This window comes from Ovis aries, chromosome 5, assembly GCF_016772045.2.
Source record: "Ovis aries strain OAR_USU_Benz2616 breed Rambouillet chromosome 5, ARS-UI_Ramb_v3.0, whole genome shotgun sequence".
Lineage (NCBI taxonomy): Eukaryota > Metazoa > Chordata > Mammalia > Artiodactyla > Bovidae > Ovis > Ovis aries.
In genome coordinates this window covers 38,265,436-38,545,219 of record NC_056058.1, presented here as the reverse complement: position 1 = coordinate 38,545,219, position 279,784 = coordinate 38,265,436, and the positions used below count along the sequence as shown (strand labels likewise).

Sequence of the window (279,784 nt, the reverse complement as noted above, 5' to 3'; positions counted from 1 at the left end):
CACAAGACTGCACCCTACTTCAGACACCAATTATAAGTCCACTTGTCTAATTATATCAGTTATAAATAGGAGGTTACCATGACTTCCTTCTCAGGTTTGATTAATTTGTTAGAATGGCTCACAGAATTCAGGAGAACACTTTAATCACTGAATTATTCATCCATCCCAGAGGATAATAAAGATTATAAATAAATACTCAGATAAAGAGATATACAAGGTGGAGCCAGATAAGTCTCAAACATAGGAACTTCACCCTAAAGGAGTTTGGGGTGTTCCACTCTCATAACACATGGATTTATTCTTGTTCACCAACCCGGAAACTCCCAAAAGCCTATACTTCTGAGTTTTTATGGAGGCCTCACAACAAAGGCATTGTTGATTAAATCTATGGACTTTAATGATTGATTCAACCTCCATCCTCACTCTTCTCCCCTGAGTTCAGGGGGTTGGGTGGAGGATGGGAAGGGCAGAGCTAAATTTTTCAATTCTATAATCGCTTAGTCGTTTCCTCTGGGAATGAGCCCCAATCTAGTGGTTATTTCCAAAAACCACCCCATTAACATAAACTCAGGTGTGGCTGAAAGGGATTATTTTTTATTATTATTAATAGCAAATAACATCCATTTTATCTTTATTGCTCTAAAACCATTTTAGAAACTGGATTCTTTACCAGCTGAGCTACCAGAGAAATCTAGAAATAACTAAATATTATAACAAAAGACATTTCTATAGATCCAACAATTTAGGAAATTATAGAAGTTTGGGAAGTTATGTGCCGGTACCTATGGACTGGGAATGAAGACTTACACATATATCTCACTTTATATCAAAATATTCACAATTTCATACAGCTACCAGTTCCCTGCTAAATGGAACACTAATACCCTCAGTTCAGTTCAGTTCAGTTCAGTTCATTCGCTCAGTCGTGTCCAACTCTTCGCGACCCCATGAATAGCAGCACACCAGGCCTCCCTGTACCCATCACCAACTCCTGGAGTTCACTCAAACTCATGTCCATCGAGTCGGTGATGCCATCCAGCCATCTCATCTTCTGTTGTCCCCTTCTCCCAGGAGCCCCCAATCTCTCCCAGCATCAGAGTCTTTTCCAATGAGTCAGCTCCTCACATGAGGTGGCCAAAATACTGGAGTTTCAGCTTTAGCATCATTCCTTCCAAAGAACACCCAGGACTGATCTTCAGAATGAACTGTTTGGATCTCCTTGCAGTCCAAGGGTCTCTCAGGAGTCTTCTCCAACACCACAGTTCAAAAGCATCAATTCTTCTGCACTCAGCTTTCTTTACAGTCCAGCTCTCACATCCATACGTGACCACTGTGAGAGTTGCCTTGACTAGACAGACCTTTGTTGGTAAAGTAATGTCCTCCTTTTGAATATCCTATCTAGGTTGGCCATAACTTTCCTTCCAAGGAGTAAGCATCTTTTAATTTTATGGCTGCAGTCACCATCTGCAGTGATTTTGGAGCCCAAAAATATAAAGTCTGACACAGTTTCCACTGTTTCCCATCTATTTCCCATGAAGTGATGGGACCAGATGCCATGATCTTCATTTTCTATGTTTCGCATGTTTATAGACAATTTGATATTTCCTTTAAGAAACTACCAATTTATTCTCTTACAACAACATGTAGTAATGCATACAGTCTCACTATTGGATGAATGTTGAGCTTTAAGCCAACTTTTTCACTCTCCTCTTTCACTTTCATCAAGAGGCTTTTGAGTTCCTCTTCACTTCTGCCATAAGGGTGGTGTCATCTGCATATCTGAGGTTATTGATATTTTTCCCAGCAATCTTGATTCCAGCTTGTGCTTCCTCCAGCCCAGTGTTTCTCGTGATGTACTCTGCATAGAAGCTAAATAAGCAGGGTGACAATATACAGCCTTGATGTACTCCTTTTCCTATTTGAAACCAGTCTGTTGTTCCATGTCCAGTTCTAACTGTTGCTTCCTGACCTGCATATAGGTTTCTCCTGGTCATGGCCAAACTCACCTCTGCCTTTGCCCTGCTTTCCCTTTAACTGATATTATAAGCCAGATATACTAGGCATCCTCTGTATTGCAGACACAGAGGTTAAAGTGATTTCCCCAATCTCAGAAAACTCTACTGTCTTCCACTTGGGTTGGGACAATTGTTAGGACAATTGTTAGGAGCTAGATAGTTGGGTAAATTGTTAGGAGCTAGATAGTATCCAAACTATGAAGGTTAAAACCTGTAAATACCCTCAGCATGGCAAGCTGCTTAGCCCAAGACAGTAATAAAAGATTTGAGAAATCAACCCAGAATAGTGCAGACTCAGAACTTCCTGGCAAGTTCTTTCACTAAGTATTTTATAGATATGTTTTTTTGTCAACATGTACTATGTATATTCATTTTTGAAGAAAGTGATGTTTCACATGTTTATAGACACTTTGAAATTTCCTTTAAGAAACTACCAATTTATTCTTTTACAACAACATGTAGAAAGGCATACGGTCTCACTATTGGATGGATTATACTAACATTGGATTCTGTAGATCATTTCAGTCTTTGCTTGTCTATCTTACCTGTTTATTTTGCAATATTTGATCATTAGTGAGTTTTAACACCCTTTGAAATGTTTTGGGGGCTATTTGTTCTTTTGCAGTAAATTTTTTCCCTTATTTTCATTGTTGTTTTTGTTGTTCTTTTACTTTGCTTGTTGATTTAAATGAACATTTTATATATGAATTTATTTCCCTTTGTAATTATAAGTGGTGAATAATTTTTCCAGTTAGATGTTACCTCTTTGGTATTTTTTGTTTATTTGTTTCCTTTATGGAATAAAAGTTTTAAATTTCATGTATTAAATTCCATCAATCATGTATTTATGCTTTCTTAAATTCACTATTTCATTTAATGAAATTAACTATAATTTTAATATGTTTTACATGTATAATCTGTTTTGGGGGGCTGGGGCTGAAAAACAAGGAAATGATGTCATCAATTTCATGAGGTGTTCAAGTTTATCAAATAAGCAAGCCAATAGGGAGTATAGATTAGAACAAGACAGGACTAATAATCAAGCAGGATCTGTCTGGAAGACATGACAGAAGGTCTGGAGTTGCCATAACAGTAGAGTTTATACCTCTCTTTTTTGCACATAATTCTTTTATTTCTTTGGAAAATATTTCTTTATCTCACTGTTTACTAGTATTCACAGTAAGATGCACTGTTGTAACAGAAACCAGCAATATAGTGACTCAAAGGAGATAAAGTTTATACAGGTGTAAGGTGCATTTCTGCTGTAGAAGATTGGCAACCATCGGTTGAAGAGCAAAGACTACTGACAAACAATAGATTTATTTGTTAACTGGCAATTAACCCTGTATATGAAATATAAACTTAGATGTGATCACCATCAGTTTGCTCTTAGACTCAGAAAGATCACTTGATGTTTGCTTAAATCATATACCCCTACAACTCATCTAATCTGGAGTTCATGCTCCCATGGGCCAGAGGCTTTCTAAATGCAGAACCCAAAATGTGAGATTTGTGCTGTCAAGAAAGAAAAAGAAAAAAATGTGTAGTCTTCATATTTAGAAAGACTGTTAATCAGTGTTAAAATATGATCATCATCATCTTACTCTTCTTCAGCATCTTTGTCATAATCATCATTATCACTAAATTAGATTTTATTTAAGTAAGGTTTCTGAATGGGTAGCTGTTCCCTTCTCCAGGGGATCTTCCCAACCCAGAGATTGAAACTAGGTCTCCCTCATTGCAGGCAGGAAGCCCTTCTGATATTAATAAAAGGGAAACAAAGACAAAAATGATGGAATTGTATGCAGTGAAGTTATTATATGCTTTAGTTAGAATTCTATTTTGAACCACATCTACAAACTGGAATCATATTTAATGGTGAACCTGGTTGACATGAAAGCCTTCATTATGGAAAAATGGCTTAGAGATATGTTTCTCTTTATAAAGGAAAGGGGTGCATTAAAGGAATTCAGCTATTCAAATTCTGTGTCATCATAATGAAGAACAATTTCTGTCTACATATAATTACTTAAAAACCTTTAAGTACATTTTGGTAAAATACAGAGGTTTTAATATTACTCTCCTATAGGTGGATTCTGTTTGCTAGCTTTGTGAAGCTGCATTTGCTAGAATATATATTAGAGAAAGATGTGTTCACTAAAAATCAAATTATAGTTTTCATAAATAATTGAAAATGCTTGCAATCTTATCCTAATTGACTTTTATCGATCTTGATATACTTAACACTTGATTTATTTTTTTTTTAATGGGTACATTAGAAGTGCTTATCAGGCTGTTTTCTTTCAGAAAAAATGAGCAAATATCATTTTGAATGATTAATTACTATTCTATATGATTTATTTTAATATAGCATAAAATCTTGTTCTAAGACTGTTGTTTATATAAAGTGAAGTGAGTGAGTGAAAGTCGATCAGTGGTGTCAACTCTTGGCTACCCCATGGACATCCATGGAATTCTCCAGGCCAGAATACTGAAGTGGGTAGCCTTTCCCTTCTCCAGAGGACCTTCCCAACCCAGGGATCCACCCAGGTCTCCTGCATTGCAGGCGGGTTCTTTGCCAGTTGAGCCACTAAGGAAGCCCAAGAATACTGGAGCGGGTAGCCTATCACTTCTCCAGCGGATCTTCCCAAGCCAGGATTTGAACCAGAGTCTCCTGCATTGCAGGTGGATTCTTTACCAACTGAGCTATCAGGGAAGCCCTGTTGTTTATACAGGCCCACACTAAATGCATTTGATGTACCAAAAGCTACCAAGAGATGGTATACAAAGCCTGGGAGATACAAGTATAAATGTATCAAAACATTAGACAAAACAGTGAAAAAGATTCAGAGACTTTATAAGGGACATAAAAAAAGAAAAATTGAAACAAACTTCCTTTTACTTGGAGAAATCAAAAAATAAAAATAGTACTTTAGATGTAGGCTCACTTGTCCTCTTTATTTTCTGCAATACCCAGTTAACTTCTGACAATTCAAAGAGAAAATCTGAGCAAAAAAAAAAAAAGACAAATTTTATTTTGTCTGAGGAAACAACTATTTGAATATGTGGGAAAAACAAGAAATTGAGTATAAACCTAAAGAATTTAGGGTTTAAAAGTTAGATAAAGCTTATGCAAAGGTTAATTGAGACATACTTAATTTTATATAAGATTTTTGGAAAGTACTGATAGAGACTGTATTAGTCAGGATTCTCAGAGAAAGAGAGCCAGTAGGATATGTAGAGGTAGGGAGATTTGTAGATCTTTAGATAGACAGATATTTAGAGAGGGGGTGAGAGAGACAGAGAGATTATATATCTACATAAGAAAGAGAAATTTAGGAATTGGCTTATGGGGTATAGGCGGCTGGCAAGTTTGAAATCTATAGAGCTAGCTGAAAACCCAGGAAAGAGGTGATGTTGTAACTAGAGTGCAAAGGCAGTTTGGAAGCAGAATTCCCTCTTCCTCTTCCTCTGGTGACCTCTTTCTAAGACCTTCAAGTGATCAGATAAGACCTATTCTATTTTAGGTACTATGACCTAGTCAAGTGGACACTTGTTAACACAAGTTAACCATCATAAAGACTAACTAGTTCCTGGAAATAGTTGACATTTAATTACTTTAAAACTTATTCAAAGTTTCTTATTTTCACTTTACACTGTCAAGTCTAAGAAAAAACAATGTGAGGCTAACTATGACTTGCCATTAAATCTTGAATCATTTTTACTTCAGAAATGTCAAAAGTGACAATGCATGAGCTGACAAAACACAGCTCTATTTTCATAATAATTAGTTTCATTGTCAGCATTGTCATCATCATCATCATCATTTGTCCTGGAAAACTCTTTTATATCAAGCAGTGTGTTTCCCTTGTTTCCCAGACTCTTCCTGTCCATGTGTTACCACACCACTATTCTTCTTCAATGACCCTCTGTTTTTGAATTATTGAAACTTGTATCCCTAATGCTTTCTCCAGGGGAGACATACAGCTTGCTTAGGAGCTTTTTCCAATAGAGACTCTTTAAGGAGGTGGCTTTCAGACTTTTTTGTCCATGGTTCACAGTAAGACACATATTTAACAGACATACACACTCACACAATTGATTCACCTTACTCTGTGTGATCCTCTGAAATTTTCTAATCTATTTTATGTTAACTCACTTTTAAATGCTTGTTAAAATTCATTGAATTGATTTCATGATCAGTAAGGGACATATGACTTAAAATTAAAAGAAATATTGCTCTAACTGAAGCAGCTACAAATTGCTTACACAGGACAGAAGAAGGCAAGCAATGGCCTGAAGAATCAATAGTATCATATCCATGGGGGTCTGGAAAATTCAGAACTAAAGGGTATATGAAATAGAACAAGTGTACCCCTAAATAGAACAAGTGTACCCCTAAAAAAAGGAAAAGAAAGGGATGACAGGATATGAGATGGTTGGATGACATCACCGATTCAATGGACATGAGTCTGAGCAAACTCCAAGAGATGGGGAAGGACAGGGAAGCCTGGTGTGCTACAATCCATGGGGTCTCAAAGAAACACATGACTTGGTGACTGAACAACAACAAACACAAAATAATGGTCATTTTCTCTCACATACACACACACACAAACATATATGTCCACACACTTATTGTTCTGACACGATGCCTCCTTTTCTGTGTATCTGACCTGAAATTGACATTACAAATCTCTGGAATCAGAGTCACAAGTTAGCTGCAAAGAAATAATTACCTCCCTGTAAAACTCCACTGAGTAGTACATTATCCTTTGTGATTAGCTGGCATGTTATCTTTTGTAACTATAATAACTCTGTCATTTTGCAGAAAATAGAGGGTCTGTACATCTGCAAGCAAGGAAACAAGTTATTGAGTAAAAGGCCCCTGAAAGAGAGAAGACCCTGCTTTATAACATTTCAGCATTATACAAGGAATTGTGCATTGTTATTGTGCTGAAACAGAGCAGTTTTCATGGATGAAAGAACCTCAGGATGAGTACTGCCTGCCTACATCAGTGCCCTCCTGCATCCAATGGGCTGCGGTCTTTCCCAAGAACCTTCCGCATGGCCCACTTCACATCCTTGTTTCTCAGCGTGTAGATGAAGGGATTCAGAGTGGGGGTCACTAGGCAGTAGAAGAGGGTGAGAAACTTGCCCTGGTCCTGGCTCGCTATATTCCCAGGTTGCATATACATGTAGATAATGCTGCTGTAGAAAAGAGATACCACAACCATGTGGGAGGAGCAGGTATTAAAGGCCTTTTGCCTCCCTGCTGCAGACTGGATCCGCAGCACCGCAGCTGCAATATAACCGTAGGAGACAAGTATCATTGTGAGAGGCACAAGAACGATGGGAATGGCCAGGAAGAAAGCCAAGCCCTCAACCCGACTGGTGTCCACACAGGAGATTCGAATGATAGCAGGCATCTCACACACAAAGTGGTTGATGCGGCGGTGACCACACCTCCCCAGGGACATCGTCAGTGGGGACATCAAGATGGAGTTGGCAATCCCACTAAGCCATGCGAAGGCTGCCAGCTGTAGGCACAGCTGCGGGTGCATGATGGTCGTGTACTGAAGCGGCTTGCACACAGCCGCAAAGCGGTCATAGGCCATGACAGAGAGTAGAATGCACTCAATGCCCCCCACAGAGAGGAAGGCAAAGAGCTGGATGACACAGCCCACATAGGTGATGGTTTTGTATGGGCCCCAGAGGTTGACCAACATCTGGGGAATGCTGCTGGTTGTGTAGCAGAGATCCAGGAGAGACAGGTTGCTGAGAAAGAAGTACATAGGGGTATGCAGTTGAGGGTCCACCAGGGAGAGAAAGATGATCGTGGAGTTGCCAGCAACAGACAGAAAGTAAAAGATCATGTTGACAAAAAACAGGACCATCTCCAGCTTCGGCCGGTCAGAGAACCCAAGCAAAATGAAATCTCCTCCAGAGCTCTCATTGTTTCTCTCCATCACCTTTGGCTTGATAAACCTATTTTAATATATTTTCTATTATCCATACAGAAAAGGTTCATCTTATTTTATCCCCACAGTAAGAAAGCTTTTTATTTTGCTACCCACACTATTTAAATGGACTGTATTTCCAGCTGATTACTGGGAATTTCAGGGCAAGACATTAAGTAAAGATGCATGCGTGCATGCTAAGTCACTTCAGTCGTGTCCGACTCTTTGTGACCCTATAAAGCTGACCATGCTTCCTTGTCCATGGGGTTCTCCAGGCAAGAATACTGGAGTGGGTTGCCATGCCCTCCTCCAGGGGATCTTCCAGACCCAGGGATCGAACCCACATCTCCTGTGGCTCCTGCAATGCTGGCAGATTCTCTACCACTGAGCTACCAGGGAAGCCCTTAAACAAAGACATTTGGCTGTAAAGGAATGGAAGTTATAACTTTTGCTTCAGTAGCCTCTAATATGGTCAAGTGAGTTAAGTGAATAAATCTTTTAAATATATATATATAGAGAGAGAGATATAATCAGAAATAAAGTAATTCAAGGGGCAGCAAGCATACTTTTGTCAGACTCTGCTAACACTGAGCCCATTTCCTCTTTACTAACTGATAAATTCCCCCCTCAAATTTATGGACAATAGCTTCAATTAATATTATCAGTGCTCATATTTTCATAACTATATTTAAAATCAAATTTTAAAATGTATTTGTGACTGACCATGGGCCAGATGCTGCACTGTAAGCCACAAGTATAGCTGAGACTCAGTACCTATTTACAAGATACTCACAATACCAATACATTGTAAGGGAAGTAACAACATGGGGTGGGGGTCGACAGAGACTCGAAATAGGAGAGTCCCAAATTTACTTGCTTCTGAATTGTTCATAATTTGGTCCAATCTCTTGAACCAGTGATTACAGTGACATTATCCATGAGACCAAAAGCAGCTTTGTTTGTGCAAAGGTAAGGGGTTTTGTTTGTTTTTTTCCCTGCCAAGCGTGTTCACAAAATGGGCAGAAAGATGAGACATGTTCTTGTTTAGAGATGCATATTAAAGTATGAAACAGAAATGATCTAATGTCTAAGAGTTTGTTTCCAAATACTCCAGGAAATGAATAAAAGAAATGGATAAAGGGAAACAAGTGAGAGGTGTTCTTCTGTGCATTCCAGCTCAATATAATACTATGCACAGAGATCAATTAAAAGGAAAAATCAGGATAATTGTGCAAGGTTACTTTTGCAGTAGATTTGTTTTCTGACCTGCATTGGTAGAGTGAGAGTTAACTGAATGCTTACATTGTCAAATAGACACCAGTCAAGTGTTTGGCCTGGAAATATAGAACTCCCCTAAGATTTAGAAATTAATAGGAAAAAATGTCTCCATGTCAACCATTAAATGTTAGCTGTATGGATATAATTTTCTACATCAGCACATTTGGAGTTGACAAGGACCCAGTGGCTAGAAAAACTAGGATACAGTTTAAATGGAGAGTAAATGCGTCACTGTGGTCTTCCGCAGCTCTGCTGTCCACATGTGGTTCAATCAGAAACGGCTGTAGACTCAGAAAAGAATTATTATCTGAAATGAATCGATCTGCAAAGAACAATTAGAGTCAGGGGTTTTAAAAAAATTAACCTGAAAATTGTAGCAAACCAACCTAAGGGATGGTCTATTATGAGTGCATCATATCCACAGACCTCCTAGATAGTATACATACTGAGAGTGAAGCTAGGTCAGCAGAAGTTGCAAGCTTGAAAATTGTAACATGGACAGGACAAAATTTTTTTCTAGTAGAAGAATCATTAGCTGCATTTCAAAACAAAAAACCACTTTGTAAGGAAACTTGTGATTTGTAAACACTGTATATAAAAGAGCAACATTTCTTTTTCTTTCTTATTTTTGACTGAACAGTGATGCCCTACAGGCAAGGGCCTTTTAGTTCGTTTCTTAATTACTTGAAAACAATCCTTATCATAAGAACAATATGTGTTTGTTACAGAAAAACAAGAAAGCAAAGACGATTGAAGAAAATAAATTCCATAATCCCATTCACTCATAGACAATTATAGCTAATTATTTCATGTGTATACTTGTATACTTTTTTCCCTACTTTATTATTCCAGATTTGTTTAATATATACGTGTATTATATGTATAATCATATATAGTGCAGCTGCTATGGAAAACATATAAAGGATCCTCCAAAAATTAAGAATACAAATTTAATATGATTGAGCATTTCCACTTTTGAGACTATATCCACAGAAGATGAAAAGAATAACCCTGATGGAGACATATATATATATATATATACTGCCACACTTATTGCAGCATTATTTACAAGAAAAAAGATATAGAAATAACCAAAGTGCCCATCAATGGATGAAAGAATAATGAAGTTGTCAATATTATTCAGTCATAAAACGAGGAAGTCCTACCATTTGTGACAACATGGATGGACCTCAAAGGCACTGAGCTAAGTGAAATAAGTCACAGAGAAAGACGTATACTCTATGATCTACTTGCATGGGGAATTAAACAAACAAACACATGCATAGAAAAAGAGATCAGGCTTGTGGTTACCAGAGGCGGAATGTAGTAGGAGACAAAATTGGAGGAAAGTGGTCAAAACATATAAACTTCCACTTACAAAATAAATAATAAGTACTAGGGATATAAGTTTCAACATGAAGACTATAGCTAACACTGCTATATGATATATAGGTAAGTTGTTAAGAGAATAAATCCTGAGTGTTCTCATCACAAGGAGGTTATTTTTTTTCTCTTATTTTTTTCTTCCTTTTTTTATTTTAATTGTACTTATATGAGAAAATAGATGTTTTCTGAGCCTATTGATAATCAATTCACAACGTATATAAATCAAACTTATATGCCTTAAAAATGCTGTATGCCTTAAAATTACACTGTGATATATGTCAATTATTTCTCAGCAAAACTGGAAGAAGATTAAAATAAAACAGGGTGGGAGAACTAAATGAGGGAAAAGGACCATTGTGACTCAGGAGAAATATGGTATCTGGAAGGGAGATAATCTACACATTTCTCAGATGACAGCATGCTTCCTAAGAAGGAGCCCCTAGAATTGTCAGATATTTGTTATGATGCTTTAGGCACTGGAAATGGAACTGAGCGTCTAAGTCACCTGGGACAATTTACCATATCTTAGAGATCATGGCTGTTTAAAGAAGTTTCTTTGCTGCTGCTGCTGCTGCTGCTGCTGCTGCTGCTAAGTCGCTTCAGTCGTGTGCGACCCCATAGACGGCAGCCCATCAGGCTCCCCCGTCCCTGGGATTCTCCAGGCAAGAGTACTGGAGTGGGTTGCCATTTCCTTCTCCAATGCATGCAAGTGAAAAGTGAAAGTGAAGTCGCTCAGTCGTGTCCGACTCTTAGCGACCCCATGGACTACAGCCTACCAGGCTCCTCCATCCATGGGATTTTCCAGGCAAGAGTGCTGGAGTGCGGCGCCATTGCCTTCTCCGGAAGTTTCTTTGAGTGAATTTTAATTCTTTGCAGCTACATTTCCTTCACCAAGGAACAGAATTAATAAGACCAGATTTGCATTTTGTCAGGGCTTCCTGATTACTATGTTACTTCGCATTGATTTCTAATCATGTGAGTTTTCTGGGACCTATGTTCAAACAGAGACTATTAAATGTTGAGAAAAGTATGTAGAAAGCTAGAAAGCTTATTCTGAAAAAAATATTCTTTTCTAACCATAGACCTCCCTCATTATCCATTATAGTGATAATTTACTAGTCATATCTATGAGACTGCAATAGGGCTTGAAGCCGTTTATCCTAGGATCTGAAATGTACATCCATACACCCCAAGACCTGAGTATAATCATGAGACTTAATTTAATCATACAAGAAAATATTAATGATTGTATCACAGTGTTTTTCAAAGCAGTCTCTGAAATACTGCTATTTAAAAACACTCAAATGTTTTCATAAACCTAGATGTCCATCAACAGATGAATAGATAAAGATGTGTTACATATATACAATGAAATATTACTCAGCCATAAAGAGGAAAAAATTTGAGTCAGTTCTACTGAGGTGGATGAACCTAGAACCTGTTATACAGTGTGAAGTAAGTCAGAAAGAGAAAAGCAAATATTGTATAAAAATGGTAGTGATGAACCTATTCATAGCAGCAATAAGGATGTAAACTTGAGTACAGACTTATGGACAAAGTGGAGGAAGGAAAGAGTGGGACGACTTGAGAGAGTAACAATGGAAACATATATATTACCGTATGTAAAATAGATAGCCAGTGGGAATTTGCTGTATGATGCAGGTGCTCAACCTAGTGCTCTGTGACAGTCCAGAGAAGTGGGATAGGATGGGAGGAAGGAGGGAGTTTTAAGGCAGAGGGGATATATGCATACCTATGGCTGATTCATGTTGATGTACAGCTGAAACCAATACAACATTGCAAAGTTGATAGTAATAAAAGGGAAACAGACAAAGAATGATGGAGTTGTATGAAATAAAGTTATTACATGCTTTAGTTAGAACTCTATTTGAAACCACATCTACAAATTGGAATCATATTTAATGATAAAACTTGTTGACATAAAGGCCTTTGTTATGGAAAAATGGCTTTGAGATCTCTTTCTCTTTATTAAAAAAAGGACTACATTTAGGGAATTCAACTATTCAGCTATTCTAATTCTATATCTTATCATAATGAATTTCTGTCAAAATTCTGACAAATTTATAATTTCTGACTATATGTAATTACTGAAAAATCTTTAAGTACTTTTTGGTAAAATACAAAATATATTTTGGTAAAATAATATTTATCTCCTAAAGCTAGACTGCATGTTAGCTATGGGAAGCGTTTGTTAGAATATTTATTAGAGAAAGTTGTAGCCACTAAAAGTCAAATTATGGTTTTCGTAAGTCACGGAAAATAGTAGGAGGGTTATCCTCCAATTAAAAATAAATACAACTTTGTAAATGTTTTGATGAAAATCAGAACATATATTAAGAAAAATAGCAATATAATTTCCAAATTATGTTTAAAAGATTCGAAACTTGCAACAGGATCATTATTCTGGGACTCTGTTCTGGGACCCCATGATCTCACATGGCATACATCTGCCAGCGAGTCTTTGGGGGAAATATTCTGTCATCACTGCAGCAAAATCATACATTTATGCTGATCTGCATTAAGTGTTCAGAAAAAAGATAATAAGTAGGTATGGGTTGACAGATGGTCCTTGGGTTGATGAAATAGCTTCCCAGAGTCATCCTCCTGTATTAGGGGGCAGGTGGTAGACCTAGGGAACCAGGGCATTTCTCTAAGAATTTTCAAGGTACAGCACATGCTCAGAGCTCACAGCTCTTGATTGCTCTTATCCTCATCAAGATCTTGTAAAAGAGTTTCAACTATTAATAAGTTCATGTGTTACAAAAGCCAGCAGCTGATTTCTTGCTCATCCTGTTATGCTGGCAGACCAAGAACAGCTTGCTGCTTGCTGGCAGACATCAAAACAAAGCAAAAAGCAAAAAAGAGGCATTTTGATTAAGGTAGATTTTTAAATCCTCTAACTAGAGATGGTCAAAAGAAACATAAGCCATAGCTCTGATGGAGGTAATGCTTTGATCAATCCTTGTCTTAGGAAAAACAAACTGCAAAAATCACTTAAAATAAGATTTTTGTAATACTTTGCACATTGTACAAAGCACAGCTCTTCAAAAAATTGCCACATAAATAAAAGTAAAGGATTCAATATGTTGCTAGTAGTATAAACACATATATGGATCATTTTTATAGTAGTATTTAGTGTAACCTGAGAGAATGTACTCAGCAGTTCATGCTGAAGTTAATGAGTTTGGGGAAGAATGGGTGGGTAAATCTGGGAAACAAGAAAATAGAGATAAGAAGGTTTTCTGAAAAAATGATTGCATATTAACAGGGAAGCCTAATTTTATAGTTAAAATAACAAATGTCTAGGGAATTAAAATGCAAATGGTCAAACTATTTGCATGATCAAATTGTTTGAGCAATTCAGTACTGGCATAGGCTTTAATATTACCTTCCAAATACAGCCTAAAAATGAGGAGAGAAAATAAAATTAACTTTCTCTGAAACATAGAACCAGAGGAAGAAGTAAGTATGTAGGTGTTCAACAAGCTCAGTTACAAAGGGATTATGAGCTCATAATACTTACTGAAATGAGGTGACGAAATTCTATCACTCTGGAAAATATCAACTCTCCACTTGCTCCCTAGACTGGGGAGAAACTGACAGTAAGCTTCCACCCCCATCCCAGAGTTCCTTTCACATATTACACTGGAAGGTATTTTAAAACTTCTCGAGTTGTCAGGAAACTATCATTAAACCCCTGTAGATTTATTAGTAAGCAAATTATGCTTATGCTATTAAATTGCCTGAGTTCTTAGGTTTCCTTCTTTTCCCTAGAGATTCAAGAAATGTCTCCCTAGAGACTCAAGGGAAAGAGATCTCGTGACTTTTTTTGGTGGGTACAGAAGAAGGCAAACAGCATAAGCAATAATTTTATTTCAAATCAATCACTAAAATGACTCAAATTTAAAGATGAGAGAGAAATAATTTCTCTTAGTTCAGTTCAGTTCAGTCGCTCAGTCGTGTCCGACTCTTTGCAACCCCATGAACTGCAGCACGCCAGGCCTCCCTGTCCATCACCATCTCCCGGAGTTCACTCAGATTCACGTCCATCGAGTCCGTGATGCCATCCAGCCATCTCATCCCCTGTCATCCCCTTCTCCTCCTGCCCCCAATCCCTCCCAGCATCAGAGACTTTTCCAATGAGTCAACTCTTCGCATGAGGTGGCCAAAGTATTGGAGTTTCAGCTTTAGCATCATTCCTTCCAAAGAAATCCCAGGGTTGATCTCCTTCAGAATGGACTGGTTGGATCTCCTTGCAGTCCAAGGGACTCTCAAGAGTCTTCTCCAACATCACAGTTCAAAAGCATCAATTCTTCAGCGCTCAGCCTTCTTCACAGTCCAACTCTCACATCCATACACGACTACTGGAAAAACCCTAGCCTTGACTAGACGGACCTTAGTCGGCAAAGAAATGTCTCTGATTTTGAATATGCTATCTAGGTTGGTCATAACTTTTCTTCCAAGGAGTAAGCGTCTTTTAATTTCATGGCTGCAGTCACCATCTGCAGTGATTTTGGAGCCCCCAAAAATAAAGTCTGACACTGTTTCCACGGTTTCCCCATCTATTTCCCATGAAATGATGGGACCGGATGCCATGATCTTCGTTTTCTGAATGTTGAGCTTTAAGCCAACTTTTTCACTCTCCTCTTTTACTTTCATCAAGAGGCTTTTGAGTTCCTCTTCACTTTCTGCCATAAGGGTGGTGTCATCTGCATATCTGAGGTTATTGATATTTCTCCCAGCAATCTTGATTCCAGCTTGCGTTTCTTCCAGTCCAGCGTTTCTCATGATGTATTCTGCATATAAGTTAAATAAGCAAGGTGACAATATACAGCCTCAATGTACTCCTTTTCCTATTTGGAACCAGTGTTCCATGTCCAGTTCTAACTGTTGCTTCCTGACCTGCATACAGATTTCTCAAGAGGCAGGTTAGGCGGTCTGGTATTCCCATCTCTTTAGGAGAAAAGAAAAGATATAAGCATCCGAATGCAGAGTTCCAGCGAATAGCAAGAAGAGCTAAGAAAGCCTTCTTCAGCGATCAATGCAAAGAAATAGAGGAAAACAACAGAATGGGAAAGACTAGAGATCTCTTCAAGAAAATTAGAGATACCAAGGGAACATTCCATGCAAAGATGGGCTCGATATAGGACAGAAATGGTATGGACCTAACAGAAGCAGAAGATATTAAGAAGAGGTGGCAAGAATACACGGAAGAACTGTACAAAAAAGATCTTCAAAACCCAGATAATCATGATGATGTGATCACTGATCTAGAGCCAGACATCTTGGAATGAGAAGTCAAGTGGGCCTTAGAAAGCATCACTACGAACAAAGCTAGTGGAGGTGATGGAATTCCAGTGGAGCTGTTTCAAATCCTGGAAGATGATGCTGTGAAAGTGCTGCACTCAATAGGCCAGCAAATTTGGAAAACTCAGCAGTGGCCACAGGACTGGAAAAGGTCAGTTTTCATTCCAATCCCAAAGAAAGGCAGTGCAAAAGAATGCTCAAACTACCACACAATTGCACTCATCTCACATGCTAGTAAAGTAATGCTCAAAATTCTCCAAGCCAGGCTTCAGCAATACATGAACCATGAACTCCCTGATGTTCAGGCTGCTTTTAGAAAAGGTGGAGGAACCAGAGATCAAATTGCCAACATCCGCTTGATCATGGAAAAAGCAAGAGAGTTCCAGAAAAACATCTATTTCTGCTTTATTGACTCTGCCAAAGCCTTTGACTGTGTGGATCACAATAAACTGTAGAAAATTCTGAAAGAGATGGGAATACCAGACCACCTAACCTGCCTCTTGAGAAATCTGTATGCAGGTCAGGAAGCAATAGTTAGAACTGGACATGGAACAACAGACTGGTTCCAAATAGGAAAAGGAGTACGTCGAGGCTGTATATTGTCACCCTGCTTATTTAACTTATATGCAGAATACATCACGAGAAACGCTGGACTGGAAGAAACACAAGCTGGAATCAAGATTGCTGGGAGAAATATCAATAACCTCAGATATGCAGATGACACCACCCTTATGGCAGAAAGTGAAGAGGAACTCAAAAGCCTCTTGATGAAAGTAAAAGAGGAGAGTGAAAAAGTTGGCTTAAAGCTCAACATTCAGAAAACGAAGATCATGGCATCCGGTCCCATCACTTCATGGGAAATAGATGGGGAAACCGTGGAAACAGTGTCAGACTTTATTTTGGGGGGCTCCAAAATCACTGCAGATGGTGACTGCAGCCATGAAATTAAAAGACGCTTACTCCTTGGAAGAAAAGTTATGACCAACCTAGATAGCATATTCAAAAGCAGAAACATTACTTTGCCGACTAAGGTCTGTCTAGTCAAGGCTAGGGTTTTTCCAGTAGTCACGTATGGATGTGAGAGTTGGACTGTGAAGAAGGCTGAGCGCTGAAGAATTGATGCTTTTGAACTGTGATGTTGGAGAAGACTCTTGAGAGTCCCTTGGACTGCAAGGAGATCCAACCAGTCCATTCTGAAGGAGATCAACCCTGGGATTTCTTTGGAAGGAATGATGCTAAAGCTGAAACTCCAATACTTTGGCCACCTCATGTGAAGAGTTGACTCATTGGAAAAGACCCTGATGCTGGGAGGGATTTGGGGGCAGGAGGAGAAGGGGATGACAGAGGATAAGATGGCTGGATAACATCACTGACTTGATGGACACGAGTCTGAGTGTACTCCGGGAGTTGATGATGGACAGGGAGGCCTGGCGTGCTGCAATTCACGGGGTTGCAAAGTCGGACACGACTGAGCGACTGAGCTGAACCGGGCAGAGGAGCCTAGCAGGCTACAGTCCGTAGCGTCACAACTTAGCATAGCACATCCTTATGCTCTCAGATTTCAGTCACTTGCATCTGATTCTGTGTGATCTCACAGGAATTCAGGACAGGACCAGAGCACAAACAGTCCTCTTCATGAGAAAAAGAACTTGTAAAAACACAAGATACTTCTCACATAATATGCTTTTCTATTAATGTTTCTCCTTCCCTACTGGCTGGTTTCCTTTACTTATTCCTCTGGCTCACCCAAGTACCATCCTACAAATACATATCCCGTGTTGCTAATCTCACTCTTATCTCTGATTGACTTTTTCTGCATCATAATGTGTCTGCTTCAGCACTTATTCACTGCTATATTAGTTCCTCAAATTCTTAATTCTAAATGTACATGAAAATAGTAAGAATGTTTAAGCTCAGATCATTTTTCAGGCCACATCATATCTCCAAGAGGCTGCTAGCTAGGGGTTCATCAATCTAAACCTGGGTTCATGTTCATTCTTTGTTCGGAGCTGTGAGTAAAGCCCTGTGGTGCTAGGATAAAGAACCCAGCTGCCAATGCAGGAGACATAAGATATGTGTATTTGATCCCTAGGCTAGGAAGATCCCCTGAAGAGGGCATGACAACCCCGTATTTATGCATGGAGAACGCCATGGGCAGAGGAGCCTAGCAGGCCACAGAGTCAAGAGCATGAACTCTGGAGCTAGATACTCTGGAACATGGCCCTGGCTCCAGATTTTACAAGCTGTGTGACCTATACTATGCTTCTCTTCTCCATGTCTTATCAAGGTAGTTTTAAGGATCTAAGTGAGTAATAGAAGGCAAAATGTTTGAGTGCCTGGCAAATAGTAAACACTAGTCAGGTGTTAGATATTGTTCATTGTCAGAGACTGATCATTTTAAATCAAATTCCTGTTATTTGCTTTACATGTTGACCAAGCCACTCTCTGATAATTTTGCTTCGTCATTTAACTTCCCAAAAGGAATAAAATCTACACTGGAGAAGACCCTGATGCTGGGAAAAATTGAGGGCAGGAGGACAAGGAGGAGACAGAGGATGAGATAGTTGCAAGGCATCACTGACTCAGTGGACATGAACTTGAGCAAACCCTGTGACATAGTGGAGGACAGGCAAGTCCAGCATGCTGCAGTCCATGGGGATACAAAGAGTTGGACATGACTTAGCAACTGAAAACAAAAACAAAGTGGCAGGAAAGACTGGTAACATTGAAAGAGAGTTTTCTCTCATCATTAAGCAGCACACTGCTATTCTGGTATGATATACTAGGGCTTTTATTAAGTTGATAGAAGTGATTGAAGTGAATCTGCATCTCTGAGCCTGCATAGTCTCATAGACTACAAGTCACTATGGAGGTCCAAAGGGTATTCTGTAAGGTGGGATCTCAGTCCTTAAATCACAGCACACTCCAATGCAAATCCAAACATGTGGTGTATTAGATGCTGCCAAGAGAGTTTTCCTCCAGAAAAAGTTTATCTTACTAATATCATTTTTTTTAACCTGAAAACTTTGTATCCATGATTTAGGGCTATTTACAGGCAATCTTACTCTACCTGTACTGCCATAAAGAAACTCTCTCTCAGGTGGAAATGTCTATTTCCATATGCTACTACTTTTTTTCTGCTCTTTTCAAATTTTTTTACAGATTTTCAGAATCCTACAATTTCTAGCTATTCTAATTCAACTCTCGGGTCAAACATTTTATCACTATTTGATTTCCTCTCTTCTTCATTTTATTTTTTTATATTTTCTTATATTAGTAGTTTATTCCAATTTATTTCCAAATGATGTCATTTTGGCTGAACATCTCTGTGACAACCTAGAGGGGTGAAATAGGAGGGTGAGAGGGAGGGGATATATGTATACATATGGCTGATTCATGATGTAGTACAGCAGAAACTAATGCAACATTACAAAGCAATTACATCCCAACAACAACAACAACAAAAAGAATCAGTTTCCTAAGTCCCTAAAGAGACAGTACAGAAATCACAGGCCAATTTATGGATGGACAAATTGATTTCCCACTCCATCTCCTGAAACTTCCTTTCACCATTAACTATATACAAGAATGAGGTTTTGTTGAAACAGAATCTTTCCACTGCTGCAGTGTCAATGCCAGGACAAATGTCACATTTCTGAGTGGAGTTATACCCAAAGAGGTGTGAATGAATGGGCTTCCTACAACTATATCATTTTATTTTATTTCCTTAAAGTTTCTGGAGTATATATGTGTGTGTGTATTTATAAAGTACTTGTTGACCCACTGAAATTTATCACAGTAATATTATGACTACGGAGGTTTTAGGCAAAAGAATAAACCCTTTTGGGAAATGATGTTCACAGCTGTTGCCAGAGCCCCAGTTGAGGTAAACAGGAAATACATTCATTTTATCTGTGTGTGTTAGGGGAAGCACACTGACTGAAACCACCCAGCATGGCCAGGCACCATAGTCACCATTTGTATGAGTTTTTTTACCACAGAAGGTCCTGGTAAGGAACACGGAACTAATAAGCCACCACCAACCGGAAGACTTCAGAACAGGTCAAAAGGAGACACCACGTGTCTGACTACCTCCCAGAATCCTTCTCGCTGGCATCCATCTTGGCTGAACAATGCGTGCACCACCAGAACTCTGAGTCAGAATGATTGGCTAAAGACAACCTGGAAACTAATCCCATCCCTGTAAAACCCGAGACTGTGAGGCACATGGCAGAGCAGTTCTCCTGGGTTCCCTTACCCTCCTGCTCTCCACCCAGGCGCCCTTTCCAGTAAAATCTCTCACTTTGTCAGCACGTGTCTCCTTGGACAATTCATTCCGAGTGAATGAATCACAGAGATGCAACAAGGAGAAGAAGAAAAAAGAAAAGGACTGGCATTGGGGGAAATACACCAGATTTCTTTAACACTTTATTTCCAAGACAATGTGCCCTGTGGGTGATTTCTTAGTCTTAAAATGAAAACTTAAATATTCTGTTTTAGCAAATAGGCCACATTTGACTACTAGATAGTCAAAATTTTAACTTCATAGAACCCAGATTCACAGGAGGGAAATTATGAAATGGAAAAACTCAATGGGAAATGGCAAATGCTTAACAGATATTAAGTACTATTTTGGGTACTCTTTTGCCTTGTAATTCTAAGCAAATTCCTTAGCTTCCCTGTGTTTTGTCATGTAATTTGCTTCCATATGTCTGTGATCATTTACATAATACAGGAAGATTACAGAAGCAAATAAGTTTTACTTTGTTCCTAATATCTCCTAGATGTATATTTGAATGACTTGGAAATAGTTTTTCCATTTCCATCTGGATATTTTGTTATGGCAGATTTGACTTCTTTCATAGTCTATGAATCCACTGTCACCATAATCCCAACAGCCTGAACTTGTATTATCCATTAACAATATAGAATCATAACACTTATCCTGAGTCTTCACCCTGAGACCTCACATTTAGCACTAGGGTGCTAACTTATACAGCAAAGTTCTCTGAGAGTTTATAAAGGACCCTATTTACTTAATATAAAATAAGCAAGCAAGGGGTGTTTCCTATAACTAAAAGAAAGCATTTTTTACCTTGCAGATATTCACTGAAAATACTAAAGTCAGTTTTTGCTAAAAAAAACAAAAAAAAAAAAAAAAATTTAAATAACAAAACTGAATCTATTCCAAAAGGAATAGATTCCCAATGACTGTAAATATTATTGAGAGGCCATTTACCTCACATTTGTCATCTCTAACCTTATTTAATCTCTATTGTTCTTAGTCACTCAGTCATGTCCAACTCTTTGTGGCTCCATGGACGGTAGCCCACCAAGCTCCTCTGCCCACCAGGCTCCTCTGTCCATGACATTTCCCAGGCAGGAATACTGTAGTGGGTTGCCATTTCCCTCTCCATTAACCTCTGCTACAATCTTGTAAAATTAAGATTATTTACCCTATATGATACAGATGAAAAACCCTAGACTCCAAGATATAACTGGTAAGAGGATAAACCAGTTCCAAGCACAGATATGGGTGATGTCATCTCCTGTATCTGCTTTGTAGCATCATTCATGCCCAGTGAAGGTGGCCAAACATTCAAAATGCTCTAGGAGGATTTCTGGTTGATGTAAGAAGTTGGATTTAGGGTATTTCTAAATAACAATGATTTCCAAATTTGGCTGTCATCAGTAACATCTAGAGAACTTTTTAATAACAGAAATGCCTAGACCCCACACTTGGAGTTTCAACTACGAGAAATCTAATGAGTTCTTACAAAACCAAGTTGTGGTAATACTGCTCTTAGTAACTTCCAGCCCCAATAACTTTGGCCACCAAAAAAATTTTTTGAGGTGGTAATAATCAATCTGACTATAAAACAGCTTTTCTAAAAAAGAAATATTTGCAACTGTTTAAAGTATCCTGCTAAAGATTCCAAAGTGTTTCATTCTAATAGTTTCCTCTTGCTCTATTCTCTACAAAGTCTTGAATGCCTAAATCTACTCAACTATCTTGTAAATGCTTTGGCTATGAGATAAGGTCAAGGAAAAGTACAAATGACCACCAAAAAAAAAAATCTTCCTTCCTTTTCAAAAAGCAAATCAAAGAACACTCCTTAGTTGTAGAGAACTAACATATATCTAAGACAGCATACTATGATTTTACTGATGCTGACTCAACCCTCTCTGAAAAAACACTGTCATCATAAATAAAGGAGCTTCAAGAGGAAGCCATTCATGTTGTCTCCTTTTTATTTGACATCTCATGACGTCGTCTGCAGACTGTGTGATCTGAATTCATTCTACATATCCCCTGCAGTTCTAAATAAAGCCCAAAGATGGATAAAAAGCAAATGCATTAAAGATCTTCTAAAGTAGACACCTTTAAACAGAAGAAAGGCACTTTACATCCAGAGAGTAGAGCATGGGGTCAAACTCAAAAGCCCATTGTTCCTATCCATGTTCCCTTCACTCTTTACATATTAGTTTTCCACACAGTTAAGATATACGTAAGACAGCAGAACACCAAAGTATTATTCCAAAATTTCTCTTAGGTTTCCTTATTCTCTTTCTCCCACCCCAAGAGTTTCCTCATTGCCCCTTTCACATCTTTGTTCCTTAAAGTATAGATGAGAGGGTTGACACTGGGAGTGACAATGGTATAGAAGAGAGTGAGGAACTTGCCCTGATCTTGGGAGTAGCTGTTGGCTGGCTGCAGGTACATGTAAATGATGCTTCCATAGAAGAGAATGACCACTGTTAGGTGAGATGAGCAGGTGTTGAAAGCCTTCTTGCGCCCTGCTGCTGACTTGATCCTCAGCACAGCAGCAGTGATCATGCCATAGGAGATGAGGATCAGAGAAAGGGGTACCAGGAGAAGAGCAACCCCCAAGACAAAGGCAAATGCTTCCACCAGCATTGTGTCTTCACAAGACATGGCAATAAGAGCAGGCATCTCACACAGAAAGTGGTCCACTTCACGACGCCCACATCGGGACAGGTGCATTGTCTGGGGACACATAACAAAGGAGTTTAGAAAGCCACAGCACCAGGCCACAGTCACCAGTTGCAGGCAGAGATGTGAGTGCATGACCGCGGTGTAGTGCAGTGGCCGGCAGACAGCCACGTAGCGGTCGTAGGACATGACAGCTAGGAGAACACACTCAGTTGAGCCCAACACCATATAGATATAGAGTTGGGCCACACAGCCATGGTAGGTGATGGTCTTCTCTGGACCCCAAAGGTTCCACAGCAGCTGGGGAACAATGCTCGTTGTAAAGCAGAGGTCCAAGAAAGATAGGTTCCCAAGAAAGAAGTACATGGGTGTGTGGAGCCTGGAGTCCACGACAGACAAAAGAATGATGGCTGTGTTGCCCACTAGAGTCAGGATGTAGAAGATTAGGATAAACGCAAAGAGAATTATTTCCAGTTGAGGCCGGTCAGAAAAGCCCACCAAGATGAATGCCTGAAGGTAGCTGTCATTGTCCCTTCCCATAATCTTCACCAGTTGTTATGGAGACACAGAGAGAAGAATTAGGTAAGATAGCAGGTGAAGACTACCCTCCACTCTCCAATTTCCACTTATGGGTCTGTGAATTTTGGAAGGTCATTTGCCCTTCCATTACTTTTTTAGCATACACTTATGTATTTATTTCTTACGCAAAGCAGTGTGCTTGATACTGCTGAAGATTAAAGGGTGAATTGACTTGGGAGTTGTTCTCCCTAGTGAATAATATATGACAAAATAATGACAAAGAAAACAGAAAAGTGGAAGTTCTCTAAAACAAAACTTGTTTCAAAGCTGAGTGTTTTGCAAGTTATTTCCAACTGATCAGGAAAGAACTTATAGAAGTGTGTATATTACAAGAAGGGCTTCACAGTTGGCGCAGTGGTAAAGAATCGGCCTGCCAACGCAGGAGATGCAAGAGACACAGGGTTGATCCCTGGGTCAGGAACAAGCTTTGGAGTAGGAAGTGAAAACCACTCCAGTATTCTTACCTGGAAAATTCCATGTACAGAGGAGCCTGGCAGGCTGCAATCCATAGAGTCACAAAGAGTCAAACAAAACTAAGCACACATACACATTGCAAGAAACTGTTTTACTTAAGAGGTTCTCGTTTTGGGCTGTTTTTCAAATAACAAGTAAGAATTTTACCTGTGGTAAATTGAACAATATGTTTCAAGGAGAGAAAGTAGTACATAGAAAGGTCCAAAGGTCTAAATTCATGGATGATGTTCAGGATATCCATGAATGTACATGTCAGGCAACTTCTTAATGACATGGAATTTTATTGAGATTAAACACAATATCTTTGACTCTAAAAGGAGGAGTTGAGATAGATTGGATTCTGCCTCAAGTCTGCAAATGTGTGGCCTAATATCTGACTTCTTTCTCTGTATCTTGGCTTTTCTTTGTGCAAGAGAGAGGCTAGATCCTTTCTACATCTCCATCCCGACGTCACATGTTTTCATGATTCATGACATCAGGTATATTCCATGAACATTTTTAACTTCTCATGGTTTCTACAGTCAATCCCAAGGGATTTGTTGGGGCTCTGCCTTATAGGAGAGCACTAGCATTCACCCAAGCTTGTATCAACTGTGGTAATAGAAAATGGCATCATTGCAACACACAAGAAAGAAGCAGTAAGAACTAGAGTACAAAACCTTTTTGAAAGGTGAGTGTCTCCATAAGGTTGCTGTCACCGCTGTTTCGAGCCTGATAGTGAAAAAGTTATGAGCTCTCTCCAGTTGAAGCTGCAGGTAGAAATTCTGTAAGTTCCCATTCAGTTCAGGCATAGGACTGATTCTAAGTTCCCATTCCCATAAAGGCACAAGAAGCTCAGCAAAATCCCATGAAGAGATTAAAGGGTGCAGGGAATGATCAGAAATAACCAGGCAAGTACCAAAGACTTTACTAGGTCAACTGAGTATTCAAAAAGGAGACTTTCCTACACAAACACGCTGCTGGCATTGGTTGTGAAAAACAACTTGCACTGTTTTTCCCACAGACCTGTCACAGCTCTCACTCAAGTTTAAGAGAATCAGTAAACAGATCCTGTGAGTGACAATTACAATGTACACAAATTGCTTAGCTATATATATCACTTAGGACATGACTCCTCAGCCAAATTGCAAACATCACATTTATTTATAACTTACCTATTCTAAAAGACAGTTTATGAATGTGTTATTCTTTCATTCCAAGATGCCCTAATGCTCAGGCCTCTGTCCCCTACCAGAGACTCACCCTGTTTCAAGTATAATGTACTTGGTTTTTCATGCTTTTCTTTTTTTAACTCATCCTTAGTTCAGAATCATGAAATTGCAAGGAATAAAGCTGTTGTGAATGGAAACTGAAAAGAATTAAGTTATTCAAACACCAGTAGTAGTATAATTAGCATTGTTGTTCAGTTGCTCAGTTGTGTCCGACTCTTTGCAACACCATGGACTGCAGCATGCCAGGCTCCCCTGTCCCTCACTATCTCCCAGAGTTTGCTCAAACTCATGTCCATCGAGTTGATGACGCCAACCAACCATCTCATCCTCTGTTTCCCTCTTCTCCTCCTTCCCTCAATCTTTCCTAGCATCAGGGTCTTAAAACTATAAACTTGTACTAATTTTGAAAACTTTGGCCTAAAAATCTGGACAGATGCATTGGACTTGATTCTCTGACTAAGGATTATACCCAAACTTGTACCACCAACTCATAAAGGAAGACTACCTAAATGGGATTTAACAATACCAAGTAGTGGAGCAATCTTTATCTGCTTCAGGTGTAAACATATCCTAAACAATCATCACTCTTTTCACAATTACAATACATTACATGTTTTGAAGAGCTTTTATACCTACGCTTGCCCACCATCCTCACAAAAACTCTGTAATGTGGGCAAGCCAAGCATTAGGATCTCCATTTCAGAGATGAACAATCTCAATGACAGAAGGGTCAAAAGAATAACCAACACTTGCAATTTCATATCATAGCAGGAACCATAAAGCCGCATGTGTGTGAAGTTGCTTCAGTAGTGCTGACTCTTTGCCGCCCTATGGATTGCAGCCCACCAGGCTCCTCTGTCCATGTAATTCTTCAGGCAAGAATACTGGAGTGGGTTGCCATGCCTTCCTCCAGGAGATCTTCCTGACCCAGGGATCAAACCCATCTCTTATGTTTCCTGCATTGGCAAGGCCATTCTTTACCATTAGCTCCACCTGGTAAGTCCATAATCCTACTCATTAGCACAAAGTTTAATTTGCTCTGCCTCCTCCCCTATTCCTATCTAGTTACACTTGTTTAAAGATGATCTTTTATTACTACTCCCCCATGAATCTGCACCTACAGACCTAACTATTATATTCTGAATACTTGCTGGGGTGAAATTTGTGATCATTCTCAACATCACCAGAGAAGGTTTGCAATGCTTGATTTGCCACTGTGACAAAACAGAATAGCAGCAGAGGTTTTCTGCTCAAATTGGCTATTATTTCAAGAGGAGATTAAAAAGGATAATTTGATATGTGTAAATCTAAGGTGACAGGAGGCCCTTGGATTGTCTCAGCTATGAATGAGGAAACAAGTAGAATGTAATTTATCCTAATCTACCTGTCTTGGATCCACTTTGTTAAAACGTGATGCATTCTGTTTTTTAATTGGACACAGTTGCTGTATTCCAAGATGAAATTAAAGTGTGAGTTGGCTTTGAGAACTTTCTTACTCTGTCACCCTAACAGATAAAAACCCTACTATAATCATCACAAACATAATCATAAATCCTTCAAATGACCAAAGGTACAGAAATAAGGTTCATTTCTATAGCAAAGCACATATCAAAATCTTCACTGTCTTCCCCCCAGAAAGTAGAAGACCTAACAGTCGGTCAGCCCTCCTTACTTTGATTCCAGAGAGTTTTCTCAGGGTTAAGGCAGCTAATTCTGGTCCCTTTTAGTTTCTGGATTTTCTGAAGGAAGGAAACTCCAACAAAAACTGATGGGGGATTGAGCACAAAAATAATTTATGCCCCATTAATGCCTTAAAGTGAAATTTTAAGTATCACAGCTTGAAAAAGAAATAGTTAACTGTAGGCAAAAGTTATCAGGAATGGCCACAGATGGTATCTCTTCTTAGCTAAACGGATGAGGTGGCATGGTGCCACATTTCAAATCTGTATGTTTTATCTTACTCCTATATAAATAGGCACCCTAGGATTAAGGAGATAGTAGATGTTCCCCAGGGATGAAGGGAAGCACACATCACTAAGAACTTTAATGCATATGATGTTATTTCATTTTTGCATAATAAGGGGATGGGAGGACAACTTCAATGTCATGTCACCTTGGGGAATTGAAATAATCTAGGGGCCTGAAGATAGATATCAGTTTGTTTACAGAGTTAAGACCTTAGGGACTGATGCTCTCATCTAGAGATCAACTCAGATCCCCACACGTGAAGGCAGAACTCACAAGGGAGGTATCAAGGGAAATTCCAAAGTATGGGAGTCAGATTTTCTTGAAGAGAGAATGAATACTGAGTTTTACATTAAAATTAAGTTAGATCAATTTATTTTGATCCTGGACTCACAAAATTAAAACCATGTAATTGTGGGGAGTCAAGAAACTCCAAAGAGCTGAATCCACACCTTCTAACATGGGGGGAAATGGGGTAAGGGAGACCAGATATTATAGAGAGTGCTTTGGTCTCCTGATATATTGAGAAGTCAAGAGAAAAGTCGCTTCTTCCTTCTACTCCACCCAATGTGTCTTCATCTTGTATGGATAGTGCCAGAAGTTGAGGCTGATGTTCCGCCAGTCCAATCTATTTCAAGTGACTAGATAGTGTCTCTGTCCCTCTGCTTTCCACATTTACTGTTCATATGACTTTCCAGAGGCCAAGGCTGCCTTGTCTTGCCTCTTGCAGACCCACCAAACACAAACATGGGAAGGGGATATCAGTATTCCACATACTAGTAAAAATAATTTTATTATAATGCTTCATTTTATTTTTTCTTAGGCTTCAAAATCCCTGCAGATGGTGACTGAAGCTATGAAATCAAAAGGCATTTGATCCTTGGAAGTAAAGTTATGACAAAACTAGACAGCATATTAAAAAGCAGAGACATTACTTGGCCAACAAATGTCTGTATAGTCAAAGCTATGGCTTTCCATTCTTCATGTATGGATGTGATAGCTGGACTATAAAGAAGGCTGAGCATTAAAAAATTGATTCTTTTGAACTGTGGTGTTGGAGAAGACTCTTGAGAGTTCCTTGGACTGCAAGGAGATCCAATCAGTCCATCCTAAAAGAAATCAGTCCTGAATATACTTTGCAAGGACTGATGCTGAAGCTGAAACTCCAATAGTTTAGCCACCTTATGTGAAGAGCTGACCAATTATAAAAGACCCTGATTCTGGGAACGATTGAAGGCAGGAGGAAAAGGGGACAATAGAGGACAAGATGATTGGATGGCATCACCGACTCAATGGACATGAGTTTGAGCAAGCTCCAGGAGATGGTCAAGGACAGGGAAGCCTGGTGTGCTGCAGTTCATGGGATTGCAAAGAGTAGAACATGAATCAGTGACTAAACAACAACAACAACAAAATAGTGTTTTATTTAGCTCTTTAAATTGGTGTTGGCACTACCTCTTGCAATAAGATAAGAATTTCTTTGAGAAGTTGTAGAAAACAGAATATATCTGATTTTCTTGGAGCACAGCTGGTCACACTTCATTAATTTAAAGAATACAATCCTACATACAGTTTGAAATTATTCTAACTTTATATATAAAGAAATTAATTTCCAGACACGTGGTGAACTCAAAGTTAGATCGCTAATGACCAGTGGCTGCCAAATAGGACAAGCTCTCAGACCTTCTTAACACACAACCTTTCCATGAAATCAGATAAAATGCAATGCTACTCATTGAAGTAAGAGATAATTAGTAATAAGATTCAAACTATGCTGTTAAGGCTACAAGTTTAAGCTCTTGTTTTTATAGAATAAAAATATGTGCTCACTGCACAGGATTCTATCTTTTCTTGGACTTTGAAAATAGGAAGGTTTATGGAAAATTGGAGAGAAATTTTATATTGGGACCTAAATATAATACCTTTTCTCTTCTGTAGTATGGCAGCAAGACTTTGAGGATCACTTATCACCTAATACCTGTCAGAATGGCTATCATCAAAAAGACCACAAATAAGGACTTCTCTGGTCATATGGTAGTTAAGAATCCTCCTTGAAATGTAGGGGACACACATTTAATTCATAAGTCGGGGAACTAAGATCCCACATGCCGTGGAGCAACTAAGCCCATGCACCACAACTGAGCTCTCACGCTCCAGAGTCTGTGCATTACAACTAGAGAGCCCGCATGCCACACCTAAACAGTTGGTATGCCACAGTGAAAGATCTTGCATGATGCAATGAAGACCCAACTCAGTCAAAAAAAGAAATAAATAATTCTTTAAAAAGAACACCTTGAAAAAAAAAGGCCACAAATGATAAATGTCTGTGAGAATGTGTGGAGAAAAGTGACCCCTTGTACACCATTGGTGGAAATGTAAATTGCACAGTCACTGTGGAAAACAGTATGGAGGTTTTTCAAAAAACTAAAACTGGTACTGCCATGCTGCTGCTGCTGCTGCTGCTAAGTCGTTTCTGTCATGTCCAACTCTGTGCGACCCCATAGATGGCAGCCTACTAGGCTTCTCTGTCCCTGGGATTCTCCAGGCAAGAATATTGAGGTGCGTTGCCATTTCTTTCTCCAATTCATGAAAGTGAAAATTGAAAGTGAAGTCGCTCAGTTGTGACCGACTCTTAGCGACCCCATGGACTGCAGCCTACCAGGCTCCTCTGTCCACGGGATTTTCCAGGCAAGATTACTGCAGTGAGTTGCCATTGCCTTTTCTGGGTACTGCCATATGACCCAACAATTCCTGGGATTCCTTAAAAAACTGGTAATAGAACTGCCATATGACCCAACAGTCCCAATGCTGGGCATATACCCCTAAGAAAACAGAATTAAAAGAGATACATGTACCCCAATGTTCATTGCAGTACTATTTACAATAGCTAGGACATGGAAGCCACCTAGATGTCCACCGGCAGATGAATAGATAAGAACGTTGTGGTACATGTATACAATGGAATATTATTCAGCTATAAAAAGTAATGCATTTGAGTCACTTCTAATGAGATGGATGAACCTGGAGCCTATTATACAGAGTAAAGTAAGTCAGAAAAAGAAACACAAATACTGTATATTAACACATATATAAGGAATTTAGAAAGACGGTACTGACGATCCCACATGCACAGCATCAAAGGAGACACAGATGTAAAGAACAGACTTTTGAGCTCAGTGGGAGAAAGTGAGGATGGGATGATTTGAGACAAAAACATTGAAACATGTACATTATCATATGTAAAATAGATGACCAGTGCAAGTTTGATGCATGAAGCCGGGCACCTAAAGCTGATGTTCTCGAACAACCCAGAGGGATAGAGTGGAGAAGAAGGTGGGAGGGGGCTCAGGATGGGAGGACATGTGTATACATTTGGCAAATGTTGATATATGGCAAAAACCATCACAAAATTGTAAAGCAATTACCCTCCAATTAAAATGAATTAATTTTTTTAAAAATTCTACTCCTGGATATTTATCCAAACAATATTAAAACACTAATTCAAAAAGATACAATGCACCCCAGTGCTATGTTCATAGCAACATTATTTACAATTGACAAGATATGAAAGCCACCTAAGTGTCCACCAACAGATAAATGGATAAACAAGAGATGTGTTATGGTGGGGTGGGGGGGGGGGGCCTCCAAGATGACAGAGGAGTAAGACATGGTGATTACCTTCCACCCCCACAAATACATCAAAAATACATCGGTATTTGAAACAACTACATAACATCAACTGAAAACTGGCAGAAGACCACAGACTTCCAAAAAGGTCAGTTGATTTCCCCGTAATGGAGTAGGGCAAAAGAAGAAATGAAAAAGAGCGAGAGAGAGAAAGGAATCATGATGAGACCTGTGCTTCTGGGAAGAAGCTGTGAAGGAGGAAAGTTTTCCATACATTCAGACACCCCCTCACTTGTGGAGACAGTAGGGAGCTTCAGAGCCTCAGAGAAGAGTGCAGCAGCAGGTGTGCAGAGGGAAAAGTATAGAGAATTCCACACAGAGATTGGTACCAACCAGCATCCCCCAACCTGAGATGTTTGTCTGCATGCCTGCTGAGGCAGCTGAAGACTGGATGTTGAGGCTTAGGCTTTGGCGGTCTGACCCCAGGGAGAGGACTGGGGTTGACTGCCATGAAAACAGTCTGTGGGGGCTAATATAACATTGACAAGGAAATCCAGGGAAAAGCTTCTGCTTGCCAGAGAGGCAAGAGATCCCTGTCATGGGGTATACAAGAAGAAGGGCAAGCCTCCCAAAGACCCTCTAACTCCATAAATCACGGATGGCAGAGCACCAACATCATGAGTTCCAGAGGCAGTGCAAGCTGTGGCTTCTATCTCTGACCCCAGATGTGGCCACAACAGCCACCACTGATGCCACTAAGCTGTGAGCAAGTACAGGTCACTGCCCACACCATCCCAGAAGACCGTGCAGCCTGGCAATGCCAAGGGACCCAGGGCCAACTCCCCAAGGAGAACGCATGGCCCCCCTCAGGCTGTAGCAACAACCTGAAGGTCTCTACCACCACAGGCACATTCCAGTTGTAACTGCTGGATTCCTCACTCTGGCCAAACTGAGCAAGTGAGCCCTAATTAGCCACTGCTTTTGCCCCCCTTCTGTCTGGGAAGGGAACTGGAGAGCAACACATAAGCAGAGGTGGGGCCAAAGCTAAAGCTAAGCACAGTGGCTGTGTGACTAAAGAAGAGGACAACTGTGGACACTGAAAGCAAGTACAAGCTGGAGTAAATCCAGATTAGAATCTGAACTGGCCCCACAGTGCTATAGCATGTCCAAACTCCTTCCTAGAATTACTGAATGACTTCCTGAGTAGGCAGATTGGCTGGAGCTCACTGTGGGGGGCAAGAGCACTGACAGCTGAGGCCACAAGAAAATAGTCTTCTTACTACTACTCTCTATATATTTAATTTTCTTCTGTTCTTTTCTGTTTTGTTCTATTGTTATTTTTATTATTCTTTAAATTTTTATTCTTTTACTTACTTTTTAATGCTTTCATTTTTAAATGAATTTATTTTATTTTATATCCTATTTCTACTGCACTCCTTTATTATATTGCATTTTCCTGGACTTAGAAAAGGCAGAAGAACCAGAGATCAAATTGCCAACATTCATTGGATCATAGTAAAAGTAAGAGAACTCAAAAAAAAAAAAAAAACCATCTACTTCTGCTTCATTGACTATGCTAAAACCTTTGACTCTGTGGATCACAACAAACTGAAAAATTCTTCAAGAGATGGGAATACCAGATCACCTTACCTGTCTCCTGAGAAACCTGTAGGCATGTCAAGAAGCAACAGTTAGAACCGGACATGGAACAAAAAACTGATTTAAAATTGGGAAAGGAGTACTTCAAGACAAAGGTGTCCACTCTCATAATTATCATTCAATAAGATTTGGAAGTCTTAGTCACAGCAGTCAGAGAACATAAAGAAATAAAAGGAGTCTAGATTGGAAAAGAAGTAAAACATTCAATGTTTGCAGAAGGCATGATGCTATACACTGAAAACCCTAAAGATGCCACTAGAAAATTACTAGGGCTAGTAAATAAATTTAGTAAAGTCACAGGATATGAAACTAATACACAGAAATCCTTTCCTTTCCCATACACTAACAAGAAAAAATCAGAAATAGAAATTAAGGAAATAATCCCATTCACCTTTGCAACAAAAAATTAAAATATCTAGGAATAAACCCACCTAGAGAGACAAAAGACCTGTATGTACAAAACTATAAGATACTGATAAAAGAACTCAAAGACAATACAAACAGATGGAGAGATATATCATGTTCTTAGATTGGAAGAATCAATAGTGTGAAAACTACTATACTACCCAAAGCAATCTACAGATTCAATGCAATCTCTATCAAATTACCAATGGCATTTTTCACAGAACTAGAACAAAAAATTTCACATTTTGTATAAAAACATAAGAGAGCCCAAATAGCAAAACAAACTTGTCAAAAAAAACTGAGCTGGAGGAATCAACCTGCCTGACTTCAGACTATACTGCAAAGCTACAGTCAACAGGCAGCATGGTACTGGCACAAAAACAGAAATATAGACCAATGGAACAAGATAGAAAGCCCAAAAATAAACCTATTCACCTACGAGCACTTTATCATTAACAAAGGAGGCAAGAATATATGATAGAGAAGAGATAGCCTCTTCAATAAGTGGTGCTGGAAAAACTGAACAGCTATGTGTAAAAGAATGAAATTAGAACAATTCCTAACATGATACACAAAGATAAACTCAAAATGGATTAAAGACCTAAATGTAAGGCCAGAAATTATAAAACTCTTAGAGGAAAATATAGGCAGAACACTCAATGACATAAATCAGAGCAAGGTCTTCTATGACCCGTCTCCTAGAGTAACGGAAATAAAAGCAAAAGTAAACAAGTGGTACCTAATTAAACTTAAAATCTTTTGCACAGCAGAGAAAACTATAAACAAGGTGAAAAGACAACCCTCAGAATGAGAGAAAATAATAACAAATGAAACAACTGACAAAGGGTTAAGTCCCAAAATATACAAGTAGCTCATACAAGTCAATACCAAAAAATCAAACAACCCGATCAAAAAGTGGAAAAAGACCTAAGCAGACATTTTTCCAAAGAAGACATAAAATCCCATGGACAGTGGAGCTTGGTGCAGGCCACTGTCCATGGTGTCGCAAAGAGTCAGGCACGACTGAGCGACTTCACTTTCACTTTCACAATGGCTACCAAATACATGAAAAGATGCTCAACATCACTCATTATTAGAGAAATGCAAATCAAAACTACAATGAGATATCACCTCACACCAGTCAGAATGGCTATCATCAAAAAGTCTAAAACAATAAATGCTGGAGAGAATGTGGAGAAAAGGGAAAACTTTTGCACTGTTGGTGGGAATGCGAATTGATACAGCCACTAAGAAGTATGGAGATTCCTTTTAAAAGTAGGAATAAAACCAACATATGACCTAGCAGTGACACTCCTAGGCATATACACTGAGGAAACCAAAATTGAAAAAAGACACATGTACCCCAATGTTTATTGCAGCACTATTTACAATAGCTAGAACATGGAAGCAACTTAGACGTCCATCGACAAATGCATGGATAAAGAAGTTGTGGTACATAATCACAGTGAAATATTACTCAGTCATAAAAAGGAATACATTTGAGTCAGTTTTAATGAGGTGGATGAACCTAAAACCTAGTATACAAAGTAAGTCAGAAAGAGAAAGATAAATATCATATACTAATGCATACATATGGAATCTAGAAGGATGGTACTGAAGAATTTATTTGCAGGGCAGCAATGGAGAAGTATGGAGACATAGAGAACAGACTTAAGGACACAGGGAGAAAGGAGGAGAGGGTGAGATGTATGGAGAGTAACATGGAAGCTTACATTACCATATGTAAAATAAATAGCCAACGGGAATTTGCTGTATGTCTTAGGAAACTCAAACAGGGGCTCTGTAACAATCTAGACAGATGGAATAGGGAGGGACGTGGAAGGGAAGTTCAAGAGGGAGGGAACACATATATACCTATGGCTGATTCATGTTGAGGTTTGGCAGAAAACAACAAAATTCTGCAAAGCAATTGTCCTTCAAGAACAAAACCAAGAGCATTAAAAGAAGTAACCAAGAAGGAATCTAGCTTCTCTGTTCAGCTTTAAGTAAAGTCACACTTATGACTTCTTTTAAAAAGTCATACAGGACTCTTTTCTTCTTTCAGGAGAAAAAAGGGTAGTCATCATAATTTTATGTTTGAAAATTGAAAGGACATATAAATAAAGATCATTTATTTTAAAAAGAATGAAATTAGAACCCTTTTTAATGCCATACACAAAAATAAATTTAAAATGGATTAAAGACCTAAATATAAGGCCAGAAACTAGAAAACTTAGGGGAAAACATAGACAGAACACACTTTGACCTAAATGGCAGCAAGATTCTCTTTAACACATCTCCTAGAGTAATGGAAATAAAAACAAAAATAAACAAATGTGACCTAATTAAACTTAAAAGCTTTTGCACAGCAAAGGAAACTATAACATAATGAAAAGACAATTCTCAGAATAGGAAAAAATATTTGTCAATGAAGCAACTGGCAAAGAATTAATTTCCAAAATATGGGCAGAATATGGGAGGGGATATGTGTATACCTATGGCTGATTCATGTTGAGGTTTGACAGAAAATAGCAAAATTCTGTAAAGAAATTATCCTTCAATAAAAAATAAAATAATTTTTAAAAAAATTTACAAATAATAAATGCCAAAGAGGATGTGGAGAAAAGGGAACCCTTTTGCACTGTTGGTGGGAATGTAAATTGATATGGCCACTATAGAGAACAATGTGGAGCTTCCTTAAAAAAACTAAAAATAAAACTACCATATGACTCAGCATTACCACTTCTGAGCATATAACCTGAGAAAACTATATTTTAAAAAGACACATGTACCCCATTGTTCATTTCAGCACTATTTTCAATAGGACAACAGTCTGTGAAACACTTTTGCTTATACATTGGGGAAAGTAAGCACTTGTCTGCACGTTTTTAAGTTGCCTTCAGCCAACTATTTTTCATTAAACGGTTGCAAGGGAGTATGCTATCGTGCATTATTTACCACTTGTTTGACTTAAAAATGTTAATCACACTTTGGATTTGTAGGTTTAGTTTATTCACTTCTTTGAAAATGTCTCCCATCTATCTCCATGAACCAGTTCTCAGTTTCTAAGGAACCAGTCTATTAGATTTATTATTCATCTGAAAAAAATCTGAAAATAATAAAACTATTTTTATTAAATGTGTCTTTAAAAATATATCCCTGTGACATTGTTGTCAAGTCTGCATTTTAACCTAGAAACTGACATTAACAGAGAGATGAGAAACAGAGGAAAAGTAAATTGGCAGAGATAGATCAGTTTGGTTAGATGAGAGGGAGAAGGGAGAAGGGACTCATCATATTCATCATCGTGGGAAATGAGGCAATTCTGCCTTCAACAGTTCCTACCTAAGCTCTCTTGGGCTCTCTGCTATAAGTGATACTCCTTTAAAAGTGATACTCCTTTAAAAGTGATACTTTAAAAAAAAAATCATCCATTTGTTTTAATTAGCCCCTTGTTTATAATGTAGAGTCATCTACTCAGAAATATTCAGGATGGGTGAAAGAAATACCTGTTCTGCTATATGTGTGTGTGCATGCGTGCTAAGTCACTTCAGTCACAAAGTGTCTGACTCTTTGCAACCCTATGGACTGTAGCCCACAAGGCCCCTCTGTCCAAGGGATTCTCTAGGCAAGAATACTGCAGTGGGTTGCCAAACCCTCCTCCAGGGGATCTTCCTGACTCAGGGATCAAACTCACGTCTCTTCACATCTCCTGCATTGGCAGGCAGGCTCTTTATCACTAGTGCCACCTGGGAAGGCCACATGTGGGCTATATGTGGGAGGAGATTAACTGTGTAAAGGAAGATGGGGAAGAAAAACTAGCAGTCAGCTTCTGGATTCTCAGAGAAGCATTTTGGGGGAAAGAACATGTGAAAGTTGAAGCATACCTCCCATAGTATCTATCAAACATCGTCTTTCAGTTTCTTTGTAATACCTCTCATGAAGCCTTTGTGAATTTCAGAAATGATTTAATTTTATAATAAAAGGTCAGAAGCTGTTTGGCTCCTGATCCTAGAAATTGGGAAAACAATGTTATCTGGAAAATGAATCTGCACTCAGTGAGAAAATCTTCCCGGTGCTGTGTCCTGAATATCTGAAATATTCCCCAAAGCAGAACAAGGAAGAACAAGGAGCTACAGAGGTGTGGCATCACACAGGGGACCTCAACATTCAGACTCAGAACTGGAATGGCAGTCTAAACAGAGCCTCAACTAAAACCAGATTACAAGAGGTAATATCATACAGGTTTGCTGGTAGCACATTTCTGTGTTATACAGCAGGTCCTTGTTAGTTATCTATTTTAAATATACAAGCGTGTACACTTTGTCACACACCTGAAATCAACACAACATTGTTAATCAACTATACTCCAATATAAAATAAAAAGTTAAAAAATATAAAGGTAGACAATTATATGGGTATTTTATACAATGTACATACTTCATAGTATCTATATAAATATAATATAAATGAGCATGTATTTTACATATGTATATGCTGAGAATTCTGTGGATGCAGAGACCTATATTGAAGAACACATCAGCACATTCAGGTTGTCAGGGCAATGAAAGACAAAATATTCTGGAAAGAAAAAGAGTAGGCAGAGAGAGTGGAAGATAAGCCTGGAAATGTGGATAGCCCCTGATTTTGCTCAGAGCTCTTCCTGCTCCTACTTTTGCCCCTGACAGCATCTCTCATTCATTTCCTGCCTCTCATAACTCTTCAAAGCCACAGCAAGCACATCATAAAAATAAGGTTTCTTATTTTTCTCACCCATCTGGACAATTTTTCTTATTTTAATTTAATTATCCTTTTTAATTTGAGCCTAAGCAAGAAACATGGCAGACGGTATGATCCAGTGGTAATGCATCCCAAAGCTGATCTGAAAATAATTACCTGTATTTTTCTTCTCCTGGTCTTCCACAAAGCCTGTAACTATCTCTGCATAGCCTGTTAGCTCTGGACTCTACCATATCAGTTGAATAATTACAGCAACTATCTGAAAGCAATTATAAATTAATTATTCCAGAAAAACCTCTAGTAGTCATAAGGCATTAGCAAACATAAAGTTTTAATTCAGGGTCATACTCTTAAATGACCTGGAAATGATTTTAATAGTATCAGTTCAGTCCAGTGCAGTCGCTCAGTTGTGTCCAACTCTTTGTGACCCCATGAATCGCAGCATGCCAGGCCTCCCTGTCCATCACCAACTCCCAGAGTTCACTCAGACTCACGTCCATCGAGTCCGTGATGCCATCCAGACATCTCATCCTCTGTCCTCCCCTTCTCCTCCTGCCCCCAATCCTTCCTAGCATCAGAGTCTTTTCCAATGAGTCAACTCTTAGCATGAGGTGGCCAAAGTACTGGAGTTTCAGCTTTAGCATCATTCTTTCCAGTGAACACCCAGGACTGATCTCCTTTAGGATGGACTGGTTGGATCTCCTTGCAGTCCAAGGGACTCTCAAGAGTCTTCTCCAACACCACAGTTCAAAAGCATCAATTCTTTGGTGCTCAGCTTTCTTCACAGTCCAGCTCTCACATCCATACATGACCACTGGAAAACCATAGCCTTGACTAGACAGATCTTTGTTGGCAAAGTAATGTCTCTGCTTTTCACTATGCTATTTAGGTTGGTCATAGCTTTTCTTTCAAGGAGTAAGCATCTTTTAATTTCATGGCTGCAGTCACCATCTGCAGTGATTTTGGAGCCCGAAAAAATAAAGTCTGACACTGTTTCCACTGTTTCCCAATCTATTTCCCATGAAGTGATGGGACCAGATGCAATGATCTTCGTTTTCTGAATATTGAGCTTTAAGCCAATTTTTTCACTCTCCACTGTCACTTTCATCAAGAGGCTTTTTAGTTCTGTTTCACAAACACAAATTAAAACCTGTCATGTTGTCTGTAACACTGTCTCTCATAAAGGGTGCTATTTAATCATTGTTGTTCCTTCTTTTCAGTCTTTTATTCTCTTTTTTCTCTTAAAAAAAAATGTTGGTTTCTTTTTTTTTAATTTTTATTTTTACTTTATTTTACTTTACAATACTGTATTGGTTTGCCATACATTGACATGAATCCACCACAGGTGTACATGCGATCCCAAACATGAACCCCCCTCCCACCTCCCTCCCCACAACATCCCTCTGGATCATCCCCATGCACCAGCCCCAAGCATGCTGTAACCTGCACCGGACATAGACTGGTGATTTAAATTTTCTTAATTTTATTTGTTTATTTTTCCCAAATATTATGTCTTTATTTTTTCCCATTTGGTTTTTCCTATTTGGTTAATCTGAAAATACAGTCCTTATAAACCAAATTAAGTTTTTGAAACATTTTTCCCACAGAAGCAGTCCTTCGTTTTTCTTTCATTAATGGTGGTGGTGGTGGTGGTTTAGTCGCTAAGTCGCATCTGACTCTTGCGACCCCACGGACCCACGGACTGTAGCCTGCCAGGCTCCTCTGTCCATGGGATTCTCTAAGCAAGAATACTGGAATGGGTTGCCATTTCCCTCTCCAGTGGATCTTCCCAACCCAGGAATCAAACCCAGGTGTCCTGCATTGCAGATAGATCCTTTACCATCTGAGCCATGATTCATACCCACATGATTGACATAAAGTTGTCTGAAATTGGTTATTAATTTATGTACAATATATGATGACTTTAGTATACTTAACATAGCTTTTATTGTGACACAAATAAATTTTGATGATCTGAAAGGAAACCTTGCTTTTTTTTTTTCATTTTAATTGGTTGGAATAGATGCCAAAGAGACCAAATCATGGATGTTAATAAATAATGATCTTATCATCTTCTATTTATTTCTGAGCATAGGTCTTAGTCCATATAACTAGTAAAGGTCTTATTATACCAATCAGTGAACCGTTTGACATGGATACTGTGGACATTGTCATTCAATAGGGCAGGTCGAAGGTACTGACGTGCAATAATTATCCATGCCTGCATCACATGGATTGCATGTTCTGCTCAGAGACAGGTCAATTCCAACATCTTTATGGGTTTAAGACAAATATAACTCAGAAGTGTGATTATGTGTCATCTCAGTCAGTGTTTGCCAACGACCATCCCTGAAGATCGAAAACCCAGGGCTCCTGCATTGCAGGCAGATTCTTTACAGTCTGAGCCACCAGGGAAACCCAAGAATACTAGAATGGGTAGCCTATCCCTTCTCCAGGGGATCTTCTGACCCAGGAATTGAACCGGGGTCTCCTGCACGGCAAGCAGATTCTTTATCAGCTTTACCAGGGAAGCCCAAGTGTAAACTACTATTTATTAAATTATATACCATGAATACTAAGAAATTTACATTTATTATTTCAGTTTTTCTCATAACAACCCAGGGCTCAGATATTACTATTTCTATTTTACAGATAAATAGACTGGGCCTCAGAAAACTTTTGCAACTCATTCAAGGTCTAATAGTGAATAAATGGGTGCTGGGATCAGAATTCAGTCCATTTGATTACAAAAGTCTATTTTTCACCAGCAATTTTTACTGATTTCATGTTCAATAAATATTGGTCTGGAGATGTTTCTTGTGGTTATCAGGTACAAATATTTTTCTCCTTTAATTTTAACCATACCTGAAATAACATGAAATTCCAGAAATATAGGCAATCTGTATTCTATGCTCCCCCTCCACAAGAGAACCTTCCAGTTCATTCCAAGGAGAAGAGGCATCTCTCTTCTCCACTAACTATAGCCACATTAAGTATTTTTATCACACTTGATCATTAAACTGATCATTCATTTGTTCACTATTAATTCAATTATTAATCTGTTTAATCCATATCAAGACAGACTGCTTCAGGTTATATTCTCCCAGAGTTTGGGAGATTGTTGGAAACACTGATATCAATACTTTTTTAATAGCCTATAATATAAAAATTTTAAGAAAGAAATTTCAGAAAATCTTGAAAGGTCTGTCATAATTAGGTTCAGCTTTCTAAACATAAAACCAAATTGGTGCTAAAAACAAAGTGGAAAACTCTCTCTCATATCACAGATGCTAGAAGTCAACAGCTCATGGCACTTCCATGATCATCAGGGACTCTGGCTTATCTGAATGCTCCATCATTCCTAATGTGCAGCTTTCATCTTTAAGTTTGCCTCAAGGAGAAATATGGCTGCTAGAATTCCAGCCATCAAGTCTAAACTGGACACCCAAAAAATGGAGAAAAGAGGATTGACATATATTTCTATGAGATTTCCCAGCATCTCATTCATCTCATTACAGTCTTCTATCAAAGAAAGTGAAAAATATAACTCCTTCACAAGGTTCCTTACAGTCTAGAGTAAAAAGGACTGCCAAAAATAAGAGTGACACAACAAATATTTGAAGTGTGAAAGTTTATCATTAGTATAAAGAGACTCTGTCTCAGTCTTGACAGAGTCAATTTCTACCAGCATTTTCTTATCACAAAATTCTAAACTTCATCTATTTTTTCCAACTTCACATATATTTAAGCCTCTATATCTTTGGAAATCATCCCATCTGAACATCAAGACAGTTTCCAAGAATTCCTACATCCCACATCTGGCTTACCATGAAAGAGAGCGCATGTGAAATAAATTGGAATCAGGGAATTGTCCCTCCTTATCAATGTCAAAGAGGAGAAGGCAATGGCACCCCACTCCAGTACTCTTGCCTGGAAAATCCCATGGATGGAGGAGCTTGGTAGGCTGCAGTCCATGGGGTTGCTAAGAGTTGGACACGACTGAGCGACTTCACTTTCACTTTTCACTTTCATGCACTGGAGAAGGAAATGGCAACCCACTTCAGTGTTCTTGCCTGGAGAATCCCAGGGACGGGGGAGCCTGGTGGGCTGCCGTCTATGGGGTCGCACAGAGTCAGACACGACTGAAGTTACTTAGCAGTAGCAGCAGCATCAATGTCAAAGAACGTTCAATCTCCTGTACAGTCATGCTCATTTCACATACTAGCAAGGTTATATTCAAAATCCCTTAAGCTAGGCTTCCACAGTACTTGAACCAAGAACTCCCAGATGTAAAATCTGGGTTTTGAAGAGGCAGATCATATCACCAACATTCACTGGATCACAGAGAAAAGGAAGTTCCAGAAAAATATCTGCTTTGGCTTTGTTAACTACACTGAAGCCTTTGACTGCGTGAATCACAGCAAATTGTGGAGAATTGTTAAAGAGATGAGAGTACCAGCTCACCTTACTTGTCTCCTGAGAAACCTGTATGCAGGTCAAGAAGCAACAGTTAGAACCAGGCATGGAACAGTGGACTGGTTCAAACTTGGGAAAGGAGTACAAGGCTGTATATTATCACCCTGCCTATTTAACTTATATGCAGAATACATCATGTGAAATGCCAGGCTGGATGGAATCACAAGTTGGAATCAGGTTTGCAGGGGGAATGTAGGGACTCTTGGGAACTGTCTTGTTGTTCGGATGGGATGATTTCCATTGCTGGGGGAAATGTCAACAACACCAGATATGCAGATAATATCTCTCTAATGGCAGAAAGTGAAGAGGAACTAAAGAGCTTCTTGATGACCGTGAAAGAGGAGAGTGAAAAAGCTGGCTTGAAACTCAACATTCCAAAAACTAAGATCATGTTATCTGCTCTCATAACTTCATAGCAAGTAGATGGGGAAAAAGTAAAAACAGTGACAGATTTACTTTTCTTGGACTCCAAAATCACTGTGGACAGTGACTACAGTCATGAAACTAAAAGATGCTTGCTTCTTGGAAGAAAAGCTATGACAAACCTAGACAGTGAATTAAAAATGCAGAGACATCACTTTGCCAACAAAGGTCCACATAGTTACTCAAAGTTATAGTTTTTCCAGTAGTCATGTACAGATGTGAGAGTTCAACCATAAAAAAGGCTGAGCACCAAAGAATTGATGCTTTTGAATTGTGGTGTGGGAGAGGACTCTTGAGAGTCCCTTGGATTACAAGGGAGATCAAACCAGTCAATTGTAAGGGAAATCAGTCTGAATATTCATTGGCAGGACTGATGCTGAAGCTGAAGCTCCAATACTTTGACCACTGGATGCAAAGAGTCAATTCACTGGAAAAGACCCTGATGCTGGGAAAGATTGAGGTCAGACAGAGAGGAGGGAAACAGAGGATGAAATAGTTGGATGACATCACTGACTCAGTGAACAGGAAGTTGAGCTAACTCTGGGAGAACAGAGGAGCCAGGCATGCTGCAGTCGATGTGATCACAGAGTTGAGCATGACAGTGGCTGAACAACAAAAACCCACCTCATCACCCAGGCACAATTCACCATCTTTTTGCAAGCAAGCTTTCTCTCCTCTTTCTAATCCTAGACAAAATGCTTCCTAAAACTCCAGAGGATAAAAAGAAACCACTGCCATAACCTAATATCATGCCAAATCAAGATATCTAGAACTACAGGCAAAAATAATTAAGTTGAAACCTACAGAGTAAAAATAACTCTCCCCAAATGTCACTATCCATGATGTTTTATGGTACACACTAGCTTTTATTTACATGAATTAAAACTTGTACCACTTCACACTGGCTGCCTACCAAAAGATGTTTTTATCCATCCTTTCCATGTGACAAATAGAACAGGCAGTTGAAACCATGTGTAGTAGTCAGAAAAAAAAAAATCCAAAGCTATTACTCTGTGCCAGTCACTGTTCTGAGTGCTTTATGCTTTATAAAAATCAACTCATTTTTGCACTTGTAATAGACTGAATGGTGACAGGAGGGTTTCCTGTAGTTTTCTGATCATGAGTGAAGCATACAGAACTTAGGTAACTTGCTCAAAAACACACAGACCGTGACTAGCTGAGTTTGGTGCTGAAGGCTGTTCAGTGTCCACTTTCGGATTGAACTATGTGCTAAAAAGATTAATCTTTCATTCTGATTTTAAAGCAGTCTTGAGCTACCTGAAAAAAGTTAAAAATACAGAGTTCTCATTCCTCGTTATTGGTCCATTTCCTCTGGTCTTCTGGTCTTCTAGGATTTACCATTAATTGCAAGTACTCCAAACTCTCACACTACATCAATTATCAGATAACCCCTCAGATACTAATTAAACAAAACATCAGGGATAACTTACAGCCAGAGGAGAACAAGGTTTTTCTCTCAATGTCTTGGGAGAAAGAACAGAGCCCTTTTAGAAATAAATGTAGACAATGAGGTCAAATTTCATCTGAGAGATAATTTTGAAGTGAGCACGGAGCATGACATAGGAAGGTTTGTCATCTTAGACTCTTATCCTCAGAGGTAACCTCCACTACATAAGCACATAAGCTTGCTCCACCAAATCAAAATGTCTGCAGGGACTCTGGAGATCAAGACTATAGCAGATCCATGGAGCTCACCCAGAAAGCACTTAGTCTCCACAGCAATCGTATTGTGACGGAAGGCAGTCGTTTCTTCTAGACTAACAATAACCTCTCCACATCTACTCAGAGGGCAAGCTTCAGGTAAGGGTGAAGTCCTAGCAACTTCATGAGAGAAAGCATATTGTATCTTTCTATAATATAGTGTTTCCAGTGACTTCATCCTTAAATATCTCTCCCCAACAAAAAGCACCACATGCTGCTAATAAAGCCTCCATTCCTTAACCAAGCTAGCCCTTAACTCTAGACAAACTAAAGCCTGCACCGTGCATAGAGGTGGTCAGTCTGTGGCATCAGGAACACTGGTCTGCAATGGAGACCAAGGTGATATGGGATAGAGGACAGGCAGATCAATGAAGAGTGGCCAAGCATTAAGCAGCGTATATAATACTGTGCACCATAGAAGCTAGAAAAGACATCCAGGAACAGAACAGGCTGCCCCTGCCTCTAGGTAGATGAGCTATTCAATATTCACTGGAAAAGTGGATGTTGCTCAGAGTAAATGAGACTCCAATCTCATTTATGTTGCCTCTGAATATTTTTGGCAATATTGAGTCATAGTCACAGAAACAATATTAAACCCTGTATGGCCATGAAAAAAGAGAAACAGAGCAAGTAAAGCCAAACAGTCCCAGAGACAGCAACTTTCCAGCTGCATTTTAGCAGGAAAATGAAATATAAAGAGAACATCAAAAGGCAATGGAAATGGGTGGGGGACCAGCTTTATGCAGGGGAGGCCATCCTGTCTCAGTGACATGTATCTGCTTGCAGAAGCTGGTGCCTCCGCTGTGAGGATTTGTGTCCCTTCTTTCTGGTCTCAGAGACCCATCACTACTGAGTTCCAGCTCCTTCTTCTTCCTTCCTCCCTACCTCGACCCTATCACCACAAGAAAGAATAACCCATGCAGCTCAGCACTCTACATACCATCTGGAATAAGGAGTTATTTGAAGAACGAGACCTTTGGATTTGTGAACATAATCAGTAATCACTTCATAAATTAATTGCATTACTCATGCTAAGTGCTTTGAATGGCACAATGTGTAAGACTTCCATTTTTAGAGAAATTACAATCTCTGCCAAAATTAAAAATTAACATACTGGAAATTATTAACAACATAACACTTATAAGATGTTCCTTTATGCAAGGTCTTTAATATTTTTCAGAATATTTAACAAAGATTTGTGAATATAAAAGGGCGTTGTTCATACTTTGGAGGCAATGATGTCCTGGCTCGGCAGTTATGACATCTGGGGGCTTATGAGGAGGTAACTTACCCTCTGGATGAACCAATATCAATGGACTTAAATATTTTACCCCATGGAGTCATACTGCAGCTTCAACCTGAATGAGGAAGATGTTCTTAAGCTTTGTGAACTTCTCTGCTTCCCCGGAGTTATTGAAGTAGGACCTGAAACAGTCCATATATAGTGTCTGGTACACAGACTAAGTGGTGGCACTCGTTCAGTACTTCCTATCCTTTCTCATGGTTTGCTAGAAAATTTTGTTTGTTTGTTTGTTTTATAATCTCTATAAGTAAAACACTTTGAAAAATCATACCTCAGGCTTCTTGTGAGGATGTGGTTACCTATGCTCCTCAAACCTCTCTGCCTATGGGATTTTACTGGGGATGACCCGTAGTGAGGATGCTTTATGAAAGAAGTAGAGGTTGAGCTATAATGAAATCAAGCATATGATGTACAGTAAAACAGCCCAGATTTGCAGTTGAGGGGTGTGTGTGTGTGTGTGTGTGTGTGTGTGTGCGCGCGCACATGCATGGTCATCCAGAAATGCCTGGTACACTGAACTGGAAATTACAAAAAATCTCTTCCCAGTTCCCTTACCACTCTCCCTCCTGTGACATTACTCTTCTCTTTCTGGCATTTTTTTCATCTTAGTCATTTACACAAATGATGCTGCTCTCCCAGTCACTAACTGCTTTTACAAAAGCAAAGTTCTAAAAGAAAAAACAACAAAAGCAAAACTAAACAAGTGGGATTACATCAAACTAAATTTCTGCATAGCAAAGGAAATTACCAACAAAATGAAAAAGCAAATTACTGAATAGGAGAAAATATTTGCAAATTACAATAACTGATAAGGGGTTAATATCCAAAATATGTATATAAATTCTCCATCCATGGGGTTTTTCCAAGCAAGAGTACTGCTGCTGCTGCTAAGTCGCTTCAGTCGTGTCTGACTCTGTGTGACCCCATAGACGGGGCTCCCCCATCCCTGGGATTCTCCAGGCAAGAACACTGGAGTGGGTTGCCATTTCCTTCTCCAATGCATGAAAGCGAAAAGTCAAAGTGAAGTCGCTCAGTCATGTCCAACTCTTCGCGACCCCTGGACTGCAGCCCACCAGGCTCCTCCGTCCATGGGATTTTCCAGGCAAGAGTACTGGAGTGGGGTGCCATTGCCTTCTCCAGTGGGTTGCCATTTCCTTCTCCAGGGGATCTTCCCAACCGAGGGATCGAACTTGGATCTCCCTCATTGTAAGCGGACGCTTTACTGCCTGAGCCATCAGGGAAGTCAGTTGTGTAAAGCTGTTACTAAAGAATCTCACTCACACTGAGTGTTTAATCAAATAAGATAAAAAATAAAGCCAAGCCAAATCTGAAAAAAAAGAATATCCTATAAGAAACGAATCACCAATCCAGGTTCAATGCGGGATACAGGATGCTTGGGGCTGGTGCACTGAAATGACCCAGAGGGATGGTAAGGGGGGGGGGGTGCGGTTCAGGATGGGGAACACGTGTATACCCGTGGCAGATTCAACCTGATGTATGGCAAAGCCAATACAATAATGTGAAGTAATTAGCCTCCAATTAAAATAAATAAATTTAAATTTTTTAAAAAAAGAATAATTTGTATTGATTATTACAATAGCCTGTATCTTTTTTCTTTCTTCCTCCATGCTTCAAGGATTCCCTGGTGGCTCAGACCGTAAAGAGTCTGCCTGCAATGTGGGAGACCCAGATTTGATCTCATGGATGGAGGAGCCTGGTGGGTTACTGTACATAAGGCTGCAAAGAGTCAGGCACGACTGAGTGACTTTACTCATACTTTTATCTTTTTCAATATCCCTGCAACGTTTCCTTTCTTGTATAGTTTAGGTTCTGAGAGGAAACCTTAGAATCACAAATTAGGAAAGGAAAGCAACATGATCACTTTTCATTTTAAAAAGGGAGCAAACCTGATTTTGCCCTGCTGCAAATGTATCAAAATCTAAGTGCTGATTTCCCATTAGAGATAAAATAATGAAATTCGGTAAGAACTATCCTAGAAGTGCTTTTGATAGAATGGGGCGGGGGGGGGAGAAGTGTAGCAACTGGATGTTCCACAAGAATATCGTAAACTTTAAAGGAAATATATAGTTTTGCAAAAGCAGAGGAAGAAATGTAATTTGCATTTATTTATCCATTTCAACCCCACAGTTTGAGTTATTTTCAAATGTATTAGAGTTCTTTAGAATGTAAGACTGTGGGGGTGGGAAGAAATATGTTTATTACCTCATCTAGACTGAAGAGATCTCTATGAATTTTAAGAGTTTATGTATAAAGCACCAAACATGCAGATGTAGAGAATGGACATGGGGTCGGGGGCAAGGGAGGGTGGGATAAATTGGAAGAATAGGATTGACATATATATATATGTTAGTACTGTATATATATATATTAGTACTGTAATATATATATATTACAGTACCGTGTGTAAAATAAATAGCTAGAGAGAAGCTGCTGTATACACAGGGAGCTCAACTTGGTGCTCTGTGATGACCTAGAAGGGTGGTGGGGAGTGGGGAGGGAAGCTCAAGAGGGAGGGGATATATGTATACGTATAGTTTATCCACTTTATTGTTCAACAGAAATTAAAACAATATCGTAAAGCAATTATACTCCAATTAAAAACACCATATAATTGGCATTAAAATACCAATTTTTAATAAAATTGGAGAAGGGGATGACAGAGGATGAGATGGTTGGATGGCATTCTGACTCAATGGACATGGGTTTGGGTGGACTCTGGGAGTTGGTGATGAACAGGGAAGCCTGGCGTGCTGTGGTTCATGGGGTCACAAAGAGTCGGACATGACTGAGCAACCAAACTGAATTTGGTATAAATAATTTTAAAATGAATACTTCATAGGTTACCTGCACACAGGACTCAATTCCCTTTCAATAGTTTCATGGATTATATCATCTCCACCAAGAGCTTGAGGGCATACAGTCCTATGGGGAGTGCAGGAGTTTGGAGACTGACGCAGCTCAGTAGTAAGACCCCTTGAATCAGCAAATAGCAACCCAGTTGCTTTCTGACAGCAATGGAATCTGGAAATCAAATCAGTTGTGTCTTTCAGCTCCGAGAGGAAACAGCTGCTTGGCAAAGAAGTTATAGAGGGAATTCAAATGTCATTCAAACTGTCTGTTTTCTCTAGAGGCAATTGGATCCTTCAGTAGAAAACTTGAGGTGCTGTGTTTCTTCCACTGATAACACTTTTCTCCGTTTGCTCAGAATTCTATGTTCTGGGGTCTCTTTAGTTGACATGACTGAGTCAAAGGTGGGTGTGACTTAGCTCTTCCACTCAGAAGATGTTGGACTGTGCTTTTTATTTACTGACAAAGTGAATAATAGTGCTGCGCATGTATGAACCGTCATGGAGGGAGAGACCATCATGGTACAGAGGGCCAGGGAGGCAATACAAGCCTTAGGAGGTGAGTAGGATGTGTTCTTATCAATAAACCCCTTATCTGTTTACAAAGCCCTTATTCTTATTTTACACCACCTTTAAGCTCCCTCCCACTACCACCTCCAAAAGGCAAAGCAAGAATGCCTAAGAAAGTGATCAATGCCCTGTTAATGACTATGTAGAGAGAATTCAAACCTTCTGATAGTGATGGGAGCTATAGCAGACTCTGACCAAACTGGAAGAAAATCACTTTCACAAACCTAATGTCCCTTTATCATTCTCAAGACTCTGTAGTTGAAGCAGGTACTTTCTCCCCACATTACAGATGCAGAAATTAAAGTTCAGAAAAAGTAAATGGCATAGTCAAGGTCACAGACTAGGAAGGAGAGCAAGACATATATGTAACTCTTCTAACTCGTGGTTCTGATTTCCCCAGTATTTCAGTGTCCCTACAGAGGTAAGGCTTCCCTGGTTGCTTAGGTTGTAAAGAATCCACCTGCAATGCAGGTGACCCCAGTTTGATTCCTGGGTCAGGAAGATTTGCTGGAGAAGGAATAGACTGCTTATTTCAGTGTTCTTGGGTTTCCCTGATAGTTCAGCTGGCAAAGAATCTGCCTGCAATGTGGGACAGCTCAGTTTGATCCCTGGGTTGAGAAGATCCCCTGGAGAAGGGGATCTTGACTACCCACTCAAGTATTCTTGCCTGGAAAATTTCATGGACTACAGCCCATGGGTCCCAAAAAGTTGGATACGACTGAGTGACTTTCATTTTCACCTTCAAAGAGGTAAGGAAAATCAGATAGGTGGAACCTGTGAAAACAAGAGCAAGCACAGGAATGAGAAAGACAATTTTTCATTTCTTTCTTTCTTTATTTCATCCCAACTTTCTCAGTTCATCCCAGGTGCTGGAAAATGCCTAAGCATGAGAAGTGACAACCAAAGCATTTGGGGGGATCCCCCTAAGAACTTCATCCTTCTGGGTGTTTCTGACAGGCCATGGCTGGAACTCCCTCTCTTTGTGGTCCTCCTAGTGTCCTACGTGCTGGCCATGTTGGGGAACATTTCCATCATCTTGGTGTCCCGCCTGGATCCCCAGCTCCACAGCCCCATGTACATCTTCCTTAGCCACCTCTCCTTCCTGGACCTCTGCTATACCACCACCACTGTTCCTCAGATGCTGGTCAACACGGGCAGCTCCAGCAAGACCATCAGCTACAGTGGATGCACAATACAGTATGCAATTTTCCACTGGCTGGGATGCACTGAGTGCGTCGTTTTGGCGGCCATGGCTCTGGACCGCTACGTGGCCATTTGCGAGCCCCTCCGATATACCATTATCATGCACCGCCCTCTCTGCCAGCAGCTAGTGGCTGTGGCCTGGCTCAGTGGCTTTGGCAACTCCCTCGTTCAAGTGGTCCTGACAGTGCAGTTGCCTTTCTGCGGGCGACAGGTGCTAAACAACTTCTTCTGTGAAGTGCCAGCCATGATCAAGCTATCATGTGCTGACACAGCTGTGAATGACACCACACTGGCGGTGCTGGTGGCCTTCTTTGTGCTTGTCCCCCTGGCTCTCATCCTTCTCTCCTATGGCTTTATTGCCCGTGCAGTGCTCAGAATTCAGTCCTCCAAGGGTCGGCACAAAGCCTTTGGGACCTGTTCTTCCCACCTGGTGGTGGTCTCCCTCTTCTACCTACCTGCCATCTACATGTACCTGCAACCTCCTTCCAGCTACTCCCAAGAGCAGGGCAAATTTATCTCCCTCTTCTATTCCATAATCACCCCCACCCTCAATCCCTTCATCTATACCCTGAGGAACAAGGATGTGAAGGGTGCTCTGAGAAGACTTCTGGCAAGGATCTGGAGGTTCTGCATAAGGTAAAGACCTGAGATGTGGTAGTTTCCATTAGTTAGAGAAAACTAGGCAGGTGTATTGTGTGCTCAGAGTACTTTTCATTAAGGAGTCAATAAGGAAACAGTGTACTTGTTTTTGAGAGAGCCCAAAATTCCCTACCCAAAGTATCTCACTTCCTGTGTTCTCACAGTGTCTAAAGTCCCACCTTTCCCAAGGATCTTTAATTCTAAGAGGCTATAATTAGGAATCGTTTAAACAGAATTGATGAAAGGACACTTGCTCCTTGGAAGAAAAGCTATGACCAAGCGAGACAGTATATTAAAAAGCAGAGACATTACTTTGCCAAGGTCTGCCTAGTCAAGGCTATCGTTTTTCCAGCAGTCATGTATGGACATGAGTGTTGGACTATAAAGAAAGCTGAATGCTCAATAATTGATGCTTTTGAACTGTGGCACTGGAGAAGACTTGAGAGTCCCAGGGTCTTCAAGGAGATCCAACCAGTCAATCAAGCCTAAAGGAAATCAGTCCTGAATATTCATTGGAAGGGCTGATGTTACATCTGAAATTCCTATATTTTGGCCATTTGATGCAAAGAATTGACTCATTTTAAAAGACCCTGATGCTGAGAAAGATTGAAGATGGGCGGAGAAGGGGGCAACAGACGATGAGATGGTTGGATGGCATCACTGACTCAGTGGACATGAGTTTGAGTAAACTCCAGGAGTTGGTGATGGACAGGGAGGCCTGGCATGCTGTGTCCATGGGGTCACAAAGAGTGGGACACGACTGAGCGACTAAACTGAACTGAACTGAATTGATGTCCAGTAAGTGTCAAATTATTTAGCTTCTAATTTCCTGATCTTTTCCCTTTTTCATGTTCCTGGTTTTCTTCTGCTTCTCCCATTTGTCTCTTTCTAAACTTTCTTCCTTTTCCCATTACTTCTAAGCATAAGTAAGGTGAAACTAAGCCAGTCTTATACTACTTATAAGAAATTTATGCTCTTCTTCATTTATTTAAATCTTCATAAATTATATGTGCCTTTGAAAAATTTCCAAAACTGAAGTAGATTGCTTTCTTATTCCTGTCTTAAATGGTGCTTTTTTCAAGCTAAAGTTTTTTTCTATAGAAAGTTTTTCCACCATTGACTGAGAACTAATACAAGCATATGTATTGTGAATATATAAGACTCTATATTGGTTCTATGAGTACCAAAAAAAAAAAAAATGGCATAATCTCTTTTCCAAAAAAGGGAATGCACTCTAATTGAGAACACAGGATATAAATACATCATAATTAATGACAATAAAAATTTTAAATAACAAGTTCAAGTTTATTGCAATAGCTAGTATTTGTAGAAGACTTCCAAAATGTAAGAACTAGATTAGGTGTGTTTACACAGACCATTTTGTTTAATCCACAAATAACTTTATAATATAATCACCATGATGATTCTTCATTGTCATAAAATAAATTGATTATTAGAGAGGTTGCAATAGCTTGGCCAATGTCTTTCCAGTAAATGAAAGAACTGAGACCAGAACTAAACCAGAACTGTGTGGGCCATTTCTCTTAGTAGTAGAACAGATGATAATGTTAGAACTTTATATTTTGTTTTTTCCTGTTCTAGATTTATTTAAATTTAATTCATTCATTTTTATCCCTCTGCCATGCATATGCCAAATATGCAAGCATAAGAAATAATGTGTAACAACAGTAATATAAATAATGTATAAAAATTAGGAAAAAGCAAAATTGAAGAAGTCCTTCTACAGTAACAACAAAAAAGGAATATGAATCACAAAGCTAAAGCATTTGACCTAAGAGGAGTGAAAAAGTGAAAAAATCATGACTATTCCTGGTACCAAGACGACAAAGGATTTTTCCCCCTGAGCGACCATATATCAGCCACTGGGTAATAGTGAACATATATAATGATGCATGAGAGCTTACTCTTCTCATTTTTTCCTAATAACACAGATCCAATTCAACAAAGCAGTGTGACATGGAGGAAAGTCAATCCACACATATAGCTATGAAATGAACTGACCTAATTCTAGAACACATTGACAGTATTAAGTTTCTCAAAAAAGATGCTAGATTAAAGATGATCTCAAGGTCTTTTCTATCTTGCAATGTGAGGTGGAGACTAATTTTCTTTTTAAATAAGGACTGACCTTAGTGACTTGATTGACCATTTGAATGAACTTATGGTTGCTGGGGAAAAGGTAGAGGGGGAAGGATAATTAGGGAATTTGGGATGGACACGTACACACTGCTATATTTAAAATGTATAACCAACAAAGACATAATGTATAGCACAAGGAACTCTGCTCAATGTTATGTGGCAGCCTGGATGGGAGGCGAGTTTGGGGCAGAATAGATACATGTATGTTTGGCTGAGTCCCTTTCTTGTTCAGGCCTGAAACTATCACAACATTGTTAACTGACTATACACAATACAAAATAAAGTTTTTTAAATAAATAAAGATAAGGTTGTAAGAAAAATCTGGCAGTTCCAGATAATAATATTCTTTCTGGGTCCCTGAAATCTCTAGGTAAGAAGTCCAGCTACCCTAAGACATCCTTGCTAGGGAAACTGCAGGTAATTCTACTATACAAAACAAACGAGGCTTCCAGCCAGCTGTGCCACACCTGAGTGGAACCATCCTAGACCTGCCCGCTAGTTAAAGACCATCCAGTGACCTTGGTAGACATAATATGGAACAGATGAGTCTCCCTCCTAGCTGAGCTCTGCTCAAATTCCTAACCCACAAAATGGTGAGACAGAGAAGCCTGGTGGGCTACAGTCCATAGGACTGCAAAGAATTGGACACAACAGAAGTGACTTAGCAATAAAATAGTTGTTACTCTAAGCCACTAAATTTCACTCTGGGTGGGACAGCAGAGGGCAGTGGCAGGCAGCCATAGATAACTAGAATATCAGGGACCCCTAGACTATTCAATATTAGTTATATAAAGCCACAGGTAATCATGGTGAATTTTCCAGAAGCATCAATGTTATGCAACATTTTCAGGGAAAATACTTCAATAACTCAACTAATAAGTAAACTAAAACATGTTTATATTATAATCAACTGACATGATAGATATAAAACATATAGGTAAATTTTTATAATGAAACACAAGGCTCTAAATATTATATATGCTCTTGGTGCTCTGCTTTGTTTTACAGTAAACTTCTTGAAATTCACCTTCCTCTGCCTTTGTAACTACTTTGTAGAAAAATGAGAAAAACTCATGAAAAGGAAATAATAGAATGTGTGTGTGTTTCATGTATTCTTTCAAAAATATCATTTTTCCCAAGAAAGATTTGGAAATATATTGGTTTGTACTGTGAATATAGAGAGACTCCTTAAGAGGTTCTTGGATGTAGTTATATGTTGCCAATTAAGAGCAAAGCCATGGTCTTCAATGGCTACATCTTGGATACTTTACTCAAAATGACTCAGTGTCTAACCTGGTGTCTCAAGGTGTCTATCCTGAGTAGCCACCCTCTTCAAGTGAACATGAAAGTCAGCAGAATATCAAAATCTTCCTCAGGAAAGCTTGGTAATATATATTCTAAAATTTCACTGCCACCTATAGAGGGTCAGCCTTTGATCGATAAAGGTTTTTCACACACTAAATATGGGGTTTGCAAAATATTCAGGAGTTGTTAACCATATTATCTTGTGGCAGAATCATTAGTTATTGAGATTTGTTACTCTCATTTATTCTGGGGGTGGAGGTGCGGTTAAGCCATCACAGTGTTTCTCTAAGTGCTTATTTTACTGAAAATCACAGACTTGACATTTTATAATACAATTATGGTGCATGGTTTATATTAATATTTTCAAAGTTATCACATTTGGCCATCTCGAGAACATAGTAACAACCAATGACCTTGAGAGATGTTGAGAATAGATATTACTGCTGGCACATCCTGACAATTTCTTTTTTCATTCCCTTTTACCCCAAGGATATCTGTTCACTATGTTGCTGACTATGTGTCTGACACTTCACGACCCCGTTGACCACAGCATGCCAGGCCTCCCTGTCCATCACCAGCTCCCAAAATTTACTCAAACTCATGTCCATTGAGTCAGTGATGCCATGCAACCATCTCAACCTCTGTCATCCCCTTCTCCTCCTGCCTTCAATCTTTCCCAGCATCAGGGTCTTTTCAAATGAGTCAGCTTTTCACATCAGGTGGCCAAAATATTGGAGTTTCAGCTTCAACATCAGTCCTTCCAATGAACACCCAGGACTGATCTCCTTTATGATGGACTGATTGGATTCCTATGCAGTCCAAGGGACTCTCAAGAGTCTTCTCCAACACCATAGTTTATTTTACTGAAAATGACAGACCTGGCATTTTATAATATAATTATGGTGCATGGTTTATATTAATATTTTCAAATTCATCATATTTGGCCATCTCAAGAACATAGTAACAACCAATGACCTTGAGAGATGTTGAGAATAGATATTACTGCTGGCACATCCTGACAATTTCTTTTTTCATTCCCTTTTACCCCAAGGATATCTGTTCACTATGTTGCTGAACTCAGGTTTGGCTGCTCACTGCTCAAAAGTCATGAAAGAGGCCAGGTTGGTGGAAATGAAAACTTGCTTTGTTTCAGAGACTGGCAACCGGTTGGAGGTGGAGGGAGTGGATGCCTGTCCAAAGGCCAACTCCCCTTGGCAGAAACAGCACAGTCAGCTCAGGCAGTCATCTTGAAATTGGTCATTGGTAGTCCAACCAGCATCATCTTAATTGTTTTTGTTTGTTTGTTTGCTTTATTATTTTATATTGAGATACAGTGGATTAACAAACAATGCTGTGACAGTTTCAGTGAACAGTGAAGAACTCAGCCATATATATGTATGCATCCATTCTTCCACAAACTCCCCTCCCTTCCAAGCTGCCACATAACATTGAGCAGAGTTCCATGTACTATACAGTAGGTCCTCGTTGGTTATCCATATTAAATATAGAAGTGTGTACATGTCTATCTCAAACTCCCTAACTGTCCCTTCCCCCCTTACCTTGATTATTTTAAGTACAGTTGATCTTCGGTTCCAGGGTCAGTTTGTTCCATTTCCTTGAGGCCAGTTATCAGAATTCTGGCAGGTTATGTCACCACTACAGTCTGGTCATCATGTAATTAACTTGTCCACAGGGTAGATGTTTCAATATCTATAAGACAGCTCACAGGAAGGACATGACTCAGAATATTATCTACAGCCTCTGAGAAGGAACCAAAGGGCCTTGACTATGCTTAATGACTAAACTATTATTATTTAGTCTCCTTTGTCTACTTTCCTTTGTTTCTATATGTCCTCATTTCTCTGATTAAACTTATTATTTGCCTAATGTTTTTCCGCAGAGAAAGGCAAGCTGAGAACATGGTGGAGGTGGGGGCCAGCACCCTAGGGTCTTGCTGTTTCAATTATATAATGTGTGAAACGCACACCACGAAAATTAGAATCATGATCTTACCCTAAGTATACTGAGATTTATCATTTTCTTCCTTTGAACCTCAGTATCATCTATTTTAGGAAATCTTCCTTGCTGAACTAAAAGAGACACACCAAAAATTCCTCTAGTCCCATTTCCTCAGCCCCAACTCCTGAAACCTCCCTTGGTCATCTCTTGGCACACATGCTCAATTCTCCTGTTCACTTTTTATTCTGGCTCTAAAGCTATTGCCTCTCAACATCAAGTTGACTCCTTTGCATTCCTCTTTGCAGAACTGGGACTCTGAGTAAAAGGCTTCTTACTGGTTGGCAGCTTCCTGTAAATTCTTCCAGTTAGAAGCATGGTAGTCAGGCTAAAGGAGACAGAATTACTATTTCATCCTGCTTTCTTATATGTCTCAAATTCATCTCAGATTTACCTCAGCTGCAGCAGCATATTCCAGAGGCAGCAGCTGCCCCAGTATGCAACACTTGAAGAACCAGACCTTCATATCCCTCCGGAACACCAACATCAACCCAGCAGCTCTCCTTTCTCAGAGGCTGAGATTCAACCCCATGGGACCCTCTTCCAAAGATCCAATAAATCCAACTTACCTGCTGACTGAAGTTGCTTCCCACATGAAACTTTTGTCTTTTTCTCTCTTGTCAAGTGGACAATCAGTAATCTAACCATTCCTGATGTTCAATTTTCTCTGTTAAAACACCTGGTCTGGTTTCTATCATGACTATAGTCAAAGAGGGCAAAGACAATATAGAGAGTGCATAGGATCAGTGTAGAAAAAAGTGAAACCAATGTTAGTGGAGTGTAGACTTCATAATATGTCAAGGCTGGACATAGAAGCAAGTCAGCAGAGTAACTAAAAATGCATCCTTGTTAATGCATTTCAGATCATTGCCTGCATGTCCATGAATATAATTCATTGTCATCCTCGTCCATACTCAGTGTCAGCCATGCCACGGAGAAATGTCATCCCACCACTGTGTCCACCAGGAAAGGCAGTAGTTTGAAGCAGTCTCTCCACCTGGAAAAATATTGCAGTCAATAGTTTACTACATAACATCTATTCTTTTAAGGATAAAAATCTAAGTTTTAAAAAATCCTCTATAGTGAGAGAAAATGTCAAAGGACTAAATCTTCAGGAAAAACATGGAGGAAAATAACCCTCTGAGATATACTTCTTTTAGGTTTAAAGCCAACGGTTTTATTGAGGTGTTACTTCATATCACACAATTCATTCATTTATAATGTACAATTCAATATGACACCTGAAGCACAAGCTACAAAATTTTAAAAATAAACAGGTGAAACTGAAAATGTTCTGAACAGCAAAAGAAACCATCAGTGAAATGAAAAGACAACCTAAGGAATAGGAAAAAATATTTGCAAACTATATATCTAATACAGGGTTGATATTCAAAACATATAGAGAACTTGTACAATTTAATAATAAAAAAATAACCCAATTAAAAATTGGCAATAACTTGAGTAGAGTACATGAAAGGCCAAAATGTACATGGAAAGATACTCGACATCACTAGTCATTAGGGAAATTCAAATCAAAGTCACAGTAAGCTATCACTTCACATCTGTTACAATAGCCATCATCAAAAAGACAAGGGCTAAATGCTGGCATGAATGTGGAGAAAAGGGAAGATTTGTGAACTATTGGTGGGATAGTAAATTTTTTCAGCCACTACTGAGGTTCTTCAAAAATATAAAAATAAAACTACCATATGATCCAGAAATTCCACTTCTGGGATAGGAATGTATCCAAGAAATAAAAACACTAACTCAAAAACATATTTGCAGTTATGTTCATAGCAGCATTAGTTGCAATAGCTATGACTTCGAAACAGTCTAAGGGCCTGTCAATGGGAGAATGAATAAAGAAGTTGTGACACAGATATAAGTGTAGATAGAGATAATGAAATATTATTCAGCCACAAATAATGAGAAAGCCCTGCCAATTGTGATCGGGATGGACCTTGAAGGCATTATGCTAAGTGAAATAAATCAGACCAAAATAGACAAGCATTATATAATCTTATTTATGTGTAGAATCTAAATAAAAATAAAACCTCATAAAAAAAGAGGTAAGACTTGTGTCTGGTGAGGAAGAAGGAGGTGAGAGAGGGAACTAGAGAAAGGGGGCCAAAAGATCAAGGTTCCAGTTATAAGATAAATAAGTAATCAGAATGCAATGTACAGTGGGATGACTTGAGAGAATAGCATTGAAACATGTATATTACCATATGTGAAATAGATTGCCAGTCTGGGTTCAATGCATGGGACAGGGAGCTCCAGGCTGGTGCGTTGGGATGACCCTGAGGGATGGGATAAGGAGGGAGGTGGGAGGGGTTTCAGAATGGGGAACACATGTACACCCATGGCTGATTCATGTCAATGTATGGCAAAAACCACTACAATATTATAATTAGCCTCCAATTTAAATAATTTTTTTAAAAAAAGAATGCAATGCACAACATGAGACTATAGCTAACATGGCTGTATGCTATATAGGAAAGTTACTAATAAAGTAGACCTTAGAGTTTTCAACACAATGATATTTTTTTCCTTCTTCTTCCTTCTTTTTTATTGTTTCTATATGAGAAGATGGATGTTATTGAATCTAGTGTGGTAATCATTTCACATGTATATAAATCAAACCATTAAGCTGTACCCCTTGAACTTGTAGAGTGAATATGTCAACTATTTTCAATAAAACTGGAAAAATAGAAAATTCAATGACTTTTAGTATATTCACAGATTTGTAAACTCATCACAATTTTAGATTTCTTTACTTCAGAGAATGCTCACTCCCCTTAGTCATCACACTGCAAAAGTTCATTCCAGCACACCCCTAGTCCTAGGCAACCATCTACTTTCTGTCTCTATGGATTTGCCTATTTAGGACATTCCTCTGAAATATTTGAGGTGCATTTTTTCTTCGCAGTGATTCCTGGTACCCTAGAGTTTCCCCACTGAGGCTGAAGCACCTGCTGTTTCAGTGGTGTAAAGAAACCATTCTTTTTTTTTTTTTTTTTTACTTTATTTTACTTTACAATACTGTATTGGTTTTGCCATACCTTGACATGAATCCACCACGGGTGTACATGCGTTCCCAAACATGAACCCCTCTCCCTACCTCCCTCCCCATAACATCTCTCTGGGTCATCACCGTCCACCAGCCCCAAGCATGCTGTATCCTTCTTAACCTTGACATTTATCTTTAAAAACCTAAAGGAAAACAACCGTGAAAATTCATTGGAAGGACTGATGATGAAGCTGAAGCTCCAATACTTTGGCCACCTGATGCAAAGAGATGACTCACTGGAAAAGACCCTGATGCTGGGCAAGATCGAAGGCAAAAGGAGAAGAGGGTGGCAGAGGATGAGATAGTTAGATAGCATCACCGACTCAATGGACATGAATTTGAGCAAACTGCGGGAGATAGTGAAGGACAGGGAAGCTTGGAATGCTGCAGGCCATGTCGTTGCAAAGAGTCAGACACGACTTAGTGACTGAACTGCAAAATTCAGTTTCTCAACAAAATTTCCTGGAAATTGTTCTAGCCTTTCCATATGGAATAGTTTTGGTACTCTTGTCAAAAGTAACTTGACCCTATATGTGTGGTTTTATTTCTACATTCAATATTTTATTTCATTGGTTTATATAACATAATTTCTATATATATGGAATAATTACCTGATAATCATGATTAAAACTTTAAGAACCATAGAGTCTATGTAAAAGAAAAAAAGCTAAATGAAAAATGTGGCCATGATTATTTGAGGGTCAGGAATTTAGGAAGGACTCTACTGAATGGTTTTCCATTGACATCGGCATGGTCCCAAAGAATCAGAGTTAGGAGCTCTGGCTTGGTGTGATGTTCCATAAGAGCTAATAGGGAAAGGATACACGTTCAAACTTTTCAAACTTAAGACTACAGAAGCAGGGACTTCCTGATTATGTGGCTAAGACTCCATGCTCCCGATGCAGGGGAATTACTAAGTTACTAAGATCAATCCTGGGTTTGATCCCTGGTCAAGGAATTAGATATCACGTGCTGCAACTAAGAGTTCGCATGCTGCAGCTAAAGATTCTGCACACCACAAGGAAGATGAAAGATCCCCATGCAGTCAAATAAATTAATTAATTAAAGTAACATACACTTTTTTAAAAAAAAGAACGACAGAAGCAGAAGTCAAAACTCAACAAGAAATGACCATTTTCCACCTTTTCCCCCCACATATGGTCATGCACTCCCTCATTCGCTTCATTACCTGCAAGGTTATTTGTCTTTGTCCTTCTTACTTTCTTCTCAGTCTCTCTGTGTAGTTTCCCAGCTAAACAACTTCAACCTGAGAAGAGAATGCAATGTACCAAGCAGTTTGGTGGTTGTGTTCTAGGATGTTGGTCTCTCTGCTGGTCAAGGTAAAGTTCACTCCCCGGCTTTCCTCTCTAATCTACCTCCTAACCCACCCTGTGGCAGGTGGCCTGACAATTTAGTGCATGAGAAGAGTTTTTCCTAGTACCTCAGACCTACATATTTTTACAGAACCAAATGAAGGAGATGAAAGTGGGTAGGCAGCAACCAGAAACAGCTATGTTGACAACTTCTCAGTTCTTCCTATAGATATATAAACCCTGGTTTCACAATGGTACCAAAATATGCATTCACTATTCAGATATGTTTTTATTTCAAGCATTGGCATTTGAATTATGTAAGTCATTGTTATTAGTAATTACTAGATAGTGTAGCCATAACAAAATCTAAGTGGCAAAAGGAAGGTGCAGGCATCCTCTAGTCCATGGCCACAGTATTAAGGAAGAGGAAATGGAGTGCCCCAAAAGTAAGGTAATATTCACAGGCTTCTAAATGATAACTAAGTGATAACTGACCTGAGATGGAAACTTAGGAAATATGTTTGTGCTTTTTAGAAACACAGCACTTCCCCTATAGCATTTTGTGGATTTTGGTTTTTGTAAAATTTTTTGTACTTTGTGCTATGAAGTAAGAGAAAGAGAAAACCTACAGATAGATCTTTCCCCCTTGATGTTTTTCAGCCTATCATTTTGTCTCTACCATAGGCAAAAAAGAAGCTTCTTTTCTGTGTAGCTCAGTTGGTAAAGCATCTACCTGCAATGCAGGAAACCTGGGTTCAATTCCTCGGTCGGGAAGATCCCCTGGAGAAGGAAATGGCAACCCACTCCACTATTCTTGCCTGGAGAATCCCATGGACAGAGGAGCCTGGTGGGCTACAGTCAATGGGATCACAAGAGTTGGACACAACTTAGCGCTATCTTTCTTAGGAAAAAAATATGTATATAGTTGGCTTTGCATTTGTCCTTATGTACATACATAAAACTATGATGGTGACTACTGCAGGAAAACAGAATGGAGTTAGAATGAGAAAGTTTAATGCTTCTCTTTACATAAACTCAGTATACATGTGGGGGCTTCCCAGGTGGCACTAGTAGTAAAGAACCCTCCTGCCAATGCAAACGATGTGGGTTCTGTCCCTGGGTCGGGAAGATCCCCTTCTCCCCACCCCCCTCCCCGGGAGAAGGACATGGTAACCCAGTATTCTTGCCTGGAGAATCCCATGAACTGAGGAGCCTGGCAGGCTACAGTCCGTAGGGTCCCAAGAATAGGACACAGCTGAAACAACTTAGCACACACACACGCAATACATGAGTTTTCTTCTATAAGGACATATATAATTTATTTGTGCATGTGTTCAACTGCTTTTCACATTTTTCAGTTTCCATATCAAAAATTTTAATTTATACTTATAAACAATTTTTGGTTGCAAAAAAAAAAAAAAATTACTTAGTTGGCAAAAAAGTCATTTGAGTTTTTCCTTAACATCTTACAGAAAATCTAAACAAACTTTTTGACCACAGTAGCACTTTTCAGCTGACAGAATTTTTAAAAATATTTGGGTCAGTATTATAAACACAAAGATGACCCACCAGCTGAAGGATACATATAATTTAGAATATATGTATATATATATGAAATACTTTCTCCTGAATCCCAAAATCTTTTCTGAGTATCTTTACATTTTTGTCCATGAGGAAGAAATCACCAGATTCTGAATCCAAACACCAGGCTAGGGAAAGCATGAGAATGGGACCCAAACTGAGAAGGCCCCAAGGTCAATAGGATTTATTGAGTTTTCTGCTTACGGAATGGTTTAAAAACAGTAAAATCTAACTTAGGTGAATGGAAAGACAGGGGGAAAGTCCCTTAAGGTGGATACCTATAAATTTTCCATCTCTAATAACCAGGAGCAGATATGGTTAGGTCCCAAGGTGATGGAGAACTCACCATAGGAGACATTCAGACACAAAGCTGATTTTCTTCTGGGAAAGGAGTCCCAGTTGCCTCATCAGTCTCAGCACGGTTGAGGCTTCTTGAAATAGGCAGGAAATTTCCACAGCACTAGTACTGTCATCTCTTCATGATTCTATGCCCAGGATGCTAATAAAAACAGGTCTTTAATTTCAACCCTTCTTCAATGACTATGGTGTCCTGGAGGTAAGTCATTTATACCCTTGCTCAGGCTGTGATCAAACTTGAGCTGAAATACTATAAAATGCACATGAGAAGGGAAAAGGAACATATGTGATGCCTTTGGGAATGGCTATGATTAGGTACATCGAGGGGAAAAGTAAACCTATTCCACACACAAAGAACAATATGAGCAAATGACACTGGTAAAAATAAAAATAAGAAAACCAGAACTGTCTTATGAAGTTTGAGGATGTGAAGTTCAAACACGATAGGATATTATTGAGCTATGAGAAAGAAGGAAATCCTACCATTTGCAACAACATAGATAGAATATGAGGGCATTATGTTAAATGAAATGTCAAGAAAAATAGGTAAATACTATATGATATCACACCTGTGGAATCTAGAAAAGCTGAATTCACAGAAACAGAGTAGAGTGGTGGTTGCCATGAGCTGATGGGTGCAGAAATTAGGGAGATGATGATCAAAAGGTACAAACTTACAGTTTGGAGGTAAATGACATCTAGGAATCTAATTTATAGCACAATTATAGTTAAAAGTATCATATATGTACTTGTAAGTTGCTAAGTCTGTAGATCTTAAATGTTCTCACTAAAACAAAAACAAAAATTAATTATGTGACATCAGTTCAGTTCAGTCACTCAGTTGTGTCCGACTCTTTGTGACCCCATGAATCGCAGCATGCCAGGCCTCCCTGTCCATCACCAACTCCCGGAGTTCACTCAGACTCTCGTCTATCGAGTCGTTGATGCCATCCAGCCATCTCATCCTCTGTCGTCCCCTTCTTCTCCTGCCCCCAATCCCTCCCAGCATCAGAGACTTTTCCAATGAGTCAACTCTTCGCATGAGGTGGCCAAAGTACTAGAGTTTCAGCTTTAGCATCATTCCTTCCAAAGAACACCCAGGGCTGATCTCCTTCAGAATGGACTGGTTGGATCTCCTTGCAGTCCAAGGACTCTCAAGAGTCTTCTCCAACACCACTGTTCAAAAGCATCAGTTCTTCAGTGCTCAGCTTTCTTCACAGTCCAACTCTCACATCCATACATGACCACTGGAAAAACCATAGCCTTGACTAGACAGAACTTTGTTGGCAAAGTAATGTCTCTGACGTAAGGGACCTATTATTGATGCTTTGGTGGTAACCATTTGCAATATATAAGCATATCAAATCAACACATTGTAGACTTTAAACTTATGCAATGTTATGCGTCATTTAAATAAATTGACAATAAAGCTCTCTCAATAAAGCTGGAGGGGCAGGGAAAAGAAGCAACTTCATCTGAAAAAAAATTATGCCCAGAGTACTTGAAGGCGGAACAATGAGTCAAAGGATAAAAGCAAGATTTGTCTTTCTAAGAGACTAATTAACCTGGATTTAACAGGAGGAGAAGGATATGACAACCCACTCCAGTACTCTTGCCTGGAAAATCCCATGGATGGAGGAGCCTGGTGGGCTGCCATCTATGGGGTCACACAGAGTCGGACATGACTGAAGCGACTTAGCAGCAGCAGCAGCAGCAGCTGAATGAAACCTAATGAGAATGATTACCATTTTTTGTGTGTGGAAGATATCAGCATACAAATATTTGGGGGGATGCTATTTTTTAATTAATAAAATTCATTTTCAGAGAAATTTTAGGTTCACAGCAAAATTGAGGGTAAAAAATTCCCATATATTCACTCCCCCTATACATGAATAATCTCCCCACTATCAACATCCCACACAACAGTGGTATGTTTGCTACAACTGATGAATCTACACTGATAAATCATTATCATCCAAACCCATAGTTTACCTTGAGATTCACTCTTGGTGTTGTACATTCTATATATTTTGATAAATGTATAATGACGCATATCCACCATTATAGTATTGTACTATAATTCCACTGCCCTAAATATCCAATATGCTCTGCCTGAGAAAAATGATCTTTGTTTGAAAATTCTGTCAGTGATTTGTCTATCTTTTCCTGGATTTATAAAGTGAGGAAAACATACAAACCAACATTTTCTATAATCATTTTGGACATTTTTACTACCAACTAGCTTGTGTTATAACCAGAAGTTTATCACAATAGCTACAGTTTATCTGTGCTTCACAGCATTATGATTTTTGTGTAATGCTTTGTATTCATTTTACATTAAATTATTTTCCAAATAAGTAGTAGAGATAGATGTGAATTCACCAAGGATGAGCCCAGTTCCACTCAAACCAATAGGTTTTAAGATTGATGCTTTTGCATTGCAGTATTCTGACAATTCTCCCCAGATGATCAGCTCTACTGGTCATGCAGAATATGTGGTCCAGGATGGGTGAATTTCTCAAAACCAAGAAGGGCTGAGAGTTCATGGAGAATGGCAAAAAGGGGGGCTTCCAGGCTGCTAGGACAGGGCAACTGAGAACCAGAAAGGTGATAAAGTCAATCGACATTTTCCACCTCCTAGGATCTGTTATTGCCCCTCACTCTCTATAATCTCTGCCCCGGTACATGCCAGCTTTCAGCATCAATAATGTCATTACATAATGGGAATACTTTATGGCAAGTGGATCTACGTTTGTTCACTCAAGAGTGCTCTGGAAAAAACATAGGTGCTGGTAAGAACAAAACAAGGAAAAGAAGTTTCCACAAATTCTTGGGTCTTCAAGGATTTGCACTAACCAGCGTTGGGAAGATTGACTTGAATATCTGGAGCTTTGCTTAGAAGGGTCACAACAGCTGTGAAAATAAAGAATTTCAGCAGTTTATCACTGATAGTCTAAACATTGTATGACTGAAGATTTGCCATTATAGAACAGGATGCTGCAACACAGATAACAGATGATGGTTTCTGAGATTCAAGTACCAGGGTTTCTAGAACAATATAATCCTAGACCTGGAAATATTATATTCCATTTTTATAAATTATTAAATTAGAGGCTACAGATAAAGTGAATATATTTCAAATAAACACATAGTAAGTAAGTGTTAGTCCCTCAGTCATGTCCGACTCTTTGAGATCCCAGGGACTGTCACCCACCAAGCTCCTCTGTCCATGGGATTTCCCAGGCCAGAATGCTCGAGTAGATAGTCATTCCTTGCTCCAGGGGATCTTCCCAACCCAAGGATTGAACTAGGTCTCCTGAATTACAGGCAGATTCTTTACTGTCTGAGCCACTAGGGAAGCCCCAAAATAAATAAACCACAAATAAACACATAGTGGTGAACAAAATAAACTCCTCATAGAGCCATTAAGTGATAGCTGAGTACTCCCCTAGAAGATAAAGTAGGATTACCGCACAAATCTCATGACACCTAACATTAGAGGCTTCCCCTATCAGAAGTGCAGAGCATTTATCAATAGCATGTTACGTTGGAAAAGAGAAACTTGGGGCTACAAGGGAACAGAGATCATTTAGATGAATATATATATATAGCTAAGGAGTCAAGGAATATGGAAAATGGAAGGCAGAATTCACCAGAAGGAAACTCAATCTACATTTGCCACATCCCTACTATAGCATGGCCCAGAAACTACCTCTTCCCTTCATACATTTCCATAGTGCCATGTTAAGCTAGCACATTCCAGATTCAGCTTCCAGCTCCAAGGAGGTTATCTCCTACCTGGATTGATCACAGGCTGGAGGGTGATTAGAAAGTAAATGAAATATAAATTCCTCCTTGAAGATAATGATATTGATACAAAATAAATGCATCATAAGGATTGTTTTGGGGTAAATGATATCAGTTAGAAAGTAAATAAATGTAGTCACAAATATTGAGCAATAATTAATGTTGGCATTATTACTGAAAAGTATTAATGAGAAACAGATACTGTTATGACGTCTGCTTGAAAACCAATGGTCAGAAATGGCACTGTTCTCGTAAGTGTTAAAAAATGGGCAAAAAGAAAAGAAATGGCACTGTTCTAACTGAAGTTGCAAAGTGATAAATATTTAGTGAGTGCTTCACTTTGAAAGTCCCTTAGAGGGATGCTGAAATGAATTAAGTAAAGTTCTTGTCTCAGTTCAGTTCAGTCACTCAGTCGTGTCTGACTTTTTATTCAGCTAATTTCATACTAATTTCAAATAATGCATTTTTTTAAATTATCAGCTATTGATGTAAAAGAACTACAGTAGGAGTGCTTGGGTGATACAAACTGAAATTGTCAGCAATCCAAGTATTTAAGATTTAGACCAGGATAGAAATGTGAATATATTAAAGTCTTTGATAGCAACCAAGGGAACATCTTCCTAGATTCCAAGTAGCTGAAATAAAAATAATCTCCATTTGGCCTCAGAGGTGGCAGGCACCATGATGATATGATCATCAGAGTAGCCAGAGGGCATCGGAAAGAAGCTCGCTGCACTTGTACAAGGACAGGTTCAGCATGATGTCAGCTAATGGCAGGGCTGTGGGGAGGTATCAGAAGATGTGAAATAATCAGAGATCCCTAGCAGGGTGAAGAGGGAACCTAGTTATGACTGTTCATCTAATTAATTAAATTTATGCTATGGGAAAGAAAAGGTCCTAAGCAGATAGAAGAGGAGGAGGAGGATAGAACAGCTATTTCCAAGAGGACTGTGTGAGAAGTTCAGGACTTGCTTCAGTATCTTAGCATGAGGGAAGCTGGACCCGCACTGCTAGTAGTGAGTAATGAAGAGGAAAATGCCAGGGAGCACCGCCAGTAACACAAGGGGAAGTTTGGGAATGCACTTAACTTATGTGTTCAGCAGGGAGTGGAGAAGAGGGTGTTCTCAGCTTCATTATTTCTCCTATGCCATGCTTCATATCATTATATTATATCCAACTCAGAAACACTTTATGATTCTCCAAAATATGCACAAAGTCCAGGTGAGACATTGCCCTTCCACCAGTGACTATCTCTTTTGTTGTTAGTTTTCTCTTTTATGTTTTCCTGGAGTATAGGAGCATATACGTGGATTCTCTACTCTTCTCCACCACCTGTAACTATGACTTCCTTTAGTTTAGGCCCTGAATGGGGTTTTCATGAATTATCAAGACTAGACAAGTAGAAAGACAGGGGAGGAAAGGCAAGTTAGAGACCAGCATCCTGAGGAGGAACCACAAAGCCAGCACCTCAGGGTTTTGGTGGAGGTTACATCCTAAGTACAGCCCATTAGACCACCCAGTGCTGGTTACAGAGGAAAGACCTGCAGTGAAGAGTAGGATGTCCTTACCCTTTTTCTAACGCACCTCCCACAAGCAAAGCCATCAGTAAAATCAATGTAACAATAGTAATAGGCCTCATACCTGCAGAAATTCTCACACAGGGTCACAGGACACCAATGGAATTCTCAAAATCATCAGGGTCATATGGGCAGTTTGAAAATGTCCCTGAGTCAATTTTGATATTTATTGCTTAAGTTTTGAGAAACATCAGTTCAGTTCAGTTCAGTTCAGTCATTCAGTCATGTCCGACTCTTTGCAACCTCATGAATTTAAGCACACCAGGCCTCCCTGTCCATCACCAACTTCCGGAGTTCACCCAAACTCACATCCATTGAGTTGGTGATGCCATCCAGCCATCTCATCCTCTGTCGTCCCCTTCTCCTCCTGCCCCCGATCCCTCCCAGCATCAGAGTCTTTTCCAGTGAGTCAACTCTTCACATGAGGTGGCCAAAGTATTGGAGTTTCAGCTTTAGCATCAGTCCTTCCAAAGAACACCCAGGACTGATCTCCTTTAGAATGAGCTGGTTGGATCTCCTTGCAGCCCAAGGGACTCTCAAGAATCTTCTCCAACACCACAGTTCAAAAGCATCAGTTCTTTGGCACTCAGCTTTCTTGACAGTCCAACTCTCACATCCATACATGACCACTGGAAAAACCATAGCCTTGACTAGATGGACCTTAGTTGGCAAAGTAAGGTCTCTGCTTTTGAATATGCTATCTAGGTTGGTCATAACTTTCCTTCCAAGGAATAAGCATCTTTTAATTTCATAGCTGTACATAGACATGTATTATTAGGAAAAAATCACAGGCGGCTCCATGGAGTTGTGAGTAAAATGGGACAAACATATCTTATAAGCTAAAATGTTTTGGAAGGAAGATCAGCTAGCCAAGGCTTTTCCAGATGTGGGAAGAGAGTATCTTAAGAGGCTGCTTGTTGCCTGAGCACTTGTGCACACATTGACAGAAAGTACATATGAGCTCACAAAATCTTGGTGGCTTCGTTACTGCTTGATAGAAATGCCATTCAGTGACACAACATTAGATGTTGAATTCTGCTCACTAGCAAAGAGGTAGATATGCCTCAGGATGAGTACAGAAATGGATTGCTTTTGGGGGCGGGGGGTGGTACAGGGAGTGGCATAGGGGCAGAGTTCCAGTTAAGAGTAAACAAATTTTAACCAATATCACTTATATAGAAGCTAAAGAGCAGCCTTGATTCCAAAGAAGAGATTAGAAGAATCACTTAATGCTACTACTGAAGGATGGCAAGGGTTGAGGTGTTTTGTGGAGGCTTTATTGAAGTTTTACTGAGTTATAGTTAACATATATCACTGTGTATTTGACAGACATACATTATAAAATGATTACATGCTTCATCTCATGTAGATGTTATAGAAAGAAAAAGGGAGAAAAAAGTCCTATCCTTGTGATAAGAACTCTTAGGATCTGTTATTAGTAACTTTCATGTACATCATAAAGTGAGAGTCTAAGTTGCTCAGTCATGTCCTACTCTTTGCAACCCTATCAACTATAGCCCACCAGGCGCCTCTGTCCAAGGAATTCTCCAGGGAGTGGATAGCTATTCCCTTCTCCAGGGGGATCTTCCAGACCCAGGGACTGAACCTGGGTCTTTTGCATTGCAGGCAGATTCTTTACCATCTGAGCCACCAAGGAAGCCCATCATAAAATAATGTTAACGATACTTATCATGTTGTATTATATCCCTTACTATTCATTTATCTTATACTGGAAGTTGGTACATTTTGACAACCTTATTCCAATTCCTATTCCCCCAACCTCCACCTCTGATAATAACAAATCTGATCTCTTTTTATAGGAGTTGTGTTTTGTTCTTTTTGCATTCCACATTTAAATGATATCATACTGTATTTGTCTTTCTCTGTCTGACTTATTTCACTTAGCATAATGTCCTCAAGATACAATGACATTGCTGCAAATGGTAGGATTTCCTCACTTTTTTTTTTTTTTTTTTGCTGAATAATGTTCCATTCATTCAACAGAGAGGTTGTTTCTAGGTCTTGGCTATCGTAAACTCTGGTACTATTAACATAGGAGTGTAGATATCTTTTTGAATTATTGCTTTCATTTCCTTTGGCTCTATTTCCAGAAGTGGATTTGCTGGATCATATGGTAGTTCTAATCTTAATTTTTTGAGGATCTTATATACGTTTTCCATTACGTCTGCACCAGTTTACAATCACACCAACAGTGCACAAATGTTCCCGTTTCTCTATATCCTTGCCAGCATTTGTTATCACTTGTCTTCTTGTGATGGTCATTCTAATTGATGTAAGGGGATATATCATTGTAATTTTGATTTATATTTCCCTAATAGCTTGTGATGTTTAGCATTTTCTTCTGTTCCTATTGGCTTTTTGTATATCTTCTTTGAAAATATCTATTCAGGTTCATTACCTATTTTTAATTGGATTATTTGGTGTCTTTTTTTGTTTGATTGCTTGGTTGGGATTTTGGGCTGGGTGGGGTTTTTTTGTTTGTTTGTTTTTTGCTGTTGAGTAGTATGAGTTCTTTATATATTTTAGATATTAACTTCTTATCAGATAAAGGATTTGCAAGTATTTTCTCCCATTTTGTTGGTTATCTTTTCATTTTGTTGAACATTTCTTTTAGCTGTGCTGAAGTATTTTAGTTTTATGTAGTCACATTTATGTTTTATTTTGCTGTTTATGCTTTAGATGTCATATTTTTAATATTGCAAAGACCTATGCCAAGGTGTTTTCTTCCCTGTTTTCCTCCAGGAGTTTTATGTTTCAAGTCTTACACTAAAGTCTTTAATCTATTTTGGATCAAGCTTTGTGAGCTATATAAAAACGTTTCATTCTTTTTACATGCGAATATTCAATTTTCCTAGCACTATTTATTGAACTCTCTTATTGTTGGCTCTCTTGGCAAATGTTAGTTAAAAGTATATACTAAGTTTATTTCTGGCCTCTATGTTCTGTTCCAATTATTCATTAGTCTGTTTTTTTGCCAGTGTCATACTGTTTAATTTCCTAATTTTATACTGTAGTTTGAAAGGGAAGTGTGCCACCTCTCACTTTGTTCTTTTTCATCAAAATGAAAGTGAAAGTGATAGTTGCTCAGTTGTGTCCGTACATTAACTTTGTATCCTGAAACTTTAATGACTTTGTTAATTTGATTGAATAGTTTTTAGATGGAGTTTTTAGGATTTTCTATACATAAAATTCCCCTTCATGGATCACTGTCTTGTTGTAGCAAAGGAGCTTGCATAACTCAATGAAGCTAAGAACCATGCCGTCATGCAGGGTCATTAGGATGGGTCAAGACGGATGGGTCATAGTGGAGAGTTCTGACAAAATATGATCCACTGGAGGAGGGAATGGCAAACCACTCCATTATACTTGCTGTGAGAACTCCATGAACTGTATAAAAAGGCAAAAAGGTATTGTTGTAGCCAAACAGCCCAGGAAACAAACTCACTCAGAAGGACAGTGGAGATAGTGGAGTGCAGTTTATTACACCAGCAGGTCCAAGGTAGAGTTTCCTCTTTAGCCAGGGACCCTGATAATTTTTTGTGTCTACCTTTTATACCTAGTGTATATGTACCCAAGCCTACATTCCCAATTTTCTCAAGTCTGCTCTGGAAAATGTTACAAGGAGATATAATTAACTTACAGTCATGTTTCACATTCTGAAGACCAACTAGCCATGCAGTGTAGCCCACATCAATAAGTACCATTAAGATTACAGAAGGTATGTATTTGATAACATAGTGAGTTATCATTTTCTTCTTCTCCTAAGAAGTCTATGTATGAGGTCAGCCTGGTCTGGTGTTAATCCATCCGGGAGGTCTGCTTGGCCACTGGTATGTTATCTCCATGGTTACCAGATATGTAGTCCAGAGTTCATTAAAAGTATAAGGTGGAGTTAGTTCAGTCTGAGCAATCTGCTTCTTCCCTTCTTCAATATGATACCGAAGGATGAGCCCTCCAGGTCAAAAGATGTCCAATATGCTACTGGGGAAGAATGGAGGACAAATACTGATAGCTCCAGAAAGAAGTGGCTGGGCCAAACTGGAAACGACACTCAGTTGTGGATGTGCCTGGTGATGAAAGTAAAATCCGATGCTGTAAAGAACAGCATTGCAAAGGAACTTGGAATGTTCGGTCCATGAATCAAGGTAAACTGGACGTGGTCCAGCAGGAGATGGCAAGAGTAAAACGACATCTTAGAAATTAGTTAACTAAAATGGATGGGAATGGGTGAATTTAATTCAGATGACCATTATATCAACTACTGTGGGCATGAATCCCATAGAAGAAATGAAGTAGCAAGAATCTGAAATGAAGTGCTTGGGTGCAACCTCAAAAATGACAGAATGATCTTGTTTTGTTTCCAAGGCAAGCCATTCCACATTACAGTAATTCAAGTCTACGCCCGAACCACTGATGCTGAAAAAGCTGAAGTTGATCAGTTCTATGAAGACCTTGGGCTTCCCTGATAGCTCAGTTGGTAAAGAATCCACCTGTAATGCAGGAGACCCTGGTTTGATACCTGAGTCAGGAAGATCTGCTGGATAGGGGATAGGTTACCAACTCAAGTATTCTTGGGCTTCCTTAGTGGCTCAGCTGGTAAAGAATCTGCCTGCAATGTGGGAGACCTGGGTTCTATCCTTGGATTGGGAAGATCCCCCAGAGAAGGGAAAGACTTACCCACACCAGTATTTTGGCCTAGAGAATTCCATGGACTGTATAGTCCATAGGGTTGCAAAGAGTCAGACACGACTGAGTGACTTTCACTTCACTTCATGAAGACCTAGAAGACCTCCGTTAACAGCAAAAAAAAAAAAAAAAAAAAAGTCTTATTCATCATAGAGGATTGGAATGAAAAAGTAGGAAGTCAAGAGATACCTGGAGTAATGGGTAAGTGTGGCCTTGGAGTACAAAATTAAGCAGGGCAAAGGCTAACAGAATTCTGCCAAGAGAATGCACTGGTCGTACCAAACACCATTTTTCAACAACAGAAGAGACGACTTTACACATGGACATCACCAAATGGTCAATACCAAAATCAGATCAATTACATTCTTTATAGCCGAACATGGAGAAGCTTTATACAGTCAGCAAAAACAAGACCGGAAGCTGACTATGGCTCAGATCATGAACTCCTTATTGCCAAATTCAGACTTAAATTGAAGAAAGTAGGGAAAACCACTAGACCATTCAGGTATAACCTAAATCAAATCCCTTACAATTATACAGTGGAAGTGACAAATAGATTCAAGGTATTAGATCTGATAAACAGAGTGCCTGAAGAACTATAGACAGAGGTTCATAATATCATACAGGAGGCAGTGAACAAAGCTACCCCAAAGAAAAAGAAAAGCAAGAAGACAAAGTTGTTGTCTGAGGAGTCTTTACAAATAGCTGAAGAAAGAAGAGAAATGAAAAGCAAGGGGAAAAGGGAAAATACACCCAACTAAATGCGGAGTTTCAGAGAACAGCAAGGAGAGACAAGGCCTTCCTCGATGAATAATGCAAAGAAATAGAGGAAAACAACAGAAGGAGAAAGACTAGAGACCTTTTTAAGAAAATTGGAAATATCAAAGGAATATTTCATCCAAAGATGGGCACAATAAGGGACAGAAAATGTAAAGTCCTAAGAGAAGAAGAAAAGATAAAGAAGAGATGGAAAGAATACACAGAAAAACTGTACAAAAAAAAAAAAACTTAATGACCTGGATAACCACAATGGTCTGGTCACTCACCCAGAACCAGACTTTCTGGAGTGTGAAGTCAAGTGAGCCTTAGGACACACTGCTGTCAATAAAGTTAATGGAGGTGATGGAATTCCAGCAGAGCTATTTAAAATCCTAAAAGATAGTGCTATCAAAGTGTTCCTCTCAATATGTCAGCAAATTTGGAAAACCTGGCAGTAGTCACGGAACTGGAAAAGATAAATCCTCATCCCAGTTCCAAGAAGAGCAGTATTAAAGAATATTCAAACCACCAGACAGTTGCACTCATCTTCCATGCTTGTAAGGTTATACTCAAAATCCTTCATGCTAAGCTTCAGCATTTCATGAACTGAGAACATCCAGATATTCAAGCTGGGTTTATTTTTTTTTTTTTTTGCCATATATTTAAGGTTTCTTTATTTAAAAACACATAGGGGAGGCAAATAAGAAGATACACTTTGAATCTAAGCTTGCAGATTACATCTTTTCTTTAACAGCCTGATTTGCCGAAAAAATATATGATAAATTGCTGAAAATGAAAGGTGTTTTTTCAGTAGTTACTGAGTTTTAAGGTTTCCCTGGTGATGGTAAATAATCTGCCTGCAATTCAGGAGACCCAGGTTTTATCCCTGGGTGGGGAAAGATTCCATGGAAAGGAAATGGCTATGCATTCCAGTATTTTTGTCTGGAGAATTCTATGGCCAGAGGAGCCTGGTGGGCTGCAGTCCACGGAGTCACACAGAGCTGGACATGACTGAGCAAATATACTTTTACTTTTTCACTGAGTTTTAAATTCTAAGACAGATATTAACACCTCATATACATACATACACATACATACACATACATATATATATGATATTAAAATAACAATTGATTCAGACTCATCAGATTCATATGTACATATATGAAAATAACATTTGATTCAGTATATATATATTTATTAAAATAGCAATTGATTAAAATAACAATAGCTTAGACTCATTAAAACAACTTTCTTGTTAAGTAATAATTATTTTTCTTCCCTCGCACAACTCATTTCTCATCTAGATTTTTCCAAAGAAGGCTATGTTATTGTCACAGACCCTTCCGTTATTAGAACTTAGGAGGTCATTTCTTACAGAGCAAAATATCTGATATTTACGTGGAGATTTCCAAAGATTTAGCATCTTTATTAGTTCTTAAAATCTACTATGATATCATTGCACAGAAAGTCAACTTCTAGTCAACAATTTTAAAATAATCTGACTCTGGATGTTCAGAACTTTCTTTAGCTCTCATTTGCTGTAACTGTGGATTTTTTTTACTCCTCTCTTGAAAATACATATCAATAAAACCAGAAAGCAACAATCATTCATTAGCAAGTAAATAGCTGCCACATTGTATATGTTTTATTTAGAACACCAATGTTTCGGTCATTAAATGGAGGCAAAATGATTTGTAAATACTAAGTGCCCAGCAAACAGGTATTAGCATCTATGAATTTTGCATGCCACTTGGACTAGTCTGTTAAGCTGGATTTAGAAAAAGCAAAGGATCCAGAGACCAAATTGCCAATATTTGTTGGAACATAGAGAAAGCAAGGGAATTCCAGAAAGACATCTACCTTTCTTTCATTGACTACGCTAAAGCCTTTGTCTGTGTGGATCATAACAAACTGTGGAAAACACTTAAAGAAACAGGAATACCAGAACATCTTACCTGTCTCCTGAGAAACCTAAATATGGGTCTAGAAGCAACAGTTAGAACTTTGTATGGTGCAACTGACTGGTTTAGAATTGAGAAAGTAGTACAACAATGGTGTTTATTGTCACCCTGTCATTTAACTTATACGCAGAGCACACTGTGCAAAATGCTGGGATGAATGAAACACAAGATGGAATCAAGATTGCTCGGAGAAATATCAACAACCTTAGATATGTAGATTATACCACTTTAAAGTCAGAAAATGAAAAGGAACTAAAGAACCTCTTGATGAGGATGAAGGAGGAGAGTGAAAAAGCAACCTTAAAACTCAATATTAAAAAAGCCAAAGCCAGGACATGGAAACAACCTAGATGTCCATTAGCAGATGAATGGATGAGAAAGCTGCGGTTCATATACACAATGGAGTATTACTCAGCCATCAAAAAGAATACATTTGAATCAGTTCTAATGAGGTGGATGAAACTGGAGCCTATTATACAGAGTGAAGTAAGCCAGAAAGAAAAACACCAATACAGTATGCTAACACATATATATGGAATTTAGAAAGATGGTAATGATAACCCTGTATGCGAGACAGCAAAAGAGGCACAGATGTATAGAATGGACTTTTGGACTCTGCGGGAGAGGGAGAGGGTGGGATGATTTGGGAGAATGGCATTGAAACATGTATACTATCATGTAAGAAATGAATCGCCAGTCTGTGTTTGATACAGGATGAATGCAAGTCTGAGTGAACTCCGGGAGTTGGTGAAGGACAGGGAAGCTTGGCATGCTGCAGTCCATGGGGTTGTGAAGAGTCAGATATGACTTAGCAAATGAACAGCAACACAGAATTAAATCATCTGCAATTTGGAATCCTTTCCAATTCTATTGGATTTTGTATATCTTTCATGCCTGATTCCTCTGGCTAGGACTTATAGAACTATGAGTGGTAAGTGAGTGAACCCTTGTATTATTCCTGACCTTAAAGAAAAAGCTTTCAAACTTTTCACCATTGAGCATGATGTTAGCTGTGGACTTGGCATATATGGCCTTTATTATGCTGAAATAGGCTTCCCTGGTAGCTCGCTGGTAACCAATCCACCTGCAATACAGGAAAAGACCCTGGCTCAATCTTCCTTGGGTCAGGAAGATCCCCTGGAAAAGGGATAGGCTACCCACTCCAGTATTCATAGGCTTCTCTGGTGGCTCAGATGGTAAAAACTCTGCCTGCAGTGTGGGAGACCTGGGTTCGATCCCTGGGTTGGGAAGACCCCCTGGAGGAGGACCTGGCAACCTACTCCAGTGTTCTTGCCTGGAGAATTCCCGTGGACAGAGGGGCCTGGCAGGCTACAGTCCCTAGGGTTTCAAAGAGTTGGAAATGGCTGAGTGACTAAACACAACACAGCATGCTGAGATACTTTCCTTCTATACCTAATTTGCTAAAAAGTTTTATCATGAACAGATGTTGAATTCTATCAAATGATTTTCTGTATCTATTGAGATTGTCATATGATTTATCATTTCATTTTATTAATGTGGTGTATCACACTGATTGATGTACCTATGTTGAATTATCCTTGCATCCCAAAGCCAAATTCCTTTTCATCATGGTGCATGATTCTTTAATGTGCTGCTAAATTTGATTTACCAGCATTTTATTAAGAAATTTTTCACCTATAGGTATCAAGGATATTGGTTTTCATTTTCTCTTCTGGTAGCATATCTGAAATCTAACTTTGGTAATAGGGTAATGCTGGCCTCATAAAATGAGTATGGGAGTTTTCCTTCACCTTAGATTTTTTTGGAAGAGTTTGAGAAGGTTTGGCATTATTTGTTCTTCAGGTATTTGGTAAGATTCACCAGTGAAGCCATCTAATCTTCGGTATTTCTTAGTTGGGAAATTTTTGATTACTCATTCAATCTCCTGACTAGTAATTGGTCTATTTTGATTTTCCATTTCTTCCTGATTCAGTCTTGGTTGTTTGTATATTTCTAAGAATTTTTCCATTTCTTGTAGGTTCTCCAGTTTTTAGCATGTAGTTGATCATAGTGGCAAGGGTTAATTTTGAACATTCACTTACCATATTCTTGGCTTCTAGGAAAATGCTAGAATTATCCAAGTTTGAAGAAAGGAACAGATGAAAATATCCAAAAATTAACAGGATGAAAAATAAGTCAGCAAAACACCAGAAAAATTATTAATATAAGATAATAGAGACAGTTTTCTAAAATTACAAATCACTTTTCTCTGCCACCTCTAGGTGATATTCTAATTGATGTCTTGCTTCTTGCAGTCCCAGGTGGGCACTAGATGGACATGTCAATGGCACCATCCCAGATGACTTCATCCTTTTGGGTTTTTCAGATAACCCCAGCCTTGAAATGACCCTTTTTGTGACTGTGTCTGTCTCTTACATGATCACCCTAGTGGGCAACACCACAATCATACTTCTGTTCCACCTAGACCCTCACCTCCATACCCCCATGTACTTCTTCCTCACCAACCTCTCCATCCTGGACCTCTGTTTCACCACCAGCTGCATTCCCCAGATGCTAGTCCATCTCAGGGGCCCAGACAAGACCATCAGCTACCTGGGATGTGCAGCCCAGCTCTATATCTTCTTGGGACTGGGAGCTGCTGAGTGTGTGCTGCTGCTGGTCATGGCCTTTGACAGATATGTGGCAGTATGCCGACCCCTACACTACACAGTCATCATGCAGCCTCACGTGTGTCACAAGCTAGCATTTTTGGTCTGGTCAAGTGGCATATTTGGTACCTTGGTGCAGTCACCCACCACCATGAAGCTCCCCTTCTGCCATCATCACCGGGTGGACGACTTTGTCTGTGAAGTCCCTGCACTGATCCGTCTGGCCTGTGGAGATACACACTCCAATGAGCTCCAGATTTCTGTTATTGGCTCTGTTTTCCTGATGGTGCCACTCCTGCTCATCCTTATCTCCTATGGCCACATTGCCCGGACAGTGCTGGCCATCCAGTCCCTTGAAGGGAGGAGGAAGGCCTTCCAAACCTGTTCCTCTCACCTGGTGGTTGTTTTCCTCTTCTACTGCACAGTCACTGCTGTCTACATCCAGCCCCGAAGCCATTTTTCCCAGAAGGGAGGAAAGTTTCTAACTCTTTTCTACACTGTGGTGACCCCCACTCTCAATCCTCTCATCTATACCTTGAGGAACAAGGACATGAAGGGGGCTCTCAAAAGGCTATTTGGGAAAGACAGAACATCCAATGTGTAGTAAGCAAATCAGCTCGGATTCATGAGCTAATTTGTCAGCCTTTGTCCAGCTCAGTTGCTCACAGCATTAAATATGTGGTATTTCTTTTGTGGGAACTCTCAATTATCAACAAGAATGTGAAAGGTCAAAAGCCTGATTTGTCCAGACGAAAGATCTGTCAATACTAAGATCTGATGCATCCTGCAATGTTGTTCTTAAATTTAAATGAAAGTGCAACATCGTTCCCATCAGGCTACCAGCACATAATAGACACCATATTTTTTTTCAATTTTTATTGGAGTATAGTTGCTTTACAATGTTGTTAGTTTCTGCCATACAGCAAAGTGAATCTGTTATACATAGACATATACCCCTCATTTTTAGTTTTCCTTCCCATTTAGATCACCACAGACCATTGCGTAGCATTCCCTGTTCTATAGAGTAGCTTCTTATTAGTTATCTATTTTATATATAGTGGTGTATGTATGTTAATCCCGATCTTCCAATTCATCCCATTCCCTTCCTCCTTGGTATCCATAAGTTTGTTCTCTATGTCTGTGTCTCTATTAAAAGAGAGAACTTATTATAAGGAATTATTAATTAGCTATTGAAGGAGGGAAAGGCAAAAGGAAGTAGCTACAACCCCTAGCACTGAGGGAACACAAGAAAATGACTGAAATGGCTAAATCTGACTATTGAGAAGAGCAACCTTAAGATGCCGCCAAGCAACAAGCAAGGTCACCTGGACAGGCTTTTTCTACCTGCGAAGGTTTTCTTTCAGTGGAGACCAGTTAGACCAACTCCCGCTCATTGTCAGCACCATTGGGTTTACCTTCTGTGCTGTTTCTTTCACTAGTACCTGGTTGGGAGACTGCCTTGGAAGGGATAGTATCTATAATAGTAAGTGGAATTCTTGACCAATTTTCACAGCTAATGACATCACCTCAGTTTTGGCCCTAAAATGGATCAGGCTGCATCAATTCTGGCTGATAGGTCTCTGGGCCAGATATTCCAGGACTAGGAACAATTTGAACAACAGGAATTAAGAAGGGAAAAACTTATTAAGTTATGTCACCCAGTTTGGCCACAATATCGGTTAGGAAATTGAAAGTGGAGTGAAGTACACTGTGTTCAAATTTTCATGGCCTTGCATTTAGGTAATAGAACCCCAAAAGAATTTAAGGCATGTGTAACTTGGAGGGATAAATCCAGGAAGTACATAGAGGACATTTTAATAGATCCACCCTACAGGACCATTCAGTATACTTAGTAGGGAATGAGGCCATCCATGAGGAAAACCCACAATGGAATTACTTGGTGATTTCAATTGATAGAAATAGATGGGACCATATGATTACCTTTTTAATAGAAGGTATGAAGAAACTTACAGTAAAACTTGTTAAATATGAAAAGGCAAAAGAGGTCCAATAGGAGTAGAATGAAAATCCTGTGGTATTCCAAAGGAGACAAGTGGAGATTTTTTTAAAGTATACCAACAGATTCCTCCTCTCCTGAAGGACAGGCCCTTTTGGATTCCATAGGCCAGTCTTCCCCAGACCTCAGGCACAAAACTCAGAAAGTGATTTCTGAATCACTTCAATGAATGAGTTGTTCCAATTAGCTTATTCAGTTTCAATAATAACCATATGGCCTTAAATGCTGAATGCACCCAGAAAAATATTTTAAAGGCCCAAATGTTGGCAGTGGCTTTTTCTGCTCAGAGAGCCACAAAAGGGAAGCTGATTTTTCTGATCCAATCTGCCCCTGGAAGACCAGTCGGCATACAGGTACCCAGGCAGGACTAGTGTACTCCATGCAGACAAAAAGGGCACTGGAGGAAGGATTGCGATCAAGGTGCCCCTGGCAAACAAGCAGCACATTGGAAGAAAGAATGCCCCAGATGCCAGAGAGTGATGGGTGGCCCCTGGGCCATTGATAGTTTTGCAAACAGAAGACTGACGGAATCAAAAAGTGGCTCTGACTAAAGATACCACCTACCTAAGTAATGTCAAGCCTTGGGTAGTCTTTGATGTGATGGACCGCTTGATAGAATTCCCTATAGATTCTGGAGCAACCTCTCAGAATTAACCCAAAGAACTGGAAACCTTAGTAATCACAATGAATATGTAATGAGGGTGTCAGGGAGAGGCAGGGGCACACTTTCCTGGAACCCTTTTGTGCAGCATCAATGGCTGATTGTTTCTAAATTTCTTTCTGTTTGTGTCTGGCTCTCCCATCCCTTTAGTGGGATGACACTATGTTAGGGGCCACTCTGTTTCTCAAGGGGCAAGGGAACCAGCCTCATCACCAAATAGTTCTAACAGAAGATGAAAAGGAACAGATGAAATCTGAAGCTAAAATAGAAGCCATAATGGACCCTGCAATGTGGAATATCAATGTTCTGGGCTTGGCTGAAGATATCCAGCCAATGATTGTCAAGTCAAAATGATTATATAGAGTATCTAAATACAAGGTGCAAATTTCTTAAACTTAGAGAAGATCCACAAAAATGTTTGTAAATTGAGTACCAAAATGAGAGGTCACTAGTTTGACTAACAATAGTTGATATTTGGAGCCTGATGGAAGTTTGGAGAGGACATTTTCTCCCCTAAGCTAAATGAGGGAATGTAAAATCTTAGGTGAATGGGTGCATCAGTCCTTTGATAATCATTGAAGTGGCTATCCGATTCTTTGAAAAAGGAAAAGAAAAAAAAAAACTGTCCTTATTTTACAAATGCAGTGTTTATAGGACCAAAGGTATGGCTTCAAAAATAATCCAAAGCCCATCAATCCTTTTACCACTCCCAAAATCTTCCCTATTTATCTTAAGAGGGTTCTAAGCATTAAACAGAAGGGAAATAAAGTAAACCAAGAAGAAATTTGCCTGTACCTTTGAGATGTAAATGTCCTACCTGGTCTTCCTGGGAACCTTTATCTCCAACACCTTTTCAAGACAAATTTTGAAAAGCAAGTAAAGTAATTTAGAACTTGACTTGTCAAGGATAAATAGAAATCCTAAGAGTCTTTTCTGTTGTTTAATTGCTAAGTCGTGTCCAACTCTTTTGTGACCCTGGGGACTGTAGCCCTCCAGGCTCCTCTGTCTATGGGATTTCCCAGGCAAAAATACTGGAGTGGGTTGCCATTTCCTCCTGCAATGGATCTTCCTGACCCAGAGATCAAACCCACCTCTCCTGCACTGGCAGGTGGATTCTTTACCACTGTACCATCAGGTAAGCCAGTCTTTTCTGTAAATATTAGTAAAAAGATTTAGCCATCTAGAAAAATGAGTTTGATTTGTTCCATCTGCCAGAAGCCTAATTGCAATCCAACAGTTTGTAACTGATGAGTTTTATGATATTGTACCTGACTCAAGGCTGAAATTTTGTAAGAGGGACTATGAGACCTCTGTGCGTGTGTGATTGTCAAGAATTTGTATGTGTGTTACAGCTGCATAGTATTGCCAAAAATTAATTCAAAAGAGTTCTATTTAATTGGCTTAAAGGAAATTGAGTGCTTATACAAATACTCAGAAACAGAAAATAATCTGGCCAGAATAAATTTCAGGTTCATGTCATCTGGAAAATATTCAGTACTAAACTCATATTTAGTACTAAACGTGGCTTAAGCTTGTTGGATTAATATAGACATGTCTTTAGAATAATCAATGTTAAGTACAGAACTTCTGTTGTACCTATATTTACTAGAGATCAAATAAGACCTTATTCTGTTACAAATTTGTTAACAGGAAAGGTGAACTTAGTGTGGAAAAAACTTTTAAAGAAAGTAGAATGTGTGTTTTCAGTAAAGAAGATATAAGGAATCGAATTGTATTTTATTAAGGGAGAAGAAAGTAACTCTGTCTTAAAGCTGACTGTTTCTGAATAGAAAAAAAATAAGTGATGTATATAGAAAATGATGGGAAGGTTTTTGGAAAGTGGACTCTGAGAAAAGCGTTTTGTGCATTGTCAGGATTGACCGAGTTTGGAATAAATTTAACTGAGTAATGAATTTTTAAAGTAAGCTGATGTAAGACTTGAATGGGCTTCCCTGGTAGCTCAGATAGTAAAGAATCTGTCTGCAAATGCAGACCAGGGTTCAATCCCTTGGTTGTGAAGATCCCCTGGAGAAGGAAATAGCAACCCACTCCAGTATTCTTGAATGTGGCTTTTCTCTCTGTTAAGAAGAAGGAGACCCAGGTTTGATCCCTAGATCAGGAAGATACCCTGGAGAAGGGAATGACTGCCTACTCCAGTATTCTTGCCTGGAGAATTCCGTGGACAGAGAAGCCTGGTGGGCTACAGTCCATGAGGTCACAAAGAGTCAGTTAGCAACTGAGCATGCACACATACATACATTGTGAAACAATCATCCCAATCAAGCTAATTAATGTATTCATTATCTCACATAGTTGCACTTTTCCTTTTGTGTATATATGTGTATTTGTGTGAGATGAGAACATTTAAAACCTACCCTCTTAGCAAACTTCAAGGATAAAATTCAGTATTGTTAACTGTAGTCACATTGTTGTACATATAGCTTTGTTTTTAAAATGTGTTTTCATTATATTTGTAATTTATTTATATTATATAAGGCAGAAATATAATGTTTCTATATACATGGCTGCTTGTCCCAGTCAGATTCATTGACTAGTCTTTGCTTTTCTCAGCATTTTGGTGTCATAAATCATATTTCCATGCATGCCTATACTTGTGCATGAATTCTATCCTGTCTATATTACATCAATCAGTTATTAATCTCTTGTGTGGCAAGTTCTGCTGTGTTGTTGAGTTTCTCCCAGATATGCTTTGATTCTTATTTTTCACATTCATTTAAACATTATCTTGCTCAATTATGTGGAAATCTCTTGTCAGCATGTTAATAACAATTGCATTGAATTTTAGTTTGAGGGGAAGAATAATGAGCAGTGAATGCTGCTGAATCTTCCCATCCATGAATATGACATATCTCTCAATCTCTCCATTCATTCAGGTCTTCTTTTGTATGATTTTTACATAATTTTTAAGAAATTTATTCCAGGTGAATATTGACTGAAAGAAAAATGTACAAGTTAAATTTTATTCAAGATCTCACTGAGGACTTTAGTCCAGGAGATAGCCTCTCAGATACCTCTGAGGAACTGCTCCAAAGAGGTGGGGAAGAAGCCAGTATACATGAGATAAATCCAAGACAAATTCTTAAAACTGAAGGCCTTAGGGAATGAGTATAGCTAAGAATACATCTTGGTAAAAGATTATTGCTAGTCATAAGGAAAAAGTATCTCAAGTTAATGATTACCATGCTTTTTATGTAAGGTAAGATGAAAGAAACTGGGTTTATTAAAATTATTCCTGAGATACATCTAACTAAGAAACCTGTTTGCCCACACACAAAGCATCTTATAGTCATCTTTAATTTCCTCTGTCTAAAGCACAGAGTGCACTGTTGGTCAATGACTACAGTGGATGAATCTTTGTAGATTTGGATGGTGACAAAAATTATCTTTGCTTTTCTTTTGCCTGTACACTTAATAACTTTTATTGCTATGATTAATAGGATTGTGTTATATTTTAAGTTGCAGGTATTTAGAAATACCATTTTTTAAATTATTTAAACTTTTTATTTGGAAATAACATCATATGTACATAAAAGACACATGAATAAGAACAGTTTAAAGGATAATTTAATAACTCCCTCACCCCAACATCTACCCATTATTAACACTGACATTGACATTCTTGAAGAATATAGTCTCCTTTCCCTTTTCATAGAACTTCCTCATTTGGAGTTTGTATGGTGTTTGCTAATTAAATTTTGGGTTCTCAACCAGAAACACACAATAGTGATATCAGTTTCTCCTCAAGTCATCTTACCCAAAAGAAGGCATCCATCTGCCCTCCCTGATATTTTTTATTAGACGGTCAGGGTACTGTCTAGTTTCTGCTTTTTATATAGTTAGTATTTTTCTTCTGGAACTGATTAGCCAATGTAAAAAGATAATTTCAGACTACATAAGAATCCTGCTCGTCATTTAAATTTCCTACTAGGTTTTAGCACCCATTGCTGCTTCATGCCTGACCTAATTTTTACTATGATGATTGGAAAGAATGATTTCTTTCCAACTGCTTGTGTTGATGTTTGCATACTGATTTTCTATCCATCATCTTTACTTATTTTTTAGCTCTCCTAGTGAGGAAAACTTCATGGATTTTTCCAAGTTAATAGTTATACTGTGGGGTCTTTATTCAGATATTTCTCTTGACCTTTTAGAGGTAAACTCTTAATTCAATTTTGAAATCCTATTGCACAGAAATTTTTCTATCTTTCCAGCTTAGCTGTGTGTTTCTAATTATATTTTATCCTGAATGTCAAGGTATTTTTAGCAGAGGGGCAGTCTGCAATACCTCACTTTACTAAGATGCAAAAATACAAATATTGAGACTAGAGTTACTCAAAAGTGCTGGTCCTACAGAAGACAAAGACAAAGACTTTGCATCAGAATATAAATTACATACTGCTTCCCTATTGAAAGAGTCTTAACATGAAAAAAATTAGCTCATCTGGAAAAGCAGTTTTGATCCCTGTGTCTGAAAGATCCTCTGGAGAAGGAAATGGCAACCCACTCCAGTATTGTTGCCTGGAGAATTCCATGGACAAAGGAGCCTGGAGGTCTATACTCCACGGGGTTGCAGAGTTGGACATGATTGACTGACTAAATTTCACTGTTTTCGGAAATCCATAGGCTACACTTTGACAAGCAAGGTCTAGATGACTCACTTGAAAAAAGGAAGTAGTATTCCTATCTTGAACAATTCCATGTGGTTTGAGAGTTTCTCCATGTGTGGAAAAGTAATTAATCAATACATATTAATGAGTTAATGCTATGTGAAGTGTGATAGATGAAATGCTCTTGTGATGAGATAAATCCAAGACAAATTCTTAAAACTGAAGGCAAAATGCATTTTCTACGTAATACTTCTATTTATGAATATAGGCTCCATCTACCCTAAAATTTTCCTTTGCATGATTTTCAACCTCCTGTCTTACCAGAACTGAAATTTCAACCATCAGAGTTAGAGGGATTGTTTTTCCTCATTCATTACAATTGAATCATTTGGCAAAGAGATTTTTTAAATACATGAAGCAATTTAATTTATCTTTAGTGGTTTAGATAAATAAGTAAAAGGCTTTCTAGGCACCCTCTCTTAAAACCAAGGAAAGGAAACAATTTAACTCAATAAATAAAGTTTTTTCTATTTTCAAAATTTCCAACCAGCTACAATATAATAAACATCAATTATTTTATTAGAATATATAACAGTTCAAAAAATAAAAATAAATAAGTTGCTGCCACAAAATTGCAGCATAATATATAGTTAACTCATTCTGTTATGGTCAGTTAAGAGAAAGATGGCAGGAAAGATGATATAGTCAAAGAAAAAAAGTGGGGAGAGGTACAAAAGAAAGGAGAGTTAGAGTAAAAAGAGAAAAAGAAAGAAAAAGTGTTTTCCTGAATGAGTTAGATACATGAGGTCACCAAGAGGAGCACATCCTCTGACTGAGCCACTGCGATCAGAACTGTATCATTTGATGATTTTACTGCACTGTGTCTTCAACCTAGGGGTAAAGGAGAGTCTCCCATTCACCAGGCAGAAGGACCATCAGCAAGTTTTCACTCTTCCTCACTGGACCAGAAGAATTGCAGGGATGATCTTAATGCTGAAGGAGGAATGCTCACTACCACTTGTCTACACCCGAATGACAGAGTGTTTCCGCCACTACCGAGAAGGTTCAAAGACAATGGTTAATTCAGGCTTTTCTTCTTGAAGTGTTTCTAGGGCACGTTTTGTATCATAGTTGAAATACATTTCACACAGCCTATAAAACCAAAAAGAGAGCCTTGGATTACACTCTTCAAATGAACACTTTCAGAGTTCATTTTTCCTTTAAAAATCTCGTCTCCTCTCTTAACCTCACACTTCTAAGCTTTCCAGTGCTGCACATCGTGCCTAATGTGGTTTCTGTTACATTTTTAACCTTCAAGTTTGGAAATGTTTAAACATGCAAATATAAAGAGAATAGTATAATTAATCCTGCCATCTAACTTTGACAGTTAACAACTCATAGCCAGTCTTGTTTCATCTATTACCCACCCGACTCCTCACATCAGTGGATTATTGTAAGCACAGCAGTTCAAGCGTCTATAAATATATCAATGTGTGAAATTAAACAACTTTTAAGAGAGAATTACAATGCAATTATCACACCCAAAATGGTTAAAAATAACTTTCACATATCAATATATGTGAAATCAGTGTTTCAATTTCCTCAATGGTCTGATAAAAATTTTATATTATATTAATTTAATCAGGAGCCATATAAAGCCCACACATTGAGAATTCCCTGATGGTCCAGTGGTTAAGATTTAGTGCATTCACTCCTGTGGTCTAGGTTCAATTCCTTGTCAGAGAAACAAGTTCCCACAAGCCACAGCCCACCCCTCCACTCTGCCAAAAAAAATCTACATATTATAATTGCTTGGTACACCTATCAATGATATGAGTTCTTCTTCCATCTCTCTTTGTTTTTTTTAATCTCCCTTACAACTTAAATTGTATTATGCTATTTGTCTTGTATCATTTCAAGCAATCTTGATTTGGGTGTGTTATGGATAGTTTATGTTCCTTCAAAATTCATGCGTTAAAGCCTTAACCCTCAATGTGATGGTATTTGGAAATGGAGCCTTCAGGATGTAATGAGGGTTACATGAGTTCATGGGGATGAGTCCTCACGATGGGATTAGTGCCCTTATAAGAAAAGACACCATAACACGTACTCTCTCTCTCTGTGTCTCTGTCTCGGTCTGTCTTTCTCTCTGTGTACCGCATGAGAATACAACAAGCCCAGAAGAAAGCTCTCACCAGAAACCAAATCAGCCAGCACCATGATCTTGGATGTTCCACCCTCCAGAACTATGAGAAATGAATGACTATGATTTGTTTAAGGCATATAGACTATTCTATTCTGTTATGGCAGCCTGAGTTCACAAGGCAGTTTGACTACATCCATGGATTCCCCAGTCTGTGTTGAGCTTGTCCCTCATCTCCAGAGTGTCCTAAAGATATAGATAATAAGTAAACAAGAAAATGATATATGATGTTGCTCAACACAGTGGAGGGAAATAAGCAGAGAAGAGGAAAGGCATTGCTGGGTTGCTATTTTCAGTAGGATGGTTATAGTCAGACTCACAGAAAAGACCTTTGAGCAAATAATTTAAGGATTCACAGGAATAAGACATGTGGACATCAAAGTGTAAGAAGTCCCAGGCAGAGGGAACAGCAAGAGTATAGTGTCAGAGGTGACAGAGATTTTTGAAACAGCAAAGAGAACAGTGTGAATGGAGAAGGAACTAGGGTTAGAAGATGACTACAGAAATAGCAGGATTATGCAGGGCCTTAGACACTGCCATGAGTTTGTGGCTTTTGCTTTGTGAAACAAGCATGTTAGTAGGAGTGATATGCTCTGACTCACGTTTTAGCTATACCCTCCATCTGCAGTGGTAGATACAGAATAGCCTAGTAGAATGCCACCAGGACAGTCCAGACAAGAGGTGACAATGGCTTGAGCCAGGAAAGGAGATGTGAAGCTGGCAAAAAGTGCTCAATGAGTGGGCATGCTGTGAAAACAGAGTTAAAAGGATATGCCAATGGACTGGATATTCACATAAAGAAAAAGTGTCAAAGACAACACAAGGCTTTCTGCACCTGAACAGTTCAGACTGAGCTGCCATTGACTGAGATGGGTGAGAAATGGATTTTACACAGAGGGGAACAGCACAGGTTTGGGTTTGGACATGTCAAGTTTGGGTGGCTTATTAGATATCTAAGCAGAAAGGTGAGACAAGCATTTAGACATGGAATTCAGGGAGATATGAACTAGAGGGAGGGGTACAGCACATATGTGGTCAAACCAGAAGACTAGATGATATTAAAAAAAAAAAAAAGCAGAAAGTATAGAGAAGAAAAATTAACTCAGAGATTGAGTTCTGGGTATTCGGCATGCAAAGGTCAGATGATGAAGAGAAACCAGAGGAGACTGAGCAGAAATAGCCAATGTAATAGGAGAAAATTCAGAGTAGAGTATGTTGTCCCTAAAACCAAGTGAAGGAAATGTCTTTAGTGAAGGATGTGATTACCAATGCTAGCAGAAGTTACAAAGAGTTAGGAAGCTCTTACTAGAGAGGTAATCAATGAGCGGTTTAGTGGTATCAGTGATGATGGAAGGGAGCAGATGGTCCCAAAACCCTGAAGATAGGCCAGATTTTACGAATTTATGATCTTGATGTTGCTGGAGCACTTTTCAACTAGAAATTCTCATAAACGAGATGCACAACACCCTACTATGCAAGGACTTTTACAATAGACGGGTCTAATTTTACAAAGTACAATACCTTGTATAGAAATATAATTCTATTTAGCTACTTTCATTGGGAATTGTGTTTCTTTCAAGAATATTTCACACCCAACTGAAATTTTATTATTCCAAACATCTAGATGAAGTTGAATATGGAGTTCATGACTCACACACAGTATATATTAAAAAAAAATCTGCAGTTGGACAAGGCTCAGCCTTCAGACTTGAGCAACTAAACTGAACTGAACTGAACAACCTTGCCCAGAGTGCAAATGAAGCCATCCTGGATTTTGGAAACTGCAAAAACTTTCTTTAGCACTGTGAGCCCTGCCATACAAATCTCTGCAGGGCACACTTACCTCAGGCTTTTCAGGAGGCAGCCCTGCTGTTTGAGCACTTCACAGAGAAGCATGACCCCCAGATCACCCAAGTCGTTGTTGCCTAGGCTCAGCTTTCGCAGGCTCTGGTTAGAAGTTAGAAGTGTGGAAAGATCCCAGCAGCAGTGTGATGTGAGGCTGCAGTTGTCTAACCTTCAAGAAAGAAGGTGACTTTTAAAAAATGTCCCCTTAATTATCCTACACAGGTCTCACAGATCTTAGCCTGTAATGTTTCAAATGTAGGGAAAGCTCAGGATTAACAAGCTTTGAACTGCTTTATATGCCAAGAGTTATTCTCTTCTCTTCAAATGAGAGTATTTTTTCCAATCTACTTGATTATGCAGATCAAATTAGTAAGAGCAGTTTGTGAAACAGTTCTTCCCAAATTCTGTGTCTCCCCACAAATTTCCTAAAACAAAAGTGCATACCAACCCCAAGGAACTCTAGTATTTACCTTTATACTATCTAAAAGTACAACTCCTCCCAGTACCATAATCCTGTAATAATCCAAACCCTAGGAAGACATTATCACTTCTCAGATACAGATTCATCATTCTGCCAAACTACCCCATTCCCTGGGGCCGCTATGCATTCCCATCACCATAACAAGCTAAGAGACTTACTCCAACACTTGAAGCTTGCAGTTGTGGTGCAAGAGTCCCTCACAGAGTAGCTTGACCCCCATGTCTCCAAGAGCATTACCCTGTAGGTAAAGGTGGGTGAGATTCTGATTTGTACTGAGCACTGAGGATAGGGCTGGACAACAACCTGATGTAAGGCCAGAATTCACCAACCTGTGGAAGGAATAAGGAAAAGAAAATTCAGTGTTGGGTGGGGAGGATAAATCAGGAGCTTAAGATAAACATACACACACTACTATATATAAGATGATAACCAACAAGGGCTACATAGCACAAGGAATTCTACTCAATATTCTGTGACAACCTATACGAGAAAAGAATCTAAAAAAGAATGAATATATGTATATGTATAACTGAATCCCTTTGCTGTACACCTGAAGCTAACACATTGTAAATCAACTATATTCCAATAAAAGTAAAATAAATTAAAAAAAAAAAAAAACAGTCCTCAGTGCCCAACCTTTCTTGGACATCACACAGCTGTCTCAACATAGGAATGTCATCTTATCTGAAAAGTTCTACCCTCAATTTACAGGCCAGAAGCCAGCATCTTGAATATAATCTGTAGACAGTATGACTCCCTATCTCTGGCCTCATAAGAGATACAGATGATGTCTAAGCAGATGCTTTCCTGGGGTCAGTAGAAGAGACAGAGCAAAAGCAAACTGATTCACATTACCTCCACATTTCTCCTTCTTCCTACATATATTCCCTCTGACTATACATATTCCTTACAACCACTTCTTCAAGAAAGATATCCCAGATTATCTCGTACTATTAATACTGCTGCTGCTGCTGCTGCTGCTGCTGCTACTGCTGCTGCTAAGTCGCTTTAGTCGTGTCCAACTCTGTGCTACCCCATAGACGGCAGCCTACCAGGCTCTGCTGTCCCTGGGATTCTCCAGGCAAGAACACTGGAGTGGGTTGCCATTTCCTTCTCCAATGCATGAAAGTGAAAAGTGAAAGTGAAGTCATTGAGTCATGTCCAACTCTCAGCGACCCCATGGACTGCAGCACACCAGGCTCCTCCGTCCATGGGATTTTCCAGGCAAGAGTACTGGAGTGGGGTGCCATTGCCTTCTCCAACTATTCTCATTATTTTTATATTAACAGTGCAGAGACTACTTTATTTGATTTTTCTATCAACCGGACAAGGGGGCAGTGTAGCTTTAACTATAGAATATTTTTTTACAGATGAGAAAGCTGAAGCTCATCAAATCATGTTCCCCTTAAGGTCAAAGAGAAAGTATTTGGAAGAGAAGGAACCTATACTAACACCTTCTAGAGTCATCCCCTGCTCTGTTGCCCCTTCTATCTACCTCATACTATGTTCTGCACCATAAAGGGCCTCTCAGAGCATAAACCCTAGTTTTGCATTATATTCAGTAAAATTAAGACTGTTGATGTACTACTACTCTTGGGTCAAGTTGAGCATACACCATACATTTGTGAAACGTATATCATACGTTTGTGAAAAAGCATTTCACAAGCTGCTCAACTTTATAACTAGATAATACTATAATATAGCATTATCACCCAACAACAGCATGAGGGCTCTGAAATAGAGAGCTGTGTCACTCCTGAAAAGCTCAGAGGGTGGTATACAGCATACAGAAAGTCATAGTGTGAGACCTTAAACAAAGCCTTGATTTAAGAGTATCTCATGCAGGCACATTCCTTTCTGCCAGAACCCTTAACCATGATATGTTTTTAAATTCTAAGGTGTCTTGAAATCAGGAAAAATAGAAGGAAGTCATTCAGATAGTATAGCATGAACAGATGACCAAAAGGAAACAGAAGTACTTACCCACCCACTGGTCTCCATCTTCCTAGTCAAGGATGAATCACAACAAAAAGACTGAGCAAGCAAGACAAAGAGGGAAATGAAGCCTGAGAAGGACGAGCAAAAGAAACTGAGTGGTTTATAGCAAGTTTTTATTTCCAGCTAAGAAGAATTTTATCAGAGGATCTTTAGTGAACATGCAGAAGGGTTTTTCAGGACTCCTGGCTGTAAGAATGAATGTTTTTAGTCCCCTACCCCCAAATTTCTTACGTTGAAATCTTAACTCCCAATGTGATAGTATTATAATGTGGGGCCTTTGAGATGTGATTAGGTCTTGAGGGTGGAGTCCTCATCATGGGATTAGCACCCTTATAAAAGAGACCCCAGAGATTTGCTTTGCTCCTAATACCATGTGAAAACACAAGAGTGGCTGTATGCAAGGCAGGAACAGAGTTCTTATCAGGAACCAGGTGGTCTACAGACCTAACCCTAACCCTAACCTTGGATTTCCAACCACCAGAACAGTGAGAAATAAATATTCGTTGTTTGAGCCATCCAGTCTGTAGTATTTTTGTTATTGCAGTCCAAATGGACTAAGATACTGGCAAAGATGAAGAATACTCCAGAAGTCTGGAGATAGTCATCAAAAAGGAAAGAAAGAATATTTTGAAAGTTACAGAATAGTAATTTTTACCACTATTTCCAAAAAAGGGTTGGAAGGTATTATACAACAGATGTCTGAGGAGAAGTACACAATGAAGTTGCAGCAATTACCAGCAGATAGGGTGGTTTTGTTAAGATAAGTCACATCAGGCTTATCAAAACCACTGAGATTGACTGAAGGGTACACAGAGCATATAGTGAAATGTTTAGAAAATCAAACCACCAAGACCTACCAAACAATCTATTAGATTTGAGGAATGTAACCAACATCACATATCTTGGTTTCACCCAATCCATTCAACTCAGATCTACATTTACATTTACTGAACATAGATATTTCACCATGTATTACATGGTGATTGATTTTTTTTAATTACTAATGATTTTGTGATTTATGTCACAAAAATGTCTCACAAAGAAAACTGAGGAAGGTTTAACATCTACTGTGTATCTACTAAGTGCCTGGCTGTGTGATGATAAATTTAAATAGGATTATTTCATTGAAGTATTACAAAACCAAGATGCAGGTGTTATTTTTAGCTTTATTTTTAAATAGAAAAACTGAGAATCAGAGAAATTAATGGAAGAATAAGAAGGCATTTTCTAGATGGATGGTGGGAATGGGAGAGTAAGGGTAACCTTTCAGGCAAAAGGAAAATGCTATACAAGGGTGAGGAAGGGTGAAAAAGTGGCCAGGTTCTTAGAATTAAAAATTAATTTAGTATGACTCAAAACAGAGTGAAGAGCCTGGTAGGCAAAAGGGAAGGAAGAGTGATCTAGGGCTGACTTCAAAGAAAAACTTCTGAAGGTTTTTTTGAGCAAAAGTCCAATATTAACCAATTTGTACTTTAGAAAATTCCCTGCAGTGTTATGTAAAAGAAAGATGAAAGGCAGAGGGGATTGAAAGTAAAAACAAAATAAAAATTATCCTCTGTTTACTTGTCAGCCCCTTGGAAAGTCCCACTATTCAACAACATGGAATAGACAGGGCAAGAAGAGGGCAAAGGAGAGGGATGAGAAATAAGTTACAAGAAATAAAGATTTGCAAAATGCTTAGTATGTGATGCTTGTGTAACACTGTGGAGGGGGCAGGGGCAATATGCGGTCAGAAAGAAAGGTCTAAAGTCCAAAATAAGAAAACTTGACTGTATCTAACAGAATATAAAATGCCTAAGTTTTGCCTTATTAATTCTGCTTATAGGTTTCTGTCTAAAAAGAAATATGCTTACATAAAGTATATACAAATATGCTTTTTTCAGAGTTATTTGTAACAGTAAAGAAGAAACTCATCCAATAGTACATCATTCAATGAGAAGCTAACTACATTACTGTAATGTAATCTACAGAGCATTACCAAAATCTGTAGATTTGTATATAGCAGCATGGCAATGTGTCCACAATAAACGAAAAAAGCAAATCATGGAAAAGTATCCACATAATGATTCCTGTTTGGACAGACATAGTGTTATGGGTTGAACCATGTCCCCCAAAATTTCATATATTGAAGTCTTATCCCCTAGTACTTCAGAATGTGACATTATTTAAAAATATGGTTATTGAAGATGTAATAGTTAAGATGAGGTAATTAAAGTAAGCTCTAGTCCAATAAGACTGATATCATTATAAAAGGGGGATATTCAAACACAGAGACAGACACACATCAGCACAGTTAGAATTCCATGTGCTGAAAAAACTAAGGTTGAAGGGATGCACCTACAAGTCAAGGAATGTCAGATTGCCAGCAAACAATGAGAAACTGGAAGAGAAGTATGGGACAGAGTCTTCCTCACAGCCATCAGAAGAAACCAACCCTGACAACACCTTGATCGTGGCCTTCTAGCTTCTGCTTTTGAAATAAAATAAACTTTGGTTGGAACTATTTTAACAGCAGAATACACATTCATCTCAAGAGCACTTGAAACATTTTCTAGGATGGATCATATGTTAGGCCACAAAACAAATCTTAAAAAATTCAATAAGGTTGAAATTATGCCAAGTATCTTCTCTGACCACAGTGGTACAAAACTAGAAATCAATAACAGCAGGGTAACTGAGGAAACTCAAATACATGAAAATTTAAACAACGCTCCTCTAAACAACCAATGGGTCAAAGAAAAAATGTTATAGGAAATAAAAAATAGCTTGAGTTAGACAAAAATTAAAACACAATATACCAAAACTTTTAGGATGCAGCAAAATCATTTCTGATAGGGAAGTTTCTAGGTATAAATGCACACATCAAGAAAATTGAGAGATCTTAATTAAGCAGCTGGACTTCCCTGATGGCTCAGAGCTAAAAAAAAATCTACCTGTCAATACAGGAAAAAACAGGTTCAATCCCTGGGTCAGGAAGATCTCCTTAGAGAAGGAAATCCCAACCCACTCCAGCATTCTTGCTTGGGAAATCCCATGGACAGAGGAATTTGGCAGGCTACAGTCCATGGGATCTAAAAGAGTCAAACACAACTTAGCTACTAAACAACAGCAACAATTAAACAAGTAACTTTACACCTCAAGGAACTAGAAGAAGGGGAATAAAGTAAGCCCCAACGTTAACAAAAGGAAGAAAATAAAAAAGATTATAGCAGAAATAAAAAGAACAGGGAAATAATAGGAAAAATATTAGCCAATTAAGTTGGCCCTTAGAAAATTTACAAATGTTTAGCTAGGAAAAAAGAAATAATAATAATAAAGAGAGAGAGAACCCAATCAATAAAATTATAAAAAAAGGTGAGACATTAAAACTGATACCACAGAAATACAAAAGATCATAAGAACTGCTATAAACAACTATAACCATCTGGAAAATCTACAAAAAAACTGAAAAATTCTTAGAAACATGCTAAATACCATTGAATCAGAAATAGAAAATCTAAACAGACTAATCACTAACAAAGAGAATGAAGTAGCACTCAAAAAAACTCACAACAAAGAAAAGCCCAGGACCAGATGACTTCACTGGTGAGTTTTAGCAAACATTTAAAGAAAAATTGATGCCAATTCTTCTCAAATTCTTCCCAAAATCAAAGAGAAAGGACAAATCACTGACTCGTTTTATGAGGCCAGTTACCTTGATACCAAAAAGGACACTATAAGAAAGCTGCTTCTGCTGCTAAGCTGCTTCAGTCCTATCTGACTCTTTGTGACCCTATGGACCATAGCCCTCCAGGTTTCTCTGTCTGTGGGATTCTCCAGGCAAGAATATTGGAGTGGATCGCCTTGCCCTCCTCCAGGGGATCTTCCCCACTCAGGGATTGAACCCACATCTCTTAGGTTTCCTGCATTGTCAGGGAGGTTCTTTACAAGTAGCACCACCTAGGAAGCCTGATGTATCATATTAATGAAACATTCAAGTCAATGTATGGCAAAACCAATACAGTACTGTAAAGTAAATAAAGTAAAAAAAAATTAAAATTAAAATTAAAAAAAAAGAGCACACACAAAAAAATTAAAACAGACTCGGGAGTTGGTGATGGACAGGGAGGCCTGGCATGCTGCGATTCATGGGGTCACAGAGTCGGACATGACTGAGCGACTGAACTGAACTGAACTGAACTGATGCGCATGGTAGAGGGGAGGAAGGAAAGGGTGGGGTATATGGAGAGAGTAACCTGGAAAGCATACATTACATATTTAAAATAGATAGCCAACAGGAATTTATTAGCCAACAGGAATTTGCTAGCCAATGGGAATTTGCTGTGTGACTCAGGGAACTCAAACTGGGGTTCTGTAACAACCTAAGGGGTGTGATAGGGAGGGAGGTGGCAGGAAAGTTCAAGAGAGAGGGGTCATAGGTATACCTAATGCTGATTCAAAAAGTTTCATTCTTTTACATGTGAATATTCAATTTTCCTAGCACCATTTATTGAGAGACTGTCTCTTCTTCTTGAGTATTATTGGTTCTCTTGGCAAATGTTAGTTGAAAGTATATACTAACTTATTTCTGGGCTCTATATTCTGTTCCAATTATTCATTTGTCTGGTTTTTTTCACCAGTGTCATACTGTTTAATTTCCCTAATTTTATACTATAGATTGAAATGAAGTGTAACACCTCTCACTTTGTTCTTTTTCCTCAGAATGAAAGTGTAAGTGAAAGTTGCTCATTCATGTCTGACTCTTTGTGACTCCATGGACTATACAGTCCATGGAATTCTCCAGGCCAGAATACTGGAGAGGGTAGCTATTCCCTTCTCCAGGGGATCTTCCCAACCCAGGGATCAAACTCAGGTCTCCTGCATTGCAAGTGGATTCTTTACCAGCTGAGCCATAAGGGAAGCCCCCTAATTTCAAAGTACGTTATAAAATCATAGTAATCAAAACAGTATGGCAGTGGCATAAAAACAGACAATAGGTCAATGTAACAGGATCAAGATCCCAGAAATAAATCCATAAATATGCAATCAACAGATATTTGACAAAGAAGCCAAGAATATTCAATGGTGAAGATAATCTCTTCAATAAATGGTGCTGGAGAAATAAGACATTCATAGTAAAGAGAATGAATCTAGACCCCTGTCACACACTACTCCCCAAAATCAACTCAAAATGGATTAAATACTTAAATGTCGGGGTGTCCCTGGACTCAGTGGTAAAGAATCCGCCTGCCAATGAAGGACACAATGTTTTGATCCCTGACCGAGGAAGATCCCGTGTGTCTCAACTATTGAACTTGTGCTCTAGAACCCAGGAGCCACAGCTAGGGAAGCCCGCAGGCCCTAGAGCCTGAGCTCCACCACAAGAGGAACTACCACAATGAGAGGCCCATAAACCACAACTAGAGAGCAGCCCCTACTCACAGCAACTGGAGAAGGCCCACACTCAGCAACAAAGACCCAGCACAGCCATAAATAAATAAAATTTTAAAAAAAAAAAAAAAGATTGAAAGGGACACAGGAGGGAGTTTAAAAAAAAAAAAAGAAGTAAATGTATGAAAGCATAGAACTCCTACAAAACTCCTTGACATGGGATTAGTGATCATTTTCTTTAATATGACACCTAAAGCATTAGCAACAAAATTTAAAATAAACAAATGGGACCACATAAAACTAAAAGCTTTCACTTAACAAAAGAGACAATTAACAGGGAAAAGACAACTTACAGAGTGGGAGGAAATATTTGCTAATCATGTATCTTATAAGAGGTTAATAGTTAATATCCAAAATGTATAAAGAACTTATACAACTGAATAGACAAAAACAAAACAATCCAATTTAAATATGGGTAAAGGACCTGAATAGATATTTTCCCAAATATATTCAAATAGCCAATGGGTACATGTAAAGTCATTTGGAGAAGGGAATGGCAACCCACTCCAGTATTCTTGCCTAGAAAATTCCATGGACAGAGCAGCCTGGAAGGCTACAGTCTATGGGGTCCTAAAGAGTTGGACTGGAGGAGGAAATGGCAACCCACTCCAGTATTCTTGCCTGGAGAATTCCATGGACAGAGGAGCCTGGCAGGCTGCAGTCTATGGGGTCGTAAGAGTCAGACACGACTGAGTAGACTAAGCACACACACACACATGCAAAGTCATATTGAGATATGACTACTCACCAGGGATATGTAAATTAAACCACAGTGAGATATTACCTCATGCCTGTTAAAATGACCATCATCAAATGTGTGTGTGTGTGTGTGTGTGTGTGTGTGCGTGTGACTCCAGTCGTGTCTGACTCTTTGTGACCCCATGGACTGTTGCCTGCCAGGTTCTTCTGTCCATGGAATTCTCCAAGCAAGAATACTGGAGTGAATTTCCATGCCCTCCTCCAGGCGATCTTCCACATCTCTTATGTGCCCTTCATTGGCAGGCAGGTTCTTTACCACTAGTGCCACCTGGGAAGCCTACCATCAAAGATGAGTGATAAGAAATGCTAGGATGAATGTGCAGAAAGGGAACTCTTGTACACTGTTGATGGGATTGTAAACTGGTATAGCCACTGTAGAAAACAGTATGAAAGATCCTAAAAATTTAAAAATAGGACTACCATATGATCCAGCAATTTTACTGAGCATACATCCAAAGGATATGAAACCACTATCTCTAAGGACTTGAAATTAGTATGTCAAAGAGATATGATAAAAGTATAGATATCTACAATGGAATGCTCATCAGCCATAAAGAAGGAAAAATGGTCACAATTTGCAACAATGTGGATGGATCTTGAGGCATCATGCTAAGTAAAATAAGTCAGACAGAGGAAGACAAATACTGTATGACCGCATTTAAAACAGAATATTTTAGAATTTAAAACAGAAGCTAAAACAAAAAACTCAAACTAAATTCATAGAAAAAGAGATCAGATTTGTGATTACCAGAGGCAGGGGAATGCAGGAGGGGCAGGAGGTGGGGACGTATAAGATAAATAAGTACTAGGGATATAATGTACAGCCTGATGACTAAAGGCAATGTTATCTGTATGGTGTATTTGGAAGTTGCTAAGAGAGTAATTCTAAAACATTTTTGTAGCTGAGGTGATAGATATTATCTATGTAATCATTTTGTAATATATATATGTCAAGTCATTATGCTACACACCTTAAACTTACAGTGCTGTACATCAACTATATATCAAAAAAATTGAAAGAAAAAAAGTAAAAACAGAGACTTCTCTGACAGTCCAGTGGTTAAAATTCCACACTTCCCCTGCAGGGGCTCAGGTTTGATCCCTGATTGGGGAACTAAGATCCCACATGCCTGGCAGCACAGACAAAAAAAATGGTTGTTAATTTTAAAAAGAGAATTTAAAAAACGATGTCAGTTGTTTAAGTCACTCCCTTTGTCATACTTTGTTACAGTAGCCCTAGAAATCTAACACCCACAGTATATTAAAATAGGTGGGTAGATGGACAGATAAATGGATGGGTAATTGCTCATTCATAACAAACTGTCTGGAAGTTTGCTCATCAGCCTGTTGCAAATAGTTCTCTCAGGAAGTGAGCTGAAAAGGAGCTTTCACTTCTTACTTCACATATCTCTATTATTTAATATTTTACCCTAAGCATGTATTACTTTTGTAATTAAAAACTTTACAAGCAGGACTTTCAGTTTCCAGACCAGCATGTAGAAAGCTTAGAAGTTGCTATTCCATCCTAACAATAAGTTAGAAGCTGAATAAGTTGACAAATCAATTCTTCTTAAATCCACAAGAGAAATGTGGTCACAGTGCAACCCACTGACCCTAAAATGACACAGAGGCAAATACAAAGAATCACAACTTCCTGGATCAGAAACCAATGAGCTTAAACCTCCATGGGAATCACTGGCCAGGTAGGCTCAAACAGTAAAGAATCCGCTTGTAATGTGGGAAACCTGGGTTTGATTCCTGGCTCAAGAAGATCTCCTGAAGAAGGGAATAGCTACCCACTCCAGTGTTCTTGTCTAGAGAATTCCATGGACACAGGAGACTGGCAGGCTAGTGTCCATGGACTCACAAAGAGTCGGATACAACTGAGCAACTAACCGTTTCACTTTACTTCAAAGGCTAGTTGTGGACAAGTCTGAGAGATTAAAAACATTAGGAGGACCCAGTCATAAAGGGATCTACATACTTCTGTGAGTTTTACTTCCAAGGGTGCTCAACCAGGTTCCCACACTAAATATAAGAGAAAAATCCCTCTGTGCTTCAGGGTAGTGGTTGCTGGTTATTTTACTTTGCCTTGCTTTGTTTTACTTTGTTTTATTTTTTAGAGAATGCTCAGTTTATTATTGGAAGGGAGTAGGGGAGAAGGACATGCACATGAGAACCATCTGTGGCTCAGACCTGGGACTTTGGGGGTGGACAGAATTGTTCAAGGGTCTGTAGTCCTGAGCGTCCTCCTGAGTTTGGTCTTGCAGGCAAGATGCTATGGCTCCAATAATAAAAAGGATGGAGGAGAGAAGCCAGGTGCCCAGCCATAACTGATATGTAGAGCTGAGTGACAGGCACTGAAGGGCTTGGGATGGACTAGAAGCAATACACTTACGATAAATTCCTCCAACTTATTTTTCCTTTTTGGCTATGCCACGTGGCATGTAGGATATTAGTTCCCCAACCAGGGATCACATCTGCACCCCCCTGCAGTGGAAGCACAGTGTCTGAACCACTAGACAGTCAAAGAAATCCCAGGAACCATTTAGAAATACAAACATACTTCAGAGATACTGTGAGTTCAGTTCCAGACTACCATAATAAAGGAAATATCTCAAAAAAGCGAGTCACATGAATTTTTTGGTTTCCCAGTCAGGAAGATCCCCTGGAGGAGGAAATGACAACCTGCTCCAATATTATTGCCTAGGAAATCCCACAGGCAGAGGAACCTGCCAGGCTACAGTCTATGGGGCTGCACTGAGTGGAACATGACTGAGCAACTGAGCACAATAGTAAGCGCATGTAAAAGTTACTTTTACACTATCCTATAATTAAGTCTGCAATAGCATTATGTCTAAAAAAACAATGTGAATACTTTAATTAAAAACTACTTTATTACTGAAAAATGCTAACCATCATCTGAGCCTTCAGTGAGTCATAATCTTAGCTGGAAGGAGGCCTTGACTTAGTGTTGATGGCTGCTGACTGATCAGGGTAGTGGTTGCTGAGGGTTAGGGTGGCTGTGGCAATTTCCTGAAATAAGACAACAGTGAACAACAAGGTCCTACTCTATAGCACAGGGAACTATATTCAGTATCCTGTGATAAGCCATAATGGTAAAGAATATGAAAAAGAATGCATATATATGTATAAATGAGTCACTTAGCTGTATGGCAGAAATTAAGACAACATTGTAAATCAATTATACTTCAATAAAATTTTTATAAAGAGATAACAATGAGGATTGCCACATCAATTGATTCTTTCCTTCACATGAACACTAAGAAGAACTGTATGGCTGTTAATTGACCAATTTCAGTATTGTGTCTCAGGCCCATTGACAGGGAGAGACATGGAAACAACCAGTTACTAGAGCAGTCAGAACACATACATTTATTGATTAAGTTCACTGACTTATACAGATGTAGTCCGTGGTGCCCCTAAAACATTTCTAACAGAAACATCAAAAACCTCTGATCACAGATCACTGTAACAAATATAACAATCAAAAAGTCTGAAATACTGAGAGAATTTCCACAATGTGACACAGAGACACAAAGTGAGGAAATGCTATTGAAAAATGGTGTGAATAAGACTTACTCAATACAGGGTTGCCACAAACCTTCAATCTGTAAAAAATGCAATGTCTGTGAAGCATAATAAAGTGGAGATTTAAAAAACAGAGGTATGTCTATATACCAGAGTACTCTGTTCCTTTCACCTATACTTGTCCTCAGGAGAAACTAGTTACCCAAAGCCTAACCTGCTGGGATAGTATTAGTCTAATTGATCTTAAGGAAGAGAAACATTCAGCTTCGGCCCTCTCTGGCCATCTTGTTCTGCTGAGAAGGCAGGAAAGAACTGAGATGCAGTTGAAAAACACTGAAAAGTCACAGTCCAGAGGTATAAATTCACTAAAACTGAGACCTAAGCACAGGACTGCTTCCTCTCTCCTCAGACTGCATTACCACATTATTGAAGTTCTATTTACAGTAGTTCCCTTTACCAGTAAAACATGTTCAGTCTTCAAAATAAGTTACAGGACATTTTAAAAGGCGAAAAAATAAAGTTTGAAGAGACAGAGAAAACATCAGAACCAGAGTCTAAGATGGCAGGAATGTGAAATTATCAGACCAGGAATTTAAAATCATTATGATTAATACCCTAATGGATTTAATGGATTAAGTAGACAGTGTGGAAGAACAAACGGGCAAAGTAAGAGGAAAGATGGAAATTCCAAGAAGGAAACAAAAGGAAATACTAGTGATAAAACAAATAGTAAATTTTAAAAAAAACTGTAACAGAAAAAAGAATGTCTTTAATGGGATTGTTAGTAGTAGTAGACTGGACATAGCTGAGAAAAAAATCTCTGAGTATGAAGATATCTCAATAAACACCTCCAAAACTGAAAAGTAAACAGGAAAAAAAAAAACAGAATATCCAAGAACTGTGAAATAACTATAAAAGATGTCATAGGAGTATAAGATACACATAATGGGAATACTAGAAGAAGACAAGAAAGGAACAGAAGAATTACAGGCAAGGAGTATGACCAAGAATTTCCCCCAAATCACAGATCCAGGAAGTTTAGAGACACCAAGTAAGATAAATACCAAAAAATGGGGAAAGAAAAAATCCTACAGATTGGCATATCATTTTCAGAACACAGAAGATCAAAGGTAAAGGAAAAATCCAGAAAGAAGCCAGAGTAGGGGAAAGTACTTTATCTGTTTAGGAGCAAAGATAAGAATTACAACTGACTTATTATCAGAACTATGTAAACAAGAAAAGAGTGGACTGAAATATTTAGTGTTGAGGGAAAAAAATTTCTAGAATTCTGTACCCTTTGAAATTAGCCATCAAAAATGAAAGAGAAATAGTTTCTCAGACAAACAAAAATTAAGTGAATTTGTTGCCAATAGAACACCTCACAAGAAATGAAATTTTCGTAAGTTTTTAGAGAGAAGAAACAATACACAAAAGATGTTCAAAAAAAAAAAGAGTACCAAAAAAGAAACAAGTGAAAGTGAAATAAAAATTTACTTTTCTTGTTTTTAACTGATCAAACAGATAGTATCATGTTCAAAATAATAGCAATAATGTATTCAATTATTTATATTTATGTGTATATATACACTCATAAATTGACTGAATGACAGCAATTATATAAGGATAGAAAGAAGGAATTACAATTACTTTGTTATTATAAACTAGTTACATTGTAAATGTTGTTTAGGGTCATTTGAAAGTAGATTAGTCCTAGATATGTACTGCAAACTCTGGAGCAACCACTAAGAAAAGTTTTTTAAAAGTAGGATGGAGGGAATTTCCTGGCCTTCCAGTGATTAGGAAGGTGCTTTCACTGCCGTGGGCCAACTTCAGTCCCTAGTTAGGGAACTAAGATCCCGCAAGCTGGACAGCAAGGCCAAAAAAAAAAAAAGAGGCAAAATGGAATTATACTAAAGGTTCAGTTAAAGTCACAAAAGGCAGAAAAGGAGATGAAAACAACACTAAGATCAAAGAACAAGAGCAACAAATGGAAAACAGGAACAAATATGAGATATTAGTTCAATTAAGTCAATAATCAACTTGATTATCAATGATCTAAATGAATCAATTAAAAGCATATATCGGAGAGTGAACAAAAAAGTGAGACACAACTGTATACTGTGTATAAGAAATCTACTTTAAAAATAAACACATACAGTTTAAAAGCATAGGAATAGAAAATATAAAAAATAAAATAAACGTAAAGGGATAGAGAAGGATATACCATGTTAACACTAACCAAAAGAAAGCAGGGGGGAACAAAGGAACCAGAGACTATGTGGAGTATATACACATATATGCAATGTAATATTATTCAGCCTTAAAAAGGAAGAAAATCCTGCCATTTGTGACAGCAGGAATGAACCCAGAGGACATTATGCTAAGTGATAAAAGCCAAAGATCTTAAAAAAAAAAAAGTCAGACTCATAGTAAACAGAGTAGAATAGGGATTACTAGAGAATGGGGGGATGGGGGAAAAGGAAGATACTGATCAAAGGGGACAAACTTTCAGTCCTAAGATGAGTGAGTGCCGGAGACAATGTACAGCATGGTGACTGTAGTTAATATGTTGTGTATTTGATATTTGCCAAGAACAGATTCATACTGGGCTTCAGACCCAGGCTGTCCAACTTCAGAGCCCACACTCATAACCACTCTTATTCCAGGGTAAGGGGAGTATCATCCTTCTTGCCCTAATTTAACAATCCTGAATACTCATTGGAGGGACTGAAGCTGAAGCTGCAATACTTTAGCCACCTGATGCAAAGAGCCAGCTCACTGGAAAAGACCCTGGGAAAGATTGAGGGCAGGAGGAGAAGGGGGAAGCAGAGGATGAGATGGTTAGATAGCATCACCAACTCAACGGACGTGACTTTGAGCAAGCTCTGGGAGATAGTGAAGGACAGGAAAGCCTAGTGTGCTGCAGTCTTTAAGGTTACAAAGAGTTGGACATGACAGAGTGACTGAACAACAGCAACGGACTTCTTCATCCAACAGCAGAGGAATACACATTCTCTTTAGGTTCACACATAAAATTTACCAAGACAGGCCACATTCTGGATTATAAAATCTATCTTAACAGCTTAAAAAACAGAAATCATACTGCAATCAAATGAAACTAGAAACAAATAACAGAAAAATAGCTGGAAAACTCCAAAACTTGTGGACACTAAACAACACACTTTGAAATAATGTTTCCAATATTTAACACAGCAAACAAAACAAAAAGTGAACCTTAATGTAAGCTATGAACTCTGCGTGATTATGATGTGTCAATGTAGGTTCATTAGTTGTAACAAACAGCCATTCTGGTGGGACATGTCGATAATGGGGGAAATTAAGCACATGTGGTGTGGGGGCATATGGGAAATCTCTGCATCTTCCTTTAAATTTTCCTGTGAATCTAAGTTGACTCTAAAAAAAATGTCTATTTAAAAAGAAAAAAGCACAAGAGCAATATCTCAGTTTGATGAGCTTTGTTTTCAAAGCTGAGGCTCATACGAGAATTCCCAAGGAGTATGGAAACATTTGGTGAAAAAGAAAACCAACAGTGAATTCCCCAGACCACAGGAAGAGAAGTCAAGGTGAACCCAGAGAAGCAGAAGCTATAAAATTAACAGGAAGACTGCTGCTGCTGCTCAGTCAATTCAGTTGTGTCTGACTCTTTGTGACCCCAGAGACCAGAGCCCATCAGGCTCCTCCATCCATGGGATTTTCCCAGCAAGAAAACTGGACTGCAAGTTCAATGCATGAAACAGGGCACTCAAAGCTGATGCACTGGGACAACCCTAAGGGATGGGATGGGGAGGAGGGTGGCAGGGGTTTCAGGATGGGGGACACATGTACACCCATGGCTGATTCATGTCGATGTATGGCAAAAATCACCACAATATTGTAAAGTTATTAGCTTCCAATTAAAATAAATTAACTAATTTTAAAAAAAAAAGAATACTGGACTGGGTTGCCATGACCCCCACTCCAGGAGATCTTCCCGACCCAGGGATCAAACCCACGTCTCCACAAGGGAAGTTCTAGGAACTTCCTAAAAATAAGAGCAAAGGATTTCAAGGAGGAGATAAACAGAATTAAAGGCAGCAGGTTTCAACTAGGGTTAGGATTGAAAAGGATCTACAAGAGTCAGAAATAGGATCACTGAAGGTCAACTGAGAGTTTATGCGCTGAGCCTCTTCACTTCCATTTGCTTTGTATGGAGTGTTTTCCCCTGGCTTCTTCACGGACCCCATGTCATCTACATGAGAGGCATTTACTGAACACCTGGACAAAGATGTAGCTCTCTCTGCCACTCCAGTTTTTATTATACTATATATAATTGTGCTTGTCTATTGTCTAGTATCTATCATCATTCCATATGAGAATGTTTATGAAAACAAGGTCTTGGTTTGTTTTAGTCACTGCTGCTGTCAGCACCCATGACTGAGCCCCCAGAGTACATAGAAAATAAAGCAACCAAATCACATCTGTTGGACAAACCAAGAGTTGCAGAAGCCAAATTGTTGTGGCAGAACAATAATATAAGGGAAGGAAATGAAGGCATTGAATATAGACTCTTTTAGTAAATTGATGTGGCAATATCTGAGGAAGGGCAATGGGGAGAGGCTCAGGGAGGTAACGAGGCTTTGTTTTTATAGATTTTAACTATGGACTAACAGATTATTCCTCAGCAAAGACCTTTTCTGCTCCACTTAGTAATGATCTAGTTTGTATTTATGTCAGTAATGTGAATGAAGACATTTACAGTTTGCTTGTTATATTTCTGGGTAATATTGACAGGATCATGCTTCAAAAACGCCTAGACAATGAGTCAAAAGAAAGATAAGATGAAAATTAGCAGAGCTAAATGTGAGAACCCATATAGTTGGATAGAGCAGGATATAGAAGCCCTTTAGAGAGCCTATTGCTGCTGCTGCTGCTGCTGCTGTCGCTTCAGTCGTGTCCGACTCTGTGCAACCCCATAGATGACAGCCCACCAGGCTCCCCGATCCCTGGGATTCTCCAGACAAGAACACTGGAGTGGGTTGCCATTTCCTTCTCCAATGCATGAAAGTAAAAAGTGAAAGTGAAGTCGCTCAGTCGTGTCTGACACTTAAGTGACCTCATGGACTGCAGCCTACCAGGCTCCTCCATCCATGGGATTTTACAGGCAAGAGTACTGGAATGGGGTGCCATTGCCTTCTCCAGAGAGCCTATTAGCCAACTTATTATGAGGTTTTGCTGGAGTTAAGGGAGGATTTGGTGGGTCACACTGAACTCTGTCTGCATTGGGTTCCACTGCCTTTTATCTGGGTGTCCTTGGACAAAGGTTTTAAACTCTTTGAGCCTCATTTTATCTTCTTTAAATTAGAGATACTGATATCTACTTGTCAGTTTTTATGAGGCCAATGGAGAATAAACCATGCAAAAAACACAGAAGAGCAGTGTTACATGGTCAAGTGCATGTAACAGAGGGTATTTCTGTGGTATAATAAGAAATATGTTTGGTCTTTGTCCCTCATTCCTATCTCAGAGGTCCTAAAAACCTTGGAATTTCATGGGGGCTTCCCTGATAGCTCAGTTGGTAAAGGATCTGCCTGCAATGTGAGAGACCCCAGTTCAATTCCTGGGTCAGGAAGATCCAATGGAGAAGGGATAGGCTACCCTCTCCAGTATTCTTGGGCTTCCCTTGTGGCTCAGCTGGTAAAGAATCTGCCTGCAATGCAGGAGACCTAGGTCGATCCCTGGGTTGGGAAAAGCTCCTGGAGAAGGGAAAAGCTACCCACTCCAGTATTCTGGCCTGGAGAATTTCATGGACTGTATAGTCCATGGGGTCACAAAGAGTCAGACACAACTGGGCAACTTTCACTTTCAGGAGTGTCTATTGCTAATCAAAGGGGCGTCTTTCGATCACATTTGAGTTTATGTTAATGGGGTGACTTAAAGTGGGGCCCTTAGATTGGCTCAAGATAGGGCTAATCATCAGAAAGGCCAAGTGGTTAGAAAGTTGGAACTTTCAGCCCCACCTACTAACCTCTAGGCAGGAAAGGGAAGGAAGGCTGGAGATTAGGCTCTATAAAATCTCTTGAACAATGAGCTTTGGAGACCTTCTGGGTTGGTGAATCTAACCAACATAGCATCTACATACCAGGAGGATGGAGCACCCCAACTCCATTGAGAGAGAAACTCCCCGGCTCCAGACTCTTCTTTACCTCATCCTATGTGTCTCTTCATCTGTTTGTATACCTTATAACATCTTTTATTTAAATCTGTAAACATAAGTATCTCCCTGATTTCTGTGAGTCAATCTAGCAAAGTTTCACACCTGAATAGGGGGTTGTAGGAATCCCCAATTTGTAACCACGTCAGATAGAACTGTGAGTAATCTTGGGACTCATTACTAAAAACTGATGACTGGCATTGGCAGGGCTAAGGAGGCAATCTTGTAGGACTGAGCCCTTAGCTATGGGTTTAGTGTCGAAATCTAACTGACTTGCAAGACACCCAGTTCATGTCTGCAGAGAATTGGTTACTGGTATTACAAAATACTCCAGAGTTGTGTGTTACTATTTCCCACAGACTTCCAATAGAACTCATGATCTGATGTGACTGCCAAAAATATAAGGAAACCTCAGTCCTCACCACTGACAACATAGTGCCCTACCATAAGAGGTAAAAGTTCCACCACACATCATTAGGAGTGTCATGTTCAGATCTGAGTACTGCACTTCAAATAGGGACATTAAAAGACCAACTCTTACCTAGGAGAGCATAACTAAATAGGTAAAAGTACTAAGCCATGTCCTAGTTAAATATTTAGAGACATCCAAGTAAAAGATGAGAACTAGAGTGTGAGTGTTGCCTCTAAGGAATCAAGATCAGCATCTCTTAGCAGACCCTGAGGAGCAGAACAAGGGCCAATGCACAAAACAATAGAAGGGGCTGTATAGAAATAAGAACTGCAGGCATTGCAGCAATGACTAGCATGCTTAGAAGTGTTCACACATAAAACGGGTGAATGTCTTAGAAGCAAGTGTTCGTTCAATGATGAACTGGACTGTACAATTCCTAAGGTTTCTTTTGACTCTGAGAGTCTCCAGACTCTATATGTAATAGGAAAGAACAAATCTGACTCCATATTAGACCTAGTTCTTTCATTTTAACTGTGGGCCCTGTTGACTGTGCTTAGTCATGCTGGCTCTGCACCCTTGTAAAAGAATGTTTCCTGGGTTTCCCTGGGTGGTCTAATGGTTAAGAATCTGCCTGGCAGTACAGGGGACGGGGGTTTGATCCCTGGGCCAGGAAGATCTCACGTGCCTCAGAGCAACTACTGAAGCCTGAGGACCTAGAGCCTATGCTCTGCAACAAAAGAAGCCACCACAGTGAGAAGGCCACACACCGCAGTGGAGTGCAGCTTCTACTCCCCAAAGCAGAGAAAGCCCTCACAACAGCGAAGACCAGCACGACCAAAACAAGCAAGAATCAGTTAATCCTAGCCATTTGCAGCGACATGGATGGACCTAACAGTGTCATACTGATTGAAGTCAGATAGAGAAGGAAAACATCATATGACATCCCTCATATGCAGAATCTAAAAAGAAGTGATGCAAATGAACTTACCTACAAAATAGAAAGAGACTCACAGACTTAGAAAACAAACTTACGGCTGCCAGGGGAAGGAGAAGCTAGGGACTTTGGGAAGGTCATGTACACACTGCTGCTGCTGCTGCTAAGTCGCTTCAGTCGTGTCTGACTCTGTGCAACCCCATAGACGTCAGCCCACCAGGCTCCCCCATCCCTGGGATTCTCCAGGCAAGAATACTGGACTGGGTTGCCATTTCCTTCTCCAATGCAGGAAAGTGAAAAGTGAAAGTGAAGTCGCTCAGTCATGTCCGACTCTTAGCGACCCCATGGACTGCAGCCTACTAGGCTCCTCCATCCGTGGTATTTTCCAGGCAAGAGTACTGGAGTAGGTTGCCATTGCCTTCTCCACATGTACACACTACTGTATTTAAAATGGATAACCACTAAGGACCCATTGTATAGCACATAGAACTCTGCTCAATGTTATGTGCCAGAATGAATGGAAGAGTGGTTTGGGGGAGAATGGATACATGTATCTGCATGGCTGAGTCCCTTCACTATTCACCTAAAACTACCCCAACATTGCTAATTGATTATACCTTGATACAAAATAAAAAGTTTTTAAAATAACAATAAATTAATTTTAAAAAATTATTGTTAAAAAATGTTTCCTTTGCCTGAAATATACAGAATAGCCTATTCTCAAGACTCTGATCTTTAAGAGTCATTTGGAGACAAAGAGTTGCAGAACAGAGAATAACATTTTTCTTAGAGGCTTACAAGAACAGCTTTACCTGCCCTGCATGGACAACTGTAAGAACAAAGGATTCTGACACTAAGGAGTTTGCAACAACCAACCGCATCCCTCCCTCAACTTGCCTTTAAAAGTGCTTTGCTGAAACCCTTAATGGAATGCAGGGTTTTGGAGTGCAAGAGCCACTGATCTCCTTCATGGCCCTGTAATAAATCTTTCTCTGTTCCAAACGCCAACATTTCGATTTGTTTGGCCTCACTGTGCTTTGGGCATAGGAACTTGCATTCAGTAACATGTAGACATAACAATTTTGGGGGGGATCCAAAATCACTGCAGATGGTGACTGCAGCCATAAAATTAAGACGCTTGCTCCTTGGAAGAAAAGTTATGACCAACCTAGATAGCATATTAAAAAGCAAAGACATTACTTTGCCAACAAAGGTCTGTCTAGTCGAGGTTATGGTTTTTACAGTTGTCATGGATGTGAGAGCTGGACTATAAAGAAAGCTGAGAGCCAAAGAATTGATGCTTTTGAACTGTGGTGTTGGAGAAGACTCTTGAGACACCATTGGACTGCAAGGAGATCCAACCACTCCATCCTAAAGGAAATTAGTCCTGAATATTCATTGGAAGGACTGATGCTGAAGCTGAAACTCCAATACTTTGGCCACCTGATGCGAAGAACTGACTCATTTGAAAAGATCCTGATTCTGGGAAAGATTGAAGGCAGGAGGAGAAGGGGATGACAGAGGATAAGATGGTTGGATGGCATCACTGACTCAATGGACATGAGTTTGAGAATACTCCAGGAGTTGGTGATGGACAGGGAGGCCTGGTGTGCTGCAGTCCATGGGGTCACAAAGAGTCAGACATGACTGAGTGACTGAACTGTATCGAGACATAACAAACTTATTAGCAGTAGGTAGTATCTAGTACTTCAAACTACTTCAGATATTGTCTGTTCCATTCTCTACCCTCAACTCCATCTGATTAATCTTTTTTAGAGTAACCCCATTCATATTTTCCAAATAATGTATCACTGAAAATAAGTTGCTTTATTGCTAAGACGTTCATAAAGACTTACCCCAGTTTCTGCAAGTTACAGTGTGGATTCTTTACTTTTTCACACAAAATCCCAACTCCTGAGTCTCCCAGAGCATTTTCCCCTAGGTAGAGTCTGGTCAGGGAATGGTTGGTGCTTAGAACGGATGCAAGGTCCTCACAGCATGCCGATGTGAGACAGCAACTGACCAACCTTTCAGAGAGATGGCAGATGGTCACAACACCTCTCTCACCCCAGTCCACACACTGCTGTGAGTCAAGAAAGCACTTGTCCTGTCCTTGCCTATAGTCCAGTCCACACATGAGAAGAGTATATCCAAGCTCTTTACTAACTTTTTGTTTCTTTTTCTGTTTGGTGTAATAGCAAGAAAACACCCTCAAAGCCCATGCAATGTTACATCTTCCTAGATCTCTACATTTATTTTTATTGAGGTAAAACATGTATAGCATAAACTGTACCATTGTAAGCATGTGTTCACTTATAAGTATTACAATATAGCAGCACTTAAGTACATTCACATAACTGTGCAACCATCACCAGAACTCTTTTCCATATTCCTAAACTGAAATTCCATACTCATTAAACAATAACTCCAAATTCCCTTCCCCCAAAACCCTGGAAACCACCACTCTACCTTTTGTCTCTATGAATTTGACTATTCTAGTTATTACATATAAATGGAATCATATAATATTTTCCCTTTTGCTTCTGGCTTATTTTGCTGAATATATAGCCCTGTTGTATTTTGCTTTTTTATAATAGCCACCCTAACAAGTATAAACTAGCCCTACCATTTTCAAGTGATTTTTTGTCTTCTTCAAAATTCGTCTCCCACAAGCATTCAGAGAAGAGCCACATAGACTGTCCAGCGACTGTATTGCTTTAGCCCCATTTTTCCTATTTAATGTGAACCAAGGCCTTATCATCAAGTCCCAAAACTCTTCTAAAGCAAAATACGTTGGTTTTATTTTCTTAGCTAGGTTGTAAATACCTTAAAGGCAAGCATAATATTTATGATTTTTTTTAAGTTCCCCTCCAGGGCTGACTATGTGACTTTTCCCACCAAAAATGCCAACTAAATTAATTATTGACAAACATCCAGAGATAAACACAAGGAATCCTCTGAGTAGCCCAAGGCCATTTTCACATTAAAATTCTGACACATCATGGCTCATTAAAGCCACAGCTATTACTTCACGAGGGAAATTAGTTCAGCCTCACCAGAGCTTCTTCAGATTGCAGAACAGATGCCTCAGTCCCACACACAGGAGTCTGATCCCGAAGTCTCCCAGGGAGTTGTGGCTCAGGTCCAGTTCCACCAGCTTCTGGTTGCTGCTCAGGACTGAGGAGATGCTGAAGCAGCACTGATGGGAAAGGCAGCACTGTCCCAACCTTCGTTACAAGCACAGAACAAAGAAATCTCAGAGCACAGGCTGCTTTTCAGTCACTGCCTTCTGGTCTCTGCTGGGTTTTAGCACCAGGCAAGGGCAATGTGTTCTCATGCTACAAAGAGAATTAAACTCAATTTATAACTAAATTTTCATGAAGGGAAGTATCATCTTGGGACTTCCCTTGTGGTCCAGTGGGTAAGGGGTCTGTGTTCCCAATGCTGGGGGTCTGGGTTTGATCACTGGTCAGGAACTAGATCCCACATGCCACTCTGAATATCAAAGATCCTGAGTGCTGTAACTAAGACCTGACGTAGCCAAACACATAAATAAATATTTTTTTTTAAAGGAAACTATCATTTTATCAGAAATCCCTGACTACAGCTCAAGACATATCGGGAAAACAAATTCGAGTCAGTTCTAGTGAAGTGGATGAACCTAGAGATTGTCATACAGAGTGAAGTAAGTCAGAAAGAGAAAAACAAGTATTGTATATTAACGCACATATATATGGAATCTAGACAAATGGTATTGTTGAACCTATTTGCAGGGAAGGAATGGAGACACAGACATAGAGAGTGGACTTGTGGATACAGTGAGGGAAAGAGAGGGTGGGATGAATGGAGAAAGTAGCATTGACATATACAGACTCTGTTAAAGTAAATAGCTGGTGGGAAGTTGCTATGCAACACAAGGAGCCCAGCCTGGTGCTCTGTGATGACCTAGAGGGGTGGGTTGAGGGGAGGAGAGGGAGGCTCAAGAAGGAAGTGATATATGCATAATTATGAGTGATTTGCTTTGTAATATGGTAGAAACCAATACTTTATAAAGCAATTTTCCTTCAATTAAAAAATAAGTAAAAAAAAAAAAAGAAGAAGAAGAAGAAGAAGAAAACATTTGGGAAGATAGTTCTCAGGCTCTGTGGCTCACAATCTGTGACCACAGCTGCCAGGGAGTACCCGCTAAATAATGGGCAATTCTCAAGTATTTAAACTGCATGTTTCTGTTTCATAAATGAAAACAATGGTTAGCTGACGAGCTCCACCTCTTTACCACATGTTCCTAACAGCTGAAACTCCCTCAGATGGATACTGTTCTCTCTAGGGCTGTATGCATCTTCCTTTTCTCTTGGACAATCTTGTCCCTGCTGTTTTGTAGGATGTTTTAATCCCAGCCCTCCATCTACACTGAAGGAGTGAGCATCTCTGATTCTTGATTTGCTTTACACAAACACACACCATCACCATCATCACCACCATCAGCACCACCACCAAAACAATTATTGCTCTCCGAGAAGCAAGAACAATATTCCAGCTCAATTCAAATGTCCTAGGAGCTTGTTGGATTACCTTTTCTGCCTCCATTTCCACACCAACTAGAAGCAAATAGATAACTAAGTCTTTATCTGCAGAACATCTCGTTCTCACACGTCTCCCTGTTTGTGTCTCACTTTCTAGAATCACAGAGGGGACTCACATCCACAGGGGTGATGGAGAGAGTGGCATGGTATAGAGAGGAATGTTAAATGTTAAAATCAGCCAGAACCTCGAAGGCAAAAAGAACATTTTATAATTTATCAAAACAGGTAAGAAGAAACTCTTAAGCAAGGAAATGCCATGATCAAAGCATAATTTTTTTAATATTAAGTAACCGTCTGTCTTCTGTACAGAGAATGAATGGTGGGTGGCAAAAGTAGATGCAGGGACACCAAACAGACAACATTCACCTGATACGTATTTTTGAGCACAAACAAATGATAAGAGCTTGTCCAAACATTATAGAGACAATTGCAGGACAAACATGAATCCTGTCATGAGAAGTTAATGGTCTTGGAGGGCATTGCAATATCTAAGCAGATAATTGTGGTTATCGGATCTGGGCTGCTGGAGTTGAGACAGGCTGGGGCCTGGGACCCTTTACTGCAGTGCTTGCACCTGGATGAAAGTCTCCTCAGGCAATAGAATACAAAAGAAACTATAAGAGAGGAATTCCCTGGTGGTCCAGTAGTTAGGACTCCACAATTCTTATGTAGGGGAAGGGGCCTGGCCACACAAGGTAGTGCAAGAAAAGGGATATTAAAAAGGAAGAAAGAAAGAAACTGTAAGGGACTAAAAATAAATGCATGCATGCATAGTTGAGGGAAATTATGAATAAAAAGATACAAAAAGGCCAAAATCCTAACTGCCATTTCTGAAGTACCAGGAGCAAAGTAGGGTAACTGCGCATGATCCCTGCACACAGTACCACTGAGGGGGTGAGCAGACCACCTAAGCCATGCCTCTGGTCCCACCCGCTGATCTGCCCCTACCCTCACTGTGTTTAAGAAACTAACTCACCCCACCTCAGAGAGCCAACAAGGGTACCTTTGCTTGTTTTTGCTCCCTCATGCGGCAGCACTACCCCCAGTAAAGCCATGGCTTTACTTCCTTATTTACCTAACTTAAAGTTTCTTATCTGGCATTTTACTGATTTCTGTTGATTAAAGAGTCTATGGGAGGACTTTCCTGGCAGTCAAGTGATTAAGACTCTGCACTTCCAATGCAGGGAACATGGGTTCAATTCCTGGTCAGGGAACTAAAATCCCAAATGCCCAGTGGTGTAGCCAAACAAAAGGCAAAAAGAGTCTAAGGGACTTGCCTGGTGATTCAGTGGTTAAGACTCCACTTCTACTATAGAGGCCATGGGCTCAATCCCTGGTCAGGGAACTGAGATCCCATATACTGCATGGCACAGTCAAAAAAAAAAAAAAAAAGTCTAAGGACCCTGGATGGATGGTAACAAAATGAGAATGAGGAAAAGTAGAAAATGGCTTGTACAAGGGTGAAATTAAGAAGACTAGTGATAGGGTGGTTATTAAGAGCAACACAGAAAGGTATGAAAATGTCCTGAGGTGGTGGGCTTTAAAACTGGCTGTGAAGTCCAGATTTGTGATGCAGGAGGGTTGAGGGATGGCCCGTACAACTATGTACTTGATTCAGGGTATGTGAGTCTAATTCGCAGTGTGGGCTCATCACTTCAGTTTCTCAGTCATGTCCAACTCTTTGCTTCCCCATGGACTGCAGCACACCAGGCCTCCCTGTTCATCACCAACTCCCGGAGTTTATTCCAACTCATGTCCATTGAGCGGTGATGCCATCTCACCAATCTCATACTCTGTTATCCCCTTCTCCTCCTGCCTTCAACCTTTCCCAGCATCAGGGTCTTTTCAAATGAGTCAGTTCTTTGCGTCAGGTGGCCAAAGTATTGGAGTTTCAGCTTCAGCATCAGTCCTTCCAATGAATATTCAGGACTGATTTCCTTTAGGATGGACTGGTTGAATCTCCTTGTAGTTCAAGGGACACTCAAGAGTCTCCTCCAACACCACAGTTCGAAAGCATTAATTCTTTGCCACTCAGCTTTCTTTATAGTCCAACTCTCAAATCCATACATGACTACTGGAAAAACCATAGCTTGGACTAGACAGACCTTTGTCACAAAGTAATGTCTCTGCTTTTTAATATCCTGTACCGACTGGTCATAGCTTTTCTCCAAGGAGCAAGCGTCTTTTAATTTCATGGCTGCAGTCACCACCTGCATTGATCTTGGAGCCCAAGAAAATAAAATCTGTCATATTTCCATTGTTTCCCCATCTATTTGCCATGAAGTGATGGGATCGAATGCCATGATCTTCAGTTTTTCAATGTTGAGTTTTACAGCAACTTTTTCACTGTCCTCTTTCACTTTCATCAAGAGGCTCTTTAGTTCTTCTTTGCTTTCTGCCATAAGGGTGGTGTCATCTGTGTATCTAGGGTTATGATATTTCTCCAAACACTCTTGATTCCAGCTTGTGCTTCATCCAGCCCAGCATTTCGCATGATGTACTCTGCATATAAGTTAAATAAGCAGGGTGACAATATATAGCCTTGACTTACTCCTTTCCCAATTTGGAACCAGTCTGTTGTTCCATGTGTGGTTCTAACTACTGCTTCTTGACTTACATACAGATTTCTCAGGAGGTAGGTAAGGTGGTCTGGTATTCCCACCTCTTTAGGAATTTTACACAGTTTGTTGTGATCCATACAGTCAAAGACTTTGGCATAGTCAATAGAGCAGATGTTTTTCTGGAACTCTCTTGCTTTTTCTATGATCCAACAGATATTTGCAATTTGATCCCTAGTTCCTCTGTCTTTCCTAAATCCAGCTTGAACATCTGGAAGTTCATGGTTTACATACTGTTGAAGCCTGACTTGGAGAATTTTGAGCATTATTTTGCTAGCATGTGAGATGAGTGCAATTGGGCAGTAATTTGAGCATTCTTTGGCATTGCCTTTCTTTGGGATTGGAATGAAAACTGACCTTTTCCAGTCCTGTGGCCACTGCTGAGTTTTCCAAATTTGCTGGTATATTGAGTGCAGCACTTTCACAGCATCATCTTTTAGGATTTGAAATAGCTCAACAGTAATTCCATCACTTCCACTAGCTTTGTTCGTAGTGATGCTTTCTAAGGCCCACTTGACTTCAGATTCCAGGATGTCTGGCTCTAGGTGAGTGATCACACCATTGTGATTATCTTGGTCATGAAGATCTTTTTGTACAGTTCTTCTGTATATTCTTGCCACCTCTTCTTAATATCTTCTGCTTCTGTTAGGTCCATACCATTTCTGTCCTTTATCGAGCCCATCTTTGCATGAAATGTTCCCTTGGTATCTCTAATTTTCTTGAAGAGATCTCTAGTCTTTTCCATTCTATTTTTTTCCTCTATTTCTTTGCATTGATCACTGGAGAAGGCTTCTTATCTCTCTTTGCTCTTCTTTAGAACTCTGCATTCAAATGGGTATATCTTTCCTTTTCTCCTTTGCCTTTAGCTTTTCTTCTTTTCTCAGCTATTTGTAAGGTCTCCTCAGACAACCATTTTGCCTTTTTGTGTTTCTTTTTCTTGGGAATGGTCTTGATCACTGCCTCCTGTACAATGTCACAAACCTCTGTCCATAGTTTTTCAGGCACTCTGTCTATCAGACCTAATCCCTTGAATCTATTTCTCATTTCCACTGTATAATCATAAGGGATTTGATTTAGGTCACACCTGAATTGTCTACTAGTTTTCCCTACTTTATTCAATTTAAGTCTGAATTTGGCAATAAGGAGTTCATGTTCTGAGCCACAGTCAGCTCCTGGTCTTGTTTTTGCTGACTGTATAGTTTCTCCATCTGCGGCTACAAAGAATATAATCAATCTGATTTCAGTGTGGCCATCTGGTGATGTCCATGTGTAGAGTCATTTCTTGTGTTGTTAGGAGGGGGTGTTTGTCACAGTGTGGGCTCATAGCAAGCACTTTATTATAGACCCACAAGACATGCCCTGTGACAATTTAATCCACGCAAAATATTTTGATGGGTTCCAGCTCAGGTAGCCATTTCTATATTTCATGAAACTCTTCTATTCTCATCTATAAGTGTGACTAATGAAGATACGGAAGACGCTAAAAGTCATGCCCTTTCCTACCACCAACAAATGACTTATTTTCAGTTCCCCTTTATTCTTCCCCATCCGAAACTTCTCAAATAACTATCCTCCAAACCATTTGGCCTTCCGTCTGTAATAGGCTGAGCTGTGTCCCCCCAAAAAAGTTTATGTTGAAGTCTCAACCCTTAGCACCTTAGAATATAACTAAATTGGATTTTAAAAAGGTAATTAAGTTAAAATGAGGTCATTAGGGCAGGCCCTAACCCAGCATGACTGGTGTCCTTGTACGAGAAGAGATCAGACACACACAGAGACCACGTGAAGACACAGGGAGAGGACAGCGATCTACAGCCAAGGAGAGAAGCAGCAGAAGAAACCAACACTTCTGACAACTTCCTCTTGGACTTCCAGCTCCCACGATTGTGAGAAAGTTAATTTCTATATTTAAGTCTCCCACTCTGTGGTACTTGGTTATGCCAGCCTTAGAAAATTAATAAACTGCTAAAATGGTCCTTCTTCTCCCTTTCTCTCTTTCTCACATACACACACACACATATACACACACAGATTCTTACCACAATCTACGAATGTTACAGCCAGGTTGTTGGAGTGTTTCACATAACACCTTCATGCCTGGGTCTCCCAGGGTATTGCCACTGAGGTTCAATTCAGTGAGATTCCAGTTATTGCTCAGGACTGAGAAGATTCCCCTGCAAATGCTGGAGGTCAGATAGTTCACCAATCTAGAAATTGGAAGGAAGGAAGAAGAGAAAACAAAGTGAATCTCTAAGAATAGCAAACTGAAGTTGGGGCCAGGAGTGGCTGACACTACTGCAAAGGCATCCTAGGAATTAAGAAATGAGTCACAGAACCAAAGACTGGGCCCTGAGGAATGTAAAAGGCCAGAGGATTCCTGGTAAGGCTGTTCTGCACATTTTATGATTAAAAGAGCCTGTGATGCACCAAGGAAACAAGAATTGAAAGAGACACATGTACCCCAATGTTCATAGCAGCACTGTTTACAATAGCCAGGACATGGAAGGAACCTAGCTGCCCACCGGCAGATGAATGGATAAGAAAGCTGTGGTGCATATACACAATGGAATATTACTCAGCCATTAAAAAGAATGCATTTGAATCAGTTCTAATGAAGTGGATGAAACTGGAACCCATTATACAGAACGAAGTAAGTCATAAAGAAAAACACCAATACAGTATACTAACGCATACATATGGAATTTAGAAAGATGGTAACAATGACCCTATATGCGAGACAGCAAAAGAGACACAGATATAAAGAACAGTCTTTTGGGGCTCTTTGGGAGAAGGCAAGGGTGGGATGATTTGAGAGGGCAGTGTTGAAACATGTATATTATCATATGTGAAGCAGATCATCGGTTCAAATTCAATACATGAGACAGGGTGTTCAGGGCTGGTGCACTGGGATGACCCTGGGGGATGGGATAAGGAGGGAGGTGAGAGGAGGGTTCAGCATGGGGAACACATGTGCACCCATGGCTGATTCATGTCGATGTATGGCGAAAACCACTACAATATTGTAAAGTAATTAGCCTCCAATTAAAATAAATAAATTAATTTTGAAAAGAAAAAGAGCCTGTGATGAATAGATAAAAAAAGGTTATATTCATACACAAACACACACACACAATGGAATACTACTCAACTATGGAGACACAGACATAGAGAATGGACTTGTGGACACGGCAGGAGGAGAGGGTGGGACAAATTGAGAAAGTAGCATTGACATATCGGTTCGGTTCAGTTCAGTTGCTTAGTCAGTCATGTCCGACTCTTTGTGACCCCATGGACTGCAGCACACCAGGCTTTCCTGTCCATCACCAACTCCCAGAGCTTGCTTTGACATATATACACTAACACGTGTCAAATAAATAATCAGTGGGAAATTGCTATCTACCACAGGGAGCCCAGCCTGGCACTCTGTGACAACCTAAAGGGTAGGATGGGAGTGAGGAGGCTCAAGAGAGAAGGGATATATAGAGAGAGAGGTATGATTGATTCATGTTGATGTATGGCAGAAACCAACACAACATTGTAAAGCAATTATTTTCCAATTGAAAAATACAAAAATAATGAAAATTTGTCATTTGCAACAACTTGGATGGACTTGAGGGTATTATAGTATGTGATATTACTTATATGTGGAATCTAAAAAATAATACAAATAAACTTATTTACAAAACAGAAAAAGACTCACAGACATAGAAAACAAAATTACAGTTATCAAAGGGGAAGGGGGAGGAGGGATAAATTAGGAGATTGGGATTAACATACGCATACTACTGTATACAGCCTCCCAGGTGGCTCAGTGGTAAAGAAGGCCCCTGTCAACAGGAGACGTGGGTTCGATCCCTGGGTCGGGAAGATCTCCTGGAGAAGGAACTGCCAACCCACTCCAGTATTCTTGCCTGGAAAATCCCATGGACAGAGAAGCCTGGTAGGCTAAAGTCCATGGAGTCACAAAGATTCAGACACGACAGTAACTAAGCCACCACCACTACTATATATAAAATAGATAACCAACAAGGTTCTACTGTATAGCACAGGTATACAATATTGTTACAATAACCTGTAACAACCTATTTGGAAAATAATCTGAAAAAGTATCTGCATATATAAATATATATATATATATATATATATATATATATATAACTGAATCACTGTGCAATAGATTTAAAACTAATATGACATTGCAAATCAACTATACTTCAATTTAAAAAACTAAAATGGGAAAAGGATGAGGGGAGAGAATAATTTGGGAGTTTGAAATGGACATGTGCACACTGTTATATTCAAAATAGATAACCAAGAAGGATCTGCTTGCATGGCACATGAAACTCTGCTCAATGCTGTATGAAAGCCTGGATGGGAGGGAAGTTTGGGAGAAAATGGATACATGTATATATATGGCTGAGTCCCTTCTCTTTTCACCTGAAACTATCACAACATTGTTTGTTAATTAGCTATATCTCAATACAAAACAAAAAGTTAAAAAAAAGAAGTACAAATTACTATGAGTAAAATAAATAAAATACAAGAATAAGTTGTACAACACAAGGAATATCGCCAATAGCTATAAATAGAATGTAACCTTTAAAAATAATGAATCACTATATGTAAAATAGGTAGCCAATGGGTATTTGCCGTATTACTCAGGGAACTCACACTGGGGGCTCTGTGACAACCTAGAGGGGTGGGATGGGGAGGGAGGTGGGAGGGAGGTTCAGGAGGGAGAGGACACATGTATACCTATGGCTGATTCATGTTGATATATGGCAGAAACCAACACAATATTGTAAAGCAATTATCCTTCAATTTAAAATTTTTTAATTAAAAAAACAATTTTTAAAAAATTATGAATCACTATGTTATACGCTGGAAACATTGTACATCAACTATATCTCAATGAAAAAAAAAAATTTTTTTTAAAGTACAAAACAGCCTGTGACTTTGGCTGACTGTAAAGAGCCTCCCTCAGGAATCCTTCTCCTCCTCATCAATTGGCTGCCCTGCCCATGGCCCTGGACACTCTGCTAAATGACCCAGATGCTGGTTCTTACATTAGCTGCATAATAGCATCAATAGTGATCACAAAAATCCCTATGCCAGGCCACATCATAGGAATAAAGCCAGAATTTCTGAGGTAGGACCAAGCATATTGATATTTTTAAGACTACCAGGTGATTCCAAAGTGCTACTCCTGTTAAAATGAAAATTCTGATTCTGTGGGTCTAGGATCAGGGCTGCAATCCTTCACTTCTAACAGGCACCAGGTGGGTGCTCATGCTGCTAGTCCTTCGAAGGCTCTACAACACACTAAGCAAGCTCCTATCCTCCGAAGAAGGTAGCTGTTATCTACCATGATGGGCATCAGGCTTTTCTTCAAGGTTTTAGTCTGAGTTTCTGCCAGCCTTCTTTGCAATCCTGTGATCTTAGTCAGGTGTCTTGTTTTCTGAGCTTCATTTTTAGTGCCCTAGTGAGATCTCTCAAGACATGGTAGCAGACAGGGCTGTATAGTTCGGGAAAAAAAAAAAAATCAATATGTAAAAAAGCTAGAAGTCTGGGACCTTGAGGAATTCAGATTGTTCATGTCCAGGCTGTCCTCAGAACTGAGCCCCTGGTGGCACAGTACCAAATCTACAAGTCTTCTTTCTCTCGACAGGTATCAATTGGTATGCTTCTAAGAATGAGATACTGCCACAGATCCTTCACTTTCAGTTGCATTAACTGAGAGCACTAAAAGGTCATCTCTTGTAATAAGTGACAAGTGGAACATCTACAGAGATCTTATTTATAAGACTGAACAAACTAAGCGAAAATCTTTCTTGCAGTCATAACATACATGCTTCTTTCTAAAGACTGAAAATGAAAGTTCACAGAATTTGCAAACTATATTAGGCTCTTTTGTAGGTGCTGTAGTGCCCCCTGCTCTCGCTCTCTCCCTCTTCCATCTTCTCTCTAGCTATTCTGAACTATTTGCCATTGTTAAAATGTACCCTGCTTTCCCATCCCACTCTGAACCCACCGTCCCCTTGGTCTGGGCTACCCCTTGCACATCCTTGGCTCTTTCATACTCCATCCTTCAGGATCCAGCTGGTCAAGTGCTCCCCCTGCGTGCTTCAGATGCATTCCACTGATATTCTTGCCAAAGCCCACCCCCTCTACCAACAGCCCTGGTTTCCTGCCTCGCCCCACAACCCAACTGTAAGTTGTTGTGAGCAGAACCTGGGTCTTAGCCACTACTGAAGCCTCAGCAGGTAGTCCTTGATGACCCAACAATAAATAGAAAAGTCATCCCGGTAGCAGTGCCAAGGAAAAGAGAGGGAGCTAAAAGCTTATTGCTGCCAGTGAAAGTGCCAGCTCCTTTGCTCCTTAATTTTGTCCCATGTCAAGTATCCCCTATAGAGGTCAAACCCAAGCCTTCACAGAGCAGACACCTCCCCACAGCCACTGAAGCTGTGGTAGTTTCTGCCCAAAGATTTAGAAGTCAAGGAATTCAACCCTTCCAATGAACACACACAACTGACTTCCAACCCTCTAGCAACTGAGTAAACAGACCTTGAAGTGGGTGCTGTTGACAAATGAAAGTGTTAGTTCTTCAGCCATGTATAACTCTTTGTGATCCCATGGACTGTAGGTCACCAGGCTCCTCTGTCCATGGAACTCTCCTGGCAAGAATAGTGGAGTGGGTTGCCATACCCTTCTTCAGGGGGTCTTTCTGACCCAGGGAACAAACCAGGGTCTCCTGCTTTGCAGACAGATTTTTTGCCATCTGAGCCACCAGGGAAGCCCTAGCTGTTGACAAATGCCTGGCTGCAAGTACAGGGTGAGGGCCTTGGAGCTCTCTCTCCTTCCCAGCCCTATTTCCCCTCATTGGTTGTTCCAGTGAAGCCATGCCCCTCCCCATTTTCTCCTACATAAATACTCTTCTTCAGACCACATTCATATCTCCTTCATATAAGACCCCACTGCCAGGACTTTTCTGGTGATCCAGTGGTGAAGAATCTGCCTGCCAATGCAGGTGACATGAGTTCCATCCCTCTTCCTGAGAGATTCCATCTGTACAGGCCAATTAAGCCCACGTGCCACAACTACTGAAGCCTGTATGCCTAGAGCCTGTGCTCTATAATAAGAGAAGCCACCCCAGTGAGGAGCCTGTGCACCGCAACTAGAGATTGGCCTCTACTTGCAGCAACGAGAGAAACCCCACACACAGCAAGACCTAGAAGAGATTGTCTAGGTAGTAAAAGATTCCTTTTCCTTCTCTGCCACCCACCTACATTCTGCCAATCTTTCAAGGCAAGCTCAAACTTCACTCCTCCAAGAAATCTCCCCCATGCATCCCACACTAAGGTCCTCTGTCCTCTGTGTTCCTGGACAGAGTCATACTGGTTGTTCTGCCCCTTAGGTGACAGGCTATTAAGCAATAAAGTCCCAAGTAAATTACAAAAAATTTGAGTTTATGAACATTTTCTTCCATTATTTTTTTTTCACATAACACATTGTGCTAAATTGGCATCCACCAAACATTTGCTTATTGTTTCATTGGTTTTTTTCTCATGTCATTTGTCCACCTACTCTTCCTCTACTAGTCAATATCTGCCAATGAAGGGGTCTGGTAGAAATTAGCAGTGATCGCATTGTTTTGAAGCTGTGGAAACTGCATTTGCAAGACTGTTGAAAACAAAGGAGAGAGAGCAAGTGCCAAGAATCAGATGACTAGAAAGTAGAGGACATATAGTACCAATTGCCTGAAGCAAGATCTCCTTACCCCTGAGAATATGCAACCTCAGAATCAGAGAGAACAGAATGGTCCATATGAGAGTGTCTAACTTCCTCCTCTTCTTCTTCCTCCTTGGGCGAGTTATGGAGCAACCTCAGGGAAAGGGATTCCACATGGCGACAGTTCTCAATACAAAAAGAAGAAACCACATGGTCCATTCTAGTGGACAGCTTGATCTCAATTTTGGGGAAATGGCTCATGGCCCTTTGCACAAAGTCCTCCTCCTGCATCTCATACAAACAATAGAACAATTCCAGCTGGCTGGGCTCAATCTGTAGTGTCTTGGCCTTGGCTTTTGCTTCAATCCATTTCAGCAGCTCTAGCCTGATTTTCTGAGAGATCTTACAACTCAGTTTTTTCTCTAAGTAGGAAGTCCTCTCCTGGTTTATAAGGCCAAAGAGGAAACGGACAACAAAAATCAGATATCCCTTTTCGAATTTGCCGTAGTTTTCGAGAAGGACCTTCACATCTCGGTTGGGAAGTTTTGAACAAGCCTGAGGCATGTTCCTCATCTCCCCATGATTATCTTCTTCGAGCAGGTAGTACATGGCAGCAAAGAACTCCTGGAAAGTCATGTGGATGAAGCTGTAGAATTTCTCGCAGTCCACTTCCTTTTGGAACAGGTTCATCCTCAAGAAAGCAGACACATCTGCCTTCTGCAGGCCATGATTTCTGAGATCGCACTCCTCAAATAGGATTTTCTGGTTCCAGATTCCATCTGCAGCCAATGAGCAGAGACCCCAGAGGGTAGCAGAGTTGTGGTTCTCCTGGCTCCCTCCCTGAGATTGCAACAAACTGGAGAGGAAGAAGATATACACTGCAGTGGTGGTCTTGGATGTCCGAGCAAGACTCTTGCCACTATCCATCTGCTGTTTCAGCCCAGTGCACACAATCCAGCAAACCAGAGGAATAAAGCACATGGTGAAGAGAATCTCATTCTCCTGAATCAGCCTGAAGGCTTCCCTTGCTTGCTGCTCATCTGAGAAATACTTTAAGAAATATTCCTTCCTCCTGGCCTCTGAGAAACCCAGGATCTCCACATGACGAGCCTGGCCCAGCAAGTGCTGAAGTTTCTCCAGGGCCACAGGTCTTGTGGTGATGAGGAGGGAGGCCTCAGGAAGCAGTCTTTTTCTGATGAGGCTGCTCAGGAGAATGTCTCCCCGCTCCACCTTCTGCCAGTTTGTGCAGAGTGCTTCTGTGTGCTCATCAAAGGCACCTTGCAGCTCGTCAAAGCCGTCCATGAGGAAGAGGATCCTGGAAGACTTGCTTACAATCTTGCCTATGGGTGGATTTGGGCCAGGGCAGCAGCTGGCGATCAGGTCCCCCAGGCTCCTCTGAGTCCCAAGGCTCACCTCCCGGCAGTGAATGTAAAACAAATAGTCAAATCTATCCTGGTAAAGTTTCTCTGATGCCCAGTCCAACATGATCTTCCTGGCCAGTATTGTTTTCCCAATGCCCGCTGCTCCCTGGAATACCACCGTGTGCACAGGCTCAGAGTGCTGATCCTCGGGATCAAACAGCAATTCCAAGTTCACGGAACTCACGGGGCTATCCTGTATCTTGGCCCAAGTCCTACCAATGGCCAGGAGCTCATGCTCCCTCTCCTGTTGGCTCCTGTGTTCCTTGATGAGACGCAGCCTGGTGAAGCGTTTGTTGAGGTTCACGCTCTCACCCAGACGGGCATTCCTGTCTTCAATACACTGGAATTTGCTTCTCACATATTTTCTGTACTTCTTACAGTAATCTATGTCAGAGACAGAAAGTTAGACCTCAGAAGAAGCTTGATCACATCAACAGAGACAAGCTATCATAGGGGCTGGTGGTCTCTAAGGAATGAAAACTGATATTGAAGAATGGGAGTTGCAAATTCTCGCCACTGCCTGGGGTATGGATAGCCCCAGAAAATGCAGGGTGTCAAAATCTTCCCAGACACAGTTGAACAGAAGAACAGCAAAGTGCCATATGCATTGGCCCTGGCCAGAAAGTCCTTTTTCATTCAATCTTACTCCTTTACGTAGTCTGCAGCTCATGCCCTATAAAGCCTGAAACATTCAGTTGCCCACCCATGGTTCTGGGACTGCAAGCAGTGAAACATGCATCTATTTCTTAAGCTAAAGTGGATTTCCTAAGACAGATCTTTTCACCCCAAGGAACATGTTAGGATCACCAAGTTATCCACCCTCTGAGCTTCAAGTACCTACAGAACCAGGTCTCTAAACCCAATCAGAAGTACCAATGAGATTGCTTACCTTTTTTTTTTCTACAAATAGAGATTCTGGAAAGGTATCCCAGTAAACCCATCCATTCTTCTTCAAGGCTTTCTTCCTGACTTAGCACAGAAACATTTCTATTCTCTGAGAAATGAAAGAAGAAAATACAAAGTGTTAAAAACCACGACTCCTGATTAAGGTTATGTCATTGACACCCAACGACAAAGGTCCATCTAGTCAAAGATGGTGTTTCCAGTCTCCATGTATGGATGTGAGAGTTGGACCATATAGAAGGCTGAGCACCAAAGAATTGAGGCTCTCGAACTGCACTATTGGAGAAGACCCTTGAGAGTCTTGTGGACTGCAAGAAGTTCAAACCAGTCAATCCTAAAGGAAATTAACCCTGAATATTCATTGGAAGGACTGATTCTGAAGCTGAAACTCCAGTACTTTGGCCACCTGATGCAAAGAGCCAACTCATTAGAAAAGACTCTGATGCTGGGAAAGATTGAAGGCAGGAGGAGAACGGGATGACAGAGGACAAGATGATTGGATGGTATCGCAGACTCAATGGACATGAGATTGAGCAAGCTCTGGAAGATGGTGAAAGACAGGGAAGCCTGGTGTGCTACAGTCCATGGGTCTCAGAGTCAGACACAACTGAGTGACTGAACAGCAAAAACAATTGAAATCCAATAGCCAACACCTGGCACAGGTCAAAGCCACCTGCCCTGAACATCTCCCAAACCAAAATACAGCTCAGTTGAATGTCCAGTTGGAGGCATTCCTGTACTCCTAATTTCAAAGCAATGGATACCAACTAATATTGTGTCCTCATTGTATCCAGTCTTGGAATCTATCTCCGAAGCCTGGAAATCAGAAGGCAAACATCTGAGGCATCAAAGTTTCTCATCCTCATTTAGCTTTGGCAGACTCCCTCACTTGTGCTCTGGTTTTGAGACCATCCCCACACTCTCAGGTATCCCCAGGATGGCCAAAGGCCAGCAGTATCATCTGCCCTTGAGCCCAAATGCCTGGAATTCATCTGACCCATATTTGGAATCTTCAACAGCAAGAATAACCCATCTGACATATCTAATTCAGAATTCTGACTAACTTCAGATTCACTTAAAAAGTTTTTAAAGTATTGATTCTAGGACTCTACTCCCAATGATCCTTTTTCAGTTCTCTGAGGTGGAGCCCAGGCACCATTATATTTATCTATTTTTAAAATAATTTTTATTGGAGTACAGTTGATTACAATACTGTGCTAGTTTTCTGCTGTACAGAAAAGTGAATCATATATATATATATATACATATATATATATATACATATATATATACACACACATTCATTTTTAGATTCTACTCCCATATAGGTCATTACAGAGTATCAAGTAGAAGGCACCTTTTTATTTTAAAAGCCCCACATGTATCCACAGTTGAGAATTATAGACCTAAACAATCAATAAATAACACATCCAAAACAGGTATCTTATAGGAGAAACTAGACACAGCAGAACAAGAGATAGGTACCAGGGCAAATGCATGGGACAGATAAATTTAGCTGAGCAGGAACTCCAGAGCTATATAAAAGATTCTGAGGTATCTACTTATTCTGAATGCAAATGCTGTTAACCCCCCACACACAAAAACACAAAATAAAATCTAAACATTAACTCAAACCAAGAGCAAAACTTAATTTTTACCTAAAATATAACACTAGCCAGCCCCCTGAAACAAAAAACAAAGCCCACAAAACACAAAAACTTCTAACCCTAGGTATAATTCTTCCACCCCCAAAACCTACATGTATAAGCCAAATGGTATAATCGTTATTCCGCCAAAGACTCTTGGCATTGAATCCAGGCTTGGCTCTGGTTAGAACAGAGCTACGGACAACTATAACTTTTTCCAGGCTCATTTCACATGGTTTTGCAATCATTCTCCAGAATTATTTTTCATCTGGTGAAGATGAAATTCTTTATATCCATTAAACAACAGTTTTCCATTCCCCATTCTTTACAGCCCCTGGAAACCACCACTTTGTCTCTATGAATTTGTCTACTCTAGGTACCTCTTATAATGGAATCACAGAATATTTGTCTTTTTGTGATTGGCTTATTTCACTTAGTATAATGAAATTGACAACTTATTTGAAAAAGCACAGGCCTCCAGGGGTTCTTGTGAGGAATAAATAAAATCCATAAAATCTGCTTAGTCAACTACTTCTGCAACCACGATTGCAAGTGAAAATGTCAGTCCCTCAGTCTTGTCTGACTCTTTGTGACCCCATGAACTGTATAGCCCGCCATGCTCCTCTGTCCATGGAATTCTCCAAGCAAGAATACTGGAGTGGGTTGCCATTCCCTTCTCCAAGCAGTCTTCCCAACCCAGGGATCGAACTCAGGTCTCCCATACTGCAAGAAGATTCTTTACCATCTGAGCCACCAGAGAAGCAACCTTGATTATTACACTTTAAAATGGTTATTGAGAATGTCAGTACTGATACAATTATAATTATGCTATTATACACAATTTGTTTATAACATCACATAAACACACCTGCCTTCATGCCCCTATTTTTTATCTCCCTCATTAGATCCGTATTTCTTCCCCACCTCACTCTGCTTGTGATCTGATGATCTATTTTATATTTGGCAGTATAAATACTTTTTAATTAACTTTAGATATGCCAATGTGGACAAAACAAGGTTAGAAGAAAAAATAGGGTAATCAGAAAATAATTCATTAGAAAACAGAAGTTTAAGTCTATAAAACTGACTTCAAATGGCATAGATGTACTACATATATACCATCATTTTTGTCAGTTTCAGAAACATTGATTCATTTTTATTACTCTTTTTCACTAGCTCAACATCATCATCTTGTGATTTTCCAGGTTCCTCTGAGCCCTTTCTTATACCCTTCCCTTGCTCAGAACACCAAGCCAGAAGGAAGAACATCACCATATGTCCACAGAGATGAAAAGGATTTCTTTCACCAATTCCAATGCCCAAATTAATGGCCATAAGAAAAGCTTTTCTGCAGAAATTACATACTTCTATAAGCTGAGAGATTGCCCCCAAGCCATAGGAAGCAGAGATCCAAGTCTGTTGACCATGCAGGTAGATACTTAGATGCTAGATGAAGACTTGGAGGAAGTCCAGGCCCAGGAGAGATATGAACAAAGTGTAACTAATTAAAGAAGGTTCTTATGGGTACGTGAGCCCTTAAAGGAGTTAGAAAAAGAAAACTGCTTTCCTCCATCTTCTCATAGCACTATCATGAGAAGAAAAATTAGATGATAAAGCCAAGATAATAAGTGATTAAAAAACAAACATATCAGCTTGGATTTGTCAAAGGATACCATCAACAGAGTGAAAAGACAACCCTCAGAATGGGAGAAAATATTTGCAAATCATATGTTTGATAAGAGGTTAATATCTAGGATATATATATAAAGGACTCCTAAAGGTCAACAGCAAAAGACAAACAACCCATTTAAAACATGGGAAAAGAATTGAATAGACATTTCTCCAAAGATAAGCAAATGACTAACAAGCACATGAGAAGAGGTTCAATATCCCTAGTCAATAGGGAGATATAAATGAGATACCATCTCATGCCCATTAGGACAGCTACTATCAAAAAAAGAAGACATAAATGTTAGTAAGGATGTGAAGAAATTAGAACCCTTGTGCACTGCTAGTGGAAATGTAAAATGGTGCATCTACTGTGGAAAACATGGCAATTCCTCAAAAAAATTAAACTAGAATTACCATATAAGCCAGTAATTCCACTTCTGGAAATAAACCCAAAAGAATTGAAAGCAAGATCTCAAAGAGATTTGTACAACCATGTTCATAGAAGCATTATTCACAATGGTCAAAAGCTAAAGCAATTAGAAAGTCCATTGATGGATGAATGAATGAATGAACAAACTGTGGTATACACATACCACAAAATATTATTCCACCTTAAACAAGAATGAAATCCTGCCATATGAGACAATGTGCATGAAGCTTGAGGAAGTTTATGCTGCCACACAAAAAGACAAATATTCTATGATTTCACTTATAAAAGGTACTAGAATAGTCAAATTCATAGAGACAGAAAGTGGTTGTCAGGGGCTGAGAGGAGGGTAGATTGTTTCTTGGGTACAGAGTTTTGCAAGATGAAAAAGAGTTCTGGAGATTGATTGAACAACTGTGTGAATGAGCTTACCAGCACTGCATCATACACTAAAACTTCTGATTGTAAATTTTATCTTATGTATATTTTATCATGATTTTTAAAAAGTACTATCTTCATTCCACTCACCCCATTCTGGCTCATCCCTCTTAGCTTTCTCATAAAGGTCTCTCCTGTTGATTGCAGCAAAAATCCACTTGGCCATGGCCCATGCCTTCTCTTCCCCATTGAAATCAATCATCAGGGTGGCTATATCCACGTGATCTGCTTTTTCTGTCTGACCCCGAGGAATTGAGGTGCAGCCCTTCTGACTGGGATAGTCTTCTAAATGCATCTTGAATTTCTTAAAGTCTATGTCTTCCAGGTCCTCCAGGTAACGAGCCAGCTTGCAGCGGACACTTGCCATGATCATCTGCAGACCTGGTCAGAGTCCTTGGGCATAAATCCACACTTGGAATTTAGGTGGTACAAACAGCATATGGTTAAGATGTCTTTTCAGAAATTTACCCTCAGAGAGAACTAAAGTATCAAAAACCCAGAAAATTGAAAGGAAAAAAATATCACTGGATTCTAACAAGTTGCCATCTTTAGCTTTTAAAAGTGAGTCAAATTCTTACCAGAAAGTTTTCCTATTGGCTCGACCCAGGTGTGTGTCCTGAGCCATGGAAGAAAGGTGCTCCTATGGAGAGAAATAAAACCACCAACACAATCACATTAACAGTGCAATGTAATCTTAAACTGCTTCCTGATGCTATCTTGATGTATCACCAAGAGCACTTTGATCCCACTGATTACTGGCTATGTATGACCCTGGGCAATCTCTCCACTATTTTTCAACTTCAGGTTCCTCATCTATAAAATGGCAGAGTGGAAAAGATTTTTTTACCTTCCTTCCACCTGAAAGACTCTGGTTTCTTGTTTCTGTTTTGAACCAAGGAAAGATGAATGAGGGACAAGAGAAGAAAGGATGCCAGGAATGAGTAATTATGGTGATAACAGAACAGCATATGTCTAGAGAGAAGGAAAGAGAACATAGAAGCATGCAGAGGAAGGCATAATCTGCAACAAACCCTTTATCAACACATTGATTGATTAAAACTGAAATGAGATGGAACTTGGGGTGATAAGGAAGAATGATAAATATATACATTTCTTTAATGTCTCCTTGCAAAATTCACAATTATAAAAATTATTAGAACTCACATTTATTGAGAGCTTCTCATGAGTTAGGTGCTATACTGATGCACAAAACTGAAAAATTATATTCCTAGTTCCGTGGTATGGAAGTAGAAACTGAGTCTTAGTCTAAGTGACTTGCCCAGACTTTCACAGCCAGGATTTACATTAGGGTCACTGATTTCTGTGTCATGCCCCTAACATTGCATTTTTCTCGGCACTAAAAGTGTGAGAACATTTCTTCCACCATTTAAGTAGGTATCTCAGTCAAATAGGAGGAAAAAATGGTTGAAGATGATAACAAAATATAGATGAAAGTGAAAACGTTAGTTGCTCAGTTGTGTCCGACTCTTTGTGACCCCATGGACTGTAGCCCACCAGGCTCTTTTATAATTCTCCAGGCAAGAATACTGGAGTGGTTTGCAATTTCCTTCTCCAGGGGATCTTCCTGATCCAGGGATCAAACCCATCCTGCATTGCAGGCAGATTCTTAACCGTCTGAGCCACCAGGGAAAACCAAAAATCAGATTGTTAAAAAACAAAAGCACTTTCCCAGGTTTTATCACACAGAGTAGTGTTCAATCACACTGTAATGTTCAATGTCTTGGTTTCCTAACTAGACTTCAAGTTCCACAAAGACTTGAAATCAGCTGCTATATCTCTTGATCATACACAATTTCTAGATTTTGGATGGATGAGCACATTGGCTTTGTTTGGAATTGATCTCTTCATATTATTGGATTTAGAAAAGGATCATAGGAAGGGAGAAGCCCTATAAGCCCAGGACTCCTGCATTGCAGGCAGACTCTTTGCCATCTGAGCCACCAGGGAAAGCTTATGAAGCTTTTGAACTCTCCAAACTGGAATTCATAAAAACCCAGTTTAATGTTCAAGACATTTTAAACATGTTCAACACTCCTGTCTCCATTCCTGCCTCTCTACTCCTTGCATCATGCATCACCCACCCCCTGCCGTCCCCTGTCAAGTCAATCCCCTATGCATTTGGCAGGGGGCAGGAGGAAAGGGGCTACTCCAGACAGATCGACCAGCTTTGCCAACCCTCTCAGGTACCACTGCATCAATCTTTCCATCCACATCAGGACTCTGCCTCTCCTCTGTGCTACCCTATCCCTAACCTTAGCGCACCCCCATCCTGACCTTTACATTCTCTGTCCCTTGGTTTCTAAACATGCTCATTTCTTTATATGCATCCCATCTATCCACTTTCTAGGGGAGTGAGTGTGAGCCATGGTCACTGTCCCTGACCCCCACTCCCCACACACATGCACTGGCACACATAGCGACCAAATATTGATAAACATAAAAGAAACATTCCAGAAACATTGTTGAAGGATAGACTTGAAGGCTGGCAGAAGGAACCTCTAGTCAAATTCTGCCCCTTGAAACAATCTCCCCACTCTTCCCCAGGCTATTTCAGCCACCCCGCTCCAGAGCTGGACTCACCCAAACGTCAGCCTCGGGAACAGCCAGAGGAGAAACTAAACGAATTTATAGCAGTCACAACCCAGCAGGAAGGATGTGGTCTCAGTTTGGAACAAACAGGCTTGCATCACAGGCAAAAGCAGAGACTAACGGTTACTCACATCACTGGATTTTCCAAACTGAAGCTCTCAAAGCTGAGCCTGCTTGCAGCCAGAGATACCTGGCCTCCCCTCAATGGCCACTGGGGTAGAAAAGGGGAGGAAATTCAACTGCTGCTCAATGAATGTTCCCTCTGACTCTGACAGCAGCCATGTGAGTGTTTTGATGACACAGAGGGGTCTGTGATGGAGAATACCATAGCAGCATAAACAGACAATCGAAAGCATAACCTGGCTATCAAACTGCAGATCCCATTCATTTCCAAGCTGTCACATAGAGGAGGTCAGTAGACAATACAGTAACCACTGACTGTTACTTTTCTTCACCACTTAATTGAGGTAAGTATATACCTGTGAAACCATCACCACCATCAAGGCTATACGCATGTTTATCACCTCCCAAAGTTTCTCCCCACCCTATTATATGGGGAAAATTGACTTTGTGTGTGTGGTGAGAACACAATATAAGATCTACCATAAACAAATATTAAGCACATAATTTAGTATTATTAGCTACAGGCTCTGTGCTGTAGAGCAGATCTCCAGGACTTATCCATCTTGCATAATAGAAACCGCCCACTCTCTGACTAACATTTCCCTCTTCCTGTCTCTCCCCAGCCCCTGGAAACTGTCATTTTACTCTGTTTCAATGAGTTTGACTATTTTAGATCCTACATGAGTGATTTCATTTGATATTCATCTTTCCTCTCATTTATTTCATTTTGTCATCAAAATCCATTCATGTTGTTGCAAATGGTAGGATTTCCTTATCTATCATGGCTGAATAACATTCCACTGTGAAATTTTTCATATATGTATATGCTAATATACATATGAAATAGTCATATGAATATATAAAATATTCCATATATATAGAATATATATAGTCCAACATATATTCCAATATATATACATATATTCCAACATTCTAAATATATATGTATGTATATATATATATCACACCTTCTTATTCATTCATTTACTGATGGATGCTTTAGTTGTCTTTATTCTTTCTTCTGATTATGAACACTTATGCTGTTTCTGTGTCTTGGATATTGTGAATAAAGCCACAGTGAACATGGAAGCACATATCTCTTCAAGATCAGATCCTGATTTCAATTCCTTTGGATAGGCACGAACTCTACTCTCTGACTCACTGACTTATCTGTTCAACTAAAATTGATGGAGTACCGAGTGTGTGTCAAACATGAACACAAAGCTGAATAGCAGCTTGCCTTACCCGAGAAGAGCTAGAGAAGATAGATACACCGAGACCTGCTTTTCTAACTGTTACCATGTCTGCAGGACCACAGTGCAATAATGGCATAAGTTCCATGGAACATGGTAAGTGAGAGGCACTCAGCACCCCCAGGGAGTGCAGGAAACTTGGAGCAAGAAGGAAAAGCATTCAAGTCTAACATAAGGATACTGGGGCATTGGTGGATGACTTTGTCTCTTTGTGTCTCAGTTTCCTCATCTGTAAAATGGGGATAACAATAGCACCAATCAGAGATGGTTGTCATAAAAATTGAGCAAATGGGTAAATGTGAGGCCTTTGGAACAGAGCCTGAATCACAGAAACTGGTATCAGTGGTTAGCTCCTCCTCCTACTGCTATCACAGAATGGTGTCCAAAATGCTCTTGAGCTAGTCAGTTCCTAGGCAGGTTGATAAGAAGTCTGGGGTACCCTAGGAGGAGAGAGGGGTCTGGGGCTCTCAAAGAGTAGATAGCAATCTGGAGTTCCCAAGGAGGAGAAAAGGACATTTTTTTCTACATTCCTTAGTCATATAAAACGTTTTTTTCTTTAAGCCCAGAGCTGATGATTATGCAATAAAATAGCTCAGCTTAAACTCTGTACTAAGGATTATATAACAATATATCCAGCTTGAGGACAGTTTCTCCTTCTTGAAAACCTTCTGACTAATCCTGTTATCCTAAAATGTATATAATGGGAGGGGTCTGGTAAGATCTTTTTATTGTTAGTTCTAATTCTGTCTTCTTAAAACGTAAATTGTGAGAATGGGTCTAGTAAGACCCTTAAAATCTTGATACATTCTTCTGATTTACTGTAATAATCAATTTAAAAAGTATATAACTCCCTTGCTAAGACTAGGGAGGGGGGACTCTCCATCCCCCTTCTGATGTCTATGTCAGAAGCTTTCTCTGTACCTTTTACTTTAATAAAACTCTGCTATACGAAAGCTCTTGAGTGATCAAGGCTGGTCCCTGGTCCTGAAGCTAAATCTTCTTTGGAGATCACGAATCCAACATCGTTCACAGTAAGCTATCACTCTGAGAGACAAAAGAGAGACATCTACTCCCACTAAAGCAAGGGCAGGATAGCAGACCTGAGTCTCAAGCTCTGCATGTTGTTAAAGGCCAGGGTGCATGCAGGAACTGTGAGGACTCCAGATGCTGAGGCTACAGAGAGAGATAGCAGATCAATCAACCAATATCTGAGAGGGAAATGCAAAGTAGAAAGCAGAGTTCAAATGTCATTCCAGAATTTTGAAATGATACTCTAATCATGTATAAAAACTAATCAAGAAAAAGAAAAATAAAAAAACACACCATGCTTTGCCTGCCTGTTATTCTGCATTCTGAAAACATTGTTTCAGATATGGAACTATCAAAATCAATACCAATAATAAACAAAGAAGGCCATAAAAATAGAATACAACAATTCTCTTCCTATCTATTCATCACTCCCTCCTAAAACCTTGGTGAATAACAATGATATACTGTGTACCAAAGAAAAACAATTATACCCACGAAACACCTGCAACTCACTTCTGTAAAGCAGAGTTGATTGGAGTTCTGGGTATTGGGCTCCAAACCCAAATTTGCCACAAACTCTTTCTAATAGAATAATCTACAGGAAACCAAACCTAAATGAAAGTAAATCCACTTGTTGCCCCAACCCACTTCCAAGCACATATGAGCCATCCCTGATTGTACAGGTGGGAGGAAAATGAGGAAATGAGATAAGGGATTTTCTGAACGAAAAAAAAATCCAGACATGAGATATGAAAGTCTAGGCATGGTGACAAAGATCTAAAACATTTAAAGTCAAGATTCTATTGAAAAGTCCGAAGCAAAACAGCAATAACAGTGCGAAAAGTGAAAGCGAAGTTGCTTAGTCGTGTCCGACTCTGCAACCCCATGGACTGTAGCCTACCATGCTCCTCCATCCATGGAATTTTCCAGGCAAGAGTACTGGAGTGGGTTGCCATTTCAAGCTACCCCAAATACTGCATGTATCTCTGGGCCTGAATGCCTCCAAGTCTTCACCCATCTTGCCCTTCCATTGACCTCCACACAGTTAACATGATATGCTAATCACCCTTCCTGAGCCTGTGGGGAGAGTAGTTTCAGTTCTACAGAAGCCAGAAGGCACATTGCTTTCCTGGCAAAGATACTCTTTTAGGCTGCAGGCATTGCTGTCACTTTCCAATCGTAAACTCTGCACTAACCAATAGAGTAGCTACTAGTCTAGTCACGCATGGCTACTGAAATGTAAACTTAAATTAATTAAAATTAATGATTCAGGGGGGCTTCCTTGGTGGTCCAGTGGCTAAGACTCCACACCCCCAAAGCAGGGGGTGGAGAACTGATTTGGGAACTAGATCCCAAATGCCACAACTAAGAGTTTGCATGAGGCTTCCCTGGTGACTCAGTGGTAAAGAATCCACCTGCTGATGCAGGAGACACGGGTTTGATCCTTGATGAGGGAAAATCCCACAGGCTGTGGAAATACTAAGCCCATACTCCACAACTATTGAGTCTGTGCTCTAGAGACCAGGAGGCACCACTACTGAGCACAGGTGCTGCAACTACTGAAGCCTGTGCAGTACAAGAGAAGCCACCACAATGAGAAGCTGGTAACAGGCTTCAGTAGTTGCAGCACGTGTGCTCAGTAGTGGTGCCTCCTGGTCTCTAGAGCACAGACTCAATAGTTGTGGAGTATGGGCTTAGTATTTCCACAGCTTGTGGGATTTGCAACTAGAGAAACACACGGAGAAGGCAATGGCTCCCCACTCCAGTCCTCTTGCCTGGAGAATCCCAGGGACGGGGGAGCCTGGAAGGCTGCAATCCATGGGGCCCCTAAGAGTCAGACACGACTAAGTGACTTCACTTTTAAATTTCACTTTCATGCATTGGAGAAGGAAATGACAACCCACTCCAGTGTTCTTGCCTGGAGAATCCCAGGGACGGGGGAGCCTGGTGGGCTGCCGTCTATGGGATCGCACAGAGTCAGACACGACTGAAGCGACATAGCAGCAGCAGCAGCAGAGAAACACATGCAGCAATGCCAGATGGTTGCAATGCTTTATTTTCAAAGTGTCTTTAGTTTCTTTAGGTAGATATATTCCTAAGTATTTTATTCTTTTTGTTGCAATAGAATCCAAATTGGAGAAGAAGAAATAAAACTCTCACTGTTTGCAGATGACATGATCCTCTACATAGAAAACCCTAAAGACTCCACCAGAAAATTACTAGAGCTAATCAATGAATATAGTAAAATTGCAGGACATAAAATCAACACACAGAAATCTCATGCATTCCTATACACTAATAATGAGAAAGTAGAAAAAGAAATTAAGGAAACAATTCCATTCACCATTGCAACAAAAAGAATAAAATACTTAAGAATATATCTACCTAAAGAAACTAAAGACTTATATATAGAAAACTATAAAACACTGGTGAAAGAAATCAAAGAGGACACTAATAGATGGAGAAATATACCATGTTCATGGATCAGAAGAATCAATATAGTGAAAATGAGTATACTACCCAAAGCAATCTACAGATTCAATACAATCCCTATCAAGCTACCAGCGGTATTTTTCACAGAACTAGAACAAATAATTTCACAATTTGTATGGAAATACAAAAAGCCTCGAATAGCCAAAGCAATCTTGAGAAAGAAGAATAGAACTAGAGGAATCAACCTGCCTGACTTCAGGCTCTACTACAAAGCCACAGTCATCAAGACAGTGTGGTACTGGCACAAAGACAGACATATAGATCAATGGAACAAAATAGAAAGCCCAGAGATAAATCCATGCACCTTTGGACACTTTATCTTCGACAAAGGAGGAAAGAATATACAGTGGATTAAAAGCAATCTCTTTAACAAGTGGTGCTGGGAAAACTGGTCAACCACTTGTAAAAGAATGAAACTAGAACACTTTCTAACACCATACACAAAAATAAACTCAAAATGGATTAAAGATCTAAACATAAGACCAGAAACTATAAAACCCCTAGAGAACATAGGCAAAACACTCTCTGACATAAATCACAGCAGGATCCTCTATGATCCACCTCCCAGAATTCTGGAAATAAAAGCAAAATAAACAACTGGGACCTAATTAAACTTAAAAGCTTCTGCACAACAAAGGAAACTATAAGCAAGGTGAAAAGACAGCCTTCTGAATGGGAGAAAATAATAGCAAATGAAGCAACTGACAAACAACTAATCTCAAAAATATACAAGCAACTCCTGCAGCTCAATTCCAGAAAAACAAACGACCCAATCAAAAACTGGGCCAAAGAACTAAATAGACATTTCTCCAAAGAAGACTTACAGATGGCTAACAAACACATGAAAAGATGCTCAACATCACTCATTATCAGAGAAATGCAAATCAAAACCACAATGAGGTACCATTTCATGCCAGTCAGAATGGCTGTGATCCAAAAGTCTATAAGCAATAAATGCTGGAGAGGGTGTGGAGAAAAGGGAACCCTCTTACATTGTTGGTGGGAATGCAAACTAGTACAGCCACTATGGAGAACAGTGTGGAGATTCCTTAAAAAACTGGAAATAGAACTGCCTGATGACCCAGCAATCCCACTGCTGGGCATACACACCAAGGAAACCAGAATTGAAAGAGACACATGTACCCCAATGTTCATCATAGCACTGTTTACAAAAGCCAGGACATGGAAGCAACCTAGATGTCCATCAGCAGATGAACGGATAAGAAAGCTGTGGTACATATACACAATGAAGTATTACTCAGCCATTAAAAAGAATACGTTTTAATCAGTTCTAATGAGGTGGATGAAACTGGAGCCTATCATACAGAGTGAAGTAAGCCAGAAAGAAAAACACCAATACAGTATACTATATAATGCATATATATGGAATTTAGAAAGATGGTAATGATAATCCTGTATGCAAGACAGCAAAAGAGACACAGATGTATAGAACAGTCTTTTGGACTCTGTGGGAGAGGGAGAGGATGGGATGATTTGGGAGAATGGCATTGAAACATGTATAATATCATATAAGAAATGAAGCGCCAGTCCAGGTTTGGTGCAGGATACAGGATGCTTGGGGCTGGTGCACTGGGATGACCCAGAGGGATGGTATGGGGAGGGAGGTGGGAGGGTGGTTCAGGATGGGGAACATGTGTATACCAGTGGCAGATTCATGTTGATGTATGGCAAAACCAATACAATATTATAAAGTAATTAGCCTCCAATTAAAATAAATAAATTTAAATTTAAAAAATCATTAAAATGGAAAATTGTGTGCTATATATACTTTCTACAATAAAAAGAATATTAATTATGTTATACATTTCCACTCCTCATTTTCTTTCTCTCTCGTTTAACCCAGAAGAATAAAGATGTATAAACTATACTCCTAGCACTCAGTTTAAAATAAGCAATTATATTTCGCTATACCAGCTACCTCTATAGCTGGTATATTGCAATTGTGGATCAACTACAATACTTAAAATGTTTATATAGAGACAGAGAAAAGACAAAAACAGACACACGCCAAATTTTTGCTTCCGAGATTATCCCTCAAAAGGTTACTGTGTGGGAAGAAGAAGACATTTCTGCTTCATGCAGTTCTGTATTGTCTCTATTATGATAAAGCCCTCATGGACCGAGGAGCCTGGCAGGCTACAGCCCCTGGGGTCACAGAGTTGGACAAGACTGAGCAACTGAGCACATTGTCCACAGAAGGCAAGGACATGATGAACCTTAGCAACCTTTTAAAAGTTATGGAAAAAAGCTAAAAAGATTTATTATTAAAGAGAGGAGGAAGAGGAACCTCTAACTCTTGGGTCTCCTCTGAAATTAATCAAGAACAAGAGAGAAACAAAAAAAGAACTTCTACTTCTATGAAGTCACCAATCACGAGACGGCCCAGGGCTCTTGAAGCCTAGAACTGGAGTGAGAAAGACATAATGAGAGAGACCATCTTCAGGAAAATAAAGAGAATCCAGAGTTTTCTAGAGTAAGGAAGACACACTAGTGGGAAATAGCAACCCCAGTCCCACCCTCCTTGCAATTTCAAGGTCTGAGTATTTGGGCAAATCATCAAACATCTTTGAACCCTGTGGACCACAGTAGTGGCAGGATGTTGGGATATAATGGGGACATACATTTTCAAGAGTGAGTGGTTATCTGCTACTAGTGTGGGGAGAAATTGTGAGTGAACCAATAGAAGACTGATTCTTGCTGACACTGGTCAGCTAAGGAGAAATCCAAGCTAAACCACCCAAAATCTGTGATGTGCAGAGTTTTGACACATGTCAAGAACTTCCTGTTTTTTAGAAGGGGCCCACACCCAGCTGAGAGGAACAGCGAGAATGGGACAAAAAGCAGGAAGGTTGTACCCATGCTGCAAGCCTGCTGATGTGCATGGGTCCCTTCTCAGAAGAATATATTCAAATGCATAAAATAAAGCACATAAGATCACAAAGGAAGACGTTGAAATATAGGTACCAAAATACTTTTTAAGTTTGTGGTATTTATGCCCAATAATTCATAATTTGAAAAAATGATGAGAGTAACTGATATGTCAGCCTTTCTGTAAAGTGATATGAAAATAACTCTAATTTCCACTGGTGACAAATGTATAGGATACATGGGCTGTATTGCCTGCATTAGAGAAAAATCAAGATCAAAATTTTTCCCATCCAAGTTAACAGACACCCCCCCACCCCACCCCCACCCCGGATGACATCCACAGAAGCCTTGGGGATATATGCTACCTCTTCCTCCAATTGAAGTGAAGTGAAGTGAAAGTCATTCAGTCATGTCCAACTCTTTGAGACCCTATGGACTGTAGTCCATGGAATTCTCTAGGCCAGAATACTGGAGTGGGTAGTCTTTCCTTTCTCCAGGAGATCTTCCCAACCCAGGGATCAAACTCAGGTCTCCTGCATTGCAGAGCATTCAGTTTTTCCAAAAAAGCTGTCCAGGAAAAACTCCATTATGTTAAAGAAAAGTGATAATTTTTTTTTTAAAGAATGATCATGAAAACTATGTAAAGATAATGCAGGAGGGAAAAACAAAAGAAGTAAAGGCATCTGGCAAATAAAAGATAATGACAAACACTTGAATATAGTAGCATGGTAGAAGTTAGTAGCATTCCAAAGAAAGGGAAGTTAGTGAGGCAGGCACAATAATGCACTCCCTCCCAGCACATCCGCATGCTAATCCCCATAAATCATGAGTATACAACCTTATATGACAAAAGGGAATTAAGGCAGCAAATAAGTCAAGTTTTCTAATGAGGTGACAAAATTGAGGAGAGTATCCTTGATCATCCAGGTGGGACTAATATCATCACAAGGGTCCTTATAAGTGGAAGAGGAATGAAGAAAAGTTCAAAGTGATCTGATACAAGGACACATGGAAAAAGAGACATCTGGAAGCTGGAAATGGCAAAGAAACAGATTCTTCCCTAGAATCTCTAGAAAGGAAGGCAGCCTTGCTGACACCATGATTTTAACATTGCAGGACCCATATTTGAATTTAGACCTGCAGAACCATAAGATAATCATTCTTTATTGTTACAAGTCAATAAATTTGTGCCAAGTTGTTATGGCAGCATAGAAAATGAATACAATTAAGAACCCCTATTTCTGGGACTTCCCTGATGGTACAGTGGATAAGACTCCACCTGCCAACACAGGGGACACAGGTTTGAACCCTAGTTTGGGAAGATTCCACATGATGTGGAACAATTAAGCCCCTGCACCACAACTATTGAGCCCTCAATCTAAAACCCACATTCCACACCTGCTGAAACCTGTGTGCTCTAGGGCCTGTGCTGCCCAACAAGAGAAGTCATCATGATGAGAAGCCCGTGTAACACAATGAAGAGTAATCCCCACTCATTGCATAGAGAAAGCCCATGTGCAGCAATGAAGACCCAGCACACCCAAAAATAAATGAATACATAGATAACCTCTAGTTCTCCCAGAATAGAGAAATAAACCCACATACCAATTACTCACATATCACATATAAATAAACCCACATATCAATTAATCTTTGGGGATTTCCCTGGTGGTTCAGTGACTAAGACTCCAGGCTCTCAATGCAGGGGACTTAGGTTCGATCCTTGGCCAGGGAACTAGATTCTACATGATGCAAATAAGACTCGGTGCAGTCAAATAAATAAAATTTTAAAATTAATTAATTAATTTTTAAAATGCATCTTCAACAAAGGAGGTAAGAATATACAGTGGAGAAGAGTCACTTCAGCAAGCAGTGTGGGAAAAATGGACAACTGCATGTAAATCAATGATGTTAGAACACTTCGTCACATCATATAAAAAATAAACTCAAAACGGCCAAAAGTCTTAAATATAAGACATGATTTCGAGTTTCTCAGATGGCCAGTGGCAAAGAATCCACCTGCCAATGCACGAGACACAAGTTCAATCCCTCATCCGAGCAGATCCCACATGTTACAAAGCAACTAAGCCCATGTGCCACAACTATTGAGCCTGTGCTCTACAGCCTAGGAACTGCAACTGCTGAGCCCACTCACCCTAGAACCATACTCTGCAACAAGAGAAGCCACCACAATAAGCTTTCTGCTTTGATTCGGCCTCTTCATTCCTTCTGAAGCTATTTCTCTACTCTTCTCCAGTAGCATATTGGACACCTACCAACCTGGGGGGTGCATCTCTCAGTGTCCTAACTCTTTGCCTTTTCATACTGTTCATGGAGTTCTCAAGGCAAGAATGCTAAAGTGGTTTGTCAATTCCTTCTCTAGTGGACTATGTTTTGTCAGAACTCTCCACCATAACCTGTCTGACTTGAGTGGCCCTATACGGCATGGCTCATAGTTTCACTGAGCCATGAAAGGCTCCTGGGTTTCCTTATCACCTCCTACATATCCAGGAAGGGCACTAAAGACTCCTGTGATGAAACTCAGTTCATCCTCCCCAGAATGTAGCACCTTGGTATGTTGACTATTTTGAGCTGAAGGAATTCAGAAATGGGATGTGCTGGAAGGACTTTCTGACCTTTCCTCAAAGCACATCATAAAATCCTCAGGTAAGAGGACCTTCCCTATACCTGGTAGAAAGGCAAATCCTGATCCTAAAGGGATACAAAGAGGAATCAATGAACAGGCCTTGCTAAGTTCCCCCTAGTTTACTGCACTTAGCTCATACCCTTTTTCTGTCTGATCACATCTTTCCATGACTTTCCACTTTTCAATAAATCTATCAAAATGTTTATGTTTAATTGCCTTTTCAGGTCTTCATTTCCTTATGAAGGCTCTTATGTCATGTAAAATGTTACTCATTCAGTCATGTCCAACTCTTTGCAGCCCCATGGACTGTAGCCCACCAGGCTTCTCTGTCCATGGAATTCTCCAGGCAGGAATACTGGAGTGGGTAGCCATTCCCTTCCCCAGTGGATCTTCCCAACCCAAGGATCATTGCAGGCAGACTCTACCATTTGAGCCCCAAAGAAGTAAAATTTACATTAAATAAATCCATACACTTTTCTTGTGTTAACCTATCTTTAGTTACAGGGGTCCCAATTGAGAATTTAAAAAGATGAAGGAAAAAGTGTTTTTACTCCCTGACATCTCCAACCCAGAACCATCAACATCACAGATAAAAAAAAATGTTGCAAGAAAATAAAATTGCTAGAGGCAAAAAAGGATGTTCGGTTCAGTTCAGTCTATCAGTTGTGTCTGACTCTTTGGACCCCATGGACTGCACCACACCAGGCCTCCCTGTCCATCACCAACTTCCAGAGTTTACTCAAACTCATGTCCATTGAGTCAGTGATGCCATCCAATTATCTCATCCTCTGTTGTCCCCTTCTCCTCCCGCCTTCAATCTTTCCCAGTATCAGGGTCTTTTCAAGTGAGTCAGCTGTTCACATCAGGTGGCCAAAGTATTGGAATTTCAGCTTCAACATCAGTGTTCCAAAAAGTATTCAGGACTGATTTCCTTTAGGATGGACTGATTGGATCTCCTTGCAGTCCAAGGGACCCTCAAGAGTCTTCTCCAATACCGCAGTTCAAAAGCATCAATTCTTCAGCTCTCAGCTTTCTTTATAGTCCAACTTTCACATCCATACATGATTATTGGAAAAACAATAGCTTTAACATCCCTTGGAGAAGGGAATGGCAAACCACTTCAGTATTCTTGCCTGGGAAATCCCAAGAACAGGGGAGCCTGGCTGGCTACAGTCAGTGGGGTCGCAAAGAGTCGGACATGACTGAGCAACTAACACACGCAAGGTGATAAAAGGACTGAACACCAAAATCAACTAATTGGATTCAACTGACATATATAGCCCACTCTACCTAAAAACAGTAGAAAACATATTTTTTTCAGGGGAACACTGGAACATTTATCAAAATATACTATGCCCTGAACCACTGAGTAAAAAAAAAAAAAAAAAAATCCTCAATGTAATTCAAAGAATTTAAATCATACAGAGCATGTTCTCTGGTAATAATGGATTAAACCTAGACAACAGGCAAGTTGTAAGACAATGGAAAATCTCCATGCTCTTCACTAGCATGAACCCAAATGGCATCTACAAATGTCAGTAGATGGGAAACAACAGGGCCTCATGCAGGCTAGCCCCACATCCCACATGCTCCATATGAGTAGGCAAAATAGGAATATTGGTAAATATCCATTTAAAAGAGCAAAATCCCCAGGAAGAGAGTCAAACAGGATGTAGTAAACCATATATTAAGAACTGAAAGTACCTTTCTTATTAGTAACCTGAGAATAAAGCCAGTTACATACTATATATGCTTTAAATTTTTATAAAATATTAATAATAAATTGTAGGCAAGTAAGAAATACCATCTAACATACAATATTGCAAAAGAGACTGAAGCTTCCTAAAATATGTGAAAGTTAAGTGTCAGTTGTACAGTTTTGGAGCAAATGTAATTAAACATTGGGCAAATCAGTGTTAGAGGAACTGACTTTGGGGCAACTGATTTGCTTCCAAAAGCAGGGGCATTAGGAAAGAGTCCCAAGCTTCTCAGTTCACATGCAGAATTGTCTGTTCACAATTTTTTACGTCTTGTAAAAAATGTAGAGGTTTAAATTTACTTTACTTAGGTGGCCATCAACACCACCTCTGAGGACAGATGTTGGTAAAAAGGAGGGCAGGGTTTTGAGTTTGGAAGAAGAATTAAGGTGAATAGAGAGAGTTAGAAAGAAGTGTACACTAAGAGCACCTCCTTGGCCCCTATTGTCATGTCACCCATGATTAGCCTTGATGAGGGGCAGAGACAGGTCTCACAGATGGAGAAGAATATACATGGAATTATTACATTTTTCAGTATATAAATGTATCAAAGCAATATGTATATTTTAAACTCCCACAGTGTTATATGTCAATTATATCTAAATAAAGCTAGATAAAATAAAGCATTCAAATATATAATTTGAACTATATTTGATATATATAGAGATGTCTATGTATATATACCTCACTCATTCTCCAAAGAACTCAACAAGGGAATTTCCTGGCAGGGCTATTTTGATAGTCCTAAATAAAGTTTCCCTTACCATTTTAACAAATGTCAAAACAACAATTTAACAACAGCTGTTCCTCACGTTCCTAATAGTATAATGTAATCCACTTTGCCTAGAGTCCGAAAATGAGATCTTTGTGCTAAAAAGAGAAAAATTTCAAAATTTTGTATCAGGTCAAATATTTCATTCATTCTTTTTGTGCACAAAAGAAAACTGTCATATTTGCAAATGACATATCCAGTAAGGGGTTGATATACAAACTATTAATATAAAAAGAGTTCATACAACTCAATATCAATTTTTTTAAAAGCATTAAAAAACAGGCAGAGGATCTGAACGCTTTTTCAAAGACATACAGGTGGCCAGTAAGCACATGAAAAATACTCAATATCACTAATTGTCAGGGAAATGCAAATCAAAGCCACAGTGAAATTTCACTGCCAAGGGTACAGATTTGATCCTTGGTCTGGGAACTAAGATCTCACCAGTCACATGGTGTGGCCGAAAAAAGGAATATTATTCGCCAACAAAAAGGAACAAATTTTAGTCACTTCTAGTGAGGTAACTTTGGAGAAGGCAATGGCACCCCACTCCAGTACTCTTGCCTGGAGAATCCCATGGACAGAGGAACCTGGTGGGGTGCAGTCCATGGGGTCACTAAGAGTCAGACACGACTGAGTGACTTCACTTTCACTTTTCACTTTCATGCATTGAAGAAGGAAATGGCAACCCACTCCAGTGTTCTTGCCTGGAGAATCCCAGGGACCGGGGAGCCTGGTGGGTTGCCATCTCTGGGGTCACACAGAGTTGGACACGACCGAAGAGACAGCAGCAGCAGCAGCAGCAGCAGGGAGGTAACTTAACATAGATCCTGTCATACATTAATGCACATATATGGAATCTAGAAAAACGATACAGATGAACCTAATGCAGGGCAACAATAAAGATGCAGATGTAGAGAACAGACTTGTGGACACAGCAGGGGAAGGAGAGGGTGGGATGGATTGAGAGGGTAGCATTGAAACACAATGCATTACCATATGTGTAATAAAGAACCAGCGGGAATTTGCTGTATGACACAGGGAGCTCAACTCGGTGCTCTATGACAGGAGTGGGAGATGAGAGGGAAGGGTTCCAGGTGGGGAGAGCATATGTAAACCTATGGCTGATTCATGTTTATGTATGGCAGAAACAGCCACAACATTGTAAAGCAATTATCCTCCAATTAAAAATAAATTAATTTTAAAAAAGAAGATATGGTATATATACATATTACTCAGTCATAAAAAAATAAAATAAAATCTTACCATTTGTGACAATATGGATGGACCCACCAAGAGGTGAAATGTCACACAGAGGAAAATAAACACCATATTTCACTTACATGTGGAATCTAAAAACAAGAATAGATTCATAGACAGAAAAAACTGGTAGTTGCCGGGGAAAGTGAAATAGGTGCAGGTGATTAGGAAGAACAAGCTTCCAGTTATAAAATAAATCAATCAAAGGGTGTATTATTCAGGATAGAAAATACAGTCAGTAATATAACTTTAATGGTAACAAATGGTAACTGGACTTAGTGTAGCAATTATTTCATAATGTATAAAAATATTAAACCACTATGTTGTACATATGAAACTAATATAACATTATATGTCAAACATAACTTAGTCCTTTTAATGAAAAAGTGAAAGTGGAAGTCACTCAGTCGTATCCCACTCTTTGTGACCCCATGAACTATACAGTTCATGAAATTCTCCGGGCCAGAATACTGGAGTGGGTAGCCTTTCCCTTCTCCAGAGGATCTTCCCAACCCAGGGGTTGAATCCAGGTCTCCCCATTGCAGGCGGATTCTTTACCAGCTGAGCCACAAGGGAAGTCTTTTTAATAAATAACTAATATTTTTAAAATTTTTTAAATAAAAAGAACCTATCATTGCACTGGACCTTCAGTTTTCTGTAAATGGGAGGTTTATTCAAGGTAAATATTTAAAACACACCACAGTTTCGTAACCCTGCTCTGTCACTTCTTCTTTTTTTAATTTACAAGGATTCTCAAAACAAAAAAGGAAAGGAAAAAAAAAAATGGAAGTGGCCTGGAACTGCTGTCACAACGCTTTTCCTGCCCACATTCTGGGCACTTCTCCTTTCCAGAACCTGGTTCCAGCTGCGTCTTGGACGAGGGTAAGGGGGTCTCAACACTTCTTAGGTTTAGCTTCTCCTCTCCTCTCTAAACAAAACTGGCCACCTGGCCTGGCCTAGCCAGGTCTACAATGGGACAGCTGACCTCATTGCTTAACTAGAGGGGAAAAGCCAAGTTTGCTTCTGCTACTCTCTGCTACCCTCTGCTGGTTATGATTGTTAGTAGCACTAACCCTTCCACCCTCCTCCTTAGCTAAGGAGACTAAGATCAGAGAGTGCAGCAAGGATCAGAGAGTGCAGAGAATAAGAGAAGGGAGAAAGTTAGTCACTGAAGGAAAGATTGTGCAAGGTATTGGAATTTCCAGGAGAGAGGTGAATGATAGGATACTAGAGAAAGATGTTATTTTTCTAGATGAACATAATATAGTTACTTAAAGGGACTTCCCAGGAGGTCCATGGATTAAGACTCCCTGCTTCTATTGAAGGGGTCATTACCAAGACAGGGGAGTTCCGCGTGCTGTGTGGTCGACACAAAAAAAAAAAAAAAAGTTACTTATAGGAAGTGGGGGAGAAATCCCCCTTGTTGTAACCAAGAGCCCCAAATGGTGAAGCACTCACCGTAACGGGGCATCTCCCCCCTCCCCTCTTGCTTAGGGTGACCAAATGCCCTTCTGTTCATCCTTCATCAAAACCTTTTCACAGAAAAAGCTCTTGTGAACAGGCAGGAAAGCCTTTTTCAATTGTTTAGAAATAAAAAGATATTAGAAATCATCTAGTCTAATACTCTTACTTTATAAAAGGATACACCAAAACTTAGAAAGATTAGCTTGCTCAAGGTTTAAAACATTCTCAAGCCTACAGCAGCAGTTCTCAAAAGGGAACCACTAAAGACCCCTTTGCTGCTAAGTCACTTCAGTCGTGTCCAACTCTGTGCGACCCCATAGACGGGAGCCCATTAGGCTCCCTCGTCCCTGGGATTCTCCAGGCAAGAACACTGAAATGGGTTGCCATTTCCTTCTCCAATGCATGAAAGTGAAAAGTGAAAGTGAAGTTGCTCAATGGTATCCCACTCTTCCGGACCCCATGGACCGCAGCCTACCAGGCTCCTCCGCCCGTGGGATTCTCCAGGCAAGAGTACTGGAGTGGGTTGCCATTGCCTTCTCCCCCTTTGTTTACTAAATACCAGCAAAACTTGTCTGATTTTAAGTACTTTAAATACGTCTCTATTTGGGCACTTACATACATGAATAGAAAATAGAGTCTTAAGCAAATATTTTTAAGGCTTCCCAGGTGGCGCTAGTGGTGAAGAACCTACCTGCCAACTCAGGAGACATGAGAGACACAGGTTCGATCCCTGGGTCGGGAAGATCCCCTGGAGAAGGAAATGGCAACCCTCTCCAGTATTCTTGCCTGGTGAATATATTTAGTGACATCAAAACTGTAAAAGACCCCTTTACACTCTCAAAAATGAGAATCTCAGGGAGCATTTATGGAAGGAGCATATGTATTGGTATTTACTGTGCTGTGTGCTGTGCTTAGTTGCTCAGTCATGTCTGACTCTTTGCGACCCTATGGACTGTAGCCCACCAGGCTCCTCTGTTCATGGGATTTCCCAGGCAAGAATACTGCAGTGGGTTGCCATGTCCTCCTCCAAGGGATCTTCCCAACCCAGGGATCGAACCCAGGCCTCCCACATTGCAGGTGGATTCTTTACCATCCGAGCCACCAGGGAAGACCAGTATTTACTGTACCAGAAATTAAAACAGAGAAAAATATGTTCAATAATCAGTAATTTATTGAAAATAGCAATAATAAACCTATTTTAATAATAAAACTATTTTCCATAAAAATGACTATCTCCTAAAACTAAAAAATATCTAATGAGAGAAGTAACATTGTTTTATACTTTGCACATTTCATTGCTGTCTGATTTAGTAGAGAAGAGCTGAATTCTCAAATCCACTTCTGCATTCAGTCCGGTACAATATTATACATCATGTTACCTGCCAAAAATTCCACTGTACTCTTATGAGAGTGAAAATAATAATGTCTCAACATTATTATGAGAATAGTTTTGACCTTGTATATCCTCTGAAAGGATGCCAGGTTCCACAAGGATTCCCTGACCACATTTTGAGAACTGTAGGTGAACACCTGTAGTCAATGTCTCTCAACTCTCCATCTGCCGCCTTTACATCCTATTATAATTGTGTTATCCTTTACCAATTAAAAAAAAGTCAAAATTTCTGTTAGAGTGTTACAGAAACTCTGAAGACTACATTAGGGATGTCAGACTTGTAAAAAGAAGTTGCATGAGTCACTTCAAAAGGTCAGTTTTCTCTTCAGGGAAACTGAACTAAAATTATGAAAGCTATATGCAAATATTGCTGTGGGTAGTGAAAACAAGCAGTGGTTTCTAGCACTTGGCAATCCAGATAGGAGCTATTCTTTGGCACTGAACTGTTTGTCTCTAGGAAACTATATATGATACAATATAGGGTGAAAAACAGTACTGCCTTTAATTTAACAATAGTTAATGGCTTAAGTCATACAGTTTAGGACAATCAGTGAGTTTAGGACTTTTAAAGTCTTCATCCTATGATTGGGAAGACAATAAAGGTTACTGTATGGAAGAAAGTTTCAGTCCTGAGACCTACAGAATGAAGAAAAGGCTCTGCAAAGCCAGGTATCTGCCTGTCGTCTCCTGCTTCTTCATAGCTCTCAACTCTGTTTAGCTCTGCTTGGCTCCTCACTCTCCTACCTATGCCCTCTGTTTCATGACCCCAAGAAAGGTATCATTTTTTCCAGGTTTAATCCAGACAGGGCCCCAAGTTCGGAGCACAGCGGGGCAGGAGGTCCCAAAGCACTGCACGCACCCCTCAGGGCAGTCAGACTCCCTGGACCTGGACAATGAGCTGCAGAGAAAGAGGAGAGGAAATGCAGGGGCCAGAACTCTGCTGGAGGCAGGCCATGCGGGTGGCAGATCGACCCCAGGGCAGCCAGCAGCAGCAAGGCCAGGAAGCCAGACATCCTAGAGTGTGAAATCAAGTGGGCCATAGAAAGCATTCCTAGGAATGAAGCCAGTTGAGGTGATGGAATTCTAGCTAAGCTATTCCAAACCCTAAAAGATGATGCTGTTAAAATGCTGCACCCAATATGCCAGCAAATTTGGAAAACTCAGCAGTGGCCGTAAGACTGGAAAAGGTCAGTTTTCATCCCAATCGCAAAGAAAGCAATGCCAAAGAATGTTCAAACTAATGTACAATTGCACTCATTTTACATGCCAGCAAAATTACATTCAAAATCCCTCAAGCAAGGTTTCAGCAGTACATGAACTGAAAACTTGCAGATGTACAAACTGGATTTAGAAAAGGCAGAGGGACAGAAGATCAAATTGCCAACATAAACTGGATCACAGAAAAAGCAAGGGAATTCCAAAAAAACATGTACTTCTGCTTCACTGACTATGCTAAAGCCTTCGATTGTGTAGATCACAACAAACTGGAAAATCCTTAGAGATGGGAATACCAGACCACCTTATCTGTCAAACCTGTATGTGGGTCAAGAAGCAACAGTTAGAATTGGACATGGAACAATAGACTGATTCCAAATTGGGAAAGGAGTACCTCAAGGCTGTATGTCACCCTGCTTATTTAACTTATATGCAGAATACATCATGTGAAACATCAGGCTGGATGACTCACAAACTAGAATCAAGATTGCCAGGAGAAAGCTAGAGCACTTTCTAACACCATACACAAAAATAAACTCAAAATGGATTAAAGGCCTAAATGTATGACCAGAAACTATAAAACTGTTAGAGGAAAACATAGGCAGCATACTCGCTGACATAAATCACAGCAAGATCTTTTATGATCCACCTCCTGGAGTAATGGAAATAAAAACAATAATAAATAAATGAGACCTAATTAAACTTAAAAGCTTTTGCACAACAAAGAAAGCCAGAAGCAAGGTGAAAAGACAGCCCTCAGAATGGGAGAAAATTACAGCAACTGCAACAACTGAGATATATTTGTATATCCAAAATATACAGTTAGTTCATGCAGCTCAATACTAGGAAAACAAACAGCTCAATCAAAAAATGGGCAAAGACCTAAACAGATACTTCTCCGAAGAAGACATACAAATGGCTAATAAACACATGAAGAGACGCTCAACATCACTCATTATTAGAGAAATGCAAATCAAAACCACAAAGAGGTATCATCTCACACCAGTCAGAATGGCTGCCATCATAAAGTCTATACCATAAACATTGGAGATGGTGTGGAGAAAAAGGAACCCTCTTATACTATTAGTGGGAATGCAAACTGGTACAGCCACTATGGAACAGTGTGGAGATTTCTTAAAAAACCGGAATAGAATTGCCATATAATCCAGAAATCCCACTGCTAGGCATATACTCCAAGGACACTAAAACTGAAAGAGACACATGTACGCCAGTGTTCACTGCAGCACTATTTACAATTGCTAGGACATGGAAGCAACCTAGATGTCCATCAACAGATGAATGGATAAGGAAGTTGTGGCACATATACAAAATGGAATATTACTCAGCTATAAAAAGAATGCATATTTGAGTCAGTTCTAATGAAGTAAATGAACCTAGAGCCTATTATATGGAGTGAAGTAACTCAGAAAGAGAAATACAAATACTGTATATTAGCATATTATATGGAATTTTAAAAGATGGCACCAATGATCCTACTTGTAGGGCAGCAAAGGAAACATAAAGAACAGACTTTTGGACTCAGTGGTAGGATACAGTGGGATGATCTGAGAGAATAGCATTGAAACATATACATTACCATATGTAAAAAAGATGACCAGTGAAAGTTCTGTGCATAAAGCAGAGCACCCAAAGCCAGTGCTTGGGGATAACTTAGATGGATAGGGTGGGGAGGGAGTTGGGAGGCGGGTTCAGTGATGGAGGACACATGTGTACCTGTGGCCAATTCATGTTGATGTATGGCAAAAACCATCAAAATATTGTAATTATCCTCTAATTACAATAAATGAATTAATTTTTAAAAATAAAAGCAAAAAAAAAAGAGAAAAGATTGCTGGGAGAAATAGTAACAGCCTCAGATATATAGATGATACCACTTTAATGGCAGAAAGTAAAAAGGAACTATAGAGCCCTTTAATGAAATTGAAAGAGGACAGTGAAAAAAGCCGGCTTAAAACTCAACATTCAAAAAACTAGGATCATGGCATCCAGTCCCATCACTTCATGGCAAAAAGATGGGGGAAAAGTAAAAATAGTGACAGATTTTATTTTCTTGGGCTCCAAAATCACTGTGGACAGTGACTGTAGTCATGAAATTAAAAGACACTTGTTCCTTGGAAGAAAGATCATCTATATCGTATTTCTAGATTCCACATATATGCATTACTATACAATACTTGTTTATCTTCTGACTCACTTCACTCTGTATGACAGTCTCTAGGTCCCTTCACATCTCTGCAAATGGCACAAATTTATTCTTTTTTATGGCTGAGTAATGTTTCTTTGTATTACTTTGCTGACAAAGATCCATATAGTCAAAGCTATGGTTTTTCCAGTAGTCATGTACAGACATAAGAGTTGGACCATAAAGAAGGCTGAATGTTGAAGAATTGATGCTTTTCAATTATGGGGCTGCAGAAGACTCTTGAGTGTCCCTTGGACAGCTAGGAGGATCAAACAAGCCAATCTGAAAGGAAGCCAACCCTGAATATTCATTGGAAGGACTTATGCTAAAGCTGAAGCTCCAATACTTTGGTCACTTGATGCAAAGAGCAAACTCATTTAAAAAAGATCCTGATGCTGAGAAACATTGAGGGCAAAAGGAGATTGAGGGCAACAGAGGATAAGATAGTTGAATGGCATCATTGACTCAATGTATGTGAATTTGAGCAAACTTGGGGAGATAGTGAAGGACAGGGAAACCTGTGTGCTGCAGTCCACAGGGTCACAAAGAGTCAGATACAACTGAATGATTGAACAACAATCCAGACACTGGAATATAGTTGCAAAGCTGCTAAGAAAACACAAATACCCAGATCCAGTAACATATCAAAAGAGTGCAGTGAACTGTGGTGGATGAGTGGCCAGTTAATTTCAGGGTTGTGGAAAAGTTCCAATGTTAAGAAATTGTGCACTGTTGTTGGGATTATAAATTGGCACAGCTACTATGGAAAACAGTATGGAGGTTTCTCAAAAAACTAAAAATAGAGCTACCATATGACCCAACAGTCCCCTCCCGAGAAAACCATAATTCAAAATGATACATGCACCCTGATGTTCCTTGCAATACTATTTACAATGACCAGGACATGGAAGCAACAAAAATGTCCACCGACAGAGGAATGGATAAAGAAGACGTGGTGCATATATACAAAGAAACATTACTCAGCCATAAAAAAGAATGAATCTGTGCCATTTGCAGAGATGTGAAGGGACTTAGAGGCTATCATACAGAGTGAAGTGCGTCAGAAGATAAACAAGTATCGTATATTAATGCATATATGTGGAATCTAGAAATACGATATAGATGATCTTATTTGCAAAGCAGCAATAGAGACAGACATAGGGAACAGATGTATGGCTATCAAGGAGGAACGCAGGGAGCGGGGTGGGAGGAACAGAGACTGGGACTGACAAATACACACTACTATATATAAAATCAATAACTTAGGCAAACCTACTGTATAGCCCAGGGAACTCTACTCTGTGTGTTCTGTGGTGACCTAAATAGGAAGGAAATCTAAAAAAGAGGGGGTATGTGTATATAACTGATTCACTTTGATGAACAGCAGAAACTAATACAACACTGTAAATCAATTTTACTCTAATAAAAATTAGGAAAAAATGGATTTAAAAAATAAAGAAATCCAGTCATTTCTGGCAACATGGATGAACCCTGAGGGCATCATACTAAGCGCAATAAGTGAGACAAAGAAAAGCAAATACTGTATGTTATCACTTATACGTGAAAATTTTTTTAAAAGGCAATCTCATCAAAATGGAGATCAAATTTGTGGTTACCAGAAGCTGGAGCTGGAAGAATTGGAGGAAAATGGTCAAAGGTACAAATTTCCAGTTATAAGATAAATAAGCACTGGGTATGTAATGCACAGCACAATGACTGTAGTTAACACTGCTATATGGCCTATTTGAAAGTTGTTAAGAAAGTAAATCCTAAAATACGGTTTTCCTTTTTTATTTTTTTAACTATGAGATGATGAATGTTAAATAAACTTATTCTGACAATCATTTTTCAATATACCTGTCAAGTGATTCGGCTGTACATCTTAAACTTAAGCAGTTCTGTATGTCAATAATAACTCAATAAAAGTGAAAAAAAAAAGAAAAGAAATTGGTTATATAATTCATCATTTTAATAGAACCAAAATGATATATTTAATAAAAAGGCTCATGATATATTTAATAAAATTCAATATCTTTAGGAAATTCCCTGGTGGTTTAGCAGCTAGGATTCAGCGCTTTCACAGCCATGGCTCAGGTTCAATCCTTCATGGTGGAACTGAGATTCCACTAGCTACACAGCACAACCAAAAAAAAAAAAACAACAACAACAACATCTTTATTTTTTAAATACTTATCAATTACTGATTCTTAAATATTCTTTAAAATAATAATATAGTCATATGACTACTATATGCAGGTCAGGAAGCAACAGTTAGAACTGGACATGGAACAACAGACTGGTTCCAAATAGGAAAAGGAGTACGTCAAGGCTGTATATTGTCACCCTGCTTATTTAACTTAGATGCAGAGTACATCATGAGAAATGCTGGGCTGGAGGAAGCACAAGCTGGAATCAAGACTGCCAGGAGAAATATCAATAAACTCAGATATGCAGATAACACCACCCATAGGCCGAAAGTGAAGAAGAACTAAAGAGCCTCTTGATAAAAGTGAAAGAGGAGAGTGAAAAAGTTGGCTTAAAACTCAACATTCAGAAAACTAAGATCTTAGCATCTGGTCCCATCACTTCATGGCAAATAGATGGGGAAACAGTGGAAACAGTGTCAGACTTTTTTTTGGGGGGGGCCTCCAAAATCACTGCAGATGGTGATTGCAGCCATGAAATTAAAAGATGGTTACTCCTTGGAAGGAAAGTTATGACCAACCTAGATAGCATAGTGAAAAGCAGAGATATTACTTTGCCAACAAAGGTTCGTCTAGTCAAGGCTATGGTTTTTCCAGTGGTCATGTATGGATGTGAGAGTTGGACTGTGAAGAAAGCTGAGCGCCAAAGAATTGATGCTTTTGAACTGTGGTGTTGGAGAAGACTCTTGAGAGTCCCTTGGACTGCAAGTGTTAGGGGAAGCACACTGATTGAAACCGCCCACCCTGGCCAGGCACCATAGTAACCATTTGCATGAGTTGTTTTATGACAGGAGATCCTGATAAGGAATATGGAACTAATACGCCACCACCAACTGGAAGAGTTCGGGAAAGGTCTAAAGGAGACACCACATGTCCATCCACTTCCCAGAATCCCTCTCTCTAGCATCCATCTTGGCTGAGTGATATGTGAGCCACCAGGAAAGACTCTGAATTAGAATGATTGGCCAAAGGCCACCCAGAAACTAATCCCATCACCATAAAACCTGAGACTGTGAGCCACGCGGCAGAGTAGTTCTCCTGGGTTCCCTTTCCCTACTGCCCTCCACCCGGGTGCCCTTTCCCAATAAAATCTCTTGCTTTGTCAGCACGAGATTTGTCTCCTCAGACAATTCATTTCTGAGTGTTAGACAAGAGCCCAGTTTTGGACCCTGGAAGGGGTCCCCCTTCCTGCAACACAAGGAGATCAAACCAGTAGAGCCTAAAGGAAATCAGTCCTGAATATTCATTGGAAGGACTGATGCTGAAGCTGAAACTCCAATACTTTGGCCACCTGATGTGAAGAACTGACTCATTGAAAAGACCCTGATGCTGGAAAAGATTGAAGGCAGGAGGAAAGCGACAACAGAGAATGAGATGGTTGGATAGCATCATAGATTCAATCGACATGAGTTTGAGTAAACTCCGAGAGTTGGTGATGGACAGGGAGGCCTGGTGTGCTGCAGTCCAAGGGATCCCAAAGAGTCAGACACGACTGAGCAACTGAGCTGAACTGCAGTTGGTCATAGTTTTCCTTCCAAGGAGCAAGTATCTTTTAATTTCATGGCTGCAGTCACCATCTGCAATGATCTTGGAGCCCAAGAAAATAAAATCTGTCACTGTTTCCATTGTTTGCCCATCTATTGCCATGAAATGTAGGGACCAGAAGCCATGATCTTCATTTTTTGAATGTTGAATTTTAAGTCAAATTTTCCACTCTCTTTCACTTTCATCAAGAGGCTCTTTAGTTCTTCTTCACTTTCTGCCATAACGGTGGTGTCATGTGCAGATTGATATTGCTATTTCTCCCCGCAATCTTGATTCTAACTTGTGCTTCATCCAGTCCCACATTTTGCATGATACACTCTGCATATAAGTTAAATAAACAGGGTGACAATATACAGCCTTGATGTACTCTTCTCCCAATCCAGAACCAGTCAGTAGTTCCATGTCCGGTTCTAATTGCTGCTAATTTAAAAAAAAAAAAAGAGGGAATTCCTTGGTGGTCCACAGGGAACTCCACACTGTCACTGCCAAGGATGAACCAAACAAAAACAAATGAAAACAACAAAAAATATGAATCTATGGGGTAATGACTGAAAAACTTTTAGAGTGTACTCGAATCATCTATCGCAGTTCAAAGTTTACAGTGTTTCAGAAACTCACCTCAACTTAAGAAAAAGGAAGATTTCTTGGGTCCACCTTCCAGCAGTTCCATGACTAAGGAAGCCTTGCTTTCAGAGAAAACGCCAGTTAGTTTTGATGCGGACAGGATTCCACTGCTCTTTGAGGATAAAGGATGGTCAGATGGTGCTAAATGCAGGTTGAAAAGACTCCCACTTAGTGCTTGCCATTTGCAAGGTTTTGGAAGGAGCCAGGAATCAGGGTTTTCATTATACACACAATTGGAATTCGACACAGGTATTCCAAAGACTGCCCTTTAAGAACTCGTGATAAGGACTTCCCTGGTGGTCCAGTGGTTAAGTATCTGCATTCCAGTGCAGGGGATACAGATTTGATCCCTAGTAAGATCCCATGCGCCCTGGGGCAACTAAGCCATCGCACCACAATGCCTGATCTCTCCTGCCACAACTAAGACAGAAAGCAGCCAAATAAATTTTGAAAAAAATAAAGAACTAATGATATAATGATATGGCTACTGTCTCTCACACTTCTAAAACTGCAAGCCAAAGAAATACATTTAACCTTTTATTGAGTACATATTTATGTATGTGTATCTTTGGAAGGAATGATGCTAAAGCTGAAACTCCAGTACTTTGGCCACCTCATGCGAAGAGTTGACTGATTGGAAAAGACTCTGATGCTGGGAGGGATTGAGGGCAGGAGGAGAAGGGGACAACTGAGGATGAGAGGGCTGGATGGCATCACCGACTCGATGGACGTGAGTTTGAGTGAACTCCGGGAAATGGTGATGGACAGGGAGGTCTGGAGTGCTGTGATTCATGGGGTCGCAGAGTCGGACACGACTGAGTGACTGAACTGAACTGATGTAAATATGCACGTATATTCAAAATGGGTACAAAATTCTGGGAACAATACTTACCCTGACATAGCCTATAAGCCTAAAGGTTAATGGAACAAAAAATTTCCTTTCATTTTCCTCCCTCTAGGTCTGGTTTCTCTTTGTTGTTCCCCATAAAGGGGAGAGTCCTCCACTTCTCTTTTAAATGTATATTTGGGTCCCTTTCCAAATGCAAATTCCACCTTATCTGTGGTTATTTAGGATAGATTTCAAAGCTTGTGATTTCAACTGTAGATTGTGTTTACTTTTGAGGACTTCCCAGACTGCAGTGTAGATATTCAAACCAACAGTATTTGGAAGGTGGGGGTGTCTCTTTTTGTTCTCTAAAAGCACCAATAAAATTGCGGAAGTGGGAACTGTAGTGAAGTTAACCAGTGGTTTCTTGATGATGGATACTCCCCTCATTCTTCCTTGTCGCAGATATTGAGAAAACAAAAGCCCTATTTCAGAAATACCTGAGGCTATGGATTCATTTCCAAACTCGAACAATGTGCTCTGATATTTCATCTCCACTAGTACTCTTGCCTGGAAAATCTCATGGCCGGAGGAGCCTGGTGGGCTGCCGTCCACGGGGTCGCTAGAAGTCAGACACAACTGAAGCAACTTGGCGGCAGCAGCAGCAGCAGTCTCTTCTATTTAAAAAAAAAAAAAACTGTTGGCCCACTACATTGATTAACCCATGCGCAACTCACAGGGTGAAATGCACCAGTCTAAGACCTATTGGGAAAGGAGGATTTGCTGCAAGGTCCCAGGTTTAAAGGGCTTCCCAGGTTGTGCTAGTGATAAAGAATCTGCCTGCCAATGTAGGAGACACAAGAGATGCTGGTTCCATCCTTTGTGTCCGGAAGCTCCCCTGGAGAAGAAAATGGCAACCCACTTCAGTATTCTTGCCTCAGAAATCTCATGGATGGAGGAGCCTTGCCAGCTACAGTCCATGGGGTCACAAAAAGTCATACCGGACAGAACAATCCAGGTTAAAAGAGCTCCCTGTTCTCATTCTGAATGGCATTCAATAGGCAACATGCAGATTTTTTTTTTTTTCTTAAACCCCAAGCTTCTTGATGAAAGTGAAAGTGGAGAGTGAAAAAGTTGGCCTAAAGCTCAACATTCAGAAAACAAAGATCATGGCATCTGGTCCCATCACTTCATGGGAAATAGATGGGGAAACAGTGGAAACAGTGTCAGACTTTATTTGGGGGGGCTCCAAAATCACTGCAGATGGTGATTGCAGCCATGAAATTAAAAGACACTTACTCCTTGAAAGAAAAGTTATGACCAACCTAGATAGCATATTCAAAAGCAGAGGCATTACTTTGCCAACTAAGGTACGTCTAGTCAAGGCTATGGTTTTTCCAGTGGTCCTGTATGGATGTGAGAGTTGGACTGTGAAGAAGGCTGAGCACTGAAGAACTGATGCCTTTGAACTGTGGTATTGGAGAAGACTCTTGAGAGTTCCCTGGACTGCAACGAGATTCAACCAGTCCATTCTGAAGGAGATCAGCCCTGGGATTTCTTTGGAAGGAATGACGCTAAAGCTGAAGCTCCAGTACTTTGGCCACCTCATGCTGAGTTGACTCATTGGAAAAGACTCTGATGCTGGGAGGGATTGGGGGCAGGAGGAGAAGGGGACGACAGAGGATGAGATGGTTGGATGGCATCATCGACTCAAAGGGCATGAGTTTGAGCAAGCTTGGGGAGATGGTGAAGGACAGGGAAGCCTGGTGTGCTGCAGTCCATGGGGTCACAAAGACTCAGAACAACAACAGGAAATGTGCAAAAGGTGCTATCAGAGAAGTCACTGGAAGTGGAAAGAGAGGGAAGGCAAATTCACAAAACCTGGAGGGTAGCTGTAGTTTGAGAAATGGAAGCTCAAACTCAGGCAAGATTTTCCCTGCAGCGATGGTTCTCAACTGTAAGAACAGTTTTTTATTTGCAGATGTGAGGTATCCCCACAGGCACAGACCAGCAGTGGGCACAAGACAGCCCAGGGAGTGCCACGCCTTTTGTTCCTGCTCATTCCTTCAATTTCTGTCATCAAATCTGAACAATAGAGGCATGAACCTGCTAGCTTCTCCTTCTTCCTCTTCTTTTTTTCAGAAATCTCCCTAAGAAAATTACTTGTATTTAAATTTTCTTTAAACAACCTTTCACCCTAGAAATGGGAGAACTGAAATTCTGGTTAATTCTGATTTCAAACATCTGCACGGCATTTTTGGAATAGATATTGATCCCCGAGGCCTCCCGCAATTTCACCCTTACAATGGTGTTAGGGCCAACATGAGATTTTCTCACAACGGAGTTGGTGTCACAGAACCAAAGTTGTTAACGAGTCATTACCTACTGTGGCGGGCAGCTCCTGGGTCTGGTCATCTGCAGGAGTGCAGCGCCAAGGGGTAGGCTGTTTAAATACATTGCCCACCCTCAGAAATTCCTGAGCCAGGGCGAAATGTACTTGGCTGGATGTGCACACATCTGGACCCTCCCCTTCCCAGTCTGAAGTGACTGACTAGGAAGCCACAGTTCTAGACTCGCCGTTATGGCCAGCCCATCCCTCCCTCAGTTCATGGCCTTTGTAAGGCTCAACCACCCCTGTGTCAAAGAAATTGACCCTGGCAGGGCAGGTCCCCAGAAACTCCTAGAGCCTGGTGTGTGTGTGTTGGGGGGGGGGCGGTGTCCACAGGTTGAAATGTGTGTGTGTGTGTTGGGGGGGGCGGTGTCCACAGGTTGAAATGTGTGTGTGTGTGTGTGCGTGTGCGTGTGTGTGTGTGTTGAGGGGGGCGGTGTCCACAGGTTGAAGTGTGTGTGTGTGTGTGTGTGTGTGTGTGTGTGTGTGTGTGTTGGGGGGGGGGGGCGATGTCCACAGGTTGAAATGTGTGTGTGTGTGCGTATGTGCTGGGTGGTGGGGGGCGGTGTCCACAGGTTGAAATGGGCTAGGAGAGACATCACTTTGAGGACAAAGGTCCATATAGCCAAAGTGAAAGAAGGAAGTGAAGTTGCTCAGTCGTGTCCGACTCTTTGCGACCCCATGGATCCTCTGTCCATGGGATTTTCCAGGCAATAGTACTGGAGTGGATTGCCATTTCCTTCTCCAGCGGATCTTCCCAACCCAGGAATCGAACCCACGTCTCCCGCATTGTAGACAGACGCTTTACCGTCTGAGCCACCATAGATGGATATGAGAGTTGGCCCATAAAGAAGAAGGCTGAGCATAGAAGCTTTAGAGCATTGATGCTTTAAAAATTGTGGTATTGGAGAAGACTCTTGAGAGTCCCTTGGACAATAAGATCAAACCAGTCAATCCTAAAGGAAATCAACCTTGAATATTCACTGGAAGGACTGATACTTTGGCCACCTGATTCGAAGAGCCGACTCATTGGTAAAGACCCTGATGCTGGGAAAGATTGAAGGCAGGAAGAGAAGGGGTCAATAGAGGATGAAATGATTGGATGGCATCACTAACTCAATGGACATGAGTTTGAGCAAATTCTGGCAGACAGTGAAGGACAGGGAAGCCTGGTATGCTGCAGTCCATGAGTTATGGGAAGCACACTGACTGAAACTGCCCACCCTGGCCAGGCACCACAGTAACCATTTGCATGAATTACATTTTAAGACAGGAGGTCCCAGTAAGGAACACAGAACTAACAAGCCATCACCAATGGATGAATTTGAAAGAGGTCAAAAGGAGACACCCCGTGTCCTCAGTTCAGTTCAGTTCAATCGCATCCGACTCTTTGTGACCCCATGGACTGCAGCATGCCAGGCTTCCCTGTCTATCACCAACTCCCAGAGCTTGCTCAAACTCACGTCCATTGAGTCAGTGATGCCATCCAACCATCTCATCCTCTGTTGTCACCTTCTCCTTCTGCCTTCGATCTTTCCTAGCATCTGGGTCTTTTCCAATGAGTCAGTTCTTCCCATCAGGTGGCCAAAGGATTGGAGTTTCAACTTCAGCATCAGTCCTTCCAATGAATATTCAGGATTGATTTCCTTTAGGATTCATTGGACCTTGCAGTCCAATGGACTTTCAAGAGTCTTCTCCAACACCACAGTTCAAAAGCATCAATTCTTCTGCGCTCAGCTTTCTTTATAGTCTGACTCACATCCATACATGACTACTGCAAAAACCATAGCTTTGACTACATGGACCTTTGTCAGCAAAGTAATATCTCTGCTTTTTAATATGCTATCTAGGTTGGTCATAGCTTTTCTTCCAAGGAGCAAGTGTCTTTTAATTTCATGGCTGTAGTCATCATCTGCAGTGACTTGGGAACCCCCAAAAATTAAGTCTGTCATTGTTTCCATTGTTTCCCCATCTATTTGCCATGAAGTGATGGGATTGGATGCCATGATCTTCATTTTCTGAATGTGGAGGTTTAAGCCAGCTTTTTCACTCTCCTCTTTTACTTTCATCAAGAGGTTCTTTAGTTCTTCCCTTTCTGCCAAAAGGGTGGTGTCATCTGCATATCTGAGGTTATTGATGTTTCTCCCCATGCCCTACTACCTCCCAGAATCCTCACTGGCATCCATTTTGGTTGAGCAATGCTTGACCCACCAGGAAGTACCCTGAGTCAGAGTGACTCGTCAGAGAAAACCCTGAAACTAATCCTATCACCAAATAACCTGAGACTGTGAGCCATGTGGGAATCAGACCTTTATTCCCACACCCTACTCCTCTTTGCATGGGCACCTCTTCTTAATAAAGTCTTTTGCTTTGTCAGCTTATGTGACTATTCTTTTCTTAGAAAATACATTTCTGAGTGTCAGACAAGAGCCCAGTCTTGGGCCCTGGAAAAGGGGTTCCCTTCCTTCAACACATGGGGTCTCAAAGAGTCAGACATGACTTAGGAATTGAACAACAACAAGGAGGAATTATGAAAGGTGGGAGGGTCCAGTGGAGAACAGAAGAGAAGGCCAAGGGCATGGACTGTTCAGCCTCCAGCAACCAGAAGGCTCTGTTATAACAGACCAGGCAGCAGTCCCTGTAAAGAGTCAGAAATCAGAGGTCAGATGAACTTGTTGAGTCCCTGGAAATTCCTTAAATACCGTTAACTTTTCCAGGGTTTGTTTTCAACTCAGTTAAGAAGTTTGATGCTGGATAACTTCTGAGGATTTATCAGGGTGTTAACTCTGCACTAGTAGAACAAGTAAATTTTAAAACAAAACAGGCAGACCAAGTTGGGTTGCTGCCACCATTGTGCCAGCTCCTTGGGTCTCAGTGAGGCTGGGTGATGCTCCAGAATGGGAGACAAGCCAGTTTGGGAACAGACTGGCTCCAGCTTCATTCAACATTACTACCAGTTATTTGATAATGATAGAATCCAACTAAGAGCAGTTTATTTTGATATTTCATGCTTCACATGGGAAGGACAGCAATTCCAAGGGAAAGCTGCCATTGTGAAGAAATTGCCTAGCTTCCATTCCAGAAAACCCAGCACAGCACCATGGCTCAGGACCATCAGCCCATGCTGGATAGTTGCATCATCAGCACAGTTGTGGGCCAGCTCAAGGCCAGTGACAACCCCATCATGCAGTCCCACCAGATGTTCCTATTAAAGAGCATCAAGGTTGCTTGGATTGGTACCAATGACATGTTCAGTCTTGCCCTGCACAACTTGGGCTGAACCCCTCCCAGACAGCCATTCATGCTATTTCTTCTTCCTCTTCCACTTACTATTCAACTATTCACATTCCTCCAGATGCGCCTAATTATCAACGAATGAGCAGGGCCTCGGTGGGAATGAGTGCAGTGTGCTGCTCTACTGAGCTGTTTTACATGATATTTGGATCCTAGACTAGCGGCATCTGATAGAAGTTTGTGTTGTACCAGCATACACCTTGGAATGACTTAAGTAATGCAAAAGGTTGTCTATTTTTCTTTTTTTGGAAGTCTACTGACAAATTGCTTTAGTAACCCATAAAAGTGAAGGAGAAAGCCTCACTACCCAGATACTGATTTTTCAGATGTTTCAATGCCTCATCATGCAATAAAACCATAAATATTTTCCTAACAACAACAAAAAGAACAAGCAATTATATCAAGTAATTGTGAGGATAAAGGCAGATTTTTTTTTTTTTTTTAAGTGAGGCTAGGGCTTCCCTGGTAGCTCAGAGGTTAAAGCATCTGCCTGTGATGCAGGAGACCAGAGTTCGATCCCTGGGTTGGGAAGATTCCCTGGAGAAGGAAATGGCAACCCACCCCAGTACTCTTGCCTGGAAAATCCCATGGATGGAGGAGCCTGGTAGGCTACAGTCCATGGGGCCGCAAAGAGTAGGACACGACTGAGCGACTTCACTTTCACTTTCAAGGATACAAGCAAATGATAACCTTTCAACTAGCCTACATAATGTAAAGAAAGACAATAAGAATACAAAGTAACATTTAAACTATCTGTTTCTAGCTTGGGAGACCTGGATCATTCAGGCCACAAGAGGAAGACAGCTGTGTTCACATCGAGTTGGTTATAGACAGTACATCTGTCTCATTTGTTAAGTCCCAGTAGCCTCCCTTCTGACACAGCTGGGGAGTCTCCAGGAAGGCTACCAGCATGAGCCAGACCCCGGGCCCACTCTACAATTCGGAATTCTGGCTATTACTATTTGTGATGAGGTTTAGGAGCCAGACCTTTATTCCCAAAGCCCACAACACAGGCTTTAGGATGTTATTTCTCAGCAAGTTACTACAAGATGAGTTTTTAGTTCCCAGACTTTCTACAGTTCTGGGAGAGGATTTTTACCTGACAATGCCTTTCCAGAACCTAATGGTGACTGAGACATACAGGAACCCTCGTCAGTGACTGGATTCAATTACAGTTACGGAGTAGCTGACTTTCTGGCCTCCAACTCCCATACTCACTAACAACTGTCTGTTTTCTTGTCAAGTCAGTAAGCAAGCAGCCCACATATCTCTCTCCTGGGTTTTCCCAAAATACTTAACTGAACTCTGGTACACATCACAGTTCCCTTAGCCTAAGGAGAACACTTCATTAACATTCCACTGTGTTAAAAGACCCAAAAGAGCCTATAAGAGTATTAAAGAAAAATTATTCATGACACTATTTAAAGCACAATAAGGCAGTCTTTATTCAGGGGACTACTGGGATAAGTGTACAGACCACCGAAGTCGGATTTTGCAGTGGAAAGAATGATTGGGCTCAATTCCAAAGGCAAAAAGGAAAGGTGGAAATTCACAGCCAAGGAGCAAGGTCAGTGGACACAATATTACCAAGGGAAAACCTTTGGAGTAAAGGGGCATTCAGGATAAAGCAACCTGACCTAAGGGGATTCTTGCTTAAGGCAGGCCAGGGTGATCAGATATCACCTGAGGGATGGTGGGGAGGATGAGCAACCTGATCAGAGATTTCAAGGGTAATCAGAAATCTTGAGGGTGGGGGCTTCTGGTTAAACTGACTGAGCAGGATTCCTCCTAAATTTGGACAATGTTGAGCAAGAATGGAGGCCTAAAAGTCATGTCTAGTTGAAAAAATGCTCAGGGAAACCTGGGTAGAGTTTGGCTGAAGAGAGCATCTGCCAACAACACTCCAGCCTTTTTTCTGCACAATAGAATAGAGCAGAAATTATTGGCATGAATCATGATTTGTATGTCTTTGGGCCGCAGGCAAAAAAATCATGAGAAATATTAGCTTACAAAGTGAAATCCAAATTCTTTAGCCTCTAACCTCATCTGCAGGTTGGTCACACAACTCCCTCCAAATAACAAGTATTTTGCATAGTGGTCATTCACCCACTTATTTCATCTTCGTGTTGTGCCAATGAGGTTTTCCCGTCTTTCAGAAGAAGCTCCATTTGCCCACCCTTGAGCCAGGCTGCTCTGAGTTGACACCCAGTAAATGCTAACTTGAATTAACTCAAAGAGGAGAGTGATTAGGACAGCATATGTGCTGGCAATTACCTCCGTGTTCCGAGGAGATGACCTCAACAAAAACAACCAGAATGCAAAAGAGAAGATGAATGGGGGACTCTGTCAGTTTTAACCAGTTAGGTAGGTCTGGGAGGTAAAAGGCAGAGGAAAGCTGATAACTTTCATGTTTCAATGCGGGGTCTCAAATTTATCTACAAGAGACTATGAGCAAGGCTGGAAATAATCATAAACAAGCAGAAGTAGGACTGTGACAAGTGTTCTAATATTGTAGGCCAAATTAGTAGGTGTCTGAGGGTGAGTGGGTCAAGGCCTGTGTTTTGTGTTTTTTCTTTTTTAATATTTACTTATTTGGCTGCACAAGGTCTTAGTTGGGGCATGCAGGATCTAATTCCCTAACCAGGGCTCAAACCCAGGCCCCTTGCACTGGGAACACGGAGTCTTCGCCACTGGTCTACCAGGGAAGCACCCAGGCCTGTGTTAGTTCCTTAGGGCTGCTGTAACAGATCGCACAGACTGGGTAACCTGAAACAACAGGAATTTCTTCTCTCACAGTTCTGGAGGCCAGAGTGTGAAATCAAGGTGTGGCAGGACCACGCTCTAGGGGGAGAATCCTTCCTTGCTTTCTCTTAGTGTCTGGTGATTACCAGCAATCCCTGGCATTCCTGGCCTTGTAGAAACACCACTCCCATCTCTGGCTTCATGGTCACATGACCTTCATCCTGGTGTCCACCTTCATATGACCTACTCATACAGAACCCATCATTGGACTTCAAGCTCACTCTAATTCAGTATGACCTTGTCATAACTTGTTCACAACTGCAAAGATCCTACTTCCAAATAAGGCTACTTCCACAGTAATAAGAGATCAGGATTTAAGTATATCATGTTGTGGGATACATTTTGACCCATTACAGGACTCTCACTGCCATTCCTATCTGCACGTGAAATAAACTGAACTTGAGGGAATGGGGCTGAAGGGAGACCGGAAAAATTAGAAGGGTCAATAGTGTCAGGAAATTCCTGAAATAGATCATACTATGTTTAAAAGATTTAGTGAAAGCACTCAGAACATCTGAGGAATAAGGACTTAGAATTCAGAATTCTCTATGTCTGGAAAAAAATACATAGTGACTACCATCCAGGTGTTTAGTAGCAGAAACGCAAACTGAGATGCACTATAATTACAGGTGTTGAACACTAAGAAGTTTAAAAGTTCATGTACAGCTAACTGAGGAGGAAAGGGGGATTATGATGTGTAAGTACCTCCTAAGTATCCCTGACTCTGTGCTGATGTGCGTGTGTGTGCACTAAGTCACTCAGTCATGTCTGACTCTTTCCAAACCTATGAATTGTAGCCCACCAGGCTCCTCTGTCCATGGGATTCTCCAGGCAAGAGTACTGGAGTGGGTTACCATGCCCTCCTCCAGGGGATCTTCCCCACCCAGGGATCCAACCCATATCTCCTGCAAATCCTGCACTGCAGGTGGATTCTTTATCACTGAGCCACTGGAGAAGCCCCTGTCACTGGAGTACTTATGCAAAAAATTTTGTTTGATTCATGTGACCCAGGTATTGTATCATCATATATGAGTAGAGAAACTTATCTACTGCCTCCCAGCATCTAGGCAACCTGCAGAGCAAGGGAACAGAAATAAGATTTCCCTGTTCCTGAGACTGACTGAGAAAAAATACCTACTAAGATAAATGTACTCCATGGTTATATGAGTTAAACCACACTTGAATAGGAAGGCTAGATAGAGATGAAGGGGCCAGCATAGGTTCTATGCTCTGAGAAGGGATCAGGACACACCTTAGAGTGTGGGATCCAGCACGTAGTGAACACTTCTGTCCTACAGGACAGACTCCAAGCTCTTCATGTGGCCCTTAGGGCTCCAGCTTCCTGGGATTCCAGTGTGCATTAAGTGATAAAATGCAGATGGTAAGCCTAGCATATGCCGAACATATTGTGCATGACTTCTGCCTTCCCCACCCTGATCCCCACACATCTGGGATCCTTGACCAGTTTTCTCTCCCTGAGCTCCAGCTTCCTGAAATTCCAGGATCCTGGGATTCACCTCACTTAAGGAACAGACAGAATGAAAGGGAACATTCAAAGAACTGCAATGGCCAGGTTGATTCCCTCCAGAAAGAGTCAAAGACTATTCAGGAGCAAAACTGAAAATCAGAGTGGACAGAGAAAACAGGCAGGAGGACTTCCCTCATGATACAGTGGTTCAGAATCCGCTTGCCTGTGCAGAAGACACAAGTTCGGTCCCTGCTCTGAGATTTTCCACCTGCCTCAAGAGAACCAAGCCCGAGGGTGAGCTCTAGAGACTGAGAGCCACAACTACTGAATCTTACTTGCCCAGAACCCGTGCTCTGCAAGGCACAAAGCCATTACAATGAGAAGGCTGAGTTCAGCAACTAAAGAGTAGCCCTCACTCACTGCAACTAGAGAAGCCTGTGCATAGCAATGAAGACCGAGCACAGCCAAAATAAATAAAAATTTAAAAAAAAAAAAGGCAGGAAAGATAGACACAGTAAAGCATCTATGCGTTCACAGGAAACATGGTTTTCCTAAGGTTTTAATAAATAAATTTTTTTTTAAAAAGAACAGGCAGGAAAGACAGACACAGTAAAGTATCTATGTGTTCGCAGGAAACGGTTTTCCTAAGGTTTTGCTGCAACTGTGAAATGCCACAATGCACCCATCTTGGAGTGACTCTTATTTTCTTACCACCCACACCCTTGCTTGCCACACGCATGTGTGACTATTCCATTAAGTCACCCTCACCTCCTGACAACTCATGATCCTTAGTTAATCCTACCTGTCCTGAGCCCACCTCTAAAGAGCATCCAAAGTGCAAGTGACCCCTACTTCCCTAACACCCTCCTTCTTCTCCTCCATCCTTGGCACCCTTTTCCAGTGAACAACTGGGTATTTTAGGTGCTTTCACTGAAGCCCTTGAATAGTTGGTTATGTTCACCTTTGTGTAGTTCTCAAAGTCTTTTTGACTTTGGCAAAAGGAACAAAACAAAACAAAATATAAAAACAGATGAGCAGCCTTCATGTGACAGCTGGGAGGCCTGTACTGCAAGAAAATTAAACAAGCCAAATTTCTTTATTCAGTGGATTCTCAGAGCCCTTTTTTCAGCCATAACCTCTGCTGGATATTGGAGTACCAGGTCAGAACCCTATTGTCCTTGCTTCCTAGAAGTCTATGAATAAGTCATAGTAATATTCAGCACTGTTTTTCTTAGGACTGCTGGTCAAGCTATAGTTTGTTGAGCATCTACTCTGCCCAGAATCATGCTGACTCCTTTACAACAGAACTTCTCAAACTGCAAAGAGCAAAGAGCTGGACCTCCCTGGTGGAAGTGGAAGTGGAGCTTCCACTGCAAGCGGCATGGGTTCGAACCCTGGTCAGGGAACTAAGATCCCACATGCCATTCAACTCACCCAAAAAACAAAACAAAACAAATTGCAAGTAACTAGAAAGTCTAGTCCTAGTATTTGGTTAATGATTCAGACTGTGTTTGGGACCTGAGGGTTCTATTTCTAATAAGTTCTCAGCTAAGCCAGACGTGGCTGGTCCAGGAATCAGACAACAAGGTGGCACATTTTATACACCTGTATTTGTCATTCATCCACAAGTATATCCTGTGGAATGATGACCTTCTCCCCAGGGGAAGACGTAATTGCTGCCCTTGTAGATACGGCATTTTTAGGAAAGCTATACGCGATACTTTATGGTGCAAAGTTCACTTTCCATGTTTGGCATAATCTACGGTTTCCTTTGCTACAGTCCATTCACCTTTCTACTCTGCAAGGTGAGTGCGTCATGCCTTCCTCCTGCTCTCACATCTCTACTATCTCTTGTTCCTTCCTGTCAGTCAGGGATCTCCAGAGAAACAAAACCAATAGGGTGTGAGACCTTGCCAAATTGATGCATAAAATAAACCATCACATCCTGCTTCTTCTTTTGCTGAAGTGTCTGTGTACGTCCACCATGGACTTCCACTCAGTTGCTCCCTGGTAGGCTCAGGGTGCAGAGACCACCTTGCCTCCTCTTCCCCCATCTCTGCTCTTCCTGGCTCCTGCCCAGCCCCTCCTTCTTTAAGCCACACACTGTAATTCTCCCATCTTTAAGATGGGACCCATTCTCCCTCAGCTACTGCCACTTTTTCCTACCCAACTGTCTCCACTACCTCACCTCCTTTCTCTCTCCAAACTACCCCATCCCAACAGCTCTACTACCTCTGTTCTGCTCAGGGGGACTCTATACCAAATACTATGGGTCAATGCTCTTATCAGTGGTTTTTCCTCATTTCATTTGATCTTGCAGCAGCACTTATCCTCATTGACTATCCCTTTTTCTTGAAAACACCTTTGCCTGCATGGGATTCCAAGGCTCAGCACTGCCCAGACTTCTCTCCACCTCATAGTGGCTGCTCCTTCTCCTCCCCCTACCCCCTTCCCCCTTTCTTCTTTTTCCCCTCTGGATCTCTCTGCTCTCTTTCTAGTCTCCAAAGCTAGTGTGGCCTATTCAACTCCTCCAAGACAGCTCCTCTACCCATGTTAGTCTATCCTAGGATCTCAACTCCTATTGTGTGCTGTGACAACAGATTTCCACCTCTAGCCTTGGCTTTCTTCCAGAACCATCATAGCTATTTGTCTTGAGCATTTCAGACCTAGCAAGTCCAAAACTCATCTTTGTCTCCCAACCCCTTCCCAAAAACTGTTTTGCAGTTTCCTGGGCGTACTCTCCAATCACCCAACTGGGGCCAAAACTACACGTTTCTCACTCCTTTAACACCCAGTAGCACACCATGGAGGAAACCACTACTGCTCACCAGCCTCACCTCCGTCAGCTTGACTCTGGAATGGGCCATGTCCTGCTTGCATTTCTGTGACTGCTTCAAAAATAGCCTCTGCCTCCCTCCATTCAGATCCAATCTGCTCTGCACAGTGAAAATTAAAACCCCATCAAGCCATGCCCTCACGTGAAAACTTCTAAGTGTAAAATTCATGGTCACTCCATTCCAGTCTCCCCTTTCTCTAGCCAGGGGACAAGCCTCCTTCTTTATGGCCTTTGCATATGCTGTTCCTCTGCTGGAATGATCTTCTTGCACACCTCTGTTCAATTTGCCCTCCACCTGCTCTCTGCTCAAATGTTATCTTATGAAGGTCCTACCCAACCACCCTAGCAGGCTCCTTCTTACCTTGTTTTATTTTTTCATGCCATCTATTCATTTGATTCCTCTTCTAGCTCCTAAAAGCCAGGATTGTCTATCCACTATGATCTCCCCAAGGTTGACAAAATTGGTGGCACACAGCAAGCACTTTATAAAAATACATTCAATCAGCAACATAATAGAAACCAAATGAAACATTACTTTTGAGATGGCTCAATGGTCCTGAAGTAGCATTTACATTCAGGGTTTTCTTTCTGTTGCTTACTTGTGTCATCTGTCATAATCCCATTTGATGTCAAAGAAAGTACCTTCCCACGATCTCCAGTTGCCTCCCCACCTCCACCCCAAGCTGACACACCATGGCCCTCACTCACTAACTGCCTCCCTGTGCTTCTGCACGTTTAGGGCCTTTGCTGTCATGGTGGCCTCCACTTGGGACCCTGTTTTCACCCATGCTTGGGCCTGATCAACTCCCTCATCTCAGATGTCACCATCACAATGGAACCTGCCCTGACTTCTTTCTTAATACTATAACCATCCCCAGCTCATCCCCAGCATCCATTACCTGATATTGCTCAACGTTCTTCTTCCTCTGCAGTGCGAATCAAACATAGCAGATCACGTTATTGATTTTGTCCTGCCCTTCTCACCAATCCCCTCAGCCAACTGTGTTCACAGATGCACCATGAGAACCTGGAATAGAACCTAGCACCATGAATGCTTATTGAGTACTCAGTACACATTTGTCAAATAACTGAATGGCCCCACACATTCAGTAAGATAGACAGCATTATCCATTTTTTTGGGTGAAGAAACTGAGGCACAGAAAGTTTAAGTATAGCCAAGATCATCTGGTTAGGAATTGACGAGGCAGGTTTTAACCTGGGTGCTCTGACTCATAACCACTGCATTGAGCAAAATGCAGTAAATAAACACAAAGCTTCTAAGAGACAGTTCACAGAGAGGTATCAGTTCAGGGGAAGGAACTAGACAGGGCAGTGAGGACTGATCTGATGCTGTGAGTTAAGGATTTCTGGGCTCTGAATTTACCTGCTTTAGAACAACAGTGGACAGAACTATGAGCTCAGATTACCAACACTTAACAGGTAGTTCCCTCACCCAACCGATCACAGAGCTGGGAACTCAGGCATACAGCATCTGAACTTTTAGGGCAGGCTGCACTATTTGCCAAAGCACCTTAGTCTGACCTGCCTTGGCTAATCTTTGGTTCCTCCCCTAACTCTCCTCCAAGCCATGGTGCCTGGCTGGTGCTCCTGAGAAAGGGGTGCACGTGAGTTCTGTTGAATCCAGTTAAATCTGACAGGGGTAGTTCCCACTGGTATCTGCAGGTTCCAGGGAGACGGGAGACCCTGCCTACACCTGGCTGTCATTTGGGGGACCAATCACTGTTCACAAAAATGAATTCTACTCCTTTGCTTTATCTCCTGCAAAAGTCACAGAATCCAAGCATATCCCAAACAGCGGCTCCCTGTTAACTCCCTTACTCAGGAATGATTATTTGTTATTTAGAGGAAGAAACAAAAGGCTCCCAAGTCCTTGAAATGAGGAAAGCAATGCCAAGAAATCCAGTTCCAGACCCCAGCTTGGTGGTCCAGTGGTTTAGATTCTGTGCTTCCAATTCAGAGGGTGCAGGTTCCACCCCTGGTTGGGGAACTAAGATGCCACATGCCAGGCAGCACCACCAAAAAATAAATAGTTTCACGGTCCATCCACCTCTTTCACATCTGCTCAACCAGCCTACTTCCTTTCTTTAGGGGAACTGGTATTGTTCTGCTTGATCTGACCAGACATCGGTTATCTGCAGTAGTGTATCCTCTCCAGTCTCTGTCTGCATGCTCAGTCATGGCAAGAATACTGGAGTGGGTTGCCATCTCCTCCTTCAGGGGATCCTCCAGACCCAGGAATCCAATCCGCATATGCAGTGGCTCCTGCACTGGCAGGCGGATTCTTTACCAATTCTTTACCACTGAGCCACCTGGGAAGCCCATCCTCGTTACCAGATAGACATCTCTTTGCCTTCTTCTATGGGAAAGTTCAACTTCAGTGCTCAGCAGATGAAAAAAGAGAAGTGTTGGTGTCAACCAGCTCTGCTCAGGACCTCCAGACATGCTTTCTCCCAAGCTCCAGAACCTGGAAGATTAAGGATGGTACCCGGAAGACCTGTCTTCGAGCTACATGTTCAGCATAGTGTAGTGCCAAGGAGCCCTGGATAGACGTCCAGAGGCCTTTACTTCCTGGCCTTCGCTGCGACTCGACCCGTGTGAACAGCTAGCTACACCCTACACTTAAGGGAGCAATAAGCACCCGGACCACCCACTGGGGGCCAAGACGGACAGAAGTCCCTCTGGGCCCTCCCTGGGTTGTCCTGATGCCCAGAAGGGACGTGTAACGGGTAGCTGTGAAACTCCGCAAACCCTCCAAAAGCCAGGGCATCCGATAGAGGACAGAGGAGGGAGGTGAGTCTTCCTTTCCCGAGCCTTCCTCGCCTCTCCAGCGGCCGCGGGTCGAGAGTAGAGGAGGGGTTTCGGCTGGAAGGAGGTTGGGCCTGCAGGCGTGGGGTGGGGGGTGGGGGTGCCGCACGGGAATTCTGAAATGTAACGGCCCGCGGTGCGCCGCAGCCTTCTTCCACCGCTCCCCCTCCCAACTCCAGCATTCAGCCTCGGCTACCGGGTCGGCCCTTCTGGGAGTAAACAAGCCCCTTGTACGAGTCCCAAGGGGGAGAACAGAGAAGAGAGGAGCCCCAAGACCAACCTTCCCACACCGGCGGCCGCCCACAGCAGGGCGCACCCGCGCGAGCCCTCCCGCTGACCCGGTTCTCTGCCCCGCCGCTCCGCCACCCGCCTCCAGGCGCAGTCCCCGACGCTCCTTCGAGGCCCCTGCCTCCCGCCCCGCCTCGACGCGCGCCCCCGGCGCAAGCCCGCGGGGAGGCCCGGCAGAGGCGGCTTGACGGACCCACAAAGCCCCCGGCCAGGCGCCGAGGCCTGGGCGCGCGCGAAGCGGGGCGTGGCAGGGCGGGGCGCGCCGGCCGGGCCGGGCCGGGGGTGTCGAATGTCACCCCTAGCGCACACCTCGGCCGGGGGGCGGAGGAGAGAACCACTGAGATGCGGAGACCTCCCCGGTCCTAGAGCGGAGCAGGAAGTGTCCCAGGGGAGGGAGCCGGAGGGCTTCGGCCTTTCCTTTCCTCAGCGTCCGGCGGGCTCCGGAGGCGGTCAGGCCTGTACGGCCCGCCAACTGGGACTCGGCGAGGAGGTGAGTGCGGCCCGGGCGGCCCCGGCTTCTGCGGCCCGCGCACGCGACTGCGCGCTCCTCGGTCCCCTGGCTCCCAGCCCCGCGCGCGCCGGCTTCCCTTCACAGAGCTGAGCTCTGAATCTCTGGGCAGGGGGATGAAACTGACACAAATGTTTTTCAGGCGCCTGCATTTGATCCCACTTCTTCCCTCTTAAGCGGAGCCGTGGTTTTCTGGATGAGCAGGAGACGGGGTCTTGGCTAGCCGGGGACAGAGTGGCCCTTGCAGAGAACCCGCCTCAGGAAGGACACCCGGGAGACCGGGCTGGAAGGATGAGGAGCTGCCGCCGTAGACTTCCGCCGCCGGAGGGCTTTGAGGTAGACGCTGAGAAGGAGTTCCATGCTGTGAGGTGAGGAGCCGGGAGCTGGCTAGAGTGGAGGTGGGTGCGGGTGTACAGGGAGGGAAAAGCGAGAGAAACCTGGATCAAAGGAAAGCTTGCCCCTTTCCCTGGCATACGGTATGCTCATCCCCTTCCCTTTTAGCTCATCCAGCTCCGTTCCTTCTCGTAGAGCTGCTTTTAAGTACGCCCCGCCCCCTGTTGGATCCTCTTGAATTAATCAACGTTAATTCATTCATCTCTCATCATCTCTGAGCTTCCTACGTGCCGCTGCCAGGGAGACAGGAACACGGCTCTCTGGTTAGGCATGATGGGCTAAGCCCAGAGCCAGATGCCCTAGAGTACTAAGGGTGGGTGCAGACCTGAGGAACCTTGAGGCCCTGGAGGTGTGTGATGGCCGAGTTCAGGGAAGGTGGAGTTGAGTAGGGCTGAGATTGGGTGTCAGATGCATGAGCAGACACTGGAGGAAATCCGGTGGTGGGGCAAACTGTAATGTGTGCTGGCATGCTGGGGAGCCTCCTAAACCGGGTGTTGAGAGCAGGGGACCACATCCAAGGATCTCAGAGGCCTGATGGTGGGGGAGGGGACTGTGTGGGACCGTATTTGATTCGTTTTCCCTGGGTCCCATACTCTGGTTTAGTGGCTGCTACTGTGATGTTGCCCTGCATATGTTCACTGAGGAGTTGCAGGGGCTCCTGAGCCCCTTCTCTTCATATGTGGAGGCTGTGCCATTAGTGCCCCACCTCTGTCCTACCTGGGGAAGGTATGTGAGATGTGTGTGGTTTTCTTCATTGTGGTTTGAAGATGACAAGAGAAGAGAAAGCAAGATGGGTGGAGGCCAGGTCGAAGGTCCAGACATCTTTAAATATATACTGAAGTTTACTATTCAGAATTACTATTCAGTAATACTATTCACTATTTACTTTAGTGAATTGGATAGACGCTCCTTTTAAAACACCGGTGCTTTTAAATACTTACTGTTATTTTTCTCTAGTAAACTCAGGATGTGCCTCTTTTGACTCTCCCCATCTCTTGTTTGGGGGCTTACCTAGTGGCTCAGCAGTAAAAAATCTGCCTGTAATTCAGGAGATGCAGGTTAGATCCCTGGGTAGGGAAGATCCTCTGGAGGAGGACGTGGCAACCCACTCCAGTATTGTTGCCTAGAGAATCCCCATGGACAGAGGAGCCTGGCGGGTTACAGTCCACCGCATCACAAAGAGTTGGACACAACTGAGCAACTGAGCATGCACACACGCATCTTTTGTCTGGGTGTCTTCTGGGCTGTCTGCTTTCTTCCCTGCTTCCTGGTGCATACTCCACGGAGCAAGGCTTACTCGCTCTGTGTTGGTCTAACTCTGATAGCACTCACTACCAGCAGGGTGAATTTCCTGTCTTTGAAGGAAAAGCTTTGAAGGCTTTTCCTGTGCATGTCTGTCTTTGTCTTTTCAGCTCATTTTGTAAAGGTCTCAAGGGCAAGGACGGTGACTTTGGCTCTGAAGCCTCAAGATAGCGGCCTTCTCGACTCGTCCATTTCAGGTCCCTTCCAGGAGGACCTGGCCATCGAAGGTACCACAGAGTGTTAATTACCATCTCTCTCCTGCATGCGGCCCCATTGGTCTCCTGGGATGCTTGAAACACCAGTGCCACGTTGAAATGTCACTGCTTTTCTCCTGGACTGCCTGCCTTGTTCATCCAATCCTCAGTTAGGGAAATCATATAATGATGCTTTTGGGAATGGGTTTGTTCCTTCTCTGCCTTTGTGTAAGGATCATCCACACTGACACTTGTCACATATCCTGGTGCTTCTCCCAAAGGCTGATCTCTGTGGGCTTTTTCACTTTTCCCATCACCACCCCCAGAAAACTACTACAGGAAACCAGAACATTGAAGCCAGTGATTTCTGTTTGGAAATAGGGTCGTCTTCTGCTGCTGACCCCCATCAAATCCCATCATGCCCACAGCCCTGTGCCCCCGAGTCTTGGCTCCAAAGGAAAGTGAGGAGCCCAGGAAAATGAGGAGCCCACCGGGAGAGAACCCTTCCTCCCAGGGTGAGCTTCCCAGTCCCGAGTCTTCCCGCCGCCTCTTCCGACGTTTCTGCTACCAGGAGGCTGCAGGCCCCCGGGAGGCCCTACACCGCCTCTGGGACCTGTGCCGGGGCTGGCTGCGACCTGAAAGGCACACCAAGGAGCAAATCCTGGAGCTGCTGGTGCTGGAGCAGTTCTTGGCCATCCTGCCCCGGGAGGTCCAGGGCTGGGTGCGGGCCCAGGAACCTGAGAGTGGTGATCAGGCTGTGTCCGCTGTGGAGGCCCTGGAACGAGAGCCAGGGAGACCCTGGCAATGGGTGAGCAGAGGGGGCTGGGCTAGGCTGGCTGGGAGGATGGGAAGGGAGAGGGAGAGAGTGGGACTGGGCAGCAGATGTGGAGAGGGTGGCCGCCTTGCGCTTTGATGCTTTGGTGGGGTCACGTATTCCCTGGCCAGGGATGAGGAATTCCATCTAGAGCCATGTGCTTTCATTATGTCCACATTGAAGTTTGATAACCCCAAAAGACAGAATCCATTACCTAAAGGCTCTAATTTGTGACATGATTATGTCGTCCCACTTTATAGCCCTTAACAAGGTGGGTCTGTGCTTCTAGTGGTTGAGTTAATGGTCAGCAGGCCCAGGGAGTGGGAAGTTTGCCCAATCCCTGGCACAGTTGCTGGTCCTCATCTGGCCAGGGACCTCTCCACCGAGCTCTAAAGAGCCCTCTCTGGGATTGCAGCTCAAGCATTGTGAAGACCCTGTGGTGATTGACGATGGGGACAGCCCTCCAGACCAAGAGCAAGAGCAGCTGCCAGCAGAGCCCCACAGTGACCTTGCAAAGAGCCAGGATGCCCAGCCCATAGCTCTGGCTCAGAGCCCTGGGCTTCCAAGCAGGCTCTCAGGCCAGCTCAGCGGGGACCCAGGTAGGGTGCCCATGGGAGTGGGGGAGGGGCGTTTGTACCTGGCCCTGTGCACTTGGAAGTAGCTCTTGACATTTTTGGTTCTCTCCTGCCCCCCTGAGTGGCTCTGAACCTTTTCCAGAGTCTGGTCCTTCCCTACAACAATTCAGTGAGAATCTCATGAGAGTGTCCTTTTCATGGTGCCAGGTCTGCCCAGAGCGACCTCTACTGTGAGTAGGTGTATTTTGACGCTGCATCATCTCGCTGCTTTGAGGGCACATCTCTGAGTTTGTTTTGTTGGTTTGGAGATAGCTGGGCACCATCACTGTCCAGATAGGGCCTGCATGGGGAGCTGAGTAAAGCCATGTCCTTTTCTCTCTCTGAACATCTCTTTTATCAGCTAAATAGCTTCTGCTTTGAAGATTTTATAATGTTGAAAGAAAATATAAAAATGCCCCCTAGGGAATGGGTGATATCTTTAGGACTTGGGGCATGAATGGTGGCTAGCCATGTCTGTACAAAGTGCACTAATGGCCACAAGCAATTGGCTTTGGCAGCAGATACACTTGGCTTTTAATCCTCCAGCTGTGACCCAGGTCTTGCTTCTAAACTCTGCAAACCTCAGTGTCCTAGTCTGTCCAATGGAGATAATAAAGTGAATCACATGAACTTGTGGTTTTCCAGTACATAAGAAATTTTTATTTACACTGTAGATTGTTACGTGCACAATAACATTTATGTCTCAAAAAATTGTACTTATTTTAATTGAAAATATTTTATTGTTAACCATTGTGTGAGCCTTCAGCAAGTTGAAATCTTTTTGCTGATGAAAGGTCTTGCCTCCATGTTGGTGGCTGCTGACTCATCAAAATGGCAGTTGCTGAAGGTTGGGATAACTGGCAGTATCTTAAAATGAGACAGTAATTAACCTTTGCCTCATCGATTGAATCATTCCTTTCAGGAACAATTTTTCTACAGTATATAATGCTGTTTCATAGCACTTTACCCACAGAACTTCTTTCTTTTTAAAATAGAATCAGTCCTCTCACTGTCATTGTTGTATCAATTCAGTTCATGTAATATTCTAAAACTTTTGTTGCCATTTCACCACCAGTCTTCACAGCATCTTTACCAGGAGTAGATGTCATCTCAAGAAACTGCTTTCTCTACTCATCCATAAGAAGCGACTCTTCAAGTTTTATCATAAGATTTTCACAATTCAGTCACATCTTCAAGCTCCACTTCTAATTCTGTTTCTTTGCTGTTTCTACCACATCTGCCATCTCTTCCTCCACTCAAGCCTTGAACCACTCGAAGTCATCCATGAGGACTGGTGTCAACTTCTTTCAAACTCCTGTTGTGTTGATGTTGATATTTTGGTATCTTCCCATGAGTGGTTTTTTTTTTTTTCTTCTGGCCATGCTGGCTTGTGGGATTTTTGTTCCCCAACCAGCTGTTGAACCTGAGCCCTGGTAGTGAAAGCGCTGAGTCCTAAGCGCTGGTGGTGGTGGTTTAGTCACTAAGTCGTGTCCAACTCTTATGACCCCATGGACTGTAGCCTGCCAGACTCCTCTGTCCATGGGATTCTCCAAGCAAGAATACTGGAGTGGGTTGCCATTTCCTTCTCCAGGGGATCTTCCTGATCCAGGGATTGAACCTGGGTCTCCTGCATTGCAGGCAGATTCTCTACCGACTGAGCTATGTGGGAAGATCCTAACTACTAGACCACCGGAAATGTTCTCATGAATGTTCTAATGGCATCTAGAACAGTGAATCCCTTCCAGGAGATTTTCAGTTTACTTTGTTCAGATCCATCAGAAGAATCACTGTGTATGGCAGCTATAGCTTTGTGAAATGTATTTCTTACCTTAAATAATAAGACTTGAAAGTTGAAACTACTCTTTGATCTATGAGCTTCAGAATGGTTGTTGTGTTAGTAGGCATGAAAACAACATTAATCTTGTATATCTCCATCAGAGATCTCTTGGGTGACTATTCAAAAAGCAGTACTATTTTGAAAGGAATCTTTATTTCTGAGCAGGAAGTCTCAACAGTGGGGCTTAAAATATTCAGTAAACCATGTTGTAACCAGATGTGCTGTCATCTAGGCTTTGTTCCATTTATAGAGCACAGACGGAGTGGCTTTAGCATAATTCTTCAGGGTCCTAGGAGTTTGGAATGGTAAATGAGCATTGGTTTCAACTTACAGTCACCAGCTGCATTAGTGCCTAACAGGAGAGTCAGCCTGTTCTTTAAAGCTTTGAAGCCAGGCATTGCCCTTTCTGTAGCTATGAAAGTCCTATGTGGCATCTTCTTCCAATATAAGGCTGCTTTATCCACACTGAAAATCTGTTGTGCAGTGTAGGCACCATCGTTAATGATCTTAACTTGATCTTCTGGATAACTTGTTGTTTCACCTTGCACTTTTATATTATGGAGAAGAGCTTTTTTCCTTGAACTTTGTGAAACAGCATTTGCTAGTTTCAAACATTTTATTTATGGCTTTTTTACCTCTCTCAGCCTTTGTAGAATAAAAAGAACCACGGCCTTGTTCTGGATTAGGTTTTGGCTTAAGGGAATGTTGTGGCTTGTTTGATCTATCCAGACCACTAAAACTTCCACTGTATCAGCAATAAGGCTATTGCACTTTCTTGTGTGTTCATTGGAATAGCACTTTTAATTTCTTGCAATAACTTTTTGTTTGCATTCACAACTTGGCTGTTTGATGCAAGAGGCCTAGCTTTTAGCCTGCCTCAGCTTTTTTTATTTTTAATATTTATTTACTTGGTTGGTGGCATGCAGAATCTTTAATTGCTGCATGCAAACTCTTAGTTGCTACTTGTGGGATCTAGTTCCCTAACCAGGGATTGCACTCAGGCCCCCTACATTGGGAGTGCAGTCTTAGCCACTGGGCCGCACAAGGGAAGTCCCTCAGTCTGTTTCAGCTTTTGATATGCCTTCCTCACTGTTTTAAATCTTTTAATGTGAGAAGTATGTGGCTCTTCCTTTCATTTGAACACTCAGAGGCCATTGTAGGATTGTTCACTGGCCTTATTTCAGTATTGTTGTGTCTCACAGAACAGAGGTCCAAGAAGAGGGGGAGAAATGAGGGAGCCAGCACAACACACACATTTGTCTGTTAAATTTGCTGTCTTATGTGGGCATAGTTTATGGCCCCCCAAACAATTACAATAGTAGCCAAAGTTACTATATAGTAATAGTAATCAAAGATCACTGATCACAGGTCACTGTGACAAATATGATAATAATGAAAAAGTTTGAAATATTATGAGAACTCTCAAAATGTGACACAGAAACTTGAAGTAAGCAAATGCTGTTGGGAAATTTGCACCAGTAAGATTGCTTTGATTCCGAGTTGCCAAAAATCTTTACTTTTTAAAACACATAATATCTGCAAAGTGCAATAAAATGAGGTATGCCTGGCTACCCATAAAATACTGACTAGGGGGCCTGAGTTGCCCATGAATTTTTTTTTTTTTTTTTTTTTTTGCTATACTGTGGCGTTCACACTCTTAGTTGTGGCATGCAAACTCCTAGGGTTTTTTGTTTTTTAATTTTACTTATTTCTTTTTGCCTGTGCCAGATCTTTGTTGCTGTGAGGGTTTTTCTCCAGTTACGGTACATGAGCTTTTCATGCAGAGCCCAGACCCTATGATGTGTTTCAGTAGTTGCAGCGCATGAGCTCAGTAGTTGTAGTTCCCAGACTCTAGAGCACAGGCTCAGTAGTTGTACTGCACAGACTTAGTTGCTCCGAGACTTGTGGAATCTTCCTAGACCAGGGATTGAACGTGTGTCTTCTGCATTGACAGGTGGATTCTTTGGCACTGATCCACCATGAAAGTCCAGGGAGTTTTTTTGTTTAAGATTTTTTTTTGCAGCACTGCGTAGCATGTGGGATCTAGTTCCCTAATCAGCGATTGAATCTGAGCCCCTACATTTGGAGCATGGAGTCTTAAACGCTGGACCACCAGGGAAGTCCCCTGCCCATGATTTTTAGTTGTGATCACCATGGAAAAAAATTGGTGCTCTCAGGTTGAAGAGAGTGACCTGTATGGTGTGAGTGTTAGCTCAGGTGGACTTATCACTTTGTACTACAGTTATAGATGGCAGAAGAAAGTATAAGGAGACCAGAAATCCATTCTTGGTGATTCACAGAAATTGTCTTTACTGTAATAAGCTTTGGAGTGTAGAAAAGTTACATATTACGTTCCTTTATGTGTGAAACTATACTGATTTTTGTACAAATCAAATAAACTCCAACCTTTCCTTGGTTGAAAGTCAAGACAGATGTGCTAGTGTTTTGGGGCTGCTGTAATACAGTCCCACAGACTGGGCAGCTGAAACAACAGAAATTTCTGTGTCCTAACATGGTCTTCATTATGTATGTCTGTGTCTTAATCTCCTCTTCTTATGAGAGCATCAGGCATACTGGATTAGGGCTCATTCCCATTACCTCATTTTAACTTAATTACTGCTTGAAAAATCCTATGTCCAAATATATTCCCGTTCTGAGGTATTGGGGGTTGGGACTTTAATATGAATTCAGTGAAGATGCAATTCAGCCCACAATCACAGGCATGAGAAACAACCATTTGCCCAGATAAACAATGCTTCCCAGGTGGCACTAGTGGCAAAGAATCCGCCTGCCATTGCAGGAGACCCAAGAAACGCAGGTTCAGTCCCTGGGTTGGGAAGATCCCCTAGAGGAGAAAATGGCAACCCACTCCAATATTCTTGCCTGGAGAATCCCATGGATAGAGGAGCTTGGTCTGTAGCCCATAATGTTGCAGAGAGTCAGACATGACTGAAGTGACCTAGCATGCATGCCCATGCCAGCAGCCTGGGTTTTACAGGTTCTACAGGTGTGTCTGAGAGGGTCTTAAGGAACTGTGTCAGCCTGCTCACTTCCTGGTAGAGTTCTGAGATAAGCCAGCTGCTGCATGTCAAAAGGGTCAGTGCTGCCATTTCCCTGAGCAATAATAAATGGACAAAGAAAGCATGATGAGAGTTAGCTATTAGCAATACCTTAAACGTTCAGGTGATTGATCACTGGGAAGAATTTCTAGTAAAAACCATATAGTTACTAGTCTTGAAGATTTTCCCCAAAATATAGTTTTTATTTAGAGGCTGAAAGCTTTTCAGAGTAATCCTCAAAGTATTGATATGCTCATTTATCATGCTGAAAGGTAGGGCAGGGCTGTGTTTTATCCCTCAGAAGGTGGTAGGTATGAGAGCAAAATTAAAACATCCCTTCTTCAAGGGACTTCCTGGGTGGTCCAGTGACTGATACTCTATGCTCACAATGCAGGTGTTTCAAGTTTGATTCCTGGTCAGGGAACTAGATCCCACATGCTACAACTAAGAGTTCGCATGCCGCAACGAAGATAAAAAAGATCCAGAATGCCACAGCTAAGACCTGACACAGCCAAATAAATAAAATATATATATATTTTTTTTTTAAGAAAATCCCTTCCTCAAATCCATGCCCACCAACCCTGAGCTTCTGGCAGCAGAGTGATGAGGCTGCCTCCCATAGGGAACTGCTCCCCAAATGTCACTGCTGGCTGAGCTGGCTCCTGTCTTAGGCTCTTGTTCCAAGTAGTCACACCTGCTCCTGTTTGCAGAAAGCTTTGCATCCCAGGTGCGAAAGGTGAGGAGCATTGGCTTCTATTTGGCACTGATTTTGCTTTATGAGCTGGGGTTAACCTGAATTTTCTCTAACCTGAGAGATGATAGTGCATCCTTCCAAGTTTATTCTATAAAGGAGGACTTTGTGAAACACAGCTCATTTGACATGACTGCACCATAGGCCAGGTATATGGCTCACTTCTTGCAGAAGCGCAGGCAGGAGCTTGTCAGGGGAGAAAAATCACATGAGAATATAGCAGAGTCTCTTGGTAGCCCAGGATAAGGGAGAGTGAGATGATCCCAATGCTACACTCTACATTTTTTGTGTACATTTTTGTGTGATTAGTGGGTAGGGTATTGACACTCTTCCAGGAGCATCTAATAAAGATAAGAAAGATAGATTTCCTTAGGAAGCTTTGCAATTTATAAACTTAAAAATGTATAAATTTACATGACACTAGAGTCCCACAAAGTCTTTGTTGCCAATAGCTCTTACTGACCTTTTACTCCATGGAGTTTTAACCTTTATTTCCCTCATATTATGGATGATAGAGCTGAGGTCCTTGCACCTGCACAGAGTCGCATAGCTGGTTTGTGGCAGAGCCAACTGAAACCCAAGCATTGCGTTTTAAAGCCCACATTGACATGTCTGAAAGCAAAGCAGTAGAAATCCCTATGGTTTGCAAATGCTTTTTACGTACATCATCTGGTAATCCTCTTTCTACAGGTAAGAAGAGAGACTCAGATTTTTATGGGATTCTTTTCTGATCTCTTTCAGTCCTGCAAGATACTTCCATTCTTCAGGAAGCAAGTTTGAGGGACGCACAGCAGGTGACTACCTTCCAGCTACCCCCGGTGAGTGATTTCTGGGGCAATCACTCATGAGCCTTAGTGCTTGGCACATGTGTTTCAGTATCTATCATGTACTGTGATGGTTGCTGAACATGATCCAAAGGAGATGAAACTCATATTTCTTATTAAAAATTGATATATCTTTGGTTAGTGTGACATACAGGGAGATATTCTGAATTTAATATCTAATGAGCCTTGATATGCATCTTGTGAAAAAAAAGATGTATATTTTGATATTCAGTGTTGTTTCATCTCTGTTGAAGATAGTTGCTGCCAAATGAACTAGAAATCACCATCATGAAAATCTTTTCTTTTTTTTTTTTTGGTTTTAAAAAATTTGTGGTAGTATAGGCGTAACATAAAATATACTATCTTAACCATTTTTAATATAGTGTTTTTAAGTGTTCAGTAATATTAAACATATTGATATTGTTGTGGAGCCAACCTCTAGTGTTTTTTCATCTGGTGGTGGTGGTGGTTTAGTCTCTAAGTCATGTCCGACTCTTGAGATCCCACGGACTATAGCCTGCCAGGCTCCTCTGTCCATGGGATTCTCCAGGCAAGAATGCGGGAGCGGGTTGCCATTTCCTTCTCCATCTGCCCAAGTTGAAATTCCTCACAAATTAAGTAACTCCCTCCATTCCTCATACCCCCCAGCCCCTTGAAGCCACTATTCTACTACTTCTGTGATTTGACTACTCCAGATAGCTCCTATATGTGGAATCATACAGCATTTTTCTTTTCATGACTGGCTTATTTCATTAAGCGTAATGACCTCAAGGTTCATCCTTGAAGTAACATGTGCAGAATCTCCTTCCTTTTTAAGGCTGAATAGTATTCCCTGCTATGTATATAATACATTTTGTCTATCTGTTCATTCGTTGATGGACACTTAGGTTGCTTCGACCTTTTGGCTATTGTGAGTAATGCTGTTCTGAGATCATGGGTGCACATGAAATTTATATATTTTTAATTTTTTTACATAACTGTAAATTCACATATAGTTCAATTTACATGAAGTTGAATCTCATACTCACAAGAGATCCCTTACACTTTTATACTAAGTATAAGATTGCTTATACTTTTATACTAAGTAATATTTGTTATTGTTCAGTCACTAAGTGATGTCTGACTTTTTGTGACCCCATGGACTATAGCATGCCAGGCTTTCTTGCCTTCACCATTTCCTGGAGTTTGCTCAAACTCTTGTCCATTGAGTCAGTGATGCCATCCAACCATTTCATCCTCTTGTCACCCCCCTTCTCCTGCTGCCCTCAGTCTTTCCCAGCATCAGAGTCTTTTCCATTGTGTCCGCTCTTCGCACCAGGTGGCCAGAGTTTAGGAACCTCAGCTTCAGCATCAATCCTTCCAGTGAATATTCAGAACTTATTTCCTTTAGGATTGACTGGTTTGATCTCCTTGCAGTTTAAGGGACTCTCAAGAGTCTTCTCTTGCACCACAGTTTGAAAGCATCGGTTCTTCAGCACTCAGCTTTCTTTATGGTCCAACTCACATCCATCCATACATGACTGCTGGGAAAGCCATAGCTTTGACTATACGGAACTTTGTCGCCAAAGTGATGTCTCTGCTGTTTAATATGCTGTCTGTGTTTGTCATACTTTTCCTTTCAAAGATCAAGTGTCTTTTCATTTCATGGCTGCAGTCACCATCTACAGTGATTTTGGAGCCCAGGAAAATAAAGTCTGTCGTCGTTTCCATTGTTTCCCTATTTGCCATGAAGTGATGGGATTGGATGCCATGGTCTTAGTTTTTTGAATGTTCAGTTTTAAGCCAACTTTTTCACTCTCCTCTTAGAGCTTCTTTAGTTCCTTTGTGCTTTCTGCCATTAGGGTGGTGTCTTCTGCATATCTGGGTTATTGATATTTCTCTCGTATTTCACGTGTTAGTAAGGTAATGCTCAAAATCCTTAAAGCTAGGCTTCAGCAGTACGTAAACCAAGAATTTCCAGATGTACAGCTGGATTTAGAAAAGGCAGAGGAACTAAAGATGAAATTGCCAGCATCCACTGGATCATAGAACAAGCAAGGGAATTCCAGAAAAATGTCTACTTCTATTTCATTGACTACGCTAAAGCCTTTGACTGTGTGGATCATAACAAACTGCGGGAAGTTCTTAAATGGCAACATCTTGTGAAAATATAGTGTCACAGCTAGCGAATTGACATGGATACATAAAGGACACAGGTCATTTGCTTCATTGGAGAATCCTTCATTTTGCCTTTTATAGCCAAACCCACTTCTCTTTTACACCATGCTCTCATCTTTCCCTGACAACTGTTAACATTTTTAACATCTCTGTAACATTGTCATTTCAAGAAAACTACATGAATGGATTCATACAGTATGTAACATTTGGGAATTTACAGCCTAATTCTGTGGAGCTTCAGCCAGGGTTTTGCATGTATCAGAAGTCTGTTCCTTTTGGAGTGCTGAGTAGAATGTCTTGGTATGGCTCTACAGCAGTTTGTTTAACCAGTCACCCATTGAAGGACATCTTGGTTGTTTCTAGTTGGGGCTCTCTTGCTGATCCTGCTCACAGTGCCAATTGTCTTGCTTTTCACACTGTCCACACTGTTCGCTGAACCCGCGGTAGGCAAGGCACAAGCTAAGAGGCTGGAAGAAGACTTGAGGAGCCATAGGAACTGCAGACACGTTTATTCTTTCCTGGCTGGCATGGCAGCCATAACACAGCCTCTCTCCTGGCTGTTGTGGCAGCCATAGCAGCAGCCACAGTGTATCATAATGCAGCCATAACAGACCCATGATATAATCTCATATAACGTAATCATGACGTTCCCCCAGCATGGCCCCAATGTAGCTGCAGCCAGAGTTTTTCATGGTGAAGCTCATACAGGGATACCCCACAAAGTAGCCAAGGGAGTACCTCATGAGTGCATGTGCAGTGCTATAAAAATGATTTCAGCTGTTAATAGTCATTATTTACAAAATGTGAGGCGAGAGAGCCTGAACACAGCCATCTAGGCTGATTTACTCTCTCCCCACAGGGGCCATTTTACATAAAGCTGCTGTAAATGTTTGTGTACAGGTTTTGTGTGAATGTCAGTCTTAGTTTCTTTGGGATAAATGCTCAGGCATGCAGTTGTTAGGTTTAATGGGAAGTGCTTATTTAGTTTTGTAGGGAAACTTTTATTTTCCAGAGTAACTTCCTTTTTAAGAGTAACTGTTCATTTTGCATTCCTGTGAGCTATGTATGAATAACTACATTGTCTACATCCTCTCACCGTTTGTTGTTGTCATTTTTTTTTTAGCCAGTCTGATAAGTAATATTGTGGTTTAAATTTGCATTTCCCTCATGGCTAATAAAGTTGGATATCTTTTCATATGCTTCTCCACTGTCTGAATATCCTCTTATGTGAAATGTTTCTCTATGACTTTTGCCCGTGGTTCTAATTGGACCATTTACTTTTTTACTATTGTTTTAAGAACTCAGTATATATTCCAGATACTTGTCCTTTGTTGTTGTTTAGCAGTTTTTTCCTCTTACTCTGAAACTTGTCTTTCCATCCCTTTAACAGAGTTTTTAACAGAGCAAAAGTGTTAAATCTGGATTAAGTCCAGGTTGTTAGTTTTTCCTTTTAAGTATTAGGCTTTTGGTGTAAAGTCTAAGAACTCTTGGCTTAGTATTGGATCCCAACGATTTTCTCCTATTTTTTCCTAAAAGTGAGATAGTTTCACATTTTACATTTGAGTCCTTGATACATTTAATCCATGAACTGTGATACATTTACATTTAAGTCAGTGACCTCTAATTTTGTGTAAATGTGAGATTGAGGTCAAGGTTCATATTTTTTACCAGTGGATATCCACTTGCTCCGATACCATTTGTTGAAAAGGCTGTCTCTCCCTCACTGAATTGCTTTTGTCCCTTTGTCAAAATCTGTTGAGCATATTTGTGTGAGTCTTTTCCTAGGTTCTCTATTCTGTTCCATTGATCTATTTGTCTCTTTCTCTGCTAGTACTGTACAAGTTTGATTACTGTAGCTATATGCTAAGTCTTAAAGTTGGGTAGATTGATTCTTTTATTTTATTTTTTATTTTTATTTTTTCAAAATTATTTTAGCTATTTTAATCCCTTTGATTTTAGCTATTTAAATTTCTTTTCTCTGTAAATTTTAGAATAATCTTGTGCATGACTACAAAGGATCTTACTGATATTTTGATAGGGGTTTTGTTAAACCAACCTATATATCAGTTTGGGGAACACTGGCATTTTTATCATCTGAGTCTTCCAATCTGTGAATGCAATATGGTTCTTCATTTACTTTTTTTAAAATTTATCTCATCACTGTTATATAAATTCTTAGTATATACATTTTGTACGTGTTTTGTTAGATGTAGACCTAGGTACTCCACTTTATCAGCAGTTGTAAATTATAATATATTTAAAATTGTGATGACAACACATTTATTTATAGGATAAGAAACATACTTGATTCTTGTAAGTTTATTTTGTATTGTAAGACCATGCTGGAATCATTGGTCAATTTGAGAAGGGTTTTGGTGGGGTTTTTGTTTTTGTTTTTGTTTTTAATTTTAAGCAGTCGTGGATTTTCTGTGTAGACAATTATGTCATCTGCAAATAAGGGCAGTTTTATTTCTTTCTTTTCAGTTTTTCTTTTATTTCCTTCTCTTGCTCTATTCCACTGGATAGAACTTCCAGCATAATGTTGAATAGCAGGGGCAGGAACAAACCTCCATCCTTGCCCTATTCCCCATCTTAGGGGGAAAGCATTTAGTCTTTCACAGTTGAGCATGTTAGCTGTAAAATTTAAATAAATTCTCTTTATCAAGTTGTGCAAATTTCTTACTTAATTCCTGTTTTTCTGGAGTTTTTATTATGTGTGATGTTGAATTTGTCAAAAGCTTTCCTGTATCAGTTGGTATGATCCTGTGAATTTTCTTTAGACTGTTAATATTGTGGATTATATTGATAGACTTTTGAATTTGAACCAGCTTTTCATCCCTGGAATAAATGCTTTCTTGTCATTCATGACTTCTTGGTGTGAAATTCTCTTTATATATTGCTGAATTTTATTTGCTATTATGTCATTAAGGATTTTTAATTCTTTATTCATGAGAGATGTCTGTCAGTAGTTTTCGTTTTCTTCACTGTCTTTGCCTAAATTAGCCAGGGTAATACTAGCTTCTGAAGATTAACTGTAAAGTATTCCCTCTTCTTATTTTCTAAAAGAGATTGTGTAGAATTAGTGTTCATTCTTTGAATGTTTGGTAGAATTCTTTAGGGAAACTACATGAACTATAGAGGTTTGAGGGTGGAGTGGGGTGTGTGTGGTATTTTAATTACAGATTCAACTTCCTTAATGGTTATAGGACTGTTCATACTATCTATTTCACAGTGGATGAGTTGTGGTGATCTGTGTTTTCTTTTCCTTTTTAAAAAATATTTATCTATATTTATTTGACTGCATCAGATTTTAGTTCCAGCATGCAGGATCTACGTTGCAGTGCAAAAGCTTTAGTTATGGCACACGTGCTCTAGTATTTGTGGGCTCAGTTGGCCCCAAGGCATGTGAGATCTTAGTTCCCTAACCAGGGATCAAAGCTGTGTCTCCTTCATTGGAGGACAATATTCTTAACTGGTAAACCACCAGCTGCTGCTACTGCTGCTGCTAAGTCGCTTCAGTCGTGTCCAACTCTGTACGACCCCATAGACGGAATCCCAGCCCTGTCCCTGGGATTCTCCAGGCAAGAACACTGGAGTGGGTTGCCATTTCCTTCTCCAATACATGAAAGTGAAAAATGAAAGGGAAGTCACTTAGTCGTGTCTGACTCTTAGCGACCCCATGGACTGCAGCCTACCAGGCTCTGCCATCGATGGGATTTTCCAAGCAAGAGTACTGGAGTGGGGTGCCATTGCCTTCTCCGGTAAACCACCAGGGAAGTCCCCAAATGTAAGCATTTCTTATGTAAGCATTTTCATGCTATCCTGCTTTAACAACATCCCACAAATTGTAGTACAGTGTGTTTTTGTTTTATCAATCACTTTAGTGTATTTTTAAATTCTCTTGAGCCTTATTCTTAACCATACTTTAGAAGTGTGGCGTTCAGTTTCCAAAGGTTTGAAATTTTTCCTTTTATCTTTCTATTATTGATTTCTAGTTCAATTTCATTGTTTTCAGAGAACATATTGTATGATTTCAAATTTGTTGAGTTTCTCCTCTTCCAGGATTTTGATGATCCAGCATAGGGTTCTCTTGTTTATATTCTGTGAGCATTTAAATTAAAAAAATTTTGTGGTTGTTGAGTGAAGTAGTCTATAAATGTTGCTTAGATCTTATTTTTGATGGTGCTATTGAGTTCTTCTATATTCATGCTTCTTTTCTTTTTTTAAAAAATTGCTTTTTTTTTTTTTTTTTTTTTTACTTTACTGGATCTTTGTTGCTCAGTTCGATTCAGTAGCTTGGTTCTGTCCGACTCTTTGCAACCCCATGGCCTGCAGCATGCCAGGCTTCCTTGTCCATCACCAACTCTGAGAGCTTTCTCAAACTCATGTCCATCAAGTGAGTGATGCCATCCAACCATCTCATCCTCCATCGTCCCCTTTTTCTCCTGCCTTCTATCTTTCCCAGCATCGGGGTCTTTTCAGATAAGTCAGTTCTTCACATTAGGTGGCCAAAGTATTGGAGCTTCAGCTTCAGCATCAGTCATTCCAATGAATATTCAGCATTGAATTTCTTTAGGATTGACTGCTTTGATCTCCTTGCAGAATGAGGAACTCTCAAGAGTCTTCTCCAACACCGCAGTTCAAAAGCATCAATTCTTTGGCACTCAGCTTTCTTTACAGTCCAACTCTCACATCCATACATGACTACTGGAAAAACCATAGCATTCACTAGGTGGACCTTTGTCAGCAAATTAATGTCTCTGCTTTTTAACGTGCTCTCTAGGTTGGATGTAGCTTTTCTTCCAAGGAGCAAGTGTCTTTTAATTTCATGGCCACAGTCACCATCTGCAGTGATTTTGGAGCCCAAGAAAATAAAGTCTCTCATTATTTCCATTGTTTCCCCATCTATTTGCCGTGAAGTGATGGGACTGGATGCCATGATCTTCATCTTTTGAATGGAGTTTTAAGCCAACTTTTTCACTGTCATCTTTCAGTTTCATCTAGAGGTTCTTTAGTTCTTCTTCACTTTCTGCCATAAGGGTGGTGTCATCTGCATATCTGAGGTTATTGATATTTCTCCCGGCAATCTTGATTCCAGCTTGTGTTTCATCCAGCCTGGCATTTCAGCATTGACTTACTCCTTTCCCAATTTGGAGCCAGTCTGTTGTTCCATGTCCAGTTCTAACTGTTATTTCTTGACCTGCAAACAGATTTCTCAGGAGGCAGGTAAGGTGGTCTGGTATTTCTACCTCCTGAAGAATTTTCCACAGTTTCTTGTGATCCACACAGTTAAAGGCTTTGGCCTAGTCAATAAAGCAGAAGTAGATGTTTTTCTGCAACTGTCTTGCTTTTTCTATGATCCAGAGAATGTTGACAGTTTGGTCTCTGGTTCCTCTACCTTTTCTAAATGCAGCTTGAACATCTGGAAGTTCATGTTTCATGTATTGTTGAAGCTTGGCTTGGAGAATTTTGAGCGTTACTTTGCTAGTGTGTGAGATGACTGCAGTTTTGTGGTACTTTGAACATTCTTTAGCATTGCCTTTCTTTGGGATTGGAATGAAAACTGGCCTTTTCCAATCCAATGGCCACTGCCAAGTTTTCCAAATTTGCTGCCATATGGACTGCAGCACTTTCACAGCATCATCTTTTAGGATTTGAAATAGCTCAACTGAAACTCCATTACCTCTACTAGCTTTGTTAGTAGTGAAGGCCTGCTTGATTTTACATTCCAGGATGTCTGGGTCTAGGTGAGTGATCATAGCATCGTGTTTATGGGTCATTAAGATCTTTTTTGTATAGTTCTGTATATTCTTGCTACCTCTTCGTAATATCGTCTGCTTCTGTTATGTCCATACCATTTCTGTCCTTTATAGAGCCCATCTTTGCATGAAGTGTTACCTTGGTATCTCTAATTTTCTTGAAGAGATCTCTAGTCTTTCCCATTCTATGTTTTCCCCTATTTCTTTGCATTTATCACTGAGGAAGGCTTTCTTACCTCTCTTTGCTAGTCTTTGGAACTCTGCATTCAGATGGATATATCTTTCCTTTTCTCCTTTGCCTTTAGCTTCTCTTTTTTTCTCAGCTGTTTGTAAGACCTTTGCAGACAGCCATGTTGCTTTTTTGCATTTCTTTTTCTTGGGAATGGTCTTGATCCCTGTCTTCTGTACAATGTCACAAACCTCTGTCCATAGTTCCTCAGGCAAACTGTCTATCAGATCTAAATCCCTTGAATCTATTTCTCACTTCTACTGTATAATCCTAAGAGATTTGATTTAGGTCATACCTGAATGGTCTAGTGGTTTTCCCTACTTTCTTCAATTCAAATCTGAATTTGTCGATAAGGAGTTCATGATCTGAGCTCCCAGTCTTGTTTTTGCTGACTGTATAGAGCTTCTCGATCTTTGGCTGCAAAGAATATAATCAATCTGATTTTGGTATTGACCATCTGGTGATTTCCATATGTAGAGTCTTCTCTATTAGCCTTTGCCCTATTTCATTTTGTACTCCAAGGCCAAATTTGCCTGTTATTCCAAATGTTTCTTGACTTTCTACTTTTGTATTCCAGTCCCCTATAATGAAAAGGACATCTTTTTTTGGAGTTAGTTCAGAAGGTCTTGTAAATCTTCATAGAACCATTCAACTTAAGCTTTTTCAGCGTTACTGGTTGGGGCATAGGCTTGGATTACCGTGATATTGAATGGCTTGCCTTGGAAATGAACAGAGATCATTCTGTTGTTTTTGAGATTGCATCCAAGTACTGCATTTCACACTCCTTTGTTGACCATGATGGCTACTCCATTTCTTCTGAGGGATTCCTGCCCTCTGTAGTAGATATAATGATCATCTGAGTTAAATTCATCCATTCCAGTCCATTTTAGTTCGCTGATTTCTAAAATGTCTACGTTCACTCTTGCCATCTCCTATTTGACCACCTCCAATTTGCCTTGATTCACGGACCTAACATTCCATGTTCGTATGCAGTATTGCTCTTTACAGCATCGAATTTTGCTTCTGTCACCTGTCACATCCACAGCTGGGTGTGCTTTTTGCTTTGGCCCCATCTCTTCATTGTTTCTGGAGTTATTTCTCTACCGATCTCCTGTAGCATATTGGGCACCTACCGGCCTTGGGAGTTCATCTTTCAGTGTCCTATCTTTTTGCCTTTTCATACTGTTCGTGGGGTTTTCAAGGCAAGAATGCTGAAATGGTTTACCATTCCCTTCTCCAGTGGACCACATTTCGTCAGAACTCTCCACCATGACCCGTCCATCTTGGGTGGCCCTACACAGCATGGCTCATAGTTTCATTGAGTTAGACAAGGCTGTGGTCCATGTGATCAGACTGGTTAGTTTTCTGATTGTGCTTTTCACTCTGTCTACTCTCTGATGGTGAAGGATAAGAGGCTTATGGAAGCTTCCTGATGGGAGAGACTGACTGAGGAGGAACCTGGGTCTTGTTTTGATGTCCAGGGCCATGCTCAGTAAATCTTTAATCCAATTTTCTGTTGATGGGTGGAGCTGTGTCCCGCCCCTGGTATTTACCTGGGGCCAAACTATGGTGGAGGTAATGAGGACCTCCTTCAAAATATCCCATGCCAAGTACTGCTACACTAACTGCCCTGAACCCTGCAATAGGTCACCACCAACCCACACCTCTGCTGGAGACTCCTGGTGCACACAAGTTTCTGTTTGTGCCCTCCAATAGTCTATTTCCCAGTCCTGTGTAAGTTCTGGCAGCTCTATGGTGGGGTTAATGGCGACCTCCTCTAAGAGGACTTATGCCATACCCAGCAGGGTCTGCTATACCCAGCAGGGTCTGCTGCACCCAGAGCCCCTGTCCCTGTGGTAGTCCACTGCTGACCCATACCTCCACAGTCAGTCAGTTCAGTCATGTGCGACTCTGCAACCCCATGAACCACAGCACACCAGGCCTCCCTGTCCATCACCAACTCCTGGAGCCTACCCAAACCCATGTCCATCGAGTCAGTGATGCCATCCAACCATCTTATCCTCTGTCATCCCCTTCTCCTCCTGCCCTCAATCTTTCCCAGCATTAGGGTCTTTTCTAATGAGTCAGCTCTTCGCACCAGGTGGCCAAAGTATTGGAGTTTCAGCTTCAACATCAGTCCTTCCAATGAACACCCAGGACTGATCTCCTTTAGAATGGACTGGTTGGATTTCCTTCCAGTCCAAGGGACTCTCAAGAGTCTTCTCCAACACCGCAGTTCGAAAGCATCAATTTTTCTGTGCTCAGCTTTCTTTATAGTCCAACTCTCACATCCTTACATGACCACTGGAAATACCATAGTCTTGACTAGATGTACCTTTGTTGACAAAGTAATGTCTCTGCTTTTTAATATGCTCTCTAGGTTGGTCAAAACTTTCCTTCCAAGGAGTAAGCGTCTTTTAATTTCATGGCTGCAGTCACCAGGAGACACTCAAAACAGTTCTGTCTCAGTCTCTGTGGGGTCCCTGGGTCCTGGTGTGCACAAGGTTTGTTTGAGCCCTCTGAGAGTCTCTGGCAGGAATGGGGTTTGATTCTAAATGCAAATTCGCCCCTCCTACCCTCTTGCTGGGGCATCTCCTTTGCCCTTGGGTTTGGGGTATCTTCTCATAGCTGCTCAAGCACCACGTAGCCACCGCTCCAGCACCTACTGTCTTGCTGGGGTTTCTCTGAACTTGGATGTGGGGTATCTGATCACAGCCGTTCCAGCGAAGTCAGCCGCCGCTCCTGGTCTTGGACATGGAATATCTCCTCAGTTCAGTGTAGGCTTCAAACTCCTATGAGAATCTAATGTTGCCACTGATCTGATAGGAGGCAGAGCTCAGGCAGTAATGCAGTGATGGGGAGCATCTGTAAATACTGATGAAGCTTTGCTCACTTGTTCACCACTCACCTCTTAACTGTGTGGCCCAGTTTATCTAACAAGCCACAGACCTTTACCAGTACATGGCCCGGGCGTTGGGGACCCCTGGACCAGGGTGATCAGACATGATCTAGGGGGTGGTAAGGGATGAGGAACCCAATCAGTTGTGGAAGACAGAAGATTCTGGTTAAACTGCTATGCTGTGCTAAGCTTAGTTGCTGGTTAAACTGACTTAATGCTGAAATTGGGTTTTATGAGGAAGTACACAGAGGGCATAGGGGAAGGTTCAGGAGCCTGACTAAAGTTTGATCAGGCAAAGAATTTTTGTCATATAACTTTTTAGTGGTAGTGTTACAGAAAAAGTATGGCACACGTGAGAGGATGGTCATGTCCTAGGTCTTGAATGATTCCCTGGGACAGTCCACCAAGTGAGGATCCTTGGCTTTGTGCAGGAGGGGATTCACTAGCAGACCACAGTAAGGTGGAAGCAAGTTTAGAAAAATACGACTCTGTAGATGGGCTTCCTTGGTAGCCCAGGCAGTAAAGAATCCACCTGCAGTGTGGAAGACCCAGGTTTCATCCCTGGATTGAGAAGATCCCCTGGAGAAGGGAATGGCTACTCACTCCAGTATTCTTGCCTTGAGAATTCCATGGACAGTGGCTACAGTCAGTGGGGTCACAGAGTCGGACACTACTGAGCAATGAACACTTTCACTTTCACACTCTGTGGACAGTGTGGGTCATTTCAAAAGTTGAGAGCAGCAGCCCCAGAGCATGAGAGCGGGTTCTGGGGAAGTACGAGGCGCTGGGAGAAAACACTCCAAGGTGTGTATGGTCTGGGAAGGCAGGAGTGCCCCTGAGGTGTGGTGGTGGTGATTTTTACTAGCTGAGTAACTTCATAGGCTAACGAGTGGGAAGATTATTCTGATTTGGGGAAGGAGCAGAGATTTCCAGGAATTGGGCCACCACTTACTCTTTGGCCTCTTATGGTTGTCCTCTGAACTGCCATGGCCTCTGTGGATGTGTCATTTAGATACTAATGTGTTTCAACAGTGTATAATGAGGCTCAAGTCCGCTAGAAGGGAAATCTTCCACCCTCCTGGGCCTAGTTGGTTCTAACCAGTTTATATCCTATTCTGTTGTTAATGGTTGTGTCATTCTTTTAATGGCTGTGCCCCGCCCTCTTCCTTCCCGTCTTACTTTCTCTAGGTATTATACGTAACTTATCCCAATGCTTTACATCCCTTCACCCTTCCCATTTTATAATACAATAGATTTAAATATTTTTTCTGCATACATTAAGAACCATGTCTGATATTTAGAACTATGTTAGAGTGTTACAACCTTTGCTTCAACTGTCAAACATTATTTAGTAAACTTAAAAAGAAGGAAAGCCTATTGTCTTTGCTCATATTTTGGCTTAACATTTTCTTCCTTTCTTATGTTCCACAAATTCCTTTTATTGTTTCCTTTCTGTTTAGGGAAATTTCTTTAGCCATTCTTTTAAGATAAATCTGCTGGGAGCGAATGTAACTATTTTTGATTCCTCTGGGAATGTCTAGATTTTCCCTTCACTCCTGAAGTATATTTTCATCAGATATAAAATCTACACTTGACAGTTCTCTTTCAGCACTTGAAAAGTACAGTTGGTACACAGTTTCTGACCAGAAATCTGCTATCACATGAATTTCCTTTCTTGCTATGGAAAAGATCACATTTTTTTTTAATTTTGTCTTTAGGTTTCAGAAGTTTCTTATGATGTATCTTTCGGGTCCTTCACTATCTCCTGGAGTTTGCTCAAATTCATGTCCATTGAGTTGGTGATGCTATCTAGCCATCTTATCCTCTGCTGCCCTCTTTCTTTTGCCTTCAATTTTTCCCAGCATCAGGGTCTTTTCCAATGAGTTGGCCCTTCACGTCAGGTGGCCAAAGAATTGGAGTTTCAGCTTCAGCATCAGTCCTTCCAGTCAATATTCAGGACTGATTTCCTCTAAGATCTACTTGTTGGATCTCCTTGCAGTCCAAGGGACTCTCAGGAGTCTTCTCTTAACACCACAGTTCAAAAGCATCAATTCTTTGGCTCTCAGCTTTCTTTATTGGTCCCACTCTCACATCCCCACATGACTACTGGAAAAACCATAACTTTGATTATGGACCTTTGTCAGCAAAATGATGTCTCTACTTTTTAATATGCTGTCAAGGTTTGTTATAGCTTTTCTTCCAAGGAACATGCGTCTTTTAATTTCATGGCTACAGTCACTGTCTGCAGTGATTTTGGAGCCCAAGAAAAGAAAATCTGCCACTATTTCTACTTTTTACCCATCTATTTGCCATGAAGTTATGGGCCTGTATGCCAGGATCTTTTTTGAATGTTGAGTTTTAAGCCAGATTTTTCACTCTGCTCTTTCATCCTCATCAAGAGGCTCATTAGTTCTTTGCCTTCTGCCTTCAGAGTGGTATCATCTGCATATCTGAGCTTATTGACATTTCTCCTGGCAATCTTGATTACAGCTTGTGATTCATCCAGCCCAGCGTTTAGTCTGATGTACTCTGCATGTAAAACATACTCCCTTCCCAATTTTGAACCAGTCTCTTGTTCCATGTCCAGTTCTAACTGTTGCTTCTTGACCTGCATACAGGTTTGACAGGTAAGGTGGTGTGGTATTCCCATCTCTTTAACTGCGCTCATTAAGTACAACTAAAATCCCAGGAAATTATACATTTTTTTAAAAACACAGCAAAATGTTAAAGGTGGAGAGAGGAAAATGAGCAGGTAGGCTACCATAATACTGACAGGTGAGGGAACAAACCAAGCTTCCCCCTTAACTTGTCTCCATTGGCTCCAAAGTCAGAGGGCTCCTGAGGGGGTTGGTAGTTCCTGATACTGGTTGGTTGTTCCTGATGCTGGTTGGTAGTTCCTGAGACAGTCTCCACTGATACAGTGTTGGTAGTGAGGAGGACTGTTATCAACAGAAGGGATGGAAGTTCCAGATCCCTGCTTTGCATTCTCTGAGACCTCCCCAGCGGGAGTGTTTAGACACTTCACTGCAGCCTAATAAGGGTGGAACTTTAGACTCTCACTCTCTCACTCCTATCATGAGCAAGGTTGGAGGGTCTTTTTCTGTGGTGCTTGGCTGGAATAGAGCAGGTATTGTCTGTCTAGCTACTTTCTCAGTCCTGTGCCTGGGAGAACAGGCTTTTGTTAGGGTTTTATTTTTATCTGTGCCTATTGGGGTTTTGGAGTCACTGGCTCCTTCAGCTTCAAGTTTTGATTTGATATATGAGGCAGAAAGAAAAATGAGGGTACTCACCACCGTTGTTCCTCCTGATCCAAGGTTTCTAGCTGGTGTGCCTCCCTTTCTCCACTTGTCATACTCTGCTGTGTTTGTTTGTTTTTAATATATCATTTCCTAGGATTTTAGTTTTACTTAGTGGGAGTACTTAAAGAAAAATGTCTCCTCCATCTTCAAGAAGGAAACGGGTCTCCTCTGCAAATCTGATTTTAAATGGACCTATATATTTCCCCCACCCATTCTTGTTATAAAAATTGGCACAATTTTAGAAAAGTAAAAGAATATTGCATGTTTCCAGTTTTCTGAGATTTCTGAGTATTTTCATGAATTTCTTTCTTTTCTCTTTTTTCTGTTTTCTGATTTCTTTCATATTTCATCAATAGTGTCAATTACTATCTTTTCCTTATCAATTTCTCATATTGAGAGACTTCCCAAGGAGGGGGAAAATAAAACTTTTTCCTCTACTTTTTAAGGTTTAGTGGCCAGGAAACTGTAAATTGAACTGATAGAAGATAGGTTAACAGGTGAAATTTTTTTATTTTGTATGCCTATGGGATGCCTTACAGGAATGAAAACTAGAAAGCAGTCAGATCCAGAGATTTATATACCATTTTAACTATGTGCGTGTGTGCTCAGTCATGTTAGACTCTGCGATCCCAAGGACTGTAACCCACTAGGCTCCTCTGTCCATGGAATTTTTCAGGCGAGAATACTGGGAGTGGGTGGCCATTTCCTCTTCCAGGGCATCTTCCTGTCGCAGGGATTAAACCAGAGTCTCTTGTATCTACTGCTGCTGCTGCTGCTAAGTCGCTTCAGTCGTGTCCGACTCTGTGCGACCCCATAGATGGCAGCCCAGTAGGCTCCCCCGTCCCTGGGATTCTCCAGGCAAGAACAGTGGGATGAAAAGTAAAAAGGAAGTCGCTCAGTCGTGTCCAACTCTTAGCAACCCCATGGACTGCAGCCTACCAGGTTCCTCCATCCATGAGATTTTCCAGGCAAGAGTACTGGAGTGGGGTGCCATTGCCTTCTCCACCAGCAGGAAAACTCTTTACCACTGCACCACCGGGGAAACCCATTTTAACCACAGGCAGTTCATTTATGGAGAAATGACAAGAGGATTTTGAGCTTCAAGGGCTAATAAATTGTGGGAAGGTAGATATGTAAACTAATGCAAGATAAAGATGATTTAGTTAACTTTGCTATGCTCTCTCTGGGCTGATAAGAGTCTAGAGTTCAGTCTGTTGATTGAGTCCCCTTACCTCCCTGGTAGGAGGGGAGGCATACTTTCACAAAGGAACATTTACGACCGGCCTTTAGGCAAGTGGGGGGAGGGTAGTTTTTTTTTTTTTTTTTTTTGGCAGTCTTTCTGTTTATCCATTCCCTGCCTGCCTGCCAAGTCGCTTCAGTCGTGTCCGACCCTGTGCGACCCCATAGACGGCAGCCCACCAGGCTCCCCCATTCCTGGGACTCTCCAGGCAAGAACACTGAAGTGGGTTGCCATTTCCTTCTCCAATGCATGAAAGAGAAAAGTCAAAGTGAAGTCGCTCAGTCATGTCCGACCCTTAGTGACCCCATGGACTGCAGCCCACCAGGCTCCCCCGCCCATGGGATTTTCCAGGCAAGAGTACTGGAGTGGGGTGCCATTGCCTTCTCCGATCCATTCCCTACAACTCAAAAAGATTTTTGGGCCAAAGTGGTGTATTTCAGGGTGGCATATTTCTTATCCCCTCTAAGACCAGTATCAATTTCTCTCCTGCAGGCCCTTGAGAAGAGAGCCTGTGACTTCCTGAGTCTTGTCTTCCATTCTGTGGAACTTATCTTAGAGGACAGATTTCCCCCACACTGGCCTCTAGCCAGCAGTAAAGCCACTTGAGAAATGTGAGCTCTCAGGTTCCACCCTAGACCTGCAGAGGCAGAATGTGCATTTTTACCAAGATGCTTGAGTGATATGTATCCAAGTTTGAGAAGTCCAGTTCCAAACTTATTCAGCCTTAGAAAGTTTTGATTTTTTTTTTGCCTCACTGCACAGCATGCAGGATCTTAGTTCCCTGACCAGGGATTGAACCCATTCCCCCTGCAATGAAATCAGGGAGCCTTAACCACTGGACTGGCAGGGAAGTCCCTGAAATATTTGTGTTTATTTTATTTTTAACTTTTTCTTTGGCATTGATATCAAATTTGGGAAGATTGCCGGAATAGTAGACTTGCAAATAGCCTTACTTTATTTATTTGTAATTGTATTATATTTTTATTTTTGGCTGTGCTGAGCCTTCATTTTCATCTAGTTGTGGTGAGAAGGGGCTATAGCTGTGGTGCACAGGCCTCCCATTGCAGGGGCTTCTCTTGTTGCAGAGCGTGGGCTCTTGGGCGCACAGGCTTCATGTGGGCTCAGTAGTTGCAGCTCCTGGGCTCTAGAGCACAGGTTCAATAGCTGTGACACACTGACTTAAATGCTCTGTGGATCAGGGATGGGACCATGTCTCCTGCATAGGCAGGCAGACTCTCTACCACTGAGCCACCAGGGGAGCCCTGGTCTTTGCTTTAATTCCCCCATCCTCTGTCACTTTCTCTCGCTTGTCCCTCCCTCTCTCCCACTGTCTGTCTGTCTCTGCCTCACCTCTACCCGCCCCCCCCCCCCCCCCCCTTTTTTTTTCCAGAATTTTTAGGGAGTTATATGCAGACATTCTACCCCTTTTATCTCTTTGTTCATGCCAAGGGGGCATATTTCCTAAAAGCCAGGGCAGTTCCTTCCATAACCATAATGCAGTTACTACATTTTGGAAATTCAGCATTGAAATAGTAATCTTAGAGCATCATGCTTCCGAATTAGTTGTCCTGTGTCTGACATTTTCTCCTTGGAATTTCAGTGTTTGTCACAGTGTCGATAGTTCTGAAGAGTGAAGACTAGTTGTAATGCAGACTCTGCTCAGATAGGTTTTCACTCACATTGAGATTCAGGTTAGATGTTTTGGTGAAAGTGCCAAGCTGGGTTGTATCTTTCCCCATGTGGCATGTTTTGGCCACATATGGGTGGTTTTCCCTAGATAGGTGATGCCAGCTCTGACCTCAGGGGTAAGGATCTCAGGTGATTTTTAATGTGACCCACATATATAGAATTTATGTATAATTGTTACATAGATATTTTTTAATATAATATAGTTTTTTAAAATCTTTGCTGAAATGATGGCTAAAGATGGTCTCTATATTTTCACTTTTTTTAATCTAGTTTTTGTGCTATGATTTGCATACAACACACCTATTTTGGGGCATGAATGTGAGTAAACTTTGGGAGATAGTGGAGGAGAGGAGCCTGGCATGCTACAGTCCATGAGGTTGCAGAGTCAAGACATGACTTAGCGACTGAACAGCAACAACACCTGTTTTAAATGTTAAGTGTAGAGAGTTTTTGACAACTGTCTACACATGTAAGCATTAACCAATCAAGATATAAAATATCTCCATCATCCTAGGAGGTCCCTGTGTCCTTTTGCATGCTCTTTTTCCCAGACCAGCATTGCTTTCCTTTTTGTCACAATAAGGTTTGTTCTTGTTTTAAAATTTTATATAAATGGAATCATACAGTATGTATCTTTGGAATCAGGCTTCTCTTTCTCAGCCCAGTGATTTAAGCACCATTCGTCTTAAGTGTGTTAGTAGTTTGTCCCTTCTTATTGCCGAGTAGTATTCCATTGTATAACTGTGTCTCAGTTAGTTTATTCAGGGTAATTCTCTGGCAGTCCAGTGGTTAAAACTCCCCTCTCTCACTGTGGAGAGCCCACACTGGTCGGGTAACTAAAATCCCACAAGCCACATAGTGTGGCCAAAAACAAACACACATAGTTGCTTTATCCACTGACCTGTTGGTGAATATTGGGGTCACTTCAGCTTTTGAATGTTATGAATGAAGCTTTTATGAACATTCATATGGAAGTCTTTTTGTGAATATATGTTTTCCTTTCTCTTGGGCAATTATCTAGGAATGAATATGGTATATACACTTGCCATAGGGGAAGTGTATATAATGAATTATAGGAGAACTGGCTGTTTTCTATAGTGATCTAACCACTTATACTCCTACCTGCAATGAATATGAGTTCCAGTTTTTACATATCTTCACCATAACCTGGCACTGTCATTTTTAAAAACATGTATTTTGGTTATTGAAATGGATATCTTAATGTGGTTTTGATTTGCACTTCTCTGTTGACTTGGAAATGGCAACCCACTCCAGTGTTCTTGCCTGGAGAATCCCAGGGACGGGGGAGCTTGGTGGGCTGCCGTCTATGGGGTCACACAGAGTCGGACACGACTGAAGTGACTTAGCAGTTGACTTGGAGAAGGAAATGGCAACCCACTCCGGTACTCTTGCCTAAAAAACCCATGGACAGAGAAGCCTGGTGTCCATGGGGTCGCAAAGAGTTGGACACTACTGAGCGACTTCACTTTCTTTCACTTTCTCTGTTGACTAATGATGTTGGGTATCTTTTCATGTACTTGTGCATCATTTCTGCATCTTTTGTGAAGTGTCCAAATGTTTTCCTTGCTCATCGGGTTGCTTGTCTTTCTGTGTTTTAGGAACTTTTTAAAGCGTATATGTTCTAGGTTAAGTCCTTTGTCAGATACACGTATTGAAAGTATGTTTTACCAGTCTTCAGCTTGCCTTTACATTGTTTTAATAATGTCTTGAAGATCGTAGCTTCCCTGGTTGCTCAGATAGTAAAGTGTCTGCCTGCAGTGCCTGGGTTTGATCCCTGGGTCGGGAAGATCCCCTGAAGAAGGAAATGGCAACCCACTCCAGTACTCTCGCCTGGAAAATTCCATGGACAGAGGAGCCTGGTAGGCTACAGTCCATGGGGCTGCAAAGAGTTAGACATGACTGAGCAACTTCACTTTCACTTTTGAAGATCATATATCTTCAATTTTAGTGAGATTGAATTTATCAGTTTTTTTCTTCTATCATTTAATACTTTTTGTGTCCTATCTAACAAATCTTTGTCTAGCCTACAGCCACAAATATTTTCCTACTGTGTTTTATAGTTCTGGCTTTTGCATTTAGGTCTTCGCCTCCTTTTTTTTTCTCTTTTTCCCCTCCAGCTGCAATGAGCAGCATGTGGGAATCTTAGCTCCCTGACCGTGGATTGAGTCCTCTGCCATGGAAGCATGGAGTTTTAACCACTAGACAGCAAGGGAAGTCCCTTTGGTTCCTTTTAAAATATTTTGTGTATGGTGTGAGGCATAGGGTTTGTTTTTTGTTTTGGTTTGGTTTGGTTTTTTTATGTTGATATTTAGTTATCACGACTTACTGAAAGATTTCCCTTTCTTCCATTGGATTACCTTGGTACCTTTGTCAAAAATTGATTGTCCACATATGTCTAGACATCTGGGGTCTAACAGTGCACTGATTTATGTTTTGATCCTTTATGTCAAGAACACTATAACATTATACTTTGTCCTTGCAGTTGGTAGTGAGTCCTCCAGGTTCACTTTTGTTCCTTTGGCTACTCTTAAGTTCTTAGTATGTCATAAATTTTTGAATCAACACATCAACTTAAATAAATAAAGCCTCCTGGAATTTTTATATGAAATTTCACTGAATTTATAGATCATTGTGGGGTAATTGACATCTTAATAGTTGGAAGTCTTCCCATCTAGAAACATTTAAATCCTTCCATTTACTTAGTTCTTCAGTGTTTGGATAGGGTACATATTTAGTAAACATTTTCCTTAAGAATTTCATGATTTTTGATGCTATTGTAAGTGGTATGGTTTTTTAATATTTCATCTTCCACTTGTTCATATATGGAAATAAAATTGATTTTTGAATATTGACACTCTATCCAGCAACCTTGTTAATTTTACTTATTGGTATAGAAGCTCTGTGAAGATTCCAGGGGATTTCTGTGATTGGATTGTTGGACTTTTGACCTCTGGGCTCAGATGAAATTTACCTTTCTTTTTGAAACTTCATCAAAGAGAACATTGGTACTGGTATTTTATATACATTTTTTTCATGTACTAGTAAAGGTGAATTTTTTTTATATGTTTTAAAATATTTACTTGGTTCCCTCACCTTTTTTTTACTATATTAGAAATCTATACCAGTTGTGTTGTAAGGGCTCCATGTATTTTACGTACTCATTGCCTTTCATTAATGGTGTATCTTTGTTCCCAGTCTGTCATTTGTCTTTTAATTTCATTCATGCCGTTTCATTACTATGAATATTTATAATTTATGTGGAGTATCTGCCAATTACTTTTTCATATGGCCTCTCTATTTTTAGTGCTTGAAAGCTTTTTAGTTGGGGAATGGGCCTCAAGGGGTTTTTTTGTCTTTTTTTTTTGTAGTAATTATGATAAAAGATCAGAATCTAATTTTATTTCTAAGTAGTTAGCAACTGTATCAGGCACATTAGATGAAAATCATATTTTTCCCCCCACTGATTAGGGTCCTATTTTTACTTATAGATTTTTCCCATAAGTAAAATTTTATTAATTAAATTTTTACATATTATCAAATTTTGTTTCTGAACTTTTTATTCTCTGTGTTCCAAAGCTACATTTCTGATATTGAAGCTCTTTTCTAAAATGATCACCCTACTAATTTGTTAAACATTTTCTTGCAATTCTTTCTGTGTCACTAATATTACTGATTACTCATACCACCATAAAGTGATTAAAGCATACTTAGAATTTTTCTAATTGAAATCATATTATTTTTTTTTATTTTATGATAGTTAAGTATAGCCACAGTTAATAACAAGCTGATTTTACTTTAAAAAAGGAAGAGCAACTCATTAGATAAACAAGCATCTTCTCAACATTGCTAATTGTTATTGTTGTTGTTTAGTCTCTAAGTTGTGTCTGACTGAATCCCACCAGGCTCCTCTGTCAAGGGATTTCCTAGGCAAGAATACTGGAGTGGTTACCATTTCCTTCTCTGCTAAATCGCTTCAGTCATGTCTGACTCTGTGCGACCCCATAGATGGCAGCCCACCAGCCTCCCTCGTTCATGGGCTTCTCCAGGCAAGAACACTGGAGTGGGTTGCCATTTCCTTCTCCAGTGCATGAAAGTGAAAAGTAAAAGTGATGTCGCTCAGTCGTGTCCAACTCTTAGCGACCCCATGGACTGCAGCCCACCAGACTCCTCTGTCCATGGGATTTTTCAGGCAAGAGTACTGGAGTGGGGTGCCATTGCCTTCTCCAGTTTCCTTCTCTAGGCATTCTCAACCCAGGGATCCAACTCATGTCTCCTGCATGGGCGCATGGATTCTTTACCACTGAGCCACCAGGGAAACCCTAAGCTAATTGTTAGGGAAATGCAAATCAAAACTGCAGTGAGGTTACCACCTCACACTTGTCAGAATGGTCATCATTTAAAAATCTACAAATAATACATGCTGGAGAGCATGTGGAGAAAATGGAACCCTCCTACCCTGTTAGTGGGAATGCAAGCTTGTGCAGCCACTGTAAAAAAATAAGTGGAAAAAAATGTATGGAAACATATGGAGGGTCCTCAGAAAACTAAAAATGGAACTGCCATATGGTTCAGCAATTCCACTCCTGAAAATAAACCCCTATAAAACTATAGTTCAAAAAGATATATGCACCCCAGTGTTCATAGCAGAACTATTCACAATAGCCAAAACCTGGAAGCAGCCTAAATCTCCTTGGACAGATAAATGGATAAAGAAGATGTGCATATATACAATGAAATACTACTCAGCCATAAAAAATAATGGAATATTGCCATTTGCAGCAACATAGATGCAACTAGAGATTACCCTACTAGGTGAGTCAGAAAGAGAAAGACAAATACCGTATGATATTGTATGTGGAATCTAAAAAAATGGCACAAATGAACCTATCTACAAAATGTAGACTCACAGACATAGAGAACAGACTTGTGATTGGGGAAGGATGGAGGGAGAGGGTTGAACTAAGATTTTAGGATTGGTAGATTCAAACTCTTAAATTTAGAATGGATAAACAAGGTCCCACTGTATAGCACTGGGAACTATATTCAGCATCCTGTAATAAACCTTTATGAAAAAGTATGTGAAAAAAAAGGAATGCATATTTGTGTATAACTGAATCCATACAGCAGGAACTGGCACAACATTGTAAATCAACTATACTTCAGTGAAAACTAGCATAAATAAATAAATGAGCCTCTTAAGACAAAACCCAATTGACCAGTAAATCCACAACGAGATGTTCACCGAGGTAAGGGGAGTTACACTGCCATGACTGCCTCATACCCACAGTGTTGCTAGAACCTTAGATTTTTCACAATACCCAGTGTATTGGCAAAGGTGTATGGAAACAGGCATGCCACTTGGTTGCCAGTGGGAATGTCCTTTAGGTACTGTACCTGAAAACCAATGTGGAAATACTTAATATCAGTCAAAATGTGTGTTCCCATTGCTCCCTCTACACATACACTCTGGAGACACTCTTACAGATGGACGAGGTGACAGATGAGAACTTACAGAGCAATGCTGTCGTTTCATGCTGTATTCTTATGTAGTGGGAGTTCGAAAGACATGCACAGAATATTAAGCACCAATTCCATAGCGAAGCCTCCTTCTGAGAAGGTTTAGTGGTGGGACCTTCATTTATACTTACATCTCTAATGTTTACTAGAAATAGAATTACTAGATCACAGGGTATCCTTCTGCTACATTCTCTCAAATGTTGTTCAAGTGTTCATTTTTCCCAATTGTGTATAAAGGCCTACTTTTCTATATCCTGAAGTACCTGGGGGAGAATCACACTTTTAATTTTTTCTAATCAATGGATTTTGGCAAAAAAAAATATATATATATATATATATATAAATAAGTAATTGTAAGCATACACTTATGGTTATATGAGCATAAGACTGTTGAATTTCATTTATATTTGGATGATTGACATTTTAAGGCAGTGCATGTTTAGAAAGACTTCTAGGGGCCTATTAGAAAGCTTTAATCCAGTAAATTCCTATCTTGACTTCTTGTCACAGTTACCTGTGTAACTCTTCATGATTTTTTTCCTTGAAAGGATAATGCTATTTCATGATTCAGAAGATGCTTATTGAACCAGTGTTGTTTCTTGGGTGTTGTAGAACAGTTTCTTGACCATGGCTCTGTTGACATTTTAGCTAGATAATTCTTTGTCGCATTGGGCTGTCTTGGGCACCACCGCCCAGGATGTGTTAGGCAGCATCCTTGGCCTCTACCCCCTCGATGCCAGTATCGCCCACCCCTCAGCGGTGATAAAAATGTCTCCAGACGTTGCCAAATACCCTCTGAGCACAGAATCAGTACCCCCTTGGTTGAGAACCACTGTGCTAAAAAAAAAAAAAAAAAATTGTACTGATGTAGGAGAATAACTTTTTAGTAGTAGGAGATTCACATTGATGCATGTTGGGAGAAACGTACTGTGGACAAAATGTTAATTTATTGACTCTAGCTGCAGAGTTGTATATCCTTCATGTTTATTGTATTACTCTGTTTTCTCTATGCTTAATTTAAAAAAATTAAAAAGTGTGTATATGGCTGGGAGGAAGGGTCCCAAGATACTGGAGGAGATTCACTGAAAAGTCTCCTGGGACTCCCCTGGTGGGCCAGTGTTTAAGACTCCATGCTTCTAATGCAAGATACATGGGTTCAATCCCTGTTCAGGCAATTAAAATCCTACATACCGCATGGTCACAAACAGAAAACTAACAAAAATTCTCCTTACCCAGCCTTCCCCATGCCCCTTCCTCCTGGCACATGGCCCCAGGGCAGCCATATGGCAATAACTGGTAATATTTTGAAGTCTTTTCCAATTAAATGTATAAAGGACTTTTTTAAAAAACCCCAAATAGAATTTTATTTTAAATGCTTTGTGGATTAAAACGCTTTGCAGAAAATGTGTGCACGTTAAGCCAATGTATAGTGACATGCTTAGTAGAAATGTATTTATGTATTTCTGTTCTGGAATTAGAAGGTGCAGACAGAAATGTCAGCTAGACCAGTAATTGTCCATCTTTCACATTTTACATTTCCCATCTATTCTGTCAAATGATCGAAGTTCCAGATTACTACAAACAAAATGAGTAATTTTTCAGTTATGTTTACATTTGCCATTAATCTATTGTTATATCAGTATTTACAGGAAATTTGAGAACCTAGCATTATGCTCTAACAGGCAAAGAATTGTAAAAGACTTCTTTATTTTTATGGTCTCTTGATATTATGTGGATGTACCATCATGTCACAAATCAAAGTTAATTTTTGATACATTCCCATGGTTCATGACACAAAGTATAAGAAAACTCTCAATATTATACTTATCTGGGAAGTCCTAGCTCACTCTGCAGAAGCAGCCAATGATCAAGACTTCTAGGTGGGACCTAGACCATCTTTGCAGGATGCTTTTTTCATGTAACAGTACACCTTGGAGGACTTCCTACTCAGGACAAATAAGCTCTTATTTTTTTCTAATACTGGTGATTATGCCTTATAGGATATTCTGCAGCATACATAAACAGTCTTCTGTTGAGAATAAATTTAACTGTCATCACCAGTGCTGCAGCAGAGGAGCTCATATAGACCTCCTGCTGCACATGTGCAGAATAAACTCTAGAACTGGGATCTCTGCATTACATTGATCATCTGCGGACATTCTGCATTTGCCTGCTTGGGGTTGTAGATATGCAGCCTCTCCAGCACTGTGTAGGAAGACCTGTCCTACACATCCTTGGCCGCCCTGTGAGGTATCCACTGTTTGGATTCTGCCAAACCATATACATCTAAGGGTGGATATCAGGCTAGAATTGGGGAGACTGTGAGCTCTGGAGCAGCCTCTCTGCTTTGTCTTTATCCCAGCTGTATATGTTGCTAGGGGCTCTGCCTCAGACTCATCTTCCTTCCCACATCCTTCCCCTAGCTTGTGCCTGGATTGAGGTGTACTTGTTCTGTGGTTTCAGAACCGGGTTTCTCCTTTCAAGGATATGATCTTCTGCTTCTCAGAAGAGGACTGGTCCCTTCTAGACCCTGCCCAGACTGGCTTCTACGGAGAGTTCATCATTGGAGAAGACTGTGGGGTCTCACTGCCTCCAAGTAAGACTTCACTCAGCTCTCTCCTGAGACCTGGGACCTGGGGGTCCACATATCACCTCACTGTCCACCCCCATACCCTAATGGGAGGCACCTGTGCACAGTGGTGTCAAGGCCACTCTGCAGATTAACCATTGCTTGGTGCTATCACATGAAAGTTAGGCTTGTTACCTGACTGTTTTACATACACAACCAAATATAACTTGTATCCCTTGCATTTACTCTTCTTCTATCATTCTTATTCTGACTCTTTTCATTGCTGGTTTTCTGATAGGACTGAAAGAGTTATCCCAAGCCCACAACTTCCCCTTTAGTGTCCCCTCCCCTGCCCTCTCCCTGCTTGCTCTGGTCCTTCCACTTCCCCTGCATGGCCCCTGTTGGTGTTCTTGGTGTGTTGTGTTTCCCTCCAACTTCTCTCTCCTCTACCTGTCTCAGAGTCACCACTGTCCTCCCACCCTGGTTTCCTGTGGGAGCAGAGGCCTGATGAATGCATATCCTTCCCTTTTCTGTGAATAGACGATGCGGCTGCCCAGCTGGATCTCTCCCAGGGAGAAGAGAATGAGCCACGTGTTCCAGAGTTGCAGGACTTCCAGGGGAAGGACATGTCCCAGGTCTCCTACTTGGGTGAGGAATGATACCAGAACTCAGTGGAAGGAAAGGCTGCTGCCAGCCAGAGGCAGGCCTGTTCCTTCTTCCACTCTCTGAGCCCTCTGTCACCCCTGGACCATGTCTTGGTAGAATGAATCCTGCCTCATCCCTCATTCCTTATGGAAAGAATGTGGTATTTCAATTTTCCCAGGTGTGGGGATTGCCTTTTTTCAACCAGGAACTAGGATATAATAGGAATATCTTTCTCCTCCGCTGTAAGTAACACCTGGCTTGTGGTAACAACGCAATTACCCCTTTGTAAGTGAGGTCAGATACTCTCCAAAAGTCAGGTGGGAGAAGAGGAGGGCATGCCACCTCTTGGCTGGGCACTGGGCGCAGTGCCTCTGGATGCCTCACCTGTCTTCTTCCAGCCACATACTGCAGGAAGTATAAGGAAACTGAGGCTTGGGGAGGTGCTGGGGTTTGGTTGACATGCCACAGCTTAAAAGCAGCATTTCCCACCCGCCTACCCCCACCCCCAGCCTTCCATGTCACCAGAGCTTATGTTTGTAACCACTGTGCTTTAATGCCGTAAGATGCCTGCTTCTTCAGGGGAAAAGCTTTGTACCATGCCAGCAGTACTCCCAGGCCTCCTTTCTCTTGGGACTTTGAGCTGGCACCCAGCAGATTCCACTCGCCACCCCCACCTGGAGCAAGCAGCCAGGGCCTCTGGTATGCCCAGTTTCCCATCCCATCTCTGCCCCAGCAGACTGTCCAGACTGTGTTCATGCAGTGTCTGCGTGAGTACTGGAAATCCCACCATAGAAAGTGAAAGGGACAGCATGGATGGCAGTTCTTGTCCACAGTCAAGCGGATGGGGCAGAACCCAGATCCACGTTCATGCTGTCTAGCTTCACAGCCCATGTTCATGGTGTTGGCCCATTTTGCCTGCATATTCATTTGCTCATCACACATTAATTTACTGAGTGACTGCCCTGAGAGAGAGCCCAGGCCTGCTCTTGGATCATAGCCTGGCATCTCTTAAGAACCCTCTTCCAGGTAGTGCTGCAGCAGCAGGAAAAATGAATTTTTCATTTTCTTCTCTGGAAAGACTTTCCAAGTCTCCAGCCATTCCAGGTAGAAGAAAGAAGAAAGCGGGATGAGCTGCAGGTGCCAGAGTTCCAGACAAGCCAGCAGACAGCGCTCCCTCAAAGCACCTGCCCAGGTAAAGGAATTCTTAGGAGGGTGTGGGGGTGGGTGCATCTGTGTGTGATGTGTGGCTTGAGTATGTATGTGTGCAGTATGTGAGTGCATGTAGCATGGGGGTATGATGTGTACATGTGCATCTGTGTGTGTGTGTGCATGAATGTGGTAATGGCGTGTATGCTGTATGTGTGTGTCGTATGTTTGGTGTATTGTGTGTGGATGTGTACATGTGTAGGGTGTATGGCATGTGTTGTACGCATGTGAGCATGCCTGCTGGCAGTTATGTATGGTACCTATATGTTTATATAATGTCTGCTGTGTTGTGTGTGTGGAATTATGCATGTGGTATATGTGCATGCGTGTGTGCTGTATACGTATATACGTCTGTGTTGGTGGTGGGGGGGGTGATGTAGGTTCAGGAATTGAACTTTCTGAAATTTCTGCTGACAGTTCCTGAGAGTTCCTGAGGCTGCTCGCCCTAGTTTTGTTTTTCTAGGATCTTTTCCAGCTGACTCCCAATCTGAGGCCCTCCCCTCCATGCCTTTCTCTTGAGGGTTGGTTGAGGCAGGGTGCTGACATAGTGCTTTTGGACACATGGTCTGTGTATTTCGTCTCTGAGCATAAAGACCAGAGTCCCTGGACAGTGTTGCAATTAAAGAACAGGTTAGCAGAACGCTAAAAGGAGGACCACTGGAGAGTGTGCCCGGCAACATTTAGACTCTGAGTCTCCAGTCCTCACTTAAATCCACTGTGTCACAGAGGGTTTTTTGCAAATACAGTGACTCATGCACAGTTTGATACCTTTTGGAGGCAAGATTTGCGTGATATTCTGGTATTTCCACCTAGTATCATGCAGAGTTCACAGTCATTTGTATTCACCCCGTATCCTGTGTAGACTAAAGGAATTTTCTGTTTTTGTAAATCTACAGCAGATCTAGGTTGACAGTACTCCCTCCCCACAAGCTTTGATGCCCTGGTTTTCTGATTAGCCTGCTTCTGCGTGCCGAGGGTGATCATCCCTGTGTGGCTTATTCCCAGTTCAGCTTGATTCTCAAGATGAAGTTTGAATCCTCTCTGCTTCTGCCTGCTCATAGGAGGTCTCAGCCCTGGCAGCATACTTACAGAATGTGAATTTTCATTACCACAGGGGAATTTTCACTCTCCCATTGCTGAGCTCTGATACCGAATCTATTTTGAAATGACAAGAAGCTAAGGGTTGCTATCTATCTAAGATCAGTGAGACATGATAGATTGCAGAGAATAGGCATCGTTTTTATTTTGGTAGTTCTTCCCACACTTTTCTCACAGCAGGTGAAGGGTCTGCATAGCCACATCCACTCTCACAAAGGGTCCTTCCAACCAGTTCCATTTGTGTCAGTCCAACCACACATTGTAATGCTACCACTGAGACTGGATATCTTTTCTTGTTTATTGTGTTTTTTCTGTGAATTGCCTAGTGAATACTCTGTGGTCCTTTTCTTTTTTCTTCATTTTTGCCCTTCCCCCTTCACATTTGGTAAGCTCTGTGTCTTTATGGCCCAAGCACTACACCAGTATAAGGTCTTTTTATGGTTATATTCATGTATCTTTATGCACCTTCTGAGATAAATACCATCTTAGTCAGCACAGGCTACTAGATCAGAATACCAAAGAGATATTTTTTGTTAAACAGTATAAATTTATTTCTCCCAGTTCTAGAGGTTGAGAAGTCTGAGATCAGGTTAGCAGCAGATTCAGTGTGTGGTGAAGACTGTCTTCCTGGCTTGTAGTTAGCTTCCTTCTCCCTAATGTGCTCACATGACCTTTCCTTGCTACACAGAACTCTTGTCTCCTCTTCTTATAAAAGTACTAATCCCATCACAAAAGTCCCACCTTCAAGATCTCATATAAACCTAATTACCTTCCAAAGACCCCACTTTACATACCATCATATTGGGAATTAGTGCTTCAACATACAGATTTTGGAAGGACACAAATCCTTGGCCCATAGTATCAAACTGAAGATCTGAACCCATGTGATTAGGCCCCAGACCCCATGCTCTTTTTTCCATATCTGTTTGCCTTTTCCGTGAATTGCCTTCTAAGTGCATGCGTGTGTGCTCCATCGTTTCAGTTGTGTCCGACTCTTTGGGACCCCATGGACTGTAGCTCGCCAGGCTCCTCTGCCCATGGGATTCTCCAGGCAAGAATACTGGTGTGGGTTGTCATGCCCTTCTTTAGGGGATCATCCCAACCCAGGATCTATCCTGCATCTCCTGCGTCTCCTGCATTGCAGGTGGATTCTTTACTGCAGAGCCACTGGGGAAACCCTGTCCCAATTATTTGTACATAATTCTCACTACTTTTTAACTTTATGTGTCTTTTAGCACAGAATTTTTAAATTTTATTTATTTATTTTTGACTGCACTGAGTCTTTACTGCTGCTTGCCAGTTTTCTCTAGTTACAGTGAGCAGGGGCTACTCATCGTTGTGGTACATGGGCTTCTCATTGCGGTGGCCTTTCTTATTGTGGAGCATGGGCTCTAGACACTCAGGCTTTAGTAGCTGTGGCACATGGGATTAGTTACCCTGCGACAACATGGATCTTTCTGGAGAAGGGGTCAAACCTGTGTCCCCCACATTAGCAGGCGGATTCTTAACCACTGGACTATCATGGAAGTCTGCACATAAATGTTCTTTTAAGAAACATTTTAAATAAGTAAATACAATTATTCATCTCTTTTTTTGTGTATCTTGCTTAAGAAAGCCTCCCCATCCTAATGTTATAAGGATATATTTGTTATGGTGTCTTTATTTACTTATTTTTTTACATATAGCTTCCTATCCTCCTGCTTCTCTCCTTAGCACCTCCAGCTGACAGGGAATGATTTATTCCCAAGCCAAGGCTTACCCTTCTTGAGGAGTTAGCCATCAACCTGATGATGAGCTCTTTGCTCTTGAAAGTACAAAGCAGCCTTTGCTCCTTGGCCTTGGAAGAGCATGGTCATAATCTTAGTACACACCCCTACCCCCACCCCCAGTTAAGCACAGTTCCCCTGAACCTGGGGCTATTTTATCTCTGTTTTAAATTTTTCTCCTGTAAGATAGAGATAATAGTCAAGTCTACCTTATGGGGTTATTGTTGAAGATTGATACAATACAGGTAAAAGCACTTATAACCAGTAACTTTTCCCTGTTTTCTCTGCTGTTATCCTAACAGTTTAGCTTCTCTCTTGCCCTGCATCTTCTCCCAATCACCCATATTTATCTCAGTGCTGAGCTGAGACATCCCTAATTTTACGTTTTCTCTGCAGTGTTATGGACACACCTCTGTAAGTCTCACCTCATCTACTAGAAATTCTTTACACTGTTGTGTCAATGGCACACAGCAACATTATTATTGAATTATTTCCCCCTTTTTAGAAACTATGCATCCATTTTTGGTCACTTCATCTGGTTTCAGGGGGCTGTCCTCCCATATGTGGGCTTCCCAGGTGGTGCTAGTGGTAAGGAAACCATATGCCAATGCAGGAGACCTAAGGCACACAGGTTCGATCCCTGGGTTTAGAAGATTCCCTGAAGGAGGACATGACAACCCATTCCAGTATTCTTGCCTGAAAAATCACATGGACAGAGGAGCCTGGTGGGCTACAGTCCACAGTGTTGCAAAGAGTCGGACACTACTGAAGTGACTTAGCTCATATGCATGAATCCCATATGTACTATATTAGTCTCCTAGGAATGATATAATAAAGTACCACAGACTGGAAGGCTCAAACAACAGAAATTTATTTTCTCAATATTGTGGAGGCTTAGAAGATTGAGATCGAGTTTTCAGTGGAGAGGTTTCTCCTGCGGCCTCTCTTCTTGGCTTGCAGACAACTGTCTTCTCCCTGTGTCTTCGCATGGTCATCTCTCTGCATGTCTGTGTCCTAATCTCTTGTTCCAAGAGGTCTCTTGCATATTATCTCTTGAAAGATCTTATCTCCAACTATAGTCACATTCTTGATTACTGGGGGTTAAGACTTCATCATGTATTTTTAGGAGGGTGCAGTTCAGCCTGTAATACTTCACCCTCTGTTCCCCCATAATCCATACTTCTTGTTCCTGTTCACTCTCTGTTCTCCCATAATTCATACTTCTCATATATAAAATACATCCATTCTATCCCAACACCCTTAATCTATTCCAGCATCAGCTCGAAATCCATAATTTAATCTAAATATCATCTAAGAAGAAAGACTGATGGTTCCCAAGAAAGTCTGAATCCTAACAGGGCAAATTCCATTAGATTTTAGGGTTTGAGATCCATCTTTGGCTCAGTGCTTTGTCCACCCTACGCGCCTGTGGATGCAGTGGCAGTTCTGTCAACCTCTGAACTGCCTTTGGGGCTGTCTTCCTTTTCTTTCAAGGATAATCCATGTTTGCATCCAGATAGCTCTATTAGTTTGTTTTAGAAGTTTGATAGAGATAGTAGTGTTAGTTGTTCAGTCTTGTCCAACTCTTTGACCCCATGGACTGTCTGAAATGAAAGCCTTCCTTTATTTCATCCTCTTTCCTTTTTATTCTAAGATGGATATTCTCAGAAACACTGTTGGCTGCCCATGAAATTTACAAGGGTCCAGGCCATCAGACAAGATGGTCCTCTACAGACTGTTTCTGGATTATCTCATCTCCACTCTTGGCTTCTTAGATGGTCAATAGGATCTGTGGTTGTCCTGCCACACGCTTGGTATTCTCTCCAGAACATACTTTCTCATTTTTTGCAGGATAGATAGACTGAAAATTTTCTAAATCTTCAAGTCCCTTCCCACTCCCCCATTTCACATTGTACCCAGTCCCCTCACACTTGTGCTCTGATGTATGGGTAAATACCCGCATAGACTCTTCCACTGCCCAGTGTCTCTCCTGCTTGCTATGGTATTGGGTCTTCCTGCTATGTTCTGTCCAGTTTCACCTGCTCTCACTTCCCTAAGCTGCCACAACTCTCCTCCTTCTAGCAGTTAAGTCCAGAATAACCATATTCCTATTATTGTCTCAAAGGACCTGGCACCACTATTCCCCAGCCCTGTTTTAGACCTGAGCCCCTCATTTCAAAAAAATGAGGAAACAACTGTAAGGAGAGCCGTGTAGTGGTCTCTGGGCTGCAGGCAAGGACCTTATATCAGGGTCCCCACTGCCCACCCAACTCCTCCCCACAGTACATCTTTCCAACATCACAGACTCAAGATCCATTGAGCCAGCTTCAGTTACTTTATAAAGTCCAGTGCATCTTTATGCATTACCATTAGTGGCTGTTGGTTGGCCTCTGATATGATACTGAGAGGAAGAGATGACCTTGAGTAATCTGGAGCCTTTGAACAGCCCTACCATCACAGCAGGGCTCAATATCACTAGGCCTGAGCCGTTAAGCACGTGACCTAAGTTTGCCTATGTTTATAATGGCAAGTAGTACATTATTGGCTTGTGTCCAGGATCAGATGGCCTTGTGCATGTCAGAAGTCTTGTACAGCCCCTAGGGAATTTAAGTGCCTAGTATATGGTAGCTGGCAGCCTCCTGTCACTGTTTATAGAATATAGGACCCTTCTCTGTCTCAAGGCTCTTAATGCACCCTGACAATTTTTCCCTTGTCTCATTAAGAGAGGCAGAGTTAAATGATGTGTAAATGGTCAAGGTTTACACAGATAGATACAAAGTCTTAGAGCTTGGAGGGATCTCAGTGGCTAGAAAAGAAATGAATAAAAGGACTGGGTCTGGGGATTTAGGAGGAAAAGGTAGGGAAGTGAGAGAAGAAAGAGGTATGCAGAATGGTTAGCAGTGTGGCCTGTGCCAAGGGATTCCTTCTCACAAGACATACCACAGAGATACCTGCAGGGGAAGATTCCTTACAGAAATGTGGGTTTCTGGACCTTCTTGGGTAGGGTTTGCAGGGGCTCAGATGTGGCCTGGGCAGCATCACTGACCACCTTGTTGCTTTCTGGTAGTGGGAGGTGATGCACCATTCCCCGAGAATAGCCTGGATGAGGAGGTGACGATCGAGATTGTGCTCTCCAGCTCCGGAGATGAGGACTCCCAGCTCGGCCCCTACTGCACAGACGAGCCACGGAGCCCCACAGAGAAGCAGCACAGCCTCCCCATCTCCCACCGGAGTGGCATTGAGGCAGCGGGTGAGGTGCAGACCTCTAAAAAGTCCTACGTGTGCCCTAACTGTGGCAAAATCTTCCGCTGGAGGGTCAACTTCATCCGACACCTGCGGAGCCGCAGGGAGCAGGAGAAGCCACACGAGTGCTCGGTGTGCGGGGAGCTGTTCAGTGACAGCGAGGACCTAGACGGGCACCTGGAGACCCACGAGGTTCAGAAACCTTTTAGGTGCGGTGCTTGTGGGAAGAGCTTCCGCCTCAACTCCCACCTGCTCTCACACAGGCGGATACACTTGCAGCCAGACGGACTCGAGTTAGTGAAGAAGAAAGAACAGGAGGCGTCAGGGACCATGGGTGGGGATTCTGACGACCCACTGACAAAGGGCAAGGCCAAGCTGCGCTACCAGTGCTGTGACTGCGGGAAGGTGTTCCAGCGGCCTGAGCACCTGGCCCGGCACCGCAGTAACATTCACATGGACAAGTCCCGGCCCTTTCAGTGCAGGTACTGCGTCAAAAGCTTTTCCCAGAACTCTGACCTCCTCCGCCACCAGCGCCTGCACATGAAACGCCGGTCCAAGCAGGCTCTGAACTCCTACTGAGTCGGGGGCTTAACACACATTTTTGCGTGCAGCTCCAGCGTGGGTAGAGTGTATCCCACTTGTGCTTGGTACTGACCGGTTTCAGACTCCTCCCCAGGACAGAGACCACGTCCTCCTGACCTTTAACTCTCAGGTAGAAACGAGATAGTGGCCAGTTAAGTATTTGCTCTGTCTCTGCTGTGCCGAAAGCTAAGAGAGTGTGTCAGCACCAGCTTTGACTTGCCCGGTGTTTCGGGTCTAAGAGAACCCTGTTCAGTGCTTCCCACATGGTAGAGGGACTGGGGTACCCCCTACCACAGGAAACCTTTGAGGGGTCTGTCCCTTGCCAGCTTGCAGTGCACTCCCTTCCAGCCCCGTCTGAATTCCTACCCTATCCTGCGGTCTGGAGGTAATTTCTGCCTACCTGACAGCAGGAAGCTGCCGGTGGGGTGATGGGTTAGGAGGAAGATAATAAGGTGGGGCTGGACCTGTGGGCACAAGGGCAGCAGGGCCAAGCACACCAAGCCATGTCACGTCATCAGAAGTCTGTGTCCCAGGCACCATCTGGTCCATAAGAACACCTCAGAATGATCAGATGGCCCTTCCAGGCTCAGAAGCCTTTGTGGGGGACTTTATAGCTTGCCAAAGGGAAATCTTTCTTTCATGGTGGTGACTGGTTATTGGGAATTGTGAGCTCATTCAAGGCAAAGCCCACGTTAAAAGCCACATTTTAATTTGTTTGTTGGCACACACTACAAAGAAAGTGTCCTTTCTTTGTACCCTGAAGGTCCTTGGTATACTTGGTTGTGGGATAGAAGTGACAGCATCATCATTTGAAAGGCGCTTAACTTTCCCTTCCCCATTGTGTCATGTCTAGGAAAGGAGAGCTCACTCAGGTCCCGTAAAGGAGAGCTCAGGTCCCATGAATGAGAAGTTATTTTGTCTGGATGAGCTGAGCAGTAGAAACAGAACTTTTGGTGAAGTCATTCTATATATATATTAACTTCGTGTGCCAGTTGTATTAATTCCTTAAGGCTGCTGTATCAAAGTACCAAAAGCTGAGTGGCTCAGAACAACAGAAATTCATCGTCTCAATTCTGGAGGCCTGGAGTCCAAGATCAAGGTGTCAGAAAGGTTGGATTCTTGTAAAGGAAGGATCTGTTCCTTGCCTCTCCTTTAGCTTCAGTGATTGCTAACAGTTGTTGATGCTCTTTGTCTTGTCGAAGCATCACCCCATCTCCTTCGTCTTTACATGGTGTTCCTGTGTATGTGTCTGTCTTCAAATTTCCCCTTTTCATAAAGATACCAGTCATATGGAGTAGGGCCTGCCCTACTGATTCCAGACTGTTCCCATTTTAATTATATCTGCAATGACCCTATTTCCAAATAAGGTCACATTCTGAGGTACTGGGGTTAGGACTTCAATATGAATTTCGGGGATGGGAAGACAATTTAACCCACAACACCAGATAATCCTGAGGTTCTGGTGATATTTCTCATTCTCAGATGAATTAGTACAAAGTTGATTTAGCTTACTCTGAGTTGCATTGGAAGCAGAACTCAGATTCAAGATTCTGTTCCCAGAGTGGGGGGATCCTCTGCAGGATAGCCTTTAAAGTTCGTAGCCTGGGGTTCTGGACTGGGAGTGACACTGGTAGTGAAGCCTCAAGCAATGAAAACCATTGTCTTGATCCTGAAAGACTGGCCAGGTTGGCTCAGCTCAGTGATGAAAAAGCATGGAAGCTGTGGTGTATTGGTGGCTGAGTCAGAAAGCCGGCCACCAGGCCTGTGTTTTATATTTATATGTCAGGTCCCATTAGCAGGCAGTAAGGCCGGGCAAATGAATGCAAGACCCTTTGCTCATTGTCACTTCATTATCACATCAAGAGATAACAAAGCCAATGAAATAGTCGCAGTTTTACAGTTATGATTGCTGTGCCTGTATAGATGCATCTATATACCCAGGAACAGTAAATACAATAAAATAATTTGGTTATACCCTGAACAAGAAATAAACTATTGGGACTCTTTGTTTTCTAAATAGTTTCCCTCTTGGGTTGACCTTGCCAGAAAGTGGGAAAATATGTATCGTGAAGGACAAGGGAAGAGAAAATTTCAAATAGAGGCCAGATTCTATGTACATTTGCCCTACCCACCTATGCACTCTTGCCCAACAGTCCCATTAAGGGAGGAAGTTATGAACTCACCCACTTTAGATATTTGTATAAAAGAAGAAAACTGGTCTATTTAGTATATTTTATCTGTAAAATCAGATCATAAGTAAGAAAGACAAAAGGGAGTGTAACAGAATTGAAACCCACGGGGAGGCTATGCATCTGACCAGTACCCACCAAATATTGTGAGGGAGTATCAAATTCACTGACGCAAACCTGACCAGGGTATGTAACTAATCAGAAGTTCACCTTCCCCCTGGATTCAGAAGCCCCTCTGGGTGGTGCAGCTCAAATCCCAGGTTCCTCCCGAGCAGAGGAACCATTGGGTTCTGGAAAAAGCTTCTCCAGAAGATAGAACTGACCCACTTCATCCTTTCTACCCTCCCTTCCTGGGTGGCTGGGCAGACAGATGAGCTGTGTGCGTACCTTCCTATGGATGTTCAGAGACCCCACATCCGAAAAGCATCTGTCCTCCTTCTTCCTCTGATCCCTTGGCATTGTTCCCATAAATTCACAGGTGCAAAATAAAAATTTGACTTGCTGAATTAATATTCGTGTTTGACTTTTCTATTGAAAGAGTATGAGTAGCACAGCTGAGAGAGCTAGTCAGTTGGCCTGACAAAGAGAACTTGAGGGCTTCCCTGGTGTCTCAGTGGTAAAGAGTCTGCCTGCCAATGCAGGAGTCTCGGGTTCAGTCTCTGATCTGGGATGATCCCACATGCCACAGAGCAACTATGCCTGTGCACCACAACCACTAAGCCCGTGCTCCACAATAAGAGAAGCCACCACAATGAGAACCCCATGCACCACAACTAGAGAGCAGCTCCTGCTCGCCACAACTAGAGAAAGCCTATACAAAGCAAGGAAAACCCAGCACAGCGAAATAAAATTTTTAGAAAAGAACTTGAAGTGGGAGGATGCTGAAAATAGCCCTTCTGGATGTCAGACATTACCTTATAAAACTTTTAGGCCTCAGATAGGTAATTCTGATCACCTGATCTGATCACCTCTCTTTTTAGAAGAGAGAGGAAGTAATGGCTTTTTGTTTAATTTATATATATTTATATATATTTATATATATATATATATATATATGGCTGTACCAGGTCTTAGTTGTGGCATGTGGAATTTTTCTGGCATGCAGGATCTTTAGTTGCAACATGTAAACTCTTAGTTGTGGCATGTGGGATCAACCTGGGCCATGGAATCTTAGCCACTGGACCACTAGGGAAATCCCAGTAACCAGGAACAGGATTAGGATACACTCCTGATCGCACCATAGCTGTTAGCTCTTTCACCCAACTTCAGCCATTTTCATACAACCTCTGTCTCCTAACCTCTTGCCCCAGCTGGGAAAAACCAAAATGAAGCCAGTGGTGGAAAGGTCCCTTGCTAATAAGTTTTCAACTACAAATTGGCACTTGTCAAGAGCATTGCCAGTGACTGAACAAGGGCATCTGCCTCTGCGGAGAGTGAGCCCTGTGCTGCTGCAGCTGTTGGCCTTCAACACCCCAAGGGAGTTCAGGGTGGAGTGGAGGCACTTTGTGCTCCAGGGAATCGCGTGGAACCAGGTCTTCAGATAGTTTTTCAGGAACTGATTTCATGATCCCAACCCTTGCATCTTCATATCTTGAAAAGCACTAAATCACTAAATGATGCCATCAGCTCCTCATGACTGGCAGAAAGACTCATAACGTGAGCATTTGATTGCACTGAACTCCCCTTTCACCAAAATCTTATGTATTGCCCTTCCCCCACTGCCTCTTTGGAGCAGTCTCAGAGCTATCTGAGGTGCTGTCCTCCAGGTTGCAGTCCTCATTTTGCCCCCAAATAAAACTTATCTCAAAACTCTCAAGTTGCGTGTCTTTTTTAATGAACAAAATCATGATACAAGTGGAAGAGAAGGCACAAGTCTGTGCCAATCTTAGACTTGGAGATTGGTCCTGGTTGCTTTTCTGCCATGAGATAGTTTCCATCCTCTACCAAAAGCAGAATTTTGATCAGGCACAAACACTTCTGCTTGCAGTGTAATACAGGGAGTTTGATGACATTTATGTCACCTCCCCCCCACACACATACACACACCCCATTCCACCAAACAAGCCCAGGTGTTTTTCTGTTAGCAACAGAAGTTAATGCTGTGCCCACCAGTGCTCCAATGCAAACAAGTCTGCAGATTAGGTAACGTGAACCTGTGCTTGGCCAGGAAATGAACATCAGGATGAAGTTTGGATGACCAGGCTTTCCTGCTGCCTCAACCCACATCTAAAGCATCCAGCATCTGCTGGCTGGTTATTAAGGGCCATAAGTTCATCAAGTACAAAGCCCTGGGTTCCATCCAAACCTGCTTGACCATCCCATACAGACTGGGGATTTTATGGTCTCTAACTAATGATCATCAGTTGTTTTTCCCTCAGGCATACGAAACAGAAGTTAATTACTCCCCTTTCCTGGATCTGAGTGCTGATAATTTGTCAGACCCAGAACACATTCCTCTGAGAGCCAGGAATTTGGAACAAAGGATATAATTTTAGGTTAATGGAGTGGGATGTTTATTGAAATAGTCTGAGGTCTCAGAGTTCCTACACTAACTGCCTAACAATTTCTACCTCAGTATTACAGGCAGGTTGGTAACCTTCACAAGTCAAAGGACTGTACTCTTAGCATGTAAGTAAATGGCAGGGGATTGCCCTTTTCCATTGAAGAACCTAAGCTACTCCATTTCGTTAACAGAAAAACTCCATTTTGTAAGGTTCTGGGGAAAGAGCCTTTGGAAATCCCCTGACCTCAACCCACCACCCACTAGCCAGTCGGACTCCAGACCAGAATCTCCTGACTTAACATTCAGGAACTTGTGGTCTACCTAGGTAATAGGGACCAATCAGAAACCAACACTCAATCCTTCGAAAGAAAGTGACCAATCAGAGGTCCCCCTACCTAGAAATTCTTTTTTTTTCAGGAACACTCCCTATATAAGCAATGTAATCCAAAACCCAGGGCTCCTCCCTATAGCCACTGCGTCGGTAAGGGTGGGAGCCCCAGCTCGAGCTTAGTAATAAAGATTCTTGCTTTTGCATTGGATATCGGCTCCCTGGTGGTCACTGGGAGATTTCACGACTTGGGCATAACATTTGGGGGCTCGTCCAGGATCTCCCACTGGCTCCATGGGAGACCATCCGGAGGGTCGTCTACAGCTGGTAAGCTTTTTTTCTTTCTTTCTTTTAGTTTCTGACAGGGCCTATTTTCTGAGGCCGATATATGACTCAGGTGGACGCGCTGACGGGTCACCGGTGTGGGTCATTGGGAGACATCCCCAACCCCCTCGGAGGGGACGGAGTGGAGTGCCCCTGTTCTCTGTAGATGATAGCGGGTCGCTCCCGCTGAACGGCTGGAGGCCGTCATCTTACTTTCAGTTTTGCCTCCGGACTCCCGGAGGTCTATTTCTCCTGTCTGTGTGGCTGTCCGTATTGTCGTATTGTCTGTGTTAATTTACCAACATCTGACTAATCCAGGAACGATGGGGCAACGTCAGTCTAGCCTTACTCCTCTATCTCTGATCACTGACCATTTTAAGAAGGTCAAGATGTGCGCTCATGACCTCAGTGTAGAAATTAAAAGGAATAAATTAATCACTTTTTGCAGCACAGAATGGCCGACCTTCCATGTAGGCTGGCCCTCAGAAGGCACCTTTGACTTGGGAACTGTACACCGAGTCTGGGATATCATCTTCCGACCGTGGATCGGACACCCTGACCAAGTTCCCTATATCATAGTATGGGAAAATATCATATTGTGCCCCCCTCCTTGGGTAAAACCTTTTTTGCCTCAACAGGGATTTTCTACCGCTCAGGTGTTGGTGACACGTGTAGGAAAGAACCTGAAGAATCCCCAGGAGCCTGAACCAATGGCGCCACTATACCCCATCTTGCAGGGGGGAACAGAAGAAGAACTTCTCTTTCCTCCCCCTTACCAACCCCCCAAACCACCACCGGCCCCCGTCATCCCTTCACCCAAGGACGAAACACAGGGTGGGGGACCTGCACAAAATACTCACCACCGGCGAGCCATGCCCCAGGAGGGGCCGGCAGACTCAACGGTTGCCCTCCACTTACAAGTGGCCGGTCCCCTGATGAGGAAGGAAACCAACCTCTTTAATACTGGCCCTTTTCTACTAGTGACCTATGTAACTGGAGATCCCAAAATGCTAAGTTCTCAGACAACCCTAGAGATCTAACTAACCTTCTGGAGACTGGGCTTTTTACTCATCAGCCCACCTGGGACGACTGCCAACAGCTGCTCCAGATTCTCTTCACCACAGAAGAGAGAGAGAGAGAGAATACAGAATGAGGCCCGTAGAAGGGTCCCAGGGGCAAATGGAGAACCCACCACTAATATAGATGGAATTAACACCTCTTTTCCTCTATCGCGACCTGACTGGGATTACAATATGGCACAAGGTAAAGAGAGGCTCCAGGTCTACCACCAGACTCTTTTGGGGGCGCTTAAGGCAGCTGCACAGAAACCTACTAACCTAGCTAGAGTGGGAGATGTTCAGCAGGGCCCCACTGAGAGTCCAGCAGCCTTCCTGGAAAGGCTGATGGAGGCCTTTAGACAATACACCCCATGGATCCAGAAGCAGGAGGTACTCAGGCTGCTTTGATAACGCATTTTGTCAACCAGGCGGCCCTTGACATTAGGAAGAAGTTACAAAAACTAGAACGCCTGGGTGAAAAGAGTATCCAGGATTTAATAACAGTAGCAGAAAGAGTCTACAACACCCGAGAAACCCCCAAGGAAAAACAAGCCAAAGCAGCAGATCGCCAAACCCGTAACATGGCAGGCATCCTGCTGGCTGCAACAGTTCCTGACTTGGGAGAGAGGGGGCGCCAGTAGTGCCGCCTGGCTGCTGAAGGTAAGAGCCGTCCCCATAACATGGCACGCATCCTGCTGGCCGCTACAGTTCCTGACTTGGGAGAGAGGGAGCGCCAGTAGTGCCGCCTGGCTGCTGAAGGTAAGAGCCGTCCCCGTATGCGACCAGCATTAGTAAAGAACCAATGTGCCTATTGTAAAGAGGAAGGACATTGGGCCAAGGAATGCCCTAAGAAAAAGAGGGAACCACGAAAGACCCCCATCCTGGCTGTCGAAGAACTGAGCGATTAGGGAGGACGGGGTTCAGTGCCACTCCCCGAACCCAGGGTAACCCTAAGAGTGGAGGGAACCCCAATTGACTTCCTTGTCGATACAGGGGCTCAATATTCGGTTTTGCTAGAGCCCCAGGGAAAACTGGCCGGAAAGACCTCTTGGGTGCAGGGGGCTACTGGAATGAAACAACAGCAATGGACTACCCGAAGATCAGTGGGCTTGGGTGCGGGCCGGGCATCCCACTCTTTCATGGTCATTCCGGAATGCCCCTTCCCGCTGTTGGGAAGAGACCTGTTGACCAAAACAGGGGCCCAGATTCACTTCCTCCTGGGGGAAACTAAAATACTTGACCAGCTGGGCAGACTGATTCAAGTACTGACCATTCAATTAGAAGATGAATATCGGTTGCACCAAAAACCGACGCTCCCCCAAGCAGACATTCAAAAATGGCTAGACGAATTCCCTGATGCATGGGCCAAGACAGGGGGAACCGGTTTGGCTGGACACCGCCATCCTATATATATAGATCTCAAGCCAGAGGCCGACCCTGTCTGGGTCCGACAATACCCCATGACCCTGGAGGCCCGACAGGGGATCCCCTCCATATCCGCAGGCTCCTAGCCCAGAAAATCTTGAGACCCTGCCAGTCGGCCTGGAACACCCCCTACTCCCTGTCAAAAAACCAAATTCTCATGACTGTCGGCCAGTACAGGATTTATGAGAAGTCAACCGCCAAGTTTTAGATATTCATCCTACTGTGCCAAACCCATACAACCTCCTGAGCTCACTCCCACCAGACCATCACTGGTATACGGTCTTAGATTTAAAGGACGACTTTCTTCAGCCTCCCCTTGGCGTCCAAGAGCCAGGACGTTTTTGCTCTTGAATGGTCTGACCCGGAAGAAGGAATCAATGGTCAGCTGACCTGGAACTCGCTGCCACAGGGATTTAAGAATTCTCCCACCATCTTCGATGAGGCCCTCCATGAGGACCTGGGTGAGTTCAGACAACAACACCCCCAACTAACCTTGTTACAACATGCAGATGACCTCTTAATTGCAGCAAAGGACCAACAGACTTGCCTTATGGGCACCCGAGAACTATTGCGGACCCTTGGAAAATTAGGGTACCGAGGCTCAGCCAAAAAGGCTCAGATATGCCAACCAGAGGTCACCTACTTAGGGTATGTATTAAAGGAAGGACAGAGATGGCTGTCAGAGGCACGAAAGGAGACGGCACTCAAAATTCCTACCCCAGATTCATCTTGAAGGGTGAGAGAATTTTGGGGGTCTGCTGGGTTCTGCCATCTTTGGATCCCAAATTATGCGGAACTGGCTAAACCCTTATACGAAGCCACAAAAAGTACCACCCCTTTCAGTTGGACGGAGCAGATGGAGACCGCTTTCAAGACTATTAAAACACCCCTGCTGTCGGCCCCCGCCCTAGGGTTGCCTGACGTTACAAAACCCTTTTTCCTGTATGTAGATGAAAAACAAGGAGTGGCGAAAGGGGTACTGATGCAGCCTCTGGGACCTTGGAAGTGGCTGGTGGCTTACTTGTCTAAACGCCTAGACCCCGTGGCATCAGGCTGGCCCCCATGCCTCCGCATGATTGCAGCAGCGGCCCTAATGGTCAAGGATGCGGATAAACTGACACTGGGGCAAGAGTGGCATATCACCGCCCCCCATGCCATTGAAGGCATCCTAAAACAACCCCCAGATAGGTGGATCAGCAACACTCGGCTGACCCACTACCAGGGATTACTGCTAAACCCCTCCAGAATCATCTTTCTGCAGCCTACTGCTCTCAATCCGGCTACACTGCTTCCTAACCCGGATTTGGAAGACCCAATCCACGACTGCAGCAACATACTAGCCCAGGTACATGGGACGCGAGAGGACTTGCAAGATCGCCCTCTAGAGGATACTGAAGTTACCTGGTATACGGATGGAAGCAGTTTTGTCCCAGATGGGCTCAGGTATGCAGGGGCAGCCGTAACCACGGAAACCCAAATCGTGTGGGAGGAAGCACTACCTCCAGGTACCTCGGCTCAAAGGGCTGAACTAATCGCCCTAACAAAAGCACGCCACTTGGGGAAGGACAAAAAACTTTACATCATTGCCGATAAGCCTTTGCTACTGCCCATATACACGGAGCCATCTACACAGAGAGAGGACTCCTCATGGTCGAGGGTAAAATGATCAAAAATAAAGAAGAAATAAAAGCCCTCCTCTCAGCATTGTGGCTTCCTAAGAAACTAGCCATAATACACTGCCCGGGACACCAAAAGTCAGACACCCTGACCTCAAGGGGAAACAATTTGGCAGACAGAGCAGCCCGAGATGCAGCCCAGAGCACCGTGATAGAAGCCGCCCTTCAATTGCCTGACCCCGGGAGCCCTGTTCTGTCAGCTTTACCCAACTACTCACCAAGAGACAGACTGGATAAAAAGTTTGCCTATGACCCAACAACTGGCCGGGTGGTGGAAGGCAGCGGACAGCTCCCTGATCCTCCCGGAGGAACTAGGAAAGCAGGTGTTACTGGGGATGCATCACGCCACTCCCCTGGGAACCCGCAAGATGCAGGACCTGATTAGACATGCCAAGATTACCATGAGAGACGTCAGATCGACGATAGAAAATATTGTATCAACCTGCAAGGCCTGCCAGCTCACCAACGCTGCCCGTCACCCAGCCAACCACAGGTCTAGAGAACACGGGAGTCGGCCAGGAGCATACTGGGAGGTGGACTTCACTGAGGTAAAACCGGGTAAATATGGATACAAATATCTACTGGTATTCATAGATACCTTCTCACGGTGGGTAGAAGCTTTCCCCACTGAGAGAGAAACAGCACAGGTGGTGCCAAAAAGCTGACTGAAGACATCTTGCCGTGGTTCCAGTTTCCTGCACAGGTGGGGTCGGACAATGGGCCAGCCTTCGTATCTCAGGTAAGCCGGGGGTAGCCCGGGCTTTGGGGGCTAGGTGGAAGTTGCATTGCGTTTATAGGCCCCAGAGCTCAGGACAAGTAGAGAGGATGAATAGGACACTCAAAGAAACATTAACAAAACTAGTTGCTGAGACTGGCGGGGACTGGGTGGCTCTCCTCCCCTTTGCCCTATACTGGGTGCGAAACTCCCCCTACCAACTGAGACTTACCCCCTTTGAAATTATGTATGGGATACCTCCCCCAATAATTCCTAACCTAAAAATAGAGGTACTAAAAGAAATAGATGATCAAAGATTACTCTTTTGTCTCCTGTCCTTACAATACTCCCACAGGGACACGTGGAAGAGGCTCAAGGCATTATATGAATCAGGCCCACCACCTGAACCCCACCGCTACCAGCCAGGAGACTGGGTGTACGTGCGCTGCCATCATCAAGAGACCCTAGAGCCCAGGTGGAAAGGGCCCTTCCTAGTTGTCTTGACGACACCCACTGCTCTCAAAGTTAACGGCATATCCACTTGGGTTCACTACACCCATGTACGGCCTGTGGACCTGTTCGCCCTAAGGGAAGAATTCCTTCCCCAATGGAAGACCAAGCTGGAAAAAACAAATACACTCAAACTCAAGCTACAAAGGCGATAAAAGTACTGTTTATGCTGTTGTCCCTACGGCTTAGTGCTGCCTCTAATTCTCATCCACCGATGAACCTGACTTGGATGGTTCTAAACGCAACTATGGGAAAAGTAATTAACTCCACCTCCGCCATTCATCCCCAAAACACCTGGTGGCTGGACTTGGAATTCAACCTCCGTCTTCTGGCCATGGGATCTTGGGACATTGGCGAATGGGAGATAAAGAAGCCCAGCAAGCCTGAATGTGGGGCTGGCACTAATAGGTGCAATACTCGGCCCTCCACTAACTCAGGACCTGGATGCAGCCACTACATTCAATGGGCAAGCTTACGGGAAACACCCTTCTATGTGTGCCCCAGAGGGAGACAGAACCAGGCGACTATCAATAACTGTGGGGAGGGGGTGGGGGGCTGACAAGTTTTACTGCACCACTTGGGGATGGGAGTCAATGGGGACAGTTGATTGGGAGCCCCCTATTCGTGGTGACTTGATTACCTTGGGTCACGTTCCAGGGCGCACAGGGTCAACTAGGGGACATGGAAGGGAGTCCCTCATAACTGGGCCTTGTATGAACTTTCTTTGCAATCCGGTGAGGCTCAAATTCTCAACGGAAGGAAAAATGTTCCCTGGTTAGGAAGCCGGACAATCCTGGGGCCTCCTGCTATATCAGTCAGGATATGATAATGGGTTGCTGCTTATGTCAGGTTGAAAGTAGGACCCACACAGATCGGCCCAAATCAGGGCATAGGGCCCAATTCAGTCTTAGTGCCACTAGAGCCTACCCACACCCCATTCGGCCTGCCCACACCCCCGCTCAAGAGCTTACCCAAATGCCTCCTGGGCCCTACATCACTAATGCAGACAACTCCCCTCAAGTTAGCCTTATGGGACCTAACATTAAAGACGATCAGGACCCATTATTTAATATGATAATCAACACCTATAGGGTCCTAAATTCCACTCGCCTGGACCTGACTAGCTGTTGCTGGTTATGTTATGACATCAAACCCCCCTATTATGAAGGTATAGCTGTCCCAGGAATTTACATTCAAACCAGAGACCACAGAGCTTGTCGATGGCAGCAAAAAGGAGATGCCAGATTAACCCTCCAATGAGTAACCAGGCAGGGCCTTTGCTTAGGGAATGTCCCCCAAACCTACCAACACCTCTGCAATTCTACAGATTCTATAAAGACAACCGGGTACCTGGTGCCTCCCCAAGAAAATTGGTGGGCCTGCTCCACAGGCTTAGCCCCTTGTATTCACGGCAGATGCTAAATGACTCCAAAGATTTCTGCGTGTTGGTACTATTAGTCCCCCGACTGTCCTATCACTCCAACGATGAAATCCTCCTGAAACTAGAAGCTTTACACCGGTCCAAGAGAGAGCCAGTCTCAGCCTTAACCCTCACAGTCCTACTGGGGTTAGGGGTAGCCAGGGAAGGAACTGGGATATCCTCTTTAATATTGCAGAATCAACACTATTCTAGCCTAAGAGCAGCCATTGATCTTGATATTGAAAGACTAGAAAGCTCAATCAGCCACCTCCAAGAGTCACTGAGTTCTCTGGCAGAAGTGGTACTGCAGAATAAAAAGGGATTGGATTTGGTTTTTCTCCAACAGTTGGGGCTATGTGCTGCGTTAGGGGAAGAATATTGTTTTTATGTGGATCACTCAGGGGTAGTCAGGGAGTCCCTGGCCAAGATAAGAGAAAGGCTGAGTCAGAGAAAAAGAGAAAGAGAAATGTCTCAAAATTGGTTTGAATCCTGGTTCAACTCATCCTCCTGGTTTGCAACTCCCATATTTTCCTTGGTGGGGCCCCTGATTATCTTGTTACTGCTACTCACCTTCGGGCCATGCTTACTAAACAAATTGGTGGCCTTCATTAAAAGCCGCATCAACACTGTGCAGCTCATGGTACTCAGATCGCAATATACGGCCCTGCCAACAGTCCCCTTAGCGGGAGACAATATAGAGCTGACCCCAGACCCATGATTTTGTCTGTCCTGGATCCTAGAGAAGGGGGGAATGAAGGACCTAAGCTACTCCATTTTGTTAACAGAAAAACTCCATTTTGCAAGGTTCCGGGGAAAGAGCCTTTGGAAATCCTCTGACCTCAACCTACCACCCACGAGCCAGTCAGACTCCAGACCAGAATCTCCTGACTTAACGTTCAGGAACTTGTGGTCTACCTAGGTAATAGGGACCAATCAGAAACCAACTCACAATCCTTTGAAAGAAAGTGACCAATCAGACGTCCCCCTACCTAGAAATTCTTTTTTTTCAGGAACACTCCCTATATAAGCAATGTAATCCAAAACCCGGGGCTCCTCCCCATAGCCGCTGCATCAGTAACGGTGGGAGCCCCAGCTCAAGCTTAGTAATAAAGATTCTTGCTTTTGCATCGGATATCGGCTCCCTGGTGGTCATTGGGAGATTTCACGACTTGGGCATAACACCATCACTCGCTAAAAAAAGCAAACAAAAATTTTGATACAGTTGTGTCTATACTAGCCTATTATATACAGGTCATGCTACATCTCGTCAAAATATAAAGGGGCCAGGATACCTGCCCTGAAAATGTTGCAGGTCAGAAAAAGTGCAGATTTAATAGCTGGGTTAAATTGATCCTATCCAAATCAAGCTGCATCCCCTTTGAAGGTGTCTGTGTGCTCAGAAGAGATGGGAGCCTGCTTCTAGTCCATCGAAGGTAAATTCAAAACGAGATTTCTACATATTTTTAAGTGTTTTCCCTGAGTATTTTTGAGGAAGAAAATCTGGGTGGAAAAATATGTAAACTCATATGGGAATCACACCAACAGTTTTCATCTTCAGCAAACTTTAAGCTGTCAAGTTGCAGAGAGGGGGAGTGGGATGTGGGGCTGCTGAGTGGCTGGACCAAATTTATCTTGGACTCACTTTTTTGCCACTCATGTTCTTCTAGAATGGCTTGCCTAATCTCAAGATGATATTCTGGAGTCATGATCTGAAAACTTGACTAGCAACTTCCTGCTTGAGAAGCCAAAAGTCTAACCAGATGTGCACTCACCAAATTTATAGATGCAGAACCAGGTGTTCCAGCAAAGATGGCTACTGAAACAAGAGAGCCAGGGGCCCCAGCATCCTTAAAGGTTTCTCTCATGCCTTTGGAGAGTTTCACGTAGTTACCTTTGGTGACAACACATAACTTTGGCTTGGGCACACTCTCCTTTGAGAAAGTGCTAGGCAGGTAGGCAGTATTGGAGTTCAGAGAGGGTGGCATAGATCCACACTGTAGTTGAGAAGGAGATTGCTCAATGTTTTCTCCACTGCTAATCACCAAGAGCAGATATCTCATTGAGTTTATCTGTCCTCATTGTCAGCTCAGTATCTGGTACAGAGTGGGATATCGATAATGAGCAATGTGCACCTTGTCACTTTTACCCTCCTAAGAGAGAATGGACGCCAGTTGGACTCCTGAAAACCAGCTTGGGTCCAGATGCTGAGAAGAGCCTGCGGCTATCCTGACACCACTGCTCTGACACCAACAGGGTGGGTGTCCACTGTGGATAGGGAATATTGCCTATCATTCCATAAACAAGGATCAAGCCATCAGCCACTGTAGCCCTACCACCCCCTACTCTCCTGACTGTGTGTCCTGAGGGGAATTCATGAAAGAGAAAACCAGGAAGCATAGTGTGCTTTGCATACTGGCCCTATATAATCAAGATGCATATCTAAGGAATAATTTCTTCTTCTTTTCTTACAGAAAAGCACTAAAATCATTAACTTGAGATGTCATTTTGTGATTAGCAGTAATAATGCATTTACCCTCCCACTAGGATGGACAATCTGAGAACATGGAACACAAGATTTTTGTTTTACTCACTTTTTTGGGTGGAGTTGAGGGTTTGTTTTTTTTTTAATTGGATTTTAAAAGGCAGGGGGAAGCAAATTACCGTTTTGCAACTTTTCATGGTTACTTGGAAAGAAAGGTCTAAGACTGAGGCTTCTAGGAAGCCAGACAGCTGCCTCCTCCCGGTTCAGATCTCCTTCAGCTTTGCCTTCAGGGAAGGGCCCTCCAGGGGATATCAGTGCTGGGATATCAGCCCAAGTGCTGCTCCCTCCCCACCTCCTCCTCTGTGTTTGGATCACCGGATATGGCTGAGGAAGCCAGAACCACAACCCTGGCTGAGTCTCAGGCTATAGATACCAAGGGTGTACTTGAAACCAAGCAGGACTCTGTGAGGCGCTCCTGGGCACAAAAGCCTTTCCATGTCTCTGATTTCTGTTTCGTAGGAAATAGGCTTCATTCATCCTGGAATGTGAAGTCTAGTGGGCCTAAGGAAGCATCACTATGAACAAAGCTAGTGGAGGTGACAGAATTCCAGTTGAGCTATTTCAAATCAAAAGATGATGCTGTGAAAGTGCTTCCCTTAATATGCTAGCAAATTTGGAAAACTCTGCAGTAGCCACAGGACAGGGAAAGGTCAGTTTTCATTCCAGTCTCTAAGAAACACAGTGCCAAAGAATGCTCAAGCTACTGCACAATTGCACTCATCTCACACACTAGTAAAGTGATGTTCCAAATTCTCCAAGCCAGGCTTCAACAGTATGTGAACTGTGAACTTCCAGATGTTCAAGCTGAATTTAGAAAAGGCAGAGGAACCAGAGATCAAATTGCCAGTATCTGCTGGATCATCGAAAAAGCAAGAGAGTTCCAGGAAAACATTTACTTCTGTGTTATCGACTATGCCAAAGCCTTTGACTGTGTGGATCACAATTAGCTGTGGAAAATTCTGAAAGAGATGGGAATACTTGACCACCTGACCTGTCTCCTGAGAAATCTGTATGCAGGTCAGGAAGCAACAGTTAGAACTGGACATGAAACAACACACTGGTTCCAAATCAGGAAAGGAGTACATCAAGACTGCATATTGTCACCCTGCTTATTTAACTTATATGCAGAGTACATCATGAGAAACGCTGGGCTGGATGAAGCACAAGCTGGAATCCAGATTGCCGGGAGAAATATCAATAACCTCAGATATGCAGATGACACCACCCTTATGGCAGAAAGTGAAGAAGAACTAAATAGCCTCTTGATGAAAGTGAAGGAGGAGAGTGAAAAAGCTGGCTTAAAACTCAACATTTAGAAAACAAAGATCATGGCATCTAGTCCCATCACTTCATGGCAAATAGATGGAGAAACAGTGGAAACAGTAACAGATTTTATTTTGGGGGGCTCCAAGATGGTGACTGTATTCATGAAATAAAAAGACGCTTACTCCTTGGAAGAAAAGTTATGAGCAACCTAGACATCAGATTAAAAAGCAAAGACATTACTTTGCCAACAAATGTCCATCTAGTCAAGGTTATGGTTTTTCCAGTAGTCATGTATGGATGTGAGAGTTGGACTATAAAGAAAGCTGACCACCGAAGAACTGATGCTTTTGAACTATGGTGTTGGAGAAGACTCTTAAGAGTCCTTTGTACTGCAAGGAGGTCCAACTAGTCCATCCTAAAGAAGATCAGACCCAAATATTCATTGGAAAGAGTGATGTTGAAGCTGACACTCCAATGGTTTGGCCACCTGATGCAAAGAACTGACTCATTTGAAAAGACCCTGATGCTGGGAAAGATTGAAGGCCAGAGGACAAGGCCACAACAGAGGGTGAGATGGTTGGATGGCATCACTGCCTCAATGGACATGAGTCTGAGTAAACTCCGGTGATGTACAGGGAGGCCTGGTGTGCTGCAGTCCATGGGGTCACAAAGAGTCAGACACGACTGAGCGACTGGACTGAACTGAACTGAACTGAACTGAGACTTCATTCAGCCTCCTTACTTTCCCTGAGTTCAAAAAGGCAGATCCAAGCATTTGCTAATCTGGAAAAGGAGGGAATGCAAAAACAAGGGAGGAGTAGTCAAGAAACAATGGTGCAGCCTTGGGACATTGTCTTGGTTCCTCCTCAAGAAATATAGCAACAGTTTCTTTAAGTTCTGCTGGAACCAAAGCCCTACCCTATTGGAGAATGGTAACTTCCTTCTGAGTAAAAGATCTCTGGAGCACTGCCCTGTTATCTCACTATCAACCGATCAGAAGAAAGTCACACATCATCTCACATTGTGCCTATAAAAATTTTCCCTCCTAAACCATAGGGGAATTCAAAGTTTTTAAGCCTGGGCCACCTATTCTCTTTGCCTAGCCCTTTAGTATATCTTTCTTTGCTCCAAACTTTGATGTTTATTTTTATTTGGCCTCAATGTGTATCAAGCACATGAACTTTCAGTTCAGTTCAGTCACTCAGTCATGTCCAATTCTTTGTGACCCCATGGACTGCAGTCAGGCTTCCCTATCACCAACTGGTGGAGCTTGCTCAAACTCATGTCCACCGAGTTGGTGATGCCATCCAACCATCTCATCCTCTGTCATCCCATTCTCCCCTTGCCTTCAGTCTTTCCCAGCATTAGGATCTTTTCCAATGAGTCAATTCTTCCCATCAGGTGGTCAAAGTATTGGAGCATCAGGTTCAGCATCAATCCTTCCAATGAATACTAAGGACTGGTTTCCTTTAGAATTCACTGGTTGGATCTCCTTGCAGTTCAAAGGACTCTCAAAAATATTCTCCAACACCACAGTTCAAAAGCATCAATTCTTTGAGTACTCAGCCTTTTTTTTTTTTCTTTTGCTCAGACTTTTTTATGGTCCAACTATCACATCCATACATGACTACTGGAAAAACCATAGCTTTGACTAGATGGATCTTTGTCAGCAAAGTAATGTCTCTGCTTTTTAATATGCTGTCTAAGTTGGTCATGGCTTTTCTTCCAAGGAGCAAGCATCTTTTAATTTCATGGCTACAGCCACCATCTGCAGTGATTTTGGAGTCCAAAAAAATGAAGTCTATCACTGTTTCCATTGTTTCCCCATCTATTTGCCATGAAGTGATGGGACTAGATGCCATGATCTTTGTTTTCTGAATGTTGAGTTTTAAGCCAGCTTTTTCACTCTCCTCCTTCACTTTCATCAAGAAGTTTTTTAGTTCTTCTTCACTTTTTGCTATTAGAGTGGTGTCATCTGCATAACTGAGGTTATTGATGTTTCTCCCAGCAATCTTGATTCCAGCTTGTGCTTCATCCAGCCCAGCGTTTCTCATGATGTACTCTGCATATAAGTTAAATAAGCAGGGTGACAATATACAATCTTGATGTACTCCTTTCCTGATTTGGAACCAGTGTGTTGTTCCATGTCCAGTTCTAACTGTTGCTTCCTGACCTGCATACAGATTTCTCAGGAGACAGGTCAGGTGGTCAAGTATTCCCATCTCTTTCAGAATTTTCCACAGCTAATTGTGATCCACACAGTCAAAGGCTTTGGCATAGTCAATAACACAGAAGTAAATGTTTTTCTGGAACTCTCTTGCTTTTTCTATGATCCAGCAGATACTGGCAATTTGATCTCTGGTTCCTCTGCCTTTTCTAAATCCAGCTTGAAAATCTGGAAGTTCACAGTTCACATACTATTGAAGCCTGGCTTGGAGAATTTGGAGCATCACTTTACTAGTGTGTGAGATGAGTGCAATTGTGCAGTAGCTTGAGCATTCTTTGGCACTGTGTTTCTTAGAGACTGGAATGAAAACTGACCTTTCCCTGTCCTGTGGCTACTGCAGAGTTTTCCAAATTTGCTAGCATATTAAGTGAAGCACTTTCGCAGCATCATCTTTTAGGATTTGAAATAGCTCAACTGGTCATTATTAGAGAAATGCAAATCAAAACAACAATCAGATATCATCTCACACCAGTCAGAATGGCCATAACCAAAAAAAAAAAAAATCTGCAAACAATAAATGCCAGATAGAAAGTGGAGGAAAAGGAACCCTCGCACTATTGGTGGGAATATAAACTGATACAGCCACTATGGAGAACAGTATGGAGATTCCTCAGAAAGCTAGGACTAAAACTACCATATGCTAAATGTCTTTAGTCATGTTTGATGCTTTGTGACCCTATGGACTATAGCCTGCCAAACTTCTCTCTCCATGGGATTCTCTAGGCAAGAATACTGGAGCAGGTTACCATGTCCTCCTCCAGGGGATCTTCCCAGCCCAGGGATCAAAGTCACATGTCTTACATCTCCTGCATTGGCAGGAGTTTTCTTTGCCACTAGTGCCACCTGGGAAGCTATACCTTGAGAAAGTCACAATTTTAAAAGACAGGTGCACGTGTGTTCATTGTAGCACTATTTACAATAGCCAGACCATGGAAGCAACCTAGATATCCATTGACAGATGAATGGATAAAGAAGTTGTGGTACATAAACACAATGGAATATTACTCAGCCATAAAAAGGAACAAATCTGAGTCCATTGTAGAGAGCTGGATGAGCCTAGAGCCTGTTATACAGAGTGAAGCAAGTCAGAAAGAGAAAAATAACTGCAGTATCTTAAAGCATATATATAGACTCTAGAAAAATGGTACTGATAAACCTATTTGCAAGGAAAGAATGAAGACACAAAGATAGAGAATGGATCTGTGGACACAGAGAGGGAAGGAGAGCATGGGATGAATTGAGAAAGTATCATTGACATACATGGACTACTAAGTGTAAAATACATAGCTATTGGGAAGCTGCTGTATAACATAGGGAGTCCATCCTGGCACTCTGTGGTGACCTAGAGGCAGAATGGGTGTGCGTATGTGTGTGTGTGTGTGTGTGTGTGTGTATGTGTGTGTGTGGCTTCCATGGTATACATAGTTATGACTGATTTGTGATGTTGTATGGGAGAAACCAGAACAACATTGTAAAGCAATTATCCTCCAATTAAAAAAAGAGAAAAGAATAAATTTTAGTCAGTTGAACTAAGATGAATGATACTAGAGCCCTAGTTCACTGGAGTGAACTAAGTCAGAAAAAGAAAAATATCATATATTAACACATATATATGGAATTTAGGAAAATGGAATGATGAACTTATTTGAAGGGCAGGAATAGAGACACAGACATAGAAAACAGACTTGTGGACACAGTGGGGAAGGAGAAGACAGGACAAATTGAGAGAGTAGCGTTGAAACATATACATTACCATGTGTAAAACAGCTAGTAGGAGGTTGCTGGGTAACACAGGGAGCTCAACCTGATGCTCTGTGACAGACTGAGGGGTGGAATGGGGTGGGGTGGGAGGGAGAGTCAAAAGGGAGGGGAGATTTGTATACTTATAGCTGATTCATATCATTGTATGGCAGAAAACAACACAACATTGTAAAGCAATTATCCTCTGAAATATATCAAAAAAAAAACCTGTCCATACCACCAACAAGAAAAATGCAGAAGGCTGATAATTAGAAAAGAGTATATTTGGGATTTTAGAAATTGCAGTTCAGAAGACAGATTTGGGTAAAACCCAAAAGTGTTCTGGAAAACAGGCAAAAGCGACAAGGAAAGCTGTCTGGCAAGAATTATGACAAACTCTGAAACAAAAAAGAAATTATTTGTCTTTCGGGGACAAGGTGCCATAAGTTATTCTAGGTAAGCATCCAATAAGTCTTTTGAATTTCTGGCAGATGTTCTGGATGCCTACATTAAGACAATAAGTGGACCAGATGTGGGCTTTAGGCAACCACAGGTGGAGTCAGGACCATTGGTTCCCCCGTCATTTACAGGGGGCAGAATCAAAGTGGAGAACTGGAAGGATGTGGAGTTCACATATTCTCATAAGTACAACAAGAAAGTATTGGAGCAATTCTCCCAGAGCACCTGCTGAGCACCTGAGGGAGACCTCAGATACTGGAGGAGACAGGAGGAGTACTTGTGAAATCAGGCCAGGGGTTGAGTCTGAGCCCCTGGTTGATAGCACTGAGTGCAAGCTGCTGGCCTACCAGGGAAGTTCAGGTCCCAGGGAATATTAATGGTTGTGAGCTCTTCTGGAAATTCTCATCTTGGCACCAAGATCTGACTCTGCCCAACTGCCTGTACACTCCAGTGCTAGACACTTCAGGTCAAACAGCTAGCAAGAGAGGAACACAGCCCCACCCATCAACAAAAATGAGATGATATATGAATGTGTTATTTAGGAAAGAGAAAAGTAAAAACCTACAAAACCAAATAAATGAAGAAGAAATAGATGACCAACCTGAAAAAGAAATCAGAGTAATGATAATAAAGATCCAGTATGTACCTGATGGTCCAGTGTTTAAAAGTCCACTTGCCAATGCATGGGACCCAGATTCAAACCCTGCTCCAGGAAGACTGCACATGCCTCAGTGCCACAGTTACTGAGCCAGTGCTTTAGAGCCCAAGAGCTGTAACTTTTTGAAGTCCACACATCCTAGAGTCTGTGCTCCACAACAAGAGAAGCCACCACAATGAGAAGCCTGCAAACCGCAACTAGAGAGTAGCCCCTGCTTGCCGCAACTAGAGAAAGACTGCTCACAGCAATGAAGACCCAGTGCAGGCAAAAATAAATTAACAAACACATAAATAAAATACTAAAAAAAAGAAAAACAATCCAAAGTCTTAGAAATAACATGGAGGCACAGATCAAGAAAATTTGTCTTCATTCTTTCCTTGCAAATAGGTTTATCAATACCATTTTTCTAGATTCCATATATATGCTTTAAGATACTGTTTAACAAGGACCTGGAAGAGCTAAACAAAAAATAATGATGAAAAACACAATCACTGAAATGAAAATACACTGCAAGGAATTAATAGCAGAATAACTAAGACAGAAGGATGAAAAAATGAAGTGGAAAATAGAATAATGAAAATAACTGTCATGGAACAGAATAAAGAAAAAAGAATGAAAAGAAATGAGGACAATCTCAGAGACTTCTGGGACAACATAAAACACAACAAGATTCTGATTATAGGGAACCCAGAAATAGAAGAAAAACAGAACGGATATGCAAAAAATGTTTGAAGATATTTTAATCAAAAACATCCTTAATATGGGAAAGGAAATAGCCACACAAGTCCAGGAAGCACATAGAGCCCCTTACAAGAAAAACCTAAGGAAAAACATACCAAGACGCATGCTAATCAAATTAATAAAAAAATAAGTTGAAACAATCAATGAAAAGGGGTGGTGGAGGATGAGGGCAGCAATAGCAACAACAAAAAAACAAACCTGGAAGACGGAGAGAAATAATACAAATCAGAGCAGAAATAAATGACACAGAAACAAAGAAACTCATAGCAAAAATTAATAAAGCTAAAAGCTAGTTCTTTGAGAAGATAAACAAAATTGATAACTTTTAGCCAGGCCTATCAAAAAAAAAAAAAAAGAGAGAGAGAGAGACAGAGAGAGGACTCAAATCAGTAAAATTAGAGATGAGAAAGGAGAAATTACAACTAACACCACAGAAAGACAAAGGATTGTAAGAGACTATTACAAGCAACTATATGCCAACAAAATGGACAAGCTGGAAGAAATGGGCAAATCTTTAGAAAGGTAGAATCTTCTAAGACTGAACCAGGAACAAATAGAAAACATGAACAGATCCATCACAAGTAAAGCAACTGATAAGAAGGGACTACTTTCCAAAATATACAAACAGCTCATGCAGCTCAACATAAAAAACAAATAAGAACCCACTCAAAAGATGGGCAGATTTAAATAGCCATTTCTCCAATATGCACATGAAAAGATGCTCAACATCACTAACTATTAGAAAAATGCCAATCAAAACAACAATAAGGAGTCACCTTATGCTGGTTAGAATGGCTATTGTCAAAAGATGTACAAACAGTAAATGCTGGAGAGAGTGTGAAGAAAAGGGGATCCTCCTGCACTGTTGATGGGAATGTAGATTTTACAGCCACTATGGAGAATGAGATGGAGTTTTCTAAGAAGTAAGTCTCGGGTGGTGTTCAAAATCGGAGGAGTTAATGAATCCTTATAAAGAGAAATCTTTTAGGAATGGTCAATCATCTCCGGCTATCCAGCTATCATTATCGCTATGGAGGGTGTCATAGTGTAGCAGTGAAGCATACAAACCACGAACAGTTTGAAAGAGGCCAATAGAGAACAAATTAAAATAGCCAGTATAACTAGGTGCAATCCAGATCACAATAAGGCATCAAGACAAGAAGGGTGCCAACTGAAGAAGATGTTATGAGTCGAAGCTTTTTTTTTTTTTTGCAATTTGAAATGTCTCTGATTATTTCATTGGATGTTCAGGTAAATTTTCTGAGTAACTCATACAGCATTAGGCATGAAGACTGCATATAAGCTGTTATGGTGATTTCTCTGAGGTTTATGTCATGTTATCCAATGTTAGCTTGAGTGTCTTCAGAAAAGGGGCAGTTTCGGTTCTTAACGATTCCAAGTCAAGAGAATGGGAGAAAAATGGAAACATTTGTTTGAATAGTCGATAGTGAGAAAACTAGAATAATTCAGGACATTTTCCAGTTTACAAGTATCATGACAAATCGTGGGAAATTCTTAAAGAGATGGGAATACTAAACCACCTTACCTGTATACAGGACAAGAAGCAAAAATTAGAACCGGACATGGGATTACTGATTCAAAATTGGGAAAGGAATAAGTCAAGGCTGTATATTGTCACCTGCTTATTTAACTTATATGCAGAGAACATCATGAGAAATGCCAGGCTGGATGAAGCACAAGCTGGAATCAAGATTGCCGGGATAAATATCAACAACCTCAGGTATGCAGATGATACCACCCTAATGGAAGAAAGTAAAGAGGAATTAAAAAGCCAATTGATGAAGGTGAAAGAGGAGAGTGAAAAAGCTGGCTTAAAGTTCAACATTCAAAAAACGAAGATCATGGCATCTTGTCCCATTACTTCATGGCAAATAGATGCAGAAACAATGGAAACAGTGACGGTCTTTATTTTACTGGGCTCCAAAATCACTGGTGACTGCAGCCATGAAATTAAACGATGCTTGCTCCTTGGGAAAAAAAGCTATGATCAAGCATATTAAAAAGCAGAGACATTACTTTGCTGGCCAAAGTCTGTGTAATCAATGCTATGATTTTTTCCACTAGTCATGTATGGATGTGGGAGTTGGACCATAAAGAAGGCTGAGCACTGAAGAATTGATGCTTTTGAACTGTGGTGTTGGAGAATACTCTTGAGAGTCTCTTGGACTGCAAGATCAAACCAGTCAATTCTAAAGGAAATCAATTCTGAATATTCATGGGAGGGACTGATGCTGAAGCTGAAGTGTCAATACTTTGGTCACCTGAAGTGAAGATCTGACTCATTGGAAAAGACCCTGATGCTGGGAAGGATTGAAGGCAGGAGGAGAAGGGAACAACAGAAGATGAAATGATTGGATGGCATCACCGATTCAATGGATATAAGTTTAAGCAAGCTCCAGGAGTTGATGGACAGGGAAGCCTGCTGCAGTCCATGGGACTGCAGAGTTGGACATGACTGAGTGACTGAACTACTTGACTATAGTCTGACCTGTGGCATCCCAACTTGTAATCCATTTACAAAAAGTTTTGAGGATCTTACCTGGACTTATGAAATTCTTTTTTATTTTTTGAACATTTGCCCCATAGACTTCATCTTTTTTTTTTTTTTTTGCTTCACTGGGTTTTTGTTGCTGCGCACAAGCTTTCTCTAATTGTGGAGTGTGAGATATGCTCTCTAGCTGTGGTGCATGGGCATCTCTTTCTGTGACTTCTCTTGTTGCAGAACACAGGATCTAGGGCATGCATGCTTTAGTAGTTGTGGCACGTACGGTCAGTTGCCACGAGGCATGTGGGATGTTAGTTCTGAGGCACAGATGGAATCTGTGCCATCTGCATTGGCAGGTGGATTCATTTTTTTCTTTACTTTTTATTTAATTGAAGGATAATTCCTTTACAGAATTTTGTTGTTTTCTATCAAACCTCAACATGAGTTAGCCATAGGTATACATATGACCCCTTCCTCTGGAACCTCCCTCCCATCTCCCTCCCCATCCCACCCCTCTAGGTTGATACAGAGCCCCTGTTTGCCCTGAGCCATATAACAAATTCCTGTTGGCTATCTGTTTTACATATGGTAATGTCAGTTCCCATGTTACTCTCTCTGTACATCTCCTCCCTTCTTCCAAGTCCATAAGTTTGGTCTCTATATGTTTCTCCATCGCTGCCCTGCAAATAAATTCTTCAGTACCATACCATCTTTCTAAACTGTGTATATATGTGTTATTATAAGATACTTATCTTTCTCTTTCTGACTCACTTCACTCTGTATAATAGGCTCTAGATTCATCCACCTCATTAGAACTGACTCACCTGTGTCCCTTTTTATGACTAATATTACATTGTATTATGCATTACAACTTCTGTATCCATTCATCTGTCGATGGACATCTAGGTTGCTTCCATGTTCTAGCTATTGTAAATAGTGCTGCAGTGAGCACTGAGTGCATGTGTCTTTTCCAGTTTTGGTTTCCTCAGGGTATAGGGATGGAATCTGCATACCATCTTCTATAGTGGTTGGATCAATTTACAGTCCCATCAACAGCACAAGAAGGTTTCCTTTTCTCCACACCCTCTCCAGCATTTATTGTTTGTAGACTTTTTGATGATGGCCATTATGACCAGTGTGAGGTGATATCTCATTGTAGTTTTGATTTGCATTTCTCTAATGAACAACATTATCTTTTCTTGTGTTTGTTAGCCATCTGTATGTCTTCTTTGGAGAAATGTGTTTCAGTCTTTTTCCCACTTTTTGATTGGGTTGTTTGTTTTTCTGGTATTGAGTTGTATGAGCTGATTGTATATTTTGGAAATTAATCCTTTGTCAGTTGTTTCATTTGCTATTATTTTCTCCCATTCTGAGGGTTGTCTTTTCACCTAGCTTATAGTTTCATTTGCTGTGCAAAAGCTTTTAAGTTTAATCAGGTCCCACTTGTTTACTTTTTTTAAAAAATTTCCAGTAGTCTAGGAAGTGGGTCATAGAGGATCTTGCTTTGATATATGTCATCAAATGTTCTGGCAGGTAGATTCTTAACCACTGGACTACCAGGGAAGTAGTTTGTTAGTATGCCCTTCAGTTTGGCCTTGTCCTGAATAGGATCACCTACAGCCTCATGTAGTCCCATTTCTAAATGCAACATTTTAAAAGTCTTTTCACAGTGGAAAGGCAATTCAAATTGAGGATTGCTAGAGTGAGTACTCAAATGAAGGAGGATGGGGGGAGCAGCAGTTACGTAGGCCTTACAAATTTTTGTTTTAAATACGTTTTCTATCATTAGTCTTTGATTAGCCTTCTATAGCAAATCCTTCAATGAGATTATTTTGATGTTTTGGAGCCTTTTTGGGGCTTCTGCATACAAATTAAAATTCATACAATAGTTTAAGATGAGAGAATTCTAAAATTTTACCAATTGTCTTTCCAGTTCCAAGGGTCTAAGGAGTTAGTCCTGCAAATATTTTCTCCTGATAATGTAATTTTAGAAAAGATAAAAGCTCTTACCACTCTTGCTTCCAATAGACCCTGCAGGCCAGGATCAAGGAGACTGACTGACCTAATGAGAGGTCTTTCCTTCCATAGGGTTTCTCTAACTGTACACACAAAAATCAGTTTTGGAATCAGGTCAGGATTTACTTTAATTCCCAATAGTTCTTGCAAGTATCAGTTTTGTGTTATACATAAACCCAGTTGGTATACACATAGGTGGTTGTTCTATCCGGGAGCTATTTGGCCTTTGAGACACCATTTCCCAGTACTATTATGTAGTCTAATTCAGATATGAGATATGATCTGAACAAGTTTCTGAAAACAGTGTAGTGGATTGGACCTGTGTTGCTTCTGCATCTAGCTCCCCAAAGAGTCACTCTTGGTCCACTGGACTCTTTCATATGTCTCAGCTTCTCCCTCTGACAGTCTAAAACCACTGTGAATGCTCGGACCACTAGGTGATCAGTCTCTATTACGCATCCCTGAAAGAGGAGAATTTACTTAACTGTTGTAGTGGTATATACCCTGTGAGACAGCTCCTTGTCCAAAGGATTGATCCTCAAACAATTTCACCAGGTTCTCAGTCACCTGAGGACACCTTGTGGCTAGAAGGAGCAAATGTCTCTCATTCTTTGGAGCTAAATAATAATAATAATCTCTCATTTCACTAGTGAACAATTTGTTCAGACCATAATTCAACTTTTTTCCCCCAATTTAAACCAAATTTAACAAAAACCCATCCACCTCCGTTTCCCTGGACCTCCTACCCAGAACCTCCTAGGCTCATGCCTAGAATATGCATCAGTCTTGTCTTAAGCAAAAACAGCTCAAATAAAAATGTTTTTAGATCACCATTTAAAAAAAGATGAAACCCAGATCAGGGGAACTCATCAGAACACTAAGGAGTACCAAGAAGTTGGTGGAGCTGAAAGTGCCAATTTTATTAAAAAGCAGAGACATTACTTTGCCAACAAAGGTCCATCTAGTCAGGGCTATGGTTTTTCCAATAGTCGTGTATGGATGTGAGAGTTCGACTATAAAGAAAGCTGAGTGCCGAAGAATTGATGCTTTTGAACTGTGGTGTTGGAGATGACTCTTAAGAGTCCCTTAGACTGCAAGGAGATACAACCAGTCTATCCTAAAGGAGATCAGTCCTGGGTGTTCATTGGAAGGACTGATGCTGAGGCTGAAACTCCAATACTTTGGGCACCTGATGCAGAGAGCTAACTCATTTGAAAAGACCCTGATGCTGGGAAAGATTGAAGGTGAGAGGACAAGGCCACGACAGAGGATGAGATGGTAGGATGGCATCACCGACACAATGGACATGGGTTTGGGTGGACTCTGGGAGTTGGTGATGGACAGGGAGGCCTGGCGTGCTGCAATTCATGGGGCTGCAAAGAGTCGGACACGACTGAGCAACTGACCTGAACTGAAATGAAAGTGCCAATACTGGTACTGAGCACCAGTTCAGGGTAGACTATATGTTCACTGTTGGGTACCTTTCCCCCTCCTCCCCCCAATTTTTTAAAATTTATTTTTAATTGGTAGATGATTGCTCTACAATGTTGTATTGGTTTCTGCCATATAAAATGTGAATCAGTCATAAGTATACATATAAGTTGTAAGTATACTGATAGCTCAGTTGGTAAAGACTTTGCCTGCAATGCAGGAGACCCTGGTTTGATTCCTGGGTGGGGAAGATCCGCTGGAGAAAGGATAGGCTACCAACTCCAGTATTCTAGGGCTTCCCTTGTGACTCAGCGGGTTAAGAATCTGCCCACAATGCGGGAGACTTGGGTTCAATCCCTGGGTTGGGAAAATCCCCAGGAGAAGGGAAAGGCTACCCACTCCAGTATTCTGGCCCTATATAGTCCATGGGGTTGCAAAGAGTCGGATGCAACTGAACAACTCTTACTTTCATTTTCTTTTTTTCAAGTATACATATCCCCTCCTTCTTGAATCTCCCTCTCATCCACCACCTCCTCCCCACGGCCCCTGCCAATCCCACCCCTCTAGTTTTCACAGAGCACCAGGTTGAACTCCCTGAGTCATACAGCAACTTCCCACTAGCTATCTAGTTTACATATGGTAATATATGTACTTCAATGCTACTCTCTCAATTTGTCCCACTCTCTCCTTTCCCTATTGTGTCCACAAGTACTGTTCTCTATGTCTGTGTCTCTGTTCCTGCCCTGCAAATATGTTCATCAGTACCATTTTTCTAGGTTCCATATATGTGCATTAATTTACAATATTTGTTTTTCTCTTTCCTGGGTATCTAACCCTAACCCGTCTGAGCGATACTTGGATTGCGTTTAATCTATAGATTGCTTTGGGCCATATAGTCTTTTTTAAAATATTAATTCTTCCAATCCAAGAACATGGAATATCTCTGCATCTGTTTGCATCATCCTTGATTTCTTTCATCAATGTCTTATAATTTCCTGCAGGTAGGTTTCTTCCTAGATATTTTATTCTTTTACTTGCAGTGGTGAATGGGAGTGTTTCCTTAACTTCACTTTCTGATTTTTCATTGTTAGCATACAGGAATGTAAGGCATTTCGGTTTATTAATTTTATATCTTGCAACTTTACAATATTCATTGGTTAGCTTTAGTAATTTTCTGGTGGCATCTTTAGGGTCTTCTATATATAGTATCATGTCATCTGCAACCTGTGAGAGTTTTATTTCTTTTCTGATCTGGATTATTTTTCTTCTCTGATTGCCATGGCTAGGACTTCCAAAACTATGTTAAATAATAGTGGCAAGAGTGGGCACCCTCATCTTGTTCATGATCTTAGAGGAACTGCTTTCAGTTTTTTCAGCACTGAGAATAATGTTTGCTGTGGGTTTGTTGTATATAGCATCTATTATGTTGAGGTATATTCCTTCTATGCCTACTTTCTGGAGAGTTTTTATCATAAATGAGTGCTGTGGGTTTGTTGTATATAGCATCTATTATGTTGAGGTATGTTCCTTCTATGCCTACGTTCTGGAGAGTTTTTATCATAAATGAGTGTTGAACTTTGTCAAAAGGTTTTTCTGCATCTATTGAGATGGTCATATGGTTTCTATTTTTCAGTCTGTTGACATGCTGTCTCACATTGAATGATTTGTATATGTTGAAGAATCCTGGCATCCCTGGGATAAACTACTTAATCACAGTGTATGATCATTTTAATATGTTGTTGGATTCTCTTTGCTAGAATTTTGTTGAGAATATTTGCATCTACATTCATCAGTGATATTGGCCTCTAATTTTCTTTTTTGTTGTTATCTTTGTCTTGTTTTGGTATCAAAGTGATGGAGGCCTCGTAGAAGGAATTTGGGAGATTTCCTTCCTCTGCAATTTTCTGGAAGAGTTTGAGCAGGATGGGTGTTCGCTATTCTCTAAACTTTGGTAGATTTCACCTGGGAAGCCATCTTGCCCTGGACTTTTGTTTGTTGAAAGATTTTTGATTGCAGTTTTGATTTTGGTGTTTATGAATGGTCTGATCACTTCTATTGCTTCCTGGTTCAGCATTATGAGATTGTACTAAGAACTTATCCAAGATTTTTGATTGCAGCTTTGATTTTGGTATTTATGAATGGTCTGATCACTTCTGTTCCTTCCTAGTTCAGTATTATGAGATTGTACTAAGAACTTATCCATTTCTTCCAGTTTGTCCATTTTATTGGTATATAGTTGCTCATAGTAGTCTCTTATGAGCCTTTGTATTTCTGAGTTGTCTGTTGTAACTTCTCCTTTTTTGTTTCTAGTTTTATTGATTTGAGTTTTTATTTTTCTTAACAAGTCTGTCTAGTGGTCTGTCAATTTTATCTTGTCAAAGAGCCAGTTTTTAGTTTTACTGATCTTTGCTATTGTTTCCTTCATTTCTTTTTCATTTATTTCTGTTCTAATCTTTATGATTTCTTTTCTTCTGCTACCTGTGGCTTTTTTTGTTGTTCTTCTTCTTTTTCTAGTTGGTTTAGGTGTAGTCAAGTTGTTTATTTGATGGTTTTTTCATTTCTTGAGGTAGGCTTGTATTGCTATAAACCTTTCTTAGAATTGCTTTTGCTGAATCCCATAGGATTTGGTTGCAAGGAGATCCAATCTGTCCATTCTAAAGGAGATTAGTCCTGGGTGTTCATTGGAAGGACTGATGCTGAAGCTAAAACTCCAATACTTTGGCCACCTCATGTGAAGAGTTGACTCATTGGAAAAGACCCTGATGCTGGGAGGGATTGGGGGCAGAAGGAGAAGGGGACGACAGAGGATGTGATGGCTGGATGGCATCACTGACTCAATGGACATGAGTTTGAGTAAACTCCAGGAGTTGGTGATGGACAGGAAGGCCTGGCGTGCTGCATTTCATGGGGTCTCAAAGAGTCGGACATGACTGAGTGACTGAACTGAACTGAATAGAATTTGGGTCATTGTGTTTTCATTGTCATTTGTTTCTAGGCATTTTTTATTTCCTTTTTGAAGTCTTCAGTGACCTTTTGGTTATTTAGAAGCATATTATTTAGCCTCCGTGTGCTTGTGTTTTTTTTATATTTTTTCCCCTGTAATTGATATCTAGTCTCATATTGTTATGGTTGGAAAAGATGCCTGATACAATTTCTATTTTCTTAAACGTACCAAGGCTTGATTTGTGACCCAAGATGTGACCTCTCCTGCAAAATGTTCCATGTGCACTTGAGAAAACAGTGTATTCTGCTGTTCTGAAATGAAATGTCCTGAAGATATCAATTAGGTCCATCTGGTCTAATGTGTGATTTAAGGGTTATATTTATAATTGTTAAATCTTCTTGGATGATTGAGCCCTTGATCATTATGTAGTGTTCATTATTACCTCTTGTAGCAGTTTTTATTTTAAAGTTTATTTTGTCTGACATGAGTATTGCTACTCCCACTTTCTTTTGATTCCCATTTGCACGAAATATCTTTTGCCATCCCATGACTTTCAGTCTGTATGTTTTCTTAGGTCTGAAGTGGATCTCTTGCAGGTAGCATATACACAGGTCTTGCTTCTGTATCTGTTCAGCCTATCTGTGTCTTTTGGTTTGGGCATTTAAACTATTTACATTTAAGGTAGTTTTCTATTTATATGCCCTTATTGCTATTTTCTTAGTTGTGTAGGGTTTGTTTTTGTTGGACTTTTTTTTCTCTTATGTTTCCTGCTAGAAAAGTTCCTTTAGTATTTGTTGTAAAGCTCATTTGGTGGAGCTGAATTCTCTTAGCTTTTATTTGTCTATAAAGCTTTTGATTTCACCATCAAATCTTAATGAGATCCTTACTGGATAGAGTAATCTCACTGTTCAGTCACCAAGTTCACAATCAACTCCCTGAAATCCCATGGACTGCAGCATACCAGGCTTCCCTGTCCTTCACTGTCTCCTGGAGTTATTCAAACTCATGCTTATTGAGTTGGTGATGCTATCCAACCATCTTTTCCTCTGTCACCTCCTTTTCCTCCTGCCCTCTATCTTTCCCAGCATTAGAGGTTTTTTTGCCATGAGTCCATTTGCCATGAATCTATAGGACTGAATGCCATGATCTTAGTTTTTTGAAGGTTGAGTTTTAAGCCAGCTCTTTCACTCTCTTCTTTCACCCTCATCAAGAGGGTCTTTACTTCCTCTTTGCTTTCAGTCACTAGAGTAGTATCATTTGCATATCTGAGGTTGTTGATATTTCTTCTGGCAATCTCCATTCCAGCTTGTGATTCATTCAGCCTGCATTCTGCATGATGTTAAATAAACAAGATGACAATATAGAGCCTTGATGTACTTCTTTCCCAATTTGAACCAATCCATTGTTCCATGTCTGGTTCTAACTGTTGTTTTTTGCCCTGCATACAGGTTTCTCAGGAGACAGGTAAGGTGGTCTGGTGTTTCCATCTCTCTAAGGATTTTCCAGTTTGTTGTGATCCACACAATCAGAGGACTTAGTATTATAGTCAGAGTAGCAGAAAGTAGATGTTTTTCTGAAATTCCTTTGCTTTCTCTATGTTTCAATGAGTATTGTCATCTCTGATTCCTCTGCCTTTTTAAATCTAGCTTGTACATCTGGAACTTCTCAGTTCATGTACCATTGATGCCTAGCTTGAAGGATTTGGGGCATTACCTTGCTCCCATGTGAAATGAGTGCAATTGTATGGTAATTTGAACATTCTTTGCCATTGTCCTTTTTTGGGATTATTAAGAAAACTGACCTTTTAGAGTTCTGTGGCTGGAAGTAATCTTGGCTATGGAGTAGTCAAGTCAAAGTCACTCAGTCGTGTCTGACTCTTGCGACCCCATGGACTATAGCCCGCAAGGTTCCTCTGTCCATGGGATTCTCCAGGCAAGAATACTGGAGTGGGTTGCCATTTCCTTCTCCAAAGGTGATCAGCTTAGTCAGTTCAGTTCAGTCGCTCAGTTGTGTCTGATTCTTTGCCACCCCATGAATCGCAGCACGCCAGGCCTCCCTGTCTATCACCAACTCCCCGAGCTCACTCAGATTCAGGTCCTTTAAAACCCTTATGAGTTTACTGATGGCATTTTGTTGGTGCTGATCACCACAATTCTTTCTCTGAACTACCATACTACAATGCCCTGTAATTTTTTTTTTTTTTTAAAGGAAGTGGGTATTTAAAAATGGACTCATTTGTTGGTTTTTTAAGACAATTACACATAATGTTACTGGTGGGCTAATGATGGAATTCAGCTTGCCACCCCCACCAGGCCACTCTTCAAAGCAAGCTGCTTTATAGAACTTTCCCAAATGTGCAAGAATTTTGGAGTTAACTAGCAACAAGCCTGAAAATTTGGTTATGTATATAAGTACAAAGCTGGTTCGTCAAATCCCTGTTCTGGCCCTCAACCCCAGTGCATTTCAACTAAGGCAGCATCTACCTCCTTCTTAATGTTTATCAGACACTTGAAAAAGTAACATCCAGCCACTCCTTGGAGATGGTTCCCTTTTTCAGACACTGGGCTGCTGAAGGGCTCAGGAGCCTCGTGGTCCTGGACTCCATTACTAGAGCCTTTACAGCCTTCCAGAACCTCCATGTTCCCCTTTTCCTCACTCTTTTCATCCTCCATGGGTTCTGGGTTCTCCTCCTGGGAAAGTGAGTCCTGGCTGGGGCTGTGGCCCTCCACAGTGGCAGACTCACCTTCTGGAGGACCAGGGCCCCCCAGGGCACTCTCCTGGGGGCCCTGGGCAACATCTTGGCTACTGCCAGACTCTTTGAGGGGAGACTTTTTCTCTTCTAAGGCTTCAATGACATTCTTGGGAGCGAGGGGCACTTCTCTCAGTTGTCTCACTTGGTCTCTTTTTCTTCCTCTTTAAGTGAATCCAGGAGTTTTCTATGGCCGTTAGGAAAAGGCTTGTTTCCTCCTTTCCACAGGGAACTCGTTTATGCTGGACCTTTAGATCAATGAGGCTTTTTTCAAACCGTGTTGTCACAACCATGATGCCTTCCACTGTCTCAGGGCCCAGAGATGATGCTTTGAGGGCTAGTTCTTTCATCACAGACCCCAGGACTACAAATGTAATGGGCTTCCTTGGCTTCTCTAGTTTTCTTTGCTCATTGGGTGGTGATAGTACTGTTATGTCATCATAGAAACTCCAAGCCAAAGCCCATCTCAATGTCCGACCCAGGCAGAATTCAGTGTAGGTGACTTTAGGAACCCCTTGTATGTGAAGTTCTTCCTTCAGAGGAGCCAGGCTGCATTTCTTTCCCAGCATACAGCTATACCATCTTAATCTTTTTTTAAGCTGTAAACTGTCATGGATGATCCTTTCAACAAACTTTAATTCACCTCTTTCTGCCATGATCTCTGTGATTCCTCATGTATTTACAGAACTGGGTGGGGGTCTTCGAGGATTTCAAGAATTTACTCCCTTGGCTTCCAACTGATTGGCAAAAAAGGGAGGGTTGCGCATGCAGAAGTCATAAATTATCTCAGATTCTTCTTTAAGAGCATCCATCAGGAGTGTCTTCTGTGGTACTTTAACCCCTTTTATAAGATCAGATAAGTTATTCTGCTCCACATTCTTCTTTGCATAGTTGAACCACATATCATCTACTTCTGTTACAAGGAAATACCAGCCATTTAAGGTCATTCCAAGTAAAGGATAGATGCAGGATGCCCCAGTACCTATGTCAATTCCTCTTCGGAGGGTACTTTTGTCAGAGTTCTGATGACCGATCAGATCTTCTACCCAGTGAATATAGTTGAGTCTCAGGGGAACTGTAGGAATCCGTCTCTCCAGCGGAATATTGATAGAAAATCCAAAATCTTCCCTTAGCAGAGTACAACTCAGAGCTCTGACTGCTTCGAGGTCTTTAAAATTAAGACTCACTCTTCCATTCAGATTTATCTGAACATCTATAGAGTAATCTTGACTATATATATATATATATATATATATATATATATATCCCCCCCCCTTTCATACTTTAAATATATCCTGTCACTCCCTTTTCATCTACAGAATTTCTGTTGAAAAATCAGCTGTTACCCTCATGGGGATTCTTTGTATGTTATTTTCTGCTTTTCCCTTGCTGCTTTTAATAGTTTTTCTTTGTGTTTAGTTTTGATTCGTTTTATTAATATGTGTCTTGGTGCATTTCTCTTTAAATTTATCCTGTACAGGACTCACTGGACTTCCTGGACTTGGGTGGTTATTTCCTTTCCCATGTTAGGGAAGTTTTTGACTATGATATCCTAAACTATTTTCTCATAACTTTTCTTTTTCTCTTCCTCTTCTGGGATCCCTATAATTTGAATATAGGGATTTAATATTTAATTTAATATTAATATTGTCCCAGCAGTCTCTTAGACTGTCTCTTTTCATTCTTTTTTCTTCATTCTGCTCCTCAGCAGTTATTTCCATCATTCTATCTTCCAGTTCACTGGAATCACTCTTCTGCTTCACTTATTCTGCTATCAATTCCTTCTAGAGTATTTTTAATTTCAATGGTTATGTTGTTCATCACTGTTTGCTTTTTCTTAATTTCTTTTATGTCTTTGTTAAATGTGTTAAATATTTCCTGCATTTTCTCTATTCTATTTTCAATATTTTTAAACATCTTTGCTATCATTACTCTAATTTCTTTTTCAGATAGGTTGCTCTTCCCTCTTCATTTATTTGGTCTTGTAGTTTTTCACCATGATTCTTCATCTGTAATGCATTTTTTGTCATTTCTTTTTTTTTTTTTTTTTCTTTTGGATGGGTGTGTCCCTGCTCCTGTCTCACTAGTTGTGTAGCCTGAGGTTTCCAACAGTGGAGTTTGCAGGAGTGAAGGGGTCCACAGAGGAGAGGGATCCTGGAGGGAGAAGGAAACCAGAGAACAGAGGGTGACCCTGGAGGATGGAGGGAGACTCCTGGATAGCACAGGGATCAGCCTGGAGGGAGGAAGAGGGCCTCAAAGGGAGGAGAGGGCCCTGGAGGGCAGAGGAGAAACTTGGAAGGCAGAGTGCCCAGTCCAGAGGCCAGATGGATGTCCCTAGAAAGAGGATGGGGGCCCCAGGAAAAAGAGGTCCCAGAGGGAGTTGGAAACTAGAAGGCAGAGGGCAGCCTGGAGGGTAGAGGGGGGCCCTGGAGGACAGAGTTGGCTCCACGGGGTGGAGAAGGTGGCCTGGGGACCTTAGGAGGCTCCCCAGGGCTGAGCGGGTGGGGGAAGACCAGTCAGTTACCTGTTCCTGGAAGCCTGCAGGATCCTCCCCTAGTGGCCCACCTTTTCCTCTCTCCACAGGAACCTCCCCCTCCTTCTCATGTCCACAGGACCCACACAGGTAGAGGGGCCCCTGAAGAGTACAGAGTGCCCCAAAGGTGTGAGGGCTCAACTGGAGGGTAGAGAGGGCCCCAGAGGGCAGATGGGGCTTCAGAAGGCAGAGACCCAGGGGCCCCAGAAGGCTCCCTGGGGCCAAGTGAAATGGGAACCACAAGGGATTCCTCTATGGATCCTCTGATCCCATCAGGGGTCTCTCTTGGCCTAGCAGTCATGTTGCTCCTAGCTCCCAAAGATACCCAAATGACTCCCCCTCTCCCAGCAGCCCCTCAGTCAACCTGGCTGAGTGATGGAGAGCCCCAGAGGCTTCCCTCAGTGGATCCTCCAATCCCAGGAGATTCCTCCCTTTCGGCTGTGTTGACGTGTTTCTACTGGCACCCAGGGAACCAAAACCACTCCTGCACCCAAACTGGTTTTTGAGCCCAAATCTCTCCCCCTCCCCCAGCAGCCCCTCAGCCGTTGGCCCCCAACTTCAATCTCCCCCACTTCCCCTAACCAGTACCAGGTTGCCCCCAGGGCTTCTCCTGCAGCCTGTCTGCCAGAGGTCCCCCACCAGCACCTGGTGAGTATCCTAGGCCTGAGGAGACACAGACTCTGTGTCTTCCCTCATTGCCATCTTGATTCTGCCCCCTGTCCATTTTTTGATTGGGTTGTTTGTTTGTATGCTGTTAAGCATCATAAGCGATTTGTAAATTTTAGAGAGTAATTCCTTGTTAGTCACATCATTTGCACGTATTTTCTCCCAATCTGTGGGTTGTCTTTTCATTTTGTTTATTGTTTCCTTTGCTGTGCAAGAACTTTTGAGTTTAAGTAAGTCCCATTTGTTTATTTTTGTTTTTATTTCCATTATTCTTGAAGACAGATTGAAAAAGATACTGCTGTGATTTGTCAGAGACTGTTATGCTGCTGTTTTCCTCTAGAAGTTTTATAGTGTTTAGCCTTATATTTAGGCCTTTAATCTATTATGAGTTTATTTTTGTGTATGGTGTTAAAGAATGATCTGATTTCATTTTTTTTGCATGTGAAACTGTCCAGTTTTCCCAGCACCATTTGTTGAAGGGACTAAGGTTGTGTGGTCTTGTCTTGTGTAGTCTTTGTCATAGATTAACTGACTATAGGTTCATGGGTTTATTTATGGGCTCTCTGTTATGTTCCATTGATCTATATTTCTATTTTTGTGCCAGCACCATATTGTTTTGATGACTGTAGCTTTGTAATATTGTTGGAAGTCAGTGAGCCTGATTCCTCCAGCTCTGTGTTTTATTCTCAAGATTGCTTTGGCTGCTCGGGGTCTTTTGTGTCTGCATACACATTTTGAGATTTTTGTTGTTGTTGTTCTATATAACTGAGTATTTTCAAAATTGGTATTTATTTATTTATTTGGTTGGATTGGGTCTTAGTTGCAGCACGCAGGATCTTTGACCTTTAGTTGCAGCATGTGAACTCTTGCTTGTGACATGTGGGATCTAGCTCCCTGAAAAAGGATTGAACCTGAGCCCCCTGCATTGGGAGCATGGAGTCTTAGCCACTGGGTCACCAGGGAATTCCCCAGTCTTGCAAGTGAATATTTAAAAAAAAAAAAAAAACTTTATTTCTTTTAATATATTTAAATTTCACTTGTGGAAAGCCATTAGGAAAGAAATTATTTGAAAACCAAGATGGCCAGTTTTCATGATGATGAATAGCTATGTTTGTCCTGAGGGACAATGCCTTTTGAATCTGCGAGAGAGAAATATCCTTTCTGTATGTGGCTGCTCCTGGAAAAAGTAAAATTTACTATGTTTAGGTCAATTCAATAAAGTTTTAATAGAACATACTTGTTGAGGAGTCAGAAAATCACCCAAATAAATGAGGCTCCATAAGAAGCCAAAATGAGAGACATATTTAAGCAACCCAGGATAATAAAATACCAGATAAACAAAGTAATTTATCCCTACCCACCCTCCCACATAGTCTTGTTTTGAGCAAAATGCAAAGCAATAGAGAAAAACAAATCGTGTGATGGGTATCTAGGGACTCACTTCCTCTGTGGTTTCCTATTTGTCTCAAGGACTCTCTGGAGTACTTACTTTTATCAAATGTATGTGTAATTATCTATATGATCTCAGAAATATTGCTTGCACATGGAAAACAAAATGCTCCAGTCTCCTACAACAAGCCTTCTTCAGGAAGTAACCAGGAGCATCACTTCTTTGGGGGAAGCATGTTGTGTTAAGGAAAATCCAGTGTGTGTAGGTACACAAGTGCAGGTAAAATGAAGAGACTGGCCTGGCTTCCAGTAATTCTACCCACTGTTTTGCCTCTCTTTGGGGTAGTATTTCCACTTAATAGAGTCCTTTGTAGCATCTTGAACAACCAGAGGGGAATATTTTGTTCAATTAAATGGGTGCAACTTTAAGGATATGGAACAAACATTAGGAACATTTTTATTAAACTAAATCACCTCTTATATCTGGTTCTTTCTTCAACTTTCACCTCCTTGTCTCACTGTTCCTAAGAGTTTTCCATAACTTCTGTCTAGAAATTTAGTAGTCAGCTGATGGGAAAATGCAATTATTGGATCCCAGAAGTAAGTAAATCTAGTAAACATCAATGAAACAACATTAAGAGTAAATTGTCAGTGTTACCTTCATTTTCAGTGGTAAAATGAAAATGAAATTTACACATAATCACTGTTGCCACCAAGAGGTACCACTTGGTGATATTGGTTGGGAAAATGGAAAATCTTAGAGCTTTTCTTATCCCAATCAGAGCTTTCCCTTTGAAATTCGTTCTTTGTAGACTGAAATTTTCTTACTGCCTACATACAACCTGAGTAAATAGTGATATGGACATAAAAGTTAAAGTTCATGCTTAGTTGCTTCTAGTCTGTTTCAAGCTACTTAGAGTAGAAAATTCTCCATTTCCATTTCCATAAACTTGTGGAGAGGAACATCCTCCCTCTTGAATGTAGGCACAATCTTATTTCTCATTTAGAGTTTATGAAATCTAATTTCATTATTATTTCTGAATTTATCTTGATGTGGTTTATATAAGTTTATATGAAAAAATCTAAAGGAGAACACAGCTTTGACTATATTGGTTGATTCCTTGGTTAATGTATATTGTTTTAGAAAATGACCCCCTAGATTCAAGTACAAGACAACACTTTCATTTTGCCATACTCTATTTCATATTTATCTATGGTTTCTTCCATAAATATATGTAACTAGATCCACAGGTAGAGGAGAGCTAAGAAAAAATTTATGTATTTACCTGTTGCATGTCTAGTCATGACTGTAAGAAATTGCTACATATGACCTCAAGGGATTCTTTATAGTGAAAATAGTTTGTGATCATAGGCAACCCATAGATCTTTATTACTGAGTCTTAGGTCAGTTCAGTTCAGTCGCTCAGTCATGTCCGACTCTTTGTGACCCCATGAACTGCAGCACGCCAGGCCTCCCTGTCCATCACCAGCTCCCGGAGTTCATTCAAACTCACGTCCATCGAGTCAGTGATGTCATCCAGCCATCTCATCCTCTGTCGTCCCCTTCTCCTCCTGTCCCCAATCCCTCCCAGCATCAGAGTCTTTTCCAATGAGTCAGCTCTTTTCACGAGGTGGCCAAAGTACTGGAGTTTCAGCTTCAGCATCATTCCTTCCAAAGAACACCCAGGACTGATCTCCTTCAGAATGGACTGGTTGGATCTCTTTGCAGTCCAAGGGACTCTCAAGAGTCTTCTCCAACACCACTGTTTAAAAGAATCAATTCTTCAGTGTTCAGCCTTCTTCACAGTCCAACTCTCACATCCATACATGACCACAGGAAAAACCATAGCCTTGACTAGACAGACCTTTGTTGGCAAAGTAATGTCTCTGCTTTAAGATCATAAAATTGAGAATGATAGAGGTAGAAATTCTGAGAAATGTAATAGATCATATTAATTGTTTCTAATTCTCTTTTCATGCCTCATCATTTTAGAGTTTGCTGTCAGTGGAGCTTACTTCCCCATCATATTGATGTTGAGTTTCTACTTGTGACTTACTTTAGTCAGTGGAACTTGGTAGAAAGTAACAGAGTCAGCTTTAAGTTCTGCCCTTAGTGGAAATCCCGGGAGGCTTAGAGGGTAAAGCATCTGCCTGCACCACAGGAGACCAGGGTTAGATCCAAGACCCAGGTTTGATCCCTGGGTTGGGAAGATCCCCTGGAAAAGGAAATGGCAACCCACTCCAGTACTCTTGCCTGAAAAATCCCATGGACGGAGGAGCCTGGTAGACTACAATCCATGGGGTTGCAAAGAGTCAGAAACGACTGAGTGACTTCACTTCACTCACTTAGGGGAAATCAGGTAATTTTGCTGTCTCCTTTTGGCTCCTGCCATCTTCTTTGAGAAGAGCAAGCCCCAGAGTGAGAGACTTATGGTGGAGTATATCTGTACTTGATGGGCATCCTAAAGCAAAATGCCTCCACCTGACTCACAAACATGGGAGCAAGAAAATACATGTTTACTGCCATAAGCCACTGAAATTTGTGGAGTTACTTTTTACCTCACATTATTACAGCAACACCTGACCAATAAAAATATTTTCAAAAGCTTTTATTTTATTTTACTTCTGTTTCCCTTTCCTTCTTCTTATAGCTCAACCAGATCGGTCAACCATGGAAGAAGAAAATGAGACATTAACAACAGATTTTATTCTCTCAGGACTCTTTCCCAATATGAAATATGTCAGTATTCTTATCTACATTATCATCTTAATTTATCTTGCCGCAGTAACTGGAAACTTCTTCCTGCTCCTCCTGATATGGATGGACTTGAATCTCCACACTCCAATGTACTTTCTGCTTAGCCAGCTTTCTCTCATAGACCTGGCCCTCATCAGCAGCACTGTTCCAAAGATGATGGTAAACTTTTTCTCTGGAAGGAAAAACATCACTCGGGCAGCCTGTGGAACCCAGGTATTTTTCTTTTTTACTCTTGGGGGTGCTGAATGTATCCTCTTGACTCTCATGGCCTATGACCGATATGTGGCTATCTGTAACCCCTTGAGATATGCAGTCATTATAAACCATGGGGTCTGTCTGCAAATGGTCATAGTGTCTTCGACAGGGGGAATTTTAGCTTCCACAGCCCACACATTCTATACTATGAGCCTGCCTATCTGTCGCTCCAGAGAAATCCACCATTTCTTCTGTGAGATGCCAGCAATCATGAAGATCTCTTGCAAAGACACTTCCATCTATGAAGTGGTGGTCTTCGTGATGGGCATTTGTTTCATCATCATCCCTTTTGGATTTATTATGGCTTCCTACATGCTCATCTTCCACACTGTCCTTCATATGAAATCCCCCCAAGGCAGGAACAAAGCGTTGGCCATCTGCTTCTCCCATCTTACAGTGGTAAGCTTTTATCTAGGACCATGTATTTATATGTACATGACACCTGGTTCTTCTCATACCCCTGATCAGGAGCAGGCTGTGTCTGTATTTTGCACTGTGCTCACACCAATGCTCAATCCATTCATCTATAGCTTGAGAAACAAAGATGTTTTGGAGGCTTTTCAGAAGGTCCTGAGGAAGCATCCAGTCTTCAAATGGACCACATACATATCAAGGTGGAAAACAGTTATCTAGAGGGTCAAGAACAAAGACTTCAAGAGCATCTCAGTCACATTTTCGAACATGAGGAACTTTGCTGTAGCCCCATACACAAACCACATTGTTGAATTCAACTGACAATATTAATTCAATAATAAATAGTTCATGAGGTGGTTTTTCTCAATCAGTTTCTAATAACTTGTTTTCAAAATAGATCAATCCAATTGGTATTAATCAAATCAGTTCATAAGCACAGAAATATTTCCAATCTTCTCTTCTTAAACATAAAATATTTAGACATTTTTAAAGTGTTCTTAAGGCTCAGCTTTATTTGGCATTATTGGTAATTCGAGTCTTGTTAATTTCCATTGTTAGAAGTACAAAGTTCCTGTGAAAGACATATGTGACTGATAATGTAAAAAAGAATTGATTTTATCATGGACAATAAGAAGATAATTTTTTTTCTCTCTTAAATACCTCTTTGCGACCCCATAGACTGTAGCCTCTGTCCATGGAACTCTCCAGGCAAGAATACTGGAGTGGGTAGATAGTCCCTTCTCCAGGGGATCTTCCTGACCCAGGGATTGAACCTGGGTCTCCCACATTGCAAGCAGATTCTTTACCACCTGAGCCACCAAGGAAGCCTTAAATACACTAGAAAACTCAATATGTTGTCTCTATTCTCTCTGCCTATCTTGGATAGCTTTTCTTGAACAAGCTTTGGATTCTGCATTCAGTGAGTGCATTTGTAACTGAAGAAAAGAAGTTGAAGTAAGAGTCTCAGAAGGCTACACCTACCCAACAGCTATTTAGAGGAGGTACCCTCTGCCTATGCCAAATATTTCCCAGACTCTGGAATCAGTCCATATTCATACCTGTTTGTTGTTTTTTCTTTTCCTTATGGGATACTTTTAAGCTATTATAAGGCACTGTCATTTATCCATAAAACATGTGAAAATAAGTCAACTTTGATGTACAGAGTTAAAAAATAATTGGAGTGTTTTTGAAGAATGTAAAGCAATTGTAAGGTTCATCAAAAAATGAGACACATTGAAAAAAATGAAACACGTTGAACTACGAATGAGGCTGAAGTAACAAATAAAGGTTAGCAATATTTCACAGTTGATTATATAAATATTAGAGAGATTTGCATTGAACTCCCAAGAAGAGATCCATGACTGCATATGGAAACACATGCAAACCCAGATTGCTAACTAAGATTAGAGTGGATGATGCCTCTATTGCTTAGAACATAGACTACAAGCAGGAAAGCTGACCAGCTGCTACTGAGACATTGGGCTGTAAAGAGCATGCGGGCAAGGCTCTCTCTAACATTGTGTCATGTGAGGCAATCCCACATTTCACATGACAAAAGAGGATAAAGTCTGGTTAGAATTGTGAGTCCCAGTAATAAGGCCCAAGACAAGATTTTATAGATTATTTTGTTTAGTTTTCTATGTCTATGAAAATTATCCTTGATATCAGGCCATATGAATCATAATAAAACTTTGTGATTGAAATACATTACAAAATCTAAGCTTGTTTTCTACCTTCATGGGTCTGTTTCTGTTCTGTATATAGATTCATTTGTATTATTTTTTAGATTCCACACATAAGTGATATCATATAGTATTTGTCTTTCTCTGCCTGATATACTTCACTAAGTATAATATTCTCTAGGTCCATCCATGTTTCTGCAATTGGCAATATTTTATTATTTTTTTACAGCTCAGTAATATTTTATTGCATATGTATAACACAACTTCTTAAGCCAATCATCTGTTGATGGGCACTTTGGCTATTTCCATGTCTTGGTATTTGTAAATAGTGCTGCTATGAATATTGGAGTGTTTGTGTCTTTTCAAATTAGAATTTTCATTTTTACCAGATACATACTCAGGATCACATGATAGCTCTATTTTTAGTTTTGAATGAAAAATCCAGACTGCTCTCCATAGTAGATGCAGCAATTTATAGTCCCACCAATTCAAGCTGAATTTAGAAAGGGTAGAGGAACTAGAGATCAAATTGCCAACATCCATCAGATCATAGAAAAAACAAGAAAGCTCCAGAAAAACATATACTTTGGCTTTATTGACTATTCCAAAGTCTTTGACTGTGTGCATCATAACAAACTGGAAAATTCTTCAAGAGATGGAATACCAGACCACCTTACTGCCTCCTGAGAAATATGTATGCAGGTCAAGAAGCAGCAATTAGAGCCATACATGAAACAAGGACTGGTTCCAAACTGGGAAAGGAGTAAGTCAAGGCTATATATTGTCACTTTGTTTATTTAACTTCTATAAAGAGTACATCATGCAAAATGCTGGGCTGGATGAAGTACAAGCTGGAATCAAGATTGCCAGGAGAAATATCCATAACCTCAGATATGCAGATGACACCACCCTTATGGCAGAAAGCAAAGAGGAACTGAAGAGCCTCTTAATGAAAGTGAAAGAGGAGAGTGAAAAAGCTGGCTTAAAACTCAACATTCAGAAACAAAGATCATGGCATATGGTCCCATTACTTCATGGCAAATAGATGGAGAAACAATGGAAACAGTGACAGACTTTATTTTCTTGGGCTCCAAAATCACTACAGATGATGACTGCAGCCATAAAATTAAAAGACGCTTGCTCCTTGGAAGAAAAGTTATGACCAACCTAGGCAGCATATTAAAAAGCAGAGACATTACTTTGCCAACAAAGGTCCATCTAGAGTCAAGGCTATGGTTTTTGCTGTAGTCATGTATGGATGTGAGAGTTTGACCATAAGGAAAACTGAGCACTGAGGAATTGATGCTTTTGAATTGCGGTGTTGGAGAAGACTCTTGAGAGTCCCTTGGACTGCAAGAAGATCAAAATCAGGAAATCAGTCCTGAATATTCATTGGAAGGACTGATGCTGAAGCTGAAACTCCAATACTTTGGCCACCCAATGCAAAGAAATGACTCCTTGGAAAACATCCTGGTGCTGGGAAAGATTGAAGGAAGAAGGGGATAACAGAGGATGCGATGGTTGGATGGCATCACTCACTCAAAGGACATGTGTTTGAGCAAGCTCCAGGAATTGGTGATGGACAGGGAAGCCTGGCATATTGCAGTCCATGGGGTCGCAAAGAGTCAGACATGACTGAGCAACTGAACTGAACTGAACTACCATCTCTCTGCGGCTTCTTCTTTGTCTGTGGATGTGGAATATCTTTTTTTGGTGGGTTCCAACATCCTTCTGCTGATGGCTGTTCAACTTCTAGTTGCAGTTTTGGTGTTCTTGCAGAAGGAGATGAGCACACATCCTTCCACTCAACCATCTTGAGCCAAAAGCCTGAAGTATCATGTCCTTAGACTAAAGACCGTTTTTTAGTATTTCTTTTAGATAGGTCTTCTAGTTTTAAATTCTCTCAATGTTTATTGATCTGGAATGTCTTCTTTGTATATTTTGAAATTTTTATACATTTTTAAAGGTTATACTCCATTTACAGTTATTACAAAATATTGCTGTATTCTTTGTGTCATACAATACATATTTATAGCCTATCTTGTACCATTATTTGTACCACTCACTCTCACGTCCTTTTTTATTGTCCTTCCCCACTCACCACTGAAAACCACTAATATGTTCTCTGCTCCTTTTTTTTGTTTGTTTTTATATTCACTGGTTTCTAGTATACTTTCGATTTTACATATAAGTGATATCATATAATATTTGTGTTTATCTAACATTCCACTCAACATAATGCACTCCAAGTCCACCCATGTTTCTCCAAATGGTAAAACTTTATTCTTTTATGGCTTAGTAGTATTCATATGTACCACTACTTTATCCATTCATCTGTTGATGGACATAGGTTGCCTCCTTATCTTGGCAACTGTAAATAATGCTGTTATGAACACTGGGGTACATGCATCTTCTTGAATTAGTATTTTTTTTAATATATATACTCATGAATGGATGGAGAAGGCAATGGCACCACTCCAGTACTCTTGCCTGGAAAATCCCATGGATGGAGGAGCCTGGAATGCTGCAGTCCACGGGGTCGCTAAGTGTCGGACATGACTGAGCGACTTCACTTTCACTTTTCACTTTCATGCATTGGAGAAGGAAGTGGCAACCCACTCCGGTGTTCTTGCCTGGAGAATCCCAGGGATGGGGGAGCCTGGTTGGTGCCATCTATGGGGTCGCACAAAGTCAGACACGACTGAAGCGACTTAGCAGCATGAATGGAATTGCAGGGTCATTGGGAATTTTATTTTTAATTTTTTGAAAAAACTCTACACTGTTTCCCACAGTGGCTGAACAAAATTTATGTTCCCAGCAACAGCATAGGAGGGTTTCATTTCCTCCACATCCTTACCAATATTTATTACTTGTGTTCTTTTTTATGATAACCATTCTAATTGGTTTGAGGTCATATCTTGTGGTTTTGATTTGCATTCTCTTGATGATCAGCAATGTTAAGCTACTTATCACTAACAAAACAAAAAGTCAGCCTACTGAATAGAAGACAATGGTTGCAAATGATATGTCTGATAAGAGATTAATATCCAACATATATAAACAGATCATACAAGTCAACATCAAAAAATAAAACAACTCTAAAATAGGCAGAACTGAATAGACATTTTTCAAAGTGGAAATGTGGAGACGGCAATGGCAACCCACTCCACTACTCTTGCCTGGAAAATCCCATGGATGGAGGAGGCTTGTGGGCTGCAGTCCATAGGGTTGCTAAATTGGACACGACTGAGTGACTTCACTTTCACTTTTCACTTTCATGCATTGGAGAAGGAAATGCCAACCCACTCCGGTGATCTTGCCTGGAGGATCCCAGGGACAGGGGAGCCTGGTTGGTGGCCATCTATGGGGTCGCACAGAGTCAGACACGATGGAAGCGACTTAGCAACAACAACAATAGTCAGATGATACCTTTACTGTATTTTTTACATATACAGTTGTGCTGGGTATAATATTCTTGCTTCACAGTTTTTTTCATTGAGCACTTGGCAGAAATATTTTGACATAAAATTTAAAATATTTCTTTGTGGTACTTATAGACAATGGAATATTACTCAGCCTTAAAAGGGAATGCAGTTGAGTCCGTTGTAGTGAAGTGGATGAACCTAGAGCCTGTTATACAGAGTGAAGTAAGTCAAAATAGAAAAACAAATACTGTATATTATTGTGTATACATGGAATCTAGAAAGATGATACTGATGAACCTATCTGCAGGTCAGCAGTAGAGATGAAGACATTGGGAACAGACTTGTGGACCAGTGGGGGAAGGAGAGTGTAGGACAAATCGAGAGAGTAGAATTGAAACATATACATTACCATATATAAAATAGGTAACAAGCGGCAATTTGCTGTATGAAGCAGGGAGCTCAGCTTGGTGCTCTGTGACAATCAAGAGGGATGGGATGGGGTGGGATATGGGAGGGAGTTCAAGAGTAAGAGGACATATGTATACCTATGGCTGATTCATGTTGATAAGTGGCAGAAGCCAACACAACATTGTAAAGCAATATCTCTAATTAAAAATAAATTTAAAAATTTTAAGATACTTCTAAGAAAGAAAAGAGACTAAAGAAAGTCATATGGAATGCACAATGATGTTATGACAATGGTAGCTAATGATAGATTGAAAACAGCAGGGAGAAGTGTGTTCCAGACTGCTTCAGTTTGTGAGATATATGTTCATGAGTCCAAATAAATGGTTTGAAGAGGGTCAAAATGAAACGTGAGAAGTACATATATTAAGCCCAAACAGGTTGAGAGTTTATGATCTGTGCTAATATTCCTAGTGCTAGAGGATTACATTTACCACTTTAAAATCAAATGGTGCTTAACAAAGAGGAACACAAATGTCACAGTCATAATTAAAGCTAAGTCTAGGGTTAGTTGGGTTTCCCTTGTGGCTCAGCTGGTAAAGAATTCACCTACAATGCTGGAGACCTGGGTTCAAACCCTGGGTTGGGAAGATCCCCTTGAGAAGGGAAAGGATACCAACTCCAGTATTCTGGCCTGGAGAATTCCATGAACTATATAGTCCATGGGATCACAAAGAATCAGACATAACTGAGTGACTTTCACTTTCACTTAGGGTTAGTTACAAAAACAATGTGGTTGGTAGGTGTTTGAAAAATTGACATTTACTAAAGAATGGGTGCCCTAAAGTTGGCAGTTGAAATCACTGCCAAACTCTCCTGAGAATACTGAAGAATGATAGTGACAAAATATGCTGCCACAGTAGTCTGATACTTCAAGCAAAATATCTCTGGAAGGACAGTGTATACCCCAAATTTCAGTACTGCTTGAAATGGAATTGACCTTCCTGTTGTCAATAAATACATTGATAAAATATAAAAAGGATCTTGCATTCTGCTTTTTGTGTTTGGTGCCCTGCCTCAGAGCTGTGACTGAAGGGTCACTTTCCTAAATCATTCAAAGCTGCTCATAGTCTAGGTGTGACCCTGAAAACTAGGTAATACTGGGGATCATGTGTGCAGGACACCAGGTGTTCCTGGAACTAGCAAGGATACATGGAAAATCTGACATTGAACTTTATTCATTCTGAATTGATGGTTATTGTTTGACTTCTGTTTTTTGTCATCAGGCCAAAAGACCTAGGAAAACGAGCTCCCACGTGGAACAGTTTGGGACCAGCTCTTCCTACTCTGTGTTTTCCAGGAATGAGATAAGTCCCCTTTGGGGGATCCCTATGCTAATAATCCCAAGACCAGAGATGTCATGTTTCTACATATGGCATGAAAATTATGGCCTTGGAGGGATATGGGCTGATGGCATCTTTTCCTTATAATTATATCTAGAGAGCCTCATATCACATACATGGACTCACTTCATTGACTCAGTCTGGTGAGTTTCCATTTTGCAACTTCATTAATGTGAGTGCTCAAGACGCAGGTGTCTTGTGTCTTGAGGCAAAATTTTCTCAATGAAGTGATAGGAGGATTATCTCATAATTTCAGACTTATATGTTAGAAGGTCAGAAAAAAACACAGTAGATATTTACAGATGAAAACACCAATTTTGTAAATTCTACTGAGCAATGTATTGTGATTATGAATATTCACATCAGGACCAGCTTCCAGCTGTATCCTGCATTGTTTAATTACTGAAGGAGAGTGGATATATTGCATTCTTTTTTTATTTTATTTTTCCCTGAGAATTTGCATATTTCACAAAGGTCCATGAAAGTGACCAAAATGGGGAGGGGATCTTCCTCTCCTAAAACTGTATGAGATTTTTCTCATGTTTCCCACTATTGCCACTGAAGCAGTGTTTTGTAGGCAGTATGATAATGTGGATGGCAAAAATAAAATAATTAAATACTGATTAATATAATAATAAAACAAACTTTAAGATGCTATTTTGTGATGTAGTATAAATAATTTTATCTAAACTAGGAAGAGTACTAAAATCTTTGCAGAAATGATGCCATTCATGAAATGAAACAAACCTAAAATTAAATATTACCCTAAGGATGAAGAACTAGATTTGCCAAACTTTATTCTCTCAGAACAACTTATTTGTTATCTCCCCAAATAACAGTTGGATTCTAGATATGACCTACTCTTTTCATTATTTCTTCTCTTTTCCTTTGAATCTAACCACTCTGAGTTTAGATAAATTTCTTGTTCTTGGTTTATCTAGTCTTATTTTCCCATCAGTATTCATAATATATGCATACTTTGAGTCTTAGAATATTGAGAATAGACTAAAATATAGCCAATTTAATGAGGATGAATGTGATCCATACTGTCTCCTGAGTCAGCTCAGAGGCTTTACATATAGACTCTGAAGTACCTGTTTTTATCTCTTCTAGTGAGTCCTGAGACATGAATTCATTACAGTTATGCTCTACAGTCTGACCAAATCTATGTGACTTCAATGGATGCTTCTAATTCTATTTCTCCTTTGGTCTGGACCATGTTACTAAAATTCTATGACTCTTTTAAGCCAGGGTGTCAGATTCAAAAAATAAAAATTCATGGCACCCACTTAAGTTTGAATTTTAGTTGAGTAACAGATAACGTTTAAAAACAAAATCATACCTGTAACTTTTTCAAGGTTTGTATAAGCATACGTTCTATCAAATTGCTGCCTTCTATGTTTTATGGCAATGGTTCCTACAGGTAAAAGTGCCTTGAAAACAAGTGATTTTGACTAGACTACCCACAACCATCAATATTGACCCTACAGATTGCTTTCATTTAGAAAAATAAAAAAAGATAAAAAATGAAAAGGGCTTTCCAATTTCAGGAAATTGAATCTTTCTCCTTTGGATGGTTTATATTGTGGATACATTTTAACGAGAAATAAAGACATATAGAATCTAAAATAACAGAAGTGAAACACTTTTCTGCAAAAGAGTTTTCAGTTTGAGCATTCAATATTTGCCTGCAGTTCTGAGAAATCTTTATACAAAAAATATTAATTGAAATTAAATTTTAATTGGGTACAGTATACTAATGCATATATATGGAATTTAGAAAGATGGTAACGATAACCCTGTATGCAAGACAGCAAAAGAGACACAGATGTATAGAATAGTCTTTTGGACTCTGTGGGAGAGGGAGAGGGTGGGATGATTTGGGGGAATGGCATTGAAACTTGTATAATATCAAATAAGAAACGAATCTCCAGTCCAGGTTTGATGCAGGATACAGGATGCTTGGGGCTGGTGCACTGAGATGACCCAGAGAGATGGTATGGCGGATTCATGTTGATGTATGGCAAAAGCAATACAATATTGTAAAGTAATTAGCCTCCAATTAAAATAAATAAATTTAAATTTTAAAAGATCTTAATTGAGTACCCTATGTGCTGTTTGGTAATCCCATTTCGTGAGATTTTATTGTCATCTCCAGTTCAGCCACAGTACCAATGAACTCAAAACCCTCATTGGGGAAAGGAGCACTGACCATCTAAGAAATCAATTCTTAGTGCCCATGTGAGTGCTAAGTCGCTTCAATCCTTTCTGGCTTTTTGTGACCCTATGGACCATAGCCTGACAAGCTCCTCTGTCCATGGGATTTCCCAGGCAAGAATACTGCAATGGGTTGCCATGCCCTCCTCCAGGGGATCATCTTGACCCATGGATCAAACCCATGTCACTTACATCTCCTGCATTGGCAGAGGATTTCTTTACCACTAGCAGCACCTGGGAAGCCCTCTTAGACAGTATGTGATACTAAAAATCTCCCTATACTAATTAGGATTTTATAGAGAAAAAAGACATATTTAATCAACTGTGCAATTTCTCATTCATAAACTTATAAATATTTGGTTTTAGTGTAACATTCTACTCTGTCATGAATTTCTGAATATGAATCAAGAATACCACCTGGCTACATTTATGCATTGCTTTCATATTTTATTTATGGAAATGTATTTCTGTAAGAAACCTTAAAAACATAACCAAACACTTATAGACACCAAAAGAAGAATATGAAGCTATATGAGGTTTTTTTTTTCTTATACAGCTGAAAGTTGCTACATTCTGGATTGATTTAATTGGATAAAATCATAATGTTTATATTCATGGTAAATACATGAAAATGTAACTTTTAAAATTCTTCAGTAAAATTTTTGTATGGGTTCTGATATTTAATGGATCTTGATAAGTACAAAAGAGAATAACTTGCTACTACTTTTACTATAGTAATATTTTAATATTGCTTTTTTATTTTTAATTACTTTAATATTGGAAATATACATATCTTTTCTCTCTTGGTCTACTTTATTTTCTAAATAATTTATTTATTTTAATTGGAGGCTAACTACTTTACAATATTTTGGTGGTTTTTGCCATACACTGACATGAATCAGCCGTGGGTGTAAACGTGTCCCCCGCATCCTGAACCCCCCCCTCCAAACTCTCTCCCCATCCCATCCTTCTGGGTTGTCACTGTACACTGGCTTTGAATGCCCTGTTTCATGCATCAAACTTGGACTAGTCATCTATTGCACATATGATAATATACATGTTTCAATGCTATTCTCTCAAATCATCCACCCTCGCCCTCTCCCAAAAGTCTGTTCTTTATATGTGTCTCTTTTGCTGTCTCACATATAGCATCTTCGTTACCATCTTTCTAAATTCCATATATATGCTTTAATATGCTGTATTGGTGGGGGGTTTTTCCTGACTTACTTCACTCTGTATAAAAAGCTCCAGTTTCATCCACCTCATTAGAACTGACTCAAATATGTTTCTTAATAGCTGAGTAATATTCCATTGTCTATATGTACCACAACTTTCTTATCCATTTATCTGCCAATGAACATCTAGGTTGCGTCCATGTCCTAGCTACTGTAAACAATGCTGCGATGAATACTGGGGTACATGTGTCTCTTTCAATTCTGGTTTCCTCGGTGTGCATGCCCAGCCGTGGGATTGCTGGGTTGTATAACAGTTCTATTTGCTGTTTTGGCCACCTGATGTGAAGAGCTGACTCATTTGAAAAGACCCTGATGCTGGGTAAGATTGAGGGCAGGAGGAGAAGAGGATGACAGAGAATGAGATGGTTGGATGTCATCACCGACTCAATGGACATGGGTTTGGGTGAACTCCAGGAGTTGGTGATGGACAGGGAGGCCTGGCGTGCTGAGGTTCATGAGGTCGCAAAGAGTCGGACACGACTGAGTGACTGAACTGAACTGATATACTATATTTAGTATTTATCAAAATTATTAGATGAAATGAAAAAAGATGATGAGAATGAATATAATTAAAAAGTAATAACATTGATGATGTGAGGTCTATTTTTTTTCAGACAAATAATATATTTTTCCTCTTCATTAAGATGAACACCCTTTCTACTTATGTTATCATTTAAAAATGCTTTATTTCCCAAGTTGACATTGGACTTTTCACCAATTACCTTTTTTCCTCTCTTCCACATCTTTGTACTCCTTCTGAATCACAGGCCTAAGCCCACTGAACTGGCAACCAGTTACCCGGCCCTCGTCCACATAGTAACGCTCCTTGTTGTAGCATTTTTGGTGTCTCCAGATCTGCTTGAGTCACTGAATTATTTGAATGACTTCAAATGCAAGGCATTCATCTTCATAAACAGGGTTATGGGGGGGTGGGCCTCTCCATCTGTATTATCTGCTTTGTGAGCATAATCCAGGCCATCACCATCCCATCAGTCCCACACCTCCTGGCTCATGAGGTTTAAAAATAAATCCACAAATTATCTTGTTCATATATTTTTCTTCTTTTGGTTTCTCAATGTGACTTCCAGGAGTAACCTCATGTTCTACACTGTGGCTTCTTCCAATGAGAACAAGACTAATCTGGTTTTCAGTAAACACTGTTCACTTTCTCATATGGGTTACATCATCAAGGGCTTGTTTCTCACTCTGACAATATACAGGGATGTCTTCATCTTAGGCATTATGCTGCTCTCAAGGGCATACATGGTGATTCTCTTGTTTCAGCATCAGAGATGGTTCAAGAACCTTCACAGCACTAGTCTCCCCTCAAAAGTCTCTCTGGAGAAAAGAGCCACTAAGACCATTGTTCTGTTGGTGTGTTTCTTTGTGTTCACATGCTGGGTGGATTTCATCATCTCAACCTCCTCAGTTCTTATTTGGTCATATGAGCCAGTCATCCTGGATGTCCAGACACTTGGATCAATTTCTATTCCATTATCAGTCCTTTGGTGCTAATTGTTTTGGATAGAAGGGCAATTAGTATTGTGAAAAGTATGTGGCAGACATCATCAAATTTTAACAAGTTATTGAATAAATAATTCCCTTGAAAATATTCCTCCTATCATCAGTTAAACTATCCAAGTAGGACAGATTTTGCAACACAATTTATTTAAAACATATGGAATCACATGTTCCTATATCTAAACATAAGTTGAAATCTACATCAATTTCTTTGTGGTTTCCTTAATTTAATACTCATCTTGTTTTGAATATCACATATGCTTACAAGATTTTTGCTCTTTTAATTTGACTGCCACATCTTTATACAGAGAACCTGTCCTTTTTGATGTGTACTCTATAGAAGTGTCTATGGAAATCAAATCTCTGCTTTTTTAAGGCTATTTTTAAAGAGAAGTTTTAGGTATACATAAAATTAAGAGGAAGGTATGGAGATATGCCATATACCCCCACATATATGCACACCTATTTCCCTTACCAACATTACTCAATAAAAGATACAGGATTAACAAGAATAAACCTACAATGATAGATCATAATCACACAATGCTCATATTTTACCCAAGGGCTCATTCTTGGTATAGTACATTCAACAGGTTTGGATAATTGTCTAATGGCATATAACCATCATTTAAATATCATACACAGTTTTTTCACTGTAATAAAACTTCTCTGGGCTCTATCTACTCATGTCTCATCCTCACCCAAAGTGTCAAAAACCACTTTGCTATATCTACGATGTCTTGTTCTGGGCTCTGTATTCTGTTCCATTGATCTATTTGCATGGTCTTTCACCAGTATGGCAGAGTCTTCTTTACTATAGCTTTATACTAAGGTTCAAAGTTAGGTAGTTTGAGCCCTCCAGTTTTTTCTTCTGCTTCAATATTGTGTTCACTACTATGGGTCTTTTACCTCATCTCACATGCTAGAAAAGTAATGCTCAAAATTCTCCAAGCCAGGCTTCAGCAATACGTGAACCATGAACTTCCAGATGTTCAAGCTGGTTTTAGAAAAGGCAGAGGAACCAGAGATCAAATTGCCAACATCCGCTAGTTCATTGAAAAAGCAAGAGAGTTCCAGAAAAACATCTATTTCCGCTTAATTGACTATGTCAAAGCCTTTGACTGTGTAGATCACAATAAACTGTGGAAAATTCTGAAAGAGATGAGAATACCAGACTACCTGACCTGCCTGTTAAGAAACCGATATGCAGGTCAGGAAGCAACAGTTAGAACTGGACATGGAACAACAGACTGGTTCCAAATAGGAAAAGGAGTACGTCAAGGCTGTATATTGTCACCTTGCTTATTTAACTTCTATGCAGAGTATATCATGAGAAATGCTGGGCTGGAAGAAGCACAAGCTGGAATCAAGATTGCCGGGAGAAATATCAATAATCTCAGATATGCAGATGACACCACCGTTATGGCAGAAAGTGAACAGGAACTAAAAAGCGTCTTGATGAAAGTGAAAGAGAAGAGTGAAAAAGTTGGCTTAAAGCTCAACATTCAGAAAACTAAGATCATGGCATCTGGTCCCATCTCTTCATGGGAAATAGATGGGGAAACAGTGGAAACAATGTCAGACTTTATTTTGGGGGCCTCCAAAATCACTGCAGATGGTGATTGCAGCCATGAAATTAAAAGATGCTTACTCCTTGGAAGAAAACTTATGACCAACCTAGACAGCATATTCAAAAGCAGAGACATTACTTTGCTGACTAAGGTCCGTCTAGTCAGGGCTATGGTTTTACCAGTAGTCATGTATGGATGTGAGAGTTGGACTGTGAAGAAAGCTGAGCACTGAAGAATTGATGCTTTTGAACTCTGGTGTTGGAGAAGACTTTTAAGAGTCCCTTGGACTGCAAGGAGATCCAGCCAGTCCATCCTAAAGGAGATGAGTCCTGAGTGTTCATTGGAAGGACTGATGCTGAAGCTGAAACTCCAGTACTTTGGCCACCTCATACAAACAGTTGACTCATTGGAAAAGACTCTGATGCTGGGAGGGATTGGGGGCAGGAGGAGAAGGGGACGACAGAGGATGAGATGGCTGGATGGCATCACCGACTCGATGGACTTGAGTTTAAGTAAACTCCAGGAGCTGGTGATGTACAGGGAGGCCTGGCGTGCTGCAGTTCATGCGGTCACAAAGAGTCAGACACGACTGAGCGACTCAGCTGAACTAACTGACTGACCTCTCCATATAAACTTTAGAATCAATTTGTCAATAATCATAAAATAACATTTGAGGATTTTAATAGACTCCATGGGATTGCATAGAATCCATAATCAAGTTGAGAAAAACTGATGTCTTGACAGTATTGTGTCTTTCTCTCCAGGGACATAGGATAACTCTTTATTTAGTTCTTGTTTTATTTTATTCATTAGTGTTAGTGGGGTTTTTGGATGCATCTTGTACATTTTCTTTGGACTTACATCTAAGTATTTCATTTTTTGCACTGCTAATGTAAATAGATAGTGTTGCTGAATTCAAGTCCCTGCTCACTGTAGTTATGTAGGAAAATTATTCTCTTTTGTGTATTAACCTTGAATTCTACAATCTTTCTATAATCAAAACCCTAGTTTTGGCCTCAGGGTAGTGCTGACCTCAGAAAATGAGCTAGAATGTACTCCCTCTGCTTCTAACCTCTGAAACAGTTTGTAGAAAATGAATATAATTTCTTTCTTACATGTTTGTTAAAATTCACCAGTGAACCAAAAGGGTTTGGTATATACTGTCTTAAATTATTAATAATCTTTGATACAATTTCTTTAATACATAGGGGCTATTCAGATTTCCTAATTTCTACTTGTGTGAGGTTTAGAAAACTGCATCTTTTAAAGGTAAAACATATCATCTAGGCTATCAAATTTTAAGCCATAGAGTTGTCCATAGTATTCCTTTATTATCCTTCCAGTTTCCTTGTGATATATAGTGATGTCTCCTCTGTAACTTCTGATATTAACAATTTGAATTCCTATTGTTTTCTTAGATGTCCTGACTGCAGGCTTATTAATTTAATGGATGTTTTCATAAAACCAAGTTTTGTTACTGTCGCCTCTTTTCTGTTTCTAATTTCACTGAATTCTGCTCTAGTTTCAGTTGTTCTTTTCCTTTCCCAGTTTTGAACCAGTCTGTTGTTCCATGTCCAGTTCTAACTGTTGCTTCTTGACTTGCATACAGAGTTCTCAGGAGGCAGGTCAGGTGGTCTGGTATTCCCATCTCTTTCAGAATTTTCCATAGTTTATTGTGATCCACATAGTCAAAGGCTTTGTCATAGTCAATAAAGTAGAAATAGATGTTTTTCTGGAACTCTCTTCCTTTTTCGATGATCCAGTGGATGTTGGCAATTTGATCTCTGGTTCCTCTGCCTTTTCTAAAACCAGCTTGAATATCAGGAAGTTCATGGTTCACGTATTGCTGAAGCCTGGCTTGGAGAATTTTGAGCATGACTTTACTAGCATGTGAGATGAGTGCAATTGTGTGGTAGTTTGAGCATTCTTTGGCATTGCCTTTCTTTGGAATTGGAATGAAAACTGGCTTTTCCAGTCCTGTGGCCACTGCTGAGTTTTCCAAATTTGCTGGTATATTGAGTGCAGCACTTTAACAGCATCATCTTTTAGAATTTGAAATAGTTCAGGAGAAATTCCATCACCTCCTCTAGCTTTGCTTAAAATAATGCTTCTTGTGGCCCACTTGACTTCGCACTCCAGGATGTCTGGCTCAAGGTGAGTGATCACACCATCACGGTTATCTGGTTCATTAAGATCTTTTTGTACAGTTCTTCTGTATATTCTCAACACCTCTTCTTAATCTCTTCTGCTTCTGTTAGGTTCATCCATTCCTGTCCTTTATTGTGCCCAACTTTGCATGAAATGTTCCCTTCAGTTCAGATCAGTTCAGACGCTCAGTCGTGTCTGACTCTTCGTGACCCCCTGAATTACAGTATGCCAGGCTTCCCTGTCCATCACCAACTCCTGGAGTTCACCCAACTCATGTCCATCGAGTCAGTGATGCCATCCAGCAGTCTCATCCTCTGTCGTCCCCTTCTCCTCCTGCCCCTAATCCCTCCCAGCATCAGAGTCTTTTCCAATGAGTCAACTCTTGGCATGAGGTGGCCAAAGTATTGGAGTTTCAGCTTTAGCATCAGTTCTTCCAAAGAACACCCAGGACTGATCTCCTTTAGAATGGACTGGTTGGATCTCCTTGCAGTCCAAGGGACTCTCAAGAGTCTTCTCCAACACCAGAGTTCAAAAGCATCAATTCTTTGGCACTCAGCTTTCTTCACAGTCCAACTCTCACATCCATACATGACCACTGGAAATACCATAGCCTTGACTAGATGAGCCTTTGCTGGCAAAGTAATGTCTCTGCTTTCGAATATACGATCTAGGTTGGTCATAATTTTCCTTCCAAGGAGTAAGCGTCTTTTAATTTCATGGCTGCAATCACCATCTGCAGTGATTTTGGAGCCCCCCAAAATAAAGTCTGACACTGTTTGAGCATTCTTTTGCATTGCCTTTCTTTGGGATTGGAATGAAAACTGACCTTTTCCAATCCTGTGGCAGTATGTCTAATTTTCTTGAGATCTCTAGTCTTTCCCATTCTATTCTTTTCCTCTAGTTCTTTGCACTGATCACTAAGGAAGGCTCTGTTATCTCTCCTTGCTATTCTTTGAAACTCTGCATTCAGATGGGTTTATCTTTCCTTTTGTCCCTTGCCTTTAGCTTCTGTTCTTTTCTCAGCTATTTGTAAGGCCTTCTCAGAAAACCATTTTACCTTTTTCCATTTATTTTTCTTGCTGATGGTCTTGATCAGTGCCTCCTGTACAATGTCATGAACCTCTCTCCATAGTTCTTCAGGCAGTCTTTCTATCAGATCTAATACCTTGAATCTATTTGTCACTTCCTCTGTATAATCATAAGGGATTTAACTTAGGTCATATCTGAATGGTCTAGAGGTCTTCCCTACTTTTTTCAGTTTAAGTCTGAGTTTTGAAATAAGGAGGTCACGATCTGAGCCACAGTCAGCTCCCAGTCTTGTTTTTGCTGACTGTAAAATAAAAAATAAAAAATAAAGTCTGACACTGTTTCCACTGTTTCCCCATCTATTTCCTGTGAAGTGATGGGACCAGATGCCATGATCTTCATTTTCTGAATGTTGAGCTTTAAGCCAACTTTTTCACTCTCCTCTTTCACTTTGATCAAGAGGCTTTTTATTTCCTCTTCACTTTCTGCCATAGGGTGGTATCATCTGCATATCTGAGGTTATTGATATTTCTCCCAGCAATCTTGATTCCAGCTTGTGTTTCTTCCAGACCAGCGTTTCTCATGATGTACTCTGCATATAAGGGTGACAGTATACAGCCTCACTCCTTAGGGAGGAGTTTTAAATTTGTGATAGCCTCTCCTGCTTTGGACACTTTCCAAGTGGCTCAGATGATATAGAATCCGCCTAAAATGTGTGAGACCTATGTTCGATCCCTGGGTAGGGAAGATCCCCTGGAGAAGGAAATGGCAGCCCACTCCAGTATTCTTGCCTGGAAAACTTCATGGACAGAAGAGCCTAGTGGGTTATAGTTCATGTGATCACAAAGAATCAGACACAACTGAGCGACTAACACATTCAAGACAACTGACAGCCCCTGTGCAACCACTGGTCACTCAGATCAGATCAGTGAGCAACCAAGACACACACACTCCTGCTTGTGGGTCACTGCACCAAGGGTGGGGTCCTGACTAAATTGTGCCTTTGTCTTTCCTACCTATCTCAGTGTGTTATTCCATATATTCTTCATTCTAGATAGATGTTCTACAAATCTTCAGGCCATTCTCAGATTTTTTTATATATGGATTTGTAGTTTTGATGTGTTCATGAGATAAGAACAATTCGGGATATGTCTCCTTTTCCACTCTGATCTCACCCATGTATGGTGACTTCTCATTTTGTTAATTATTTCTTTGCTGAGCAGAAGCTTTTTAGTTTGATTTAATTCTAGTTATTTATTTTTTTCTATCATTGGTTTTACTTTAGGTGTCATTCTAAAAATCACCATGGAAAAGATTTCCTCCATGTATTCTTTTAGGTGTTTTATGGTATCAAATAATATTCAAATCTTTGATCTATGTTGATTTAAATTTTTGTGAGTGGCACAAGGGTACAATTTTATTTTTCGGCATGTGGTTATCCAGTTTTCCGCTCATCATTTGTTGAAGATACCATTCCCCTTGGGAGTTCTTCATTCAGCATATATTAAGGTTTAATTCTGAGGACTCAGTTCCAATGAACTATGGAGTCAGTATCTTGCTGTTTTAATTGCTACAGCATTGAATCCAGGAAGCATGATGCCTCTTGTTTCTTTCTTCTTTTTCCTGATTGGTTTGGCTACTTGGGCTCCTCTGTGGTTCCACATATATTTAACATTTTTAATTAATTTATATTTAATTGAATGATAGTTGCTTTACAATATTACATTGGTTTCTGTCATACATCAACATTACTCAGCCATGGGTATACATATGTGCCCTCCCTGTTGAACCTCCCTCCTACTTTTCAACCTATCCCACTCCTCACAGAGCCCTGGTTTGATTTCCCTGACTCATACAGCAAATTCCCACTGGCTATCTATTTTACATATGGTAATGTATATCAGTTCAGTTCAGTTCAGCTCAGTCACTCAGTCGTGTCCGACACTTTGCAACCCCACGAACTGCAGCATGCCAGGCCTCCCTGTCCATCACCAACTCCCGGAGCTTACTCAAACTCATGTCCATAGCATCAGTGATGTCATCCAACCATCTCATCCTCTATCGTCCCTGTCTCCTCCTGCCTTCAACTTTTCCTAGCATCAGGGTCTTTTCCAAAGTGTCAGTTCTTCCCATCTGGTGGTCAAAGTATTGGAGTTTCAGCTTTAGCATCACTCCTTCCAATGAATATCCGTGGTTGATTTCCTTTAGGATTGACTGGTTGGATCTCCTTGCAGTCCAAGGGACTCAAGAAATATTTCCAAGCTATTATTTCCATTCATCCTACCCTCTCCCCACCTGTGACCACAAGTCTGTCCTCTATGTCATCATCTCCATTGCTGCCCTATGAAAAGGTTCATCAGTACCATCGTTCTACAATTCATATATATGTGTTAATATATGATATTTTTCTTTCTATTTCTGGCTTACTCTGTATAATAGACTGTAGATTCTTCTACCTCATCAGAACTGACTCAAATGCATTTTTTATGGCTTAGTAATATTCCATTGTATATATGTACCTTTCTTTCTTTATACACTCTACTTCGACGGACATCTAGGTTCTTTCCATATCCTAGCTATTGTAAATAGTGCTGCAATGAACATTAGTGTTCAAGAGTCTTTTTAAATTATGGTTTTCATAGGGTATATGCTCAGTAGTGGGACTGTTGAGTCACACCCAGGTGGTG

General features: G+C 41.0%; 8 protein-coding genes and 2 pseudogenes across 15 annotated transcripts; 6 read left to right on the top strand and 4 right to left on the bottom strand.

Moving 5' to 3' along the window:
• Positions 1 to 7,030: 7,030 nt before the first annotated feature.
• LOC101113757 (putative olfactory receptor 2W6) lies at positions 7,031 to 7,984 on the bottom strand. Its single transcript, XM_004009413.3, has one exon. The coding sequence runs from the start codon at positions 7,982 to 7,984 to the stop codon at positions 7,031 to 7,033; it is 954 nt and encodes a 317-aa protein (XP_004009462.3).
• A 14,533-nt stretch (positions 7,985 to 22,517) lies between these two features.
• On the bottom strand, positions 22,518 to 23,465 carry LOC101108225 (putative olfactory receptor 2W6). Its single transcript, XM_004008742.4, has one exon. The coding sequence runs from the start codon at positions 23,460 to 23,462 to the stop codon at positions 22,518 to 22,520; it is 945 nt and encodes a 314-aa protein (XP_004008791.2). The 5' UTR covers positions 23,463 to 23,465.
• A 26,364-nt stretch (positions 23,466 to 49,829) lies between these two features.
• LOC101107959 (olfactory receptor 2B11) lies at positions 49,830 to 50,786 on the top strand. Its single transcript, XM_004008741.3, has one exon. It carries the CDS (start codon positions 49,830 to 49,832, stop codon positions 50,784 to 50,786), a length of 957 nt encoding a protein of 318 aa, XP_004008790.2.
• Positions 50,787 to 77,750: 26,964 nt separating this feature from the next.
• On the top strand, positions 77,751 to 78,635 carry LOC101113495 (olfactory receptor 2H1-like). Its single transcript, XM_027970595.2, has one exon. The coding sequence runs from the start codon at positions 77,766 to 77,768 to the stop codon at positions 78,633 to 78,635; it is 870 nt and encodes a 289-aa protein (XP_027826396.2). The 5' UTR covers positions 77,751 to 77,765.
• Positions 78,636 to 85,737: 7,102 nt separating this feature from the next.
• On the bottom strand, positions 85,738 to 133,235 carry NLRP3 (NLR family pyrin domain containing 3). 5 transcript variants are annotated; one of them, XM_042250403.2, is made up of 11 exons: positions 133,199 to 133,235; positions 131,176 to 131,237; positions 130,688 to 131,008; positions 126,402 to 126,506; positions 124,141 to 125,896; positions 118,403 to 118,570; positions 112,219 to 112,389; positions 111,019 to 111,189; positions 90,025 to 90,195; positions 89,384 to 89,554; positions 85,738 to 86,489 (listed from the first exon to the last, which is right to left on the bottom strand). In XM_042250403.2, the coding sequence occupies exons 3-11, from the start codon at positions 130,968 to 130,970 to the stop codon at positions 86,390 to 86,392; spliced, it is 3,096 nt and encodes a 1,031-aa protein (XP_042106337.1). In that variant the 5' UTR covers positions 130,971 to 131,008; positions 131,176 to 131,237; positions 133,199 to 133,235; the 3' UTR covers positions 85,738 to 86,389. The 5 variants fall into 5 exon arrangements, with proteins under 5 accessions (XP_042106337.1, XP_004008789.2, XP_042106336.1 ...); XM_004008740.6 differs by having other exon boundaries at positions 130,688 to 130,990; XM_042250402.2 differs by having other exon boundaries at positions 130,688 to 131,237.
• Positions 133,236 to 164,190: 30,955 nt separating this feature from the next.
• Positions 164,191 to 164,573, top strand: LOC121819637 (nuclear transport factor 2-like; annotated as a pseudogene).
• Positions 164,574 to 175,232: 10,659 nt separating this feature from the next.
• On the top strand, positions 175,233 to 221,721 carry ZNF496 (zinc finger protein 496). 4 transcript variants are annotated; one of them, XM_042249389.1, is made up of 10 exons: positions 175,233 to 175,297; positions 175,458 to 175,683; positions 177,121 to 177,237; positions 177,633 to 178,012; positions 178,434 to 178,617; positions 185,021 to 185,097; positions 210,377 to 210,509; positions 211,023 to 211,130; positions 212,206 to 212,319; positions 218,265 to 221,721. In XM_042249389.1, exons 4-10 carry the CDS (start codon positions 177,683 to 177,685, stop codon positions 219,017 to 219,019), a joined length of 1,701 nt encoding a protein of 566 aa, XP_042105323.1. In that variant the 5' UTR covers positions 175,233 to 175,297; positions 175,458 to 175,683; positions 177,121 to 177,237; positions 177,633 to 177,682; the 3' UTR covers positions 219,020 to 221,721.
• Positions 221,722 to 224,689: 2,968 nt separating this feature from the next.
• Positions 224,690 to 230,406, top strand: LOC121819695 (uncharacterized). Its single transcript, XM_042250814.2, is given in 13 exon segments — positions 224,690 to 224,836; positions 225,005 to 225,252; positions 225,348 to 225,495; positions 225,497 to 225,794; positions 225,797 to 226,000; positions 226,085 to 226,912; positions 226,915 to 226,977; positions 226,980 to 227,146; positions 227,148 to 228,438; positions 228,441 to 228,715; positions 228,750 to 229,176; positions 229,179 to 229,268; positions 229,271 to 230,406. Coding segments are annotated over 13 exon segments (4,821 nt in total). The 3' UTR covers positions 229,906 to 230,406.
• Positions 230,407 to 252,022: 21,616 nt separating this feature from the next.
• LOC101112729 (RNA N6-adenosine-methyltransferase METTL16-like) lies at positions 252,023 to 258,332 on the bottom strand (annotated as a pseudogene).
• Positions 258,333 to 259,708: 1,376 nt separating this feature from the next.
• On the top strand, positions 259,709 to 260,683 carry LOC114114935 (olfactory receptor 2L8-like). Its single transcript, XM_027970594.1, has one exon. The coding sequence runs from the start codon at positions 259,709 to 259,711 to the stop codon at positions 260,681 to 260,683; it is 975 nt and encodes a 324-aa protein (XP_027826395.1).
• Positions 260,684 to 279,784: the final 19,101 nt, after the last annotated feature.

What these genes read in the sequence shown, in the direction of transcription:
- LOC101107959 (XM_004008741.3), top strand. Translation starts at nt 49,830, where the DNA reads ATGAGAAGTGACAACCAAAGCATTTGGGGGGATCCCCCTAAGAACTTC.
- LOC101113757 (XM_004009413.3), bottom strand. Translation starts at nt 7,984, where the DNA reads ATGGAGAGAAACAATGAGAGCTCTGGAGGAGATTTCATTTTGCTTGGG.
- NLRP3 (XM_042250402.2), bottom strand. Translation starts at nt 130,970, where the DNA reads ATGATCATGGCAAGTGTCCGCTGCAAGCTGGCTCGTTACCTGGAGGAC. An exon ending in GAGGTTGCATATTCTCAGGG is followed by an intron (nt 118,571 to 124,140) that starts GTAAGGAGATCT and finishes TCCAATTTCTAG; the next exon opens with ATTGGTGAACTATCTGACCT. An exon ending in TGTAACATTCGTAGATTGTG is followed by an intron (nt 112,390 to 118,402) that starts GTAAGAATCTGT and finishes CTTGTAACGAAG; the next exon opens with GTTGGGACAGTGCTGCCTTT.
- LOC114114935 (XM_027970594.1), top strand. Translation starts at nt 259,709, where the DNA reads ATGGAAGAAGAAAATGAGACATTAACAACAGATTTTATTCTCTCAGGA.
- ZNF496 (XM_027969179.2), top strand. Translation starts at nt 177,623, where the DNA reads ATGCCCACAGCCCTGTGCCCCCGAGTCTTGGCTCCAAAGGAAAGTGAG. An exon ending in CCAGCTCAGCGGGGACCCAG is followed by an intron (nt 178,618 to 185,020) that starts GTAGGGTGCCCA and finishes GATCTCTTTCAG; the next exon opens with TCCTGCAAGATACTTCCATT. An exon ending in TGGGGTCTCACTGCCTCCAA is followed by an intron (nt 210,510 to 211,022) that starts GTAAGACTTCAC and finishes TTCTGTGAATAG; the next exon opens with ACGATGCGGCTGCCCAGCTG.
- LOC101108225 (XM_004008742.4), bottom strand. Translation starts at nt 23,462, where the DNA reads ATGGGAAGGGACAATGACAGCTACCTTCAGGCATTCATCTTGGTGGGC.
- LOC101113495 (XM_027970595.2), top strand. Translation starts at nt 77,766, where the DNA reads ATGACCCTTTTTGTGACTGTGTCTGTCTCTTACATGATCACCCTAGTG.